Source organism: Delphinus delphis, chromosome 10 (genome assembly GCF_949987515.2).
Source record: "Delphinus delphis chromosome 10, mDelDel1.2, whole genome shotgun sequence".
Lineage (NCBI taxonomy): Eukaryota > Metazoa > Chordata > Mammalia > Artiodactyla > Delphinidae > Delphinus > Delphinus delphis.
Window position 1 is genome coordinate 52351808 of NC_082692.2, and position 232373 is coordinate 52584180.

The following is a 232373-nucleotide window of genomic DNA, read 5'->3' on the forward strand; positions in this document are numbered from 1 at the left end:
TTTAGGGGTCCAAGGACAACACTCCAAGAACCACTGTATTGCCATAATAGATCCTTTGATGGAAGAATTATTTGAAATGCACTTTAAATTTCTACCAGTATCACTTATATATTGAGGAATCTTTGATCTAATTAAATATTAATTTGGGGGGGGTTGGGGAGAAGGAAGGATTCTCCTTGCAGCAAGTAAGGAGAATACTGGGGATCTTTTCCCAAAGAGGTGTCTCCCCGAACTGCAAAACTGGGGAAGTTTTAAACTAAGGGTACATGCATATTCAGGAGGGGGCTTGAGCTGAGGAGAATTCAGCATAGAATTGGGGCAAAGGTCGACAGAGTCCAAGCTTTAGTTTGTTGAAGTCAGGAGGGTCAACATCATCATTCCATCCTCCACCTGAGTGGGGGTCTTATTAGTTCCTGCACAACTGGTGTCAGGACTTACTGAAGCTCAGGTTCTTTATGCCTTGTCACAGAAAGAATCCACTGAGAGACAAAGTGATCGGTAAGAAGTGGCTTTATTTAGAGAGGTACACATTCCATAGACAGAATGCGGTCCATCTCAAAAAGTGAGAGCGGCCCTGGGAAAAACACACTCCACGGACAGAGTGTGGGCCATCTCAGAAAGCAAGAGTCTAAATATTAATATTTAATTTAGTTTTTGTATGTGACTGTAAGTATATTTTAAATTAGTACATTATTTCTGTTCTTAACTTTTTTTTTCTAAATTCTGTGATGAAAAGGCTGCACATGCATATAATCAGATTGTGGCCCTTAACATAACTGCCAAAATGAAGCACTGAATCCTAGTTTGGGTGCAAGAACAATAGTCAAGATCTGTCATATGACATAACAGCTGGGGTAATATCTTTATCATTAAACTAATTATGTGAATTTTTCTAGGTTTTAGCCTACAGTAATATTTCTCCCCAACTATTCCAAGCTCTGTAATAAACTATGACTGCTAAACCATAAGGTGGGTGGGAATGATATTGTTGATGATCGTCTTGAGCACATTCATAGGTAAGAGTTCTGAAACTTAACTCTCAATTTCTTGAGAAGGGATATTTTTTCACATGTAAATTTTCCACATGTTTAAGAATGATAATATTCTTTGGATCCTCCAAATTAATTCTGAGCTGAATTTAAATGTTAGCTGTAAAATTAGATTGAATTGAAAAGCTGGTTACATTACTTCATAGCACATGACCCATGAGAGGCCCTAGTATGCAGATGAGGATGTGACAGTGAATTTGGAGTGGCATTCAGCTCTGGAGGTAATAGAAGCATCAAGCAGAAACTCTTAGAGAAGCTGAAAGAAGCTAAAGCATTTAAAAACATACTAAATGGGTGAGTTTAAATACTATAGTTATTCCCTTAGCTGCAAAACTTAGTTGATTAGAAGATTTTGCTCATGAATAAATGATGTAAGTTACACTCAACATGGAAAATGCATTTCTTTGTTTCACTCTCATAATTCTAAAATCAGTTTTGTATGTTAAAATATGTTTAATGTAGCTTGGCTGACACTTTTGACCAAGTCAGTCCCACTTCTCAATTATATGCAAGAATGATCCTTTTCCAGCTCTCAGTTATTGATCACAACATCTCTTCCTTTTTTCCTTAAATAAGCCAAGACATTCAAATAAATATATCTTGGAACTGCTAACAATGTGTGCCTGTCCCATAAAGTAAAATGAGCCCCGTTTCAAAAAAAGTATGAGGGAGGAGGGCTTTTGTAATGCAGATATACCATTGTACCGTGGATACATTTTAGTACATGAGCTTTTTATTACATCATGTCATTGTGTAGGTGTGAGTACTGCTTATATAATATTTGCACCCAAAAGTGTATGTATACAGGGACACACACACACAAGCTTACACACACACACATTCTTGTTTGATAACATATTCACAGTATCATTTTGTGTTTTATTATATAAACTTTAAATATTTTCAGAAAAGAGCAAAAGTTAATTTTCTCTACATGACATTTTTAAGTACCATAGATCATATATAAAAAATGTTTTCTGATTAAAAATACATTTTATTTTATATTAAGTATCACTTCTTATCTTGGAATGTTCTCAAATATCATAGCATGAGAGAATCACAATGGCTATGTGGATATAAGGTAAATATTCAGTCTTTCCTACTTCATCTCCCTCTCCACATTGACTTCTGGCACTTAGGAAGGCTTGGTATATCCCAGCTCTTTAACCCTTGGTGCTAATGTTTAAGCAGCTTCTGGGACTAAGTGTTGACGTGGGAGTGTCAGGGAAATGGCAGGGCCGGAGGAGGCCAGAGGAAAGAGAAGAGGGAGGATAGGGATATCTATTCCTAAGAGATGGGAGAGACAGTGTCTGACACCTGGGAACACTGAGGAGGGAGTAACCCCTAAGGGAATATGGCCCAGGGTTTCTCCCAACTGCTTCTAAGCAGTTTTGTTTTTCTTTGTTGAAAGCCCTGGGTTTTGCAGTTCATGGCTTCATTATTTAGCACATCATGGAGCCATTATTTTCCGAGAGATTTTTCTCCTCTTTTTACCCTAGACCAAAAAAAGATGGCAGCAACAGACCATGGTGTACCTCTGCAGTCTGTTTTCCAGTCTCCACAGCCACCTTCTGCCTCCACAGGTCCCACCCAAGGATTCTCAGAGCTGCAGGAATGAGATTTTTTTCCAACTTCTTTCCTCATAGTGACTCCTCATGTACCCTCTTGAGGGCTGTGGTAAACTGTTTCTCTGTAGTAAAAATGCCTGTGATACTCTTCTCTACTGCCTCTCTCACATATAAGATGGCAGTATTAAAATTCCTCATATTGAATGTACTGTCATATTTCCAAAATTATTTACATGGTAAAATAAAAATATATTCTTTGAATATGCAGAGCTGTATTTTATATTTTGTGTCTTCAACTGTGTTTAACAAGGAAGGAATAGAACCTTGGGTTAAGATGGGAGGAAGAACCTCACAGGGCTGATTTACAGGTAGAAAGTCAGGATTGGAGGCAGTTGGTTATTCCAGAGACAGGATCTGGTGGATTGTAGGTGTGTTGGGTGGTAGTTGCTCTGGAGGAGGAAAGGTGGTTGTTGCTCTGTGTGGAGTATATGTCCTGAAGAACTGATGGAACATGTTGGTATCTAGCAGTGTGGAAGGGACCTCTCTAGGGTCTAGGCGCTGTTCCCTGGAGACTCTGCTGCCCATCAACAGTCTCCGATTGTTTTTTTCATACTATTTCTCAGGGTCAAACAACTGCAATTTCACCAGTGGGCTATAGTTGCCGGGGGGGTGGGGGGGTGGTAGACAATATTCGGGGGGCTTCCTAATAATGTAAAAAGTCTATCTCTGGAAGAAAGTCATTGAAATTGGCCTCCATAACTGAGGAATGATTCAGCAAATAAACTCATAAATCATATGGTTATGTATATGTTTCTTTTGATTAGGTACAGCAAAGATGAAAAGGCAGGAGTGTTGCCCCAGCCTGCCAGTGTTTGGCATTCTTTATTGTGTGAATTTGAGGAAAGAGATGAGCAAGGTTTTTAGATCAACCATACAGCTTCTTGCAGCCTCTCCCAAGCAGAAGCAAAGGGAATGGGTTGAGGAGCTGTGCTGCCGAAGCGGCTGCTGGGAGTGGCAGTAGGTGTTTGGTGTCTCCTGCTGGTCAGTGTTGAGCAGTTAGGGGGCAGGTAGCCATGACCAACTCCTCTGAAGCCATGCCCCCATGCCGCTCCCTTGGCTGGTAGGCTGTGAGGCACTACCCCTCCTTGTGCCCTACAGACAAGACCCTTGTGAGCCTGAGCCAGACTGGAGCGAAGCCTTTCAGGCTTTATCCTCTGCCTACCATATTTCTCTCACTTTCTCCTCTCTGGGCCACTGGTGGGTTTTGTATAGGGGTAGGGGTGTCGGAAGTTAGGGTTCAGAAGCTCAGAGGTTGGTGGGAGGGCTGGGCCCCACTCTCCTCAGAGCACGAGGGCCCGCACTGGGGGGCAGGCTCTGAGGTGTCCGAGCCTCACCCAGAAAAAAATCCACCTCAGGGGATCGAAATACCCTCTGGCCAATGACCCTGAGCAGTTTTTTCCCCTCAGTGAGTAACTGTAACATGGGGACCGGCTGGGTGGGAATGAGGTCGTTGGACTCTGGGCTCCAGCTCCCTTCTGGCGTCAAGCATGACCCCTGGGAGGAGTAAGGTGTGTAATCAACCATCGATCTGTTTGAGATGATTGGATTTGTTCCTTCATGAACGCTGGCCTCCACTTGACTTCACACTAATACATTTGTTCATAAAAGGAGAATAATGCATATTTTATTATTCAGAATTTGGCAGTACTTGTGTGTTATATTTAGTTCCTTGGATGCAAAGAGGAAATTAGCTGTTGTCTCCTATCCTCACCTAACGGGAAGGAAAATTGTCAGGGTTAAATCCAAAGAAGGGGTGCCGCACACTGGATAAGCTGGCCCTGGTGTGCTTTGGGGCAGAAGAAAACGATCAGGAGCTCAAAAGAAAGCAAGGAAGTGGAAGGTGACTATCCCATGGGGTGTTCCCAAGAGCTACCTACTGGATGGAGCCTACGACACATCCGCATCACTGTGCTCAGAGGTAGAGCTAACGTTCGATTACAAAGAAGAGCATTGATGAGATTATGGTTTCTCTTATTTCAGAGAATGCTGATGCCAGTGATGACGTCAGCCTGTGTCTGATCTCAGTTACCATTAGTGTCCCTCCCTGCCTACTACACTGAGCATCACCATCCCAAACAGGTTTCCTGCCCTTTCTCTATTCCTTGCCTCTGACCCCACTGTTTCCTTAGCCTTGCCAGTCAGTCCTTAAATCATGCCTTCATTTGGCAAATATGGTTGGCAAGTATCAACTCTTCTTAGGAGCCTTCCTTCATTCTAACAAGCAGAGCCAGGTATGATTTCTGTTCTGTTATAGAATTGTGCTCATATCTCACTTACTCAGTATTATACTTTATAAAATTATCTCTTTATTTTATTATACAGTTCTGTTCAATCTTATTTTACATAATATTCTATCATAACTATCTTCTTATATTGTCATCTCCTCCACTTGATTGTGAACTGGTGCCCTGAAACATGGACACTTCCTCTTGAAATCACCATTGTCCAGTATGTAGGAGATGTTCAGGAAATCTTGTTGAATCATTGAATTAATTTTCACCTAGGAGAATTGGTCACAACTTAAATTCTTAGGAAAAAGTCTCTTGCTTTTGTTGTTGTTTGCTAGGAAGATTGCACATTATTCCATTATCATTTATTACTAATTGTATTTTCTATTTGGTGAATTGTTACTTTTATACTTTTTGCCCATTACTGAAGTCTTAAGTTTCTTGGTTATGTCATATAAAGTAATTTGTATAAGATATTCATTCAGTGAATAATTTTGAGCATATCCCATGTGTGACATTGTTTCAGGTGCTAGAGATATGTAGTTAGCAAAGAAACAAAAATCCTTGCATGGCAACCTAAATGTCCATCAACAGGGGAATAGATAAAGAAGATGTGGTACATATATACAATGGAATATTGCACAGCCATAAAAAAGAATGAAAGAATGCTATTTTCAGCAACATGGATGGACCTAGAGGTTACCATACTAACTGAAGTAAGTCAGAGAAAAACAGATGTTATATATTAATGCATATATGTGAAATTTAGAAAAATGGTACAGATAGATCTACTTGCAAAGCAGAAATAAGAGACACGTAGAGAACAAACGTATGGATACTAAGGGGGGAAAGGGGTGGGAGTGGGATGAATTGGGAGATTGGGGTTGACATGTATACACTACTATGTATAAAATAGATAACTAATGAGAACCTAAAATAGATAACTAATGAGAACCTACTGTATAGCACAGGGAACTCTACTCAGTGCTCTGTGGTGACCTAAATGTAAAGGAAATCCAAAAAGGAGGGGATATATGTATGTGTGTAACTGATTCACCTTGCTGTATAGCAGAAACTAACACAACATTGTAAAGCAGCTATATGCCAATAAAAAAAAAAAATCCTTGCATGTTTGGTAGAATTTTCCTATAAAACCATCCTGAGGGTTTTTTTTTTTTTAACTTTGTTTTTGTGCAAAGCATTTAAACTACTGATTCAAATTTTGAAAGATTATGTCAATTTTTATTTAATTTTTGACTGATTTATACTTCTTTTTGAGACAATTTTGGTAGGTAGATTTTTCTAGGAATTTATCCATTTCATTTAAGTTTTCAAATTCATTGTAATAAAATCATTCATAATATTTATTATCTTTTAAGTCTCTGCTCTGTATTTATTTCTCCCTTTACATTCCCAAGATTCTTTCCTATTTTTTCTTTACTTATCTTCCTAGAGGTTTGTGAATTTTGTTATTGTTTTCAAATACTTTTATGGGTCTATTTTACTTTCAATTTCTTTTTTTTTTATACATTTATTTATTAATTTATTTATTTATGTTTGGCTGCATTGGGTCTTCGTCGCTGCGCTCGGGCTTTCTCTAGTTGCAACAAGTGGGGGCTACTCTTTTTTTTTTTTCCGGTACGCAGGCCTCTCACTGTTGTGGCCTCTCCCCTTGTGGAGCACAGGCTCTGGACGCACAGGCTCAGCAGCCATGGCTCACGGTCCTAGCCGCTCCGCGGCATGTGGGATCTTCCCGGACCGGGCACGAACCCGTGTCCCCTGCATCGGCAGGCGGACTCTCAACCACTGCGCCACCAGGGAATCCCTGGGGGCTACTCTTCATTGCGGTGCACAGCCTTCTCATTGCGGTGGCTTCTCTTGTTGCGGAGCATGGGCTCTAGGCACGCAGGCTTCAGTAGTTGTGGCATGTGGGCTCAGTAGTTGTGGCTCACGGGCTCTAGAGCGCAGGCTCAGTAGTTGTGGCACACGGGCTTAGTTGCTCCACGGCGTGTGGGATCTTCCCGGACCAGGCATCGAACCTGTGTCCCCTGCATTGGCAGGCGGATTCTTAACCACTGCGCCACCATGGAAGCCCCACTTTCAATTTCTGTTTAACTAATTTCTCTCTTATGTTTATTATTTTTTCCTTAAACTCTTTTTTTTCTTCTTCTTCTTTTTTTTTTTTTTTGCCACACTGCACAGCTTGCGGGATCTTCCCCGACCAGGGATTGAATCTGGGCCACCTCAGGGAAAGCCTGGAATCCTAACCACTAGGCCACCAGAAAAGTCCTTCCTTATACCCTTTTTGAGTTTCTTCTACTCTTCCTTTTTCTGCAGTTTCTTTTTCAAGTTAAACACTTCTTACCAATTTGTAGCCTTTCTTCTTTTCTGGTATAAACATTTAAGGTCTAAATTATCCTCTAAGAGCCTCTTTAGCTGCCGACCACAATTTTTGTTGTTGTTGTTGTTGTTTGTTTTTTTCGGCCGCACTGCACAGCATGTTAGGATCTTAGTTCCCCCACCCACACCCCCTGTAGTGTAAGCTTGGAGTCTTAATCACTGGACTGCCAGAGAAGTCCCAGAGCACAATATTGGATAAATGATATTTTATTATCATTCAGTTATAAGTGTTTTCTATTTTCTATAGTATTTTCTTTGACATCCAGGTTACATGAAAATGTGTTTTCTAGTTTTCAAATGTGCAGTAATTTTTAGTTATTGTCAAAAAACAAAACGAAACAGCCCATTTGTAATTTAACTGTTTGCAATCTTTTATTTCCTTTCCAAAGTTTTTTCTGTTTCTTCAGACCTCCCCTGTAATATAGTTTGTTCAAATGCTTTCTTGACCCAGTTTTGAGGACCGGTCAGTTCCCCTTTTTGAGGAGTTAGGTCCATACCCCAGTCACTTCCCCCATTAGCCTCTTGTGTGTACTCTGGGATCACTAGGAACCAGCCCTAATTGTCCTGGGGACTGGGAATAGATGACTAGGGACAGCTCCTCTGCTCCAAGCCTACAAAGTTTTTCAACTTAGCCAATCAACAGAGAACTCTTGAAAACTAATTAACCCCACCCTGCTTGCCATACATAAGTTGCCCCCTACAGCTCTCGCTTGCTGTTACTGTCCTTGGGTGCAACCCCTGTGTGGCCTGCCTCATAGCCTTCTCTCATTTTAAGCTGTAAGTAACAGGTCTGACACCAAATTCTGGATGCTTTATCACCTCTGCTCTGCAGCAGAGGTCCATGGAGCTCCTCCTGTAGGCCTTGGGAGTTTTTGCCTTCCAGTGTCAGACACGCTGGGTGGCTACGGTACCTGTGGCCTGGGGATTGTATTTTGATGTCTTTGGTCGTGAAATAAGGTTTGGTCCACTAGGAGGCGCTGTAGGCTCACGCTATCGCTTTGTTTCTTGCTGAAGGTCTGTGCTGTGCAGCATATGACATACCACCTTGCTTTGGGGGTGAGTTTGCTCTGGGTATTTTTTTGTTGGTCACCTTCTCTCTGGTCAGGTTTCAGAAACTTAGCTCAATAAAAGATATTGTCCATGAAAATGTCAGGAGGGTAGGCGTTAGCCCTGACTGTGTCTCTGGCTGTGTTGCCTTGAGTGCACCACCTCCCTTCTCTGGATTCTTTTTTTTTTTTTTTTAAACCACTGTTAATCTTTTAGTAGACACAGCTTTCCGAGTTTTTTCTGTACATGGATCACTAGGTAAGTATCTTTGTAGTTTTACAAAAATGGACTGATGCCGTATATATGGTTCTGAAAACTGGTTTTTAAAACATTTTACAATGCACCATAAACATTTTTCCATGCAATGGATGAAAATCTGCTACTGAAACACACAGGGCTGCAGTTGGATAAAGAGAGTGACACCTAAAGCATAGTATTAGCATAAGGTTAAATAAAGCATAGGGCCTTGCAAATGCCTGCCAGGGGCACTACACAAAAGGAATGTCTTCAAAGCCCCTTTGTGGGGCCCTGCAGCCACCCCTGAGTTCCCTTGGGCCCCTCGGGTGGAAGGGGTCCTGTAAACTTTTTTGCATCCAATTTCTGTCTGGTTTTCTACACCTCATCCTCCACCCTGGCCATCTCATCAAATTCTCTTATCATCGCTTCATTGCTCAAATGCATATCGTGTATGGCCTCCTTGTATTCCTTGAGACACTGAGCCAGCCCCTTGTTGGTTTTTCTTTTGGCCTTCCTGGGTACATCATCCCCAGCTGGGCACTTTCCTGCAGCCCTTGGTTTGCTGGCTGGCTTTTCTTCTTTTGGCTTTCCCTCGCTCACTGGCTTTCCCTCACTTACGGCCTTTCCCTCGCTCACTGGCTTTCCCTCACTCTCTGGATTTCCTTCTTTTGGCTTTGCCTCACTCTCTGGCTTTTCCTTATCCTTTAGTACTTCCTCATCTTCTGTCTTTCCCCTGAGATCTGTCCTTCCCTTGTTTTCTAACTTTTCCTTGTCTTCCACAGTACAAGCTACTCCCAGCTTTCCCGCAACCAGTGGCTGTTCTTTGTTTTCCATCTTGCCTTGGTCCTCAGGCTTTCCTTCATTTTCACTGCGAGGATTCAGGACAGGTTCCTCCTCTTTCTCTAGCCCAGTAGAGCACTGGGAACAACAGACACGTACACCTGAAAGAACCTGGAGCAACAATTAGGGGCTCCCAGACGGCGCTGGGTCCGACAGCAGGCTTCTCTGGATTCTTAAAATTTCATCCTTTATTCTTTTTTTTTTTTTTTTTTGGTGGGTGGGGATATTGTTTAGTTTTGAATCCCTTACTGGAGGGAAAACCTATTTAGTGTTTCTCCAGGACACTATCATTATTACTTTGCAAACCTGAAGACTGACTTTCTCCAGGGCAGTAACCTTTGCAACTTGGAAATCTGAAACCTGCTTTTTTTAAAAAAAATTAATTAATTAATTTTTGGCTGTGTTGGGTCTTCGTTGCTGTGCACGAGCTTTCTTTAGTTGCAGTGAGCAGAGGTTACTCTTCGTTGCGGTGCGCCGGCTTCTCATTGTTGTGGCTTCTCTTGTTGCAGAGCACAGGCTCTAGGTGTGCGGGCTTCAGTAGTTGTGGCACGTGGGCTCAGTAGTTGTGGCTTGCGGGCTCTAGAGCTCAGGCTCAGTAGTTGTGGCTCACAGGCTTAGTTGCTCCACGGCATGTGTGATCTTCCTGGACCAGGGCTCGAACCCGTGTCCCCTGCATTGGCAGGCGGATTCTTAACCACTGCACCATCAGGGAAGCCCTGAAACCTGCTTTTAACCTGAACAGCAACTCAGAAATTGATTGTGGCCCGCTGCATCTAAATCAAAATATTTCCTGGATTCCTAGTTATGGCTAAGGGCAACATACCAGGCTCACCCATTTCAAGAGAGAAAGCTATTCCTGTGTGTTTTATTTATCCTACTAATTTTCACAGCTGGTGCCATTTTGAGCACATATCTGTACCAGGCACCATGCTAAGTGTTTTACAAACATTAGGTCATTAATCCTCCCACAATCCTCAGGCTTTATCACCCTTTTTTACAGATGAGAAAATTGAGGTTCGTATAGCTGGTACATGGTGGCCCTGAGATCCAAACCCAGACTGAGCAGGTCTCAAAAAGCAAGTGCCCTTAGCTAACATGGACCCTGGAGCTTGGGCTTATCCCCACTCATGGGGCCAGGTGTCTGTCACATGGCCAGTCAGTCAAGGGAGCACCAACTAGCTTTAAGGGACCATCTCCAGACCCACAATGACCAACTACCACTGATGACAATTTGGACATCCAGATATCATCTGTTCTAGACCTTACCACTTCTCCCCCCTCCATGGAGGGTCCATGGAGACTTACACAACATGCTCAGATGGCCTTGCCCAGGGTAACTGGTCCCTCAAGGCTTCTAATTCCATGGTGGAACCTTCCTCAGGCTCTGCATTTCTAAAAATAAGTTACTCTGTATAATGGGCATGGATTTACTGGTCAAATTGTTACCGAATCAGGTCGTATGGACCCCTGCTTGGGCCCTAGCCCAGCCGAGGCCCCCTGCCTCAGCAGGGAAGTTTCAGGTTCGTGCAGCCAGAAACAAAAACGAAGCTGAGATTGATGCAGTGCAAGCTTTATTAAATGGCCTGAGAATGGAGAAGCGGGAACTTTGTTTACGGATGAGCTTCTCGGAACTTTGTTTACGGATGAGCTTCTCGCACACGTGGATCAACTTTGGGTCATAGCCTAGAGCAGGGGTGTCATTTAGTAGCTGAAGTAGTGAAATCAGCATAGAATGAGGCTCAGGGGTTGCTGGAGGTCAGATTCATCTTGGTTCCAGCTGGTTCTATCTGGGCTTTTGTTTTTCTCTTCCTATAACTCCGCTTTTTTGTCTCCAGACCCTGTGACTTAAAGATACATGTTCCTGTCCAAGGGAGGGGTTGGCGGGTTTTGAGCAAGGATATGGTGTCAGCTCTGGCAACAAAATATATCTGGGACATTTTTACTCTACATCTGCTTCCAGAGTTCATGATACTATTAGCACTGGAAAGCACTGCCGTAAGGAACTGTATTTAACCTGAATCCAAGCCCAGCATTCCCTAAGGTTATTTGTCTATTTCCTTTTCACTGGATTTCTATGAATCTGGTTCCACAGTTCACAGGTGGGAATATTACTCTAGCTGAGGAGTCCTCAGCCTCAGCACTGCTGGCCTTCTGGGCTGGATGACTGTATTGTGGAGGGCTGGCCTGTGTGCGGTAGGATTTTAAGCAGCATTTCTGGTCTTTTCCCATTAGAAGCCAGAAGCAACTCCCCCCACCCTAAACAAACCTTACTCTTTTATATATATATAAAGCATATATATTTGCATATATATATGAAACATAAGCAGATTTGCTATTTATCTGTGGTATTATTATTATTATTAATTTGGCTGCACCGAGCAGCTTGTGGGATCTCAGTACCCAGACGAGAGATCGAACCCGGACCACTGAATCATAACCACTAGACCACCAGGGAACTTCCCTATTTATCTGTGGTATTAAAATATATCATGGGGAGGTGACTAGGAAAAAAAAATCCAAAAAGACTCCTTGGGAGGGGTGATAATGGGAAAAAAAAGGTTGATAAACACCACACTAGCTCAATTTTTCAGTTCTTATTTATGCAAATTCCTCAGGAAAAATGACATTTGTGGCTCTTGTAAGCTGAACTAAAGAGCCAAGCAACTGTGGACACGTAGAAGGAAATGGCTGGGAGCTGGCAGAAGCTGGCAGGATACCATATAGAAAAGACTCAGGACTGATGTCAGCTCCTTGGCTACGATGGGTATGTGAACCTGAAGAAGCTCTCAGCCAGGAGCACTGTCAGGGGAAGCTCTGCTGTTTCTCAGTGGAAGGGGCTTGGGGGAGGGCTCTTCCTGTTGGGAAAAGGGCTTAGAGCTTTGTTGTCATGTCACTTTACACCAGGCTGAGGATGTTTATTGAATGTGGTTGACTAGGGCCTCCACGTCACTGCCAGACATTTGGATACACTTTTCTCTCCTCCTGACTATCCTTATTCTTAAATAAATCTGGCCTCTCACTCCGACCTCCTCAGATCCCACTGTTTAGAGAACACTGAATATCTTGATTGCTGGCCACTGTACATCCATGATGGGGAAATAACAAACAGCCCACTGATCCAGAGTATAAAGATCACTTCTACAGCACATAGCCAGCTAAAGTGAAAAAATTTAAATTAAAAATCCAACAAATAAATTTTAAAACATTTAAAAGTTTCTCTCTTGAAAAACTTAACTTCCCTCATCTTGCAGAGAGCAAACCTTCCCAGCTTTCAGTTTGGGGAAATGAGTGACTAAGAGTTTAACCTGAACCCAAGCTAAGAGTCACTCATTTTCTGCTTCTTACTTCTATCAAAAAACCCCACTTGAACTCAGCATAGATGGATGAGGAACAGAGCTGGTGCTCACAGGAAGCCACGAGCCCTTCAAAGGCTCCTGTCGTTCTTAGCGCCGTGCTTCTTGAGCAAACCAGGCACTGCCTCGCAGACCTGCCTTGGAGCTACTTTGAGAAACACAAGGTAAGGGGCCGGCGTGGCCGGGGTTGGGGGGGTGGGTAGGGGGGTGCGGGTGAGGGGACACGTTCCCAGGGCCTGAGGCCCTGCATTGCTTTGTCTACAAGTGTGTGGACTTTGGAAGCGCTGAAAGCTGCCCAGCCACACAGCTAACCCTATCACTCAGGCATCCTGGTCATCCTGCTGGTCGTTCTGTTGGCACCTGTCCTGCAGCTCACACACAACCCACCCTCCCAGCCCTCATCTGACTGGCTCTCACATACATACAGGGCTCTCCTCCTGCACACATGTGGCCTAAGCCACAGGCTCAGAACACACAGCTAATTTTCATTCAGCATATACACTTTTCCGCTTCTGGCTTCTATCAAGACTCCCAGGTCACGAAACACCTGCCAAATAAGGCCTGCAGAATAATTCCAGACATTTACCAGCTGTGTTGACTTTCGTTTCTTCTCCTGATAATTTCCTAACACCTCAGTCTCTCTTATTCCTTTCATTTTCACTGGTAAAATTATGGAGGAAGGCTAGAATTGTTATTCATTTAACTAGACTTGATAATCATTTAACACAGTTTTTTTTTTTTTTTGAGACCCTGAGATGCCCCAGGTCTTCAGCATCTGTTTGCAGGAATAAACCAAAACCTCTCTCTTGAGAAACACGTAGCTTGGGTGTTTGGGTGTGTGGAGGTCAGGGTGGGAGATGGGGAATAGATGTGAATTATCGAACAATGTGAAAGGGTTTTGATAAGGAATATCAGGGTGCCACTAAGAAGGATGCAAGAGGAGGTGGCCTTGAGTTGGAAAGCCTCCTGCATTGCTCCAATTCACATGTGGACGTGTGAATAACTTTAAGAAGGTAACCTCTTCATCTGCCAATTTAGATAAGAAATGAGGGTGGTTGGCGAGGTAGAGATTTTATTTCTGGCTATGATGTGCCTTTTCTAGATCTGTCCTGCTAATTCCCACTCTGATAGGATTCAGTGTGTAAGATTGATTTTTTTTTTTTTTTTTTTTTTTTTTTTTTGCGGTACGCGGGCCTCTCACTGCTGTGGCCTCTCCCGTTGGGGAGCACAGGCTCCGGACGCGCAGGCTCAGCGGCCATGGTGCACGGGCCCAGCCGCTCCGCGGCACGTGGGATCTTCCCGGACTGGGGAACGAACCTGTGTCCCCTGCATCGGCAGGCGGACTCTCAACCACTGCGCCACCAGGGAAGTCCCTAGAATTTTTAAAAAGAAATATTTTCTTGGTCCTTGCCCCCTTTTCTTTTATTCTTTTTTAAAAAAATATTTATTTATTTGGCTGCATTGGGTCTTAGTTGTAGCATGCAGGAGCTTCATTGTGGCATGTGGGCAATCTAGTTGTGGCGCACAGGCTCAGTTGCCCAGCGGCATATGGGATCTCAGTTCCCTGACCAGGGATCGAACCCACATCCCCTGCATCGGAAGGTGGATTCTTAACCACTGGACCACCAGGGAAGTCCCAGATTTTTTTTTTTTAAATAGATTTATTTATTAATTTATTTATTTTTGGCTGCGTTGGGTCTTCGTTGCTGCCCGCGGGCTTCCTCTAGTTGCAGCCAGCGGGGGCTGCTCTTCATTGCGGTGCGTGGGCTTCTCATTGCGGTGGCCTCTCGTTGCGGAGCACGGGCTGTAGGCGCGTGGGCTTCAGTAGCGGTGGCGCGTGGGCTCAGTAGTTGTGGCTCTTGGGCTCTAGAGCGCAGGCTCAGTAGTTGTGGCACACGGGCTTAGTTGCTCCGCGGCATGTGGGATCTTCCTGGACCAGGGCTCGTACCCGTGCCCCCTTTATTGGCAGGCGGATTCTTAACCACTGTGCCACCAGGGAAGCCCCCAGAATTTTTATATAAAGGCAAGAGGCCAACCTGGTTCCCTTCTAGCCTGATGATTTACCTAAGTCATCACTGAATTTTTGGTGTTACAGTCTGAAGGGGAAACATGCATAGATTTTTAAATCTTTTTTTAATTTTTTGTTTTTGGCTTTCATGTTAGAAAGGCCCTGGATAAAGTTCTGTTGGGCACGTCAGCTAGTCTTGTCATTCTTGCGAGTGATTTCAGTAATGCCAGACTAACTTTCAGAAATATATTTTTGAAAAACACCTCATCATTGGGACTTCCCTGGCAGTCCAGTGGTTAAGACTTCGCCTTCTGGTGCAGGGGATGCGGGTTCAATCTCTGGTCGGGGAGCTAATATCCCACATGCCTCACGGCCAAAAAACATAAAACAGAAGCAATATTGTAACAAAATTCAATAAAGACTTTAAAAATGGTCCCTGTATTGAAAAAAAAATCTTCAAAAAAGAAAAACCTCTTGTTGATAAAGAGGTTTTACTACCCCCGCTTACAAACAGGAGAACCAGAGCTCCCAGCAGAGGGGTAGAAAAAGTGGCAGAGCTGTAATTTGGAATCTGCCTCCAAAGGGCAGGATTATTTCACTTCGGCTGCACTGCCCTTCAGTTCAAGGACCTGAGCCCTTCAATGTGGGAAGATTGGGAAGAGTGTATGGTGATCTGGGCAAAATACGAAGCAGTTGTGCTCTGTACGCAGCACCGTTCTGATTTGCTTTTGTTCTGATAGAAATCTTGTTGGCTTTTCCACTCATTAGGTTCTTCTGGTTGGGCTCAGACCTGCCGTGAGAAGCCTGTAAATCTGAAAATGAACCCCACGGGTACAGCAGACACCACCCTGGATGAAAGCATCTATAACAATTATTATCTTGATGAAAGCATCCCCAAACCTTGCACCAAGGAAGGTATCAAGGCATTTGGGGAGCTCTTCCTGCCCCCCCTCTACTCCTTGGTCTTTCTGTTTGGTCTGCTTGGAAATTCTGTGGTGGTTCTGGTCCTGTTCAAGTACAAGCGGCTCAAGTCCATGACCGACGTGTACCTGCTCAACCTTGCCATCTCGGACCTGCTCTTTGTGCTCTCGCTCCCTTTCTGGGGCTACTATGCCGTAGACCAGTGGGTGTTCGGGCTCGGCCTCTGCAAGCTAGTTTCCTGGATGTACCTGGTGGGCTTCTACAGTGGCATATTCTTCATCACACTCATGAGCATCGACAGGTACCTGGCCATTGTGCACGCGGTCTTCTCCCTGAGAGCGAGGACCTTGACTTACGGGGTCATCACCAGCGTGGCCACGTGGGCAGTGGCTGTGCTCGCCTCCCTCCCAGGCCTTGTGTTCAGCACGTGTTACACTGAGCACAACCACACCTACTGCAAAACCAAGTATTCTTTCAACTCCACGAGGTGGAAGGTTCTGAGCTCCCTGGAGATCAACGTTCTAGGGCTGGTGATCCCCTTGGGGATCATGCTGTTCTGCTACTCCATGATCATTAGGACCTTGCAGCATTGCAAAAATGAGAAGAAGAACAAGGCAGTGAAGATGATCTTTGCCGTGGTGGTCCTCTTCCTGGGGTTCTGGACCCCTTACAACGTGGTGCTCTTCCTGGACACCCTGGTGAAGCTGGAGGTCCTTCAAGACTGCACCTTTGAGAGGCACCTGGACTATGCCATTCAGGCCACAGAGACCTTGGCTTTTGTTCACTGCTGCCTTAATCCGGTCATCTACTTTTTCCTGGGGCAGAAATTTCGCAAGTACATCGTACAGCTCTTCAAAACTTGCCGGGGCACTTTGGTGCTCTGCCAGTACTGTAGGTTCCTCCCGATTTACCCCGACACCCCCAGCTCATCTTACACACAGTCCACGGTGGACCACGATCTCCACGATGCTCTGTAAAAGATGAAAATGCGAAAAGCAGAGTTAATAAGCTTCTCAAATTAAGAGCTTATTTAAAATTGTATTGTAGTAAGAGTTTCCTGAACAAGTACAGGGAAGAATTATATCCACTGCAAAAAGTAGGGCTTCTCACCCTGCAGTCAGCTTTTCTTCCTGCCAAGTACAAGTTCAGTGTGACCAGAGTTCACCCGGACCAAGGTGTCCTTCCTCGCACCAGGCTTTCCTGCAGGGATGAGTAAACCCGAGGAGGATTCTGAGCAGTGTTTCAATGAGGAATTGGATGATTTTGGAAAGGGAAGACCAGTTCCTTCTAACCTGAACTCATGGGATTCTCTAGAGGGGACTGTAGAGAATTGACTGGGGGAGTAAATCTCTACTTCTTGTTGTGAAAATGAGCCCTTTCATTAACTTCTAGCTTTTTGTGAAACAATATAGAAAACTTCGGCATGCTGTCCCAGTGTTTTCCTAAGAATATATCTGAAGCATGGTGTACTCCACGTAGCCAGGTGTCTGCAGAAACGAATAGTGAAGTAATGAACTTAGATCTTGATTCTTTTATTGTAAAGGCTTATCTGTTAATGGAAGCCAAGCTTTCAATGCTGATTACAATCATAAGGAGAAAAAGGCATTAGCATGGTCTGATTTCCAAACATGAAATACAAGGCATTAACAAATCTAAACATACTTGTGGAAATCCAAACGCAGCTTCATATGCTTGTGGACATGTTTTGTTTTAATTATAACAGATGAATATTCAAATTAAAAAAATAATACATAGGCCCAGACACATTTATTTGGGGTCTTTTACTCATTTACAAACATTTCCTTCAAAACCAAAAATGATGAGGACTAATCAAGTATGACAATTTTTCCTTAGTCATTTTGAAGTGCCTGCCGTCAAGTGAGGCAAGAATAATCCACTAAAAGTTATCGCTGATGTGGCATAAAAATGACTTTCCAAGGTGTCATCCTCTCTTTTAAAATACTGGCCCTGCTTTTTAACTTTTGGATGACTCAAAAGTTCTTACAGGTCATTTTAATTATGTAATTAATCATTTTACACCATTAAGATAAATCTCTGTTCGTACAGCCTTAATCAGAATTAAGTAAAGACTTTAAGAAAGTCTAGGGATACCTGTACTATCTCCAGAAACAAAACCTATTTTACAGACTATCACCTGAGCTAACCAGTTTAAAATGTTTCTGTAAATTTACACATTATTGCACGCTTTACATTTATAAAGAATGCATTTCCAGAGAATTTATTTTCAGAAGTGATTTTAACAGGGTAAGTTGATGTTGCCTTTGTAGAAATACAATAAAATACAATAAAATAAACCTGTGTATGGTTTCTCCTTGGTATGTGTGTGTTTGGTCTCCCGATGGGGATGAGAATCTGAGCCACTAATATTCCAATTGTCTCGATTATCATCTTTGCTACATGTCATAGATGAGATGGATGTCCCCGAGAGGAAGAATTAAAGGGTTCACTGTTAAGATCACCACTTGGGATGGGGAAAGGAGTCGCTACGTGTTGTCACAACAACGCTTGGAGGTTAGAATGGATAAGGAGTGGGGGTGGGCCGGGTTCCTAGGCAGTGTTTCCTTAGAAAACCTCCGCACCATATGGCAGGGTCTGCAAATCCTACCTCTGTGTTTCCTTGTGAGTCTGACCACATTACTTTCCTCTCTTAGCCTCAGTTTCCTCGCATCTGTAAAGCAGAATATAGTTCAGAGTGATTGAAAAAAAGAAATAAGATGATTACTGAAAGCATCTATGTTCCTTAGTCATAGATAAAGTGTGGTTTTGAACTTCCCAGCCAGTGACTGCCTCCCCTTTCCTGAGGGAGCTTGTAATTTCATTCATTTAATCACAAGGAGACAGAAATTTAAGGACACCGAGGGAGTTCCCTGGCAGTCCAGTGGTTAAGACTCCGAGCTTTCACTGCAGGGGGCACGGGTTCGATCCCTGGTTGGGGAACTAAGATCCCACATGGCACACAGCATGGCCAAAACAAAAAAAAAACCCAAAACCCCAGTAAGGACACCAAAAGACAAAGACTGGCCAAAGGGGTTTTATTGTCCCTTCCTTGTCCATCGCATACAATGCTAAGCAAGGCTGCGGTGCAGACCACACAGCTACCACCCCTCCACCCCAGTCACTCAGGGCCTCCCTTGTTCCAAAGTTGGGGGGTGTCCCCTCAGGATGGGAATTTAAAACCTCTGGTGATACCCAAACATAATCCTCTCAGAACACTGAAAAGAAAGTTCCTTCTTCCCCTTCAGTAACAGAAACATAGAAAGCAAGCCAGCTTGATTTCTACACAAAGGTTTTTTTTTGAGGGCATCGGGACCAATGATCACCAGCTGCCCAAGTACCAAAAAATTATGTTTCCAAAGTCTCTTGATGTCGATTCCGCACAAAGAACAAGCAAGCTGCCCTATGTGTGCCACTCACAACAGAAGCCCTTTTAAAGGTGGGTTTAACAATAAGTTTTCAGACATTAGACCCATCCTTTTCTTGTTGCAATATGCCTCGCTTCTGGGGAACACAGGCTAGGTGTAATTTCTTTAAGAACAAAAGAAGCAGGTTTGCTTTGGAGGTGATGTAAATGTTTTGGAACTAGATAGAGGTGATGGCTGCACAGCATTGTGAATGTACTGAATGCTACTGAATTGCACATTTTTAAATGATTAGTTTTATAGTATGTGAATTTTACCTCAACAACAACAACAAGAAGAATAATTAGAAATAGCCCTGTCAGGATCTGTCCCGTAGTTGGTACTCAAATTCTATTAAATAGATGTGTTACCTGCTTCCCATGAGAAGGAAGAATACAGGGTGATGGCAAAAGGTCTTCAGATCTTTAGGTAGGTTATTCCTAAGAAATTCTCATAACACTTTGGGACATTTGATGCAATTAATTCCTATTTGTTGAGAGTCTGTTTTGTGCCAAACCGGATGCTAGGTAATGGATAGAATATAGGATAAAGGAGTGAGCTCTGTATGTATGGAATTTATAATCTGAGAAGGGAAAACACAAGCACAAGATCGACTATAGTGCAAGCAGGACGGATAGGATAACAAAGTCACAAACAAAATGCTTCAGGACCCCAAATGAAGGAGAAATCGATTCAATGTCAAATTTTATAATACAAGTAGCTTTTGAAGTCGGCTTTATAAGAAGAGCATGATTTGGATGAATGGAAGGGAGGAAGGACATTCTATGCTGATGAAATCACACATGAAAAGGCAGGTGTGGTGTCAAGAGCACACTGTATGGTCAGGTAGTGGTGAGGAGGTTTTCGTAGTTAAAGTGAACGTTGCAGGTAGGGGAGAGGAGCAAAGTAGGAAAAGATGAGACAAAAGAAAAATTATAGACCTAAGAGGCAGCAGTTTGGAGCTCCTGAGCCAGTGGCCATCCTGCATTGGGCTGGAGGAGACTGTTAATGGGTGCTGTGAGATGCCGTCCACACACCCCATGCAGGACGGAGGGCCACTCACTGCACCATCTACCAGGAGGCCGGACATCTGGGGCTCTCAGCTGGTCTCCTTTCAGGACTGTCCTTCCTGGGCCAGCTCATATCCAGCGCCTGGATACTGAGGAGAAAGAAACACTTGCCCCCTTGCTTTAATTTGGGACAACGCTGATAGGCCATTACAACTGCAGAGCTCCCCATAAGATTAGCTGGGGCCTCTGCTGCAGCTACATTGTGGACCAACTTTTCCTACTGCCCACTCCTGCTTCCTTCATGCCCTTACAGGTGTTGTTCCCAAGAGGACTCCCCATTAAATCTCCTGTATGCTAATCTCAGGGTTTCAGAGTCTGTTTCCAGGAACTCAGGTCTAAAATGGGGACTTCTGGATCAGCACCTAATATAAATGGAAATTGACCCCATTTCCACTGTGGGAAAATGAGGAAGCACTGAGTTTGCATCAGGGCTGTCCATTCATTGCCTTCTGGCCCTCATTTGACTCTTGGTTCATGCAATTCCATTAGTCAACCTCACCTTTGCTGCCATAATTTGCCTGCCTTAAGCCCTGAGGCATTGTCCCTACACTCTGTTTCTATTATAGTCATAGGCCAACTCTACCCTTGGCCGTGTTGCGGCCACCTGACGTCCTGTGTTCTGTACCGGTCAGTGGCTTCCTGCGCTCAAAGGAACCAGACACAAGCTCCACCCATTTCTGTGATCACAATACATTACTCCTGAATGGCCATCATCAAAAAGTCTACAAATAATAAATGCTGAAGGGAATTCCCTGGAGGTCCAGTGGTTAGGACTCCATGCTTTCACTGCCAAGGGCCTGGGTTCAATCCCTGGTCAAGATCCCACAAGCCATGTGGCCCAGCCAACAGCAACAACAACAACAAATCAAAAACAAAAAAAAAAATGCTAGGGAGGTCGTGGAGAAAAGGGAACCCTCCTACACTGTTGGTGGGAATGTAAATTGGTGCAGCCACTATGGAAAATAGTATGGAGGTTCTTTGAAAAACTAAAAATAGAGCTACCATATGATCCAGCAATCCCACTCGTGAGCATATATCTGGAGAAAACTCTAACTCAAAAAGACACATGCAGCCCAATGTTCACAGCAGCACTATTTACAATAGCCAAGACATGGAAGCAACCTAAGTGTCCATCAACAGATGAATGGATAAAGAAGGTGTGGTACATAAGTACAATGGAATATTAATCAGCCACCAAAAAAAAAAAAAAAAAGAAAGAATGCCATCGGCAGCAACATGGGTGGACCTAGAGATTATCTTATTAAGTGAAGTAGATCAGACAGAGAAAGACAAATATCATATGATATCACTTACACGTGGAATCTAAAAAAAATGATACAAATGAACTTATTTATAAAACAGAAATAGACTCACAGACATAGAAGACAAACTTACGTTTACCAAAGAGGAAGGGTGGAAGGGATAAATTAGGAGCTTGGGATCAAAATATACACACTACTATATATAAAATAGATAACCAACAAGGACCTACTCTGTAGCACAGGGAACTATGTTCAGTACCTTGTAATAACCTATAATGGAAAAGAATCAGAACAAGTATAGATACATATATGTATAACTGAATCACTTTGCTGTACACCAGAAACCAGGACAACATTGTAAACCAACTAATTTCAATAAAAATAAAATACTTCACTCCTTAAAAGCTTATAATGGCTCCAAATTCCCCTTTCAGTATACCAGAACTCCACCAACTGTTTTCACATATTGAAACTCATTTCAGCCTCTTCTTAAAGTAGATAAGGTTGGTTTTATTATCCCCAAGCAACTGAGTTCAGGGGAAACAATATTCTAATAATGAATTAGACAAACCCTACCAACAATAATCATCACCTCACTGCTTAGTAAAATGCCTAGCGCAGAGCAGTTGTTCAATTATTTTTTCGTGAATGAGTGAGTTTCCTTATCTCTTAATTAAGTACTCTATGCTGGCAATTCAAGTTTCTATTTCACTACACAAAGGTCACCAGTCCTCTCTCCAAAATCCCCATTATGTTTCTAATAAAACTTTGTGTGACAGAGCTCAAAGGTTGATTGAATTGCCTCCTAGTTCCAGAAATTGTGGTCCTTGGGTCAAAAATGACTTCATTAAGACTTCTGGTATGAACAGAGTTGCAGAAGTCTGCATTTTCATCTTCTCTGGGAAACTGTAAAATAACAGCAAGAAGAAAGAATGAAAAAACCCACGAACTCCATTTTCAATCAAACTTGGAGAGAGAGATACTTTTCAGACTCCAAAATATATGAAAGGTCTGCTAAAAGCAGCCGACGTCAGGCGCAAATTGTGGGGAAAGGTGAAGAGAAGGGTGGGGAGAGGGTGCAGCAGTGACGGACCTCACAAAACACTGAAAGAATCCACTTCCCAAAGGGAGGGGCACACCTCCAGGAGAAAGGCTTCAGTCAGAAGCCCTCTGAGTCCCAGTTCGGTTCAGAAGAGCAGACGAGGCAGATTTGTTAAATTTCAGATTTGCAGGAGGCAATCTCTCTCTGAGGCAGTAGAAGAGAGTCATTGAGTTGTGAAAACAGCTTGCCTCCTGGAAAATTACCGACACCCTGCCCCAAACACACACACAGACACACACAAATACAAATATAATCATATTTAACAATTCAAAGATAGAGCTTTCCTGGTGGCGCAGTGGTTAAGAATCCGCCGGCCAATGAAGGGGACACAGGTTCAAGCCCTGGTCCGGGAAGATCCCACATGCCGCGGAGTAACTCAGCCCGTGCGCCACAACTACTGAGCCTGTACTCAAGAGCCCGCAAGCCACAAATACTGAGCCCACGTGCTACAACTACTGAAGCCTGCGCTCCGCGACAAGAGAAGCCACAACGATGAGAAGCTCAACCCAAAACAGCTCAAAATAAAAACAAACAATAAACTAATCAATTGAAAAAAAAACAATTCAAAGATAGACACTAAGAAAAATAATATTGACTATAACCAGGATAGGAATATGACAGAAGTATAAGAATATAATATTTTATTATCATGATCAAATATATTTATCTCAGTTCAAAATGCTTAACAGGGCACTCCTGAGGTATTTTGGCTAAAAGCAAAAGATGACAAGAATGCCTGCTATCATCACTGCTACACGCCATCGTGCTGGAGATACTAGCTCCTTGCTATAAGCGGAATAAACTAGAGCTATAAAAACTGGAAAAGAGGGACATTCTACAAAGTATCTGACCAGTACCTCTCAAAACTGTGAACATCAGCAAAAACAAGGAAAGTCTGAGAAACTGTCCCAGGAGGAGCCTGAGGAGACATGACAATTAAATGTAGTTAGTTGTGGAACAGAAAAGGACATTAGCTAAAAACTAAGGTCATCTGAATAAAATGTGGACATTAGTTGATAATAATGCATCAATATTGGTTCATCAAGTATAACAAATGCATCATGCTAAGGTAAGATATTAGTAATAGGGGAAATGGAATATATAGGAACTCTCTGTACTTTCTTCATAATTTTATTTTTTTTCCTCTTCCAGTTTTATTGATGTGTAATTGGCATATAGCACTGTATAAGTTTAAGGTGTACAGCATAATGATTTGACTTACATACATCATGAAATGATCATCACGTAAGTTTAGTGAACATCCATCATCTCATATAGATATGAAATAAAAGAAAAAGAAAAAATGTCACCAAAGATATTACATAATTATTGGATATATTTCCCACCCTGTACATTTCATACCTGTTACTCATTTATTTTGTAACTAGAAAGATGTACCTCTTAAACTCCCTCACCTATGTTACTCATCCACCACCCCCTCCCTTCTGATACCCACCTGTTTGCTCTCTGTATCTATGACTGTTTCTGTTTTTTTTTACGTTTGTTCGTTTATTTTGTTTTTTAGATTCCACATATAAGTGATAACATACAGTATTTGTCCTTCTATGTCTGACTTATTTCACTTAGCATAATGCCTTCTAGCTTCATCCATGTTGTCACAAATGACAAGATTTCATTCTTTTTTGTGGCTGAGTAATATCACATTATATATATATAATACATATATACCACGTCTTCTAAAAAAGAATGCTTATATATATATAACTGAATCACTTTGCTGTACACCTGAAACTAACAATATCAACTATACTTCAATTAAAAAAATAAAGATGGCATCTTAAATCAAAGGAGGGACACAATGAATTGTTTATTTAAGGAGTAGACCAAAATGGACCATCATCTGGGGAAAAAATGAAGTTTGATTCATACCTCACACCATACATGGTTAAATTACAAATAGATAAAATATTAAACGTAAAAGTTGGAGCAATCAAAGTTCTAAATGGAAACATGGGAGAATTTCTTCAGAATTTTGGCACAGGCAAGAACATTCTCAAAATTCAGAAGCCATAAAAGAAATGAGTAATAAATTCATCTATGTGAATACAAAAATATGCATGACGAAACATCGCCAAAAGAAAAATCAGAAGACAAATGACAAACTGGAGAAAATATGTATACATGACTGAACTTTTCTTCTGATGATTAAATGGCAAATGGATGTTTATTACATTATTCTTAGTACTCTTCTGTATGGTTAAAACATTTAATAATAAAAATTAATTAATGTATATCCATATTATGGAATATGCCATTAAAAAGAATCATGTCCAGCTATAAACTTACTACCATGCAGAAATGTTCATGATGTATATTAAGTGCTTCTATTTCTTTGTTGTTGTTTTTGGCTGCATGGCTTGCGGGATGGAACCTGGGCCCCGGCAGGGATAGCTTTGAGTCCTAACCACTAACTACTGGACCACCAGGGAATTCCCTTAAGTGCATTTTAAAAACCTGGAAAGATAAACCTCAAACTTCAACCCCAAACTATTAGTCATTTAAAATGTTTCCAGATTTATTGAGATATTATTGATGTTAGCCATTTTTATAGAGGGAAGAATTATGCTTTATAATTTCAGGGCTTCTTTATTTCTTTAAACAAACATGCATTATTTTCATATTCTGCCAAAACAATAAATATCCTCCATTTTAGAAAAATAAAAAGAGGAAGACCTTGTGATTAAGGAAAACTGACTAATGAACCGCAGAGAGAGAGAATCTAAAAAGCAGGGCTCACAAGTGAGGTGAGCAGGTGATTGCTCATCCTGATATACCTGCCTATGGAGATGCGTGGTGCTTTGAAGAAGATGCTGTCAGTCCTGGGATGGGAAGCAGAGTTTGCGGTATGAGATGGTTAGAAGATAGCATGTGGGAGCCTGCAGAATGTTTGCATTCTTTTGATCACACAGGAGATAAGCCAAGCCTATAACTGGAGCCCTGCCAGGCAGGAAAAAGATCTGCACCAAGACTGGACTGTACAACCACCTCTCCATGGTTGCCTTGGTTAGAGGGATTCCTCCTAATTGTAATGACATTGCCACAAAAACATCACATGCAAATAAAGTGAATGGTGGTTCAAGCGGCAGGTTTTGTGGTCTAGCTGGGCTTCTCTTGGGGGAATGACTAAGGAGGAGTTTGAGAGGGTTTGTACAGTCGACAAAGAGTGAGCTTATGAGGGAATGGATTTAAGTTGAAAATAAAAGAACTGTTCTTTGGAAACTTCTCTCTTTTTTTTTTAAGTTTATTTATTTATTTGTTCTTGGCTGCGTTGGGTCTTCGTTGTTGCGTGCAGCCTTCTTCTAGTTGAGGCGAGCAGGGGCTACTCTTTGCTGCGGTACGTGGGCTTCTCATTGCAGTGGCTTCTCTTGTTGTGGAGCACGGGCTCTAGGCGCGTGGGCTTCAGTAGTTGTGGCTCATGGGCTCTAGAGCTCAGGCTCAATAGTTGTGGCACATGGGCTTAGTTGCTCCGTGGCATGTTGGATCTTCCCGGACCAGGGCTCGAACACGTGTCCCCTGCATTGGCAGGTGGATTCTTAACCACTGCGCCACCAGGGAAGTCCCCCCTTGGAAACTTCTTGAGGGTTGCAGATGTGTTGAGTCTATCACTGAGAAGACTTCCAATTAAGGTGCAACAAGAAGCCCACAGTTTGGGGGCCTTCCTGTTTTCCAAAACTCACTGAGATGATACATAACATGTAACAAGAAAAATTTAAAAGATGGTTGGATACAGGGCTTCCCTGGTGGTGCAGTGGTTGACAGTCCACCTGCCAATGCAGGGGACACGGGTTCATGCCGCGGAGCGGCTGGGCCTGTGAGCCATGGCCGATGAGCCTGCGCGACTGGAGCCTGTGCTCCGCAACGGGAGAGGCCACAACAGTGAGAGGCCTGCGTACCGCCAAAAAAGCAAACAAAAAACCCCAAACCTATTCTTTGTAAAAAAAAAAAAAAAGATGGTTGGATACAAAAGCCACTTTGGAAAATAGCTTGACAATTCTTTGTAAAGTTGAATGTATACGTACCCTGTGATCCAGGAATTCTAGTCCGAGGTATTTACTCAATACAAATGAAGACCTCAGTCCTTAAAAGACTCGTTCAAGAATGTTCACCACATCATACTTGATGGTGAAAGACTGAATGCTTTCCCCTTAAGATCAGGAACAAGACAAGGATGTCTGCTCTCGCCATTTCTATCATAGTGGAGGTTCTGGTCAGGAAAAAATAAAAAAGGCAAGAAAAAGAAATAAAATGCATCCAGATTCAGATTGGAAAGGAACAAGTAAAACTACATCTCTCTGCAGACAATATGATCTTTTATGTGGAAAATTCTAAGGAATCCATAAGGAACACTCTTAGAGCTAATAAATGAGTTCAGCAGATTACAGGATACAAGATCAATATAAAGAAATCAGTTATATTTCTATTCAAATTTAATCTCATCCAGAAACCCTCAGGGACACACCCAGAATAATGTTTAACCAAATGTCTGTGGCTTAGCCAAGTTGACACATAAAATTAACCATTACAAGTTGGCTGCATTGGCTTGATTTCACAGGGGCTCTGGGGCATGAATTGTTTCACAGAATTAAGCCCATTCTGAGGCAAAGAGTATGGCCTTTTGTATTCTCATGTTAGTGAGGCATCTTCCTAATTAAGCCAGGAGTAGTTCTCTGGGGTAAAGAACTACCAGGGCTTCCCTGGTGGCGCAGTGGTTGAGGGTCCACCTGCCGATGCAGGGGACGCGGGTTCGTGCCCTGGTCCGGGAGGATCCCACGTGCCGCGGAGCGGCTGGGCCCGTGGGCCATGGCCGCTGAGCCTGCGCGTCCAGAGCCTGTGCTCCGCAACGGGAGAGGCCACAACAGTGAGAGGCCTGCATACTGCAAACAAACAAACAAAAAAAACAAAAAAAACCAACAACCAACGCTCACAGCAGGTAAAGGAGGGGTGCAGCAGTGGGCAAAGGCTTCTGGGTAGGGTACCAACAGCCTCCAATACAGAGGCAACCTCAAAATTCCTATATAGGGATGGAGGAGCAGAGAGAGAGAGAGAAACAAATCTTTATAAACAAATAGGAAATCTCCCATTCAAAATGAGCCTGCAATCCAACACTCCTTAGTCCAAGGAAGAAATATAATTCTACAACAATGAACAAGATCAACAATCCAAACGAGCTCACTTGAGATGAACTCAATATAATAAAGTAGAGGGGGAAATACTTCTAAATAAATATGCTGATCCATTCTGAGGAAGTAATAACACCTACTAACAAAGAACAAACGATTCTAAAACATTTACCGGCACCAGATAGGGCTGATCCTACCCAAAGGTGTTAGGAGAGATGTATGTGGGTGTCAACACTAAACTTCCATCTAGAACTGAACTTAACTTCTGTTTTGAGACCCCAGTTCCTCCAAAAGGCGGAGACTTAATCTTAGTCAATTCAGCATTTAACCCACCCCCCTTCCTTCAGTGGCATTCAGTGTCAACAATTTTGGGAAAGGGACTCTCGCCTTTGTCATCTGTCGCTGTCAGCACCTGCTGAAATGCACCTCATCCTGTCTGGGCCTCAACCATCAACCCATGAACTGACCTCCTGAGTTGATCCACTGATCCTTTGGCATTCCTCTTGCAACACTGGAAATGCTCCATTTTCTCCTTTATTCCTCTGTGGCCTCAGAAGACTTAGCAGGGATTTCTGGAGGCTTTGCTACTTCATGCTGCTCTGGCTGGCATGAGACCATCCTTCTGCTCTCCACTCCATGTCTTGCTCATAGGAACCCTTGAAGGGGCCTCGGTCCACGTGCAGACACCCATGCCATGCTGCCTCCACACTTGAGCCATGATGGGGAGCTCAGGGATCTTGCTTCCTCCCCGCAAAGCCCCATTTGCTCAGATCTCAAAACTTTGGTGGGGCTTCTCTTGTGGTTTCCAACTCCAAGGGCTTGGCCATGGGAGGTGGCCATGCCAGAACCCTTCCCAGGGATGCTCCCTGGCATCTGACTTGGCTTTCCTTTTGACTCCTCCCTCTTAGTGCATGGAAGCCTTCTCAGGGGCCCTACCTAAGAAACTGGACCTGAAGGAGAAAGGTGAGAATGTGTCATTTCAGGAATACAGATGGGACATGTGTAATTTTTAAGTTATTAGAAACTCAGAGGTGGGAGTGGACAGAGAAGAGAAGCGAAGATAAACAAGGATGGCCAAGGAATATGGAGCATGGTAGAATGTCTTGTAAAAACTGGAGTGTCTGATATTCAGTACTATCAAGCTTATGCTGTTGCTCTGTGGACTGTCCCTCACCCACATCTCTTAAAACTTCTGTAAAGTTCTAAAGATGAAAGGCCCAATGTGGGTGAGGTTTTGGTGAAACTCAAGGGACTCAGTTCCACATTTGAGTCAAGATACTGCAAAAGACTGTGTGGGATGATGAGCTCGTTCATGAATTGAACTAATTCAGTGGAAGCACAATGTGTAGCCAGAGGAAACCATGAGAAAGGAAGCTCTCCTGGGGTTCACAGAAATCTTGGGAAGGTTTTAAAGACAAATCTCATCTAAATTTTTTAAAGAGAAGGACACCTCAGCTAGCATCTGTGTTACACACGGCTAAAGGAACACTGAAAACACATGGACCCGCTCCCAGTCTGTGAATGTAGACACAGAAGTATTTTTTCATCCAGGAAGCATTGATTGAGGGCTAGATGTGCTGTACTGGGTACCAAGGATACAAGAATGAAAGTCACATGGTACTTGTCATGAAGGCTCTCGGGTCAGCAGTAAACAAATAACAATATTATGAGCTAAGTCCCACAGAAGGAGATGTAACCTGAGCAAGGATTAACAGTCCCTCCACTAATAATTATCAGGGCAACCTAGCTCTTCCATTTCCTCGTCTGCCCCCAAGGCTCACAGAATGTTTGCCAGCCTGGTCCTAATCCGCAAGTCTGAATTTCTGACACAGTGCCCAGGATATTTACTTATGTGTCCTTTGCCTAATTAAATGATGGAAATTCCTCTTCTTCTGTGATTGTTATTATCATTGGCTATTGCTTCATGAGCATAAGACTACTCTGCAGAAGCTCCATGATAACCACATATTGCAGTTAAGGTGATGGGAGAGTACAGTATTAACAGCAAGTGTCAACAAAACAGGAAATCGCCCATTATCACAAAAACCTTTGGGTGAGATAATTGCCTTAATGTCCATAGTTAGCATGAAAAACAAAAGGCTCTTTTTGGAGGTGGGCATTTGTCCCAAAGAGACAGATGAGATTCTTAGCACATTTAGTGTGAAGATAGATTTTATGAGACATGATGGAGATGGAGGGATTGTGTGGGACATGTTTTCTTCAAGTGTGAGTCGAAAAGAAAAATTCTCCCCTACCATTTTCCATAATAACAGCAATCAAGAAAAGAAAGAAGAAAGAAAGAAAACAAATTATCTAAGTTTCAAGAGTTGAGGAGGAAAATAAGTTCTTGTATTGCAGACTCCTGCAACAGAAGAATTCACCGGACTATGAAACAAGAGCTTTAACCAAAATTTTTAGAAACTGAGACCCGACTGAAATAAAAAGGTGTTTATTTGGGGGTTGTTAGGACTGTAGCCTGGGAGACACAGACTCAAGAAGCACCTGAATTTGTTCCGCCGGACTACAAAATGGGGGAGGCTGATAAAGGCAAAACCCACAAGGTTACCGTCAGTTACTAGAGTTGTTTATCGAGAATTAGAATTGGAGCTAGTGAGAAGTAAGGGTGCTTGTTAAGATTGGTTGGGGTCTGAATATTTCTGGAATTCTCTATTGTCTGTCTAGACGTTGGATCTTTGTAGTTGCTGCTTCCCCCCTGAAGTACCTTCTGTTCTCTTCATTTCTATTCCTTTCTCCTTCTCTTATTCTCCACATGGCTCCACTCCAGGAGGCTTACCCTGACCAATCCCAGCTCCGCAACAGGTCCAGGACTAGATCCAGAATGTTCACAGCACGCTTGTCTTGTCCTTCGAATTGTCTTCCCCACAAACACTGCATCGTCCATTCACACATCTGTGTGCTCCTTGAGGGGCAAGAAATACGTCCTACTCAGTAGCATGGGGTTCAGAGTAAGTACTGAATGAACATTTATTGTATAAATGAAAACACTCCACTCATAGTTAAAGGTGAAGAGCACACCCACCCTAAAAGGGACACGACCTGAACCCCCGGGGAGTCCTCACTGACACTTCTTGGGACACTTCATGACTTCAAAGGCCATGGAAAAGAGGACAGATGATCCAGAACGGCCCAATTACCTAGATAAAAATCCCATTGCTTAGTAAAAATTAAAGCCAAAGTGAAGTAAATTGGACAGAGTGCACGTCTTGCTCAGGAATCTAAATCCAAAGATAACAAAGAAGGAAACCAGACTTTAAGTGCAGTATACACTCCCATCACCTCACCCTGCCATATACTCTTGCCGGTGGAGGGTCACACAGTGGATTTCTAGTCTATGTTCAGAGTCACAATTCCCCTTTCGGTAATACCTGGTGGGACCCCTAAAGGCCAGTAATCTGCAAAAGAGACAAAAGAATCCAACTCATGAACACAGGCTAAACATACCCACTCTGGAGCAAGCACAGTGCTTTGCCAACGGGACCTCGGACCAAGGGTGAAGGGATTCAACTCATGCTCACCGGCTTCTCAGACTTTAGTGGGATGGACGTAAATCCACAAAAAGGACGCTCTAGAATTCCTTCCTGGAACACGCCCTCTCGGAACCTGGCTACTGAAGGCATAGAGAAGGCCATGGATGGAAGCTTTGGTTGACAATCCTAGCTGAGCTCAGCCTTCAGACATCCCAGCCCAAATGCCGTCTGGAGTGAAGGAACCTCCAGACGATTCCAGGACCCAGCAGAGGTCGCAGATGTCATGGAAGAGACAAGCCATCCTGCTGTGCCTGTCCCAATTCCTGATCCATGGAATCATGTACATCACAAAATAGTTTTTTATGCCATTTATGCAAATGTATTGAAGCAGTTTGATGTGTAGCAACAGACCACGACCAGTGTGGCATGCAGTGATGGGAAATGCCCTTTGGATTAGGAATTCAAGGTGTTGGCACCAGAAAGTTGCTTAAGTTTTGGGAACAGGTGAACAGAGGCCTTAAGGAAGTGGAGGACCCTGAGGTCTACACTGAGGTTTCTGAAGTCCATGCTGGATTTCAAGTGTTTTCTGTAGGCACAGGCTGCTCCCAGCAAGGCCAGGCTAGTGCTGGAGGGTCCTGATGGATGAAGCGCCTTCACCCTTTCTGTGGAGCCTCCCCCCTCTTTTCTGGTCTGGGTCCATGTTTGATACTAGACTGTCTCCTTGGCTTTGCGTCCTTCAGCCAAGCACGGCGCCCGGTCAGAAGAGCCAAGCTGTTGAACTGAACACAAGGAGCTCCAGGGAAAGGATGGTGTCTCCTGGTGGCTTTTCTTCCCTGCCCATCCCTCAGGTTTCCAGATGATCGGTTACCTGCTTCTGTGGAGGAATGTGGTGGGAAAGAATGCAATTAGCCTTCAGGAAGCCCCTGCTCCATGGCAAGTGCCCTATGAGGCGCTTTTATGATTATTGCCTTTGATGTAAAAACTCCACAAGTGGGGACCCCACATAGGAGGTGAGGAAATGGGGGCTTAATAAGCGAATCACTTCCTTGAGACCACGTCGATGGTGAGTGATGGCGCGGGCGCACGCACCTGCGTTTCTGCCCCCAGCCTGTCCTGTTTCACTGGGGCGGGGGTGGGGTGGGACAGTGCTGCCGGCCTGAGGGCTCAGAGGCCTGGGCTTCTGGGCGGTTCCTCACATGTGGAAAACCCCTGGGGGTACAGAGCAGCTGTCTGCTGAGGAATCAGTTGAGAATCTTCCCTGGGCTTTTATAGACAACAGAGGGCTGCAGGGTGTCTAGTTAGCAAAACTCAGGACCCGAAGGCTGAAGAGCAGGGGACAACCTGGGAGGTTCCCTCCTGGGAGCGTGCTCAGTCAGACCAAGAGCAGAGGCTGGGCTTAACCCAGAACTGCCTCAGCCTGTATCTGGACACCGACTGGACTTTCCTCACAGCCCACGAGCTACTAGGCCACCCGAGCCGTCTCTTCTGCCACAGACCAGACAGACTCCCTCAGAGCATTGACTGAAAAAGTGATTTCAGGAAATGACTTTTATGCTCATAAGGCAAGAAACAAAGACCACACAAGATCATTTCCTATGTGTGTCATCTGACAGAAGACCTATCGCTTGTTGGGGAAACAATGAAAAAAACCCAAACCCGGATGAACACGAAACAATTTCATTCTGAATAAACTGGATTTGCTGAGAAATAACAATGGACTGACTGAAAGACAAAAAGAGAGAGACACTGAGTAGCCTGACACAGAGCAGGATAAAGAGACAGAGGGCACAAACTCCAGTGCCACAGCGCTCCACCCAGGGGGACTCTGTCCCTTCTTCATCCCTTCCTTGCCTCAGACGAGATCTTCTGAAATTGTTTAGCAGTTTCTTAAAAAGTTGGACATACATTTATCATGTGACTAAACAATTCTACCCCTAGGTGCCTACCCAAGGGAAAGGAAAACAGTTGACCACACGAAGAGCTGTGCATGGAAGCTCAGGTCAGCATTATTCATGAGAGCCCCGAACTGGAAACAATCCAAATGCCCATAACCGACAAATGGATGTCCATACGTGGAATGCTCCTCAGCAGAAAAAAGGAAGAAATTTCTGATCACGCTACAACATGGGCAAACCTCAAACACATTATGCTGAGGGAAAGGAGTCAGACGCGGAAGACTTCATATTGTGATCCCAGTTCCATGAAATCCTGACAAACGGCAAAATGACAGTGATGGAAAACAGATGCGCGGTTCCCTGAAGTAGGGTGGAAATGAAGATCTTCTGCACTAGAGAACCTTCTGGGGTGAAAGAAGTGTTCTAAAACTGGATTGTGATGGTGGTTTACACCTGTATAAGTTTAGTAAAACTCATCAAACTGAGTGAATTTTACGGTATGTAAATCACACTTCAATAACTCTGTTCAAAACAAGAGGTTCTGCAGGTTGTGCAGATCGGGGGAACATCTAAGCCAGGGGTACCAAGGAAAAGGCCACGATGTTCGCAAGGATGGCTGAAAATATGGTAACGTTCCAGGAACATCAGTGTTATGGTTGGGTTAGCTCAGGCCTGCTCAGAAAGCTTTGACATATTAAAACCAGCTTAAGATACATTTAATATAAAAGGTTTACATAGCAGGCAATAAAGGTGCTGCCCTTATTATTTTCAGAGGTAGCACCCTTCCACAGAGTTAAGAAATCAGGAATGATGGAAGGGGCATTGTATTTTAAGAACAACATTATAGAAGATGAAATGTATGCCCCTGAGAGGCAGTACGGAGAGCTGGATAGGTTTGGGTAGAGTCCAGGGTGGTACCATTTGTGTGTATCAAGATTCTGTTTTCCAGAACATAACATCCTGGACAAGGGTGAGAACCCTAAAAGATTCCCTCACATGAACCAGACAAAACACTCTGGCTTTGGACAGAGATAGACCAGATTGGAATCCAACTCCAGCTCTTGCTGACGTTTAAATGTTTTCATCTGTGAAGCGGGTTTACCGCTGCCTATCATAGGGTGCAGTTCTGAATATCGGATGAGAGAATGGAAGGGAAATGTACGCTCTGACGTGGTGGTTTCACTCCACTGCCTGAGCCTCTGGAGACTCCACGACAGGGAATCTCTGGGAAGGGGACGTGAAATGTACCAATGTACGTAAGGCTTTAAAAGGAATGGTCTCACATCTTCCCAAAACGTGTCGCTAGGCACAGTTCTTGAGTATCGTTTTCTAAGTTTTCAGTAACTTAGTAGTGGAAAAAAGAGTGATGCAGTGAGGCTGCGTGTGCAGGTAGCAACCCCTTCACCCTGTGGTCTGCCCAGTATCCAAAGGATGCAGGACATCCAGCAGAAGATGCTATGGAAGACAGTCCTGAGTTAAGTTCTGGTCTGTCTCCACTCATACTTGCCTCCGGCAGTGGCTCAACCAGAGTTTCCAAACTCCCTGTTGAATCCCAGACAGTCATCACTGATGTCTAGGAGACAGAGAAAAACACACTCCCGTAAAAGGTGTTGTAGATGAGCATCAGAAATTTTTCCTTTCTTCCTCCCTTCAAAAAATGTACATCTTCTCTGTACAGGATTTAAAATACAGGTAAGCAAAAAAGAAAAGGTAAACAATCTCTCAAACACCCACCACCCAGATACGCTCATACTGACAATTCTGTTTATGTTGCCGTGGTCCTCTCCTGTGGGAACATGAGCATGTGTCGATATATGACGAATGCAATGTGTGTCTAGACACCAGAGCCAGACAACCAGGGTTCAAACCGTATCTCTACCACTTGTAGACGTGTGACCTGGTAAATCGGGGAAGAGGACAATACGTTCCTCTGAGTCCTTGTGGGGGAGGAGTGGATTAGATATACAGTATGCTCAGAACTGGGCGTAGTGGAGGACAGTGCCCAAGGTCTGAGAGCAGGATGCCCCGGGCAGGACATGCATCTCACACAACGCCTGGTCTCTGCATGTCCACGTGTGTTCACGTGTCTACTGACGTTGAACAGGCCTGGGCTGAATGTGTGCATACATGCAGCTCTTATGTCTAAACACACAAAATGGGATCCAACTGAAGGCAACCTGCTTTTTTAACACCACTTACCATGATCTGCATCACCACTTTAGTGGCTCTGGGGTCTCCTACTGTACAGATGCACCATCCTATCTACGCTCTCCAACTGTCAATCCTTTGCATAATTATTTGGAGTTGTGTTTAAAGGCTCACCTAGTAGATATCACAGAGATTTAAAAGGAAGTCAAATAAAGATCAGAAAAGCAACAGTCCACTAGATCAAAACAAGACTATTTTCTACTCCTTTGAACCAACCTCAAGTTAGTGAAGTGGCTTATTCAGCCCACTCAAGTCTAGTTATGATTTAAATCAGAACCTATAATTTAATACCCGCTCAACATTAAAAACAGTAAGATCATTTGAATACAAATTTTATTTAATAAAAAGACTACATGATTTGTACAAAATAAAAATCGGGAACACCTTGAACGCTTCCATGCCAACTCTGCAAATGCCTCTGTGTGTTGCTGGGCTACCACCCTCACCCTACGTCCACGCAGCCAGACGGGGGTGCGTCAGGCACCGCCAGGCTGTAGGGAAACCTCAGGTGAGAACACACCTAACCTATTTTCCAGTCAAACTCTCCAGTGAATGCTGACCTTCCAAGGGGCATGTGAGGTATGAGCAAGGCTAGAATTCCAAAGGGTCACAGTCCTTGTCATCACACATGGTCCAGCCACGAGTCTTAGTGTTGGTCTGCAGGGACACGGCTGTGGGTCTTGGCTGCCCCGAGCACCGGCCTGTCCACGAACTCCACAGTGCACAGTTCTGGGCCACCGTCCCCACAGGGCGCACGCTCTAGCTCCAGCATGATGATGGTGTTTGGGGCCGAGGTCACCAGGATGTGCTGCGGCACGAACAAGGTCATCTGGGGGCCCCGTGCTGGCCAGTAGCGGCCAAGGTTAAAGCCATTAATCCACACCTGACCCTGGAGAGAGAGAAAACCATCAACCCAGCTGCACTGACCACCCTGGGGAGTGCGAGAGCCTCGGTGCAAGGGGGCCAGGGCGGGGAGGCGGGCAGTGTCCCCAGAAAGGAATTCTCCTGCCACAGGTCAGGCCCAGAGCCAGGCCAGGCCAGCGTGGGGTCCAGCATCCTGCTGAGATGTCCAGCCAAGTTGGACAGGGGCTGGGTGGGAGAAGCCACAAAAGCTGCCCCTGGTACCCACCCTGCTTCAGGAAGAGATGTGTCTGGTCTCTTTGGCTTCAGCACCACACATGTCAGCACTGGATGACACTGTGGCAGATGCACCCAGTTACTGGATTTCGTCCTGGGTCCAGGGCGGGGCAGGGGTCAGGTGCCTGTCGGCACACACCAGCCTCTGCCTGGCGCCTCTGTAGGCAGCTGCCTCCCTGCCTCCTCAAGGAGAGGAGCTTTCTCTCTTTATTCTCCCCTCCTCCAGGCAGGTGGTGACCTCGCTGCCTCTGTGCACGAGATAAGCACGGGGCCTGCAGCCTGGGACACACAGGTCCTCTAGAAGGATGTGAAGGTCGCGGAGGGAGAGATGGGGGCCGCCCAGGCGGGTGTCTGTGTTCCTGCTGTGTTTTGGCAGTTTTCACACCAGCATCAGAGTGAGAGTGGGGACTTGCTTCAAGGAGCAGAGGGAATCCTACATGCTGCAAAGACGACTTCCGTGAGTAGGAGAAGCTGCTTCCACCACAAAACTGAGAGGGAGGAGAAAGTCCTCAGGAATAGGGACCAGGCGCAGGTGTGTCTGCACAGCCTCTAGGCAGGAGCTAGGATTTGCTCACAGGTGGGACTTAGCAGTTGGATGAATAGATGGCCCCTTCTGTTACACAGAAAGAGAGCAAAGGAGGGGAGATCTCACACACACGACAGAGCAAGTGGGGAGAGAGAGAATACGTGGGAGAGGATGGGGGAAGGAAGGAAGAGGAAGGGAGGGAGGGAGAAGTATAAAAATCGCTCCCACGGTGGCCCACATGTATTGGGGGACACCCTGGAGGAGGCCCAGTCCTGGCTGCCACCTGCAGCCCTGACCCAGCTGCAGAGCTACTCAGTTCTCACCTGGTTAACCCCAGGTGTCCCCTCAATGTCAGCTTCCTACCTGGGTTCAAACCTTACTCCTGCCACTTACTGGCTGTGTGACATTGGGCGGGTCCCCACTCTGGTACTCGGGGACCGTGAGGGTGGGAGGAGGCAGTGCCTGGCCCGTGGTCAGCGTGGCATGGCAGCACCCCTCACACCAGCACAGTGAAAAGACCTTGGCCTCCACAGGTCCACGAAAGGAGGCCAGTGATGGAAAGCCACCTGTCTGTTGGGATAAGTCATTTAGAAAAAGGGTGACAGATTCACAATTCTCAGAATTATTTTACTCTTGTTTTTACCACGGGATATGCTATCTCGATCCATCCTGAAGGTACACGCAACGACAGCCTCACCAGGTTTTATCAGTTGAAGATCTGGCAGCGCCCTGTTTCCGCAGTATTAGAGAACAGCAGAACTTGACTTTTGCGGTCGAGGGGGAACGATGGGCTCCAAGGGGGAGTGCGAGAGGGCTCGGTGAGTAGCACACAAGGGCTGGCCTGGACGACAGGGGCTCCACACTGCATCCCAGCCACGGCCATGCTGAGGGTCAGTCCCTTCTAAGATGCTACCCCCTCACATCCCTCGTGCTGCACCGGGCATGTCCACCTGGAAGCTGGGGACCGGGTCCCGCGTCCCCTGTGTCGGTTATTGGGACCTGGGAGCGCAGGGTGGAAATAGGCTCCCCTGGCTCCCTCCAGGGTTAGGGGATGCAACTCACCCGGGCAAGGAGACAGGGTGCAGCGAGCAGGGGCCCTGGGAGCAGAACGCTCCCCGAGCAAGGAGTAACTTGCTTGACACTGGAAGGTGGAAGGGAGCCGGGACACTGCTGGGGATTTTCACAGTTAAACGAGGAACTGACAGAACCAGGCACCTGTGGGCTCAGCTCACCCTTGGTCCAGGTCCAGCTCATCCTCCTAAACGCTGCCCTGCCAACCAACAGTGCAGTAACTGCACAGACTACAGCCCCAAAGGCCTCCCGTGAGCTTCCCAGGGTACCAATTGCTTCTGGGAGTCCCCAGAGAAGCCGACTGGACCAAATCGGGAGGGTGATGAGCGTTTCTGCCTTTGATTGTCTGGTCCTTCTTCCAACTTTCACTTCTCTAGCTACCCCCATGTTTCTGGAAGGTTCAACTCCCACTAGCGAACACTCGTGGTGGCCCCACTTCCCAGACTACTCTGTGACCGAGGGATGTAACCCGCAATTGTCACTCCTAGCTGCACATCAAAGGTGATACAATTTTTCTCCTGATTCTCCTTCATTTGCGCGATCTGTTCTAGTTATTCTTTTTTTTTTTTTTTTTGCGGTATACGGTCCTCTCACTGTTGTGGCCTCTCCCGTTGCGGAGCGGGCGCGCAGGCTCAGCGGCCATGGCTCACGGGCCCAGCCGCTCTGTGGCATGTGGGATCCCCCCGGACCGGGGCACGAACCCGCGTCCCCTGCATCGGCAGGCGGACTCTCAACCACGGCGCCACCAGGGAAGCCCTGTTCTAGTTATTCTTTTCTCCAGCAAATTATCACCTGTGGCCTATTTTAAGCCTTCAGCTCCCAGGTGGACTCTTTTATTGGCTGCGTGCCACACCGTGTGGGATCTTAGTTCCCTGACCAGGGATCAATTTCGTGCCCTCTGCAGTGAAAGCGTGGAGTCTTAATCACTGGACTGCCAGGGAAGTCCCTGGACTCTGTCTTTTAACTTGCCCAAGTGACTCCAACACGTAGGCATCCTGCCTGGCACCTTCCCCCCAACTTTCCTAAAACCCAGGGTTACACTGTCTTTGGTTTTGGTTAATTCTCCAAAGCTATGAAAGTCTTCAGGACAAACTTCCCCTCTACTCTCAGTCCTTAACAGAATGGACATTCGATGAAGCCTGTGATGGCTTGGTTGCCCTTCCAAGAGAGAGGAATGAAGGATTGGGAAAGCACAGGTCGTGGTACACAGCTCCGAGGCATCGCTGGTCAACGGAACTGTCTGCAGAGATGGAGAGCTCGGCGACGCCGTGTGCCCTGACAGCGGCTCCTGAGCACCTGCGGTGTGGCTGGTGTAAGGAACTGAACCTTCACTTTGCATTAATTCAAATGTAAGCGTAAAAGAGCCACACGTGGTCAGTGGCTGCCGTGCTGGGCAGCACAGCTGAGCTGAGCGAACGGCCGTCACTCCATCATCAGTCCGGTGTCCCCGCTCCTCTCCACCCTCATGGCCAGTCCTCCAGAGCACGTCCCAGGCAGCGCTGACCCAGCCTCCTGCAGCTGCCCCCCCAGGTTGGCCCCCGGACTTCCTCTAACTCTAGATACCAGGCTGCACACAGCAGCCACATAAAAATAAGACAATTTTCACACGTTTCTGCTTCTAATCTCCTGAGTGGCCAACAGGCACATCCTCTCACCCTTGCTCCCAGCTCCCCACTTCCCCACTCCGCACGCCAAGCTTGCTCACCTGTGCACCAAGCATCCCCTGCGCCTGCAAGAGTGTCCCTCACACCTGAAGCCTTCAGATCCCTCAAGTCTCCACCCCATCATCACCTCCTCGGAGAGAAGGAGCATGTCATCCCCTCCTCGATTCTGGGCCTTCCATTCCATCACTCACTCTCCCTTTAATTTCTTTCTTCTAGTTACTGTCAGTGTTTGAAATTTTGGTCATTTGTCTCATTACTGGTTTATCAGCTATTTCCAGCAGAGACTCTATGAAGGAAAAGTTTGAGTCTGTCTTGTTCAGAGAGAGCTTCTCAGCACCTAGCAGAGAGACATTCAATATACACCAGTGTTGACTCAGTAAATAACACTGGAAGATAATTCTGCCTGGGGAGAGACTCAGCCCTACTCAAAGATACTTCATGCCCCTCCACGCTCAGCTTAAGAATTTTAGAGAATACTGCTTACTGGAAGAACAATGCAATATTTGCTTTCCCCTTGATTAACACTTTAAAAGAGTCAAACTTAAAAAAAATCGATTTTAAAAAACATATACACTCTGGGACTTCCCTGGTGGCACAGTGGTTAAGAATCCACCTACCAATGTAGAGGACACGGGTTTGAGCCCTGGTCCAGGAAGATCCCACATGCCCCGGAACAACTAAGTCCGTGTGCCACAACTCCTGAGCCTGCGCTCTACAGCCCACAAGCCACAACTACTGAGCCCACATGCCTAGAGCCCATGCTCCGCAACAAGAGAAGCCACTGCAATGAGAAGCCAGTGCGCCGCAATGAAGTGTACCCCTGCTCGCATAACTAGAGAAAGCCGTGCACAGCAACGAGGACCCAACGCAGCCAAAAACAAATAAATGAAATAAATAAACTTATAAAACAAACAAACAAACATATACACTCTGATATTTATTTATTTATTTTTTGCAGTATGCGGGCCTCTCACTGTTGTGGCCTCTCCCATTGTGGAGCACAGGCTCCGGACACGCAGGCTCAGCGACCACGGTTCACGGGCCCAGCCACTCCGCGGCATGTGGGATCTTCCCGGACTGGGGCACGAACTCATGTCCCCTGCATTGGTAGGTGGACTCTCAACCACTGAGCCACCAGAGAAGCCCTACACTCTGATTTTTGTTTCTCTTTTAAAAGTAATGCTGAAATTATTGGTGGAGGGGAGAGTAGGCACATGTGATCTAGAAGTAGACACACTCTTTTTTTTTTTTTCTTTTGGCCGCTCCGTGCAGCTTGTACGATCCTAGTTCCCCGACCAGGGATCAAATCCATGCCCCCTGCAGTGGACGCACGGAGTCCTAACCACTGGACTGCCAGGGGAGTCCCTAAAAGTAGACATACTCTTAATTAATACAGGGAGCCTCACTGAGGTGGAGCATCTGTAGAGTGAACCCAGTGGCTTCTGGGGCTTCCTGTGGTTGTCCCAGCCGAAATATCTCCATGACAAAGGCTGACTTTCTCTGACCACGGCTTGACCCCTGGCTGACTCCAGCTCTCTGCTATTATCACCAAGGTGGTAATAGTTCCAATGACGGATAGGAAGTGCCTGACCTACTCTGTGTTGTCAGACAGACATGTGTCTGCTTGTCTGTTTTAAATTCTCTAGATTAATAGAACCCTCTGATAAGAACGCAAAGCAAAAGAGTCAATCCTGGGGCTTCCCTGGTGGCGCAGTGGTTGAGAATCTGCCTGCCAATGCAGGGGACACGGGTGTGAGCCCTGGTCTGGGAGGATCCCACATGCCGCGGACCAACCAGGCCCGTGCGCCACAGCTGCTGAGCCTGCGTGTCTGGAGCCTGGGCTCCGCAACAGGGGGCCGCGACAGTGAGAGGCCCGTGCACTGCGATGAAGAATGGCCCCCGCTCACCGCAACTAGAGAAAGCCCTCGCACAGAAACGAAGACCCAACACAGCCAAAAATAAATAAATAAATAAAAGAGTCAATCCTGGTTTAAGTAATAGCTTTAAAGTTTTCAGATGTGGTCAGGAGTTCCTTTAGCAACACCAAACTTGGGTTGAATGTCGACTCTGTCCTACTCTGGAAAAAGATATTTAGACACTTGGAGGACTTAACATGGAAAAGACAAAGTTTCATTTCTCAAGGTTAGAAGGCTCTCACCACACACAATTCATGAGTATTTATGGTGCCAACTTGGGAGGGAAAAAAAACGGAAAAAAAAGGGAAAAATAGTGAGAGATAAGACATTAAATAAACCTCCATGAAGTACACAGGGGAAAAACAAAATCTCCCCTTCCTTCAGACCCCAAGGGGGTCTGTAGTTGATGCAAATCCTTTGCTTCCTCCTTGGTCTTAAGAGTAAAAATGTTAAAGAACTTTATGGTTTCTCTGTATTTTGGGACGGACCCAGATAGAATCGAAGCCATGAAAACACAGAATATTAGCCTAAAAGATGAGTCACTTCCTCCTCTCAGCAAACCCCAGAGATAAATTCCTTCCTTCTCAACTCCCCCAGAGTGCCACCATTGCTTGATCTTTTTACGGAGCATCTCACCTAATGACAGTCATCACGCGTTCTCACGCGCCTGGAATGAGGCTAGGAACTGGGGAGTGAAAACCACCTCCAGGCAGCCGTATACTATTTGTCACAAAGTCCATGCACTAAAATTTGTAGGAGACCCTCCTTCACTCAGAGCCTATTTACTCCTGTTTACACACAATTCTTACAAGTTTTGTTACTAAATTAATATATATTTGTGCAAAGGAGTCTGATTATGTAGTTTCCAAGTTCACAGGACTTGTGACTAGAAACAACGAATGAGGTGGAAATAGTAGATTTTGTCGGGGGTAAGAATAACTGTAAATCAGGCCAAAAAAAGTTGAAAAAAATCATCAAATTCAGAATGAAAGTAGGGTCAAACCTTGCTAAGACTTTACGGCAGACTGCAGAAATAGCCACAATTCTGTGCAGCTTCTCCTATCAGGAGGTAGAGTCTGTTTCTCCATCCCTTGGATGGGGCTGGCCTAGTGACTTGTTTTGGGCAAAGAACATGGAAGAAGTGACATGTGAATTCTGACTTGGGTCTTAAGAAACGCTGCACATCTGCCTTCTTTCTTTGAACCCTGCCAGTCACCATATGAACAAGCCAGGGCTGGCTTGGTGGGTGATGAGAGAGATGTGGACCAATCTCTGTGGCCTCAGCAGACGGCCAGCCAGCCCCCAGGAGGAGGGCCTCCTCCCTGACTAGAAGGCCCTGCCCATCTGAGACCAGCAGAAGAACCACCACCCAGTCTACCAACACTCCAAATCAGGACCTAAATAAATGGTTTTGGTTTGAAACCACTAAGTTTGGGGTGGTTTGTTAAGCAGCAAAAGCTAACTGATACACAGCTCCACGGCCTCAAGGTACAGTAGCATGCTGCTTTTTAGTAAAGTAAATGATGTCACTGAACCCGATTTAGCAAGAGTAGGATCATCCTCTACTAGTCAGTTCCTCTTTCACTAATCAGTCACCAAATCCCGTTAGGGCTACCTCTGTCGTGTCCGTGCCTCTCTCAGGGTTGTTGTTAAGTCATAGTGAGAGGACACAGGTGAGCACTCAGCACAGTGGCTGGTGTGCAGGGAGTGCTCCATGATGAGTCGGCTGGTATTATTTCCCACAGCTGGGCCCCCTCTCCATCCCCCCCGCCACCCACCACTGCTGCACTAAAGTCCAGCTTCCTTCCTTGTCCTTGGACCACTTCTCCTGCAGAAGAGTAGGTTTCAGGGGAATGAGGAGGAAGGGTCTGTCTTATATGTATTGGGTGGGAGGTGCCTCTGAGGCCTCCGGTAGCTGGTCCACCCTGGTGCTTGGATGTGGTGTTCCCGGTCCTCAAAAGTGGTGAGTTGGAGCTGAAAATTTGGGTGTTACCAGCACATCTGAGGATGACCTCCCACGAAAATGTAAGAAGAGGGCCCAGGATCAAGTCCTGAGAACTGAAACACAGACACAGAAAGAGAAGCCTGAGGAGGAATGAAGATGGGGAGGGAAACCAGAAGTTTGGTCACAGATGTCAGGATAGCTTCAAGGGAGGGAGTGGTTACCTATGTCAGATGTTACTTGCCAAGATGTTAAGTGAGAAATGTCTGGGGTGTCACTATGTGCGTGTTGGTGGCCTCGGCGGGGACAGTTTCCGAGGAGTGTGGGAGCAGAGTTCCTCCCCATCGTCCTCCACTCAGAGTCAGTTCTACAGGTTGGGTCCTTTCCTAACAGCCCCAAGCCTGGGACAGGCACCAAAAGCACACCTTTAACTTACATTGTACCCCACCTCCCCATCTGTACAGAATTATCCGTATAGACTCAAGACTGACAGGTCTTCTAGAGTATGGCCATCGGGTCTGGAAACAGAGATGACAATATTGCATTGTACTGAGTGAAGCTTTCCTTTTTGCTGTGTTGCGGGCTTTGGTGGCCAAGAGCAGACAGCTCCTCTTGGATGAACAGGAAGTACTTGAGACTGAACATGCTCAACATAGGGCCTCCGGTCCCCACCTGTGCTGCTCAGTCACCCCTCTCAGGGGCCGACAGCTCCATCCCTCCAGTTGTGTAGGCTCCAAACTCTGGAATCCTGCTTCTGAACAACCAGCTGTAAGCTGGGGGTTCCCACGCACCCCTCCTCAGGTTCAATAGTTTGCTAAAATGGCTCACAGAACACAGAAAAACATTTTACAGATATTTATGGGCTTATTATAAAGGCTACAACTCAGGAATGGCCAGATGGAAAAGATTCATAGGGCAAGGTAGGAGGGTGGCTGAGCTCCCAGCCCTCTCCAGGTGCACCTCCTGTCCAGGTGTACCTCCCACCCAGGTGTACCACCCAGCACTTGAATGTTTTCACCAACCCAGAAGCTCCCCGAATCTTGTTGTTCTAGAGTTTTTATAGAATTCCATCTCCAGTCCCCCATGTTGGCTTTAGAGATTGGGGGTGGGGCTGAAAGTTCCAACCCTCTAATCACATCATCTTTCTGGTGACCAGGCCTCCGGATAGGCCTGGTCACCAGAAAGACCAATTGATTAGAGAGTTGGAAATTTCAAAGGCAAGATGCAAAAAAAGAGTCTCAAAATAGAAGGGATTTCTGTCAGCTCTTTGTTATAAATTCTTTTATTTCGTGATTTTTTTTTACATCTTCAAAGAGGGAATGTTTGCCTTTAAAGAATAAAATTGCTTTTTGTCCGTATTCTATGTTGATTCTTAACATTCAAAGCTTAATTCTGGTAGAGGAAAAGCGGGAAGTTATCCCACCCCTCTCATTGCCAGGCTTTGCTAGGCACCCAGATGTACTGCGAGTGGTAAAAAAATGCAGGAAGGCTACACAGGATATTCATGTGAGATTATCCACACGCATCTGAAGGAGAGATAAACAGCACACACGTCACTGCAGCGGCAGAGCACGACATCTTAGGTCTGGCACATCTGACCCAGCTGGAGCACTGAAGAACAGTGCCTACTGCGGGGAGTTTGCATCAGACGAGAGCTCTGTGCGGACAAAGCGCTGGCCTGTGTCTCTGGGATGGAGCAAAACATGCCTGACCGCTTCCCACTGAAATCCCGGTTGACATTGGGGCATTTAACGAGAAAGCCACATCTGACTTAAGAAAGGCTGAGTAATCAGAAGTGAGTTTTTTAATCTCCTGAATCACCCTTATCAGTGACTTCATTCACTCCATCAAGGTAGTTTCTCTACAGCAAGTGAATAGCATAAGTCAAGAGGCTGGGACAGGGGCCTGACAGGGACTCCCTGCTGGAGATGGATGGAGCGGGGTTAGCGCCTGGAGGCACTTGGAAAGGCCTGGAGCCTTGGAAACGGCCCAGGCTTCAGGCAGTCCATCCCCAACGCACCCCAGAGCTGGCCCAGGACTGTCCTTGGCAACAGGGACCACTGCTCGCTGGAAAATAACAGAAAACACACATGCTCTGTCCTATGTATGATACACGTATGTCCTCTGACCTTCAGACCCGTGCAACCCAGGTCCACAAAGCCTGTGGATGGGCCTTTTTGCAGGTGTGTGTGTAAAGCTTTATTGAGTTATAATTCACATATCATACAATTCCCTCATTTCAAGTGTACAATTCAGTGGTTATTAGTTTACTACAGAGCTACTATCACTCCGAAGAGAAACGCTGCACTCTTTAGTATTTACTCCCCATCTCCCCCCAATACCCCCTTCTCCCTGCTCTAGGCAACCACTGATCTTCCCATATCTAGAGATCTGCCTGTTCTGGACATTTCTTTTTTCTTTTCTTTTTTTTTTTGGCTGTGTTGTGCGGCATGCAGGATCTTAGTTCTGCGACCAGGGATGGAACCTGTGCCCCCTGCAGTGGAAGTGTGGAGTCCTAACCACTGAACCTCCAGGAAAGTCCCTGTTCTGGACATTTCATATACATGCAATTATACTGTATGTATGGTTTGTGACTAGCTTTTTTCACTGCACATGTTTTCAAGGCTCATCCATGTTGTAACATCGATAAGTATTTTATTTATTTATTTATTTATTTATTTTCATTGTCAAATAATTTTCCATTATGTGAGTAGACCAGATTTTGTTTATGCATTCATTAGCTGATGGGCATTTGGGTTTTTCGAACTTTTGGTTGATTTTGGATAATTTTGGATACTACTGCTGTGAACATTTGTGTACTCATTTTTTTTTTTTTTTGCGGTACGCGGACCTCTCACTGCTGTGGCCTCTCCCGCTGCAGGGCGCAGGCTCCGGACACGCAGGCTCAGCGGCCATGACTCACGGGCCCAGCCGCTCCGCGGCACGTGGGATCTTCCCGGACCGGGGCACGAACCCGCGTCCCCTGCATCGGCAGGCGGACCCTCAACCACTGTGCCACCAGGGAAGCCCTGTGTACTCATTTTTGATCGGACATATAAATTAGATGGGCTTCTGGGGTTCCAAACCCCTTGACACATTCATAAATATTGTGTGTACACGTACTTTTCAAGCATGACGGTGCAGAAAATCCATCAGACTGACTAAGTAAGTAAAGAGCTTCTGCCTGGATAATTAGCACAATCTCCCAGCTGGCCCTCGAGGCCCCATACATGCTGCCTGCCTTTTCGTGTGGGCCTTCAAGTCAGACAGACCTGGGGCTGGGGAGCCTTTCCACCACCATGTCTGTACCTCACACACGATACTGAGGTCTCTGAGGCTCTACCTGCTCATCTGCAAACTGGAGACACTATCAGGACATCCTACCACAGGGGCCTCCTTTGATGATTAGGAAGATAGTGTCTCTTAAGTGCCGAGCAAAACTCCTGGGTCAGTAACTCCTGGGTGTGACACTTCTATGACCTGGCCAAGGCAAAACCCCTTGACCTCAAAAACATCCTATGCTTCTCCATTTCCTTATTTTAAAATTTTTTTAATTAAAATTTTTTTTTTTTTTTTGGTGGTATGTGGGCCTCTCACCGCTGTGGCCTCTCCTGCTGCGGAGCACAGGCTCCGGACGCGCAGGCCCAGCGGCCATGGCTCACGGGCCCAGCCGCTCCGCAGCACGTGGGATCCTCCCGGACCGGGGCACGAACCCGTGTCCCCTGCATCGGCAGGTGGACTCTCAACCATTGCGCCACCAGGGAGGCCCCATTTCTTCATTTTTCCATCTACTGTTCTTTCACCTGAAATTCCCTCCTTGACAAAGCCTCCAATTCCGATGAAGGACCATCCATCCTTCAGGTGTGTTTCAAGCTCCATCTGAGCCCCCTAGCCCTTTTCATAACCCCTGTGACAGATAATGTTCTCTTTCTACTTTGCATCTCCTGAAGGTTGTTTCTCTTAAGGCACTAAACTGACACCACCTGGTGAGCAATGGTTTGTGCTGGGTCTTCTCATTGGCCTTGGCCCTGTACCCAGAGCGCCAGCCAAGCCCCTCTTCACCAACAGGACCACCCAAGGGCCTACACTCCTCTCACGTGCTTTCTTTCAAGGGACCCAGCAACACAGGCAGTTCCCCCTTTCCACCTGAAAGCAGTTACAGAGCAGCCGGGCCCAGGGAGGACACAGAATAAACTGGGCACTTAAAGAAATGCCCCTCGTGAAACTTATGACTCAGTGGGTGAAACCAGGGTGCCAGCCTGAGTGATGAAACGTCACAGAGCTGAGTCCAGGCGGGGCACGAGGTGGATCAAGGGAGACTAAGGGTCTAGGAAGGTTTCAGAGAGGAGTTAATGCCAGTCCTGACGTCGTGAAGACCCGGTGGGCAGAGGGAGGGAATGAAAAAGCGTGAACAGAGGACACCAAGAGGAAAAGGGGGGAAGGACCGGGGGTGGGCAGGGAGCACGAGAACAAGAACGAGCCTGCTTGTGCTCCAGTGGGAAGATCCGGGGAGGGCTTTGTTTTGTTTCTGGGTCGCAGAGGCCCTGGATATCGCTTCTGGGCTGGAACAGGAGAGTTGGCAGAGAAGACAGAAAGGCTGACAAAATGCAGCAGGAGAAAGAGAACGGGACCTCGGCTTGGAGGAAAGAGGTGGGAGGGGGATTTGGAGCTTAGACTTCCTCCTAGAGGCCGCTGGGCAGGAAGCGAGGGTGGAGGCGGAGAGGTAAGTCTGACAGGAAGCTGAGGAACAAAGGAGCCCCACCTGATAGTGTCAAGGAGGGTGAGTCCTCAGCGGAGGGGGTGGGGAAGAGGAAGGTGGTTTAAGGGGGATGATGAGGGTCATAAAGGCCAGCTGGGGACAGGGAAGAGAGAGGCCCAGGACTGCTGGGCAACTTGGGACCTCCAGAGTTTGGAGAGAGTGAGGGGAACGTGGCCCTGACAAATGTGCCAGAGTGGCTCCCCCAGGGCTGCTCAGTTACTGGTGAACCAGCGGAGGCCAATGGTGGACCCACTCCCAGTGGAGGATGATCAAGGAGACAGAGTGGAAGGGCAAGGGGGTCAGTGCATTGATGGCCCTTAAAAAAATGGTGGTTGGGCTTCCCTGGTGGCGCAGTGGTTGAGAGTCTGCCTGCCGATGCAGGGGACACGGGTTCGTGCCCCGGTCCGGGAAGATCCCACGTGCCGCGGAGCAGTTGGGCCCGTGAGCCATGGCCGCTGAGCCTGCGCGTCCGGAGCCTGTGCTCCGCAACGGGAGAGGCCACAGCAGTGAGAGGCCCGCGTACCGGAAAAAAAAAAAAAAAATGGTGGTGATGTCTACGCAGGATAGGGAAGAACTGCGGCCTTAATGGTGGAGCTTCAGGTCATCCATAAGATCCAAGAGTAGGCTTGGGAGGCATGAGAGTTTGAGGGATAGAAATATGTGGCCAGAGAGAGGATGGTAGAGCTTAAAATTCCGGAGTTATATTCATCAAGAAATACAATATGGGGGCTTCCCTGGTGGCGCAGTGGTTAAGAATCCGCCTGCCAATGCGGGGGACGCGGGTTCGAGCCCTGGTCCGGGAAGATCCCACATGCCACGGAGCAACTAAGCCCGTGCGCCACAACTACTGAGCCGGCGCTCTAGAGCTCGTGAGCCACAACTACTGAGCCTGTGTGCCACAGCTACTGAAGCCCACACTCCTAGAGCCTGTGCTCCTCAACAAGAGAAGCCACCGCAGTGAGAAGCCGGCACACTGCAATGAAGAGTAGCGCCCGCTCACCGCAACTAGAGAAAGCCCGTGCACAGCAACAAAGACCCAACACAGCCATAAATAAATAAATTAATTAAAAAAAAAAAAAAGAAATACAATATGCTTCAGCCATAAACCAAGTCTCAATAAACTTAAGAAGATTTTGCAACCATCACCACAATTTAATTTTGGGACATTTCCGTCACCCCAAAAAGAAATCCCATACCCATCTGCAGTCCTTCTCTATTCCCACCCTCAGTCGTAGGTGACCATTCACTTACTTTCTGTCTCTACAGATTTGCCTTTTCTGAACCGATTCATGCAAATGGGATCATATGATATGTGGCCTTCTATGATGGCTTCTTTTACTTAGCATAATGCTTTTCAGATTCATCCATGTTGTAGCCTGTATCAGTAGTCTGCTCCTTGTTACTGTGGAATACCATTCCATTGTATGAATATTGCACAGTTTATTTATCCATTCATCGGTTGATGGACATTTTGAATTATTTCCAATTCTTGGTTATTTTGATAATGCTACTATGAATATTTGCATGTAAGTCTTTGTGTGCACATATGTTTTATGTCTCTACCTAGGAGCAGAATTGATGAATCCTACGGTAGTTTTATATTTAACCCTTGAAGAAGCTGTCACACTGTGTTCCAAAGTGTTTGTACCATTTTACATTTCCACTAGCAATGTAGGAGGTTTCCCATTTCTCTACATCCTTGTCAACATTTGTTCTTGTCCATCTTTCATTATTATAGCAATTCTAGTGGGTATAAAGTGGTATTTCATTGTGGTTGATTTGTACTTCCTTAATGATGTTGAATATTAAGCATCTTTTCATGTACTTATCAGCCATTTGTATATCTTCTTTGTTGAACTATCCATGTAAGTCCTTTGCCCATTTTTTGATTGGGTTGGTTGTCTTCCTATTATTGAGTTATACGAATTTTTATATATTCTAAAATCAAGTCCTTTGTCAGATATATGATTTGAAAACATTTTCTGCCAGTCTGTGGCTTGGATTTTCATTTTCTTAATAATGTTTTTTGAAGGGAAAACATTTTCAATTTTTTTTTTTTTTTTTTTTTGCGGTACGCGGGCCTCTCACTGTTGTGGCCTCTCCCGTTGCGGAGCACAGGCTCCGGACGCGCAGGCTCAGCGGCCATGGCTCAGGAGCCCAGCCGCTCCGCGGCATGTGGGATCTTCCCGGACCAGGGCACGAACCCGCGTCCTCTGCATCGGCAGGCGGACTCTCAACCACTGCGCCACCAGGGAAGCCCAACATTTTCAATTTTGATGAAGTCCAATTTATCCATTTTTTCCTTTAAGGATCATGTATTAGGTGTCAAATATAAGACATCTTTGCCTCACCCAAGATCATGAAGATTTTCCTCCTTCTTCCAGAAGTTTTATAGAGGAATTAAATTAGAAATCAAAAATAAGATATGCTTTAAAAAACGCACAAATATATGAAAATTAAACAACACACTTCTAAATAATCCATGGTTCAAAGAGATAATAAGGGAAATTAGAAAATATTTCAAACATAATGAAAATATATGTCCATAAACATGTAAAAAGCAAACATTATAAAAGGGCATTTATTAAACACATGCCATGTGCCTCGTCTCTTCCAGCTTTTTTTCCAGTATTTTTTTCTTCTTCTCCTTCAGAGTTAAACTTCTCAAGAAGAATGTTTATCTTCAAGTGTCCGTATTTATTCATGTGTTCATGTCCTCCCCCTACACTCCTCAGTAGAAGGCCATCTGGCTTGCAATGCTTCACTCTGCTGGCTTAGCCCTTACTGAGGGTCCCCATGACCCCCTGGTGCTAAATCCAGCAGAGATGCTTCTGTCTTCATCTCACTTGTCCTCTTGGCAGCATCAATGTTGTTCTCCTCTCATTTTTTGGTCTCTCCTCCTCACTTTCTGTCATGCTTGTGTCTCTCAAAGATCAGTCTGAGGTCTTGCTTTCTTCCTTCTTCATCCTCTCTCCTTATTCCATGTCTTCAACAACCATCCATACACAAATGATCTCATATGTATGTTCCCAGCCCAGATCCCTCCTCTGAATCCCCACCCATAAATCCAACAGCCTCCTTCTCTCCACTGTTCTCCAAGGCATCTCTAACTCAGCTGTCCACATCCAGACTCATGATTTTGCTCTTCCAGCCCAAGTCCTCTTCTGAAATTTCTTCTTTCAGTAAATGGTACCATCTGCCCAGCTGCAAGCCTAGAACCTCAGAGTCATCTGATACATCCTTCTTTTTAAATCCCTATATCCGATCTGTCATTACATCTTATTGATTTAACTTTAGTCTCTCAATGAAACTATGGTCCAGCCTCCTAGACAGTTTCCCTGAATCCACATGCACCCTCAACCAACCTATCCTGGGGTCACAGAGGCTCATCACATCACAATCATGCCATGTCTCTCTGCTGCTTCAGTGATTCTCAACAGAAAGACCAAACCTTAATATGGTTTAATTGGCCTGTCCTGATCTGGTCTCTACCCACTTTCTAGCCTCTTCTCTGAACCACACTCCCTTTTCTCTGTGTTCCATACATTTCAGTCTTTATCAGTTCCTCACACTGGCCACTTTCCCCTCTAACCACATGGCCTTTGCACATGCTGTCTCCTCTGCCTGGAGCATGTTTCCCTCCCCTTTCTGCCACGTTAATTCCTATTCAACACTCCTACCTCTGTCAAGCATCATGATCCCAGGTAAGGCTTCCCTGACCTCCTTGACAAGGTCAAATGCCCAATTATTATCAACCTCCATATTTCTTCTTAGCACCCATTGCAGCTGCAGTTCTATCATTTAATTTGGGTGATTATATGATTTGGGTTGGCTGCCCCAACAAGACTTTAAGTTCCATGAGGGCAAGAACCATATCTGGTTCTATTCATTATTGTATAATTAGCACCTGGCACAAAGTTTGGGCACACAGTAGTGAAATGGAGCAAGACCCTATGGTCCTTCCCCACCATGTCCTCAGCCTGCCTTTCGTCTCTAGAAAAATTTTAGCCAAAGAATAAGGTTAATCAGAGAAGTGAGAAAAATACAGAAGCAAAGGAAAACAATCAAATAGGACAAAACAATAATAGTTTAGTCATTAAGCAAAATCAAGGACCTTTAGTTTGGGACTTCCCTGGTGGTCTAACGGTAAAGAATCCGCCTTACAATGCAGGGGAAGCGGGTTCGATATCTGTCAGGGAACTAAAATCCCACATGCCACAGGGCAAATAAGCCCACGCGCCACAACTACTGAGCTCACTTGCCTCAACTAGAGAGCCTGTGTGCCACAAACTACAGAGCCCACATGCCTTGGAGCCTGCGCGCCACAACTAGACAGAAGCCCATGTGCAGCAAGGAAGAGCCTGTGCACTGCAACTAAGACCCAACACAAGCCAAAAATAAATTAAAAAATAATAAATAAATCTTAAAAAAATGTTAAAAAAAGGACCTTTAGTTCCTCCTCAAGGGTTATAGATAATATTCTAAGCCATGTCCTGTGAGCTGTCTTATAGATACTGAAATCTCCACCAGGTGGAAGAGGTTAACTACACGAGGACCAGACTGTAGCCATCACATAAGCTGCCACAATTCAGAGAATTGGCCTCAAGGAAATGGTTACAAAGCGACCCTGGAGCTGAAGATTGACTGTACTTAAAACAATCAAGATGATGGTGGTCAGACCACCACAGGACCAATTTCAAGACAACTGTCAGAGCTGACTGTGCTGTTTCTATATGTAGCCCCCTCCGTCCACCTATAAAAGCTCTTGCCCCCTGATTGTCAGTTGGAGTGTGGGGGAAGTCGGCTTTGGACAGGAGTCTGCCCTCCCCACCACTTGCCAGCCTTGGAAATAAAGTAAACTTTCCTTTCCACCAACCTTGCCTCTTTATTGGCTTTTGAGCAGTGAGGAGCTGGGCCCACCTTTGCTAACAGATTTTGGCTCCCAATGTGAAGCTGCACTCTCACAATATCTGGCTCCTTGGAGTTTTCTCCAGCACAGCTGCCACCATGACGATGCACTGGGATGGCTGCAAGGAGCCCACTGCTCATGGTTCGCTGGCCCTGAGAGGGGGATTTCGGGGTGTTCCTAGCAGCTGCCCAAACCATTTGTTTCGGGGCTCCTCCCTGTTTCTCCCCTGCTCGCCGCTGGCTGCCAACGTACGCTTTTCCTTGGTGGAACAGAAAGATGCCTCTGGACGAGCTGACGAGCTCCAAGACCAAGGTAAGTTCACTGGTGTGCACCTGGGCAAACTTCTCTTTTGAGCATGAGGTGCTATTTGGGCATTTTGCCAATTGGTTCTGATGTGTGTCTGATGTTGAGAACCATATGTGAGCACTGAGTGTCATTTGGGCATTTTGTCAATTGGTTCTGATGTGTGTCTACCATTGAAGACCGTTTGTGTTGGAAAGTGTTTGTTTGGGACTCCGTATTGGGCATTCTCTCAGAGGATCTGTGACAGTTCTGTCTTCTGGTGTGTGAGTGTGTATTCCATTTGTGTCTTTGGTATTCTTGTTGCCTTTTGTAAAATGAGAAATTCAGGTTCAGTTCATTAGAAAGATTTTAGCTATGACACTGTGACTAAATAAAAAGAAAGATGATTTCTTAAAACACCGTGTGGCCACCAACAGTATTCTTCAAACTCCGAAAAAAATTGGTTAAGATGAAATTCTTTTGAAATTCCAAAACTGGTTATTTTTGTATATGTAGTTAGAGGAAGCTAGCTTGATAAATACTTTTTTTTTTTCTCAGAATTCTGACCCTGAGAGAACAAAAATATGCTTAGGAGAAAGTTTGAAGTTAACTCTTAACACATCCTTGAAATACAAACACAGCTCACTTTGCCTGAGACTTCAGCCTTGGGTTAATTAATAGAACTTCAAGCCAAAAAAAAAAAAAAAAAAGAAAAAAAAAGGAGAGGAAAGAGGACTTAGGTGTATTAAACATACATCTGGTACCACATTAAAGAGAAATTGTGCATGAAAAAAATGTATGTTTTTAGAGGTTATGGAATACGTTCTTAAGTTTGCCAATCAGAAAATGCTGGTATAACAGTTCAATTACTTGTTTCTTAGTTTTATTAAGGTTTTAAAGGGTTAAAAATTGTAATATGTAAAAATGATAAGGGAAACATTTCAGTATGTAAAGCAAGTAGGATGTGTGTTGTTGGCAAGAGAAAATATAAAAAATGGAGATATTTTTGTTTTCTGTTTTTTTTTTTCCTTTGGCCATGCCATGTGGCACGCAGGATCTTAGTTCTCCAACCAGGGATCGAACCTATGCCCCCCGCAGTGGAAGTGTGGAGTCCTAATCACTGGACTGCCAGGGAATTCCCTGGAGATATCTTTGTTGAGGGATAAGAGGAGAATAATTTTGTCCTAAAGCTGGTTGCTTCTGGATGCGAAAAAAATAAGGGACAAATTAATATGGATACAGAAAGTATCCTGTTTTTGTAAAAGAAGGTATTTTGAGAAAAGAATTTTGTACGTTGTTAAGATCGATTAAGATTAGATTGAATTTAATTATGTAAATGAATTTTGTTATTAACAGTAAGCTGGTACAAGGTGGGAATCTGGTTTTCTCTCTGTTAAGAGAACAAAGTTTTCCTGGAATATTGAGCTGCTTTTGAAAACAGATTGTAAGTTTCTTTATCTATCTAATTTTGAGTTTTCCAGAGGGCCCCTGAGGAAACTCAGAGAGAAATATTGATAAGGAATTTGAAGAATTCTAATGGAAAGCTACTGTTTTTCTTCTAACTATACATCTGACCCCAATGTTCAGGATGGAAAAAAAAGTTTAATGAAGTTGTCACAGAGTATAACTACTAATGATGTGTATCACTGCTGGCTTTAAGTTTACTGCTTAAAGCACGTGTACAATGTTTGTGTGACGACTGGGTATAACTGACAAAATGTATAGCCTATAAACTGTTTCCCCATCAACAGACTTTTCTGTACTTGTTTGTTATGTCTGATTAGTTTTCCCCCAATGTAGATGACTAGACAAATATATAAACAAAAAGTGGGTCTAGCACTGAGGGACATGAATGGACCCAGAGTAGGCAACTGAGCCACTATGGCAACTGAGCCACTATGGCAACTTGGAAAAATACATTGATTATCAATGTTTTCTATTTACAATTGAAAGGGGAAAATGATAGAAGAAATTTCACATATTGAGGTATGGGGAAGTCATTCTGTCTTATACCTGATTTAATTTGAACTTCAGGCTAACCAAACAGCCTGTTTATGGCCTATTAAACATACACTGTACATCCACTTTAACCATTAAGGAAAAAAATACATTCAGAGAATAGTACAAAAATACGTTTTGGGGCTTCCCTGGTGGTGCAGTGGTTAAGAATCTGCCTGCCAATGCAGGGGACACAGGTTCGAGCCCTGGTCTGGGAAGATCCCACATGCCGCGGAGCAACTAAGCCCGTGGGTCACAACTACTGAGCCTGTGCTCTGGAGCCTGCGAGCCACAACTACTGAGCCCGCATGCCACAACTACTGAAGCCTGCACGCTTAGAGCCTGTGCTCTGTCACAAGAGAAGCCACCGCAATAAGAAACCTGCGCACCGCAACGAAGAGCAGCCCCCACTTGCTGCAACTAGAGAAAGCCGTGCACAGCAACAAAGAACCAAAGCAGCCAAAAGTAAATAAATAAAATGAATACATTTATTTAAAAAGCTGATCTTTAAAAAAAAAACATTTTGATTATTATCCTCATTGCAATATGTCTACTAATTTTCAAATGTTTGTCCAGGTACTATGACAAGGCAATCAAAGACAGAGGCAATGTTTTCATAATACAAAATATTGATGCTAAGCTTGGAACACGAAATTATTTCCAACTCTGTGTCCACTCCCCAAATTAGGCAGGGCTAGGCCCCATTTCAGCAGGAAGTAGCCAGAACAGTTGTCACCCCATTCCCTCAAAGATTTGGGGGAAATTGGAACAGAAATGGAACTAAAACCAAGTTCCTCTGCCAAGTTTATGATTAATCTCTCTATCCAAAACTTTATTCCCTTTCTTGTTCTATACCTGTCCCTCATCAAGATTGGGGAGTATCAAAGGAAAGGGAGGATTGAAATGGAGCAGGACCCTATTGTCCTTTCCCACCCCCCCCCCATGTCCTCCACCTGCCTTTTGTCTTGTAGAAAAACTTTAGCCAAAGGATAGGTTTAATGAGAGAAGTGGGAAAATACAGAAGCAAAGGAAAACAATCAAATAGAACAAAACATTAATAGTTTAGTCATTAAGCAAAGTCAAGGACTTTAATTCCTCCTCAAGGGCTATAGATAATATTCTGAGCCATGTTCTGTGAGCTGTCTTATAGATACTGAAACCCCCACCAGGTGGAAGAAGTTAACTACACGAGGACCAGACTGTAGCCATCACATAAGCTGCCACAATTCAGAGAATTGGCCTCAAGGAAATGGTAACAAACTGACCCTGGAGCTGAAGATTAACTGTACTTAAAACAATCAAGATGAAGGTGGTCAGACCACCGCAGGACCAATTTCAATATGACTGTCAGGCTGACTGTGCTGTTTCTATATGTAGCCCCCTCCGTCCACCTATAAAAGCTCTTGCCTGCCGATTGGGGGCAGGGGGGAGTCAGCCTTTGGGCAGGAGTCTGTCCTCCCCACCCCCAATTGCTGGCAACCAAAATAAAGCAAACTGTCCTTTCCACCAACCTTGCCTCTTTATTTGGCTTTAGAGCAGCAAGCAACTGGACCCACTCTTGGTAACAGTGGCCACTAGATATTTGTTGAACGAATAACTGAGTCATGATAAGGGCATCTAGGATGAAAACAGGACTTGGAAGTGGAGAAGACAATGGTGAAAGAAGACATGCTGATGTCTTCAAAGAATAAAGGAGAGTGAGCAGGCAGTAAAGTGGCCAAGGGAGAGCTGAGGATCGTACAGACAGTGGTGGATGCCCCCAGGGCACAGGGGCACTTTCACACGGAGGTGGGGGTGTTCTGAGAGTATAGAGTTAGGCATGAACAAGAGAAAGCAGGTGCCCCAGATATTCACCCCTTTGCCTGGGCCAGATTTTCTTCAGGATAAAGAAGAAGGGCTCCTCCTAGGCACTTTCCAAGGGGACTATGATTTTTCTTAGAGGAAGGAGGAAGTTTCTAAAGGAAGTTGTCAGTCAATGAAAATGGGGTAGATGGTGTACCTTCATGCTGACCATTGCATCTTCAAAGATCTGCCATGGTCCTGCTCCTGAGAAATGGGTAAACTTCCAAAGAAAACCCTCCACTCTCAGACTCACACAGCATCCCATTAGCAGCTCTTTTTGATTCTCAATCAGAGACTGAAAACCAGATGTCTGAGGCCTGAATTCAAACACTTCCCATGAAGACACATACCTTGGTCCATCCGGAAAACTGGATAAAGGTGTCCTGGGGCAAGTCTGGGATCCCACTGGGAATAGAGAAATTAGCCACATAAAAGGCCGGGAGTGTGTAGTCAGATGGGCTGTGGGCACAGCCGCTGTCATGGCCATCCCAGGTCCCCAGATGGCTGCGTCCTGCACCCTCCATGTCCAGTGGGAAGATCTCCCAGTTGGTGAGGATATTGGAATCAAGAGTCAGGTTAGAAATAAGACCCTGTAAAGGAGAAACAGAGCAATGAGCTGGGGGTGGGGGTGGAGGTTGGCTTGAAGTGACTCTGTGTTCCAGCCCTGAATTCCTGGGAAAAGCAAACTGGGATATGAAACACAAACAGTATATGCAGACTCAAACGGTGTGTACATCAAAGGGACAGATCTGGCTTGAGGCCAGAGCTTTTGATCCCAAATCCCCAATCTTCAGTGTTTGGTTCAGAGACACTGCTAGAATGGAGGAAATGATGGAATTTGAGGATGAGAGAGTGAGTGGAGGGGGGGATGCAAAAGAACATCCAGCCCACTGTAAAAGGATAGAAAGGGCCGTGATGATGATAGGGAGCCTCAGACTCACATTCTGAAGTTGCTCTATTTGTCCAGCAGGGGCAGGGGCCTGGGGTGTCCAAGACACCAGCCACTGCATCGAAGCCTTTGCTCATGGTTTATCTGGCTTTCTCTTCCTAGCCTTTTAAAAAATTAATTAATTATTGGCTGTGTTGGGTCTTCATTGCTGTGCACAGGCTCTCTCTAGTTGCAGGGAGCGGGGGCTACTTTTCATTGTGGTGTGCAGGCTTCTCACTGTGGTGGCTTCTCTTATTGCGAAGCACGGGCTCTAGGTGCATGGGCTTCAGTAGTTGTGGCACGTGGGCTCAGTAGTTGTGGCACGTGGGCTCAGTAGTTGTGGCTCGCGGGCTCTAGAGCGCAGGCTCAGCAGTTGTGGTGCACGGGTAAGTTGGTCCACAGCATGTGGGATCTTCCCGGATCAGGGCTCGAACCTGTGTCCTCTGCATCGGCAGGCAGGTTCTTAACCACTGTGCCACCAGGGAAGTCCCTCTTCCCAGCCTTTTATGAGGGGAACTTCTCCAACCCAGTGGGATCCCAAATTAGTCCCAGGACACTTCTCAATATCAAGCCTCAATTGTCCAATTAGTAATTCAATAGGCATTAACAAGGCAGCTGGGTGCCAGGTCCTGGGGACTTAGACACCTCATAAGAGTCCCCATCACTCTATAGGTCAGCATGGCCTGTGACAGCCAAGCAGGAAGGCCACTAATTACAGCCTGAGCACAAGGACTGTAACAGGGACATTTCTACTGGAGACAAAAGTGGCCCCTGTATAGCTATTCCCTAAGAGTGTCACTGCCTTGCCTCCGAGGTGTCACCAGGAGGGTCAGGAAATAGCTCCAGACACCTGTCCTCTCCTAGAGTGGGTGGTACCATCATTCCCTCAGTGAAGACTTCCCTCCTCTAGCAGATGGTGAGCTACCCACGGGGTCGTCCATATCTCAACATCCTTGCATCCCCCAAAGCGCCTCACGGAGCATGTGCACAGACTATGAACTGCACAAATGTTTGCTGAATAATGCTCTCAAAATGTACATTAGAAAAATGTATTTGCACTAGACACCTAGGCACAGACTAACCAACAGAAGTGAGAGGCAGTGCACCAAGGGGAAGGTTCTCTGCAATTCAAGAGTTTGTCCTGGTTCATCCACATCCATAAAACAGAGCAGACCGAATGCTAAGCTGGCTTTGTTGGCAAGGGAGTGCCTTTTGCGACCTCAGTGGGTTTTTTAAGCAAAGGAAAAGCATGGTGCAGTGGCTTTCTCCTCCTGTTTCTTACTAAAGGATGACTGAATTCAAACGCAAAGGAAGGCTTCTGTTTGCAAAGCTCAACTTTCTCATCACCTGCAGAGGAAAACAGTTCTTCAAAATAACCCAACTTCTAGGTTGCAAAACAAATCAGGGTAGGTTCACTCATCAAATACGGAAAGGTGGGTGTGCTTTTAAAAATTACTTCTATGTGAACAGGGCTGGAGGTAAAGAGTGTATGTGGGAGAGTTTTTAAATGCATTTACAGAAACTTCCCTAGTGGCTTAGGCACAGGTCAACCTTTGAACCTCACTCCTACAGGGAAGCTACGCCTACCTTAAAATCGTTGATAGAATTGCCGTAGTTCACACGCCCCATGTTCTCCACCAGGAGGTCCAGGGTGGCTCCAGCTTTCCCTGTTATGTTCAGGGTGATCACAATATTTCGCTCAAGGACTCCGTGGGGGACCTGTCAGTTCAATGCCAAATGAGAGTTAACTAGGGTGGGAGGGTCAGCAGAGAGGCAGCCCGCTCAGTTAGTTCAGCACTCGTTTTCCTGCCTGGAAGTGTCACCAGACTTGGGAGGAAATGCTCTGATGGCTCCTTTGCCCAAGTTACTGGCCAGATGCCCACGTTCCAGAAATCACTGCTTTCTACACAAGAAGGTCAGCAGACTCAGCTCCCAGCAAGGAAGGGGCAAGGCTGGTTTCCTTAGCTCTGGGATGTTTTGTTGTGCATCTATTTCTATTTTTAAATTTTGTATTTATTATTATTTTTTATTTTTATCTTATTATTATTTTTTTAATATTTTGGCCCCACTGCACGGCATGTGGGATCTTGGTTCCCTGACCAGGGATCGAACCTGCGCCTGCTGCAGTGGAAGCTCGGAGTCCTAACCACTGGACCACCAGGAAAGTCCTTTATTTTTTATTTTTTAAATTAAATTTTTATTTTGTATTGGGGTGTAGTTGATTTACAACATTGTGTTCGTTTTAGGTGTACAGCAAAGTGGTTCAGTTATACATACAAACGTATGTATTCTTTTTCATATTCTTTTCCCATATAGGTTATAACAGAGTGTTGAGTAGCCCGTGTATGTATTTTTAACAGAAAGGGGATAGAGGCAAAAATTCCAGGGGAAGATTCCTAGTACAGGAACCTCTTCACGTTCTCACAGCAAAAAGGCAGTCACAAAAAGTAGCTTCTAAACAACATGGAGAGAGGAGACAAAATCAGACAAACGAGATAAAATCAGTGAGTTAGGTGGAATAGTCTCACTTCAAGATACCTGACATGATGCATTAACCACAAAGATGAAATAATAAAATGAGGGGAAACAACAGGTATTTTAGCAGCAACATATTCCTAGTTTTGTTAAATGCAAGATTAAAAAAAAAAATGACCGTAATTCACTAAGACAACCCCCAGATTGAAATTTTAGGAACTGCTGCCAGTATACACATAATGTCTTAGACACTTGCTGCCGCTGAAATTAAAGCCGTGAATGACAACAGAATGGAAATACTTTCATTTAAAATTTTCTGAACAAGTTTTCTTGGTTAGGAAAAATCTCTTCGTGTGTTTTTTTTCACATGATTGTTTCAGTGAGAGGAAGGGAAATCCTAAAATGTTATCTTTACTTTGCTACAAAACCAAAGCCTTTGTGTCTTTTTGCTCTAATTATCAGGAACAAGCCGACAGAATATAATTTCTCATGTAATGAAGACCCACAGTTACATGAGTCATCCGGGGTGTACAAACGGACCCTGCCCTCCAGGAGCAAAGAAGACATGGGTGACACACATGGTCAATCAGAGGGGATGGCCCTGGATGTGGGGCAACCAGGAAGCTTTCCGAGGAGGTGGGGCCTTAAGCACAGTCCTGCGGTTCGGATGGGTGAGGGGGTGTATCTCAGGTAGACAGAGCACAGGTGAGGCTACCTCAGCAAGCAAGGGGCGGAGCTAAGGGGCATCACGAGGAGGGGTAGAGCCTGAGGATGGAAAGGCAGCAACGGCCTTGACTGTCATGTTACCAAGTGCAACCCACAAACCCCCTCTCCCGTGGGGGCAGACCCACAAGTACAGAGAGAATTCTTACCCCATCCACAGAGACGTAGGCCCGATCATGGACGCCATTGAAGGGCGAAGAGAGGGGTGTTGGGTCGCTGCAGTCTTGAGGAAGTGTTGTTCGGTACAGCACAAACCCAAAGTACTGGTTAGAGAAGGATGCAAGAAAAAGACATCACTCTTGCCATTCACGTTAGGAGAACTTGGTCACCCTCGATCTGTGTGAAAGTGACATTTCTAAAACCAGAGGAATGAAATGCTTCCCCAGCCTCGGCAAAAATTCCATCTGAGAGAAGGGAACCGGCTTCATCTTCGGGTCATAGAATAAAACTATCACAGCAGCGAACTGCAAGGAAGCCTGAAGAGTGTTTTGTCAAACGTCACCTCCCCTCCCACAAGAGGGAACTGGGCCCTGGAATGTGTTAAGTGATTTGCCCAGAATCACTCAGGGGGATCCCATCCTATATATCCCAAAGTTATTTCTGTTACCTCAAAAACCAGAACCGCGGGCTTCCCTGGTGGCGCAGTGGTTGAGAGTCCGCCTGCCGATGCAGGGGACACGGGTTCGCGCCCCGGTCTGGGCCGCGGAGTGGCTGGGCCCGTGAGCCATGGCTGCTGAGCCTGCGCGTCCGGAGCCTGTGCTCCGCAACGGGAGAGGCCACAACAGTGAGAGGCCCGCGTACCGCAAAAAAAAAAAACAAAAAAACCAGAACCAAAGACAACAACAACAAAAGGCAAATGGCAACAGAATGCTCGGTAAAACATTCTCCAGATCCTTGGGCCAAATCCGCTCTAACATACAAAACAGGAGTCAATCAGAAACTGTTTAAAGTGGAGGCACGAGGGAAACCGACAGGGATGGGGGTGTAACCTGTCGCTAAGTCAGTAAGTACTTTGAGAGCTGGGATCCCTGGTCCGAAAGGAAGGCCCCAACCGTCAGCCTCGGTTTGTGGCTTCCTGCTGTGGCCATTAGCTGGGGGAGGTGGATAAATCCTGAGTCATACAAGAGAGCCCAAATGGAAATCCAGCAGGGAACAGAGACAAAGTTCCCTACTCCTCGGGCCCCAGAAGAAAGTGCACCCCAGGTAAGTGGAGAGATGCCTTGCAGGAGTGGAAGGAAAACGCTAACACACGTTCCTGTGTTGCAGGAAAGTGCTGAACTCAAGAAATGCTATTGCTGTCGCCAGCCAAACCTTCAAGTGCAAGGATGCCTCCCTCCCAGACTCCAAATCTCCATCTCTCTCTTGTTTTTATCTTTTGAAAGTACCAAAGTGGTGAGTCCTAACTCAGAGGCCGAGGAAGACTTAGCCAGGGGTTTCCAGGAGGGGAGCAGAAGCTGAGATGCTCCCTGCAAAGGCAAAGCTGAGGCCTCTGGGGATGGGGTGGGGGGCAGCTGCAGGGGTACCAGGGCTGCACCCCAATCCCTGCAGCTGTGCCCGCCAAAGGGTTTGCTGGAAATAAATCTTCTATGGGCTTGTCTCAGATCTGAAACAGCCAGGGCCCAGGAGCCCCACCCGATCTGAGAGCACTGCCTTGGCCAAAGATGAGAGAGCAGAAGGGGTCTGAGGAAGAACAAGGGCTGCCGGTGTCTACACGTGAACCTGGGATTCACTTCCCAGGTTCCTACTGCTCTGTGTCGTGTCTTGTCTGATGTGCTCAGACCCTACTAGGTGGAGAAGACAGGTAGATGAAGACGTGGACGTACAGTCAGTGTGTGTTAGAACCAGAGAAAGAACCTACCCAACCCTAATGAAAAAGTGTGGGGTGGGGAGCTTAATTATTCATTTTTATTTATCACAAAGCAGTGCAGTTGGAGTGAAATCACAAGTATAACAATAGTAACTGGAGGCAAAATACGTTAAAGTGAGATCAGATGTGCTATTATTCCCTCGAGAAGGTGATCTCTCCGGGAAGTCAGAAAGGAGGGCCGAGATAACTTTCCATTTCAAAAAACAGGGCTGAGATCCTAAGTGATCAAACTGAACATTGAACCAAAGGCAAATGGGCATGGGCATCCTGAAATGGTGCCCTGAGAAGAACGCATCACCGCTGTCACATTTGCGCCAAAAATGTTTCACTGAATCTAACCAGTGAGGGGCCGTATACAAAACTGGGCTGACCTCTTCAGACATGTCCATGTCATGAGAGAAAGAAAAAAAGACTCAGGAACCGTTTCAGATGAAAGAAGACAATGTGTGATCATGAACTGGAAACTGGACTGAAAGAAGACAATGTGTGATCATGAACTGGAAACTGGACTGAAAAAAAGTTAAGCTATGAAGGACACCATTGTAATAACCAGGGCTACCTGACTTTGGAATGTGTATTAGATAATAAGATTGTATCAATGCTCAATTTCTTTCTTTTTTTAAAAATAAATTTATTTATTTATTTATTTAAAAATTTTGGCTGCGTTGGGTCTTCGTTGCTGCACGGGTTTTCTCTAGTTGTGGTGAGCTGGGGCTACTCTCTGTTGCAGTGCGCGGACTTCTCGTTGCGGTGGCTTCTCGTTGCGGAGCACAGGCTCTAGACACACGGGCTCAGTAGTTGTGGCTCACGGGCTTAGTTGCTCCGTGGCACGTGGGATCTTCCCGGACCAGGGCTAGAACCCGTGTCCCCTGCATTGGCAGGCGGATTCTTAACCGCTGTGCCACCAGGGAAGTCCCAATGCTAAATTTCTTAAGGGTGATCATTATTTATGGTCGTGTAGGATAATGTCCTTTTTAAAAATATATGCTGTAATATTTAAAGGTGAAGTGTCATGATGTTGACAACTACCTCAAACTGCTGAAAAAAAAAGCAGTTGACTGCGTATACACACAGAGAAAGATAAAGCAAGTGAAGTAACTGTTAACACTTGGTGAATCCAGGTGAAAGCTCTACGGGTGTTGTACTATTCTGGCAAGTTTTCCAAAATAAAAAGTTGGGGAAAACTTTTACAATAAAGATGGGGCTGTGGCCTGGAGATTAAACACACACACAGACACACACACACACACACGATGTACTGTTCTTGTTCTCTTCAAAAGCAGGAAAAAGAATCTCTAATAACCTAATCTATTAAGAACACAGTCCTTCTACCTTTGAGCTAAGGACAAATAATTGTCTTTTTTGAGTAATAAAATAGTGGTTTTCCTCTGATACCTTATACGAAAGATTAATTATGTCCTAAGTATACTCAATTTATAGCTTGTACAGAATTATGCTGAAGCAGGTTGAGCTACGACCTATCTGATAATAAGAAATGGGGGGAAAACACAGGAAAGATCAGCTCACCATGTAGTACTTAGAACTAAAGAGAGCGTGGAGATCCATGGTTAATTTATGTGGGGTCTGATTTATCTACTTACCGTTTTGGTTTCTGTGTTCAGAACAGGCAGTGCAGAAAGCACATTTTTGCAAGTAGAAAAAAGGTGAAGCATTACCTTTGAAGGCCTACCTGTTTCACCTGGATAAATGTCAAGGGATAAACGCTTTTTACGGGTCCAGAGGGACACAGAATGTCGAGAGCTTCCTCCACTGTCTTTAACTGAAAAGAAACAAAAGCGGCATTCACTCACTGTCACCCCTCCCTGGTAATCACAGTTGAGAATAACGTCATTGACCAACCCCTAAATAAATTGAAATGGTTCAAATTCTACTTAGTGCTGTCCCCCAGTCACCTTCAATCAATTCCATCTATTCCTTAACTCTGGATGAAAATTAACAGATGATAAACTTAAAAATAGTTTCAAACATACCTATCTGCAAACACAACCTCCTGTATATGAAAGGCCCTTAAAATGCATGAAAACCAAAGCTCCGTAAAGCCTTCCCACCACTCCCAATGAAGTAGCTCCGACTGTGCCCTCCTCTGAATTGGTCTGCAGCATGTTTCCCACGCCTGTATCACTTTCCAGTTGTTTATACCACTGCTGTCCTTGCTGACCGTCAGCTTCTTAAGGGCAGGGTCTGTACTGAGCTTACCTCCAATGCCAGCACAAGGAAGACACTCAATTCATACTTACGATTGTGTATTCTTGCAGCTCATGGTGTTTATTCTGATGCAATAACAACAATGATAATGGCTATGAGCTCTGGCTGCCTCACCAAACTCCAGGGGAGACATCACTTTACCCGCATACCTCACTGAATCCTCACAACACCGGGAAAAGCAGGCATTATGGTCCCTTTTTAGTAAAGAAGAAATGGGGCTCAGAGCAGCTCACTTGAATCAAGGCGCAGACAGGATTTGCAGTTAGGTTTGGCTCCAAACCCAGGGCTTTCCCTAATACGATACTGGTCAGGAATTTTTTTTTTTTTTTTGGTATGCAGGCCTCTCACTGCTGTGGCCTCTCCCGTTGCGGAGCACAGGCTCTGGATGTGCAGGCTCAGTGGCCGTGGCTCAAGGGCCCAGCCGCTCCTCAGCATGTGGGATCTTCCCAGACCGGTGCACGAACCCACGTCCCCTGCATCGACAGGCGGACTCTCAACCACTGCGCCACCAGGGAAGCCCCGGTCAGGAATCCATCAATTCAGCTGAGTGGGTGCTCTCCCACTTGGACAACTAAAGGAACTCAACTCATGGTGAAAGCTTTTATCCTATATAACTATGTTCTACTTAAACTTCATTTAGTTATTCGCTATCTTCAATTGTATATATTTAGTTTCTGGTCTCACAATTTTCCTTCCTGGTAAACAAAATGTGCTCTGGTACTAAGGTAGCTATGTTTTAGCAATGTTGTTGTTTGAAACATTTGCAGTTATTTTCTGTTGCATAAAAATAAAATTTTCACAGCTCTGTAAAGACATAAACCGGGACTCTCCTGGTGGCACAGTGGTTAAGAATCACCTGCCAAGGGCTTCCCTGGTGGCGCAGTGGTTGAGAGTCCGCCTGCCGATGCAGGGGACACGGGTTCGTGCCCCAGTCTGGGAAGATCCCACGTGCCGCAGAGCGGTTAGGCCCGTGAGCCGTGGCCGCTGAGCCTGCATGTCCAGAGCCTGTGCTCTGCAACGGGAGAGGCCACAACAGTGAGAGGCCTGTGTACCTCAAAAAAAAAAAAAAAAAAAGAATCGCCTGCTAATGCAGGGGACACAGGTCTGATCCCTGGTCCGGGAAGATCCCACATGCCGCAGAGCAACTAAGCCCATGCGCCACAACTACTGAAGCCCATGCACCCTAGAGCCCGTGCTCCGCAACAAGAGAAGCCACCACAATGAGAAGGTCATGCTCCGCAACGAAGAGTAGCCCCTGCTAGCCACAACTAGAGAAAGCCCACACGCATCAATGAAGACCCAGCACAGCCAAAAATTAAAAAAATTTTCAAAAAGACTCAAACCAACCCTTTCCTTAAGTAGTAGTAGCAATGAAGAAGTAGAAGATACTCCCTTTACAAGTGTGATTAAAGTTTGGTTAATCTAAAGCAAGATTCCTATCAGGCAGAGAGACCACATTCTTTGTAGATCATAACACACCTATCCGACACTAGGTGGAAAATGTTACAAGAGCTCAACCAACCAATGATACATCAAAGGGCTTCATGAATGGAAAAATTATACAATCATGTTTGGTATTTTGCTTAAAGATAAAAACTTATGATGCTATTTTAGAATTATCAAGATTCTTAAGAAATATGTAACTTTTTTTTCCTTGTGAGTTAACCCATGTAGGAGTTAGGGATTATCAGAGGGGAAAACCTGAAGACACAGATGGTCAAAACAAATTGATTTGGGCTACGTCACTCCTATCAAATGAAACCTCGCTTCTTTGTCTCTTTCCCTAGAATAAAATGGTCTTCACTCATATTTATGATTCATTTCTAGCTTTCCCCCCTGATTTCCCAATTACCATATAAGCCACGAGGACATAATTTTGAGATGGAGGGGAGTGTATAATTGAGGGTTAATGCCTGTGCCTTTTGAGAACCCCCTCTGAGAAAGGTGAATTATAGAAAAGAACATCACCAGCCATAACAATAAGGTACACGTTATTCCCACAAGGGCTCCTAGTACTGCTTTTGACATGGATAATGGAACCAAAATGATCTAAGAATGCCCGCTCGTGCCCCATGTGCTCACCCTGTCAACATGCACACAGAGTCTCTCACCTCCCGTGTCCCTGTTTTCCCAGAAACATCATCCACCCCATCAGTCTCACAGAAAACAAGTTCACAGAAAAATAACGAACCGATTCCCCAGCATAACACTTTCACTCACGATTGCTGAATTCCACTTCCTCACTCTCAATGTTTCTGTCATTTTGTTTTTTCTTACCTTTTTCAGACCAACTTTTCCATATGCAAACTTCGGTGTGGATGGAGGGATAGGGCCTTCCGGTACTTTTTCAAACTATAAACCAGAGTGGAAAAAGACAGAAAAGAAAAACAGCTGTTAAACTCTCAGAAACATATCTATACAATTCATGTTTCAAAAGGAGGGTCAAAGAGTCAACAACAGTGCCAGTGATTTTTGGAAAGGCAAAGGAACCAAAAACTCTCCCCAAAACAGAATCTAAGTGTATAACTTTGTCTGTTCTTTAAGCTCCAGGAATCATTCAAATAATTATAGAACAAAAGACTTCAAACCGAAAGCAAAGACAAGTAGAGAGAATAAAGGTGACAGCAGAAGATTGAAGTGGAGGAGAAAAGGAAGAAGGTACATGGTAAAACGGACTCTGAAGGGAGAGAGTTTACAGTAGGAAAAGATGGTATTTGCAGATTAAATCTCATTGGTAGATTAAAGTTTTGTGTCAATGTTAAATTTGCTGTGGTTATATAAGAGCATATTCCTGCCTATTCTTACAAAATACACACTCAAGTATTTAGGGGTAAAGGGTCCTGATGTCTGCAACGCTCCAGAGGTTTAGGGAACACACGGGCTTGGCGAGGGGCAAATGATGACGCAAATAGAGTGGAATGTTGACAGGGGTGAATCTGGATGTGGAATATACAAGTGTTCTTTGTAATATTCCTAGTCTTGAAACTTTTCTGTAAGCTTGAAATTATTTTTCAATAAAAAAATTTAGAAAATAAAAATATTTTATTTTCTAAATAAAATATTAAATATGTACATACACAGAGTCACACACACAATTTATATTAACATCAGAAGGTATGGGTGTAATTCCCAGGTCTTAAAAACATCTATGTCCATCTGGAATCTCCAAATAGGTTGTATTATGATCTGTCAGGATCCTTACAGTTCTTTCTTTCCTCCTTTCTCCCTTCCTTCCTTCCTTCCTTCCTTCCTTCCTCTCTCTTGCTCTCTCTGCTTCCCTTTTTAAAAGTAATAAAAAAGAAGAGGATAAAACACTGCTATAGTAAAAAGCGATAGTCTCCTGACTCACTATTCTCTTAGTTCTGTTCTTCAGAGGAAACCATTTTAAAATCATTTAATTCTTCCAATTTTTTGCTTCTTTTAGTCTCTAAATAATATACTCATCTGCTATTTCTTGTTCAATCAATTTAAAGCATGATTATTGATTTCTTTAATACATGGGATTTAGCTCAGCTGTACTCTTCTGGGTATCTCCCTTTCTTACCAATGTGGTTATGTCATTTTCACTTTCTCTACTGGTTAAATTTGTAGCTTTAAATAATATCATATACTTATATCTCAGTTCTAACCAACTAAGACATCCCTTGTGTCCACACATTTAAAGATAAGGCCATTTGCACGCTTTGCTGAGCTCTCCTCTCCACTCCCACCTCCAAACCATCAACTTTACTTTTTACATTGTCAAGGTTAAAGGTCTAGTCTATAGCCATAAGTCCTCCCTTCAAGTGTACATTGACTCTAAATTAAAAATCAGGGCTTCCCTGGCGGTACAGTGTTAAGAATCCGCCTGCCAATGCAGGGGACACGGGTTCAAGCCCTGGTCCAGGAAGATCCCACATGCCGTGGAGCAACTAAGCCCATGTGCCACAACTACTGAGCCTGTGCTCTAGAGCCCGCGAGCCACAACTACTGAGCCCATGGGCCACAACTACTGAAGCCCTCGCACCTAGAGCCTGTGCTCTGAAACAAGAGAAGCCACCTTAATGAGAGGCCTGTGCACCACAACAAAGAGTAGCCCCCACTCGCTGCAACTAAAAAGAAAGCCTGCATGCAGCAACGAAGACCCAACACAGCCAAAAAAAAAAAAAAATCACCAATGCTCACATTATTATAATTATATAAATATTGCTCTCTGCACAGCTAAGTGGCGGATATGTACTGGGATGGCATGTTCTCTCTCCTTGTAGATGATTTTTTTCTCTTCTTTTCCCTGGGGTTTCTAATTGCTTTCTTTTTTCTTGTCTGCCGTTAGGTTAACACCTGTTTAGGTTGTTCCAAATTTCCAGAGATGGTATCAAGTTTCTCCCACCACTCTTTTCCCCCCCTTGAAAACTTCCTACTGGAACCCTCAGTCTTCTTGCTCCAAGGCTTGACAGTCAAGGATTTTTTTTAAACTTTTATATTTTATTTATTTATTTATTGTCCCGCCGCATGGCTTGTGGTATCTTGATTCCCTGACCAGGGATTGAACCTGGGCCCACAGCAGTGAAAGCGCCGAGTCCTAACCACTGGACCACCAGCAAATTCCCTGACAGTCCAGGATTCACCTTCATTATTCTTCTGGCTTTTCCCTCCTGTTTCTAGACTCTCATGACTTCCTCATTTCACTAGAGAAATCTCAAGTAACTTCCTAAGGGCTGGTACATGGGAGGTAAACTTCCTGAATCTTTGCAATGTCTGAATATGTCACATTTAATTAATAATTTGGATGAGTATAGAATTCTATATTGAAAATCATTTTCCCTTAGAATGACAAGGGTACTGTTCTGTGTCCTCTATCACCTGCTGTGGCTCGTGCCAGGCGCATTCCTGAAAAAGGTGACCAGCTTTTTCTCTCTAGAAGCTTGTAGGCTGTTTATCCTCGATGTCCTAAATTTTTATAAGGATGTGTCTGGATACATATATTTTTTACATTCATTATGCTAGGCAACTCAGATATCCTTTTCTGTTTTGGAAAAAAATTCTGTACTGTTTCTTTGATGTTTTCTTTTTCTCCATTTTTCCCCCCCTTCCTTGTAAGTAACCTGCACATCCTAGATTCTTCCTCTGTACGTCTCATATATTCTCTCTTGTTTCCATCTCTGTCTTCTGGTTCTAATTTCTAGGATATTATTTTTAATTCCCAATAACTTTTTCTTGGTCTCCTTTATCCAAGTATCCTGTTCTTATTTTATGGATGCAATATCTTCTCAAATCTCTCTAAAGGATATAAATTTGAGAAAGTTTGCTTTGTTTTGTTTAAGATCTCTCCTGTCTCCTGAATTCTCTGTTGCCTTTAGGGTTATTTTTCTGTTTATTTCATCTTGGTCTTTCTCTTTCCCTTTGCAGGTTTTACGGATGTGCTCAAACGTCTGGCCGTCATCCTTAGTTGTGTATTCATATTTAACGGTAATGCAGATGAATGCGCTAGCATTTGCACACTCAGCTTCTCTCTGCCAGTCTTGCTCTGGGTACAGGAGCCAGGCTTGTGCCGTTGGGAGCTTTGTTTTAGGGTGACTTGGCAGGGAGTCAGACATAATATATGGGGTCTTTGCTCTGGGGCTGTTCTTTTTTTTTTTTTTTTTCCAAAAAAAAAATCCTCTGATTTTCTAACTGATAGAAAGATGCTTCCCTGATGGATAGTCTATTTCAAAGTGGGGTGAAGAAATGAAGGACATGACAGGAACTATGTAGAGTTTCATCAGCCTTCCCATTTTCAGCTTTCATTTTCATCCTTTTCATTTCCACCCTTTCATTTCCATGCCTGCATTTCCAGGGCCCTGGCTCTCCAGGGTTCTTTAGGGCCGATCTCTCCCTGTTCCCTGTTCCTATAACCAACTCCCTTTCCATCATCACTGGGAACCTAGATTTTCTCATCCTACTTCTTCAGTCACCATTGCTCCACCTATTTTTGTTTCCCAGAAATCCGCTGAAATCTCTCATGCATGGACAGCTCCCCTCTTGTTGGCTTCATCAGAAAAAAAAAAAAATCCTTTTTTATCATTTAGTAACATTTTGGAAGGGGGAAGAGACAAATATGTAGACAGACAGCCATCTTGAACTGGGAACCCTTTGTAGTTCTAATATTCTATGAGTCTATATTTCTGTGAAAAATTTTTTGAAAGATCATATTAAAAATGATCTTCATGACTCATAGTAACATGAATGTGAGGCCAGAGTTATTGCTAATCTTAGAGGAAGATGTAAGATCTCTCTTCCCAGCTTTCCCTGAAGTCTAGACCATATTCTTTCTTCTTTGTAAGCTGACCCACTCCATTCCCCCCCACCCCCATTCTGGTCAATAAAATAAGTAAACACAAATCCACAGAGGAGACCTGACAGCTGTACAATTCGTTTTCTGAGGTCCCCTATTCACTGCACATGGGAGTGACCATGGTACATCTAACTCCTGAGCCAGGACTGCAATCCCTCTACCACATTGGAAGAAAGAGTCACTGCACAGACACCTTTATTCAACCTACATTCAGCCAGTTCTCTCATCTTATTTACTACTCACAAAGACCTTCATAGCTAGTTATTATATTTCCTTTTTAGAGCTGAGACTGAGGAACTTGCTCAAGATTTTAAAGAGGGCAAGGGAGGGAGCTGGGACTTTGACTCCAAGTCTAGTGTTGTTTCTACAGCTCCATCTTGACTCCTTTTTTGCTGAACAATAATAGAGTAGAAAGTGTCTTACCCCATAATTCCAAAACCAAAAAATCTCACAAAACCTTCTCTCTTCTAGTTTTCCTCCTACACTCCCTCCCCGCTTAAGCACACATAAAGATAGGAGGTAATTTTGTAATTTGCTACTGCCACTTACCAAAAGCACTTTTTTTTTTTTTTTTTGCGGTACGCGGGCCTCTCGCTGTTGTGGCCTCTCCCGTTGCGGAGCACAGGCTCCGGACGCGCAGGCTCAGCGGCCATGGCTCACGGGCCCAGCCGCCCCGCGGCACGTGGGATCTTCCCGGACCGGGACATGAACCCGTGTCCCCTGCATCGGCAGGAGGACTCTCAACCACAGCGCCACCAGGGAAGCCCCAAAAGCACTTTTGACATGACAAAATAGTAACAATAATTTTATTTACTTGCATATTACAGTCAAACGAATATGACAGAATTTACCTATGGTTATGTATGGTTTACATAACCATAACCTTTCAATATTAGGAGTTGAATTATTTCCAACTTTTGATATTATAAATAATATTGCAATGAACAACTTCATGTCTATAGCATTTTCCATGTTCAGAATGTTTTTTAATAAAGTTCCAAGTGAGGGGTCATTAGGTCAAATGATATAAGCATTTTATATGATTCTTTTTTTTTTTTTTTTTGCGGTACGCGGGCCTCTCATTGTTGTGGCCTCTCCCGTTGCGGAGCACAGGCTCCGGACACGCAGGCTCAGAGGCCATGGCTCACGGGCCCAGCCGCTCCGCGGCATGTGGGATCCTCCTAGACCGGGGCACGAACCCGTGTCCCTTGCATCGGCAGGCGGACCCCCAACCACTGTGCCACCAGGGAAAGCCCTATATGATTCTTAATATAGTGTATGCCAAAGCTTTCACCAAATGTCTATACTTGTTTATGTCTTTTGCCCAATTATCTAATTGGATCTTGAATTTTTAATCAGTGGTATGAGCTCATTATATTCTCATTATTAAGCCTCCATGTGACTATTCCACTTGCCAAAATCTTCTGTCTTTAAAAAAAAAATTATAGTGAATTTTCATTGACTATCATACAGCAAAATTCTAATCTTCTGTCCAACTAATTAATATGTCAGAATAGAAATAGACAAATATGCCAAAATATTATACTTCTGAACCTTTATTTCTCCATAGTAATTTGTACTTTAATCATAGTTTTAAGAGCAGTCATAAATACTGCTTCTTATCCTACCTGTTTAGATGGACCAATTCAACATGGGAAGCAGCTCTTTTCCCAGTGTAATACAATAGATTCAATGGTGACCAACTTTTCTTTTCCCAAGATCTCTAATGTTTTCATTCATTCATCTAACAAGCTCTTAGGAAGTACTTTGGGAAATTCCCTGGCCAGAGTTTAGGACTCCATGCTTTTACTGCCAGGGCCCGGGTTCAGTCCCTGGTCAGGGAACTAAGATCCCACAAGCCGTGGCAAAAAAAAGGAAAGTACTTTGTGTCAGGTCTTACGCTTGGTACTAAGGATAATAACAGCCCCTAGTCCAGAGTGAGAATGTATAAACAAGTTATATTAGCAAACTAGGAGAAGTCGTGTCTTCAAGATTTCCACAGTATAATGTGGTGACAGAAAACAAAGTGTAACTAAATCTTTAGAGAGACGAATCAAAGACAAACCCCAGAGAAGGTAAAGAGATGTGTCCTCATTTTCCAGATGGATAAGGGCAGAGGGACCAGTTTGTGCAGATGCCAGGAGCTGTAAACTGCACCTCCTGTAAAATTCTAGAATTTTATGTACCTTCATTTTAAGGCTAGAGACTCACATATAAGAAAGTGAGAACTGAATAGCACAGGGAACTATATTCAATATCTTGTAATAACCTATAATGGAAAAGAATCTGAAAAAGAATGAAAAAGTACTGAATCACTTTGCTGTACACCCCGAACCTGACACAACATTGTAAATTAACCACACTTCAATATTTTTAAAGTGGTACCAAAAAAAAGGGGGAGAATTGAAAGATGAGGCTTGACGAAAACAGGGGCAGAGTCATGGAAGGCATCCTGACCAGATCAGCATTTCAGAGAAACCACTCTGGAAGACAGACTAGAAAAACCAGGTCTGTAGGAAATGAATAGACTAATGCCACAAGAGTACAGGTGACGCTTTAAAAGACTATCTATTTGGATTAGCAGATGCAAACTATTATATATAGGAAGGATAAACAACAAGGTCCTACTGTATAGCATAGGGAACTATATTCAATATCTTGTGATAAACCATAATGGAAAAGAATATGAAAAAGAATATATATATATATGTATAACCGAGTCACTTCTGCTGTAGCAGAAATTAACACAACGTTGTAAATCAACTATACTTCAATAAATTTTTTTAAAAAAGACTAACATTCATTAAGTAATATTCACATCGAAATCCTTAATTATCAGACGTAAACACTGTGTCCACCAGCAACATGGATCATCAAGAGACAGCTGTGTCTACCCATTGAGCTAATGTCATTCCAGCCATAAACCAAGAAGGACTATCAATCAGCCAGTGTAGACTGGTCCTGGGTCAAGTTTCAAACTTCATTAAGCTTCTGAGGTACTGAAAATCACGATGGCCATTCTCTCATGTCCAGTCCCCGCCCAGCTTCACTACCACCCTCATGGAATTCCGAGATCCCCTCCAGTCATCAAGGTCCTCAACTACAACTTAATTTCTGCAGAATGACCCATCTTCAGAACGTCAGCTGGACTCATCTTTGATGGAATCCCTATAAAGAATTGGAACAAAACTCTTTAAAAAATCGGTCTGAAATTCATTCAAAAGCATACAAAAATAAACTCACCACTGCCCCTCTCAGGAATTGCTACCAAGGAGGAGGTCGCTACCCTATGGTATTACGCTTCATCCTCGAGGTCAAGGTGTTAACCACGTCTGGTTGAGTTTTACCCACACCAAAGAGAATACATTTAAAAATGCAAATGTCACGAACTTTGTCACGCCTTGAAGAGTCCTGTGTAAGGGCTGCCTGGAGTCTTCACCGCTGAGCACAAGCTTATGCAGTCTGCTGGGAAATTCCCATCTCTGGGAGTCCATGTCAGTGAAAGAGACTGTCCATTTCCACCCAGCTTACTCTTGAGATGAACTAAAGAAGAGACCCATTCGACTTTTTAAGTCTTTGGTGAAGGAAAGAGGCAGAAAGAGCTATATATGGGAGTATTTATGATCCCATTTCTTTTCCTCGATGCAGACAAATACTTTGAATACCATCTAACAAACCATCGAAGTGAACATCTACAAAGGCTCATAAGAAAGAGCTCACTTTTAAAGTCGTTCATTTCTCTCTTCCAAACCTGAAATATCAAAAAAGAGAAGTGGGGAAAGATGACCACATCTTAAGCTGCAATGTATCATAAGCTACTGAATTACATTAATTTCTGAAGACTCTGTCTCCTTCATGGGTTCATTTTACTGTGGCCACTGGTTAAATGCTTGGGATCCTCTGGGTTTGTCTTTTGCTTGGCCCGCTGCCCTTCTCACTCAGCTTCTGCGTGCAATCTCAACCTCTCCTGGACTTCAGCCTCCACCTCCACAATGAGTGCAGAATCCGTGCCAAACGGATTCTTCCTGGAGCTTCTCATTCTTAAGTGAGGTGCTTGCCAGACAGACACCTCCACCTGGATGTCCTCAGAGGCATCCTGAGCTCAACTTGCTTCTCCCTCCCCCTTCCCACCTGTGCCTTCTCTGCAACCCTCAATGTTAGCTGCTGACCCCAATACCAATCTAGTTATCCAACCAAGGTTGTAACCTGGACAAATCAATGACTCCTCATTCTTCCTCACACCGGCATTCAGCCAGTTGCCAAATTCCACCAGTTTTACCTCCTGAATATTTTTCAAATCAACTGCTTCCTCTCCACTCCCCGTTGGCCCTGCCATCATCTAACTCCTAGGTTACTGCAGCAGCTGCTGAACTCATCTTCTGCATCCAGAAGTGCCCCAAGGGAGGGTCCTAGCAGTGCGTTCTCATGGTCATAGGTTTTTGTAAAATTTGCAGAAGTAATGCAATTTAACCACAAAAGGCTAAGACCCTCGCCTCTTTCTGCTCCAGCTTTCCTGTGTTAAACATCCTCTTGGGTCAGGAGGCTTTAGAGTGGCTACAGGCATCTTTGAGATTCAACCAAAGGAGAGCTGAGGTGGGGATTTATTTAATTTGGGCACAGAATATATTTACAAGGTTCACTGTCACTCCTATGAGGAGGTAAATTATTGCTAACAGATTATGCTGACTCGCAATATGATTGTGCTCTAAGGCATCCAGCTCCAGAAATATGTGGGTTGTGGAGGGGAAACAGGGTTTAAAATGTTATGGGGCCAGATCATCAAAAAATCTACAAACAATAAATGCTGGAAAGAGTGTGGAGAAAAGGGAACCCTCTTGCACTGTTGGTGGGAATGTAAATTGATACAGCCACTATGGAGAACAGTATGGAGGTTCCTTCAAAAACTAAAAATAGGACTACCATACGACCCAGCAATGCCACTACTGGGCATATACCCTGAGAAAACCATAATTCAAAAAGAGTCATGTACCACAATGTTCACTGCAGCTCTATTTACCATAGCCAGGTCATGGAAGCAACCTAAGTGTCCATCGACAGATGAATGGATAAAGAAGATGTGGCACATATATACAATGGAATATTACTCAGCCATAAAAAGAAATGAAATTGAGTTATTTGTAGTGAGGTGGATGGACCTAGAGTCTGTCATACAGAGTGAAGTAAGTTAGAAAGAGAAAAACAAATACCGTATGCTAACACATATATATGGAATCTAAAAAACAAACAAACAAAAATGGTCATGAAGAACCTAGGGGCAAGACGGGAATAAAGACGCAGACCTACTAGAGAATGGACTTGAGGACATGGGGAGGGGGAAGGGTAAGATGGTACAAAGTGAGAGAGTGGCATGGACATATATACACTACCAAATGTAAAATAGATAGCTAGTGGGAAGCAGCCGCATAGCACAGGGTGATCAGCTCGGTGCTTTGTGACCACCTAGAGGGGTGGGATAGGGAGGGTGGGAGGGAGGGAGATGCAAGAGGGAAGAGATATGGGGATATATGTATATGTATAACTGATTCACTTTGTTATAAAGCAGAAACTAACACACCATTGTAAAGCAGTTATACTCCAATAAAGATGTTAAAAAAAAAATGTTATGGGGCCAGGACCTGTCTACAGAAATTTCTTCCAAATATTACAGCTCACGCATGAAAGAATTGAGAGAGATCTCCCCAGTTTAGATAACAATCCTAAATATTCATATAACGCTATCAGTAACAAAATGTGAAGCTTTCCTGTTTTTCTAAACTATCAATACTAAAAAACAAATTTCAATCAGTCACACTTGAGAGAGATTGCCAGTCTCTCTAGAGAAGAAGATTACAAACATTGTTATCATCCGAAGAGACAATAAAACAGCATGCAGCCAAAAGAATATAAGGGAAGAAGGATGGCAGAGGTGTTTCAGTTAATAAAGCCAAAATATGTTCTTAAGTTTTGTGATGTTTGCAATTATTTTAATTTAAAAAATTTAAAACTTGTAATGATTTTTAAACAATTTTTGTTGGGGTATAGTTGATTAATATTGTGTTAATTTCAGGTGTACAGCAAAGTGAATCAGTTATACATATACATATATCCACTCTTTTTTCTTTTTAGATTCTTTTCCCATATAGGCCATTACAGAGTATTGAGTAGAGCTCCCTGTGCCATACAGCAGGTTCTTATTAGTTATCTATTTTATATACAGTAGTGTGTATATGTCAATCCCAATCTCCCAATTTATCCCTCCCCTCACTTATCCCCTGGTAACGGTAAGTTTGTAATGATTTTTTTTTTTTACTCATTTAAATATACATTCGCTTTTGGTGCCTCACTCAGTACCCTTTCTGAAATGTATATCTGACTATGTCACATGGTGTATTCAGCAGCATTAATGTTCTTGGTGAAGGAGGAGATAGCATCACCTATACCTTAAGGAGAAAGCATGGCAGTGCTGGTTCCCACTAGATGGGGAGAAGAGACCAGGATGTAAATAGAGAAGTGCAGATAATTAAAGGTCCACTTGAGGTTGGAAGTACAAAGCCCTGTTCCAGCCAGTCCACACTGAAGTTCACAGTCCTCCTGCCTGGTTTCAGGGCCAGAGTGTGACAGCAGAATGGTCCAGGCCGGTGGATTGTGGAGCAGGCGCCCTTCAACAGCAGCAGAGAGGGCTATGGAGGGTGATGGTGAAAGACTCTAACAGCCATCAATCCTAAGAGCCAGGGAAGATCAAGAAGATGTGAGGGGTTGCAGGGGTTGGGGGAGGGGGCAGAAAGAAGTAGCTAAATATATGGGAGAATAAAAACGTGAGGTTATGATGAGGCCAAAGATTAGATGATGTTTTGTGCAAGAAAAGCACATGTAAATATCTGCTTTTAAATTTGACTTGGATTGTTTTTCTATGTTAAGCATAGAAAAGCTCATTATTTCAGAAGGCAAATGATTCTAAAAATAAACCTGCCACGGGCTTCCTTGGTGGCGCAGTGGTTGAGAGTCCGCCTGCCAATGCAGGGGACACGGGTTCGTGCCCCGGTCCGGGAAGATCCCACATGCCGCGGAGCGGCTGGGCCCGTGAGCCATGGCCACTGAGCCTGCGCGTCCGGAGCCTGTGCTCCGCAACGGGAGAGGCCACAACAGTGAGAGGCCGGCGTATCGCAAAAAATTAAAAAAATTAAAAAAATAAACCTGCCAGCGACACCACTGAGAGGTATATACCCAAAGGAATCGAAAGCAGGGACTTGAACAGATACTTGTGCCCCAATGTTCAATGTAGTATCATTCAAAATAGCCAAAAGACGGAAACAACCCAAGTGTTCATCAAGAGATGAATGAGGTGGATAAACAAACTGTGGTATACAAGTCGTCCCTCTGTATCTGCAGAGTATTGATTTCAGAACCCCCACAGATACCAACATTCCAGGAAGCTCAAGGGACTTGAGTACATCTGCATATGTTCCGTGCACATTCTCTCATATATTTCACATCAGCTCTGCATTACTTATAATACCTAATACAGTGTAAATGCTATGTAAATAGTCGTAAATACAATGTAAATGTTATGTGAAAAATTGCCCGCGTGCAACAGACTCAAGTTTTGCTTTTTGGAACTTCCTGTAATTTTTTTTTTTTTTTAAATATTTTCAATCTGTAGTGGGTTGAGTCTGCGGATGTGGGACCCACAGATATGGAGGGCTGTCTGTATGTATACAATGAAGTATTATTCACCCATGAAAAGAAATGAACTTCTGATACATGCTATAACATGAACCTTGAAAACATTATGCTAAGTGAAATAAGTCAGACACAAAAGGAAAATATTGTATGGTTCCACTTTTGTGAAACATCTACAATATGCAAATTCACAGAGGCAGAAAGTAGACTAGCGCTTTCCGGTGGCTGAAAGGAGGGGGAAATGGGGAGTTATTGCATAATAGTTAGCGTTTCTGTCTGGGTGGATGAAAAGATTTTGTAAATAGATAATGGCGATGGTTACACAACATTATGAATGTAATTAATGCCACTGAATTGTACACTTAAAAATGGTTAAAATGACAAATTTTGTTATATATGTTTTATCACAATTTAAAAAAATTAACATACAAAACCCACTGAATTGTGTACTTTAAATGGATGAAGTCTATGGTATGTGATTTATATCTAAATAAATCTGTTTAAAAATAAACAAACCTGAAGTGGTTTGTGAGATGAGGCAACAGACTGTAAAAGAAATAAGTCCACAGGCACTACAATAAAATCAAAGAAATCAGTAACTTAAAAAGGGAAGTACAATGGAATATTCATGTACAATTTAAAGAGACAAAAAAATTAAATATAGTGTATGTGGATGCATGCATTTGTGGTAAAAAATCCCAAAAATGTGTGTGAAAGATAAATACTATTCCTCCTCCTCCCTCTGAGGAGGGAGGAGAAGAAACAGGAAATAAACCCAGCTTTATCTGTGATGTATTATTTTCTTAAAAAATCAGAAGCAAAGAACATAAGTCTGTTCTCTACGTCCGTTGAGTCTGTTTCGGGACACGTGTTTTTCTAAAAAGGATATAAAAAGGTTGAAATTAAAGCATTGTGAAAGGTATACGAGATAAATACTAACCAAAAGAATGCAGGTAGTATTAGTATCAGACAAAACAGACTTTAAGGCAAAAAGCATTATCAGAGATAGATGACTTCCATATAATGATACTAAAAGACCTAATTCTCAATCTACATACTAATAACATGGCCTCAAAAACTGACAGAACTACAAGAAGAAATACAGAAACACAACTCTCTCAATAACTAATACAATAAACTGACCAAAAAATTTAGGAAGGATATCAAAGATATCAGCAGAACCATTAATAAGCTTAATCTAATGAACACATATACAGATTATAGCCAACAATTATAAAACATGAAGTCTTTTCGAGAATACACAGTATATTTGTTCATATTGGTATAGGCCAGGCTCTACCGAGAGGTTCAAGAAACTTCAAGGGATTGGTATCATGCACACTACATTCTCCAACCACAATGCAAATATGTGAGAAACCAACAGACTAGAAAAATATTTATGTTTCATAATTTAAAAACTCACTTCTGAACGTCTGAAGGGTCAAAGAGAAATCAAAATAGGCATGTTTAAAAGCAAACAATAATAAATATATTACATATCAAAACTTATGATATGGTACCATAGCAGTACTTGAAGGAAATGTATAGACTTGTGTATTTATATTAGAAAAGAAAAGAAGAAAGCCCAGTTTAAAAAGCTAAGCTTCAAATAAAGGAAGGAAATAATAAAGATAGGAATAGAGAGCTCTGAAACAGAGAACAAACATACAAGACAGAACTTGGGAGTCATCGCTCTAAATTCTACAGAGATTAAACCCACAATAAAAATCACACACGCAACATTTTAACCACACATCTGGAAACGTAGATCAAATGGACAAACTCTAAGAGTAGTTAAGTATAGATCATATTTTTCAATATGTTTAAAATTTTTCATAATATAACTAACACTTAGGCTTAAACGGAGACTACAGCATACTTAAAACTAACAGAAAAAAAAAAGTCCATACCATTTATAGGCAGAAAATCTTTGTTTTTTAACTTCAAAACTCAGGTGACTGAGCAGAAAAACTGTGGGTTTTTTTTTAAAGCCACACAGAGACAGGAAACCCCACCTGGGTGCGTTAGATGCCTCAAAGGTCACAACGTTAGCAAGGACTAAGCATTCAGGTGTCAGGCCCGGAGGAAACAGCAAATCACTTGCCCCAAATAGAAAAATGAAGCATTGCTGACAGCTCACATTTGTACCGTGTTCAGAATGCCCACGGATTTTCTTTCCTGCGTACTTCAGCTACTTATGTGGACACACATCTTCTTCTGTTTAGTATGAATAATAGTATAAATGGCCACCGCTTACTGGACAACAGATGTGTCAGGGCTGTACCGGAGGCCTTACCTGTGTTCTTTTTAATCCTTACAACGTACTGTGGAGCACCTTGCTGACAGGCTCACTTTTTTTTTTTTGCGGTACGCGGGCCTCCCACTGTTGTGGCCTCTCCCGTTGCGGAGCACAGGCTCCAGAAGTGCAGGCTCAGGGCCATGGCTCACGGGCCCAGCCGCTCCGCGGCATGTGGGATCCTCCCGGACCAGGGCACGAACCCGTGTCCCCTGCACCGGCAGGCGGGCTCTCAACCACTGCGCCACCAGGGAAGCCCTCAGGCTCACTCTTAATCGGGTGGGACAAAGACTCAAGGCCAAGTCTTGCTCATGCTTCCCTTCATCCGTCCTTTTAAACACAAAGGCTCCAGGAAGTTGTCTACAGCGCATTGTGAGTCCCGGGCAGGCTCTGGCCCAGACCAGCCCCTGCAGCCCGTACAAAGCACTCACCTGCTGAATAACATCCCGCACAGCAAAATACTTCTCACTGAGGTCCCCGGCCTCGCTCAGGGGGGCATCGTAGTCGTAGCTGGTGGGCTGTGCTTGGTAGGGCATGTTGGCCCCTGCAAGACAAAACCGTGCCACTAACTACTACGGAAGGCCTTCCCCTGGGAAAAGTTCTTTGGGATTCATGGCTTGGCATTGTGGAGGGAGAAAATAAGGAACACATTAGAGTCAACTGTTAAGTGACACAGAGGTGGCCCTCAGGAGGCAAGGTTTAGAGAAACGAGTTTCTTCCTGCAAGTGGCCCTCGCCAAGCTCTTAGAGCGTACAGAGCACCCTCCCCATCCACTCTCTCAGCGACCCCAGCAGACAGCCCTGTCACTGGACAAGCAGGGCCTCTGAAGCTCCCCACAACCCCCCTGGATATCTCACAACCAGCAACAGCAAGACTTATGGCATGACTCACACGTCTGACTGTTAACCCTGCAGCCGTGATCTTGTTCATCACCTCATGTGTGGCTGAGAAAAGGTCCATGGTGGACACACCAGTTTTCTGGGCCCAGGATCAGCAGCAAACAACTAAGGGGCTATCAGACCAAACAAACTGGGAGATGACTGCAGACACACATCAGCCCACTGAAAGTCAAGTGTAACCTTGGGCGTTTGTAATGTCTGCAAAGAGTTGGGGGGGTGCTGTGGTGTGCCTCTCACATTGACTCACTCATTCCCCCAGTTACCAGGAGTGCTTGCTGAAGACGGCTCTCAGATGTGCCCCTCTCTGGTCCTTGACATCTGCTGGGCCGCCTTGCCCAAGATTACACCCCTTCCGGGATTGCCCACATCCAAAGATTGACCAGTGCAGGGATATAAAAGCCCAGTCCCCTTGCCTCAAAGGGCCATCGCAGCTCCAGAGCTCCCTCTAGAATCAGCTGAGCCACTTTTGAGACTGCATCACTGCCCAGCTTCTCCTTCTGCCCAATCCTGACTCTGATGTTGCCGCTGGGAGCACACCCCAATAAACTTGTGCCAGGCAGTCTCAGAGTACGTTTCCCAGGGAATGTGACCCGCCACAGAGACTAATAAATAATGGCAATACTGTGGATGCAAAAAGCAAACAGCGTTGCAATTATTGTCCAAGGGGCACAGTCTAGACCAGTGGGCCCCAGCCTTGTCACAGGTGATATTCACAGATAGGAGACTCTGCAAATTTGGGCAGTGACCCTGTGTCAGTACAACTTGCCCTGGCCTGAGAGTCACGTGGAGAGCTCGTTAAAACACACTCCTTAGCCCAACCTGGGATTCTGACTCAGCAGGGATAGGGTCAGACCTGAGACTCTGCATTTCTAAGCAAGCCTCCCAGGTGAAACTGACGCTGCCTTTTGCAGACCAGCAAGGCTCCATGCCACCCCTTTCTCTTCTACTCCAGAGAGCGTTTTGCAGTGCAAGTGTGTGAAAGAATAAAGTTATTTTAGGATAATCTTACATCCAATCTAATTTTTAAGTAAATGAGGCACAAAATCTGACAGTTCACTATGATTTAGTAACAAATTCCTTGGAGTGATCCCACAGCTCACGAATGATGGAGCCGCCCTGGGTGATCCTACTGGTGGCGGGGTTGACAGATGAGGGAGGCCAAGGATCAGGTCATCCCCCAAAGACTGTCTAATCTGTTCAATGCACAGAATCTACATTTTGAAAGACCTGGGCCACTCCACCAATTGAATTGATCCAGTCATATTACTTTTACTCTCCTGCCTCTGGGAACACCTATGTTAAAACACATCCTTTGCTGTGAGATGCAAAGAAAAGAAAAACCACATCCCTTGCTGCAAGGAGCTCACCTTCTCCTTTATGGTCCCTCCTCTCGCTCAGTGTGGCAGCGACCTCGCTCGACTAGACCAAGGGCATCCTAGTGGTAGGCATGGCCTTGTTTACCCAAGGCCCCTGCAGAGCCATGCATGAGAAGGAGCTCTGTGAAGGAGTGTCAACAAGCGTGAACACCCAGAAACATACTTTACGGGCCAAGGGAACCCAGGCTGGGAAGTTGGCCAACGGGTTACAGGACAGACTGGAAAACTAAGTGTGTGCAGTTCTACCAGCAGAATCTTCCTCTGGATGTTTCAGATCCCCACAGGGCAGTGTCCTAGGGAAACAGTGCTGACTTCAGCCTCCTCTGGCCACGCTGGGGAGTGTGAGGTAGGAAGACAAGAGAACTGGCAGGATGTACCACTCCTCAGCTTTGCAGGGTGTGTGAGGAGGAGAGGACAGCCTGGCTCCCGTGCGGATACATGAGCACAGAGTGGGCGCCTATCTGCACAGCATGGGCAGCTATTGTGGGCAGGAACGCAGTGAGCACCTGAGCCAGAAAACTTGAGGTTTTCTCCCATGCTGTCCTCTGGGAAGCTGGCCCGAAGAACTGCAGCCAAAAGCACAGACTGCTCACCCCCTCGCCCAACTCCTGCAAAGAGACCGGGCAACAGGGCAGGAGAGAGAGGCCGGCAAACACAGAGGGACTGGTTTGGGGGTTGGAAACACAGGCTTCAGGCTGCAAGGAGTTATCCAAAGAGCAGTGACCAGCTTTCCAAGGCCTGAGTTTGAGCCTAGGCTCTACTCTCTGCCAACTGAATGGGAATCTTGTGGACTTTTTTGGTACCCTGCTTTTCTTATCTGTAAAGTGGGTCCATAATCCCCAGCCCAGATGAGACTGCTATGAGGACTAAATGGGAAAACAGAGGCAGAAAAGAGCCTTGTATTGTTTATGGCAGGGTCAGGGGCAAGGGACAGGATTAAGGACAACTTCTCAGTGGTAGTTTTATACATGTAAATTTTATTTATTTATTTTAAAAATTTTTATTGGAGTATAGTTGATTTACAATGTTGTATTAGCTTCAGGTGTACAGCAAAGTGAATCAGTTATTATACGTAAATTTTAAAAAAGAATGTATTGGGACTTCCCTGGTGGCGCAGTGGTTGAGAATCTGCCTGCCAATGCAGGGGACACCGGTTTGATCCCTGGTCTGGGAAGATCCCATATGCCGTGGAGCAACTAAGCTAGTGTGCCACAACTACTGGACCTGCGCCCTACAGCCCACGAGCCACAACTACTGAGTCTGCATGCCACAACTACTGAAGCCCACACGCCTAGAGCTCAAGGTCTGCAGCGGGAGAGGCCACCACAATGAGAAGCCCGTGCACCGCAACAAAGAGTAGGCCCCGCTTGCCGCAACTGGGGAAAGCCCGTGCGCAGCAACTAAGACCCAACGACGAAGACCCAATGCAGCCAAAAATAAATAAATAAATAAATAAATATAAAAAAAAAGAATGTATTGTTTTCAATAAAATAATAGGATATAGAAAATTGTTTCATGAACTGTAAAGTTCAAACAATATCAGCCTTTATTCCTGGATTGGTGACTGGTCTTGGTTCCATGGATGGAAGCTAGGAGGAATCCCTACTTTCTGAATGCAAAAGGCATCACAAAATCTGAAGTGTTTCTAAGGGGAAGACAGACACAGGGCTGATCTAACTTCAATTACCAACCTTGGCACTCTACTATCTTTTAAGAAATGACATTTGAACTTTGCATTATCTCCATTTTTTGGCTCTAAAAATAATATTAATAATACTTTAACCAAAGTCTTCTCCTTGACCATCCTGCCCTGCACAAAAGATAGCAGTTTGAAGAAGAAACTTCATTAAGAGTTGATAGTGTCCAATTACTAACACCAGGAGACTGAGGTCCAATTAGGCTTCCAAAACTCAACTGTAAAGCATCCTCAATGACTCCTAGAGGAAAATGCAGATGTGGAGAGATGTGGGGAATGAGGTTTAGAGAAAAGCAATATAGGATGGTTTGTCTTTGCAAAAGTCAATGGCAATGAAGAGAATTTTACCATAATTTTTCCTACTAAAAAAAAAATGACCATATAGGCCATATAGGAATGTAAAATGGTGCAGCTGCTTTAGAAAACACTGTGGCAGTTCCTCTAACTCTAAGTATAGAGTTAGTTACCATATGAACCAGCAATCCCACTCCTAGGTGTACAGCCAAAAGAACTGAAACAGGGGTTCAAACAAATACTTACACATAGGTAATATTACACATAGGTAATAACGTTCACAGGAACATTATGCATAATGGCCCAAAAGAGGGAACATCCCAAATGTCCATCAGTTGATGAATGGATAAACAAAATGTGGTATATCCACACAATAGAATATTATTCAGCAATAAAAAGGAACGAAGTCCTGATACACAGTACAATATAGATGAACCTTGAGAAGATTATGCTGAATGAAAGAAGCCAAACACAAAAGACCACAAACTGTATGGCTCCCTTCGTATGAAATGTCCAGAATAGGCAAATCCATAAAGACAGAGAGTAGACTAGTGGTTGCCAGGGGCTGGGAGGAGGGAGAGTGGGGCATTTCTTGGGTACAAGGTTTCTTTTCGGGGTAATGAAAATGTTCTGGAATTAGATGGTGATAATGGCTGCACAAGTTTGTGATAAACTAAACACCACTGAATCGTGTACTTTAAAATCATGAATTTATTTATTTTTTGGGGGGGCCACACCATGTGGCTTGTGGGGTCTTAGTTTCCCGACCAAGGATCAAACCCAGGCCTTCGGCAGTGAGAGCGCAGAGTCCTAACCACTGGACAGCCAGGAAATTCCCCAAATCATGAATCTTATGGTATGTGAATTATATCTCAACAAAACAAAGTGTTTTTTTAAAAAAAAAAAGAGAAGAAAAAGACCAGAATATACGAACAAGTAAGTTATAGCCAGAGACTATGATCTGCCTGACTAGCTTGATTTAAAACAATAGCTTCTAAATGTACAAGTTATGTCTCTTAAATTTTTTTTTAAGGAAGAATGATTTTTTGACCTACTGTATAGCCAGAGAACTATACTCAATATTTTACAATAACCTGTTAGGGAAAAGAATCTGAAAAACAATACATATCTATATATTTATATCTATCTATATCTGAATCACTTTGCTGTACATCTGAAACTACCACAACACTGTAAATCAACTATACTTCAATAAAATAAAAAAAGAAAAGAAAACTTTGAAAGATTCGTATTTACATAAGAAAAATATTCCATTTCTATGATTCTATAACACTTTTGTAAATTAAATGAAAATTCTGAATTAAATTTTAAAAGAACAAGTAATTTGTGAGCATCTCAAACAAGTATAGAAGGGTAATTTATAATCATCAAATGCAGTTCCTCATTTATATAACATTGATTATTTCATAACACCTGGATACTCAATTTTTTTAAATTAGTTCTCAATAGAAAAGTAAATTCAACATTTCTCTCCTCTTCTTAATAAACAAAAGAAAAATTATTTTTAAAATTATATATGCAATTTTATATATTAGAAAATTTGGGAGAAAGCAAGCAAAAATAGAAAATAACAATTGTCCATAGGCACACCCCTCCAAAAATCAAGCACCAAAAACATTTTAGGATTAGATTCTACAAACAGATGTTAAATTGCTCTTACCATTCCAATAGGCAAAATTCGTGCCACCTATAAACATGTACCTACAAGGAAACAAGAGAACAGACAGTACTTCACCATGAGCCCACAGCTACGGAGAACAGCCTCCCCTCTGAAAAATAACACTCACATGTTCACACTGGCCCCTCGGGAGAGAATATCGTGAAGGGAGGAAGCCACCGTTTTAGTCTTGACTGTTGAGTGAGGTTGGCCCCAATGGTCTAACCAGCCAGTGTAGAATTCAGAATTGACCTGAAAAGAGAAAGGAATATGGAGCTTAGGATAGACTTAAGACCTTTACATGCTGGGCTTCTCAGTAACTACTGCCCTAGGTTCTCTACCGAGGAACAGGTGGGGAGAGGAGCTGACATTCACTACTTTACCTGGAGCTGGGGGACCAATGAGGACATCCCATATAGCATTGCCTAAACTCAGGTCTCAGGTGTGGACAATACAGGTGTCCCTGAAAAGTTGTACCTGCCTCAAAATCTTGTTAACCAATCCTCAGTTTGAATATGGTAGGAAAGTTTGCTGGGCAAAAGAATCAGATGACAAAATGTTTATAAAATAACTAGCTCCAAATTCACCCTTTGTGTGAATCTAGATTTTCAGATCTCAGGTTGACTTAAAGTGAGGTAGACTTGTCCAAATATTCTGCCAGGCAGGCCCCAAGCGCTTCATGTTTCTGTTGGGCATGACCCTGCCAAGCCCTTGATCTTAGAAGGAAAGAGAAATCTGGACGTGTTCTGGGGACTTCTTGTCTCAGACTCCAGGAAATAGCTCCACCCGGAGTCTGGGAACTCGGGTTCTGCATGGCTCACGAAGCAGAGACCAGGTTCAGAAAAGGCTGCTTTGTACAAAGGTGGGTACACAGGCGGGGCAGCCTGACTTGCTGCACGGAAGGCACAGGATATTCCCCCTTACACGGGGCCAAGTGACAAGGACAACTGCCACAACTGCAAGGAGAAGGGAAGCACAGAGAGGGCTGCATCATTGATGGGCTGAGCACACCTGCCAGGACCTGGCCTCCGTCTCCACCTCCCAGGTGCCTACACGGCATGTCACAGAGCCCCGCGGCTCCCAGAGTGGTCAGCAACGCTACCTCCCCATGTCACCTGGTTGCTTGTCAGAAATGCAGAATCTCAATCCCCTCCCAGACCCAACAGATCAACGTTTGCGTTTTAGCAAGAGTCCCACGTGATTTGTAAGCACACTAAAGGTGGAGAAGCTCTGTCACAAAGAGCTTTCAAGAAACACAGACCTGAACACAGATCCTGGCCCTGCCACTCACCAGCTGTACGACCCTGGGCAAGTGACATGGCCTCTGAGTTTCACTGAAAATGGAGACAATGATACTACCTATGAGAGCTGGCACGATGACCAAATACGATGAGGTATGCAAAAGCGCAGAGCCTGACGGAGGCGGGATGTTCACTTCGGTCCCCATTCTGCCCCCCTCCAGTGCAGGGCCTCAGTGTCAAGTAGCAGCACTGCTTCTGCTGTTTCCCATGTGTCCAGAAGGGGGTCTCTACACTCCCATCAGCTGCTGACCTCAGACTCAGAGAAACCAAGGATCCATTCCCACCCTCCGCAGCAGTTAATCGCTCTCTCCCAGCAGCGGTAATGAAGTTAGTACAAGCAAACAGTCTCCCCAGGCCTCACGCCTGATTCTTACCAAGGGTCCTTTGGGTTCACTCTTCCTCTGGATTAGGAAAGCAGCTGTGACGTTGACACCTGAAAAATGAGAGGGAGAAGAACGGTCAGCCATGGGAATGACAAGAAGTTAAATAAAAAGATTCCTTCGTAGGACTTGCGCCTGAAGCCCCCACCCTTCCCCACACCCCCAGGGGCTTGCACACCTCCAAGCTAGCTTTAGGTGAGGACTCAGGCCATCCATTTGACGGACCGTGGGGACCACAGAATGATGCTTCCTCTGTGAACAGTGCTCGGGCCTCTCCTGACTGCTTTCCTTTGGGAGATCACGGCACAGGCTTTGTGCTTCCTGTGTCCCCGGCACCTGGACACACGGCTGGTCTCTCTCTCTCTCTCTCTCTCTCTGTCATTCCAGACCACTCGTGAACTCAATTTTTTCTTCTGAAATATTCCATTAGGATGCCTGTATCTCATCTTGCTTCCCATGACTCTGTTCTCCCCTCCACCTCTAAAGAGAGAAGGGGTTTCTCCCCAGAGAGGTAATGGGCTGCTTTACATCAGTGAACACGCACAGTGCTTCCCAGCCAGAGCAGAGGACACCCTGACCCCACATTGCACAGTCCAGTTCCCGCAGTGGGTGTCCCAGCGTGAAAGGGACACCAGCCAAGTCTCCAAAACCCCCCTGCTCTTGGACAAGCCTTGGGCTTCTCTGTAAGGCCAGCTTTCAGGAGGGAATGTGCTGATCAAGAAAGAATGGAATCTCATTTATTTTATGGCTGTAAATTTCTCACTATTAAGCATTCAGTAGCTTCCAGATCTTTAAATGCTGCTCTCAGGCGCCTCTCCTGGGATCTGACCCCAGGCACTGCCCCTCTTGCACACAAATGAATAAAGCTACCACAGCCCCACCTGCCTCAGGCACACTGGTCTTGAGTGTCTGTCCTTGAACCCACAGAAGAAACATTATTTGTATGTGCTGTCACCCTACATACAAATAATGCTTACAACTAACTCATAATAATCTTCAATTTGTTCCTCCCAACAGAAAAATACTGTGCTTTTTCATCACTGTGTTGGGAAGTGTGCCAAAGCAGGACGAAACCAGCATGCCACTTCCTGTGCAGCTCTTTGTAGATGAGTTATTTCATCGCCAAATGCTCTGAGCAACGTACCATGTTTCTAGAAACACTCAATTCACTCAGAGCCAGTTACTTCCTTGTTGGTAGGGTAGAAGAATCTTTTTAAAAATGCAACTTCAGTTTTCTGTACATCCTTCTCAAAAGAAGGCAACGCTGGGTATGTGTCTCATCCCTCAGATGGGAGAACAGCGGGATCCTTATGCTACTTGAAGAGCTGGTCTTTTTGGGCGGGGCAGTAACTTTTCATTTTGAAATAATTTCAAATTTACAGAAAAGCTGTGAGAATAGTACAAAGAACTCATCTTCCCTTCACCCAGGTTCCCCAATTGTTAACATTTTACCACATTCATCAGGTTTTCCCTCTCTATATGAATATACATATTTTTTTCTGAGTCATTTGAGAATAATTTGCAGACAGAATGGCCCCTTACCCCTAGATACTTCAGTGTGTATCCCCTAAGGGCAAGGGCATTCTTTAAATAAACAGAACTCAATGATAAAAAACAGGAAATTAACATGGATAGAATACTATTATCTAATCTAAAGGCTTTAGTCAAAGACTTCAATTGTCTCAATAATGTCCTTCATAACAACAACAAAGGAAAAAAAAAAAACACGGAAAAAAAAAGTCCAGGATCACACACTGCATTTAGCTGCCATGCCCTTTATGAAAGCTGCTCTCAACCTACATGAAGATTTCTTAATGTCATACAGCCCGAAGCATCCCAGCCCTCCTTTCATGTGTGGAACCTCAGCAGCTTACACAGCACTAATGCATCAGGAAGACAATTTTTCGTAGCATCCGCCAAACCACCTCCGGCCCATCACAGTTCCCAGCCTTATGAGTTTATGTAGAAAGAAAACGGAAGTACCAGGTAAGTTCCCCGAAACCCAGGACCGGCCTCAGAGTTCACGATGGCCACGACCCAGCCCGAGCATCCAGCCACGACTCGGGGGACAGGGGGAGCAGGGAAGAGCAGCACATCCCAGACAGAGCCTGAAAGGTGGAGCTCCTCAACCTGGAACTGCTCCTGGCAGGCAGCCCCTAAGAGAACAGGACTCCAGGCTGCAGCCAGCTCCGCCAGGGCTGGAAATGGAGCTCCTGACCTAAGGGCCAGCTCAGCTGACATAAAATGATCTCTGCAATGGAGGGGTGCAATATCAGGTGTTCTATTTTACCCGTTACCAGATACAGGAAAATCTGGGAAATCTCACTCGATATGTCCTTGCCACTTGAACAACAGATGCCTAGAATGACCGATGGAGTAAAAAGCCCAAACCTGCCTGCTCAGCTGGGTTTCTGTGACTGTAGACACCAACCTGCTCCGAAGTCCACGGTGGCATAGAGCCCCTGCAGTGCCCCGCACTGCAGGAAGCTCTCATGCGCCCCGTCCGTGGTGAACAGAAGCACGTCCTCGCCCAGGTGGTAGTGGAAACGCTTCTGCAGGAAACGCAGGTAGTTGTAATCACAGGTATAGTAGCTGCCATATTCATTTTCAACCTGCAAATTTAAAAAGAGGAGGGGAAAGAAATCAGGAGACTCCAACGTCCGAAGGCAAGCTTTTGTTTAGAGAAACTACCTGCACATCTCTGAGATGACAAGGCTTAGTAATATCCCCAAATATCTCCTACACTCAGTCCTCAAAACTCATCTTCCAAAAAGCAACTCAGCATAAAAACCTACCTTCTAATACCTCCCAGAAATAAGGAAAACAACCAATGTGTTAGTTTTCAGATTGTAGTGATATTGTCCCCTATAATACGTAACCGATACTTTACACATTACATAAATAATAATTTTCCATGGCAGAAATATTAAAAAATGAAGAAAAATCATCTGTTAATTCAGTGGGTAGAGGCCAAAGGATGTTGCTAGAGATCCTGCATTGTCAGCCTCCACAACAAAGAATTACTGGGTACAATGACAATAGTGCTGAAGTGTCCATTCTCAATGAGGTGGAGAGCATCCCCAAGGAGGTGGGAGCTGATTTTTATAGAATTAAAAAAAAAAAAACCGTATTTTTCATATAAAGTATAGATATATGTACAATTATACAGTATATCTCAGGTATTAAAATTTCATGGGGGGCAATTAGAAAAATATGTCTAGAGAGGATCTTTAATGGGCAACAATGAAAAAAAGGTTAAGCAACATTGCTCTAAAGCAATAAAATGAATGACCTTCATTTATTTCCAATACACCAGATATGCCAGAAAATCCAATACACCAAAGAATCTTAGAGGTATAGAGGTTGGTGAAAGAAGCATGACACTGAAAAATACACACGATACAATTTCCCGAATAGAAAATCGAAATCAGTCAAAACCAAACTATCAAGTCTTGGTGTGCACATAATCGGTAAAAGTGTAAAGAAAAGCAAGAAGCTGATGGCTACGAAAGTCAGAACAGTGAGAAGAAGTGGGGTGTGATGAAGAAGGACACCTGGGAAGCTTCCAGGGTCCTGGCCACGTACCATTTTCCATCTTGGGTGGTCATTCTGTAGCTGTTTTCATTATAATGCTTCATTATTGCACATTAATGTGTGTGTGGTATACGTCACAATTTTACAAAAATTTAAAAATTTCCCACACATAACAATTTCTACCTGCACACAACGCAAAACAAATTTTTGTGATCCTAGGGATACGTGGCCTTTGAACATGAGCATAAGAAACTGTGAGCCTCCAGAAAAGAGGTGCCCAGTCTGAGAGTGGTTGGAAGAGATGGTTAAGGAAGCTTCCCCGCAGGGATTGCCCGAGGCAGCTCTAGAAAGAAAGGCACTCGCTGGTCAGGGAAGCGGGAGAGGTAGAGAGTATTCCTGCAAGGAGTATGCTGTTGGCAAAATTGCTAGTAGCTCCATGAAGCCTATGGACAGAGTCGGGGAGTGGGAAGGGAGTAGGGAGTGATGTAGAAGAACTAGACACCACCATCATCATCTGCAAAGCACCTCCTCCCAAATGGTTTAACGCACAATGGTTTTCTCAGCGAGAATCCCTCTGACTATACTTTCATGTTATGGGTTCAAGAAGCAAAACAGGGCTTCCCTGGTGGCGCGGTGGTTGAGAATCTGCCTGCCAATGCAGGGGACACGGGTTCAAGCCCTGGTCCGGGAAGATCCCACATGTCGCGGAGCAACTAAGCCCATGTGCCACAACTACTGAGCCTGTGCTCTAGAACCCGCAAGCCACAACTACTGAAGCCTGTGCACCTAGAGCCTATGCTCTGCAACGAAGGGTAGCCCCTGCTCGCCGCAACTAGACAAAGCCTATGTGCAGCAACAAAGACCCAATGCAGCCAAAAATAAATAAATAATTTTAAAAAGAAGCAAAACAAGGACTTCCCTGGAGGTGCAGGGATTAAGACTGCGCTTCCAGTGCAGGGGACGCGGGTTCCATCCCTGGTCGGGGAACTAGGATCCCATATGCCGCGAGGTGCAGCCAAAAAAATACTAATAATAAATTAAATTTTAAAAAAAAAGAAGCAGCAAAACAGGTAGTGGTAGGCCAGTATCAAGGGCTTCACAGGTCATGAAGCCATCCTGCAATAGAAGGTGTTTGCCACTCACACAGAGCAGGAAACTCCCCTTGGATGACTGATCCTGATACTCTGATTAGTGCCTCAGAAGTCCCTTTGGAAATAATTGAAATAAATTTTAAGAAAAGCTTTGCAAATACTGGCAAGGTACTGTCCCCCTCGTTTTCTTTTTTCTCCTCTTTAATTAAGAGCTACTTAAATGGCTGTGTCTTCCTTCATCATCTGGCTGCCAAGAAGTTCAAAGCTAAATTTAAGGGTCGGCTTTAGCAACTAAGAGGGCCCAGAGCCTCTGCACCTCTCGTTCTTTTCTGGCCACGCCCCAAGCCAATGTCATTGATTTTCACTTACTCTTTCAAATCTTATTTATCCATTATCATCATTGTATTAAGATAAAATACAGGACTGTAGTTTAAACAGGATTGTAATAAATGCATATACCTAATTTGGTTAGGTTTTTAGAGAAAGAGAAAAGCTCAACATTCGCAAGACAGCTTCGTGCTGCGGTCACAGGCATCAGAGGCCCAAGAGTCCCTGTGCAAACCTCAGCTCTGCCTCTTCTTATCCAGGTGGCTCCACCCGTCAAATGTCTCTTTGCCTGTAAGAGGTGAGTGTACCTACCTCACTGGGTTGTATGAGGATTCACTGAGCCAATACATGAATAGGGCTTTTGCACAATACCTGGCACCTGGTAAGTGCTCAGAAAGCTGGCAATAAAGCATACAGTCAAGTTCTCTATCATTGCCAACGAGAGGAAAGCAGAGGTGTGTGTGGAGGCGGGGGAGGTAAGAGGAGAAACACACAGAAAAGGGCTTGAGACTCATAGACGAAGTTGCAGTTAGCCTCAGAGGAAAGCTGATTTTTCTAGAGTAGGAGTTTGCCAACTTTTTCTATAAAGGGCCAGAGAGTAAATATTTGGAGCTTTTTGGCCATATGTCTCTGTCTCAACTACTGAACCATGCTATTGTGGTTCACAAGCAGCCCCAGACAATATATAAATGGTCGGGCATGGTCATGTGCCAGTGGCCTTTATTTACAAAAACAGGCAGAGGGCCAGGTTTGCAGGTTGCAGGTCTTTGTTCTAGAATAATTATCTCACCCTGTAAGCTCCTTGATAAAGCAACAAAACACTGCAGACGTTTTCAGTTGTTCCTCTTCCAAAACAGCAGGTATAAACAGGGCTAATCCCTCATGATGAGTACCTCACAAATTGGATGAAGCAAATTTGTGGGTGGAAGGCCCCCACTCCTAATTATCAAGGGGCAAAAGGATTAGGTGGGATTTTAGCAGGTGGAGATGTGACGGGGGGAAGGGAGAGGAAGGAAGCTGAGTCCTCCGGCAGGATCCACGGTCAAGTTCAAGTCATCTGAGGTTGCCAGGGATGGACACAGGAGGAAATTCCCCCCAAGACAGTCAACTTTGCTCTCCCTTGCACAGTTCATATTTGTTGACATTGTGGTGCATTTCAATAACCAAAAGGTACAGGAAAGTCCTCAGCAAAAATTGAAAGTGATTTCGGCAGAAGCAGAGACTAAAAAGCAAGGGAAATTGAGGAAAACCTGAGATCAAGAGAAAGGAAGAAGACCCAGCTATGCAGATACACCCAGTTTCAGCCTTGAAATCTTCATACAGGAAAATGGGCTCCTGTAAGCTTAACTGGTACAGACTCAGGACAGGTGAGGGGCAGTGAGTGCTATCAGTACACCCCTCTGGGAGTAGCAGCCTGGCCTCTCTCCACCACGCAGGGCACCCTGGCCAGCCCAGCCCTCTCATATCTGAAGGGCATGGAAATGGCCAGGCTCCCTCCCCACAATGACCGTCCCTGCAAACACTCCACAGTGCTGTTCACAAGAAGGAAATCTGGCCCACGCTCCCCTAGGGAGCACCGCACGCACCCCCTTGCTGGTCCGGGATGCAGCCAGTTTTACATAACGTATTCTTTGCAATCAGAGCATCCTTGGTAAATGACCAACAGACATGGTTTTGTTTTACCTAAGTATTTTTACAAACATCAAAAATCATCGCAGGTCAAGTGTACCTATTTTTCACTTGAAAAGTTCTTGCCACGTGATATACCTCACAATCTACCAGTCACTGCAAAGTGAAAAACACATGGAAGAAGGAAAGTGAGGGCAGGAAGTGGGAGAGAAAACACAGTGGCCCCAATTCACTGCATCCTCTTTCCACACCCATGGAAACTGACGGCCTAGGCAGTGCAGACGCCAAAGTGGGTCAGTCCATGCTGCATCCCTGTGGCCAGAAGGCAACGTGGCACCGGAGAGGAGCCAGGCTGCAACACCTGCCAGCTGCGTGACCTTGGCCAAGTCACTTAACCTCTTTGAAGATGGTGGTTGGAATAACTGAATAGCATTTGTAGGGTATCCAGCAGAGAGTCTCACACAGCAAGCATTCAAAAATGGTAATGCCTCCCCAGAATGCAATTTAAATCAAAGCACCATCTGTGGCATTGCCTCTTAAAGAAATAGACATATGAAGATAAACAGCAAGGACCTACTGTATAGCACAGGGAACTATATTCAATATCTTGTAATAACTTAGAGTGGAAAAGAAGCTGGAAGAGAATATATATATTCGTATATATGTATATGACTGAATCACTTTGCTGTACACCTGAAACTAACACAACATAGCAAATCAACTATACTTCAATTTTAAAAGTTAAAAAGAAAAACAAAAAGAAAGAAATAGACATATGAGGTTCATGTCTGCTTCGTTCCCATATATAATGTGGATGGATGGAAACCTCCCCTGACCCGGCCAGGCTCCTCTCTGCAGTTACCTGCATTGTTATAATCGGCCCTCCATTCTGATAGAGGAGGGGCCTCATCTTGGGCAGAAGGATTCCCAACCACTTGTCCACAGCTGCAAGGTAATCTGGAAGACAACCAGGTTTAACACCATCACACGCCTTTTTCTACAAAGAGACACAACACAGCCTATTACCCTGGGGCTGGCAGCAGAGATTGAACAGACTGGATTCAACAACCACTTCCTGAAATGGGGGGGCACTACATGCACTAAAAGTCTGCTAAAAGTTGTCCTGCTGGGCTTCCCTGGTGGCGCAGTGGTTGAGAGTCCACCTGCCGATGCAGGGGACACGGGTTCGTGCCCCGGTCCGGGAAGATCCCACATGCCGCGGAGCGGCTGGGCCCGTGAGCCATGGCCGCTGAGCCTGCGCGTCCCGAGCCTGTGCTCCGCAACGGGAGAGGCCACAACAGTGAGAGGCCCGCATACCGCAAAAAAAAAAAAAAAAAAAATGTTGTCCTGCCGAGAGTTGTCTCCTCAGTGGAGCTCTGAAAGGACAAGGACCAGTATGCCTGGTATCTGCCCCTGCCATTAGGACAAAAAGCCTGCAGCACAGGAGGCATCCACCAATGTTTGTTGAATGACTGAGCGATGTGTCCTCTCTGTCACAGTTGAGTTTTTTTAAAATTAAGTTCTAATCAATTATACATTTACATTGTCAAACGGGGATAAGAGAGTACATAGGTCATAAAGTTGCTGTAAGGATTAACTGAGATAAAATGTGGAAAAACACTAATATACTAAGAGCGTAAAATGTGAGGGTAGTACACTAAGAAGGAAATGCATATAGAACATAATATACTAGCCTTTTACACAGCAAATTTAATCAGTGTTAGCTGCTCTTATGACCAGCTTCATCACCAAGAGAAACTGAAGCCTTCAGAAGACAGAAATGCAGCTAAGAACTCTAGTCAATTCTCTGTAATGACCTATATGGGAAATGAATCTAAAAAAGAGTTGAGATATGTATATGTATAGCTGATTCACTTTGCTGTACAGCAGAAAGTAACACAACATTGTAAATCAACTATACTCCAATAAAAATTAAAAAAAAAAAAAAGAACAGCAGCTAAATGGGACCTGCAGATCGATCAGGGTTTACAGCTAGACAAGAAAAAAACCTATCATTTTATCTATCATTTAGTTATCTAACTCTGTAAAAGTAGACAAAGGAACTGAAGACACCGCAGCTACTGAGAAATCCAGTGACACCACCGCAGAAACTACACCTGCCATTCTGATTAGCTGGGAGTCGGCACCAGCCATGTCGTATTCTAAGAACAGAGGCAGAGAAAGCATTAAAATCAGCCAGTGAACCGCAAACAGGGCCCAGTGCCAACTCAAAGAGTTCCCAGGGTATCAGCGAGATCTGGTCAAGCTGTTCGAATAATCCTTCTTTCCTAAAACATTCAGTACCTGGAAGAGCATGATGAACGCTCACACTTTTGCTAAACTTTCACAAGCATTCGCCCAGGAGTACCCCAGCCTTCGAAATACCTGACTCTTTTGATATAAATTATCTAAGCTTTCTTAAATTCTCTTACGACATCTGTAACAACTTACCTGGATCACTAGAACGGAGAACAATAGATTCGTTCTCTAGTAGCCAAGCAGGTAATCCTCCCTAGGAGAGGGGAAAAAAAAAAAAAAAAAAAAGGAAGAAGAGGCCATGATAAGGTCTTAGGGGAGACAGAAATTACTACTATTAGCAGTGAGGGGAAAGAAGAAAAATGTCATGGAGAAGGGGTATTTGAGCTGGGCTTTCTGGGTTGTAACTTTCAGGGCAATTAGAAATTGTAAACATAATAAAAATAAGATCACTGGGCTTGAATGCAATGTTTTGAGAATCAAAGCCTTTTCTACAGATTCCTCCACTTAACCTCACAACTACCCTGTGAGGCAGACAGAGGCCACACCATGAACTTCTTTTTACAGATGAGGAAACTGACTTCTGTACGTGACCACCAAGAGGAGGACCCATGCCTTGTGACCCCTCCCTGCTCCTCTCTGCCTGGGCACTGCTCAAGGTAAAAGACAACTGGGTTTGCTCAGTCACAGGCCCGTGTTACCTGGAATTAGAGACTTACCAACGCTGCTTTAGTTCACTTGCCTCCAGATCCCTGCCTGACCGCACACCAGGCAGGCAGGGCAGGTCAAGCCGCACTCACCATGTCCCACTCTGCACAGATGTAAGGTCCAGGCCTCAGGATGACCAGCAGTCCCAGCTCATGTGCCAGCTGAATGAAATGCTCCACGTCGTGGTCCCCAGTGAACTCGTACTGTCCTGGCTGGGGCTCGTGGAAGTTCCAGGCCACGTACCTGCCAAGACACACACAGCCCCTTCCTGGAAATATCTCAAAAATCCAGGTGTCCTACATGAATTTCTGAACAGTCTGCAGAACTATAAACCCGCAGGACACACAGACATCTTCCTAAGGCAGACGCGCAGAAAAGAAGCCTTCTTTTGAGCTTTCACAGCAGCTACCAAGAGAATCAAACTTGTGGGGAACACTTTTAAGTGTATGACCCTCAAAGAACGCCCATTCCTATTTAATGCTTGACTTAAAAAAAAAGACAGAGTTCATGGACACAAATTACTGCTATGGAAAAATTACTTATGCCTATGTAAGGGCTTAGGAAAAATGAAAATATCTGTGCTACAGTAATAAGAGGCATACTTATTTATTTATTTATTTATTGCGGTACGCGGGCCTCTCACTGCCGTGGCCTCTCCCATCGCGGAGCACAGGCTCCGGACGCGCAGGCTCAGCGGCCACGGGCCACGGGCCCAGCCACCCCGCGGCACGCGGGATCCTCCCAGACCGGGGCACGAACCTGCGTCCCCCGCATCGGCAGGCGGACTCCCAACCACTGCGCCACCAGGGAAGCCCCATACTTATTTTTTGAAAAATATTTTTCAATAAAAATGGGAAAACCTCCAAGCCCTGCGTCCTCCTAACAAAAGATTTTGTCAGGAATAGTCCGAAGGAGGTAAAATAACAAAAATTCTGGGACTTCCCTGGTGGCGCCACAACTACTGAGCCTGCGCTCTAGAGCTTGCGTGCCACAATTACTGAGCCCGCATGCCACAACTACTGAAGCCCGGGTGCCTAAAGCCCATGCTCCACAACAAGAGAAGCCACCGCAATGAGAAGGAGCCCGCACACCACAATGAAGAGTAGCCCCCGCTCGCCACAACTAGAGAAAGCCTGTGTGCACCAATGAAGACCCAATGCAGCCAAAAATGAATAAATAAATTTATAAAAAATAAAATTCCGACCAGCTCCTTGGGCTGCCTGCAGCATGGGACACAAACTTATTTATTTATTTATTTTTAAAAGTTTATTTTTTTGAATTAAATTTTTGGCTGCGTTGGGTCTTCATTGCTGCGTGCGGGCTTTCTCTAGTTGCAGCGAGTGGGGCCTACTCTTCGTTGTGGTGCACGGGCTTCTGCTTGCGGCGGCTTCTCTTGTTGCGGAGCACGGGCTCTAGGCGCGCAGGCTTCACTAGTTGTGGTTCGTGGGCTCTGGAGCGCAGGCTCAGTAGTTGTGGCACATGGGCTTAGTTGCTCCGCGGCATGTGGGATCTTCCCGGACCAGGGCTCGAACCTATATCCCCTGCATTGGCAGGTGGATTCTTAACCACTGTGCCACCAGGGAAGCCCTGGGACACAACTTTAAATATGAAGCCACCCACTGCCATCACAAAGGTGTCTTTGATGACCCCTGGCTTGTGTTTTTTTCCCACAATCCCATGGTTTCAGGGTTCCCTGGAACAGTCTTGGTCCCCCAGAACTTAGTGTTGAAACTACAGACATGTCCCAGTGGCCCTAGAACCAGAATAACAAGTGGGATTCTTCCTAACTATCTGTCCCAGGAATCTGCCGCTGGGTTTTCTCACCCTTTATCTTTGAAGAGTTATCAGCAATCCACATCACCAGTGCAGAAACCAAAGTGGCCAGCCACCCCAACTTCCTTCTCAATTAGTCACTTTACAACAGCAGAAGAGATAAGGAGAGATAGTTTTGGGGTAAAATTCTGTAACCTTGGGCCATGGAATCACCCCAGCAGAACCACAAAGACAAACTAGGTTTCAGGAATCTACCCAACAAGGCATATCCCTCTAGGAGCTGAGAGGAGCTATGGTTGCCTACCAACACCCTTATCTTCAAATCTCAGCGGAACCTCTGTCCAAACACATGTGCCTGGGCAAATTTCAGTTTCGCCAGCTGCAAACAAGAAGGGTGACCTTGGAGAAATGGCATCATCCATGTAACGTGCCCTGCACACAGTAAACACTCAACCATTGTTACTTCCCTTTGCCCTTTCAAGATGATATCCATTGTATGATTTCTGGTGACAAAGTTCAAGGTTGGAAGAAGTAGTTAATTGTCTAAAGAAGGGACACTCAAGCCCATGACTAGCCTCTCCCGGGACCCCAGACCAGGCTATTCCCCGTTCTGAGCAATGAAACAGCTGCACCGAGAGATGCAGCTGGACCCTCCCTCCAGGGGTGGGTGTCCAGGCCCAGGTGAGAGCCCAGTGCCCTCCTACTTACGTCTGGATGGCATTCAGTCCAGCCATCTTCATCTTCAGCAGCCGATCCTTCCAGTAGAAACGGGGCACGCGGAAATAGTGAATGCTTCCCGAGATGTAGCGGAAGGGCTGGCCATCTTTGAGGAAGCAGTTGTGGCCGTAATCGATCTCGAAAGTCCTCTGGGAGGCGTTCTACAGAGCAAGGACGGAACCACATGAGAACTTCCACCCTCCGCATCTCAGAAGCAGACGCTTCAACAGTGGCAACTGACTCCCTACCCTCTTAGTTTGTGTACGTTCTTGATTCTGGGCTATAAAGCAACCCACTGCTAAGTCAGGGCGTGGAGGAGCCACGTGCAGGATTCCAGAGGCCGGCACCAATGTGACAATCAGTGGGTGAGCTGCAGAATTTACATGCCCAAAGAGAAAACCCTGCTGCAGGGGACTCTTCACAAGGTGTGGCGAAGCTCAGTGTGCTGGGGCTGGAACACACACACACATATCCTGGACTCCATGGCTGTGACCTGCCAGAGCTCTGAGTGTCCCTCAACAGGAATGTCGTTGTGCTGAAAGCAACAGATCAGAAGTCCGAAGCCCGGAAGCCTTATCCTAGGTGCTGCGCTGAGTCCCACAATGACTGAGCATCCCTCTCTAACCCTGCATCTCTTCATCCATAAGTATGCAGGATGCCAGACTAAATGAACTCTAAGGCAATATGTGCGACCCAATTTGTAGGTTGTGAACTCAATTTGGTGATGATTGGCACTTTTTTTAATGGAAGAGAATAGAAATATCAGTGTATTGCACATAGTAAAGACAAGTGTTTTTTTAAAAATTTATTTTATTGAAGTACAGTCGATTTACAATGTTGTCTTAATTTCTGCTGTACAGAAAAGTGATTGTTATACACATATATACATTCTTTTTCATATTCTTTTCCACTATGGTTTACACAGGATATTGAATATAGTTCCCTGTGTTACACAGTAGGACCTTGTTGTTTATCCATTCTATATATAATAGTTTGCATCTGCTAATCCCAAACTCCCACTCCATCCCTCTCCCAACCCCCTCCCCCTTGGCAACCACAGGTCTGTTCTCTATGAAAACAAGTGTCATTTTATGAAATTTTGTTATATATACATATATAGAGTTGCATATGGTTGTACGTCTCTGTGGGGTTGAGATGTAAGATGTATTTCTATTAGCAACTAATCAAGATGCTTTTTTTTTTTTTTTTTTTTTTTTTTTTGCGGTACGCGGGCCTCTCACTGTTGTGGCCTCTCCCGTTGCGGAGCACAGGCTCCGGACGCGCAGGCTCAGCGGCCATGGCTCACGGGCCCAGCCGCTCTGCGGCATGTGGGATCTTCCCGGACCGCGGCATGAACCCGTGTCCCCTGCATCGGCAGGTGGACTCTCAACCACTGCGCCACCAGGGACGCCCAAGATTTGATTTGATTCTAGAAGTCAAATCAAAGTTTGAGAAACACAGTTTGGGGATCACTTCAGGAGCTGAAATGCTAGGATTTGAAAGGGAAGATCTCTGGGACTTCCCTGGCGGTCCAGTGGTTAAGACTCTGTACTTCCAGTGCAGGGGCTTGGGTTGGATCCCTGGTCAGGGAACTAAAATCCCACATGCCATGCAGCGTGGCCAAAAAAAATTTTTTAATTGAAAAAAAAAAAGAAAAAGAAAAGAAAGGGGAGACCTCAAAGGGGAGGCGGACTGTGAGGTAGAATAGAACACTGCCCTCTGGTGGATATAAAAAGGCAGCAATAGACCTCAGGTTCCAACAGGACAAGGACTAGAAGAGACCATTTAATTAGTGTCCTCCATTGTTGGTAAGATTCCTTGTGCATCTTTAGGCTTTTTTTTTTTTAATCTCTTTTTCATAGCAGCATCACAGTCCATGAGAGCTTTGGGGGTTGCCCTTGAAGCCATACCTGGAAACATCAATGAGAGCAAGGGTCCTAGATCACACTTGGCCTGAAATCCAAATATAAAGTATTGTGACTGTGGGAATCCCCTGGCGGTCCAGTGGTTAGGACTCCAAGCTTCCACTGCAGGCGGCCCGGGTTCAGTCCCTGGTCGGGGAACTAAAGATCTTGCATGCCGCCAGGAGACTGCTTAGGGGCAACTGGAAAGCTTTACTGTATGTGAGTTACTAAAGCTAACCAAAAATAAACAAATAATTTAAGAATCATTTTTTAGAAGGTCAGAGTGTCAATTTAGTATCTCCAAACAACGCTTTAATTGCTACTCAAAAGCAAGAAACTCACATGATTTCTTATACTAGGTGCCCCAATGGATGACTTTGAAAACATCTCACAGCATGTATATGATTAAATGTCAAATAAGGGTTTCCCACAAGTTCTTTGAGTTCAAAGGTGGCCCATATGTTGGGGAAATTGTTTGTACAGGTAGAAAGGGAGTGAGCAACTTCGGGCAGAACTGGGAAAAGGAAAGGGCTGTTTGGAGTTCGCTTGTCTAAGGGAAGGGATTTGGAGAAGCAGATGAGGTTGGAGAGAAACGATCTGGGCAGATGGTGGAATATGGCCTTTGTCCCACAGAGCAGAGCACCCCTGCATTCAAACAACCTCAAAATCCAGCCCAAACATCAACCTAACAAGCACTTGCAAATATTACAAACACCTACTATGTGCTGGGTAATAACAGAGGGGAACCAATAGATGCAGCCACAGACCACATGAAGCTTCTGTCTAGCAAGGAAGAAACCCAAGATTCGACATAGTGAGGCCTACAGAGTAAAATGAGGATAAAACCACCAGGTTGGGGCTTCCCTGGTGGCGCAGTGGTTGGGAGTCCGCCTACAGATGCAGGGGACACGGGTTCTTGCCCCGGTCCGGGAAGATTCCACATGCCGCGGAGCAGCTGGGCCCATGAGCCATGGCTGCTAAGCCTGTGCGTCCGGAGCCTGTGCTCTGCAACAAGAGAGGCCGCGATAGTGAGAGGCCTGTGCACCGCGATGAAGAGTGGCCCCCGCTTGCCACAACTAGAGAAAGCCCTCGCACAGAAACGAAGACCCAACACAGCAAAAATAAATTAATTAATTAAAAACTCCTACCCCCGACATCTAAAAAAAAAAAAAAAAAGAAGAAGAATGGGTCTAAGCTGAGCCCCAGGATGAGGAAGAGTTAGCCAAGGGGATGGGCGACACAGGCAGAGGAAACTGTAAGCCCTGGTGGAGGGGGCTCCACCCTCCTGAATTTTTTCCTAGTAAAATGTTGACACAAATTAAAAAGTCAGGGGCAGGGAGAATTGGAGAAAGGTGGTCAAAAGGCACAAACTTCCAGGGACTTCCCTGACAGTCTAGTGGTTAAGACTCTGCGCTCCCACTGCAGGGGGTGCAGGTTCAATCCCTGGTGGGGGCACTATGATCCCACATGCTGCGTGGCACAGCCAAAAAAATAAAGAGGTACAAACTTCCGGTTATCATAAATAAATACCAGGGATGTAAGGTACAACATGATGACTATAGCTAACACTGCTGTAGGATATACAGGAAAGCTGTTAAGAGAGTAGATCCTAAGAGTTCTCATCATAAGGAGAAGAAAATTTTTTCCTTTCTTCTTTCTTTCTTTCCTTTTTATTTTATCTGTATGAGAAGATGGGTGTTAGCTGAACCTATTGTGGTAATCATTTCACAACATGTAAATAAATCACGCTGTTCGCCTTAAACTTATCCAGTGATGTATGCCAATTATTTCTCAATAAAACTGGAAAAAGGTTAAACTTAAAAAGTGGATGGAGGGCTTCCCTGGTGGCGCTGTGGTTGAGAGTCCGCCTGCCGATGCAGGGGACACGGGTTCGTGCCCCGGTCCGGGAAGATCCCACATGCCGCAGAGCGGCTGGGCCCGTGAGCCATGGCCGCTGAGGCTGCGCGTCCGGAGCCTGTGCTCCGCAACGGGAGAGGCCACAACAGTGAGAGGCCCGCGTACCGCAAAAAAAAAAAAAAAAAAAAAAAAAAAACTGGATGGAATAAATTACGGTTTCTGTGGTACGTGTATTGCATATGAATGTACATACACACACATGATGAAATATTATATACATTCTGAGAGTACTGACTTATTCTTGCCACCGTGGTAAGATCTCTGAGACAGAATAAAGAGAAGGTCAAGAGGTGTTTTTTAAAACACACCTGGGGACTTCCTGGCGGTCCAATGGTTAAGACTCCGCACTTCCACTGCAGTGGGGGCGGGTTCCATCCCTGGTCGGGGAACTAAGATCCCGCATGCCCCAAGGTGCGGCCAAAAAATTAAAAAAACAAAAAAACGAAACTTCAAAAAAACACACCTATGTCAGGGCTGTGGATAGTCCCGCGCGAGTTCAGTGTACAGTGTGCTGACAGTGTCTCATCTCAAGCTCACCAGTCAAGTCTTTGTGTCTTCCCACCCACACGCCACGGGCACCTGCTCACCCAGAAGCCCGGGTGTCGGGGGGAGTCCACGCACCTCGGAGCAGCCCTCAACCACTGGGAGTGGATAACTGCACCCTCCTCTTTTTTTTTTTTTTTTTTTTTTTTTGCGGTACGCGGGCCTCTCACTGCTGTGGCCTCTCCCGTTGCGGAGCACAGGCTCCGGACGCGCAGGCTCAGCGGCCATGGCTCACGGATCCAGCCGCTCCGCGGCATGTGGGATCTTCCCGGACCGGGGCACGAACCCGTGTCCCCTGCATCGGCAGGCGGACTCTCAACCACTGCGCCACCAGGGAAGCCCCACCCTCCTCTTTTAGGCAGGCAATTCGGGAGACGTTCCGTCTGCTCTCCAGGAGGCCTTGGCAGAATCACGGTCCTGTTGCCCAGAGTGAGAATCTGTCCCTCTTGGGCCGCTTCCCAGATCACCTGCACTCCAGCCCTGGTTTCATGTTTTACTTCTAGAGGAACCCAAATTAAGACACTTGGTACCAGAACTGTCCTAAACAGCAGATCCTCAGGATGTGAGTGAATACCTGGATTTCTCATTTCCTGTGCGTCAAACAGCAGGAAGAACCCTACAGCTGGTGCTAAGTGGGTGGCGACGGCCCATGGTATGCAAACACACACGATAAGGCCCTCACCTGTGCAGGACTGGGAGGGGGCACGGGCAGAGGGGGGGAGTGGGCATCTGCATTAGCTCTACCCGTGGAATGGGGCTGAGGGGTGGGTGCTGGTAATTATAAGGATTGTGAGGTTGGCTGGTTTTTACTAACAGATTGGAAGCTTTGAAGAAAGAGACCGGTTGACAGGCTCAAATCAGCCATCCACTCAGGGCATTCTGTGAATGCCAGAGGCTTCCATGGCAATGTTTAAAGAGACCTACATCTCCTGCCAGAAAGATAAGGCCAGGACTTAATTGCGGAGGGGGAGGGGGGACACTGGGAGGGGATCTTGAGGGGGCAGAACACAAGGCAGATAGAGGGGAGTGTATGGACATGGTGCGTTCTCCCATGTGTGAGCTGTCATCTTGGTAAAGGTGCCCAACCCAGTCCCTGTGCTGTTGGAACCCAGTTCCTTGGAACTTGGACATGATATTGACTCACAGGAAATAAGGTGGAGGTGCCTGGACTGCCATGGAATCCTGAGGAAGGTATGAGATGGTTCCAAGAAGTGAGAAAGTAAAAACGGTGACCAGACACCCCAACATCTGACTATACTCCCCAGAACTGGCCAGAGAACACACCCTTCAGTAAGGAACACAGCAGTGAGGAGGGTCCTGGTGTCCTCCGGAAGTCCCCTGAGGGCTGTGCTCTGTGAGCAGGGGGTGACAGAAGATGCTCCCTCGTGTCTTCGAGGGTGATGAGATCCTGGCATAACCAAAGAGGTACCCCTTAACCGCCAGATGCAGATGGACATAATCACCACCACAAACAGCTAGGCCAGAGTGGCAGCTGGGGCGTGTTGACAGAGGTGACTTCAGGCAAGAGGGCGAGATGGTTGGCCAACCAGTGAGGGCGCTGCTTGATGTATCTCGCAAGAAAAAAATCAATCACTTGTGAGCAAAAGGCTGAGGTCAGCCCCTGCAGTGGAAAATCATGACTCCTTCATCTGGTTCCCAGCTCTGAGGTGGTTCTACAACAAACAGCTGATGGAAGGAAGGATTGGATGGATCCCCTTGAGGAAGGGCCCTGTGACGCCACCCTAAGTACACACAATAAATATTCCTTCCCCAGCGGGACTTAGGACACCTGTGTCCTAAGGAAAGTGCACCCCCAGACCTCATGAGGACTGTTGGATGCAGTCTGGGCTGGTATGTATATACCAGGGCTCCTGAATGCCACCACCCCCACCTTGTTGCCACGGGAAAGGGCCCACGTCCTTCTCACTAGTCAGAGGACCTACCCTATGGCGATGTCCCTGGTTCTGAGTGCAAACTGGGATGGTTCTACTTAACAGCCCCCAGAAGCCTCCCCATGAGTAACAGCCGCTGTGGAGGGAAGGGCCAAACAGATGTCCTGGAACTGCCCACTGCCCACCTCCACCCAAGGTAATTCTGAACAAGCCCACAGTTCTCCTGGAATTGCAGACACTGATGCCTCTACCACAAAGACTCAGTGGACATCCTCATCACATCCCCATTCAGATCACCGGGGAGCCCCTGCCAAAAACAGATCGTGCTGGATGGTGGTGGACCACTTGTTTAACCAAGTGGTAGCCCCAGTGGCAGCTGTGGGACAGTCAACACAGCCTCTGGCATTTGGTCTGTGGCTAATCTTTTCAAAACTATCAATAAAAAGGGTCAAAAGCAGTTGGTTTTTAAGTGGGCAGGACAGCAGGACACATTCTTTGTCTTGCTCCAGGGACCTGGTAACTGCCCCGCTCTCTCCCATGAGACACCTCGACTGTCAGGACACTCCCTGAGCTGTCACACTGGTCTGATATACAAACAACAGCATGTTATTTGGACCTGGGGAGCAGTGACAAGTCTCTGAAACGGAAGCTTAGAAAAGCAGCAGAGGGGATGATACAGACAGATGCAGAAGCAGCATCACCTAAGAGACAGCCTCTAACTGGTGACTGTCAGGGCCAAGGTAAACAGGGAAAATCCACTTCATGGCTCCAAAGTGACCCCTTTCAATGTTGAAGGACCTGAGAGGACCCAGCCTAAAAGAGTCAGCTTCCTTAATCTCTGAGCTGTGGCACCACTGATGGAAGTAGGGCCATCGAGAAATGTGGGGGGAGGAGAAAAGAGGGAAAGCTGCCTTCAGAGTTTATTCCCCCCAAATACATATAATGGAAAATTTTCCCTGTGTGCAAATTCCACCCCCTTTTTTTTTGGCTGCGCTGGGTCTTCGCTGCTGCACGCGGGCTTTCTCCAGTTGCGGCGAGTGGGGGCTACTCTCCATTGCAGTGTGTGGGCTTCTCATTGCGGTGGCTTCTCTTGTTGCGCAGTGCAGGCTCTAGGCACACGGGTTTCAGTATTTGTGGCACACGGGCTCAGTAACTGTGGCTCGCAGGCTCAGTAGTTGTGGCTCGCGGGCTCTAGAGCACAGTCTCAGTAATTGTGGTGCACGGGCTTAGTTGCTCCATGGCATGTGGGATCTTCCCCAACCAGGGATGGAACCCGTGTCCTCTGCATTGGCAGGCGGATTCTTAACTAGTGGACACCTACTTCCCCAGCCCCTTTTTAATTAATTCGCATTGGAACCAAATACTGAAGAGCCACAGTTTTATTTCACATGTGCTCGGGTGTGGTAGCATCAATATTTACAGTGCATGAGGTCACAGAACTTACAGAATAAAAAGCAATTCCAAGCAAGTCAAAGCCCACACCTTTCCAAGCTGTGCCCCCACCCCCAACCAATGTATTATACATAATGCATATAAACTGGAGAAAAAAGACCACAGTACAAATGAAATAACCCCAGACCAAATACATATCAGGTAACTAATACTGTCCGATACAACATGTTTAAAGTTAATGATGCTGTTGAGATTATTTCAGTGGTGAATAAGCCTTTCTTTAAAAAAAATTCAATGTAACATTGGTATTTACATCACCAGGTAATGTGAACATGCCTCAAGTTGCCTAATCCTCAGAACTAAAATTAATTATATTTGCATTATTTGTGCACATTCCTCAACCTGAATAAAGAAATAAAAGGAGCTCAGTGCTATCCCAGGTTATGTGTCATGCCGATTACGTGAAGATGCTAATGTCTTCAAGTCTCTCATAATAACTCAGGTAAGCACCTAGTCCATGGATCTCCAACCCCAGCACCCTACATACCTTCTCAACTCACCCCAGAGGCCCAAGAGCCTGGAGAATTCCTGACATGAGCTGCTCAGCTCCAGGGTGACAGAAACCCAACCATCCCAGGCTGCTAGCACCCTAGTGTTAAGGGAAAAGGGATTAAGAGAAGGGGAGAAGACAGGGGTGGAGGGGTGTTTACACACATGGGCGTCCCAGATCCCTCAGTTCACAGAGCAAAGAGAAAGGGAAGGAATATTGCAGACGACTATAAAACACACATTGATAATGCCAGAGCTAGAGACTTTCAAACATCAAATGTCATGGAAGCACTATTACATCAGACAGGCTGTAGAAGAAAAACCACCCCACGGAATGAATGGTGATAATCAATATGGATCTGGAGGAATTTGTGAATGATCTGCCATGGCTTATAGATTTATTAAGTTTATTTACTTATTCCTGTCTTGTTCCAAGAAGATTTTTGTTCAGCATTCCAAAAGACTGTGGATAAAGAGTGCAAATTTCAATGGAAGAGGAAGGGGAAATGGCAGAATGGAGGAGAAATGAGTTGAGGATCAGTTCCCTATCCTCCAGGACTCACAGACATTTACAGATTTAATTCTGCTCCGTCATCTCAGAGAAAAGTTAAGTACACAGTTTTAAAAAAATAAATTTAAAAATATAAAATAATTCTTAAAAGTGAAAAACAGACCTAACTGTCCACAGAGGAAGGAATCATTTCAAGTGAATTTGAAATAGTATTTTGACTATATTTAGACTAAGGATAAAAATACATCTTGAACTGCATTAAAACAAATAAACCTGCATCCGGTAGATTTCATCCTATTAATAATATTTCATTACTATTCTGAATCTATAAAATACATAATAGGATAAATAAGCAATTACATCGGGTTGTCAGGAACCAAACATTTCAGTATAAAATAGAAACAAACATAAAATCAAAGAAAGTTAAGTAAAAGTCCTGCAATCAGGAAATCTCTGTACTGTCCACTCAATTTTGCTATGAACCTAAAACTGCTCTAAAAACTAATGTAACTTAAAATTTTTTCTCTTTCTAAAAAAATATTTATTTCCCAGCAATAGCCACAGAAACAGCTAAGAAATGACACTAGCCAGTAGCACTTAGCTCCTCTAGCACTTAAATTATGGTCTCTAAATATTTCCCACAAAAAGGAACCAGGGCTCCTTAAGAAATCACTTAATCCAAGTCTGGGGCAGAATATATACAAAATAAGCCTAAAACAATCAACAACTATTAGGGTCACACAAAATGACACAGAAGCCAATTTGAAGGAGCTCCAACTGGCTGAAAATGGGATATTTTGAGCATTAAAAGATTTATCATTTCGTTAGATTGAAACACGTCAGATATGCAAAAATAGCCAAATTCATAATACTCCCTCCCACCTAAAAGAAAAGCTTATTGGTCATCCCTGAAGTCTGCTGGGCTATCAACTAATTATTCTGAAAACTAATGAATAAAGAGGAAGAATCCAGCATCCGTCTTGCCTTTGGTACAGACTTTTTCAGAATAACCAAACAATTGATGAAGAGAATTCTTTGTAGAAGAACCACAGCTAGTAAATGCAGAAGAAATGAGATTAAAAATCATCGTTTTGGGGGCTGAAGGCAGAATTACACTTCTTTTTCTTTTTTTTTTTTTGGCCGCACCATGCGGCTTGTGGGATCTTAGCTCCTTGACCAGGGATTGAACCCAGGCCCTCGGCAGCAAGAGTGCAGCGTCCTAACCACTAGACCACCAGTGAATTCCCAGGATTATACTTCTAAGCTCCACAAAAACTCCTTCAAAATTCAGAACTGAGGTAAAAGAAGTTTCCATTGTCTCTTGAATAGATAAAAGCCAACTAAATACTCCCAGAAAGTCTATTTAGTACTCTGGCCTGCTAAATTCTGTATTAAATGTATCAAACTTAAAAAAAAAATCACCATTTTACAATCCCTACTGGACTAATGACTTTAGGCAACAATCATCAATGACTGCTGAAACATTAGATGAAAAGATGATGTGGAACCTTCTAGTGGAGGAGCCAAGCTGACAACACCTGGTCAATCTCAGCATCACTGAAAGCAATGAAGTCTTCCTACCAAAAAAGGAGAAAAGTTGAACGTGAATCTGTCTAGCTTCTAGCTCTAACTTTAATAGATGTCCACCTCTACCAGTTTACAGAAAATATGAAGGATAGTACATGTCAAACACCACCACAAATCCAAAATGTAGGAAATACCAAGATATAATATCCAGATAACTTTAACAAATAAATGGCACAAAATAAGAAGAGAGGGTATCTTATAGACTTAGAGAGACTTAAGAAATATATCACATACAATATATGGACCTTGTTTTTAGATCCTGATTCAAACAAAAGAACTGTAAAGTGACACAATTCCTCAAGAAATCAAAGAAAAAAACTAAAGCTAGCAGAAGGGAGGAAATAATGAAAATTAGAGCAGGGATTAAGTGAAATAGAGAATAGAAAAAAAAAATCAATGAAAGTAGGAGTTCTTTTTTTTTTTTTTTTTTTTTTTGCAGTAATGCGGGCCTCTCACTGTTGTGGCCTCTCCCTTTGCGGACGGAGCACAGGCTCCGGACGCGCAGGCTCAGTGGTCATGGCTCACGGGCCCAGCCGCTCCGCGGCATGTGGGATCTTCCTGGACCGGGGCATGAACCCGTGTCCCCTGCATCGGCAGGCGGACTCTCAACCACTGCGCCACCATGGAATCCCAAGAGTTCATTTTTTGAAAAGATCAACAAAACTGATAAATCTTTAGCTAGATTAACTAAGAAAAAAAGAAAGAAGCCTCAAAATCAGAAATGAAAGAGAAGATACTACAACTGATGGCACACACACACACAAAAAGGATTATGAGACTACTATGAACAATTGTATACCTATAAGTTGCGAAACCTAAAGAAAGATAAATGTCTAGAAACATACAACCTACCAAGACCGAATCATGAAAAAATAGAAAATTGCACAAACCAATAACTAGTAAGATAGAATCAGTCATTGAAAATCTCAAAGAAAAACAAAGGATCAGATGGCTTCAGCTAGAGAATTCTACCAAACATTTAAAGAAGAATTAACACCAATCCTCCTGAAACTCTTCCAAAAAATTAAAAAGGAGGGAACACTTGTAAGCTCATCCTATGAGAACAACATAACCCTAACACCAACACTAGACAGGACATAACAAAAAAAGAAAACTGCAAGCCAATATCAATATTCCTGATTAATATTGATGCAGAAATCCTCAACAAATATCAGCAAACTAAATTCAACAACTTTTTTTTTTTTTTTTTTGGCCACGCTACATGGCTTGTGGGATCTTAGTTCCCTGACAAGGGATGGAACCCGCGCCCTTGGCAGTAAAAGCACCGAGTCCTAACCACTAGAGCACCAGGGAATTCCCTCAAGAGCTCTTTAAGAGGATTATACATCATGACCAAGTGAGATTCAGAATGCAAGAATGATTCAACATATGAAAATCAATCAATGGAACGCACATTAACAGAATGAAGGACAAAACCATGATCATTTCAATTGAGGCAGAAATTTATTTGGTAAGATTCCACAACTTTTTACGATAAAACACTTAACAAACTATGAATTGAAGAAAATTACCTCAACACAATGAAGGCCGTATACGAAAACCAATAGTTAACATCATACTCGATGTGAAAGATTGCAAGCTTTTCTTCCATGATCTGGAACAAGGCATGGATGCTCGCTCTCACCACTTCTATTCAACATACTGTTGGGAGTCCTAGCCAGAGCAACAAGCAAGAAAAAGAAACAAAAGACATTCAATTTGAAAGGAAGAAGTAAAATTACCTCTATTCACAGACATGATCTTATATGTAGAACACCCTAAAGATTTCACACATACACACACACGCAAAATTGTTAGAACTAATAAATGAATTCAACAAAGTTGCAGGATACAAAATCAACATACAAAAATCAGTTGCATTTCTATACACTGACAATGAACAATCCAAAAAGGGAATTAAGCAATTCCAATTATAATAGCATCAAAGAGAATAAAATACTTGGGAATAAACCTAACCGAGGAGGTGAAACACTCATACACTGAAAACTACAAAACACTGCTGAGATTTTAAAAGACACAGATAAATGGAAAGACATCCCATGTTAATGGATCGAAATACTTAGTATTGTTAAGATGTCCATATTACCCAATGTGATCTATAGAGTCAATGTAATCTCTATCAGAAACCCAACAGCATTCTTTGCAGAAATAGAAAAATTCATCCTAAAATTCATACAGAATTTCAAGGAACCCCCAATAGCTAAAACAATTTTGGAAAAGAAGAACAAAGTTGGGAGACTCACACTTCCTGATTTCAAAACTACTGTAATAAAAAACAATGAGTTCCTGATATAAAGACAGACAAATACACCAATAGAATAGAATAGAGGGGCCTGAAAATAAACTGTCACACAAATGTTCACATGGTCATCAGTGAGGGTGCCAAGACCACTCAATGGGGAAAGGACAGTCTCTTAAACAAAAAGTGTTGGGAAAACTGGATATCCACATGCAGAAGAATGAAGTTGGATCCTTAATTTACACCATATACAAAAATAACTCAAAATGGATCAAAGACCGAAACATAAAACCCCAAATTTAAAACTCCTCGAAGAAAACATAGGGGGAAAGCTTTATGATATTGGGCTTGGTTGGCAGTGACTGCTTGGTTATGACACCAAAAGCACTGGCAACAAAAGCAAAAATAGACAAATGGAACATCAAACTTAACTTTTTCGCATCAAGGGATACAATCAATACAGTGAAAAGTCAATCTATGGAATGGGAGATAATAATTGCAAATCATATATCTGATAAGCGGTTAATATCCAGAATAATAAAGACCTACAACTCAACAACAAAAAAATCAAATATGATTTTAAAATGGGCAAAAGACCTGAATAGACATTCTTCCAAAGATGGTATACAAATAGCCAACAAGCCTATGAAAAGATGCTCAACATTACCAATCATCAGAGAAATGCAAATCAACACCACAATAAGTTATCATCTCACACCACTATCAAAAACAAACAAACAGGGACTTCCCTGGTGGCGCAGTGGTTAAGAATCTGCCTGCCAACGCAGGGGACATGGGTTCAAGCCCCAGTCTGGGAAGATCCCACATGCCGCAGAGCAACTAAGCCCATGTGCCACAACTACTGAGCCTGTGCTATAGAGCCTGGGAACCACAACTACTGAGCCCGCGTGCCACAACTACTGAAGCCTGAGCGCCTAGAGCCCATGCTCCGCAACAAGAGAAGCCCCACTCGCCGCAACTAGAGAAAGCCCGTGCACAGCAACAAAGACCCAATGCAGCCAAAAATAAATTTAAAAAAAAGAAAAAGAATCTGCCTGTCAATACAGGGGACACGGGTTTGATCCCCAGTCCAGGAAGATCCCACATGCCACGGAGCAACTAAGCCTGTGCACCAGAACTACTGAGCCTGTGCTCTACAGCCCGCGAGCCACAACTACTGAGCTGCGTGCCTAGAGCCCATGCTCGCAACAAGAGAAGCCACTGCAATGAGAAGCCCGTGCACCGCAACGAAGAGTAGCCACCGCTCGCCACAACAAGAGAAAGCCCACGCAGAGCAGCGACCCAGTGTAGCCATAAATAAATAAATAAATAAATAAATAAATAAATTTATTAAAACAAACAAAAAAATGGAAGATAAGATTTGGTGAGGATATAGAGAAACTGGAACACTTGTGTACTGCTGATGGGATTATAAAGTGGTCCAACTGCTATGGAAAACAGTATAGAGTTTCCTCAAAAAATGAAAAATAGAACTACTATATGATCCAGCAATCCCACTTCTGGGTATATATCCAAAAGAATAGAAAGCAGGGTCTCAAAGAGATATTTGCACACCCATGTTCACAGCAGCACTATTCACAACAGGCAAGAGGTGAAAGCAACCCAAATGTCCACTGATGAATGAACAAACTGTGGTATATACATGCAATGGAATATCATTCATCCTTAAAAAGGAAGTCTTGTCACATGCTACAGTGGGGATGAACACTGAGGACATTATGCTAAGTGAAATAATCCAGCCACAAGAGACAAATAATATATAATTCCACTTATATGAAGTACCCAGAGTAGTCAGATTCATAGAAACAGAATGTAAAGTAGTGGTTACCAGAGGCTGGGGGTGGGTAGGGGAGTTGTTGTTTAATGGGTATAGAGTTTTACATTTGCAAGATGAAAAAGCTCTGGAGATCTGTTGTACATCAATGTGAATACACTTAACGCCATTGAACTGTACACTTAAAAATCACTAAGATGATAAATTCCACACTATGTGTTTTTCTATCACACACACACAAGACAATTGAGATAATCGGAAAAACTGAAAACTAACTCTTTACACAGTTAACTGCATTTGAATCCTAAAGTTACTTGTAATAGATACAGCCACCTAATCCTCAGACAGTGGAAAAAATACTTTTATTAAGAGGTAGAAAACCTAACTTCTAGCCCCAAGTCTCCTAACTAGGTATAAGATGATATTAAAGAATTACTGTGAATTTCATCAGCTATAACAGCATTATGGATATGCTTTTTAAAAAAGGATTCATACTGAAGCATTTGGGGGTGAAATTATATTTTCTAAGATTCGCCTTAATATACTCCTGACAAAAAAGAAAGAGTGAAGGGCTGGGGTAGATGAGAAGGAACAGTAGAATAGTCACAAATGTTGAAGCTGGGTGATGGGGATTCTGTTGCTGCTCTCCCTAGTTTGTGAATACTTCCAAGTTTTCACAATAAAAAGCTTTTAAAAAGAACAAACAAGGGGAAAAAAGGATGGTCGGATGGATGGATGTTTGGAATGAATGGCAGTAGGATTAATGTATTGAGGTTTTACAACAATAGTATCCCAGGGCTTCCCTGGTGGTGCAGTGGTTGAGAATCTGCCTGCCAATGCAGGGGACACGGGTTTGAGCCCTGGTCTGGGAAGATCCCACATGCCGCGGAGCAACTAGGCCCGTGAGCCACAACTACTGAGCCTGCGCTCCGCAACAAGAGAGGCCGCGATAGTGAGAGGCCTGTGCACCGCGATGAAGAGTGGCCCCCGCTTGCCGCAGCTAGAGAAAGCCCTCACACAGAAACGAAGACCCAACACAGCCAAAATAAATACATAAAAATTAAAAAAAAAATGTATATATAGTATCCCAGTACACAGGCTATAGTTAATTTTTTTTTTTTTTTTTTTGTGCTACGCGGGCCTCTCACTGTTGTGGCCTCTCCCATTGCGGAGCACAGGCTCCAGACGCGCAGGCTCAGCGGCCGTGGCTCACGGCCCCAGCCGCTCCGCGGCATGTGGGATCTTCCTGAACCGGGGCACGAACCCGTGTCCCCCACATCGGCAGGCGGACTCTCAACCACTGCGCCACCAGGGAAGCCCTATAGTTAATTTTTAGAAAGCTTTATGTTTCATTTTAACTTGCATTTAACAGATTTTTAAAAAGAAACTAGAATGAAATTGAAAGCATTTTCAAGCTTCAAGTAAATGTTTCTCACCACCTCCCCCAGCAATAAATAAACAAATCAAAGAAGGTAAATGAGTGAAGAACAGGGAACAGAGGTACCAAGGGGGCCGTGGAGAGCAGCCCACCAGGACCATATCTGGACACAATTGGAGAAATTTGTGCTGGGAAAACTTCCACCACGTCATGGGACACAAACCAAGTGTGAGAAGGTGCTGCTGACTATTCCTTGGGCACAGAAGATGGACCTGTCTTGTTTCTGTTAAGAGAGGAATCAGTCAAGCAAGGACTTCAGAGCAGGGATGACAGACAGGTACTCAAGACTGAAAAATGCTGAAAGACTGAAAAATGCTCGGGGAAAGAGAAGAGACAAGAAGGTGCAAGATGAAAAGCAGGACTGATGGAAGTGAATTCCATCCAGCTCAGGGCACTGATGAGAAAGATCCCAAATCAAGAAACCAGTGAAATAATACTTGGTAGAGCAGGAGACACACAAGGTGGAAGACAAATGGCAGAACTAGTGTAGACTGGGGGTGATCCCAACCGGGGTCAGGGCACGAGAATGTGAGAGGGTCTGGAAGAGTGACCTTCCTGAGGTGGCAAGGTTGAGTGATGCCACCAAGAATGCAGTCAGGAAACTTGAGCTGAGCTGGGCGCTGCCCTTGGCAAAGCACTTCCCCCTCCTATAACCCCAGCACCCGCAAAATGTGTTAAAAGAAAGCCTCTCCAGGGTCCTTTCCTTGGTTCTGGATAAGTTTTTCTCCAAACTTAGTCCTGGCTGTAAGGATGATTAAACACGAGGGGGTAAATAATAAGGAAACCACTGAAATCTCAACTCAAAGATACATTTTAAACTCGACTGGAAGACCCGCTGTCAATACTTTGGTTGCCTGGAAACAAGAAAGGTGGTCTCCAGGAGCCCCCAGGGTTCCGCTAACCAAGAGGACAAGGGGGAAAATGGAGAGACTTGCCCTGGCCAGGCTGAGTGCGCACAGGGAGACAATAACACAGGCAAGAGACAGAGGAAAGCAACCCCAGCAGTTGCTGCTGTGACAAATCACTGGGCCCCAGCGGCAGGCGGCATGGGACCCACTCCTGTTTCCCAGGACTGGCTGCTCCATAAATTCTCCGTGCACCTGTGACCAACACAGCCCCTTTGCAGGCCCCATGGGATGTTTAAAAATTAGCAACATCAACTGCTTCCTTGTGACTGAGCTACAAGCAACTTCTGCGCCATGTCTTAATACCCTCCCTGCAAAACAATCTTGAGGTAGATACGATAATTATCCCCATTTCAGGGTGAGGGAAACCGAGGCTCAGTGAGGTCATTTGCCCGATGCTGCCTGACAAGAAAGCAGGAGGGTGAGCCCCTCCAGTCAGAGTTCCCTGTCGCAGAAAGATTCTCAGTGAGGCCTTGTCTATCAGGCCTTATTGCTACCCCAGGGTCAAAGGGTATCCTACCTCTGGCACAGAGGCCGGCCAGCGAGGCTGGGGCTGCTCCAGACACGGTAACCCCTGCCTCTTTTTCTGAGGGTCCAGCTTAGGGATGGCCGTCTGGTTCTGTGGCCAGAGCGCTAGGACAGCGCTGATGGGGTCAGGCTGGTGGGGGGGAAGGGGGCAGTGAGCCACCAGCAGGAAGGACAGCCCAGCATCCCAGAGCCAGGGGTCCCACGAAGGGAAGGCCTTGGGGCCCGCAGGAGCTCAGTGCCCTGCCACTCCCCATGCAAGCCTCAACCTCCCTACCGGTAGAGAGCGAACCTCCGTTTCTGACCCAAACCTGGGGTGGGGGGTGTGCACTCCAGTTTCCTGACTGTCCCTCCAGTGTAACAGCCACCCTACACTGAAACTGGCCGACCCCCTTCCGGGTCCTGCTCACGTAGTTACCATGAACTGAAATCGGCCTCAAGCAGACCACTTCAAAAGGGCATCAGGTTATAGGCCCTTGCTTGTTCTCGTTACAATGTTACTTGTGTTTGAACCCTATCCTCACCTGTAAGGGTACAGCTACTTACCATCAGGCAGTGGGAAGAACACTGGTCTTGGGAGGCAGAAAACCTGGCTTCCAGCCAGAATCTCCCATAACCCTTGTGCTGCCGCCAGTGCTCTACCTCCCTTTGCCTCGGTTCCCTCATCTCTCAGTTGGGGAAAGTCGCCTGTCCCTAATCACCTCATCCAGGTGTTGTATAAAAGGAGCCAAGTTTGGCAAACACCCTCTGAATTCCTAGGCAGCGGCACTCTGACCTTCATTCACGGACCAGTGTTCCCATCCTTCTGCCCCACCCCCAACCCCAAAGGCCCAGGAGCACAGCCAATTAGACAGCATCACTCAAGGCCCGGAACAGGATGAGCCTATATTCCAGCCGACTTGGCTGATGCTCTCAGTAAAGGGGACTCTGATAGAACCAAAGGGGAAAAGAAAAGCTTCTTCTCCAGCAGCCAGAGGGGCCTCCATCTCGCCAGTTCTCCCAGATTACCTAGCCACACTGCCCCTTCCCCAGAAAGCTCTGGATCAATGATTTTGAAAACTGCTTAAGTCCTAAACAGGCTTTTAAAATACCAAGAGCCCCCTCCCTACTCCACTTTCCACAGGCATCCCCTTCAAGCAACCCCCTGGTTCAGTTCATCCCCATGAGTTCTGCAGAGGAGGAGGGCTTACTCCACATCATCTGGAAAATAGATGCCTGTTCCTACACATGTGACTTTAGTGGCCTCACAAATGCACAGAAAGAAGCAGATGGCCACCTACAGAGTTAACAGGCAGCCCCACCACTGATCACGGTGCAAGCCGGTCTTGTGACAAGCGTGTGCTGGCAGGAGAGACTGGAGGGGATAAAGCAGGCAGCCTGGTCTGCAGAGGATCGGGGATGGAGGGCAAGGGCAATGAGGAGGCGCACGGGGCAGGGGTGGGTTCAGGGAACCCGCTGCAGGACGAGCTCTGTAATCTCCGCCCTGCTGCCCAGTCGCATGGGTATCCCATAGTAGGCCGTGCCTGGGCTCACATAAACAAATGTAGTCTGGGCCACTTGGTACAGACCAGCAAAGAAGGGGTTCAGGAGATAGGCTGCCACATTCAAGGGAAAGATCTGCCCAGCGTGAGTGTGCCCAGAAAGGATCAAGTTGATATCTGGCCGAGCCTGGAGAGCTCTCTTGGCAGCCAGGGGCTGATGAGCTAGCAAGATGGTGGTGTGGTCCGGGCTGCAGCCCCCCAGAGCCTTCTTGAGATCCATGCCGTGGCCAGAGTAGTGCAGGATGTCTGCTTCGATGTCGTCCACCCCGGCCAAGCAGATCCAGTCATCATCCTCACCCCCGCCAGGCTGGGCCCGGGTGGCAGAAATCTTCACGTTCTGATTGTGAAGGGGCGTGACGTTCAGGGATTCCAGCAGCGCAAACCAGTTGCTGACATCTGATGTGTAGTACTCGTGATTCCCCGTGACGAAGTAGGTGCCGAGGCGTGAGCGAAGCTGGCCCAGAGGAGCAACGGCTGTCCGGAGGACAGAGGCTTCGGCATCACACAGGTCACCCACAATCACTGTGACATCCGGTTCCAGCGTGTTCACCATCTTCACGAACATCTCCATCTTGGTCCTGCCCACCGTGGGGCCCAAGTGGATGTCGGAGAGCAGCGCGATCTTGAGGTTGTCCATGGAGGCGGGCAGCCAATGGATGGGCACCTCCACAGTTTTCACAGCCGGGGGCTGGGCAGCGTTCAGCAGCCCTACCACACTGAGCACGGCGGACACCAGCACCGCCAGCGCTGGCCTGAGTGCCAGCTTCCTTGTCTTGTCAAGGCTGCCCACCACCCTGCCGGCACGCAAGGCCAGGAGCTGGTAGGCCTGCTCCATGCCACTGAGGGTACAGAGGAAGCAGACCATGATGATGTATGCCCCAAGGCAGGAGTAGGCCGTCAGGGAAAAGAGATAGGGCTCCTCGGCCACTAGAAAGATCATGGTGAAGAAACTGGAATGGGCCAGGGCCAGGAAGGCCACAACGGCCAACTTCCAAAGCTGGAAACAGGCCGACTCTGCAGCAGGGGAGTGGCTGAGGTTGCTGACGGTGCTTCGCCAGATGTAGAGGGAACCGAGGAGCATGAGCGAGTTGGCAAACAGGGCGAGCTGCAGGCGGAACAGCCACCGCCAGGCCCTGAGCTCGAGGCTCTCCGCCAGGTAGGAGCGGGAGATGACCATGGACACGAAGACAGTGCCGGCTGCCAGGGCGGCCTTTGCGCCCAGGGACAGCTGCCTGAAGATCGCCATCACCTCTGCTCCTAAGAGGGTCCCCTGCCAGTTCTGTGCAGGCGGGCTCTGGAAGGTGAGCTCCTTAGATAGGACAGTGGCCAAGGACAGGTTTCCAGGTCAGCTCCGCCTGCAACCAGGAACCGGCGTCAGCTTTGTGGGATATGAGAGCTTCCTTGTCCCCAGTCAAAACCTGAAGGCCACTTACACCTGCCCAACCCATCCTGAATCCAAGCCACTCAAATACCAGTCAGTTGCTACATTTTATTATTGAAATACAAACACGCTGGATTATAACAGGATGGGCAGTTTCATTTTCTTACCGTTTTCTGTATGTTTCAGGTATTTCCATAATGCGTGTGAACTTTTATAATAACAAAAACATTATTCTAAACCAGCGGTTCTCAAAGTGTGGTCCAGGGAGACCCTTTCGGGGGGTCCATTAAGTCAAAACTATTTTCAAAAACAGTACTAAGGGGCTTCCCTGGTGGCGCAGTGGTTGGGAGTCTGCCTGCCGATGCAGGGGACGCGGGTTCGAGCCCCGGTCTGGGAGGATCCCACATGCCGCGGAGCGGCTGGGCCCGTGAGCCATGGCCGCTGAGCCTGAGCGTCCGGAGCCTGTGCTCCGCAGCGGGAGAGGCCACGGCAGTGAGAGGCCCAGGTACCGCAAAAAAAACCAAAACAAAACAGGACTAAGCCATAACCATTCTCTCATGAGTGTACAGTGAAGTTTTCCAGAGGCTACATGACATGTGATATAGCGAGAATGAATGCAGAAGTAGCTATGAGAATCCAACTATCATCTATTAAGACAGACATGAAAGAGATTTGCAAAAATGTACAATGTCACTCTTCGCCCTACAATTTGGGAAGAAATTATTATTTTTCAAGAAATATATAAAGTTTATTAACATATAACGATTTTACGATTTCTTAAGTAAGTTAATAAATACTTTTAAATGTTCGGTTTTAACTTCTAGGACAGTTAATGTTTGAGAACCGCTGTTGTAAATAAATGTAAGAAGGAAATCATGGAAAGCTAGTTGGCTGGTATCTTTTCCAGCTCTAGGCCCAGGAGGGACACCTAGACACCTAACATAAGGATTCCTGGGGTGAAGACGAACTCCTGGCAGTCACAGGGCAGCCCCTGTGAATGATGCTGCACAAGGATAATGAGCGACCACGACATGGCAGGCTGCCCTGTCCCCCAGCTCCTCCTCCATAAATCCTTATCCCTCCCATCTCACAACCCTCCTAGACATCGGTTAAGATCTGCCATCTCCCCATCTTTCTCTGCCACTGAATCCTTGAACTGTTCTCTTGTGGCTCTCATGGCTGGCTAGTTCCCACTCCAGGGCTCCCAGACAAAAAACTGGGGCAGGGGAAGCACAGACCCAGGTAGACAAAGGTTAGCAAATAGTCATTTGAGGTGACCTTTTCCCAAGAAGAATCCAAAATGAAAATATTTTCAGCAGTTGTTTTCCAAATAAGATTCTCAACCTCGGTTTAAGACAGATAAATTAAAATTAAAAAAAAATATATATATATATTTTTTTCCCCTGCCCTACGTACTTTACTGAAAGCCTTTTATCAAAGGTGTAATTTGCAAGTCAAAGTTCACCATTTTCCACTTATAAAACAAGTCCCAGACTCAGCCCACCCGAACTCTGGAGAAACCAAAGTTGGTTCCCTGAACGTGCAGAGAGACAGGCGCCCGTTTAAATCCCCCGGTCCCTCTCCCCTCAGATCCACCCCACCTTTCCAAGGCCGTGATGCTGACCTTCCCAGGAGCGATTCGGAGTTCCCTCGGCCCCTGCCTTAGCTCTGCCGGGTGGACTGAGGCTGTAGTTCTCCCGCAATCGTGCACGCCCCGCACCGCCCAGCACCTCGTCCCGCCAGACCTCCCTCCAGCAACGCTGGTGGCTACCTGCAGCCTGCCTCTTGCCCACCGCCAAACCCTAAAGGTTTGGAAAATCCAAGCCTTAAAAAGTAGGCGGCGGGAAGGGCCGAGAAGGGCACGAGATGTCCGAAAAGAGACCACCTCGAAGGTAATTAATCCAATGTTCCCATTGCGGGGGCCTCTCTTGACCCCATTTTTCTCCTTCCGGAGCGCTCCGCAGAGCGCTGGCAAGGAAGGGCGCGCCAAGCAAACAGAGCCCAAGGCGCCCTCCAAGAACGCGCGCTACTTGGAATCCCCCTGCCGGAAACCCGCAAAGCTGGAAAGCACCTCATCTCAGCCCCTCATTGCACCAATAAGGAAGTAGGTCCCAGCGAAAAGAGGCGGCAGGGGCGGAACACACGAGCGACAGAGCTACCGGTAAGGAAGCTCGCCCCGCCCGGCCGGCCCTCTGCCGGCTCAGCCCACTGCCTGAGCTCCCCCCGTTGCCTTGCTGGCCCGGGCGCGCCTTGGGGTCCCAGGACCTCCGTCCTTTGGGACCCCAGGTGGCCGCAGCACCAGCCCGGTCCCCCGCCAGCCTGTCCCCTATCCATCATTCCTGCGCGGGGGTCCTGTGAACTTACGTGCAAGCCACGCGCAGAGCCCAGCAGCAGCGGCACCAGCAGCAGGGAGAGGATGCGAACGACCCCCGGCATATCCACCCTCCGGCCTCCTGGCTCCACTGTCAGCGCCCGGGCAGCCGCCGGGTGTCACTTGACTGAGGACCCGCGGCCTGGCACCGCCCCGCGCCGGCTCCGCCCCGCGCCCCGCCCAGCGGCCGCCGAGCCAGGAACCCAGGGAGGCGGGAGCCTGGGGCCAAGCGCTGCCGCGTGACAGCAGGATGGTGTTATTTGGCACTGACTGGCAGGGCTCCGCCGGAGGGAGGGGCCTTTTGCAAAGGCCCTCAGGAGGCCTGGCTGTCAACAGCTTGATAACGCGCCTCGGGGTTGGACTTTAACAGGGGTCTCCTTGCTCCCTGGCTCCCTTGACAGGACAGAAGAGGGAAGTTGAGGCCAGATAAACCTAAGTGGACTAGATGGACTCTCAGCCCTGCCCACGGGGCTGTCCGGAAGACTAAACCAGGGGCCTGCAAAGTGTGGTTCCCTAGACCAATCCTGTATCTGGTACGTGTTAGAAATGGAAATAGCAGGTCCTGGCCCAAGAAATTCTAGGGGTGGGATCCAGAAACCTGTATTTTTACAAACCCTCCAGGTAGTTCCGATGCACGCTAAAGTTTGAGAACCACTGTTCCAGGTTATTGATACATTTAGAAGTGTGTTTCAACTGTGGCGAAATCTTTCCGAATGCCATCCCTCAAAGCACCAGGGGCTGCGGAATTTTTATTTCATCGTTGGGTTTTGAGAGACAAGAGTAGCAACACCTCCCATCTTTCAGTTTTGCCCTTGAGCCCCTCAACATCCCTGCGATACCGCAGATCTATCAACTGGGCATAAAATACAAGTTTTATCCAAGTTTTCCACTCGTGAAAACGAAGTCTCTACTGTTTGAGTTAACGTGTCCAGGACCGCTGGTTAACCACTAGATATGAGTCTGAAGTTGTCTTTCCTACCTAGTTCCCCGAACTCTCTGAAAATCCCCCCTTTCTCAGAGGAAGGAGCCTTTAGGGAAATCGATTTCAAATATATGTATTTTTCCAGCTTTATTGAGTTATAATTAACATTCCACAAAATTCACTCATTTTAAATATTTTTGACTTTTATATTGTTAACTTAGTTTTGAAAAATAAAAATGTAGGGTTAGGGGGTTCCCTGGTGGTCCAGTGGTTAGGACTCGGCGCTTTCACTGCGGTGGCCTGGGTTTGATCCCTGGTGGGGGAACTAAGGTCCCACAAGTCTCAGGGCGCAGCCAAAAACAAAACAAAAAAACAAATTACGGTTAAATTATGCGGTCTATTGACAGACTCCTAGACTAAACTTTAATTAGGCTCCTCTGACTAGAGACTCTTTTAAGCTCTTCTAGACCTGGACCTCGGCCTTCTGTGCCTGTCCTGTCCTTGCCTGCCCTGCATTGTGCAGTCTTAGCAAAGAATCCTGCTAAGTCAGTTTAGAAACAATCCCCCAATTCTTGTTATCTGATCAAGGTCCTCATCCCCACCCCACCTCCCTTTGACATCTAAGTCCTTGACCTCCCCTTAGCAAGAATCCCTTGAGATCTCCTCTTACAATTTTTCACCAACAAGCCCTTCTCTCTGCTGGCTGTAAATCCCCAGCTATCTTTGCTGTACTTAGAATTGAGACCCATCCCTCCCCACCTATGGCAGTAGAGTTGACCCTTATTACAAAAAAGTCTTGAAGGAAATCTTCCTTACCATTTTATCAAGTGTCAGAATAATTCTTTTCTTTAACACTATTTTTTACAACTTGTGCATCTTTTTAAAACTTAGTCTGGTTTTTAACACTGTGAGCGATGATTATAAAAGTCAAGAATAGTGGTTACTTGTGGGGGTGAGGGCTTGAGATTGGGAGGGGCCCCATGGAAGGGCAACAAAGTTTTGTTTCTTGAACTAGAGGGTGGTTACAAGGGTATTCGCCATTTAGTCCTTTTTTTGTTTTGTGTTGCTTTCTGGGTTTTTTTTGGCCTTGCCGTGCAGCCTGCGGGATCTTAGTTCCCCGACCAGGGATCAAACCGGAGGCCCCTGCACTGGTAGCACGGAGTCTTAACCACTGGACAGCCAGGGAAGTCCCTCATTGCCTGACTTTAGAGCCCGAATTATTTTTTATTTTTATTTTTTAATTGAACTATAGTTGATTTATAATGTTGTGTTAGTTTCCGGTGTACAGCAAAATATATTCTTTTTCATACTCTTTTCCACTATAGTTTATTAGAGCCTGAGTTACTTTTGCAAGGCCATGCTTCTGTGCCTACTTTACTTATAGTTCCTGTCCAAGTGTGCATATAGAGTGTGTGCTGGTGTGTAAACCTCCTGCTCCAGGTTGTGGGGAATATGAAGTGATCTTGAGAAGGCTATCACCCCATAGGGAATCATTTTCAGTAGAAAGATGTCCACATACACAACTATATATGGGGCATGCTCTGATATAGACCAGTGCTACTCTAAGTGTGGTCCGAGGACCAGTGACATAAGGTAAGTACAGAAATTCAGAGTAGGTATTTGGAAACTTACAGCAATTTGAGAAAGCTTGTCTGTTGCATCTAATAATAAAAAAATTAGATGTGAATTTTATGTCTATTTTTATTTCTTTTTTCTAGTAATTTATTGTTATAGATTTGTACAACCAGATCAGTCCTTGAAGGATGGGAAAGAGCACTGATAATCACAGAAGCAAAAGTGATCCTTCACCAAAGGTAGCTTGAGAAGCACAGAGGCCTCATCAGTAGCCTAAGAACAATGAAGGGAAGAGACATATGCGACCCAATAACAGGTAAAAACTTTGTTTTTCTATCCTAACAGGGCTTTGCACAAGTTAGGATAAATTGGGAGATTGGGATTGACATATGCACACTACTATATATAAAATAGATAACTAATAAGGACCTACTGTATAGCACAGGGAGCTCTACTCAATACTGTTATTACCTATATGGGAATAGAATCTAAAAAAAGAGTGGATATATGTGTATGTATAACTGATTCACTTTGCTGTACAGCAGAAACTAACAGAACATTGTACATCAACTATACTCGAACAAAAATTAAAAATAAATAAATAAAGTTTTAGAACAAGAATCAATCTCCCTTTGAATGACCTGTTTTCCATTGTGGTCCTACAGAGCTTTCCTCAGGTTCCAGTGTCAGTTCTTTTCTTTTCTTTCTTTTTTTTATTTTTCTGGCCTGCACCACTTGGCATGTGGGATCTTAGTTCCCTGACCACGGAACGAACCTGAGCCTTCTGCCCTGGAAGCTCAGAGTCTTAACCACTGGACCGCCAGGTAAGTCCCCCAGTGTCAGTTATGATCTGTATTTCAGTGTAAAAATTTAGCTAACTTTACATTTCTAATATTTTTAAAGTTCTATTAAAATGATTGTAATTTGCAATAGGTTTTAGGAATACTAAATGATAGATGTTAAAAGCAAGGAAAAAACAAGGCCTCCACTAAAAAGAAATGACAAGTAAATGCAGTGCATGATCCCAGATTGGATCGTGAACCAGGAAAAAAAGTTGCTACAAGAGACATTATTGGGACAATTAACAAAAGTTGAATATAGACTATGGATTAGAAAATAATATTGTATCAAGATTAAATTTTCTAATTTTGATAACAATACAGTGGTTATGTTCTTAGGAAATACACTCTGGGACTTCCCTGGTGGTGCAATGGTTAAGAATCTGCCTGCCAATGCAGGGGACACGAGTTCGATCCCTGGTCCAGGAAGATCCCACATGTCGCGGAGCAACTAAGCCCGTGCACCACAACTACTGAAGCCTGCGTGCCTAGAACCTGTGCTCCGCAACAAGAGAAGCCACTGCAATGAGAAGCCTGTGCACCACAACGAAGAGTAGCCCCTGCTCACTGCAACTGGAGAAAGACCACATGCAGCAACTAAGACCCAACACAGCCAAAAATATAAATAAATAAATAAATAAAATTGTTAAAAAAAATCACACACACACAAAAAGGTAATACACTCTGAAACATTTAGGGGTAAAGGGGTATAATGTCTGCAACTTCCTCCCCAATGATCATATGTATATGTTTATATATATAATTATACATTATACATAATATACATATTATTACATGTACGTGATTATGGAGCAAATAAGGGCAAATAAGGCAAAATGTTAACAATTGATGAATTAGGTAAAGGACATATAGCAATTCTTATATGAAAATAAAAAGTTATTTAAAAATAAATAATAAAGCCTACTGCCAACAGATGTGGACAATTCTGATGTGCAGCAATTCCTCATGCTTCTCACGAGTCTTTGAGTTTTCTGTTACAATAAGTCCCAAGACCTGTATCCTGGGGTTAAATTGTGCAACCAACTGATGGATATGGTTATGAAACAATAAAAATATAAAATTGTGAAATCATTGGCAACAGTTTCCCCACAATCCCAATAAAAGTTAGCAGCTGTGTCCCAGGACTGGCCCATCGCTCTTGATAGTCATGAGCACTAGGATGCCCTTGTCACCATGTCCTCGAACTCCCTTTCAGGAGTCTGAGATCTAAAAACAAATGCCCCAAGTGAGGCCGGCCTTAGTGGGGGGGAAAAATGACTTTGTTTTAAACACTCTCTCTCCTATCTTCTTTTGCCTTCACTATCTGGCAAAAGCATCTGCTTCCCTAGGGTCTCCCAGCTGCTTCTTTGCAGTGTTGTTTTTTTCCCCTTCGTGTTTGATCTAGGCCTGTTGTTTCTTCTTTGTCTGAGCCCCCGGATTTAGCCCTCTCTGTCTTTATATCCACATCTGCAGCCGTGGTTCATGTCTCTGAACGATCACAGTAGTTTTCTGGCTCAATCGAAGGTTACAACTAGATATGGCCAAAGGGCTATTTGTTTTGACAGTTACCATGTTGGCCCATTGGTGTCTTAAATTTTATATAATCAATGGAATTGTCAATATTTAATCAGGGGAATTTACATAATCTGGATTTCCAGTTTCTCTTCAAAGATCAGAAGGTCTGGCCATACCAGGGTAACAGTAGATCAGAGATATGCACTGGGACATTCTTTAGGCAGGTAGGTTCTTCCAGTTGGCAACAATCTCCATCTGGTCCACTGCTCTTTTGACATGGCCTGCAAGCCCCATGAGAGATTTAAGTTTGCAGCTTCTGGGTCAGAGAGTTTCTGTGGTAATTTGATCACAACCTCTCTGACTGCTCTATCAAACATTATTTGTGTGATGCCTCAGATTCCCTAGTCACCTGTCTCCAGAGCTCTAGTCTTCCTGTTTCACCCAGCTGCCCTGGCAGCACATCTGCTGCCCCAAACCAACTATCTGGAGTTTCTGGCTCCTCTACACGCCTCTGCACTCACTGGAACAAAGCACCATGCTTCCTACGTGGCTGCCAGAGGCTGGGTGGTGCAACCCAGAGGGGCAGGAAAGTTCACTCCCCCGTAGAGAACCATAGTGCAACAGAGATCAGAGGAGGAAAAGAGCCAGTGAATAAATGGCCTCTCCTTCTTCCCTTGGATCAACTATTTCAAGGAGTGGTTTCTCTGTATATAGCCTGTTCAGAGACATTCCACGTAGTCTAGCGGGTCCACCTGCCAAGGCGGCTCTGAAGCCGTAGCCAGTGTGGTAACACATTACTTTGTGTTGCATCTCATCCTTCCTTTCCCTCTTTGCCTCTCCTGTCTCTCCCACTGTCATGGGTTTACCTCCCAAATAAAGAATGAGCACTTAGTCCTTGCCTCAGCCTCTATTTTCTAGCCCAGGATAAGATAATTATTTGTTGAACATGAAGAAATTACTCTGCAGCCTACCGTTGCCTGTACGTATTTCTTGAACTTTCTCTAACCGTGGGTTTTGGGGAGGTCCTCTTAGATTTTGCTTTTAGGACCATAGGTCACAACTCATTCCCAATTCAAGTCCCAGATTTAATACCTCTTTTGTAATGAAGTAATCAGTGCTTGCACTAGCTGAAGGAGTTTTTTCCTTCTAACAGTTTCCACACCGCTCTACCTACATCTAACTTATGACATTTATCTTTCTCTGTGTTATGACCCTTTATGGTCTGTGCCTTAACTCAGGCCCTCATATTTCTTTATTTTATTTAATTAACTAATTAATTTTATTTTTTTGTAGGGGGCATGCCATACAGCTTGTGGGATCTTAGTTCCCTGACCAGGGATTGAACCCAGGCCCCCAGCAGTGGCAGCATGGAGTCATAACCACTGGACTGCCAGGGAATTCCCAGGCTCTCATTTTTCTTGTGGAGATCACACTGAGGGGTCTCCTATGCTGTTATTTGGCCTCCAGTCCCATCACTTGTCTTCTCCTTTGTAGTGTTTTCTTCGCCCAGAATCTTCTTCCTTTGTTCATTTTTGCCCCCAGCAAACTTCTATTCCATTTTTTCAGGCCCTTTAAAGGAGTTCAACAATGGCCTCTTGGGGCTTCCGTGGTGGCGCAGTGGTTGAGAATCCACCCGCCAATGCAGGGGACACGGGTTCGAGCCCTGGTCCGGGAAGATCCCACATGCCGCAGAGCAAATAAGCCCGTGCACTACAACTACTGAGCCTGTGCTGTAGAGCCTGCGAGCCACAACTATTGAGTCTGTGTGCTGCAACTACTGAAGCCTGCGTGCCTAGAGCCCCTGCTCCACAACAAGAGAAGCCACCGCAAGGAAGAGTAGCCCCTGCTCTCCTCAACTAGAGAAAGCCTGCGCGCAGCAGTGAAGACCCAACACAGCCAAAAATAAATAAATTTAATAAATTTAAAAAAAAGAAAAAAAGAGTGGCCTCTTGCAAGAAACTTTCCCAGACTCAGACTAGATTAGTGCTATAGACTGAATGCTTATGTCCCACCCCCAGCCCCCACCAAATTCATATGTTGAAACTTAATCCCCAAAGTGATGGTGTTTGGAGGTGAGGTCTTTGAGGTCTTTGGGGTGATTAGTTCATTAGGACGGGGCCTTCATGAATGGGATTAGTGCCTTTAAAAAAGAGACCCCTGGGACTTCCCTGGCGGTCCAGTGGTTAGGACTCTGCTCTACAACTGCAGGGGCCCAGGTATGATTCCTGGTTGGGGAACTAAGATCCCTCATGATGCGTGGCCAAAAAAAGACTTCAGGGAATTCCCTGGTGGTCCAGTGGTTAGGACTTGGTGTTTTCACTGCCGTGGCCTGGGTTCAATCCCTGGTCAGGAAACTAAGATCTCGCAAGCTACCCAGCCAAAGAAAAAAGGAAGAGAGAGACTCCAGAAAACTTCCTTGCCCCTTCTATCCTGTGAGGACCCAGTGAGAAGACGGCCATCCATGAACCAGAGAGCAGGTTCTCACCAGACACAAATCTGCCAGCACCTTGATCTTGGGCTTCTCAGCCTCCAGAACTGTGACAGATAAATTTCTGTTTATAAGTTATCCAGTCTATGGTAATTTTGTTATAGCAGCCTGAACCCACTAAGACAGTTACCCAGCTCTCTTTGGGGCCCACACAGCACTCTTTCCAGCTCTGGTGGTGGGTTATTGAAAGTTTACTTATGTCTTCTCCAGACTTTGAGTTCCCTTAGGAAAGAGGTGATATTTATTTAAAACAGTGCCTATAGGTTCACTATAGGTTAATGGAACAAATGAAAAAACTACAGATGTCTTATCTCTACTTGACTGGAAGTTCCTTTCAGTCGAGGATATATGTCTGATTCATGTTTGCATTCCAGTGCCAAGGGCAGGACCTGGTATAAGGTAGATGCTGAACAGTGTATTGAAAGAATGAATAAATTCATGAAAGAGAATTTGTCATTAAAGTCACCTGGGGGACGCTGGCTCCTTTAGGGAGGAGACACTCTTGGACACAGCTCTAGTGAAGCAGAACAGACCCCCGCAGCAAGGGTCAGCCACCGTAGACATTGTCTGGTTTCACTTCCATTTATAAATTGTGTTGAATTATCACAGGAAGCAACTGTTCCCTCCACCTCCACCTGCCCACCCACGACCGTCTCCTCAAAGGCAATTCCAGTTAACCTTTGCTGCCCCACACTCTCTCCCCAATTCTTTTTTTTTTTTTTTGGTACGCGGGCCTCTCACTGTTGTGGCCTCTCCCGTTGCGAACACAGGCTCCAGACGCGCAGGCTCAGCGGCCATGGCTCATGGGCCCAGCCGCTCTGTGGCATGTGGGATCTTCCCAGACCATGAACCCGTGTCCCCTGCATCGGCAGGCGGACTCTCAACCACTGCACCACCAGGGAAGCCCTAAAATAATATCTTTAAAATATATGTATGGCATAAAAAAAATGATGCAGTGAATGTTCCCATATTCACTTGCATCCCCTCTCCCTCCTGCGACCCTCTTCCAATTCCATGTCCTTCTTTCCGCCTTACAGGAAACCACTCTCCAAAGATTTTGTTTATGGCTCGTTTTTCATTACAGTTTTACCCTGCGTGTTTGTATGAAATAAGACTGTATTACTTGCATTCCTAAATAATATTTTGTGTACTTTAGCATATTTTTAAACTTTTAGACAAGTGGAATCATTCTTTTTTTCTTTTTAAGGTTGAACTGTGTTGTTATGTGTAGCTGTAATTCTTTCATTATCCTCCGCTGTAAAATATTTTCCTCTGCACACATCCTCTCTCTCTAAAAAAAAAAAATCCACTCTTCTGTTTTTAGACAGGTTATTTCTGCTTTCTGCTATTAGGAACTGTGCTGCTGTGTCATAGCCAAAACACTTATTAATTACGAAAGAAAAAAAATGAAGTGGAGAAAATGGATACGACCTTAACAAGGTAAACAAAATTAATGTCACTGATAAGGTGATAAGGTAAGACAGTGTGTTCCTCCTGTGACAGCCGAGAAGGATGGTATTCTAGTCCAAAGAGCTTAATCTGAATCTAATCATGAGGAAACATCAGAGAAGCCCAAGTGAAGGGCTTTTTATAAAATAACTGGACTGTGTTATTTTTTAAAATAGCCTTTAATTTTTAAAGCAGTTTTAGGTTTGCAGCAAGACTGAGTGAAAGGTACAGAGATTTTCCACATATCTCCCATCACTACATACACACAGCCTCCCCGCTATCAGAATCCCATACCAGAGTGGTATATTGAGTACAACAAATGAGGCTACTTTGACACATCATAATCACCCAAAATCCATGGCTTACATTAGGGTTCACTCTTGGCATTTCACATTCTGTGGGTTTTGACAAATGTATAATGACATCTATCCACCATTATAGTATCACACGGAATAGTCTCACTGCCCTAAAAATCCTCTGTGCTGTGCCTGTTTATTCCTCTCTCCCCCCAACACCTGGCAGCCACTGATCCTTTTACTGTCTTCAAAATTTTGCCTTTTCCAGAATGCCATATAGTTGGAATCATACAGTAAGTATATAGCCTTTTTATATTGGCTTCTTTTAGTTAGTAAAATGCGTTTGTTTCCTCTATGTCTTTTTTGCGGCTTGATAGCTCATTTATTTTTAGTGCTGAGTAATATTCCATTGTCTGGATGTACCACCGTTTATTTATTCATTCGCCTATTGAAGGACATCTTGTTTCCTTCCAAGTTTTGGCAATTATGTAAAAAGCTGCTATCAATATTTGTGTGCAGGTTTCTGTGTGGACATAAGTTTTCAATTTATTTCAGTAAATATCAATGAATGTAACTGCTGGATGGTATGGCAGAGTGTGCTTAGTTTGGTAAGAAACTGCCACACTGTCTTCCAAAGTGGCTGCACCATTTTGTATTCCCACCAGCAACGAATGAAGAGTTCCTGTTGTTCTACATCCTTGTCAGCATCTGGTGTTGTCAGTATTTTGAATTTTGGCCATTCTAATAGGTGTGTAGTGGATCTCATTGTTGTTTTGGCCTGTATTCTTATACAGTGTCAATAGTATGACAAGAAAAGCTGAAGTTTCAGATTCCAGAACACTAAGTAGAAGAGACAGCTAGATTCAACACAGGATATTGGATCGCATCCTGCCCAGGGGAATAAAGTGCTGTAAAAGACATTATTATGGGGCTTCCCTGGTGGCGCAGTGGTTGAGAGTCCGCCTGCCGATGCAGGGGACACGGGTTCGTGCCCCGGTCCGGGAAGATCCCAAATGCCGTGGAGTGGCTAGGTCCGTGAGCCATGGCCACTGAGCCTGCGCGTCCGGAGCCTGTGCTCCGCAACAGGAGAGGCCACACCAGTGAGAAGCCCGCGTACCGCAAAAAAAAAAAAAAAAAAAAAAAGACATTATTAGGACAGTTGACAAAACAGGAATAGGGAATATAGATTAGTCCTCCATCAATGCTAAGTTTCCTGAATTTGATCATTGTCTGTAGTTTAGTTCTTAGGACATACATATCAATACTAAAAGATTAAGGGGGAAGTGACCTCATGTATGCAATGTACTCTCAAATGATTCAGAAAAAAGCATAGAGATAAATATAGAGAAAGTAAATGTGGCATAACTTAGCAATTTGTGAATGTGGATGAGGGCTATATAGGAATTGTTTCTACTATCCTTTTAATTTTTCTGTAAATTATTTATTTGTTTTAAAAATATTAATTTATTTATTTATTTGGCTGCACCGGGTCTTAGTTGCGGCCCACAGGATCTTCGTTGCAGCATGCAGGATCTTAAGTTGCAGCATGCGAACTCTCAGTCGCAGCATATGGGATCTAGCTCCTTGACCAGGGATGGAACCCAGGCTCCCTGCATTGGGCGCACGGAGTCTTAGCCACTGGACCACCAGGGAGGCCCCTCTATCCGCATCTTTTTTTTTTTTGCGGTACGCGGGCCTCTCACTGCTGTGGCCTCTCCCGTGGCGGAGCACAGGCTCTGGACGCGCAGGCTCAGCGGCCATGGCTCATGGGCCTAGCCGCTCCGCGGCACGTGGGATCTTCCCGGACCGGGGCACGAACCTGTGTCCCCTGCATCGGCAGGCGGACTCTCAACCACCGCGCCACCAGGGAAGCCCTTTCCGCATCTTTTGATGCACACATATAAGTTTCTCGAGCGTATTCTTTTATTTATTTAAAAAAAATTTTGGCCGCACCGCACTGCTCCCGGGATCTTAGTTCCCCCACCAGGGATTGAACCCACGCCCTCAGTAGTGAAAGCGCCGAGTCCTAACCACCGGACCGCCATGGAATTCCCTCTCCAGCGTATTCTGAGGAGTGGAATGGCAGTCATAAGGTGTGTGCATCTTCAACTTGATTAGCTTAACAGTTTACAAAGCGCCACTGACATCCTTATTAATTTTGTTTATGCATTGTCTTTCTCATTGAAATGAGGTCGTCGCAGTGCCATCAAAGTGTAGGCCGTGGACCCGCAGGATCAGTCTCATCAGGGTGCTGGTTAGAATCGCAGATCCTCAGACCCCCATCCCAACCAGACTTGCTGAATGAGAAACTCTGGGGTCACGGTCCAGGAATCTGCGTTTTCACAAGTCCTCTAAGAGATTCTAAAGTGTAAGCAGCGCTGATCTATGATCCATTAGGGCCGCGCCTGGCTTGCAGACCGCCCTCTTTATAAAGGAGCTAACCGTGGAGCCCAGGATCACGGGTTAGATCGTGCAGGAACTAGAGGGCAGCGCCCCTCCCCAGGACACCCACTCCGCGCGGGCAGCTTCGCCCGGACCCCCGGATTGGGTGGGGAGGGGCAGCCGGACGGGGCGGGCCGGAGGCTGGCGTCCCCGCCTCCCCAGCATTCGGCTCGCCGCGTCGCTCAGTCCTCCCGCTTCCTTTCCTTCTCGCACCCCTCCTTCCTTCCTTCCTTCCTTCCTTCCGTCGGGAGCGATGGAGCCGGGGCGCCGGGCGGCTGCGGCGCTGCTGGCGCTGCTGTGCGCTGGCTGCGCGCTGCGCTCCGGGCGCGCCCAGTACGAGCGCTACAGCTTCCGCAGCTTCCCTCGGGACGAGCTGATGCCGCTCGAGTCGGCCTACCGGCACGCGCTGGACCAATACAGCGGCGAGCACTGGGCGGAGAGCGTGGTTTATCTGGAGATCAGCCTGCGGCTGCACCGCCTGCTACGCGACAGCGAGGCCTTCTGCCACCGCAACTGCAGCGCGACGCCGCAGCCCGAGCCCGCCGCCGGCCTCGCGCGTCACCCAGAGCTGCGCCTCTTCGGGGGCCTGCTGCGCCGCGCGCACTGCCTCAAGCGCTGCAAGCAGGGCCTGCCGGCCTTCCGCCAGTCGCAGCCCAGCCGCGAAGTGCTGGCCGACTTCCAGCGCCGAGAGCCCTACAAGTTCCTGCAGTTCGCCTACTTCAAGGCAAGTCCGCCTCGCCTCGCCCCGCCCCCCAAGCCTAGGCCCCGCCCCTTAGGCCTAGGCTCTGTCCCTCGGTACTGGGCCGCGTCCCAACGCTCTTTCTTGACTTAGTTCTTTCCCACCCCGCGCTGCGGAAGGACGCCTTCAAATCCTGTTCCCCCTATTCTTCATCTTCAATAGAGATGAAAATACTTTTCTTGAAGGGTTGTTCTGAGGCGGAGAACATACATAGAACGCCTAGCACAGTGTTATTTGAAGACAGACTCCTTTTTTGGTATATACGATTAAAATCCCATTTCTCAAGTGAGTGGTGCCTTTCAGTAATAGGGCGGAAGAGGACCTGCGGAGCCGGCCGGTCCCTTTTAAAGAGGAAATTAAGGCCAGGAAAGGGCAGGGCTCCTTGGAAGGACACTTCCCTGCCTGGAGGAGAAGCAGCTGAGCGCTGTGATTCATCAGGGCTGGCGCTCTGGGCTGGCTGTCTTTCATCTAGAATGTAACACAGTTGTCTTCCTCCTTTTTGTGGCTGCTTACATTCTGCCTGTGATTGCTGGCTAAAAAGAGCCACAAATTGCAGTCTCTGTCCTTTAAGTCCTTACTCTGGGGACCCACAAGTTTTAAGAGGGGCCGAATTCCCTGTTACTGGATAAACAGGTTTTAGCTTGGTGGGTCTTCACCGGGTGTTGCCAATAGAGCCCTCTCAAAGTCCAGTTTCTATTTTCTCTAACCGAAAACGAGTTTTTAAACTTTGCTTTCAGTCTTTGGGCTGCAAGATCTGTTTTTCATATTTCCCTGAAACGGAGCTGCGTGTCTGTTGCATTCATATGAGCCATAAAACAGCAGAAACCCTAAATAGGAGAAAAGCTGGGTTATTTTTATGCCTAATTACAGTTTTATATAAGTATCAGATTTGTGAATGTTTGTCCTGGCAATAAAAAGACAATTTTAAAATAGAACGGGGATAAGATTAATACATTTCCAGAATGTATGAAATGCAGAAATAATGGCTGACTCATACAAGCAGTGTTTTTTACGCTAAAAAGGACTCGTTTTAATCCTCTCTCTTTTTTGTAGAACTTTTGGCAAATACAGTCTGAGCCAAATTTGAGTCACATAATCGAGGGGAAAACGTTTTATTTTTAAACCTGGAGAATAGTGGAAGCTCTGATTTCTCTAATATACAGATGACTTTGAAACAAGTGCTGCAGGGAGGAGGGGACTGCAGTGCTACAATATGACCGGAAGGCAGGGGTTTCCTCCATCCTGACATCCTCAAAGGTTAGGAAGTTCATAGCTTCTCTCAAAACCCTTTGTAGGTCTTGTAACAATCACTTACTTATAAGTCAGTATAGGGAATTCCCTGGCGGTCCAGTGGTTAAGGCTCCGCACTTCCATGGCAGGGGGCATGGGTTCGATCCCAGGTCAGGGAACTAGGATCCTGCAAGCTGTGGGGTGCAGCCAAAAAACAAAAGTCAGTATAATACCATCTGTCTTAGTATTTTGAGATCACTTACAGGGCAGGGAGAAGTTTAGAATTTTATAAATAAACCAGAACCTTCACTTAATTGCTTCAACTGAAAATCACTGAAAAAGTGATTTGGGGTGATGATATTGTGTGGCTGATTTTTTTTTTTTCCTTAATGGAGTTTGTATTTTCAAACTATGTTTCTGGGTAGAGAGGAAATAATTGGTGACAGGCACATTCATTCGGCTGGCGACAGGTACTGGAGATGGATGGTGCTTCCTGCCCTAGCAGGATCTGAAACCACGGTAGGTTTCATGCCCCCAGCCTGACTTAGGTTCATGTCATGAGCTGTGGGTTCTCTCTGTGGCCGCCATCTCCATGAAATGCTCATCTTCCCCACAGGCCGAGGAACAGGTGGGCCCCAGCGCTTTATCAAATCCTTGGTGACTGTTGAACTCTGAGCTGACAGAGCTGGCTGCCTCACAGGCATGCTTACCCCCTCTTTGCCTGGACCTGGACTCTGTCCTCCCCTGGTTGAGGGGTGGCTGGTTTGGCAGGTGACTGGGAGCCTCTCATGCAGGTGGCTGTCTCTCAGGAACCCATGGCAGGGTAGGTTCCCCCACCCCCTCCTTCTCTAAAACCTGCCTGGGGGCTGTCAGAGGTTTAACTGTCAAGGTGTGGCTCCATGCTCCAGCTGACAGAGCTGGAGTTAAAAGTGAATAAAATCATCCTTCAGGAAGGGATTCCATTTTGTAAAACTCAGGTCCTGAGTGAGAGGCCTTAAAAATCCCACCCTGTGCCACTCTTTCTAAGTGCTCTTCTGAGAATCAGAGAATCTAATTTCATTGGCACATGCTTTAAAAAGGGCTGCATTCATACTCTTCCCTTCCTTCTGGCTGCCAGACTGGCCTTTTTCCAGCCAGGAGTATAAAGCTGTCTGTAGACCTCTTTCAAAGGCAGTTCTGGGAATTCCCTGGTGGTCCAGTGGTTAGGACTCTGTGCTTCCCCATCCCCCTTCCGCCCCCCCCCCCACCCCAGCCCAGAGTTCCATCCGTGGTCCATGAGCTAAGATCCCACAAGCAGCCGGCAGCAGAGCCAAAAAAAAAAAAAAAGGCAGTCGCACTCCAGGTCACTAGCTGGCATTCTCCAATATCAGCACTGGCTTCTGGGAGTCTGTCGTTATCACCACCCATCACTCCTCCAGGGCAGCCACTGCCATTGTCTCCAAATGACTGGGCTCCCATGCTGGGGCAATTTTGCACAGGTATGTGCTATCCTTTGATTCTCGGAAATCCAGAGTGTGCCAAGTATCCCTTTATTTTTCTCTCTCCAAACTGAATTCCCTAATTCTTGCCCCCGAGTGTCCCTCTGGATTGGCTGAAGGAGTCTCTGTGCACGAGATCCAGGGGCCTCCCCTCCCCCCCACCAGGTTGTGCTGTGATTCCAGGGCACCGAGGAGCCAGGGCATCGCAGGGGATCCTCTGTTTGCTGCTTGCGTGTCCACACAGGGAGGTGTCCCTATCCTCGGCTGCCCACCTCTTGAGCCTCCCGCCCCCAGAGCATCCCATTCCTCTCTAAGGACTTCTGCTCTCCTGGGCTCCGCCTGCAGGTGCCAAACCTGAAGGTCAAGGGCCACAGACCTTGCTGCCCCTGCAGACCCCAAGGGGGACTTTCTTCTGGCCTAGAGGGTTCCCCTTCCTCCCTCTTCTTCTTCCAGGCCAGTCAGCTTCTTCCTGCAGCTCCCTCTCCCGATTTCCTCCTCTTCCCATACTTGCCAAGTTCTCTCAAGAGTACAGGGGCTTTTGTCATGTTTCTGTGTCCTGACCAGACAGCTACCTCCCATGAGGCAGTGAAACTCAGAATCAGCTGACCACCACCTAATGAGGAGAAGAGAGAGAGGGAAATAGAGGGAAACATGAATTAATTTCATGAAAATATTATGCAGTGGTGATGTTACATCCAAATCACTGGTACTTACCAAGTCCTGCTTTGTTGCAGGAACTGTGCCAGGTACCAGGAGTGCAGACATGAATGACACTGCTGGGTCCTTCAAGGCTCAGAGGCTGGAGGGGGAGACAGACACATTAGCTGAGACCACAAAGAGGTGTGAAAAGCAGGGAGACAGAACACAGGATGACACAAAAGATGCTATCATCAAAAAATTCACAAACAATAAATGCTGGAGAGGGTGTGGAGAGAAGGGAGCCCTCCTATACTGTTAGTGGGAGTGTAAATTGGTATAGCCACTGTGGGGAACAGTATGGAGGTTCCTTAAAAAAACAAATATAGAGCTACCATATGACCCAACAAACCCACTCCTGGGCATATATCTGGAGAAAAACACGGTCTGAAAGGATGCATGCACCTCAGTGTTCATTGCAGCATTGTTTACAATAGCTGTGACATGGAAGCAACCTAAATGTCCATCGACAGATGAATGGATAAAGAAGATGTGGAACATATATACAATGGAATATTACTCAGCCATAAAAAAGAATGAAATAATGCCATTTGCAGCAACATGGAGTTGCTAGAGACTGTCATACTGAGTGAAGTAAGTCAGACAGAGAAATATCATATGATATCACTTATATGCAGAATCTAAGAAAAAAGATACAAATGAACTTATTTACAAAAATAATTATATACATTTTAATTATAATGTATTACATATATTACATTATATAGCGTATAAAATATATTAGTACACATATATCCATGAAATAGTAAAGTTACATGTCAACATGTCTATCTGCAAGTATTCACCTGTAGACCCATGTATATGATGTGTGTGTGTGTGTGTGTGTGTATCTATATATATAGATAGAGGAGAGAGAGAGGAAATGAATCCATTTGGTACAGGTTGGGTCAGTTACTTGAAATAAACAGGTCATAAGGAGGCATGTCCCCCACCAAAAAAAAAAGACTCTTGATCAAGGTTACGGGAATAGGGAGGGCTCACCTGCATGTCCAGTACGTAAAGGCAGGGATTCTTTCCCTGTTTTGCTCATTGTTACAAACCCATTTCCTAGAACAGTGCCTGGCATGTAGGAAGCTTGAAACAAATATTTGCTGAGTGAATGGATGAGTAAGTGAGGAGGTGGTGGGAATCACTGAGAACAGTGAAGTGGAGATTCTGTGAGAGACTCTGGAAAGTATTGATACATCTGTCAAGGTTCTGGCAGAAAAGATGTGATATAGTCATACTGGGTAGTTGGAGGAACTTTTAATAAAGCAGGTATTTACAAGGGCTAGTGATAGTGAGGTGTGACACTCCCCCACCCAGGCCAGAAGGGGCAAGGGAGAGACCAATTGCTGGAAGCCAGAAGGAGAGATACCAGAAGGAGAGGCCCCCTTTGAGAGGGGCTGTGACCTTCAGTCAAGGGAGCGACCTTGCAGGGAGGGAGCCAGGACACTAACAGCCCAGCCTTACTCTCTTCCCTTCCTTCAGTCTCCTGTTGGGTTCCTGTTGGAGCTCCTCATTGATGAACCCACTGGAAGCTATGGGGACAAGGGAGTCCGCTGTGACAGCCTGTACACCAGCCTCCTGGGCAGGGCAGGGTAGGGTGGAGACTGCAGGGTGTAGATCGGGACAGGCACACAAAGGCCATCTACTCACCTGCAGCGAATGAACACTCTTCCAGAGTGGCTGGACCAGGTCTTGCTGGGTCTTGGAAATCACTGAACCCTTCGCTTCCAACATTGTGTAGAAACACAAAGTTGCCGAAGGACTGAACAGACGTTCACGCTCATCACCCATTGAGTAGCTTTTCTCTTTCTTCTTTGTATTTTAGGCAAATAATCTTCCAAAAGCCATTGCAGCTGCTCACACCTATCTACTGAAGCATCCTGATGATGAAATGATGAAGAGAAACATGGCTTATTATAAGAGCCTGCCCGATGCCGAGGACTACATTAAAGACTTGGAAACCAAGTTGTATGAGGTATATTTGCATTTTTACACAGTGGTTATTTGCAATGCGAGCTGTCAAAGAAGCGTATCTCAGTGAACATCTATTGACATCAAGGGACTGCTAGTGATTTTTGATGACATTTAGTGAATATTATGACAATAGAAATGATTGCCTTTTAAACACCTAGCTGATCCATTTAAGAATGCAATTTTACTTTCCATGATGATTTTAAAGCCACTTTTTTCTAAATGCTACATTTTAGAAATATGGTCATGTGATGGTAGAATAAGATGGTAGAATAAAGACGTGTCTTGGAAATCATCTGAAAATGACCAAGAATAGGAGAAACAGAAATATAATTCTCCATTTCTGATGAAGCTAGGAAACATATATATTAATACACACACACAACTTTATATCTTAAGTTGGAAAGGAAATAGAGGCGCTAGGAGGACTGACTTGACAGATTGGAGGCTACTTAAGTCTCTGCATCTGCAGCGCGGAATTCTGATGAGAATGAATGAGGATAATAAGAAGAGGAAGAATCTGAGCCCTTTGAGCACTTACTGTTGTCTGGCCCTGTCCAGCTCGGGCTCTGGGGGTGTGGGTACCAGTGGAGGGTTGAAAACAGAGGGATGTGTTGAAAGTACCCATGGGAGCCGTTAGATCCTAAGGTCTGACTCCAGGGTTTCCTATCGTGGGACCAGATCTCAAGCTCACTTTTTCACTGGTGGTGACCCTCAAACATAGTGGGCGAAGTCTCTTTCCTGGAGCCCTTCAGTTTTCCAGGGAAGGATTCTCCAGCCTCCTGCAGGGCTGGTGGGGTGTCCGTGCTTCTCTACTGGTGTCTGAGAGCCAGTCTCGGGAGAGGGATGGGGGTCTCACAGCTGAGTCTGAGACCTTACCTGATTCCTGGTTTTTCAGCCCATGCCTGGACTGATAGCAGGCTCTGCTATGCCTGCTCCCTGGCCCCTCAGCCTTTATGGGTAGAGTCTCTAGAAGAGACCACCAGTCTCTGGCAAGGAGCGGCTTTGGGAGGTGTGGTCCCTTAGGTGAGCAGGTGGGCGCTGGTGGGGGAACCCAGGGTTCCAACAGCTCTGTTCAGACTTTCAGCCCTGCTTTCTTTCCCATGCCTTGTGCCAGCCTCTGTGGTCCCTGGTGCCTGCAGGTGCCTACGAGTGTGTAGCTCGCCTGCTCTGAGGTCCCTCCTCTCTGATAATTTGTTTTTTTGTCTTTCCAAAAGTTGTTGAAATCTCTTGTCTGCTGCTTGCTCCTTTCCAGTTCTCCCATGAAAGGACTGAAGTCTTTTTACTTTCTTCCCTGTCATTTTTGGGGTAGGGTTTGGGGAGCAGAATGCACTGTGCTTCACTGCAAGCAGCTGCACCCTTCTTGCCCTCTTTGGAGTCCTGCTGGGTGTGGCGGGCTGCCCCCTCCCCACCATCTCCACCGTGCCCAGGGGCTTCCTCTCTCTGCAGGGCTTTCCTGCTGCTGCCATGCTGCCATTTCTGCAGAGCCAGCGGCCTGGTGTTGCTGCTCTCGTACCCAATCTCCAGACAAAGCCCCTTCAGCTCTCTGCCTGTCTTGTTTCCAGGAAATGCTGCCTGCCCAGGAGGTATAAGGAGACCCACCTTCTTAACCTGAGGCCTTTAGTTGGGTGAAAATTTCAGGTCCCAGGGGTGACCCTCAAATACCCCATTCCAGAGCAACTGAAAACAAAACTACAAATGGAGAGCCCCATGCATATTTCAAGGCCTGTCTTGGCCCCTCCAATTTGTCAGGTTTCCGCATGCATCCAAGATCTCCACTTATTTCTTGTGAAACCAGGCTGCTTCCTCAGCCCTAATTATTTCTTTTACCTGCTCCAGGCAACAGTTAGCAGAAATTCCTTGACGTTTCCACTATCTGGCACGCGGCTGCCCTCCCCAGGAACTTGTACTGATGTGTGGCACTCCTAGTTCATACTTCACTGTTAGGGGGAGGGGTATCTGACACTTGCTTAAGCTTTATCTTTTCCTTGAATCGATTTAAAACTTATTTACTAATTTTAAGTGTGTAATTCGATGAGTTTTATCAAAGGTACCACCACAATCATGATGTAGAATATTTTCTTCTCCCCTAAAAAGTTCCCTCATACCCCTGTGCAGTCCAGGCTTTGCCCTACCCCCTGACTCCTGGCAGCCACTGCTCTGGTTTCTGTCACTAGAGTTTTCTTTTTTTCCTTTATTCAAACTTGATTTTATTATCAAGTGCCTGTTACTTTTTTTTTAAATTAAGATAAGACACACAATACTAAACAGTGATTTGAAGATAATCTGAACGAAAGAGAGAACATGGTATATCTCTCCATCAGTTTGTGTCATCTTTGCTTTCTTTCATCAGTGTCTTATAGTTTTCTGAGTACAGGTGTTTTACCTCTTTAGGTAGGTTTATTCCTAGGTATTTTATTCTTTTTGTTGCAGTGGTGAATGGGATTGTTTCCTTAGTTTCTCTTTCTGATTTTTCATCATTCGTGTATAGGTATGCAAGAGACTTCTGTGCATTAATTTTGTATCCTGCAACTTTACCAGATTCATTGATTAGCTCTAGTAGTTTTCTGGTGGCATCTTTAGGATTCTCTATGTATAGTATCATGTCATCTGCAAAGAGTGACAGTTTTACTTCTTCTTTTCCACTTTGTATTCCTTTTATTTCTTTTTCTTCTCTGATTGCCATGGCTAGGACTTCCAAAACTATGTTGAATAATAGTGGCGAGAGTGGACATCTTGTCTTGTTCCTAATCTTAGAGGAAATGCTTTCAGTTTTTCACCATTGAAAATGTTCGCTGTGGGTTTGTTGTATATGGCCTTTATTATGTTGAGGTAGGTTCCCTCTATGCCTACTTTCTGGAGAGTTTTTATCATAAATTGGTGTTGAATTTTGTCAAAAGCTTTTTCTGCATCTATTGAGATGATCATATGGTTTTTATTCTTCAGTTTGTTAATATGGTGTATCACATTGATTGATTTCCGTATATTGAAGAATCCTTGCATCCCTGGGATAAATCCCACTTGATCATGGTAAATCCTTTTTTTTTTTTTTTTTTTTGTTGTGGTACGCGGGCCTCTCACTGTTGTGGCCTCTCCCGTTGCGGAGCACAGGCTCCGGACACGCAGGCTCAGTGGCCATGGCTCACGAGCCCAGCCGCTCCGCGGCATGTGGGATCTTCCCGGACCAGGGCACGAACCCGTGTCCCCTGCATTGGCAGGCGGACTCTCAACCACTGCACCACCAGGGAAGCCTGGTATGATCCTTTTAATGTGTTGTTGGATTCTGTCTGCTAGTGTTTTGTTGGGGATTTTTGCATCTGTATTCATCAGTGATATTGGTCTGTAATTTTCTTTTTTTGTAGTATCTTTGTCTGGTTTTCGTATCAGGGTGATGGTGGCCTCGTGGAATGAGTTTGGGAGTGTTCCTTCCTCTGCAATATTTTGGAAGAGTTTGAGAAGGATGGGGTATTAGCTCTTCTCTAAATGTTTGATAGAATTCACCTGTGAAGCCACCTGGTCCTGGACTTTTGTTTGTTTCAAGGGTTTTAATCACAATTTCAATTTCATTCCTTTTGATTGGTCTGTTCATATTTTCTATTTCTTCCTGGTTCAGTCTTGGAAGGTTATATCTTTTTAAGAATTTGTCCATTTTTTCCAGCTTGTCTATTTTATTGGCATATAGTTGCTTGTAGTAGTCTCTTATGATGCTTTGTATTTCTGCGGTGTCCATTGTAACTTCTCCTGTTTCATTTCTAATTTTATTGATTTGAGTCCTCTCCCTCTTTTTCTTGATGAGTCTGGCTAAAGGTTTATCAATCTCACTTATCATCTCAAAGAATCACCTTTTAGTTTTATTGATCTTTGCTATTGTTTTCTTTGTTTCTATTTCATTTATTTCTGCTCTGATCTTTATGATTTCCTTCCTTCAGCTAACTTTGCGTTTTGTTTGTTCTTCTTTCTCTAGTTCCTTTAGGTATAAGGTTAGATTGTTTATTTGAGATTTTTCATGTTTCTTAAGGTAGGATTGTATTGCTAGAGACATTCCATAGGTTTTAGATCGTGTTTTCGTTGTCATTTGTCTCTAGGTATTTTTTGATTTCCTCTTTGATTTCTTCAGTGATCTCTTGGTTATTTAGTAACATACTGTTTAGCCTCCATGTGTTTGTGGTTTTTACATTTTTTCCCCTGTAAATTTTTCTAATCTCATAGCATTGTGGTTGGAAAAGATCCTTGATATGATTTCAATTTTCTTAAATTTACTGAGGCTTGATGTGTGACCCAAGATGTGATCTATCCTGGAGAATGTCCCATGTGCACTTGAGAAGAAAGTGTAATCTGCTGTTTTTGGATGGAATGTCCTATAAGTATCAATTAAATCTATCTAGTCTATTGTGTCATTTAAAGCTTGTGTTTCCTTATTAATTTTCTCTCTGGATGATCTGTCCACTGGTGTAAGTGAGGTGTTAAAGTCCCCAACAATTATTGTGTTACTGTTGATTTCCTCTTTTATAGCTGTTAGCATTTGCCTTATGTATTGAGGTGCTCCTATGTTGGGTGCATATATATTTATAATTGTTATATCTTCTTCTTGGATTGATCCCTTGATCATTATGTAGTGTTCTTCCTTGTCTCTTGTAACATTCTTTATTTTAAAGTCTATTTTATCTGATATGAGTATTACTACTCCAGCTTTCTTTTGACTTCCAGTTGCATGGAATATCTTTTTCCATCCCCTCACTTTCAGTCTGTATGTGTCCTTAGGTCTGAAGTGGGTCTCTTATAGACAGCATATATATGGGTCTTGTTTTTGTATCCATTCAGCGAGCCTGTGTCTTTTGGTTGGAGCATTTAATCCAGTCACATTTAAGGTAATTATCAATATGTATGTTCCTATTACCATTTTCTTAATTGTTTTGGGTTTGTTTTCATAGGGCCTTTTCTTCTCTTGTGTTTCCCACTTAGAGAAGTTCCTTTAGCATTTGTTGTAGAGCTGGTTTGGTGGTGCTGAATTCTCTTAGCTTTCGCTTGTCTGTAAAACTTCTGATTTCTCCATCGAATCTGAATGAGATCCTTGCTAGGTAGAGTAATCTTGGTTGTAGGTTCTTCCCTTTCATCACTTTAAATATATCATGTCACTCCCTTCTGGCTTGTAGAGTTTCTGCTGAGAAATCAGCTGTTAACCTTATGGGAGTTTCCTTGAATGTTATTTGTCATTTTCACTTGCTACCTTTAATAATTTTTCTTTGTCAGTTTTGTTGCTATGTGTCTTGGTGTGTTTCTCCCTGGGTTTATCCTGCCTGGGACTCTCTGCGCTTCCTGGACTTGGGTGGCTATTTCCTTTCCCATGTTAGGGAAGTTTTCGACTATAATCTCTTCAAACATTTTCTCAGGTCCTTTCTCTCTCTCTTCTCCTTCTGGGATCCCTATAACGTGAATGTTGGTGCGTTTAATGTTGTCCCAGAGGTCTCTTAGGCTGTCTTCATTTTTTTTCATTCTTTTTTCTTTATTCTGTTCCGCAGCAGTGAATTCCACCATTCTGTCTTCCAGGTCACTTATCCGTTCTGCCTCAGTTATTCTGCTATTGATTCCTTCTGGTGTATTTTTCATTTCAGTTATTGTATTGTTCATCTCTGTTTGTTTGTTCTTTAATTCTTCTAGGTTTTTGTTAAACATTTATGACATCTTGATCTTTGTCTCCATTCTTTTTTCTGAGGTCCTGGGTCATCTTCACTATTATTATTCTGAATTCTTTTTCTGGGATGTTGCCTATCTCCACTTCATTTAATTGTTTTTCTGAGGTTTTATCTTGTTCCTTCATCTGGTACATAGCCCTCTGCCTTTTCATTTTGTCTATCTTTCTGTGAATGTGGTTTTCGCTCTGCAGGTTGCAGGATTGTAGTTCTTGCTTCTGCTGTCTGCCCTCTGGTGGATTGCACCTGCTAGTTTTTGAATTAAATAAAATAAGTGTACCACTGTGAACAGGGTAGAAAAGTCTAGATATAGGTAAGTTACTGATTGGTTTCCTATTTATAATTAAGAGTGAGCATGGTTTCTCCAGAGCTAATGAGAGTAGAGCTTGATGATGGTCTGATTCCTTTCAGGAGGACAGATCTCTCTCCCTTCACGTCTGGACCTTCCTTGGCTTCTCTCTGCTTTCCAGAGCCTGCTTTTGGTTTGTTTGTTTGTTTTTGTTTTTTTTTAATTGAAGTATAGTGGATTTACAGTGTTTCAGGTGTATAGCAGAGTGATTCAGTTACGCATAGAATATATATATATATGTATTATTTTTCAGATTCTTTTCTATTATAGTTATTACAAGCTATTGAATATAGTTCCCTGGGCTATGCAGTAGGTCCTTGTTGTTTACCTATTTTATATATAGTAGTGTGTATCTGTTAATCCCAAATTCCCAGTTTATCCCTCCCCTACCCCTTTCCCCTTTGATAACCATAAGTTTGTTTTCCTACTTTGTGAGCCTATTTCTGTTTTGTATACAAGTTCATTTGCATCATTTTTTAGATTCCACATATAAGTGATATCATATGGTATTTGTCTTTCTCTGTCTGGCTTACTTCACTTAGTATGATAACCTCTAGGTCCATTTATGTTGCTCCAAATGGCATTATTTCACTCTTTTTATGGCTGAGTAATATTCCATCTTCTTTATCCATGCAACCTGTTGATGGACACTTAGGTTGCTTCCATGTCTTGGCTATTGTAAATAGTGCTGCTATGAACATAGGGATGCATGTATCTTTTTGAATTTAGAGTTTTCTCTGGATATATGCCCAGGAGTGGAGTTGCTGGGTCATATGGTAGCTCTAGTTGTAGTTTTTTGAGGAACGTCATTACGGTTCTCCATAGTGGCTGTACAAATTTACATTCCCACCGACAGTGTAGGAGGATTCCCTTTTCTCCACATCCTCTCCATCATTTATTATTTGTAGACTTTCTGATGATTCCAGAGCCTGTTCATCCGAGCCGTGCGGGGGTACAACGGTGAGAACTGGAGGACGTGCATCACGGACATGGAGCTGGCCCTTCCTGACTTCTTCAAGGCCTTTTATGAGTGTCTTGCTGCCTGCGAGGGCTCCCGGGAGATCAAGGACTTCAAGGATTTCTATCTTTCCATAGCAGGTTAGTGGTGGGTTGTGTCCTCGACATAAATGGCATAGCTGCCCCTGTGGGTTCTACATGCCTTCTGGGTACTTGAGTGGCCTCTGAGGAACTTTTGAGCTTACATAAGAAAGGGTAACCGGGGTGGCTGACACATGTATGGATCAGCCTCTGATTTGGCGGGAGCTTCTGGAGAAACAGTGAGTATGGTGTCTAGATACAGGCCAGCAGAGAAGGTCTGCCTAATCAGCCCTACTTGATTACAGATTCCCATAGGCTTTTGGAAAAATAAAACTGGGCCCCAAAGCAACTCATGCCCCACCTTAGGGAGATAACTTTGATTATGGCAGTTTTTCAGCACACATCAAGGTAAAATGAAGAGTATAATGAACCTCTAATGAGTCATCACTAAGATAACTTTTGGGAAAAAAATTTTCTGACTATAAAATAATTCATGCTTATTATAGGAAGTCTAGAAAACACAGGAAAGAATGAAGAAAATTGAGGACTTCCCTGGCAGTCCAGTGGTTAAGACTCTGTGCTTCCACTGCAGGGGTCGTGGGTTCGATCCCTGGTCGGGGAACTAAGATTCCCACATGCTTCACGGTGCAGCCAAAAAAAAAGAAAGAAAGAGAAACAATTGAAAACACATAAATAGCCCTAGGGTTTCTCCTTAACCAGTAGTGGGCAGCAATGCTCCAGAGAATGGGAAATGGCCAAGAGATGTCCCTAAGTGGTTTGGGAACACGGATGCTCAAACTGCACCTTGCAGGAAGGGGACCCAGGTCAGATAGGTCTGAGATTGGCCTGAGCACCGTCTGCCTCTTGGAGTCTCTGTGCCCTGTGATGGTTAATGGCTCTCAGAAACCCTGGGGTAGGCAGCTCTTTTACAGTTATTGAATCCAGGATGGTTTTTGTTTTTGTTTTTTACTTATTAATTTATTTTTGGCTGTGTTGGGTCTTCGTTTCTGTGCGAGGGCTTTCTCCAGTTGCGGCGAGCGGGGGCCGCTCTTCATCGTGGTGTGCGGGCCTCTCACTATCGCGGCCTCTCTTGTTGTGGAGCACAGGCTCCAGACGCGCAGGCTCAGTAGTTGTGGCTCACGGGCCTAGTGGCTCTGCAGCATGTGGGATCTTCCCAGACCAGGGCTCCAACCCGTGTCCCCTGCATTGCAGGCAGATTCTCAACCACTGCGCCACCAGGGAAGCCCTGTTTTTGTTTTTGAATCACTGTTTTGCTCATGGACCTCTTTTTCCACAGAGTCCCTTTATTTTTCTTAACAAAACCTTTTTATTGTGGAAAATTTCAAACATATACAAAGAATAGAAGAGTGTAAAGAAACCCCATGTCACCATGATGCAGCTTCAGTATGGTCAACTCAGGGTCAACTGGGTGTCATCTAATTCCCACCCACTTACCTCTTATATTATTATTTTAAAAATATATTTATTTATTTATTTGGCTGTGCCAGGTCTTAGTTGTGGCATGTGGGATCTTCTCTGCAGCATGCGGGATTTAGTTCCCTGACCAGGGATCGAATCCGGGGCACCTGCATCAGGAGCTCGGAGTCTTAACCACTGGACCACCAGGGAAATCCCTCATGTTATTTTGAAGCAAATCCCAGATGTTGTTATCACTTCATTTGTAATGTTTCAGTAGGTACCTCTAAAAGATAAGAACTCGTTTTTTTCAACCACTGAACCATCACGCCTAAAAGAATTTTAACAACAGTTCCTTGATCTCATCATCAAATATCCAGTGTCCCAGTCATCTCAGAAATGTCATAAATGTGTGTTCCTTAAATTTACAATTTGTTGGATTTTTGTGTGTTTTCTTTCTTTTTTTTTTTTCTTTTTGGCCCCACTGTGCGACTTGTGGGATCTTAGTTACCCGACCAGGGATTGAACCCGGGTCCCCAGCAGTGAAAGTATGGAGTCCTAACCACTGCCAGGGAATTCCCAATTTATTGGTTTGAATCATGTTCAAAATAAGTTCCACACATTGCATTTGGTTATCTTCTTAAGTTTTTATTTTGAACAAAACTTTACTATTTTAACCATGTGTAAGTGTACAGTTCGTTGGCAGTAAGTATATTCACATTGTTGTGCAGCCCTCACCACCATCCATCTCCAGAACTTTTTCATCTTCCCAAACTGAAACTCTGTACCCATTAAACACTAACTCTCCATCTTCCTCCTTCCCAGTCCCTAGCAACCACCATTCTTCTTCTGTGTCTATGAATTTGATTACTCTGGGTACCTCATATAAGCAGAATCATACAGTATTAGTCCTCTTATGACTGGCCTATTTCACTTAGCGTAATGTCCTCAAGGTTCATCCATATTCTAGCAAATTGGTTATCTTTTATTTTTTTAATTTTTAAAAAATTATCTATTTATTTATTTTTGGCTGTGTTGGGTCTTCGTTGCTTCGTGTGGGCTTTCTCTAGTTGCAGCGAGTAGGGGCTACTCTTCGTTGTGGCACGCGGGCTTCTCTCTAGTTGTGGCGTGAGGGTTTTCCCTCGCTAGTTGTGGCACCTGGGCTCTAGAGCACCTAGTTGCAGCACACGGGCTCTCTTGTTGAGGTGCACGAGCTCAGTAGCTGTGGCTCACGGGCTTAGTTGCCCCGCGGCACGCGGGATCTTACTTCCCCGACCAGGGATCAAACCCACGTCCCCTGCATTGGAAGGCGGATTTTTTACCATTGGACCACCAGGGAAGTGGTGACACTAAGTTTTAAACATTTGGTTGAGGTGCTTTCCAGTTTCTCCACAATATAATTACTGTTTTTCCTTTTTAAATTAATAATTTGTGGATAGGTGCTTCGAGACTAGGACAACTTGCTGTCCATCAAACCCTCCCCAACCTACCCCCACTGATTTGGCACACTGTTGAGAATTCTTGCCTGAAGCATCTTTTTCTATAAAGGTTGTGTGAATATAAAACTACTTTCCCTAGGGATTTCCCTGGTGGTCCAGTGGTTAAGACTTCGCACTTCCACTGCACTGGGCAGGGGTTTGATCCCTCATTGGGGAACTAAGATCCCACATGCTGTGCAATGCAGGCAAAAAAAAAAAGAAAAGAAAAAAAAACTACTTTCCCTTTATTTATTTATTTATTTTGCGGTACACGGGCCTCTCACTGTTGGGGCCTCTCCCGTTGCGGAGCATAGGCTCCGGACGCGCAGGCTCAGCGGCCATGGCTTACGGGCCCAGCCGCTCCGCGGCATGTGGGATCTTCCCGGACCAGGACCGTGTTCCCTGTATCGACAGGCGGACTCTTAACCACTGCGCCACCAGGGAAGCCCAACTTTCCCTTTATTTTTGTGTCTGCTTCTTTCATACAGAATAGGTACCATACGTTAAACACTATTCTATGTTATGCTTTTTCCACTTAACAATATATCCTAACTAGTGTGTAGAGATTGTGTCATTCTTTTTATTACTGCCAAGTGCTCCACTGAGGGTTGGGGGAGTGATGTACCCCAGTTTATTCAACTATCTGATAGATATTTGGGCTGTTCCAATCTTTTGCTATTACATCTAATACTGCGGTGGGGAATTTTAGTGGGCTGTTGTTGTTTGCTAAGTATGGAAGTGTGTTTGCAAAGTCAACATCAGTGGGATTGATAGTTCAGAGTAAAGGTTTACATAAATTATTTGGTATTTTAAGGTACCATTTTGCATTCCTACCAGTAACGTAGGAGAGTGCCTGTTCCTACAGTCTTGCTGGCAAAATGTGTATCATCATGCTGGAGTCTTTCGCTTCTGGCTGAATGAAAGGAGAAAAGGGAGGGGCCAAGGGGCACCTGGAAGGTTGTTAGGGACCAGCCCCAGAAGTAGTATTCATCAGTTGTTACTGTCCACATTTCATGGCTCACTTAGTCACATGGCCCCAACCTAACTGCAAAGGAGGCTGGGAAATGTAGTCTTTGACATCTTTCTATGTGACTATATTTAGGTATTTTTAAAATTTTATTTTATTTTATTTATTTATTTGGCTGCACCAGGTCTTAGTTGCGGCACTTGGGATCTTTAGTTGTGGCATGAGAACTCTTAGTTGCGGCATGCATATGGGATCTAGTTCCCTGACAAGGGATCGAACCTGTGTCCCCTGCAGTGGAAGCGCAGAGTCCTAACCACTGGACTGCCAGGGAATCACCGAGAATATGTGTATTTTAACCTTTGATAAATTTTACCAAATTGTACTCCAAAACATTTGTTCCTATTTTGCTCCTACCAACAGAACATGAGAGCATGAGTCTCACTATTCTCTTCCTATCACTGGACATCATCAAATTTTAAACATTTTGCCAATGTAATAGCTTACATTATTTTAGGTAGAATTGTATTTCTTAATTTCAAATGTGGTTTAGATCTTTTCACAGTGTTTATTAGCCCTTTTTATAATTTCTATTAACATCCTTTTGGCTATTTTTATAGTGGACATTCGTCTTTTTCTTATTGATTTAGGAAACTTTGTGCGTGAAAGATTTTAGCCCTTTATCATAAGTGTTGTGAATATTTTACTTTTATCATTTTATCATTTATCATTTTTACCTTGATCTTTTGGGGCAGTGGGGCAGAAGCGGCATTAAGAAAATAATGGATACGACACAGACCTCCTAGAGAACGGACTTGAGGTTATGGGGAGGGGGAAGGGTGAGCTGTGACAGGGCGAGAGAGAGTCATGGACATATACACACTAACAAACGTAGTAAGGTAGATAGCTAGTGGGAAGCAGCCGCATGGCACAGGGATATTGGCTCGGTGCTTTGTGACAGCCTGGAGGGGTGGGATAGGGAGGGTGGGAGGGAGGGAGATGCAAGAGGGAAGACATATGGGAACATATGTTTATGTATGACTGATTCACTTTGTTATAAAGCAGAAACTAACACACCATTGTAAAGCAATTATACCCCAATAAAGATGTTAAAAAAAAAAAAAGAAGATAATGGATACACTGCCTGAAAATTTGTGTGTTCTTTCAGATCATTATGTGGAAGTTCTGGAATGCAAAATACAGTGTGAAGAGAACCTCACCCCAGTCATAGGAGGATATCCAGTCGAGAAATTTGTGGCTACCATGTATCATTATTTGCAGTTTGCTTATTATAAATGTAAGTAATCATCTTCTAGGAGATCTGAGCAAGGTACGAAGACTTAGCTTCCACATCTGCAGAGAGTACTAATCTCCTAAGATCCTTGTGAGGATTAAATGAGTTGATAGACGTGGAATGCTTAGGAAATTCACGCACTGGCACATGGCAAACTCTATATAACCGTTTTTTTGGTGGTTGTTGTTGTTGTTTTGGCCGCTCTGCGTGGCATGCGTGATCTTAGTTCCCCGACCAGGGATCAAACCCATGCCCCCTTGCAGTGGAGGCGCAGAGTACTAACCAATGGACCGCCAGGCAAGTCCCTTTTTTCTTTTCTTTTTTTAAAAAATATCATTATTTCCCTTCTTCCACATCATTGGCTTTACTTTTCAGACTCTTAGAAGGTCATTGCAGTTGGTCCTGCCTTGGCCTGAAATTGGAGCTTATCAATCAGAACCTTCCAAGTGGACAAAGGGGACACATGGGAGAAAGAAAGGAACTTGGAGTTCAGACTTCAGAGCCTGAATTTCCTGGCTTTCCCCCCTCTCTCTGTAGCCAAGATTGCTGGGTGCCACTCGCGTGAGCAGCGTGTACCTTGGCAGTTCGGTGACAAGCACGGGAAGTCACTAGGGTCATTTGCAGCAGCGACAACTCTACCCTCCTGATGAAATGTCTGGGTCTGCTGGCAGGTGTCTGGCTAGCTTCCCCAAGGCTGCCCTTCAAACTCAGGGGCGGCTGGTCTTGGGGACTCAGGGATGTCCTGGAGGAGTGCCAGGTGACCTTGTCTTCCACAGCCCCCCTTCCCCGCTGTGTCCATCCTGTTCTTCGTTGGGTTCCCTCTGCCTCAGCAGCCACCTAACCTGCCTACCTTTTAATCCCATCTCATCTCTTCTCCAGGACACACTGAAAGCCTTGCCTGCTGAAGGTTAAAAAAGGGAAAAAAAGAAAAGAAAAATATTTTCCTTCTCTCCCTCTCTCTCTCTTTTTAGTTTTTAAATTAAAAATATTTAAACTTTTGCCGTTAATCAAGATGGCTTCTTTGTTCCTGGAAAGTCTCGGATACTGACATTTATACCATGTTTTTCTGAGGAAGGTGACTGGCCTCTCTCAGCAGTGAACCTGATCTTAGAGCGGCCTGAACCTCATCTAAGGATGCAATGAAATGTACTGAAATGTCCCTTGGTTGGGACATTTCTGAGATCCAGAGGAGGTTGAGGTGTGTTTTTAACAGGTGTCCTTCCCAGAAGTCCCCTTTCATGGAGGGAAGGATGAGATTTTATTTGCTACTGTCACCCCAGCGTGAGCTGTCTGGTAAAGGATTATTTAGCATAGAGGACAAGAGTCTAGTTTTATATAATGTGTGAACATGCTTTCCTATGAGGCAGCACTGAGCTCACAGCATGATGCCAGCAAATATTTATGGACCACATTCTGGTGTGGAGGGGACAGTTTTCCACTAGGCAGTGTCTTTGCTTATGAAGAGCCCTCTTTTCTAATATAAATAGCTGATTTAATGTAAGTGCTTTTTTTCAAAAAGGCTTATAAGAGAAGCTTATTGCAGTGAACCAAACATCGCAGAGATGTACAGAGAAACATCAAAAGCAAACAACCCGGGCTTCCCTGGTGGCGCAGTGGTTGGGAGTCCGCCTGCTGATGCAGGGGACGCGGGTACGTGCCCCGGTCCGGGAGGATCCCTCGTGCCGCGGAGTGGCTGGGCCCGTGGGCCGTGGCCGCTGGGCCTGCGCGTCCGGAGCCTGTGCTCCGCAGCGGGAGAGGCCGCTGCGGTGAGAGGCCCGCGTACCGCAAAAAAAAAGCCAACAGCCCATCTCCATCCCCCTCCCTGCTCTCCCCCAACCCCAGTGTTAACTGTTGGCTTATATTCAGCCACACTTGGAAGGACCCTTTTTTAATGAGAATTATGAAAAAATTATGTACATGTTTTATTTAACTTCTGGAAATTTCAAAACATATATTGGGGGCTTCCCTGGTGGCGTCGTGGTTAAGAATCTGCCTGCCAATGCAGGGGACATGGGTTCAAGCCCTGGTCTGGGAAGATCCCTGGAGCAGCTAAGCCTGGGCACCACAACTACTGAGCCTGCGCTCTAGAGCCCACGAGCCACGACTACAGAACCCGCGTGCCACAACTACTGAAGCCCACGTGCCTAGAGCCCGTGCTCTGCAACAAGAGAAGCCACTGCAATGATGAGCCTGCGCACCTCAACGAAAAGTAGCCCCCGGTTGACCACAAGTAGAAAAAAGCGTGTGTGCAGCAGCGAAGATCCAACACAGCCAAAAAAAAAAAAAAGAAAAAAGAAAAACCAAGGTAATTAATAAAAACAACAACATATGTTGGAGAGGTTGGTATAATGATCTCTAGGGTGCCCATCACCCAGTTTCAACTTTTATCAACACATTGCTGATCTTGGATTCAGTTTACAGATGTTCTGTTGGAAGAAAATATAGCCCGTGTTTTTCTTTCATTTTCATGAGAAGCTGTGCTGACACTTCACTAAACTACCCCGTGAATGGACATTGAAACATGGATCTTCCAGCCACTAAGTAGGCTTGGTTCAGTGGGAACACGCGAGGACACTGGAGTTTAGAGGTGTTCCGGACACTTCCAGGCCCTGGAAGCTCACTGGTCAATCCTCTGAAATCCTGACTAACTCTAAAAACCAACCAGAATATCAGAAAATGTGGCAAAGACATAATGGATAAAACACCAAAATTTTCAGCTTTTCTTGCTGCTCCCTAAGAAATCTTTGCTTTCTGGATTACAGGTAAATAGTGTGAGTAAAATTTACATCTTGAAATTGGCCTCTTGAATCCTCTTGGCCCTGTTTTGAATTCTTTTTCAATCACCTACCCCAGGACGTTTCTTGAGGACAGGTGTCATTTCCAACCCCACAGGCCTTGTGACTAGGAAGTGCCCATCAGCAGTGGTTTTAAAGTTGTTGTTATGGGAAACGGCCACAAGGCGGCAGCATTTCTTCATGCCTAACTTGGATACTTGGGTAACCGGAACCTTAGGAAAATCATGTTCCTGGGTTGTCAAGGAGGATGTAATGTGCCAGAAGAAAGGCCCAAGGGCTTGTGTCTCATTCCTTCTTCCCCCTTACCCTTCACCCCACAGAGAAATCGCAGCCCCAGCAACACCGCTGCACTGAGGGCGCTGTCGTCCCTGGGTGGGGCGATTCTAAGGAAGGAGGATGGAGGTGGGAACCCCACCACCAGGAGACGTGGAGACCAGGTGACTTTTCAGAGCTTCTCCAGACCAGAGGTCCACCCTTTCTTGGGTGCACTAGGCTTGGCTTAGCTTTGGAAGGGCTCACCTGGATCTGGAGATGGCAGTCTCATCCAGAGGGGACCCGGCACTACAGGTCCAAGGGGGGCTCGTTTGATGGCATATCCTCCCCAGCTCCCTCAGCCCCACGAGAGTGCAGCCTTGGGACCCAAGCCTCCTTAGGCTTCAGGGATGTGACCCCAGCCCCAGTTACCAAGCCCTGAGGGAAATACGGCAGGTACTACTTTTTTTTAATTGAATTTTTCTTTTATATGGACTATAGTTGATTTACAATGTTGTGTTTGTTTTAGGTGTACAGCAGCTTGATTCAGTTATACAAACATATAGAGCTGTTCTTTTTTGGATCTTTTTCCCATATAGGTTATTACAGAGTGTTAAGTAGAGTTCCCCGTGCTACACAGTAGGTCCTTCTTGATTATCTATTTTATATATATGAGGGTGTATCTGTTCATCACAACTTTCTAATTCATCTCTACCCCCCCTAATTTCCCCTTTGGGAATCATAAGTTTGTTTTCTAAGTCTGTGAGTGTCTTTCTGTTTTATAAATTAGTTCATTTGTATCAATTTTTAGATTCCAACTGTAAGTGATATCATATGATATTTGTCTTTTTCAGTCTGACTCACTTCACTTGGTATGATCATCTCTAGGTCCATCCATGTTGCTGCCAATGGCATCATTTCATTCTTTTTTATGGCTGAGTAATATTCCATTGTATAAACGCACCACATCTTCCTTTTCCGTTTGTCTGTTGATGGACATTGTGGTGGCTTCCATGTCTTGGCTGTTGTAAATAGTGGTGCAGTGAACGTTGGGGTTCCTGGGTCTTTTCGAATTCTGGTTTTCTCCAGATATACACCCAGGAGTGGGATGGCCGGATCATATGCTAGCTCTGTTTTTAGTTTTTTAAGGAACCTCCACACCGTTCACTGTAGTGGCTGTTCCCAATTTATAATCCCACCAACAGCATAGGAGGGTTCCCTTTTCTCCACGCCGTCTCCACATTTATTGTTTGTAGATGTTTCGATGATAGCCATTCTGAATGGTGCGAGGTGATACCTCGTTGTAGTTCTGATTTGCATTTCTCTAATAATAATGATGTGGAGCATCTTTTTAAAAAATATTTATTTTATTTTTGGCTGTGTTGGATCTTAGTTGCAGCATGCGGGCTCTTTGTTGCGGTGTGTGGGCTTCTCCCTAGTTGTGGCAGTGTGGGCTCCAGAGTGTGTGGGCTCTGTAGTTGTGGCTCAGGGGCTTAGTTGCCCCGCGGCATGTGGGATCTTAGTTCTCCGACCGGGGATTGAACCTGCGTCCCCTTAATTGGAAGGCAGATTCTTTTTTTAAAAATAAATTTATTTATTTATTTTAAATTTTTGTCTGCGTTGGGTCTTCGTTGCTGCGCATGGGCTTTCTCTACTTGTGGCGAGCGGGGGCTACTCTTCGTTGTGGTGTGCGGGCTTCTCATTGCAGTGGCTTCTCTTGTTGCAGAGCACGGGCTCTAGGCACGCGGGCTTCAGCAGTTGTGGCTCGGGGGCTGTAGAGTGCAGGCTCGGTAGTTGTGGCACATGGGCTTAGTTGCTCTGCAGCATGTGAGATCTTCCCAGACCAGGGCTCGAACCCGTGTCCCCTGCATTGGCAGGCAGATTCTTAACCACTGCACCACCAGGGAAGTCCTGGAAGGTGGATTCTTAACCACTGGACCAACAGGGAAGTCCCAGCGATGTGGAGCATCTTTTCCAGTGCTTCTTTTTTATTTTTAAAAACAGTGTGAGTGAAATTTATCTCTTGACATTGGTTTCTTGAAAGTCGGCCTTGTTTTGAAATTTTTTTCAATCACCCCAGGACATTTCTTGAGGACGGGTGTCATTTCCAACCCCACAGGCCTTGTGACTCGGAAGTGCCCATACACAGCGGTTTTAAAGTTGTTGTTATGGGAAACTGCCACAAGGCGGCAGCATTTCTTCATGCCCAACTTGGATACTCGGGCAGTCAGAGCCTTAGGAAAGTTGTGTTCCCGGGTTGTCAAGGAGAGCGGAGTGTGCCAGAAGAAAGGCCCAAGAGCTTGTGTCTCGTTCCTTCTTCCCCCTTACCCTTCACCCCACGGAGGAATCGTAGCCCCAGCAAAACCGCTGCACTGAGGGCGCTGTCATCCCTGGGTGGGGCGATTCTAAGGAAGGAGGATGGAGGTGGGAACCTCCCCTCCCCACCAGGAGACGTGGAGACCAGGTGACTTTTCAAAACTCTTCCAGCCCAGAGGGTGGACCCTTTTTTGGGTGAACTAGGCTTGGTTTAGCATTTGAAGGGCCCGCCTGGATCTGGAGATTATGGGTCCCATCCAGAGGGGACCAGGCACTGCAGGTCCAAGGAGGGCTCACTTGCTGGTATATTCTCCCCAGCTCCCTCAGCTTCAGGACAGTCCAGCCTTGGGACCCAAGCCTGCTTAGGTTCCAGGGCTGTGACACCAGCCCAGGCCTCCAAGGCCTGAGGGGAATATAGTAGGCATTTCTGCATAGGTCTCTGCCTAAAGAGGAACTTCTTCTGTTTTCCAAACTGGCCTCCACGTTCCCATGGATACCCTATCTGTGACCTTTTCACCCGGGGAAGATTTCTTTTGTCTTTGCAGGTATTCCGAAGGAGGGTCTGTGGAGAAGGGGCTTGTTGGTGATCTTTCTCTTTTTGAAGGTGTTATTCAATAGAGGGTGGGTCGGGAGAGGTTGGCTGATTTCCTGTTTTTGTTTCCTTTGCCTTCAGTGAACGACTTGAAGAACGCAGCCCCCTGTGCAGTCAGCTACCTGCTCTTTGACCAGGACGATAAGGTCATGCAGCAGAACCTGGTGTATTATCAGTACCACAGGGACAAGTGGGGGCTCTTGGAGGAGCATTTCCAGCCCAGACCAGTACGTGCCAGTGCACCAGGCATCACGTTTCCTGTTCTCTTCTTTATCCCACTTTCAGGAAGCAGCTTTGCATCTTAAGAGACGGGTTATTTCAGAAATGAAGGGAAACTCAGTTTTTTTTGTAGCTTTTTTATCTTTTAACATTTTACATCTTTGTTCTCATTTCTAAATCAGTAAGCACTCTACAAATTTTAAACATTACAGAAATGATTCACTTAGGAATTGAGACTGCTTCTTTTTTTTTTTTTTTTGCGGTACGCGTGCCTCTCTCTGCTGCGCCCTCTCCGCTGCGGAGCACAGGCTCCGGACGCGCAGGCTCAGCGGCCACGGCTCACGGGCCCAGCCGCTCCGCGGCATGTGGGATCTTCCTGGACCGGGGCACGAACCCATGTCCCCTGCATCGGCAGGCGGACTCTCAACCACTGCGCCACCAGGGAAGCCCGAGACTGCTTCTTAATCCCATATTTTCTCTTTCTCATCCTGCCCTATAGCTATGCATTTACTGTATACGCAGCATGTAACTATTAAGTTTTACAAAAATGGGATCTTACCTACTGTTTTGCAACTTGCTTTGTCTTTCTAACAATTTCATCATGAACACTTCCCATGTCGCACCCATACCACCTACTTTTTTTTTTTTTTTTAACAGCTCCGTGGCAGGCTTGTTTATGGATGAATCATCATTTAATTCCCTTGATGGGTGCGCTCAGCTTTGCATGTGTTCAGGGAAACCTATGGATTATATGTCACTTTCAGAAGATCTTTTCTAATTTGCCCTTAACTTGTATTTTCATTGAGATTTGTGCATGCTGTCCTGGTTTGCCATACATACATCTTCCTTCAACTTCACTGTCCAGCCAACACACACACACCACACACACACACACACACACACACACACACACACACACTTTCTCTTTCATTCACTCAGGATTGGCCACTCTTTTTTTCAAATTGAGATATAATTCATATACTGTCAAATTCATGCTTTGCAAGTGCACAATTCAGTGGTCTTATTATAGTCACAGAGCTGTGCGACCGTTACCACTATTTACTTTTAAACATTTTCATCACCCCCCAAAGAAAGCTCATACCCTTCCCCCGCCTGCCACCAGCCCAGTTCTCCCCTTAAAAGGTTGGTCATATAAACTGTTCTCTGTTTGTGTCTGAACAGGAAGCCGTTCAGTTCTTCAACGTGACGACACTCCAGAAAGAGCTGCATGACTTTGCTAAGGAAAACATAATGGATGATGATGAGGTAAGTTTTCCTGTTTAGCACACGTCTGGCTAAGAGAAAATATTACTCACAGCTTTGTTAAAAATCATTGGAAGGCCGAGTCGCCCCCGAAATGAGAAACAGAAGGGGCCTTGGGAAACAGAGTTTCTGTGGGCGTTTTTATGTGTCAGAGCACTGGCCTGGGCAAGAAGGGTTTTCTAGGAAACCCAGGCTGAAGCACCACGTTTCCTGACAGAGTACAGAGCCATCCTCCAGGAACCCATCACAGGAGCCGTCCGAGCGTCTTTTTTTTTTCTCTTTTCCTGCACCGTGTGGCATCAAGCATCATTTTTTAACATTATAAAAACACACTGAATTTTAGCACTCTGAAGACACTGGGAAGCCCACATCCCAATTTTTCTGTCCGTTTGTTTGTTTTGTTTTCTGTAAATTAGGCATTTTATCCTTCTCTGGGGTTGCTTGAAATTCCTGATTAAGTCTTACTTAGCTGACTTCTTTATTGATGGCGGAGACTGCCGGTTATGTAGCCGTCATTCTGTGGTGGGGCAGCCTAGTCACAGAAAAGCCATCATTAGGGGTAGCGTTTAGAGAGATGCGTTTGGAACAAACCACCAAACTCTTTCTAAGACAGCTGTGGACTTGCCAGCCATCGGAGCTGGGAGAGAGCTGTGGGTTTGTTCTCGTCTGACCCCTCACTTTACAGCTGAAGAGCTTGGACAGGAAGGTTCCGGGAGCTGCTAGGCCAGACCCGGGAGCCCTGAGCCTCCATGTCTGCTCTTTCCACTGCCCCAGTTTTCAGTGAAGCACCTGTAAATAAGACATCATTGTGGAATCTGTTTTCTGTGCATGAATTTGCATGAGATGGATCGACCACTAGCATGCATTTAGCTCCCCTGAGCCTCAGTACTTCGTCTGTAAAATGGAGCTAATAACATTGACCTCACAGGGTTGGAAGAATGAAATACCACTTTGCACATCGAAGTGCTTTACAGACTAGGAAGTGACCCATGTGCCATATGTCTTGGCTTGGGTTCTCTTGAAGCAGAGCCTGTGATATGACTACAAGAATGCTGACCAGGAAGGAATGCTGACCAGACACAAACAAGGTTGACCGCTATGGTTTGTAAAGTGGAGAAAAATATATTTATTTACTTATTTATTGGCTGCACAGCACGGCATGCGGGATCTTAGTTCCCTGACCAGGGATCGAACCCACGTCCCAGGCAGTGGAAGCATGGAGTCTTAACCACTGGACCGCCAGGGAATTCCTGAGAAAAAAGTATTTAGGAAAAATGGGACAGTAGAGTTCCTGATTATCTAGAGGCAAGCTACTATTGATATTTTGGTATTTATGTCTCCAGTTTTTTCTATATATTTCCAATACATATTCACTATAAACTTGACTGTAATTATATATCATGGCTTTTCCATTGTAACACTGTAGTTTGAGCAATTTCCCTGGTTATGTTTTTCTAGAACAGTTTGATTGAGATATTATTCACATATTGTACAATTCTCCTTTCTAAAGTATACAATTCAGTGGGATTTTTTAGTATATTCATAAAGTTATGCATTCAAATTTGAGAACATTTTCATCACCCAAATGAAAGCCCAGGGACTTCCCCGGCAGTCTGGTGGTTAGAACTCCGCGCTCTCACTGCCGAGGGCCGGGGTTCCGTCCCTGGTCGGGGAACTAAGATCCCGCGAGCTGCACAGTGCAGCCAAAAAAAAAAAAACAAAACCAAACGAAAGCCCAAACCTATTAGTAGTCACTTTCCATTCCTTCCCCTCTGCCCACCCCGACCCTTTCCCCCAGCCCCTGGCAACCACTGACCTACTTTCTGTCTCTGGATTTACCTGTTCTGGATGTTTCATGTGAAAGGAATCATGGTTTTTGGTCTTTGTGACTAGTTTCTTTCACTGAGCGTAATGTTTTCCAGGTTTAGCCATGTTGTAACGTGCATCACGTTACATTTAAAAAGTCCTTCTCATTGCTGAATAATATTCTACTGTATGGATATACCACCTGTTGTTTATTCCTTGGTTGATGGACATTTGGGTTGTTTCCACTTTTTGGCTACTTTGAATAATGATACTATGGACGTTTGGGTACAAATTTTTGTTTGGGCAAAAATTTTCAATTCTCTTATACCTAGGAGTATATATTTAGGAGTAGAATTTCTGAGTCCTATTACTCTATATTTAACTTGTTAAAGAGCTGCCAGACTGTTTTCCAAACTGGCTGAATCATTTTACAGTCCCACCAGCAATGTATGAGAGTTCTAATCTGTTACATCTTCCTCAACACTTATAGTGTCTGTCTTTCTTTGGGTGTGTGTGTGTGTCTGTCTTTTTTATTATAGCCATCCTAGTGGGTGTGAAGTGGTACCTAATTATGGTTTTGACTTGCATTTCCCTATTGACTAATGGTGTTGAGCATCTTTTCACATGGCTATTAGCCATTTGTATATCTTCTTTGGAGAAATGTTGATTCTATTCAAGTCCTTTGCCCATTTTTAAATTGGGTTGCTTGTCTTTTCATTGTGGAGTTGTAAGAGTTCTTTATATGTTATGGTTATAAGTCCCCTGTCAGATATATGAATTCTAAAAATTTTTCCCCCAATCTGTGCATTATCTTTTCACTTTGTTAACGGTGTCTTGAAGCTCAAAACTTTTAAAATTTGATGAAATCCAACTTATCTATTTTTTCTTTTGTTGCTTGTGTTTTTGCTGTCATATCAAAGAAAATATTGTCTAATCCAAGATCACTAAAATTTACTGTTTTTTCTAAGGTTTTTATAGTGTTATACACTTACATTTAGGTCTACAATCTTTTTTTTTGTTAATTTAACATATGATGTAAGGTAGTGGTCCAATTTCATTCTTTTGTGTGTGGAAATACTGTTGTCCAGCATCATTCGTTGAAAAGACTTTCTTTCCCTATTCAGTTGTCTGGGTACCCTTATAAGAAATCAGTTGACCTTAAATGTGAAGGTTTATCTCTGGACTCTCAATTCTATTCCATTGATCTAGATTTCTATCCTTATGCCAGTACTGCATTGTCTTGAATACTGTAGCTTTGTACTACATTTTGAGATTGGGAAGTGTGAGTCTTCCAACTTCTTTCTTCTTCTTCTAGATTGTTTTGGCTATTCTGGGCCCCTTGCCTTTCCATATGAAATATGGGATCAACTTGCCAAATTCTGCAAAAGGCAGCTGGGATTTTTATAGGAATTGTGCTGAATCTGAAGATTGACTGACATCTCAACAATATTAAATATTCCAATCCATGAATATGGGATACCTTTCTACTTATTTAGGTCTTCTTTAATTTCCTTCAATAATATTTTCCCAAGTTTTGTTATTCTTGGTGCTATTGGAAATGGAATTGTTTTTCTTATTTTGATTTTCTAGTTGTGCGTTGCTGGTGTGTAGAAATACAGCTGATTTTTGTATGTTGATACTGTAATCTCGCAAACTTATTGAACTTGTTTATCAGTTCTAAACTTTTTTTTGATGTGTATGGATTCCTAAGGAGTCTCTGTATACAAGTTCATGTTATCTGTGAATAGACATGGTTTTATTTCTTTTCCAGTCTGGATGTCTTTTGTTTATTTTTCTGGCTAAAACCTCTAGTACAATGTTGAATAGAAATGGAGAGAGTGGAAATCCTTGTCTTGTTCCTAATCTTAGAAGGAAAGCCTTCTGTTTCAGCATTAAGTACATTCTTAGCTGTGGTAGGGCCCTTTATCAGGTTGAGGAAGTTCCTCTTCTATTCCTAGTTAGTTGAATGTTTTTTATCGTTTGACAAACGAGGAATGTTTTCAAATGTTTTGGTGTTGAATTTTGCCAAATGTTTTTTCTGAACCTGTTGAGATGATTTTGTGGTTTTTGTTAATCTTGTTAGTTAATGTTCATTATAAAGACAATTTTTTTTTTTTGCGGTACACGGGCCTCTCACTGCCGTGGCCTCTCCCGTTGCGGAGCACAGGCTCCGGACACGTAGGCTCAGTGGCCATGGCTCACGGGCCCAGCCGCTCCGCGGCATGTGGGATCTTCCCGGACCGAGGCACGAACCCGTGTCCCCTGCATCGGCAGGCAGACTCTCAACCACTGTGCCACCAGGGAAACCCTAAAGACAATTTTTTAATGACTAATATTCCATGGTGTGGATTTTTTAAGTAAAGCTCTTTTTATACGCGTTTCGGTTGCTTCCCACTTTTTGCTTTTATCAATAACACAGCAGTTACTAAATCTTTTACCTCTTCTCTGATCATTTCCTTAGGATAAATTCCCAGAGGTGGAATTCCTGGCTATGAACCCTTTGAAGACTTTTAACATACAAGAACAATGCATTTAGAAAAAAAAATCATAAATATTAGAACAAGAAGAGACCCTTTATGAGATTCAGTAAAGCTGTCTCATGTCACAGATGAGGAAACAAACTCAAGAAAGGTAGAGTGACTTACCCAAAGTCACACAGCTGCTTAGTAATCATCTAGTGAATAGACCAGGCTTATTCCAGGCTTTAAAATTCCTAGGATTCTTAGACTTGGACCTGTCAAGATAACAGGACTCCATTGAAGTTCCCAGAGTAGTTAGGTTATTAATCAAAGCTTTAGAATTATAAAAGAATTTCTAAAGAATGAGCTATTTTTAAAATTATATATCAAATTATGGCAAGTAATAATTTGAAATAAACTGTAACCAACACAATAAAGTTCTTAGTTAATCCTTAAAAATTTCCAAAGGACAAAATGCTACTTCGAAACAAAGTGTCAATATAGTCTCCTGATATTTGTGGTATTCTTCTTTATATCTTTCTGGGCTTGAAATATGTGTAAGAACTCCTGAGAGTTTGCACACTGGTTAAAAATTTTGCAGAGGCCCTGTTACAGTTTCAGAACGTTTATAAAGCAAGCTGAAATAGATGCTCTTGGGTAGGAAAGGAGGTGAGGGGCAGGGGAAGGAGCTACGCACGCATGTGGTCTCACCTGCAGTCAGGTTATCCTGATCCTGCGGGGAGCTCCAGGGCATGCATTGTATCACAGAGCTCCTTCTGCCTTTTGTCATCCCCTTTCTCAGTCCCTCACTAGTTGTTGGCAGCCCGGAGGGGGTGGTGTATAAGCTCCCTGGCAGGGCTGCTCATTTTGGCCAAGATCAGTCATGCAGAGAAGGGATAGGTATAAGCCATTAGCAACGACACTCCCAGCAGCTGGCGGATGGGTGCCTGGAAAATATCGATAGATCTGAGCGCGACACCAGTGACCTTATAGGAGGATGTGTTTCTTTCATCTCTATTGCCGGGGTCACTTAGTAGTGAGCTAAAAGCAAACAATACTATCATCCCCACCTCACAGTAGCCCCACAGCAGGAAACAGTAACCCTGGGAACAGATGTCATGGCCACATATATATAATCCTCTGCAATACCCTGTTTTCCTTTCGGGGTCCAGAAAGCAACTGAAGAATGTTGTTTATTCAAGCAGCGGTCTTCCACTCCCATCACTTGAGTTCCTAATTGCAGGCATGATGTGTAGAAGCATTTGTTAAAAATAATAAGATCCCTTTTGTGTCTCATGTACTTGATAGATTTTCTAACTATTCTCAAATGCTGAGAGATCTTATGACTCTGTCTGTGTTAAAATATCAAAAGGAGCGAATTGGCTCTTGGCCTGGGAGGGAGGCCTCCGTGAGGGGGGCCAGGCTTTAGCAGGGGGTGGTCACCATCGGTGGGGCTGCCTGTACTGACCTCAGGGGAAGGGGCTTGGCCTTCTTGGTGATTCACTCATTCTCTGCAGTAAAGGGAATGGGTGTCATCAGCTGGTGGGTCAGGTGTGTCATGGGAGTGGAATCAACGCAGAGAAGGAAATCAGAAAGTATGCTGGGCTGTTTCAGGTAGAGGCTTAAGGCTCATTGCAAAAGGAGGGAGCAGGTGGGCTCCTGTACTACCCAAGCATCTCTTGTTTGAGTGGCCTGATTGCTTCAGTTGCACCAGCAGTAACACGCCTACACGCAGTCAGCCATCCCCTAGCAGGTTTACTGAGACCTGTGTGTGCCAGTTTCTGCAGAAGAAGGTCCTGGTCCTTGAAAAGCTCGTGGTCTGGTATCAAGGCAGAAAGGGAACAGACAGAAAGTCTTCCTGTGGGGTAACTGCTAATGGGAGGGGAGTAGGGCTGGGGGAGGGATGCACAGAAGAAGGGCACTAAACAGGGTCTTTCAGAAGGGGCTGGACTGCTCAGTTCACACAGGCTATCTGGGGGTCTTGGAGCACTTGACTCCAAGTTCACATGGTGTGGAAGCCAGGTCCCTCCCAGGGAGAAGTCAGATCCTTTGGGCTCGAGGGAAGAAAGGCTGCTCCAGCCTAGGGGTGGCTGGCAATTGCCTCTTGGAAACAGTCTCTGCTCACCAGCACTTTGAAGGTCAGGTACCTGCTTAACAGGGTGTCTTATTGTCTCTTACAGGGAGAGGTTGTGGAGTATGTGGATGACCTCTTGGAGCTGGAGGAGACCAGATAGCCCCCAGCAGCCAGAGAGACCTCCTCTTGATGTTCAGGAAACACAGATTCTTTGTCTTCCTTTTCCCAATAGTACAAGTTGTTGATACCTCAGAGCCTTCTCTTTACTCTGTGAAGTGAAAGGGAAGCCCCCATCTCTCACTACAGCTAACCAGGGCTGAGCCTGGTTTCCACGTGTCCACACCTGCCCCCCCTTCACACCTGCCCCTGCTCTTCACACCTGCCCCCCATCTTCACACCTGCCCCCTTCACACCTGCCTCCCCATCTTCACATCTGCCCCTTCACACCTGCCTCCCCAGCTTCACACCTGCCCCCCCACACTTGCCCCCATCTTCACACCTGCCCCCCTTCACACCTGCCTCCACATCTTCACAGCTGCCCCCATCTTCACACCTGCCCCCTTCACACCTGCCTCCCCAGCTTCACACCTGCCCCCCCCACTTGCCCCCATCTTCACACCTGCCTCCCCTTCACACCTGCCTCCCCAGCTTCACACCTACCCCCCCACACTTGCCCCCCATCTTCACACCTGCCCCCTTCACACCTGCTTCCCATCTTCACACCTGCCCCCCTTCACACCTGCTTCCCAACTTCACACCTGCCCCCCTTCACACCTGTCTCCCCCTCTTCACATCTGTCTCCCCCTCTTCACACCTGTCTCCCCATCTTCACACCTGCCCCCCCTCTTCACACCTGCTTCCCATCTTCACACCTGCCCCCTTCACACCTGTCTCCCCCTCTTCACACCTGTCTCCCCATCTTCACACCTGCCCCCCATCCTCACACCTGCCTTCTCCATTTTTATACCTGCCTTCTCACCATTTTGGTTAGAAGGACACTTTTCCATGGATAGTTTTTTTCTTTTCCCAGAAAATCAGTATTATTTTTTAAATAAGAAAAATACTCCTAAAAGGTGGTAATTATAAAAACCTACTCTAGCCTTTCTGCTTTTCCACATTTTGGTTTTGTTTCTCCCCATCCCCTGATCCAGCAAAGATGGTGAGGACAAAGGCTAAACTTCTCATGATGGTCTGTACACGGTCTGACCAGCATTTTTTCTGGCGCCCATTGAAAAAGAAGTTGGGTAGACAGGGTCGAGTACAGAAATGTGGCTTTTGCCCAACACTTTCACATGTCCAAAGTCTTACAGTGGTTGGTAGATCCCATCTGAGGACAGTGCTCAGCCATTAGTCTCAGAGTTGGGAATGGAAGGAAGCAGAGGGAAGCTAGTTTCATTCACTGTTTCAACAAATATTTACTGAGCACCTACTACGTGCTAGGCTTTGACCTGGGCACTGGAGATACTGCACAGAAAAACAGAAAAAAAAAAAAGTCCCTGCCCTCATGGAGCCTACATTCCTCAGGGAAAGACAGACAACAGATAAACAAAAATAAATATGTACAAGGCATCAGAGGGTGATCATTGCTATGGAGAAAAATTAAGCAGGGAAGGCGGTAAGGAGGCCTGGAGATGCTTCAGTTTTTGTTTTGTTTTTTGAATTTTTTGGCGCATGTGGGATCATAGTTTCCAGACCAGGGATCAAACCCGGGCCCCCTGCAGTGGAAGCATGGAGTCTTAACCACTGGACCACCAGGGAAGTTCCAAGGCTGCAGTTTTAAATAGCGTGGTCAGGGAAAGCCTCAGCAAGGTGACAGCAGAGCAGAGACCTAGGGAAGTGGGTCTCAGGGCAGAGCATTCCATGCCAGAGCGGGCAGCGTGTGCAGTGCCCGACAGTGGGGATGCGCTTGTGTGGTCCGGGGACAGTAAGGAGGCCCAGGGGAGGCGTGGGCCAGGGGCAGAATGGAAGGAGGTGAGGATAAGTGTGTGGGTGGGAGGGTGGATGGCTCAGCCTTGCCGGCCAGTGTAAGGCCACTGGCTTCTGCCCTGAGTGGGGTGGGAGCTGTGGAGCAGAGCGGAGCCTGGGCTGACTTGCGTTTTACAGGGAGCACGCCAGCTGCCATCCTGTGAGAAACCTGGAAGCGAGCAAGGGTAGAAGCAGGAATACCAATTAGGGGATGGCTGCAAAAATCCAGGCAAGGGGGATGCGGGCTTGTCCCCGGGCGGTAGCAGGAGAGACACGGTGAGGAGTGGTCAGATTGTGGATTTTTTTGAAAGTGGGGCCAATAGGATTTGCTAACAGATTGGCCGTAGAGCGTAAGAGGAAAAAAGAGAGAGGCTCGAGGTGACCTCGAGGTTTTGGGCCGGAAGCACGGAAAGGATGGAGTTGCCATTTCCTGAGATGGGGAAGATGGCTGGGTGGGTAAGTAAGGCATTCGGTGCCAAGCAGCTGTCTGAGGCTGGGATGCCAGGTTCAGGCTGCAAATAGAATTGGAGCGTTTTCTCAGGTGAGGTCATTAGCAGAGCCTAAGTCAGGGATCCAGTGGGGAGTGGGTCCCAGGGCGGGACTGCAAGGCAGGCGGGGCCCGTGCGTGGGTGCCCTGCCCCAGGACCCCATCAGTGGAGGCTCTGGACCCGCACACACCTGAGCCTCCTTGAAGCTCCAGGCTGCGGCTCTTCCCGGCTGTACGAGGACATGCAAGGAGGCCTGACCCTGTCCACCTCTCTGTGCCCACAGAGCTTCCCTCTGGTCCTCCTCCTTGGAGCCCAGGAGAGCTTTCTGTGGGTGAGGATGTTCCCCACGGGGTTGCCTGGTGGTGGGCAGAGGTTCTCCTTCACTGCCTGAGGTTGGCCTCTTTTCACTGGGGACTGAGAGCGCCTCCACCCCCATCCTAGCAGTGTCCCCTGGGAAATAAACCCTGGGGACAGTAGGATCAACACTGTCAGCACTTTGCTTTGCTTGAAGGCTGTGGAACCAAATTACTAAGTTTTTACTTCGAAAGAAGCCAAACCAATTAAATGAAAAAAAAAAAAAAGTGGGGCGATTCTTCCAAACCCACCATGAAAAATCCCCAGCTCGCAGGCTGCATTCAGCAACCTCAGCCCAGTACCTCCCTGAGCGGGTTTTCTTGGAAGAACCTAGAAGAATCCTGGATTGAGACGTCGTGGGTTTTTGAAAAACAAAACAAAACACATTTGTAAGCTTTGTGGGAGCTTCCAGACCGAGACTAGGATGCCTTGCTTGTCCTCTGACCCACCTGCACGCAGCCCCACGGGTACTGTTAGGTTTCCACCCAGGGAGGCTGCCCACCATGGGGCAGGGGGTTCTCTCCAGCCCCAGTGCCTCTCGGGCAGCCCAGGCAGGGGCCTACACTGGGGAGGGTCTAAAGGCACCCCCTGTGCCTCTGTTAATGTTCACACTTTACCTTAGCAGGGAAGGGCTGGGGGCAGGTTTGTGTGTACATAAAGGATTAAAAGCCACTAATGGACCGAAATGTTGCACATACCACGCTATTCAATGTACTAATATTTTTCTGAGTTTGAGGCTTTCTAATTACTGCCACTAACCTGTTGTACTCACCTCTGGGATCCAGAACCACCGTGTCCGTTGCCCACAAATGCCGCCTTCGGAAACGTTGCTTTTAGGAGTTCTTACTAAGGGAATGTTAAGAGCACAAAAATTTTATTGAACCAAACTCAGTGGCAAACAGAAAGATTTGTTAGATTGTCAGTGGGCAAGAGTTTATTATGACTGCTGGTGGAATCAACAGTGGCCCGTTTCTGCCAACATTGATGGAAATAACGTTTTTAAGTTTTAAATGTGAGATGTAAACCTCAACTACTTCAGTTTTTTTTAAAAAAATTCAATACTTAAACTGTGGGGAGAAGGTGGATCGGAGCCAGAGAAAACATTCTCATTTAATAGTGTTTGCACATGGAACGGCAGCACAGTTTGTAGCGAGGCTCTGAGAAAAACCCACAACTAATCCTTCATCGCAGCTGTCCGAACTCTTGACCATCTGCCATCTCCCAAACAGCGACTTCTTTTTTCTGGTGACTCCAGGCTTGAATGACCTAGTGTGGAGAGTTTAAACTATATACAAGGAGCGGGGTGGGAAGGGAAGGGACCTTAAGTCAGCCTCAACCAAAGGTTTTGTGCATAGGACTTCCTGTGCCTGCAGCCCGTCCCCGGGGCATCTCCCTGAGAGGGAATTCACCGGGATGGCCCAGCCTCGCCTTCACTGACCCACTCCTACCCCAGAAACAAGTCAGGAGCAGCCGTGGAATGTGCCGTAGCAGAATGTTCTCTCTCGGAGGTGGGCACAGTGAGCATACCCTAGGCCTAAACTGCGCCCCACCTCAAATCTGGCCTTGGTGGCTTGTTGAATGAGTGAGTCGACTGGCCATCCTCTTGGAGCTGATAGCGTAAGATTAATGGTGCCTCCTTTTGCAAGAAAAAGAGTGGGAAGAAATGAAGCAATTTCTTAACTGTACCCACAGAAACAAGATGGGCCCACTTTAGGGTCGTGGTCAGCAGGCCACACTACAAAGGTTGTTGCCGATATCTTTTCCACCTCCTCTCCTTGGGTCAGGGCAGTGGGTACAATTTCACTCTGTGGGAAATTAGAATCACATTAAATGTTTTACTTTGCTGCTGCTTTTTTTTTTTTTTGACCGCACAGCATGCGGGATCTTAGTTCCCTGACCAGGGATCCAACCCGTGCCCCCTGCAGTGGAAGCGTGGGGTCTTAACCACTGGACCAGCAGGGAAGTCCCTTACTTTGCTTGTTCTTTTTTTTTTGCGGTACGTGGGCTTCTCACTGTTGTGGCCTCTCCTGTGCTCCGGACTCACAGGCTTAGCAGACATGGCTCACGGGCCCAGCCGCTCCGCGGCATGTGGGACTTCCTGGATCGGGGCATGAACCCGTGTTCCCTGCATCGGCAGGCGGACTCTCAACAACTGCGCCACCAGGGAAGCCCCTTTGCTTGTTCTTTACTGCTTTCTTTCTCAGTCTGGTGGTGGGGCTGTCTTAACCGGACCCAGACATTCTAGGACGCGTGTTGTAATGAGCTGTTTTCTCAGGTCTGTGAGGTTTCTGATGCGCATCTAGTGAAGCAGAGCCCTCACCCCAAGGACTGTTGGCTGTCACGCAGAGGGGGAGTCCTTGCCAGCCATGGGTGGGCCCAGAGCCTTCAGGAGATGCAGGCTCATTCCTCTCCCCAGGAAGACTCTCTTTCAGAGAACTGGGATCTCACTAGGAAAACACTGGGAATCCAGGGCTTGCTTTGGATCTGATGAGCTGGTCCCTGGCTGCCAAGGTCTGAGAAGTGATAAAGTATTTACTGTTTAATGAGGACCAAAAGCCTCCAGGCATGACAGCCAATAGCTACTGTGCTCCAGGCCTATCACCCAAGGACCAGGAAGGAGAAAGAAAAGTGTAGAAGGAGGCAGGTGGAAAGAGTGAGGAACCAGCCAGGGCAAAACTAGACCTATGGGCCAGAGAGTTCACACACATCGGCTATTGGAAGAGGTGGTGGAGGACACGGATTCTGTTGATGTCAGCCCGGGAATTCTGGAGGATACAGTGGAAAAGTTTGGACGGAGCAGGAGTGGCGGTGTAGGCAGTAAGAGTTTACCCATCAATGGACGTCTTAAGTCCTGATCCCTTGAAGTAAAGCCTTGTGCGAGTGATGGGGTGCTCTCAGGAGAAGGGAAGCAGGAAGGAGCTGGAAAGGGTGTGGTCTCGGAGACCAGCCTCAGCATGATCCCATGGGAGCTCTCCCACCTTGAGGCGAGGAGGCCGGCCTTCTGTGTGCTTGTGTCCATAACTCACTGGCTGTGTGCAGGCTGCCGCATGGGTGGAGGGGTGTGAGGGGCTAATTCCTGGGTGAGGGAACTCCCATTAGGCTGAGGACAGTTCTCTGGGTGAGGAGGGTACGCGTATGCATTTATGAGCATTTTAGCAGCCAACAGGGCAGGAGGAGGAGGGTTCACCTGCCCAGTGAAGGGGATCTGGGTGGGCACCAACAGTGTCCACAACGTTGGGTGGCTTGGGAGGGGTCATACCCGGTGTTCGCAGAGGTGAAGAGGGACGTGAGGCAGATGGGAGTGGTGCTGATGGTCTCTGAGTTGGGTTACTCCACTCACACCTCCAGATCTGTTGCCCACTTGCCCTGTGCCCCTGGGTAGACATTGCCTGGGCTCCCTCACCCTCGACTGACGCTGACCGCAGCTGGGACTTGGCAAGGGACTGCAGGCTGAGAGAAGAGGTCCAGGTCTTTAAAAAGCCTGCCTCTCCGGGCCACGGCTGGACAGGGGCTGTATTCTTCTTGAGGCCAGAGCCCTTGTCCCTCGGGGGCTTTTCTGTTGCTGAAGCTCTCATCTGGGCCTCTAACAGCCCTCCACCACACCTTGATGGTTCTCTTAACCCTCCCCAGGCTTTCCTGACCACCTACCCCTAACTCTCTCTATTGATTCCTTTGACTGTCCCATCAGTTAGGAGAAGGGAGGCCATTGATTCTGGTCTCTTAGGCCAGTGCTTCTCAAACTTGACCGCGCACACCCATCACCTGAGCATCTTGTTAAACACAGAGTCTGAGTCAGCAGGTCTGGGGAGGGGCTTGAGATGCTGCATTTCTAACAAGCTCCTAAGTGGTGTCTGTGCTGCTGGCCTGGGAACCACACTTTGAGTAGCAAGGCCCTGGGCTTTTTGTTGTAGTGAGAGGCATGGTCTCTGGTTGGGGTGAGGAAGATGGAAGGAGGAGGGAGGGGGCAGGAGCTCTGCAGACTCCCCAGAATCCTGCTGTGGGAGGTCACATGGCTGAGAGTTAGGCTTAGAAAGGGTGATCTTAGATCCAACAAGTATTAAGACATTACTTTCAAGACTACTAGAGAATCCTTTTTAAAAAAACCACTGTGATGTAACGCAGATATAAAATACACTAAGTAACTGTTTGGGGAAATAATTATTTATTTAAAAAATGTCAGAAGCTTTGTGTTAATGGATCCCCACCCCCAAATTTTTGTGAGCAGTAAACATTTACCAGTCTCAAAACACACATGATGACATACAATTTAGGTTTACAGTGTTTTTTATTTTTGTTTTTTTGTGTGTGTGTTTTTTGCGGTACACGGGCCTCTCACTGTTGTGGCCTCTCCCGTTGCGGAGCACAGGCTCCGGACGCGCAGGCTCAGCGGCCATGGCTTACGGGCCCAGCCGCTCCGCAGCATGTGGGATCTTCCTGGACCGGGGCACGAACCCGCGTCCCCTGCATCGGCAGGCGGACTCTCAACCACTGCACCACCAGGGAAGCCCGGTTTACAGTGTTTTTAAGCATTCCGTTTCTACGTGCATTATTAGATCCTATAACATTAATTTAGATGACACCAAATCAATAAAAACTTAAAAACTGATGTGTTGGGTTTATTTTGCAGTTCTATCAAATAATACATTTGCATGTATTATTTATTTGTGATAAATTTATTAATACATTTGTATTAATATTACCTATTTTTGAGTTGGAAGTGACGTTTCGGCAGCCTCAAATGCTATCCAGGGGCACAGCGATGCCTGACCTCCGTGCAAGACAGACCTTAGGTGTTCCTCATCGGTGCCTCCAGAGCCTCAGCTGGCCTCAAAGCTCAAAATTTATGTGCTTGTAAGCCTGTGGTTCAGTCTTGAGCGTGCATCAGAATCACCTGGAGGGCTGGTTAAAGCACAGATAGCTGGGCCCCACCCCCAGCGTCTCCACTTCATCTGGGGTGGAACCAGAGAATTTGCACCTCTAGCAAGTTCCCAGGTGATGTCGATGCCACTGGTCTGAGGCGCATGCTCTGTCATCATAAGCGAGATGTGCTGAGTCACCATAAGATGATCGAGATGCCGTGAACTGGGTGCACAGCAGCCATGCGGAGTCCATCCTGCACTCAGGCTGTTTCTAGAGGGCTCAAAATCGCCACAACAGGGTAAGGTACAGATTGTCACAGGTCATTTCATATTCCTTTTCAATTCCTCTGCTTCTCTATCAGGTAGGTACCCATGCTTGATATCCTAGCCCTTGGCCCTCTTGAAACATTTTTTTCCTCCTAGCTCATTCTCTCTTCCTGGAGTTCAGAGGAATGGTTAATCCTGAGAAAGGAAACCGAGGACTGAGTTTTGTTAGTCCTGGCAAAAACTCTAAGACATTCCTAGGCACAGACTGGTCAAGGGCAACCAGGCCACTGCTTCTGAGAGGAAACGGTGCTTACCGGTACAAAACAAATCTTGTTTTTTAAAAAAACGATGGGCTGTCCCACAGGATGGAGGGAACAGGGTGGATGTGTGTCCCACCACTCCTCCCCTCCCCACCCAACCAAACATCTGTCATAAATTCTTTCCAATTTCAACAAACAATTTTTTAAAAAATCTCAACGCTTCTAGACTATGTCCTGGTTCTTGGCTCATATGCCCTCAGCAACGTCACAGCATTAAAAGGAAATAACCCATTATTCTTCCATATCCCACTCCCAGCAATTAAATATCTATATCCGAAATAACACCGCTCTCAAATGCTTTGTACATCACATCTATTTCGAAAATTTCATGTTGCAATCTCAGTCATTTTCTTTCTTAAAAAAAAAAGAAAAGACAACTGTATGATGAAGAGGTGAGTTTTGACCTCTCACTGGAATTAGGAAGCACAGGTCTGGGATTAGTGCAACAGGTTCCAGGGCAGATGGTCAAGGGGATGCTGAGGTGTGTGAAGATGCCACCAAAGCCTCCCTGCCCTGCCAGGTGCCTCCAGAGATGCTTCTCAGCCTAGAAAACAAAGACCTGAGAAAAAGAAGACGAGCCCTACTCCACTTGTTTCGTGCGCTAGTGAATTGTCAGGGTTTCTCAATGTGATATGTCAGTTTATCTTCCTCCCAAGGGGCTTCGGGCGAGCCCCCCAAGGTGGCTAGACCTTCTCCATCTCAATCTGCTGGTGGTAGTGACCAACCTGCCGCTGGCCAACATTCAGCTTGTACACGGAGCTCTTGTGCCGGCACCTGCGGTAACCCCACACGGCCCCCATGCCTGCCAGGAACAGCAGCAGGCACAGGACCGTGACAATGGTGGCAATGATGGGGCCTCTGCTGAGGCTGCGACACTTATCCCCTACGCAGGACTCCAAGGTTGGAAGAAGCTCCTCGCTTGCACCTGGGCCGGGGACTTCCTGTCCCAGGAAGTCCTCAGACAGCAGGTATGGAAAGGTATCCTGGACCTCAGGGGCAGTGATTTCCACTGGAGTCCGGGTGGCCGCCGTGACAGTTGAGGGAATGAGGTTCGACGTCTTGTGGATGGCGGTTGTCACCGTCTCCAGGATAGAGCTGGTGAGCTCATAGGGTAGGGTGGACATGGGAGGCTTCTCTGTGGCATATCTCCAAGGAACAGTTGACTGGTCCCTGGTCAAGTCACCATCCCCCTTGCTGGGACTCTCAGTTTCAGACACACTCATGGGTCTGAGAGCCAAAGCTTCTACATCTAGAGTTTGAGTTGGAAGAACTGAACGGTTGGTTGTGTCCTCATTGAGTGTGAGGGTGGTACTCCTGGGCTTCTTAACTTCCACAAGAGCAGGCTGATTGGGTGTAACTAGGACGGTTTCTTCCAGCCCTACTGATCGATTGCCCTCGTCCTTCTCTTCCTCCTCTTCTGCCTCTGTCTTCCTCCAAGCCCCATCGGTCACAGGGTAGCCATCTAACCAGGACTCATCGCTGCTGCTCACCATTGGGTCACCTGCCTTGCTGTCATTCCTGCCCACAAATGGCCCCAAGGGACCATCAGTGCTGTTGTAGATGACCCTAGTTTCTGGCTCACCTGGGGCCGATGTGGTGCCACTGTGGTTGTCTCCAGCAGGAAACTGCTTTTTGGTGTCCTCGTCCATCTCCTTTTCCAACTCAGGCTTGTGGAAGGTCTCATCAGGAAACCAGAACATGTACTTCTGGTTTTGTCGGGATCCTGGCAGGTCTGTGGGGACACCGCTCCCAGTGCTGGGCAAACCTGTGGTTGGCGCAAAAGCTGTATCCTGGGCTGTGTCTTCTTTCCCCACAGAAATAGAGACCAGATGGTCCTGCTCTGGAGCCTCCTCAGAGGCTTCTCCCTGACCCCTGTCCTCTTCTGCCTCTGTCCGGGAATCCTCCATGAGCTCTCTGAATGACACAGACCTGTCATCAGGAAAATTATCTTCATAGTCAATATGTACCTCACCCTCATCTGGAAGGAAAGAGGGAAAAGCCTCATTAAGTCCGAGGTCACAGAGCCAGCGTGGAACACAGAAAGGGAAACCAAAAGCATGAGGACTAGAACAAATGAAATAAAACTGTTATTCTCAGATGCTATGACTGTATCACAGATAAACCCAAAGAACCTATATACAAAGTGTTAAACAAATTAACAGGCAAGTTTATCAAGGAAACTGGGTCTACAGTCAACATAAAACATCAACTTTATCTCTATATACCAGCAATAAACAGAAAACAAAAAATTTAAAAGATACCATTTGCCATAGCATAAAAAAACCCCAGACTCCTAGGAATAAATCTAAGAAAAGATGGGTAAGATTTCTACATAGAATGGTACAAAGTATTTCTGAGCAAAATTAAAGAAGACTTAAGTAGTGAAGGCTATCCTATGTTAGTACAATGGAAGTGTAATTGTTAAGCTGTCAATACTGCCCAAATTGATCTATGTAGATTTAATACAATCCTAATAAATATCTCAGACATTGACAAGCTGATGCTAAAATTTATGGAAATGCAGAGGGCCAAGAATAGACAAGGAAAAAGAAAAGCTGGAGCATGCAAACTACAAGATTTCAAGATTAACTATAAAACTGGAGTACTTTTTAAGACTGTGTGTGGTATTGGCGCAAAGACAGACAATGGAATTACATTAACTTTAAGAACTTCTGTTCATCAAAAGCCACCATGAAGAGAGTTAAAATGCAAGCCACAGAGTTGAAGATAATTGCAACACATATAGCCTTCAAAGGGTTCCAGAATTTATAAAGAACTGACTCCTACAAATCAATAATAAATAGGCAGGGACTTCCCTGGTGGCATAGTGGTTAAGAATCTACTTGCCAATTCAGGGGACACGGGTTCGATCCCTGGTCTGGAAAGATCCCACATGCCGTGGAGCAACTAAACCCATGAGCCACAAATACTGAGTCCGCATGCCACAACTACTGAAGTCTGTGTACCTAGAGACCATGCTCCACACAAGAGAAGCCACCTCAAGGAGAAGCCACCTCAATGAGAAGACCGCGCACTGCAACGAGGAGTAGCCCCTGCTCTCCACAACTAGAGAAAGCCCGCGCGCAGCAACGGAGACCCAACGCAGCCAAAAATAAATCAATAAGTTTAAAATAAATAAATAAATAAATAAATAGGCAGACAAACCATAGAAAAGTTGGCAAGATACTTGAATCAGAACATCACAAAAAGGATATCTAAATAGTCATTTAACACATGTAAAGAGGCTCAACCTCATTAGTAACAGAGAAATGCTAATTACAGCCATAATGAAATGCCATTTACATAGCACCAGAATGGCTAAAATTAAACAGACCGAAAATTCCTAGTGTAAACAAGGATGCAAAGCACAGCAATTCCACTCCTAAGTATGTACCCAACAGTAACGTGTGGACACGGTCACCAAAAGACATGCACGAGCATGTTTATAATAACCAGAAACTAGATACACTTCAAATGGCCATTAATTGCAGAAATGACACATACACTGTTGTACATTCATACAATGAAAATCTGGACATCAATAAAAATGAACCAACCCCTGCTTCCCACGACATGGAATCTCACAGCCATAAAATTGTGCAAAAGAAGCCGAGCACAAAAGAGCACATTCTTTTGGGGGTACTGGCAGCATTCTACTTCTTGACCTGCGTGGTGGCCAAATTTCTTTATTTTTTGATAATTTATTAATCTGTTCCCTTATGATTTATATGTATGTTTTTTCAAACTTTCTAAAAATTGAATGAAAGATCTTTAAATTCTATAGTGGTTTACAATTTTCAACAGTTTCACACACGATTCCATATAATCTCATAATAACCCTTTTATTTTTATCTCCTACCCCTATGTTGCCCCTCCCCCTTCCCTCTCCCCACTGGTAACCACTAGTTTATTCTTGATATCTGTGAGTCGGCTTCTTTTTTGTTTTATTCACTAGTTTGTTTTATTTTTTAGATTCCACATATAAGTGATATCATTGAATGTATGTTTTAATTAAATAAAAAAGTATCTTTTGAAACTCTGATTTGCTCTTTGTAAGACTTCTGAGTTGTGAGATGTGCTGTGAAGTATCCTGAATCCAGCTGAGTGAGAAGGAAGACGGGCCCCACAGGCAGGAGCCCCGAATGTAAGGACAGCTTGGTGAGGTAGGAACCATGCTGGTTAGGAAGGTCTCAAGTAGCTGTGTCCTCAGAAGAGAGCAGCCCGCTGAGCTTGCCCCTCTCAATGGTCTTTGAAAGTTACATCCTACTACAAGACACAATTATTTTATTTTAAATTTATTTTTAATTTTTTTGGCTACAATGGGTCTTCGTTGCTGCGCGTGGGCTTTCTCAAGTTGCGGTGAGCAGGGGCTACTCTTCGTTGCGGTGTGTGAGCTTCTCATTGCGGTGGCTTCTCGTTGCAGAGCACGGGCTCTAGAGCGCACGGGCTTCAGTAGTTGCGGCAAAGCTCAGGCTCAGTAGTTGTGGCGCACAGGCTTTGTTGCTCTGCGGCATTTGGGATCTTCCCGGACCAGGTCTCAAACCTGTGTCCCCTGCATTGGCAGGCAGATTCTTAACCACTGCGCCACCAGGGAAGTCCAAGACACAATTTTTTTTTTTTTTTTTTTTTTTTGTGGTACGCGGGCCTCTCACTGTTGTGGCCTCTCCCGTTGTGGAGCACAGGCTCCGGACGCGCAGGCTCAGCGGCCATGGCTCACGGGCCCAGCCGCTCCGCGGCATGTGGGATCTTCCCGGACCGGGGCACGAACCCGTGTCCCCTGCATCGGCAGGCGGACTCTCAACCACTGCGCCACCAGGGAAGCCCCAAGACACAATTATTAAATAGAAAGGTTTCTTAGGCTCTTGTGATATAATAACATACATATTTGGGCTTTGGTTCCTGGCACAGAGCTCCTAAAACCCTTGGAATTTCCTGCGTGATGGGGGTGACAGGAATATTTTTTGTTATGCATAACAAGTTTCTTTGACCATACCTGAGTTATGTTAATGAGGTGACTCTGTGGGCCCCTAGAGAGCTTCAGGTTGGGGGCTGGTTGTCAGAGGAACCAACCACGTGATTAGAGGGTTGGACCTTTCAGCCCCACCCCCGCCTAGGGAGAGGGGCTGGAGATTGAGCTGATCGCCAAGGCCAATGACGTAACCAACCATACCTACATAATGAAACCTCTATAAAAACCCTTAAACTACAGGGCTTCAAGAACTTCCAGGTTGGTGAATGTGTCCAACGTGCTGGGGAGGAATACACCCCAGGTTCAAGGGACAGAAGCTCCCGTCCTCGGAATCTTTCCAGACCTTGTCCTATGTACCTCTTCATCTGGTTATTCAACCTGTATCCTTGTAATATCCTTTATAATAAACTGGTAACTATAAGTAAAGTCCTTTCCTGAGTTCTGTGAGCTGTTCTAGTAAATTGTCAAACCTGAGGAGGGGGTCGTAAAAACCCCCAATTTATAGCCAGTTGGTCACAAGTCCCGGTGATCTGGATTTGTGATTGGCATGTAAAGCAGAGGCAGTCTTGTGGGACTGAGCCCGTAATCCATGGGTTCTGCACTAACTCCAGGTAGGTAATGTTAGAATGGAATTGAACTGTAGGACGCCCAGCTGGTGTCCAGAGATTTGCAAAATTGGTTGTTGGTGTGAGGGATCCCCCTCCACTGCCCCCCACCTCACCACATTTGGAGTCAGACATATTCTGCAGGTGGAAACAAAGCTCAGGAGTTTCCCCCTACTTCACTCTGCACCTTAAAAAGGGCAAAATGCAAAGATCTCCAGCACCAAGGTCTGGATGGAATGCTGAGGTGTGGTGTGTTCCTGGGCTCTGAAACTGGATTAGTGGGCATTTGGTTTATTTCTAATAAGTCTCCTTATCTTGCTTATTTAATGACTTGCAGAGTTATAAACACATTTAAAAATCCTTTCTGATCTGCTCCTAAAAGTTAAGCCCATTCATTTTACTTTTCATTATTATATTTGTGATCTTTGATGTTACTACTATGACTCGATGAAGGCTACTTTGTAGATACTAAAACCCCCAGCAGGTGGAAGAAGTTAACTATATGGTGACCAGGCTGTAGCCATGACATAAGCTGCCACAATTCTGAGAACTGGCCACAAAGAAATGGGAACAAACCGACCCTGGAACTGAAGATTAACTGAACCTAAAACAATCAAGATGATGGTGATCAGACCACCGCCTGACCAATTTCAAGATGACGGTCAGAGCTGACTGTGCTGTTCCTGCATGTAGTCCCCACCCTCTGCCTATAAAAGCTCTTGCCCACTGATTGTCAGTGGGGGGAGTCGGTCTTTGGACAGGAGACTGGCCTCCCCTCTCGGTTGCTGGCCTTTGAAATAAAGCAAACTTTCCTTTCCGTCAACCTTGCCTCTTTATTGGCTTTTGAGCGGCGAGCAGCTGGACCCACTTTAGGTTAAGTATTTGGCGCCCAACCTGAGGCTGGGCTCTCGCGATATCTGGCTCCCGGGGTTTTCCCGACCAGAGCCGCCGCCATGAAGACTCGCCGGGATGGCTGCGAGGAGCTAGTTGCTCGTGACTCGCTGGCCCTGAGAGGGGGTTTGGGGGGACGTTCATAGCAGCTGTCGAAACTATTTGTTTCGGGGATTCTCCCTGTGTCTTCCCAGCTTGGCACTGGCTGCCAGCGTACGCTTTCCCTTGGTGGAATGGAAAGATGCCTCTGGAAGAGCTGACGAGCTCCGAGACCGAGGTAAGTTCACTGGTGTGCACCCGGCAAGCTTCTCTTTTGAGCACCAAGTGCTATTTGGGCATTTTGCCAATTGGTTCTGACGTGTGTCTGAGGTTGAGGACCGTCTGTGTTGGGAAGTGTTTGTTTGGGACTCCATATTGGTCATCCTCTCAGGGTATTTGTGATAGTTCTGTCTTCTGGTGTGTGGACAAGTCCTCTCTGCCTTTGTGTCCCCAGCACTCAGCGTGGTGCTTGGCACATAGTAGACACTCTGGAAATATTTGTTGAATGAATAACCGCGTGAATGAAGAGGTAAACATGTGAGTGATGGAAGCCCGTTTTGATCAAGCTTGTTTCAGTCTGGAAGTCCGTCAGCCAGGGCATTATTTGGTGCATGACAGTAGCAAAGAATGGTAAACAACCTCTTAGTCCTAGTACTGAGCATAATCAATGTGGGCTAAATTCCTTCTCCCATGTAACCCAGCCCATGAGCTTCAGAAGTCAAAAGGCACCTGGAATATGGGCAGGACGTGAGCCATTTTCTCCTCCCCCATACCTTCTTGTGCAGGAGATACTGGCCTAGCGTTTAATGTTAGAGCTGGGGATTTGGGATAGGTCAGCCCACTCTTGCCTGGTGGGCCTGCCTTGACCAGGACCCTTATGGCCAGTCTGAGCTGTGTGTGTGTGTGTGTGTGTGTGTGTGTGTGTGTCTGCCTGTCCGTCTGGAGGTTCTGCCTTCAGAGCTCCCTGAGCCTAGAGCATCCCTGGATGGCAGCCCAGGGCCCAGAGCCAAGCTCTTCCTGTCTGCCCAGGTTCTCAGGTCAAGGTCTGGCTCAGAAACAGGCTCTCACTGTGTCACAGTTTCGCCAAAACCTCAAATGAAGACACAGACACCAACTGTTTACAAAGAGTCTACTCATGACAAAATATCCCAATCCTGTTTTTCCCTTCTTGAGTAACAGTAAAGTTTGTTGCTCTCTGAATGTCAACCCCAAATTACACTCTGCCTCAAGGTGAGGAACATCAGCCCTTTGCCTGCTGAGGTGTAATTTCTCTCCCCTCCCTCTGCTCCCCTGAGTCTGCGCTCTCCTTAACCAACCCTCCAGCCCTCCCCTCCCCCACGCTCTCCTGAAAGCTGGGCTGGCACAACACTGGGCCTCCTGATTTAGACCAACGGATCCAGGAAATGTAAACTCCATGGGCTCTCTTGGCAAAAACCAAGTCATTCCCTGTGTGTTTAGATTTAATTGTTACTTTGGGAAAACCAAAGACTACACATCAATAGAAATCAGGAGTAAAAAGAAAAGAGTCGCCCAGGTCGTGCCTTTATCAGGGGCAGAAGTATACAGGCCGGGGCCCAGAACCCTGGGCTCTCCCAGGGCTGCCATTTTTCATGTTGTTGCATCTATGGAAGCCCACGCATGCCTTCTTTTTCCCTCTGGTCTTGGCTAACACAGCCTTTAAAAATAGTAATTTTGAAAAAGACAACCAGACAAGCCAGAAATAACCACTGGTTCAATGAACCTCTGAACAAATATGGCAATATTGACAAAGAGATTCTAAATTCAGTCCAGTCTCTGGCTTTTACTCTATGAAGGAAGTCTAGAAGATGGAGAAAAACAGAAATGGAAGTTAATTTAAGAAAACAAAAGATGGGCTTTAGAAATGAGGGAAAATAGCAAAGGAACTTAGTGAGGGAACAGCTAGTTTACAAAGCAAGCCCTGATGCTTTTTAGAGGCCCCTGGAGAAGCACACAGCCATCATAAAGATGTTGGAATGAGACGTGCCTGGTTTTAATCTTGGCTCTGCTTTTTTTTTTTTTTTTAATAATTCTTTTTTTATTTTTGGCTGCCTTGAGTCTTTGTTGCTGTGCGCGGGCTTTCTCTAGTTGAAGTGAGCGGGGGCTACTCTTTGCTGTGGTGCGCAGGCTTCTCATTGCGGTGGCTTCCCTTGTTGTGGAGCACAGGCTCTAGGTGCGCGGGCTTTAGTAGATGTGGCATGCGGGCTCAGTAGTTGTGGCTCGCAGGCTCTAGAGCGCAGGCTCAGTAGTTGTGGCGCACAGGCTTAGTTGCTCTGCGGCGTGTGGGATCTTCCTGGACCAGGGCTCGAACCCGTGTCCCCTGCATTGGCAGGCAGATTCTTAACCGCTGCGCCACCAGGGAAGTCCCTTGGCTCTGCTTCTTTCTGGCTGCCTGACGCAGGAAGTTACTGAACCTCTCTGTCCCTCAGTTTTCCCATCTATCAATTGGAGCTGGCCATTTCTACTTTCAGACTTGTGAAGATGAAATGAAATAAAGTGTATAAAACTCCTCTTACAGAAAGGAACATGAGGAGACTTGGGGAAGATGAAAATGTTCTGTAGTTTGGTTCTGGTGGTGGTTTTATGGGTGTACAGATCTGTGACAACTCAGAGACTTTTATATTTTAAATGGTTACTGTTTATTGTATGCAAATTAAACCTCAGGAAAGTTGTTTAAAAAAACAAAACAAGAACAAAAAACAACTCCCAAAACAGAGATGACATGGAACAGGTTTGGCATGGTTTACGACAGCTCTTTTCTCAGTGCCCAAATGGGGAATGGGTCTTGTTTCCATAGCTGCAACAGACCAGGGAAGGGAAAAGGAGTAGCTGTCCATGTGTTGTTGGACTCAGAGGTGGCAGGGCTGGTAGAGTGAGTTCAAGCTTGGTGTCACTCACTTTCCTGATACTACAGACCAGAAAGCACAAACAGAACCATGGAGCTTGGAGTGGAAAATCTTAAAGGCTTTTCAGAGCCTGTCTTAGCAGATACCCTTTGTCAGGGCAAGTTGTCTTTTTTTTGGCCACGCCATGTGGCATGTTAGTTCCCTGACCAGGGATTGAACCTGTGCCCCCTGCAGTCAAAGCTCAGAATCTTAACCACTGGACTGCCAGGGAAGTCCCCAGGGCAAGTTTTAAAGGAGGATCAAGGGGCAAATCAGAGAGCAAGGGTCTATGAGTCTCTCCCTTCCTGGGGTAATTGCAGACCAGGGTAGAGGCCATAGGACCACTGGGTGCTGAGTCAGGAGAGGGCAGAGCTGTTGAAGGCAGTGAGCACCCAGGACAGCAAGTAGGGGAATTGTCAGTGTGCCCAGGGAAGCACGTGTGGCACCATGGTCACGTGGCCAGGGGTGGCCACTCGGAGTGCTGGGAGGTCAGAGACTATCTAGGGTACAAGTGGCCAGAGATGGATATGGCCTTGAAGATATGGGACTTGGTATAATAAGAAGCCCAAAGAAAACCAAATATAGCATGGAAATCTGTGCACGTGCGTAAGGAGCAAAGCATCAGGACTTTTCTATAATTAGGGCAACAACCAACCATAGTTGGATACCAAGAACATTAGAGAGGTATGACAAACATTTCGTGCTACCCAACTGGGAATGGAAACCAACTGTGGATTCAGGTAGGAGAATGGAAAATAAAATGGCCAGACCCAGACCTGGACTCTAGGAACCAAAGCTAGAGAAATACCAACACGCAGAGGGGAGAAAATGGCAGTTTAAGAAGTCCCCACCCATTCAGGTTGATGGTCAAGGCTAAAGTCCCTGTGCTAAGTGAGAGGTTTCACCAGCACCACTTGAGGCTGGACCATAATGTCAAGGTGAACATACAACCTGGGTGGGCAGTGTGTGCCTGAGGCACCCTCCTGCACTGGCCACTCACTGACCACCCAGGTGGGCGTGCCCCTGTACATTCATGCCCGCTCACCATTCAGAGTTTAAATTTCATCATGCTCATTCAGGCAGTCCCCACTTTACTAATTTTTCTTTAAACCACTGCTCTCCTGAACTGATGCTTTAATAAGCAACTAAGTTCTCCACTGTAGTGGATGCTGTCGGTGCTCATGTCCCCTTTCCCAGACCAGTGCACCCATCCCCCAGCTGCTGTGAGCGACGGCAGCTGAGGGGCAGCTGAGGGTTCACAGCTGCCACTCCTCTGGAGGACCACCCTTGGAGGAATGGGAGCCTCAGTTAGGGCGGTTGCAACCCGCCTTGCCCTCCGTGCACAGCAGCCTGCAGCCAATGACAGACTAATATGGAGGAACTCAGGCCGGTCCCCTTGCTTCCAAGTGGGACCAACCCTGTGGTGCAATTCATGCTCCCCAGCTGAGATCAGGGAAAGCAAGGGATCAGGCAAAGCAAGGATCCAGCTGAGGCCACATCCTTAACTCCTCCCTCTCACCTTCCCTGCCTCCCTTATTCCCTTTCTCCCCCAACAAGCCATGGACATCTGAACAGGCTCCGCTTTTAGAGAATCTAACCCAAGTCATCTAGCCAGTCTTCAAGATGCCCAAACAGTGACAAATTTGAGTGAAACAGTCTTCCTAGTAGCCCTGAGCTCCATTCCTGTGCTCACTGCAGTTCCGCCCGGGTGCATCCCACTCCCCAGCTACACACTGAAAACATGAGGCTACCAGAACCTTCATAGGCCGTGAAACCAGTGCACACTTTTTAGCTTCCATTGACTGGACCTGTGCAGCCTTTGAGCACTTTTCCCACCTGGGAACACACGCTTCCTTTAAAATTTCACCTGGGACACCTCGTTTTCCAGCTTTCCCTTTTACCTCATCATCTACTGCTTCTCTGTCTCTCCTAAGGTATTCAGTTTACTAGTTTCCTTTAGGGTTGGGACAGTTTTGCTCAACGTTGATTACACAGTACCTGGGACCCTGCCAGATGAAGGGAGGGAGACAGAGTGAATGAATGAATGGCCAGTAGGCCGTAGAAGGAATGTTGTTGTCCAAACCAAGATGGGTCCAACTCCAAAACCCTTGTTTGGCCCACCCTCTCAAGATGACTTTTCTCCAACTGAAGCAGTTCCTTAATCAAAACAAGTTGGTGTTCACTGGAAAAATACATGTAAGGTGGAGTCAAACACCTGGTGACAATATTCTTGTAACACACACACACACACACACACACACACACACACTTATAATAACACAGATACTTTAAACGTTAAATCTATAGAGTAATGAAAACTATAACGGTCTGTATATTCAGCTAAGTGTAGAAACCAGAATTCCTGCCCAGCAGCTGAAAGCTCCAATGACTCTGCTTTGCGGTGAGAAAGTAAACACCATTTCAGACACACAAAACCTTCATTTAGTTCTCATTCTACTGGGGCCAGTAAACAACCCCTTTGAGTGGTGGACGTGCCTCGTGGGATGGCGCAGCCTCAGTGCCTCGCCAGAAACACAGCCAGCCCACTGACACCTCAGGGTGAGCCTGGGTCTGCTTTGAGGCGACACATGCCACAAGCAGCAAGTCAGGTCTTATGCCTCTTTTCTCAGACAGGTGAATCCATCGGAACTGGCAGGAGCTCCTGCCTGCCACAAAGCGGCAGCAACAGAGGAAAGTTCTAGAAAATGGCTCAAATTGTGTTTCAGGGACTTGTCCCACTCTGTAACTTTGTTATTAGTATGTGACAAGCAAGTAGGAAGTTTTTAGAAGCTTTTGTAACAATTTGGCAGGGGAATTTTATGTCTATTTAAGGAAAATTTTTATTTATATCTAAAATATCTTTCCTTTAGTTTTATGCTAACTCATTTTTATTGCATTTTTACTAACGTTTCAGTCTATCAATAACAAGAAAACAAATTTTTAATTGTGCACAGAGAGTTTGAGACAACAAAATCTCACTATTCATCAAAAAACACTCCAAGAGGAAAAAATAAGCCACAGAATGAGAGAGAAAATTTCAACACATTAAGAAAGTTTTCGTAAAAAAGAAATCCAACATTAACATAAATAAATCAATTAGAGAAATGGGCAAAAATCTTGGACAGACACTTACTGAGTAAATGCTAATAGTATCTGATTAGATAAGTGCTTGGGTAGAGACGTGGGTTTTACAGGTCACCATGGAGTAGTCACCAGATTGGTGAAAAGATAAAAAGTCTCACAGTCCTGAAGGTTGGTGAGGATGCTGGAACAGAGCTCTTATACACAGCTGGTGGGAGAGTAAACTGGTCAAAACACTTTAGAAAACTCTCCACGTAAGCTGGACACACACCTACCCCATGGGCAGCAACTCCACTGCCAGGAACCAAAAGAAATGTGTTCACATGTGAAACGAATGATGTGGAGGAGAACGATCACCGCAGCGTAAATTTTCAACAGTCACAACACAAGAAGAAGCCAAATGACCACCAGCAGAAATAATGGGTGGTGTATTCACACTATAGATAGTAAACTGCAATGAACCCCAAAAACCACAGCTCAGGCAACAACATGGATGAAGCTCACAGACAAGACAGCACCCTAGTCTCATCATGGTTCTCCCATAGGATCTGCCGGACATTCTGGGGACCAACCGTCCTATAAATTCAGTAACATTGTGGTGCTGGAGTCATCCCCCTCTATAGCGGCAACCTCCACTTGGGACCCAGAGGTCATGGGGGATCAGGAAGGTGGGCTCTGAAGGAGTCTTGTGGAGAAAGGAACCCTGTGAGGTCAGGGAACAATTCAGGGTCTGGCATGAGGTCCATGGTGTAGGAGTCATAGGAGAGAGTGATTTCTGCCATTGGGAGAATTCCCAAGGGGGCTGGGCAAGGGTGGGATGCAGAAGCCTCGCCCCCAGGCATACGATGATGATGGAATGGGGACATCTGGGGGAATCAGATCAAGTTTCGGGAGCTAAATGCCCAACAGGAGTCTTTTTAACCTCAGCTATAATTTTATTCAGACTAACGGGGCAGCCCAAGGAGTAGAGCAAGACAGCAGGGCAGCAGCAGAAAATTCCCATCAGGAGGAGCGGTCCATACAGCTGTCCTGGAGTTATTTTCCTGCTTACCTTTCCCGCAGGCCTGGACCAGGCCATACCACTCCCCGCAGCTGTTGCACAGCAAGGTGAAGGCTGTTTCGCGCCGGCCTGTCACGTGGCCGGGGGCGCAAAGGTACAGCAGCTCATCCCCCATCTCCAAGCCCGTGTGGCCCTGCAGGATGGTGTGTGGGAAGGAAGGTGGGTCTCCACACGGCTTCTCTGAGGACAAGGAATCACAATAAGTTTTCCCAAACTCTGCAGAACTTTTTCAGCCTGGGAGGAAAAAACAAACTTAAAAAACAACCCCTTGAGACTTCCCTGGTGGTCCAGTGGTTAAGAATACGCCTTCCAATGCAGGGGACGTGGGTTCGATCCCTGGTCGGGGAACTAACATCACACATGTTTTGGGGCAACTAAGCCCATGCGCTCTAGAGCCCATGCACTGCAAATATCCTGCATGCTGCAACTAAGACCGGCTGTAGCCAAGTAAATAAATACTGAAAAAAAAGAAGCCAGTAGAGGAAGTAAAATGGAATAATATAAAATATTGGGTTAATCCAAAAGGAACGGAACAATAGAAGAGGAAAAACAAAAAGCAACCCCCTCTCCCCCATGGGTGTTGCCTGCACCTTAAACTGAGATCTCCTTCACCCTGGCATCCCCAGGACCTGGCAGAATGCCTGGCGCAGATGAAGCACTCAAAAAATACTTGTTGAATGAATAAAAGTGCTACAACTTTGTGTTTTCATTTATTTTTTTAAAAAAGATTTATTTAGCTGCATTGGTCTTTGTTGCAGCGCTCGGGTTTCTCTCTAGTTGTGGCATGTGGGCTCCAGAGCGTGTGGGCTCAGTAGTTGTGGCACACAGGCTCTCTAGCTGTGGCCCACAGGCTTAGTTGCCCTGCGGCATGTGGGATCTTAGTTCCCCGACCAGGGATCGAACCCACGTCCCCTGCATTGGAAGATGGATTCTTAACCACTGGACCACCAGGGAAGTCCCACAATTTTGTATTTTTAAATGGCCAGGCAATATTATCCTCTAATGTCTCCCTGAAAGGCGGACCCAGAGACACTGCCCAGCAGCAAGTGGTACTCTTTGTGAAATGCTGAAAAATTACAGACTGTAGAGTAGAGGATGCCTCTCCCCTCCCCCAACCTCGACCCTGATGGTAACACTGTTACCGGTTTGGTATTTACAAATAAATACTGATGGAGATGCACATAGGTATACTACATATGTAGCTCTGTGTGTGTGTGTGTGTGTGTGTGTGTGTGTGATTTTTTATTGGAGTAGAGTTGCTTTACAATGATGTGTTAGTTTCTTGCTGTACAGAAAGGTGAATCGGTCATACATATACATATATCCACTCTTTTTTAGATTTCTTTCCCATTTAGGTCACCACAGAGCATTCAGTAGAGTTCCCTGTGCTTACAGGAGGTTCTCATTAGTTACCTATTTTATACATAGTAGTGTATATATGTCAATCCCAATCTCCCAATTTATCCCACCCTCTTCTTCCCCCCTTGGTAACCGTAAGTTTGTTCTCTACATCTGTGACTCTGTTTTTGCTTTGCAAATAAGTTCATCTCTACCATTTCTCTAGATTCCACATATAAGCGATAATATATGATATTGTGTGTGTGTGTTAACGTAAAGAGGATTATATCATATTTATTACCGAGTGCCTGCTTTTTAAAAAACTCATAAACTAAGTTTTGGAGCAGGTTTAGGTTCACAGAAGAATTGAGTGGAAGGTACAGAGATTTCCCATGTTCCCGTCTCTACCCAGGCACAGCCTTCTCACTATCCTGTACCACAGTGGTACATTTGTTACAATCCATGAGCCTACATTGACATGTCATTATCTCTCAAAGGCCACAGTTTACATTTGGGTTCACTCTTCATGTTCTACAGTCTATGGGTTTTGATTGTATAAACCCAATCTATGGGTTTTGAATATATAATTACATACATCCGCCATTGTAGTATCATACAAAATAGTTTCACTGCCCTAAAAATCCTTTGTGCTACACTTATTCATTCCTCCTAACTCCTGGCAACCATTAATCCTTTTACTGTCCCATAGTTTTGCTTTTTATAGAATGTCATATAGTTGGAATCACACAGTACATAGCCTTCTCAGACTGGCTTCTTTCACTTAGTAATAAGCATTTGTTTCCTCCATGTGTTTTCAAGGCTTGATAGCTTATTTCTTTTTAGCACTGAATAATATTCTATTGTCTGGAAGTGCTACAGTTTATTTATCCATTCACCTACTGAAAGACATCATGGTTGCTTCCAAGTTTTGGCAATTAGGAAAATAAGCTACTAATAAACATTCATGTACAGGTTTTTGTGTGAACTTAAGTTTTCAGCTAATTTGGGTAAATATCAAGAACTGTGACTGCTGGATTGCATGGTAAAAGTATGTTTAGTTTGGTAAGAAACTGCCAGACTGTGTTCCAAAGTGGCTGTACCATTTTGCACTCCCACCAGCAATGAATGAGAGTTCCTGCTGTTCCACATCCTTGTCAGCATTTGGTGTCATCAGTGTTCTGGATTTTGGCCATTCTACTAGAAGTGTAGTGGTAAATCATTGTTTTTTGTTTTTTTGTTTTAAATTAATTAATTAATTTGGCTGTGCTGTGTCTTCGTTGCTGCACGTGGGTTTTCTCTAGTTGCGGCGAGCAGAAGTTACTCTTCGTTGTGGTGCATGGGCTTTTCACGGTGGTTTCTCTTGTTGTGGAGCACGGGCTCTAGGTGTGCGGGCTTCAGTAATTGCGGCTTGCAGGCTCTAGAGCATAGGATCAGTAGCTGTGGCGCACGGGCTTAGTTGTTCTGCAGCATGTGGGATCTTCCTGGACCAGGGCTCGAACCTGTGTCCCTGGCATTGGCAGGCAGATTCTTAACCACTGCACCACCAGGGAAGTCCCTCATTGTTGTTTTAATTTGCATTTCCCTGACGACATATGATGTGGAGCATTTTTTCGTATGCTTACTTGCCATCTGTGTATCTTCTTTGGTGAGGTGTCTGTTCAGGTCTTTTGCCTATTTTTAAATTGAGCTGTTCATTTTCTTAATGTTGAATTTCAAGAGTTCTTTGTATATTTTGAATAATAGTCCTTTAGTAGATATGTCTTTTGCAGATATTTTCGCCAGTCCGGGGCTTGCCTTTTCATTCTCTTGACACTGTCTTTTGCAGAGCAGAAGTTTTCAATCTTAAGTAAGTCCAGCTTAACAATTACTTCTTTCATGTATTGTGCCTTTGGTGTTGTATCAAGAAAGTCGTCACCATAAACAAGGTCATCTAGGTTTTCACCTCTATTATCTTCTAGGATTTTTGTAGTTTTGCATTTTACATTTAGGTCTGTGATCCGTTTTGAGTTAAATTTTGTGAGGGGGTGTAAGGGCTGTGTCTAGATTCTTTTCTTTTGCATGTGGATGTTCAGTTATCCCAGCACCTATATTAAAAAGACTATTTTTGCTCCATTGTATTGCTTTTGCTCCCTTGTCAAAGATCAGTTAACTATATTTATGTGGGTCTATTTCTGGGCTCTCTACTCGATTCCATTGATATTTGTCTGTTCTTTCACCAATACCACACTGTATTGATTTCTGCATCTTTATGTCTTTTAAAATTTAATTTTAAAAAGATTTTATTTTATATTGGAGCATAGTTGATTAACAATGTTGTGTTAGTTTCAGGTGTACAGCAAAGTGACTCAGTTATACATGTACCTGTATCTATTCCTTTTCAGATTTTTTTCCCATTTAGGTTATTACAGATTATTGAGCAGAGTTCCTCCCTGTGCTACACAGTAGGTCCTTGTTGGTTATCTAATTTAAATATGTGTATGTGTCGATCCCAAACTCCCAATCTATCCCTCCCTCTAGGTAAGTCTTAAAGTTGAGTCATGTCAGTCCTCCAACTTTGTTCTTCTTGAATTATGAATTAGCTATTCTGGGTCTTTGTCTCTCCATATAAACTATAGAATTAGTTCATATCCACAAAATCACTTGCTGGAATTATGACTGAGATTGCATTGAATCTATAGATCAAGTTGGGAATAACTGCAGTGGGATTATCTGGGCTGCCCAGCAGCCACTGGAGCCCCCAGGGATGTTCCAAACCCAACTCATTCTCTGAAGCACTAGGGCAAGGGCTCACCCAGAGCTAGTCTCCCCAGAACCACTGGTATCTCAGATTTGTAGCCCGTGCTCCAGCTGTTTTCTCTGCAGTGTCCTCTTCTCCTTTCCCTAACCATTATCCCCACAGAACAAAATCCTTCAAATTCCACCTCAGCTGCCACTGCCTCAGGAAGTCTCCCTAATTACCTTCCTCCTCTGTGCCATGGAAACGCACTCATCTCTTACTTGTCCTTATATACCGTCAACTCTTTGAGGGTGGAGAGGAGTCGTCTCTCTCTCTCTCTCTCTCTCTCTGAAGCACCCACAAGTCTGAGCCCTGCTTTGCTTTACCCTGGACAAATAAATGAAAAATTGGCCAGTGCCAGGTCAATGGTAATGAGTGCAGACTCTTCCACACTCCCTCGGGAGACCCTGAACTGGATAAGTTCTATCAGCTGCTCAAAGCATTGCAGTTCATTGGTTCCAGTCTCCCATCGTTGCTGGAATTTCCCCAAAGCTGATCTTGAGGCACAGCGCCTCCTCAAGCAGATCTGGGAGGTGGCTACTCTCAAAAATTCCTGCTCACCTGAGAGGTGAGCATTCAGTTCTCTTTTAATTTTTGGCCACACTGCAGCTTGGGGGATCTTAGTTCCCTGACCAGGGATCGAACCTGTGCCCCCTGCAGTGGAAGTGTGTAGTCTTAACCACTGGACCACCAGGGAAGACCCTCAGCTCTCTTCTTGAAGACATAAAGGAAGGGAATCATTCCATTTCTATTTTTAAGGGAGATACAGGTAGGAGTAACGTATGCAGGGGAGGTGAAATACAGTGCTAAGAAGGTGAGGTGGGCTGGCGGGGAGAGCAGCCAGGCCAGCCCTGGCTTAGAGGGGGGGAAACAGAAGCACACCCTTAGTGAGCCTTGGGTGCTACAGGGAGAAGGTGAGAGGAGACCTGAAGCCTCCAGACCCCACGCTGTTGACTCCACAGACAAGATGCCAAGAGAAGCAGAGCCAGAGAACCCAAGTGGAGGCAGCTCATTTCATCAGCATCCAGTTGGTTAAAAAGAATTTCACTTATTAAAGTGAGGTCACCACAGGGCTGGAAATTCACTGTCAGTGAAACAAAAATACTGAAAGGAAACAGAGAAACGTCTACATTCATGATGAACTTTATTTCAAAAGAGAAACACAGGAGGCAGCTTCCTGAACATTCCACAGACTGTTTTCCTTCTGGGCTCTTTATGAGGCACATGTCTGCCATTTTTGGAGTTAGCACCCTTCATGCTTCCTGTCTTGCCAAAGAGAAGCAGCAGCCCAGGGCTAGGTGCAATGAAGCATCATCAGGAAAAAGGCAACCTTTAGAGGTGATACTGCACCTGGGTGTCTGCTGAACCAGACCTCACGTGCACTCCCCAGGAGCCTCTTCTTGGCTTCTTAACCTTCCTTTGGCACACAGATTTCCCTTGGTGAAGTATAGTTGCTTTACAGTGTTATGTTAGTTTCTGGTGTACAGCAAAGTGATTCATGTATATATATACACACACACACACACACACACACACACATACAGTAGGACCTTGTTGTTTATCTACTTTATATGTAGTAGGTTTTTAAAAAATATTTATTTATTTGTCTGTGTTGAGCCTTAGTTGCGGCATGCAGGATCTTTCATTGTGGCGCGTAGGCTTCTCTCTAGTCGTGGCGTGCGGGCTCCAGAGCATGCGGGCTCAGTAGGTGCAGCGTGCGGGCTTAGTTGCCCCACGGCATGTGGGGGTCTTAGTTCCCCGACCAGGGATCGAACCCAAGTCCCCTGTATTGGAAGGCGGATTCTTAACCATTGGACCACCAGGGAAATCCCTATATGTAGTAGTTTTTATCTGCTATTATATATATGGTAGTTTGTATATGCTAATAATCTCTAATTTATTCCTCGCCCACCCCCCTTCCCGTTTGGTAACCATAAGTTTGTTTCCTAAGTCTGTGAGTCTGTTTTTATTTTTGTAAATTAGTTCATTTATATCATATCTTAGATTCCACATATAAGTGATATATGGTATTTGTCTTTCTCTGTCTGACTTACTTCACTTACTGTGATAATCCCTTGTTGACTGTCTACAAGGCTCCCCTGAGGAAAACTGAAGAGCCATTTGGGAGCCATTTACATGCTTTTTCTAAAGAAGGAAAGGCAGAGGAACAGGGACAGGGCTCGCTCTCTGAGGAATCATGGGGAATCCATCCTGCTTTTCTGGAAAGTCCGAGAGAGAGCAGCCCTCTGACCCTAATCCCACCTCAGCATGCATTCCTGAGCCCCTTCATCACCCATCTGAAGCCTCCTCACAAGTCAGGCCCTGTTGGACCAAGACTCCAGTTTTCCCCACGCAAGCCTCTCCGTGTTGACCTGGAGGGGAGGGGAGGGGGGCAAGCTAGGCTCAGGCAAATTACCCTGGATGCGGGGCTCTTGAGCGCTTTGACTCAAAGACACCCACACAGGGCTCACTTGCTAAAATGGCATCAGTCCTTACATAAGCTGATAGGCATGACGGATTTGCTTCATGTTTTTGTTTTTGCTTTGTTTTGTTTTGTGCTTTCCTGTTGTTGTTATTGTTGTTTTGGGAGGAGTATGTAGATCATTTGGGGGGAAATTTTCATTTTCATATAATTTCAAAGTTACAGAAAAAGTTAAAAAACAAGGAACTGCCATAAACCCTTTATCCAGATTTACTAATGTGTTTTCATTTTGCCCCATTTGCTTTATCATTTTCTCTCTCTAGATAGATATAGATATGTATATATATATAGAGAGAGAGAGAGAGAGAAAATATGTATCATACATAAACACATACATGTATATGTATACATATACGAATATGTACATATGTGTATCTATATCTGTAATTCTTTTTTTTTTTTTAATTTTGTCTGCTCTGGGTCTTTGCTTCATTGCAACACACAGGCTCTTCATTGCGGCACACGGGCTTCTCTAGCTGCGGCGTGTGGGCTTAGTTGTCCCACGGCATGTGGGATCTTAGTTCCCCAACCAGGGATCAAACCCATGTCCCCTGCATTAGAAGGTGGATTCTTAACCACTGGACCACCAGGGAAGTCCCTGTAATTCCTTTCTGAACCAGTTGAGAATGAGTTGTAGATATGATGTCACTTTGTCCCTAAGAACCTTGGTATATATTTCCAAGAACAAGGATATTGTCTTACATAACTGCAGTAGTTACCAAAATCAGGGAATTTAAGCATTGATACAATACTATTATCTAATTTAAATCCATATTCAGATTTCATCAATTATAGCTGTTTTCTCCTGGTCCAAAATACAATCTAGGATCACAAATTACATTTAGTTGTCAAGTCTTTTTAGTCTAGTTTAATCCAAAACAGTTGCCTTGCCTTTCTTTGTCTTTTTTTTTTTTTTTTTTTTTTTGCTGCACCACGAGACTTACAGGATCTTAGTTCCCCAACCAGGGATCGAACCTGCGCCCCCTGCAGTGGAATTGCGGAGTCCTAACCATTGGACAGCCAGGGAATTCCCTCTTTCTCTTTCTTATCCTTGACATTTTTCTTTTCTTTTTTTAATTTAATTTATTTTTGACTGCATTGGGTCTTCGTTGCTGCATGCAGGCTTTCTCTAGTTGCGGTGAGTGGGGGCTCTTCTTCCTTATGGTATGCAGGCTTCTCATTGTAGTGGCTTCTCTTGTTGCGGAGCATGGACTCTAGGCGCACAGGCTTCAGTAGTTGTGGCTCGCGGGCTCTAGAGTGCAGGCTCAGTAGTTGTGGCGTGTGGGCTTAGTTGCTCCACGGCATGTGGGATCTTCCCGGACCAGGACTCAAACCTTTGTCCCCTGCACTGGCAAGTGGATTCTTAACCACTGCACCACCAGGGAAGCCCCCCTCCTTGACATTTTTAAGAGTATAGGCCAGTCATTTTGTACGATGTTTCTCAACTTGAGTTTGGCTAAAGCTTCCTCATGATTAGATTCAGGTTGCACATCTTTGGCAGGAATACTACTGAACTGAAGTTGTGCTCCTCTGAGTGCAGTATATCAGGAGGCACCTCTTATTGGTTTGGCAATAACTCAGTTTTGGAGTCACTGTCATGGTTTTAAACTTGGTGCCCTATAGGATGTGAACAGATGTTTCCAACCTCTGGCTTCATGCACTACAGTTGTGGGCAAAGGGGCACACACTTGCATACACAACAACCTGTTTGAAGCCTGTGAGGTGGAAAGCCCAGGCTCTCCTGTTGTATGATGAGGAACACATGGCTCAGTGCCTGCCCCCCACCCATCACCCCAGTCAACATCCAGCCAACGCCCAGAAGCAAGGCCCCTACCCAGCAGCTGACTGCGGACTCGTGAATGAGCCCAGCTGAGGCCAGAAGAATAACACAAATTTTTGCCCTCCCCCCAAAATAGTGAACTAAACAAACAGTTGTTTTAAGCCACTACATTTGGGGGTGGTATGTTACACAGCAAAAGCTAGCTGCTACCTCTTGTTCATGAGAGGAAAGAGATCAGACTCAGAAGCTCCACGTATCCATTTGAGATCACTAAAGAAAGGTCATGCTGGTTTTCCTCTGGCTCTGTCCTGTCTCCCTCAGGGATCTGAACCTTTGCCTATGTTTGAGATTCAAAGGACCATTTTCATTTACTTATGTGGTTTTTTTTAAAAAACAAACCATGGATGTTGTTCTCCCCCGGGGCTTTCCATGGCCACATCTTTCAGTTGCTTGACTGCAATCAGCAAATGTACAACCCTTCCTGGAGGGAGATGCCATGGCAGCAGAGAAGCCTACCGCCAATAAACATCTAACAAGCACCATCCAGGGCTGTGGGGTTCACTGTGGCTCTTTGATTTGCCAACTCCTCTGACCCCTTCCCTGGAGATTGGGATTTGGTGCCTCTGGGATGTAGCCTGAGGGTTTGCATTTCTAATAAGTTCATCTGGTATTTCTTATCATCAGAGAGCTTTGGGAAACTCTGCATTAGGGAACTAATTCTCAAACTGGGCTACATGTTATAGTCACTGAGCAGCTTTTAAAAAGCCCAATGTCCAGAACATTTATATCCAGATCTCTAGGGCTGGCACCCAGGTATCAGTAGTTCTTAAAACTTCCCAGATGAGACCAGTGTGCAGCCTGGCAGTACCTGTGCTGATTTCTATGACTGATGAGTAAGCAGCTCGCTTTCTCCCCATTTTCACAGACATTCCCTTTCAGCAGCATATATTTCTGATAATGAAGGTGTACTTTTTCCAGTGCACATGAAACGCTGCCCTGGAGACTCCTTTATGGTTTTCTCCTCACTATTCAGCTGATTTCCCAGAAGGAAGTTGTATTTTTCTTTCTAGGAGCAGTTTCCTAAATCCTATAAATTTCCTTTCGGGAAAAAAGGATTTTTCTTTCTCTTTAGAAAAATTTCCACCATGAAGACAGACCAAAGGGTAAGTGGTATCAGCAGCTGCAGCACATGCTATCAGGGGTCTGTCCATATTTCCTAGATCCCTTTACCATTCCCATGCACAGGGGCTCTGGGTGAGCATCTGTGCATCTTTGTTGGAGGGTGACTCAGCTATCATAACTCTTTGTCTGAGCACACTGAAAACCAGAAGAGTCTGGGAATTTATATCTCCCTGAAGCAAGCCCTTAAATAATGACTGACAAGTTCAGTGGTATCAATACCCCTGTTCTCTCACCCCTGATCAGGAAACCGTGGTGACCTGTGGTCACTGTCTCCAGAGGTTCCCTGCAGGATTGAGCCAAAGTTACCCCCCCACCTCACAGCCACTGTGGACTTTGCTTAGTGCTGCACCATTGCCTTCTCCCTTCCTTTCCCTGTCCACTTCCCCACTGCCATGTTGGCTTTTCTTTGGAAGTCTTCCTGATTCATGATGTTCAGTGAATCCTCATCTTAAGGTCAGTTTCTAGAGAACACTACCTAAGAGGTCAACCCCCACGAGCACACCCTCTGAAACCTTTACAAAGGCTCTGGCACTGACCTTCATCCTTAATACACAGGGCATTGTATGTGCCACCAGGAACTGGGTTGCTTTCAATTTGCACATCGACAGCTCTCATGATTTGCTGTTCACCACTCCCCTTGCTACACATGGTTGTCCTAAAACAGACAAAGAAGACACTGGGTTAGGAGAACTAACCAAAACTGGGAAAGAATTCTTTTCTGCTGTCAGCTCTGAATCAGCAGAGATTTTCCTGATTCAGTTTTGGCTGAAAGTATCAATATGATGAAGTATCAATACTCTCCCCAGAAGTCTAAAAGCAGGAAGTTATAGGTGGTACTTGAGTTGAGGTCACATATATCAATTCAAGATTCAGGGGCAATACATTGTTGATCTCTTTTAGTATACACTTGGTTTTTATTTCATAAAATTCTCTTTATTAGTTCTCTTCTTTTGAGGGGGTTTGTTTTGCTGTTATTTTCGGATTTCTTAAGATGGATCATTGGTTCATGAACCTTCAGCCTCTTTGCTTTTCTAACACAAGCATTTAATGCTTTACATTTTCCTCCAGGTATAGCACTAGTGGCATCCCATGAGTTTGAGTATGTTATATTTTAATATCATTCATTTCTACATGTATGTAAATTTCCGTTATAATTTATTTTTGCCCCATGATTTATTTAAGGATATCTTTTGTAAACAACAAATAGTAGAACTTTAAAAAATCCACCTGGTGGTCCTTGTTTTCTAATTAGAGCATCACATCTGCGTAATTTAATAACAGACCTCTTTGAATTTAAATCTGCCATATTTCTATTAGTTCTGCCCATTCTTCTTCCTTTCTTCCTCTCTTTTCTTTCCCGTATTTTGATTGTTTGAATTCCTTTTTGGCAATCTCTTTTTCTTCTGTATTGGTTTGGAAGTTATATGTTCTTTTACTATTCTTTTAGTGGTTACCACAGAGGTTATAACACTCTTCCTTGACTTATTAAAATTTAATGTTACTGTTTTTTTTTTTGCGGTACATGGGCCTCTCACTGTTGTGGCCTCTCCTGTTGCGGAGCACAGGCTCCGGACGCGCAGGCTCAGCGGCCATGGCTTACGGGCCCAGCTGCTCCGCGGGATGTGGGATCTTCCTGGACCGGGGCACGAACCCGTGTCCCCTGAATCGTCAGGCGGACTCTCAACCACTGCGCCACCAGGGAAGCCCTAATGTTACTTTTACTCTCTTTCCCAGCAACACAATTTAAAATACTATGTATTAACATACTTAAAACACTTCCTGACTGATATACCATTTTTTAGTGTTTAGTATTACTGTTACTGCTTTGTATAATTATAGATCTTCCTCGACTTACAGCGGGGTTATATCTCCCAAAGCTCATTGTAAGTTGAAAATATGGTAAGGCAAAAATGCATATAATACACAAAACCTACTGAACATCAGAGCTTAGCCTAGCCTACCTTAAATGTGCTCAAAACACTTACTTTAGCCTACAGCTGGGTAAAATCATCTAACACAAAGTCTATTTTACAATAAAGCATTGAATATCTCATGTAATTTATTGAATGCTATACTGAAAGTGAAAAAGCAGAATGGTTGTCTTGGTACAGAATGGTTATAAGTGTATCGGTTGTTTACTCTCGTGATCACATGGCTGACTGGGGGCTGCAGCTTACTTCACTGCCCAGCATCATGAGAGAGTATCAGACAGTATATCACTAGCCTGGGAAGAGATCAAAATTCACAATTTGAAGAACAGTTTCTGTTGAATGCATAATGTTTTTGCACCATCATAAAGTTAAAAAAAAATGTAAGTTGAACCACCATAAGTCAGGGACCATCTGTACATTCACCCCCCCCCCCCATTTACTTTTTCCACTCATCCCTTTTGGCATCTCCAGCCATCCACCTGCAATTATTTTCCTCCTGCCTGAAGAACACCCTTCAGTGTTGGGTTTTTTTTAGTGCAGATCGTGTATGATGAATTCTCTCACCTTTTGTCTGTCTGAAAATTCTTTATTTTACCTTTATTCTTGGAAGATATTTTCGCTGGGTATAGAATTCTAGGTTGGCAATAATTACCTTTCAGCACTTTGAGGGCCTCATTCAGTCGTCTTGGGGCTTTCATTGTCAGTTTATTGTTGCTCCTTTGAAGGTACTCTTTCTTATTATTACTTTTAATAGTTTTTCTTCATATTTGATTTTTACCAGTTTTACCATGTCGTTCCAAGTCGTGAAATTATTTTATGTATCCTACTCGGGCTTTGTAGGGCTTCTTGAATCTGTGCGTGGATGTTTTTCCACAGTTGTAGCTAAGTCTCATATTGCTTTTGCTTCGTCTTCTTTCTCTTTTCCTTTTGGAATTCCAGTTACATGCATCTTCTTTGCCTTGTACTCTTTCTTCTATATTTTCATCCTTTTTTCTTCTGTTCTTTATTCTGGACATCTTCCTCTGAAATACCTTCCAGTTCATTAATTTTGTCTTTGACTCTTAAAATCAGCTGTTAGATCCATCCATTAAGTTCTTAATTTCAGCTACTGTATTTTTCATTTCTAGAGTTTTCATTTGGTTATTTTTATACTTTTCAGTCTTCTTCCAAAATTCTCCTTTTTGTCTTCTGTATCTTTGAACATTTTAAAGCATTCTTTTAAAGTTTGCATCTACCAGTGTTAACATCTAGAGTTTCTATTGGCTATTTTTATCTTGTTGCCTTGTCTCCTCACGTGACTGTTTATTTTGTTTCGCTTGACAAATCCTATATTTGCTAAAATAGTTTGTGGAAATAAATTGTCTAGGATAATATTATTTTCCTCCAGAGAAGATTTTTAAAATCAGTTCTGCTACCTATCTGGAACACTGGAACTCTAGTATCATCTCAATCCAAACTCATGGCTTCAGAGGATTCGACGCTATGCTGCAGCTCCTTTGAGGGCCTGTGTACTTGTTCCAGTTTACTATGACTCCTAGGGTACAGCCCTTCAATGTTCCAACCCTAAGCAAAAGGATTCCCTTGGTACCCACATACATAAAACCTGAATTCAAATCTCTGTTCTCCTAGTCCTATGAGGCTATATAAGTCGCTTCTCAGCTTTTCAGACACGCTTTATGAAATCTGTAAAAGCTCCCAGAAGACAAATAGCCCCAAATTCTAGATTCACCATTCTAGATCTCCATCTTCTAGATATATGTATAGACTGAATATAAATTCATGGAGATACAGATCAGATCTATGTAGCTACTATGCCATCAATTGCAAGATGCGCCATGCATTTAATAATTAGTTTTTGGTGGGGAGGGGAGATGGCTGTGCAGGAAAGATGCACAGTGAAATGTCCACACTAATGGTCAGATACTTCTTGGTTCCAGAAACGTTAACATGGAAAACTATTTTAATATGTCATGTAGTAAATACATCAAGTAAGTGTGTTTACTTTAAAGAAATAGCATCTAAGGGAATTAGAGACTCCACGCTCTTACTACTGAGGGCTGGGGTTCCACCCCTGGTCAGGGAACTGAGATCCCATAAGCTGTGCGGCGTGGCCAACAACAACAACAAAAATAGCATCTAAGCAAGTTAGAGATCCACTAACATGTCTTAACACCTTACAGGAAACCCAGAGAGGACAAACCTTTCCAATGACTCAGTTTCAATTTGTAATGCCTGGGAGACCTAAGCCTGGCTCCAAGCTGGCTCTTTAGAATCTTTAGAATACCCTGGTTATCTGATACAATGGTAGTGACAGAGTTATGAAAAATATCCACACTTGACTACGTTATGGAAACATGCATACGTGGGACATACTTTGTCTATTTAGGAACTTGGATGTGAAATATAAAGCAGAGAGGCTACAATTCCAGATTCACTGAAAAGCTTTGGAAGTAACCTCATTTGTTCTCTTTATTCAATTGCTGCTTTACATGTGGCACCTTTGGAGATGTGAATCAGCATGGTTGCATGTGTTTTCTATGGCCATCTCCCAGCCAGACACCTTCAGGGTCATTATCAAGCAAAGTAGTTTTCGGAGCCCATTTGTTCTTTCACATTCCTGTGGCATGAAGGAAAACGTGGAATGGCTCCTGCCTTGTCTGTTTATGACTGATGGAGTAGTTAACAGCACTAATGGGATGTTTTCTCCTAGCTGGCCACAGAATTACTTCTCCACAAGGATTCCATGGGTCAGGAATTCAGATAGGGCACAACGGGAAAGGCTTGTCTCTGCTCTGTAATGTCTAAGGCTGAGCTGGAAAGACTCACAGGCTGCCTAAGTCAATAGCTGGGGGCTAGAATCACCTGGAGGCATCTGTACTCACATTTCTGGTAGTTAATGCTGGCTATTGGCTGGGACATCAGTTGGGGCTATTGGTGAGAGTACATACATAAGGCATTTCCATGTGGCCTGGGCTTCCTAGGACTTCACAGATAGCATCTCAAAAGTAAGTGTCCCGGGAAATCTGACCATGGGTTTTTCCGACCTACCCTCAGAAGTCACACAGTATCACTCCTGCTGTATTCTACTGGTCGAGGCAGGACTATGCTGTCCCTGATTCACAGGGAGAGGACATAAACCCCACTTCTCAATGGGAGCAATGTGAAAGAATTTGTGGCCATATTTTATTTTATTTTTTAAAATTTATTTAAATTTATCATTTTTTAAAATTGATATGATGACTCTCAACTTTTATTTATTTGGCTGCGCCACAGGGCATGTAGGATCTTAGTTTCCTGAGCAGGGATCGAACCCGTGCCCCCTGCAGTGGAAGCACGGAGTCTTAACCACTGGACCGCCAGGGAAGTCCCTCATGGTTATATTTTAAAACCTCAATACCGTCTTCCTCTTCCTATGGATGCAGATGAATATCCACAGAGAAAAAGAGATAAAGAATATATATCAAATAGTTAAGAGTCATTACCTCTGAGGTGGGGAAGAAGAGAGAAACTCACTTTGCACTTTATATATATCTGTATTATTTGAAATTTTTACAAGCATTTTTTTCTTTTGTAACTTAAAAGGAAATTCAGAATAACAAAGAGGAAAAAACTGTGACAGAACCCCAGAAAAATGTTTTTATTAACATTTTTGTTTTTATATTTTGTTTAACATTTTGTTTTTATATTTAACTCAAAACAAGAATATACTGGAAGCCACAGCCCATTGCACTCTGTCTATCCTGGCACCTCTATTGAGCCCCGTATCAGCCCTGATGGCAAGGTGGGGTGAGTTGGCAGGAGAGCCCCCAGCTGGCCTGACTTACCCCAGGCTGCCGTCCGCCAGCCAGCCCGTGGTGCACACGGAGAAGGCACAGTCCCGCACCACCTTCCGCAGCTCGTCCGCAGACACCAGGTGAGCGCCTCTGCTCTTGCAGGAAAGCCGAGCGGCCTCTAGTTCCAGGCCCTGAGAGCCATTCTGAGACTCCAGCACAAAGAGCTTCCCTGTGTGAGGACAAGCATGGACACAGGCTGACTCTAGGATCCACGGGAATTCAGTCTCAGCAAACTCACCGTCTGGCAGATGCCCATCAGAACTGTAGTTTCCCACTTGCCTAAAGATCCAAGTGCAGCAACTACCTCACTGCATTCGTCCCCGGACTGTGATGACAGTTACACTGGTGTTTGAATCTATTTTTACCTGTTAACTTAAAAAAAAATTTAACTGCCTGTTCTGGCATGTTTATCTGGATAAGCCCTTCAAATCTTCCTTTTAAAAAGATGTTTAGCAGCATTATTTACAATTGCCAAGACATGGAAACATCCTCAGTGTCCATCAACAGATGAATGGATAAAGAAGATATGGTATACCTATATAGTCTCAAGATAAGAGTGAACAAGGATAAAAAATATCCCCTTCCCTCATTCTCAAGAACTGTTGGATGAGCTGTCTTGGTGTTAGGAGGCCAAGTGCTAATCCTGATTTGGAATTGTAGTTCTAACAAAAATTTATGTCTAAGACACTTCAAGCCATGGATTTAGCTTAAAGTGGCCTGAGACTGACATTTATCCAGACACCTGATAAGAAAAATTGTAACTAACTCCTCTCTGGATAAAAAAAACCCCTCCATTTTATGCTTCAGGAAATCCCATACAAATACTTATTCAAAGGCTATGACCACCGAAGTAAAAAACAGTGAAGTGTACAAGGAAACAAGGCACCATGAGTGAGAAGCAACAGGTACCACATGTAGCAGAAACTGACCTAAAAATAAGTCCAATACTGGTATTAACAGGCACAGATTATAGAACAGTCATGATTACTATATTTAAAGAAATAAAAGACAAGTTTGAAAATATCTGCGAAGAATAGGAAATGATAAAAAGTGCTTAGCTGATCTGAAAAAGCACAAAATAGGACTTCTAGAAATTAAAAATACAATGATAAATTTAAAATGCAATAAATGTTTTTGGCTGAATATCAGACACATTTAAACAAAGAACTTAACCTTGAAAAAGAAAGCAGAAGGGGACTTCCCTGGTGGTACAGTGGTTAAGGCTCCATGCTCTCTATGCAGGGGGCCCAGGTTCGATCACTGGTCAGGGAACTAGATCCCACATGCATATGCCGCAGCTAAGAGTTCACATGCCACAACTAAGGAGCCCGCGTGCTGCAACTAAGGAGCTGGCAAGCCGCAACTTGTGAGCTGCAACTAAGGAGCCCACCTGCTGCAACTAAGGAGCCCACTTGCCTCAACTAAGACCCAGCGCAACCAAATAAGTAAATATTAAAAAAAAAAAGAAATCAGAAAACATCATCCAAAATGTAGTAAAGAAACAAGAAAAGATGGAAAATATTAAGATAATAAAGAGACATGAAGGAAAGAATAAGGATTTTTTAAAAGTTAATTAATTTTTGGCCACGTTGGGTCTTTGTTGCTGCGTGTGGGCTTTCTCTAGTTGTGGCGAGCAGGGGCTACTCTTTGTTGCAGTGCATGGACTTCTCATTGCAGTAGCTTCTTGTGTTGTGGAGACGGGCTCTAGGCGCACGGGTTTCAGTAGTTGTGGCACGTGGGCTCAGCAGTTGAGGCTTGTGGGCTGTAGAGCACAGGCTCAGTAGTGTGACACATGGGCTTAGTTGCTCTGCAGCATGTGGGATCTTCCCAGACCAGGGCTCAAACCCATGTCCCCTGCATTGGCAGGTGGATTCTTAACCACTGCACCACCAGGGAGTCCCAAGAATAAGGATTAACATATATTTTAATCAGAATTCCCAAAGAGGAGAGAAAAAAATGAGGTGGAAGTGATATCTGAAGACAAAATGCCTGTGAATTTTATAGAACTGATAAATATTCCAATACATAGATTGAATAAGTTCAACAACAAATCCCAATATGAAAAATATCTATAAATACATATATACCAGTGATGCTGCAAAATGGAAAAGACAAAGAAAATATTGTCAAAGCAGATAGAGAGAAGGGAGAGAATACTTTCAAAGTAGCAGCAGTTTGACTGCTGTCTTCTAAAACAATAGCAATGGAAGCAAGAATACAATTACTAGCAAAAAATAGCTGCAAATTTAGAATTCTATACTCGCTGAAAATATATTTCAAAGAACAAAGATGAAACAAATGTATTTTTTCAGATAAGCCAAAATCAAGGTGGTTTGCCACCACCAGATCCTCCTTGTAGGAAATAGTAAAAGAAGTATTTCAGGCAGAAAGAAAATTATTTGAGAGGCAAGATGGAATGGAAAGGGGGAAAAAAATCAATACACAGTTAAATAACAGTGAACATTGATTGTATAAAATGGCACCCAACAGCAGCAGAATACACATTCTTCTCAAGTGCGCGTGGAACACTCTTCAGGGTAGACCATATGCTAGGCAATAAAATAAGCCATAATAAATTTAAAAGGATTATAATTGTACAAAGTATTTTCTCTAATTACTATGGGGTAGAATTAGAAATTAATAACAAATAAATTGGGAAATTCATAAATAAATAGAAATGAAACCAAGCACTTCTAAATAACTGATGAGACAAGGAGAAATCACAAAATTAGAAAATATTTTGAGATGAATGAAGGCAAAACATACTAAACCTTATGGGATGCAGTTAATACACTGCATAGAGGGGAATTTATAACTATAAATGCCCACATTAAAATAAGAAAAATTATCTCAAATAAAAATCCTATCACACCAGTCAGAATGGCCATCATCAAAAAATCTACAAACAATAAATGCTGGAGAGGGTGTGGAGAAAAGGGAACCCTCATACACTGTTGGTGGGAATGTAAATTGATACAGCCACTGTGGAGAACAGTATGGAGGTTCCTTAAAAACTACAAATAGAACTACCATATGACCCAGCAATCCCACTACTGGGCATATACCCTGAGAAAACCATAATTCAAAAAGAGTCATGTACCAAAATATCCATTGCAGCTCTATTTACAATAGCCAGGACATGGAAGCAACCTAAGTGTCTATCAACAATGAATCGATAAAGAAGATGTGGCACATATATACAATGGAATATTACTCAGCCATAAAAAGAAATGAAATTGAGTTATTTGTAGTGAGGTGGGTGGACCTAGAGTCTGTCATACAGAGTGAAGTAAGTCAGAAAGAGAAAAACAAATACCGTATGCTAACACATATATATGGAATCTAAAAAAAAAAAAAAGGTCATGAAGAACCTAGGGGTAAGACGGGAATAAAGATGCAGACCTACTAGAGAATGGACTTGAGAACACGGGGAGGGGGAAGGGTAAGCTGGGACAAAGTGAGAGAGTGGTAGTGTATATATGGACATATATACGCTACCAAATGTAAAATAGATAGCTAGTGGGAAGCAGTCGCATAGCACAGGGAGATCAGCTCGGTGCTTTGTGACCAGCTAGAAGGGTGGGATAGGGAGGTTGGGAAGGAGGGAGATGCAAGAGGGAAGAGATATGGGGATATACGTATATGTATAACTGATTCACTTTGTTATAAAGCAGAAACTAACACACCATTGTAAAGCAATTATACTCCAATAAAAATGTAAAAAAAAAAATCCTAACCTGTTGGAAAACACGGAAAAGAAGAGCAAACTAAACCCAAAGCAAGCAGAAGAAGGAAATAATAAGAATTAAAGCAAAAATTAATGAAATAGAGAAGGAAAAACAATAAAGAAAATCAGTAAAACCAAAAGTTGGTTTTTGGGAAGGTCAACAGAATTGACAAACGTTTAGCTAAAATGACCAAGAAAAAAAAGAAGACTTGAATTACTAAAACAGGAATATGAGGGCAGTTATTACTCCAACCTTATGGAAATACAAAGATTATAAAGGACTACTATAAGCAACTGTATGCCAGACTTCCCTGGCAGTCCAGTGGTTGGGACTCCGTGCTTCCGGTGCAGGGGACGCAGGTTCCATCCCTGGTTGGGGAACTAGGATCCCACATGCTGCATGGCATGGCCAAAAATCCTCCCCAAAACCCCCAAATAACTGTATGCCAAAAATTAGGTAACTCGTATGAAATGGAAAAATTCCTAAAAAGACACAAACTACTGAAATTGACTCAAGAAGAAATAGAAAATCTGAATAGACCTTTAACAAGTAAAGAGATTGAATTAGTAACTTAAAATTACCCACAAAGAAACGCACATGTTCAGATGGCTTCACTGATGAATTCTACCAAATAGCTAAAAAGAACTTGATAACAATTCTCTATAAACTCATCTAAAAAATAGAACAGGAGGGAACAACACCTCCCAGCTTTTTCTATGAGGCCACCATTGCCCTAATGCCAAAACCAGACAAAAGACACCACAAGAAAAGAAAACTACAGGCCATTATCTCTTATAAATATAGACACAAAAGCCCTCAACAAAATACTAGCAAACTAAATCCAGCAGCATAAAAAAAAAAATTATATACCATGACCAAGTGGGATCTATCCCAGGAATACAAGGTTGGTTTATATCCCAAAATCAATTAATATAATACAACTTATCAATAGAATAAAGGACAAAAACTACATGATCATCTCAATAGATGCAGAAAGGCACTTGACAAAATTCAGTACCCTTTCATGATAAAAAAAACATTCAACAAACTAAGAAGGGAGGGGAATATCTTCAACCTGATAAAGAGCATCTACAAAAATCCCACAGCTAACATCACACTTGGTGGTGAAAGACTGAATACCTTCCCCTAAGATCAAGGATGTCTGCTCTTGCCACTTCTGTTCAACATTGTACTGGCAATTCTCTCCAAGGCAAGTAGGCAAGAAGATGAAATAAAAGCCATCCAGATTGGAAAGAAGTAAAACTATATTTGCAAATGATGTGATCTTGCATATAGAAAATCCTAAGAAATCCACTAGAAAAACTACTAGAACAGTTCAGCAAGGTTGCAGTAAAACATTTTAACTTAAGTGACAAAAATCTGTACAGAAATTAAGTAGGTCATCTCTTCTCATTGTAAAACTTTTCCCTAGGATTCCATTTACACACATGGTTTCAAAGGCCATCTTGACATGGATGACTCACATTTTTCTCTTCAGTCCAGACCCTTTCCATTCACCCCATCCTCCTCTCCACCCCCACCCTCTCTCACCTGCACAAGTGAAATAGCACCCTACGTGATCTCTCCATATCCAATCTTGCCCTGGTGCCATCCATTCTTCCTACTCTCAGCGTGAGCTTCTCAAAATGCAAACCTGATCAGTCTCTCTTTTTTTGATTAAAACAAAACTTGGCCCCATATCAGTTTCCCCAGCATCATCTCAAACTACTTCTACCTTGGACTCTGGGCTCCAGTCACTCTGTTTCTTAACACATGTCCCACTTTCTCTGCCACTCATAGTTTCTCTGTACATGTTATTCTCTATCCAGATCCTCTGTCTTCCCCCCTTTGCCTAGTTTATTCTTATCTTTCAGATCCTCCTATGCCAAGTCAAAAATCTCCTAATGTATGCCCTCATAATACCTCCATCCTTTAATCTTATCACTTATCAAAATCGCAAGTTCACATTTTCATTCATATAATTATTTGCTTAATGACTCTCTCCCCCATTGGATTTTAAGCTCCCTGATAGCAAGGACCTGTTTCTCCTCACCGCTCTATCCTCAACAGCAAGGACAGTACCTAGTATATGGTAGACACTCAAATTATCTGTTGAATTAATGAATCTTTTCCTGCAGTCTTTACTCAAACAGTTAATTTGCATTCAGTTAATGTGAAGATTTTTCTGTTTCAAAAGCGTTTTAAAATTACAATAGCAGGTCTCTTTTATGTATAAGATACACATCTGATTAGTCCAATGTAAAACTAAATGTTTTTCATTTGAGTTTGACTTATTTTTGAATAAGTCTATGGAATTTTTAATAACTCCAAATTCTCTCTCTTCAAATGTCTTAACACATTAGTTTAGCTGCACATTTCTTCTTCCTCCTTCCATCACTGTAGCACATAAATACGTAAATGTGAAAAGTGGTAGTTAAGCATATATTTAGTAAAGAAAAGAATCCTTTCATAAATAGGTTCTAATTTTTCAATGGCTCTATTATAAAAGTTGGAGCTCAGCAAATGGAGTTTCTTGAAAGCAAATTTACCTATAGTTCTCCATTGCAGAAGAAGGGAGAAGGAAAGGAGAAGGGAGAAACGGAGGCACTTCTGGCAAGTGTTAACAAGAAAATATGCCTGGTGCTGTCGTTCCTTTCTCCTTATCCAATGATATTTCTGTCTTAAATTTTCTATGACCCACATCAAGCCAGATAGGCACAAAATATTGATCCATACCCATCTGACATTCCACTTCAGCCTCATGGGTTGCAGAGATATTTCTTTAAAAGGAATTAAAATTGGTACAATAGTATACATTGTTCAAAGGTTAATACTAGCTCCAATTTATTCTACTTGCATTCTTTAAAATCAGCTTAATTTTCATGACTCAATGTCAGGCCAAAAAGTACTACAGTAAAGAATTAACAGGGACTTCCCTGGTGGTGCAGTGGTTAAGAATCTGCCTGCCAATGTAGGGGACACGGGTTCGAGCCCTGGTCCGGGAAGATCCCGCATGCTGCGGAGCAGCTAAGCCCGTGAGCCACAACTACTGAGCCCGCGCTCTAGAGCCTGCGAGCCACAACTACTGAGCCTGAGTGCCACTACTACTGAAGCCCGTGCGCCTAGAACCCAGTGCTCCGCGACAAAGAGAAGCCACCGCAATGAGAAGCCTGTGCACCTCAACGACGAAGGAGCCCCCGCTAGCCTCAACTGGAGGAAGCCCTCGCACATCAACGAAGACCCAGTGCAGCCAAAAAATAAATAAATAAGTGAATTAAAACAAAAAGAATTAACAGTGCATTGGCTGCTACTAGGTATGGGATTTCTTTTTGGGTGATGAAAATTTTCAGAAATGAGAGAGTGGTGATGGTTGATGACTGTACTAAAAACACTTGGATCGTGCATTTTAAAATGGTAAATTTTACATGAATTTTATCTCAATTAAAAATTAACAGTGATCACTAGGAGCCTTTAAAGTTAACAGTGTTTTCCCCTCTAACACTCTCTCTGAGCATATGGAGAAATAAGACAGTCATCCTTAATTAGGAGCAAAGAGTTCTACAAGCTGGCACTTAGAACAAAGAGAACCCAAAATTCTAAGCTACTATCTGGAGGTTTTTCCCTTGCTTTCTCCTTTCCCTAACCATCATGGTTCTTTTTGTCAAATCTTCTCTCTGCACCCAATATTGTTTGCTAAATAGCGATGACATTTTAAAATATACAAAGCATCCTAAATCAGCTGAGGGTTTTTCTCCTTCATCAATCTAATTTGTCCCAAGCTTGGATTTACTAGTAACCCCTCATGGATGTGAGAACATGCTAGCTTCTTTTCTTTTACATCCTTCTGCACCAAGTCAACGGGGTTTTGTTCCAAAATCAAAACACAGCTGAATTAGCTTTTTGAAACTGAACTGATCTAAGGCTGTGATCCTGCTAAGTTTAGGGAAGTATTGAAAGCTGAATTCAGGTTGAAAAAACAAACGAAAGATGGGTCAGTTCTCAGAACCCACAAAAATCTGGTCCTTACCTATTTCCTCTAGCTTTTTAAAAATGTTTTTTATTTTTATCATATTTTAAATGTATTTATTTCATTTATTTATATTTGGCTGTGTTGGGTCTTCGTTGCTGTGCGTGGGCTTTCTCTGGTTGCTGCGAGTGGGGGCTACTGGGCTACTCTTCGTTGTGGTGCGCGGGCTTCTCATTGCGGTGGATTCTCTTTGTCACAGAGCACTGGGCTCTAGGCATGTGGGCTTCAGTAGTTGTGGCACGTGGGCTCAGTAGTTGTGGCCTGCGGGCTCTAAAACGCAGGCTCAGTAGCTGTGGCACACAGGCTTTGTTGCTCCACAACATGTGGGATCTCCCTAGACCGGGGCTTGAACCCCTGTCCCCTGCATTGGCAGGCGGATTCTTAACCACTGCGCCACCAGAGAAGCCCTGTCTAGCTTCTTGTCAGAGAGCCTCACCTTGAACTTTCCGCTCCAGCCACTCTGTCATTTATCCCATTTCCCCTGTGACTCACAGGACCTTTGCACGTGCTATTTCCTCTCCCCAAGACCCTCTCCTCCCTCTTTTGCCTAGCTGATTTCCACTCATCTTTCAGATCTTCCCGGACCAAGCCAAAACGCCAAGGGAATCTTGTAATCACTGGCCTTGCCATTCGGAGCACATTTAATAGACGTGGGAAATTATGTCTCGGCAGAGGAGGTTCCAGGGCACCCTAGACGTGATTTCATTTTAAAGACCTTTCAAGGAGATCTTGGAAAGCTAGAGGTGGGCCTGCAGGACCAAAGCACAGGCTTTCTCTTGTGCATTAAGGAGTGGTTCAGGGGCCCTGTGGGGGCGTTTGGGCGCGCGGGGACTCGGTGAGCTGCAAGAGGGAGGCGGGATCGCAGGACAGCTGCGCTCCTTGTTTCGTCCAAGGCTGGTAGTGTTCCGGGCTCGTCCGAGGGGGCAGCCCCGGCGAGCTTCACTTTCCCCACGCGCCACCCCGGGCCCGCCGCCTCGCGGGCACTCCCCAGACACTCACCCTCCGCCCGCAGGGAGAGCCCTGGCAGGCCGAGCAGGAGCAGCGCCGCCGCCCAGAGCCGGGTGCAGGAGCCGGGTCCCTTGGCAGACATGGTCCGGACGTCCATGGGCCGCTGGCTGGAGCGCGGGCTCTGGCTGTGCCGCAATCGGGGGTGCCCGCGCCACTGCGCCGCGCACGCCACTCAGCTCCGCGTGCTGTGCTCTGTTCGCGCGTCGCAGGCTTCGCGCCCGGAGCGCAGACAGGGAGGAGCGCGGGGAGCCAGGGAGGCTGGGGATGCCAGATCCGCAACGCTGGGGCCCCGAGCTCCCAGGGGGTCCAGTACTCGGCGCCGGGGAGGCGGCTGTAGCCGGGCTCCGCCTTCGTGCTGGGCACCTGGGGGCCTCGGTGCCAAAAGAGGCTGAGCCGAACGAACGGCGAGCTCCCTGGGTGCCTCCGGGGCAGAGCGGAAGGGCGCGTGGAGGCGGGGAGAGCGGAGAGCCCGCTGCAGGGAACCTCCGCCTGCCTGGGGACCCTCTGCGAAAGGGTGACGCAGTCTGAGAGGCCAACCCACCCCACACCCTCTCGCCCCGGGAGGACCGTGAAAAACTGATGCCTAACTCTGTACTCTGCCTCTTGACTTTGCAGCTGGCGTCCTCTTGTAGAGGAAGAACATTTTTACGAAAAAGAAAGCTCTAACTTGCCAGCCTCACTCTGAGGAGTGAAACGCACGGAATAGCGAGACTCCCCTTCCCTAAAAGGCCTGACAATCATTCACATGTGAGTGTAAATTAATTTACTTAACTATTCATCTTGCAACAGCTAGCTGGTAACCTGAGGAGTGAGAATTCACATGTCTGGGCTGGAGGGGACCTTTGAAAGCCTGGTTATTGCTGAGAATGGAGGGGAGGGGGCAGAAGGCACCTGCAGGAACTGTGCATTGATTCCTTCAGGAGCTGTGCCTACTATCGCTTTCAGAATAGTCAATTGGATATTACTACCGAATTCTAATGAAATTTTAAAGTTTGTCTTTATTCAGACCCGTCCTGCCCTGTCCTGATTTGGGGAGATGGCACGCTCTAAAGGTTTATTTGGTACAATTGCTTTAGAGAACTGTTTGTCTGTTTCATATAAAGTTAAAATACACCTCCTTGAAGACACAGAATTCCGCTCCTGGGTGTATATCCAAAACAAATGAAAACATATGTGCACAAAAAGATTTATACCCAAATTTCATAGCAGCTTTATTCACAATAATTAAAAACTGGAAGCAACCCAAATGTCATCAACCAACGAACAGAAAAACAAACGCTGTCATGTTTATGCAATAGAATACTCTTCATCAATAAGAGGAAGGAAATAATGATGCACTCAATAACGTGGATGAATCTCAAAAATATGATGAGTGAAAGAAGCTTTAGTAAAAGAGTTCATACTGTATGATTTCCTTTCTCTCTCTCTCTCTCTCTCTTTTTTTTTTTTGCCACACCTCGTGGCATGCAGAACTTCCCTGACCAGGGATGGAACCCGCTCCCCCTGCAGTGGAAGTGCCAGGGAAGTCCCTGTATGATTCCATTTTTATATGAAGTTCACAAAGGGGCAGAACTAATCTGTGGTGGAAACAATACCGTGGTTGCCTTTGAGGAGGTGGGAACACACTTCTGATATAATGAGAACATTCTGTATCTTGATGAGGATGGCCATCACCCGAGTGTATACACTTCTCAGACCTCACTAAACTGTACACTTAAAATCTGTGCATTTTGTTGAATGCTATTTATACCTTAATAACAAATATTTCAAGAGTAATGAGTTCAGTTCTTGCCCTGAAGAGTAAATAAGTTTAACAGAAAAGAGTTTAATGAAAGGACCACAGACAGAAACACGGGCAGGGTTGAGAGAACCAATAAGGGATGGTAAAGCCCTTGGGACTGTCAACAGCAGGAAGGGTTACCACTGTGAGGCCTGAAGGTATGAGGGGAGTTGGAGGTGTTATCAAAATCCAGCCGGAGCATGGTCATGAAAGGGGCTGCCTGAAAGGAGAGGTTAACCACAGGTAGAGGAACACAGTTGCTGCCAGTGGTATGGTAGGGAGGGAGTGAGGAAGAAATACCCCAGTCTCTCTCTCCTTCTGCCCTTTAGATTCCTCCTGATGCCTCCTGGTGGCTGAACCATTTGACAGCTGGACGGCAAAGGAGCACAGGTGCCACAGTCCTCAGAGGTCATTCTCCCAGGGCGCAGAGTCAGGCAGGGGAGGGTAGAGAGTGGATCTGGAGAGGCAGTTGGAAAACAACCAGCACAGTCCATTTATTCTCTTCTTTCATTTGGATGAACATAATGTGGAACAAAACAGGGGAAGCACAAAGTTCTGTCAGTTTCTGTATGATCTGGGAATATGTCAATTCAAAGTCTCACTTGGAGCTAAAACAGTAATATTAACCACTATCACTGGTTATTTTCACTTAAGTGCTGTTTCACATAAAGAGAAACGGCGAAAAGTAAACCCTTATCATAAAATATAGAAACCACAATCCTTGCTCCCGTAACTGGCCAAGAGGTATTTTTTGATAATCATTGCAATATTTCCCTTCCACCCTCAGAGCACCTTGGCCGACATGACTTTTTTTAACGGGTGCAAGGGATCCAAACGTTCATTCCTTCTGAGGACCTATCTTTATTAGTTTGCCATGGTTTCTCATTGACTGTTGCTATTGGACAGATTCCTGGGATCTAGACATAGTCATCCATACGTGCATTTTGTAGAAGCAACCCACTTTCCCCTTGGTAATCAGGATCAGTCACCAGCCAGTAGAGTGACCTTCTCTTCTGTTGGAGAGCAATATTAGCTTCCAATTTACTGGCAGATGCCTGTGTGTTTACTGGTGGAAGTGTGTCTCCCTTGCCCACCCAAACCTTCCAATTCACCAATCTAAAGGTTGTAGGGATGGCATGCAAAACTTTGGTAGGTGGGTTATTATATGTAATAGAAGGAAGGTCATTCCCACTTCCACTCGTTGGTTCTTAGACGGTGTATTCTGTCTATAAGAGAAATGACACCATATATTGGCTGCTGGCTTAAGGCATATACTGTATCCTGGACGAGTGCCCTAACCTCTCAGGGTATTGGCTCAGCTAGTACCCTGTGACCTCACCTTTCTATCAAGCCATCTGCTTCTGGGTGATGGGGCATAGAGTAAAACTCATGGGCATGATGCCATTGCCATACTGTCTTTGCTGCAAAATCAGTTTCTTGGTTATAGATGATGTAATGTGCGATTCCATGGCAATAGATGAGGCATTCTATGAGTCCATGATATCATGCTGGTAGAAGCAAGGCAGGCAAAGAAGGCAAAATCATATCTAAAGTAAGGATCTATTCCAATGAGGACAAATAATTGTGACCCCTGTGAAAAAAAAGGGATCCCATATAAACAACTTCCCCCCACATAACAGGAAGGGCCAGCTAGGGAATGATGTCTTGTGGGGACTCATGGTGGCCTCTGCTGTTGGCACATTGGATGCTCAGCAGTGGTGGTAACCAGATCAACTCTGAGGAAGAAGAGAAGTTTGTGTTATTGCATTCCTGCATGGCCTCCATCTCTGCCACCATGACCCCTACGTACATGGTTCCATTACACAAGTGCAGATGTGGCTGGAGACAGAGGTACCTGACAGCCAGAGAATGGGTCCAGTCCTCCAAGGTGCCACCTGATTATTAGGGGTAACTTCTTCATTGAATTCCTCTTGTGGGGGGGTGGCGTAGGCTACATACACATTGCCAGGCTGCTCATTCCAAGATGTCCAGACTGACTTTTTTTTTGGCTGCGGGGTGGCATGTGGGATCTTAGTTCCCCGACCAGGGATTGAACCTGCGCCCCCTGCAGTGGAAGCGTGGAGTCTTAACCACTGGACCTCCAGGGAAGTCCCCCCATACTGACATCTTAGTCTCAGTTTTTCAGTGTTGAAATAGCTGTCTCTGACCAGCTATTTTAGGCATTATCCATAAATTAGTACAGATCCATGAATAAGGCCATCTCTCCTTTCATGTAAACCAAAGTTCCACACATTGGGAAGATTTTCTTTTGCTCCTGGTTTTTTCATTGTGGTAAAATATACATAACATAAAACTTACCACTTTAACCATGTGTAAGTGTATGGTTCTGTGGCATTAAGTACATTCACATTGTTGTGCAACCTTCACTCCTGTCCGTCTCCAGAACTTTTTCATCATCCCCAACGGAAACTTTGCCCCCATTAAACACTAACTCCCATTCCTCCGTTCCCTCCCTCCAGCTCCTGGTAACTTCTGTTCAACCTTCTGTCTCTATGAATTTGACTATTCTAGGTACCTCATATAAGTGGAATCATACAGTGTTCCTCCTTTTATGTCACGACAGTTTTTTAGTTCTATACCAGAGTGGAGATGGCTAGTGCCACGCCATGGACACTCAAGTACAGAGCAGGCCCAAGTTTTTCCCTCCTGTGTTAAGTAAAACTCCCCATGAGTCCATAGATGTGGGTTGAGGTACAGGTAGCAAAGCAGTAGAAGCAAGTGCCTTGGAATCTGAGCCACCTGCTCATGTAATTTACTTGTTCCTTTCAGGCCTGCTCTTGTATACTCCATTTCCATTTGACAGTGGAATTCCGCTCTGTAGTTCAAAATGCCCCATTCAGGTAAGGTCTCATACTCACATGGTCAAGCAGTCAGTCTCTGCCAGGGCCCAACTGCGAGGTAGGAACTGCTTATCAAATGGAGAATAGATGATTATACTCTAAAACTCTAGGGGTCTATGTCACCATTCTACTATGTGGTTTGCCCATGCTTCATAAGGCATCCCTACCTACATTTAAAGTATTGTGTCTTTTATGGCATGAGGCCAAAGTGGCAACACAGTTTGCTCTGCAGCCTGGTTACTGCAGAGTTCCCTATTGCTATGGACTGCTTTCAAAACTGTAAGCCTTATGAGTTTCCACATAGTAAATGGTCCCTAAACCATTGTATCTTCTTTTTGCAAAATTTATTTTACTGAAGTATAGTTGATTTACAATGTTGTGTTAGTTTCTGGTGTATAGCAAAGGGATTCAGTTATACGTATATATATATATATTCTTTTTAATATTCTTTTCCATTATGGTTTATCACAGGATATTGAATATAGTTCCTGGTGCTATGCAGTAGGACCTTGTTGTTTATCCATTCTATATATAATAGTTTCCATCAGCTAATCCCAGCCTCCCACTCCATCCCTCCCCCAACCCCCCACCCCAGCAGCCACAAGTCTTTTCTCTATGTCTGTGAGTCTGTTTCATAGATAAGTTCGTTAGTGTCATATTTTAGATTTCACCTGTAAGTGATATCATATGATATTTGTCTTTCTCTTTCTGACTTATTCACTTAGTATGATAATCTCTAGGCCATCCATGTTGCTGCAAATGGCATTATTTCATTCTTTTTTATGGCTGAGTAGTATTCCATTGTGTATATATACCACATGTTCCTTTTTTTTTTGGGCCACGCTGCACAGCATGTGAAACTTTCCCCATCAGGGGTCAAGCTCTTGCCCCCTGTAGTGAAAGCACAGAGTCTTAACCACTGGGCCACCAGGGAAGTCCGTACCATATCTTCTTTATCCATTCATCTGTCGATGGACATTTAGGTTGTTTCCATGTCTTAACTATTGTGTATAGTGCTGCTATGAACATAGGGATGCATGTATCTTTTTTGAATTATAGTTTTCTCTGAGTGTATGCCCAGGAGTGGGATTGCTGGATCATATGGCAACTCTATTTTTAGTTTTATGTGGAACCTCCATACTGTTCTCCATAGTGGCTGTACCAACTTACGTTCCCACCAACAGTGTAGGAGGGTTCCTTTTTCTCCACACCCTCTCTAGCATTTGTCATTTGTAGACTTTTTTAATGATGGCCATTCTGACTGATGCGAGGTGGTACCTCATTTCTCTAATGATTAGTGATGTTGAGCATCTTTTCATATGCCTGTTGGCCATCTGTATATCTTCTTTGGAGAAATATCTATTTAAATCTTCTGCCCATTTTTCAATTGGGTTTTTTGTTGATGAGCTGTTTGTTTATTTTGGAAATTAAGTCCTTGTTGCATCATTTGCAAATATTTTCTCCCAGGTGGTAGGTTGTCTTTTTGTTTTGTTTATGGTTTCCTTTGCTGTACAACTGTTGTATCTTCTTATCCATGGTGGTAGTACGTGGCTATCAGTTTCTCTCTAGATAAAGTCCTGACATAAAACAGTGAAAATGTGCTACTATTCTTGCTGGCTGAAGGAATTAAAAATGATCCATTTACTGGGTTAATAACATAACAGGTGCCAAAGCCTGTATTTATGTATTCTAGTAATGACAATATACCTGGAAGAGCAGTTGCAACTGGCATCACCACCTGATTAATTTGAAGATAAGCTACTAATATTTTCCAATAATTCCATAATATTTTCCAGCTTTTGCTCTGGTAAACAGGAAAGAAACATTGAATGACCAAAAATCCTGTTTTATACTTCCTGTTTACACCTGTTGTCCCAGGGTCCCATCCATTTTCATACCTGACCCAGATTTTTCATTTTCTAAAGAAGTGTTTTTAACACTAGAATTAACATCAGCCAGAATGGTGGTCCTCAATTTTGCACTCCTAGCTTCTGCATGTTTTCATTTAGTAGTGGGTGAGATGCATGTGCAATTCTCGCTTGAAAACATGATTAAACATGAACGATAAGCAGTGACCCATCTCATTTTCCCTGATCGTTTTCTGATGCCACGTAACCAGCTTCTCCCTTTGAAGGACAGTATGCAGAATGATCAGTGACATAAATCAAGTGTGCTCAGACACAAGGAGCTAGGGACAGCTCACTCCTTATGGTCTCTGGTCTTGGTGGGAAAAGTATTCAAAGCCTTGCCAACCACTCAATTTACTAGGCAGTTTTTCAGTGGCCTGTAAGATCCATGAGGCCAACAGTCAGCAGGTCAGGGAGAAAAGTGAGCACTTAGTAGGTAGTTTGAGTGCTTTTGCTACATTATATGTCTGGGTATGAGAAAGAAACTATAAGTAACCTCTCGAACACCTTGTGACTATACAGTGTAGGTCACTGTGTTGTGATTATATTTATGGGTTCTTTCCTTTTCCTGGAGAATAAGTTTCCAGAGGGCAGGGGCAGTGTCTCACCATCTCTTTATCCCAGCGTCTACCACAGCCCCTATCCCAGTGCCTGGCACATAATAAGTCCTCAATGAATGTCTGATAAATGAATGAGTGCATACTTTCCATGGTATTGTGGGCACTCTGTTTCCCTCAGCCCACGTACTTGAATGCTTACTCATCTTTCTTGACTCAATACTAGCATCATCTCCCTCTGAGAAGTCTTTTTTGTGACTAGTCCAGTCTCTCCACTGACGATTCTCTCCTTTGTGCTCCCCATGTACCCTGAAGAGTTGCCTCAGTAATCATGGCTCTTTAATGGAACAGTTGTTCTACAGATCTGTCTCTCCCACTTGTCTGAATGTCCTTGAGGACAAAGACCTTGTATTTTCTGTGTTTTTATCTCTGGTGCCTTGAGAAGTGCCTGGTTCATGGTAGGTTCCCAACCTCTGTTTGATGAGTTCAGCATACACCAGACCTGTGGGGTTAGCTCATCCAAGGACCCCAAGTAGAGAGCATGTCAAGGGCCATGGAGATGGTCTCAGTAAAATAAGGAACTTGCCAAGGGATTGCATGGTTCTCTTCTTAACATCTTTTCAGGGCAACCATGTCCATTTATGTTCTATCTTTGGTAGCTGGTACAGTGCCTAGCATATAGGGGGCATTTAATTAAGCTTCGATGAGCAGAAGGATGAATAAGTGAGCCTCAAAAGCAATATATGCCAGCCAGTGTAGGTTTAACACTGATGGATCCAAAGCAGTCTCACAAATCATCTGCCTCCAGTCCGAAGCCACATAACTGAAAAATCACTGCATAGTGTAGCATTTACACGCAGGCTGCCTTCAGGGCTACGGAGGTTGTGGGCTGGGTCCTGAGTAAACACAGCCTACACTGAAAAGCCACTGTGGGCTCTGGGAGTTCTTTCAAGTTCCTCTGGGTTCTGAACTTGATTTGCAGCTGGAGCCAAGTCTCTACCAAGTACCCCCCTCTTTTCGGCAATTGAATTATTAACTAAAAGAAAACCATCCAGTGTGGCAGTTAGCAGTGGGCTGCCAGTGGTAGAGAAATTTTATTTTGTTTACTCAGAGTGTTTGCACCTAATCTATTGAAGAGTAGGAATGAGCCCTCAGAAAGCAATTCAGAAGACCTGGTTCTGAAGGAAGACAGGCTTTGGACTTGGTTGGGAGGCAGTTCAGGGCAGCCAAGGAGTGGCGCTGCAGTGCTACCCCTCAGGACAAGACTGATTTCCAGGTGGGTGTTATCCACAGCTTCCTTCTGTGCTGGCTTTTCAGGGACCCTGGGAGGGCCCCAGGGCTCCAGTCTCTCAGATATCTCCTGCAATCCCTGATTTGAATTCTGCATCATTCACTGAAGTCTTTGGTCCTTGTTGAGATGCAAATGCACAGAGAGGGACAACTCTGGAAAGGAGTCTGAGTTTAAGTCTGACTTTTGCAACTAATAACCCTATGAATACATCACTTTACATCTCTGGGCCTCGGTTTCTTTACCTATAAAATACAGATGAAAGTGCTACCTAACATACCGGGTTTTTGAGATTGGAATTACTTTGTTTTCTTTTTGTTTTTGTTTTTTTTTTGGCCACACCTTGCAGCTTTTGGGATAAGTGTACTGCCGTCTTCTATCATGTCTAACCTTAAGATCCTCACTTCTTTAAACCTCACAGAGTAACCACTGAACTCTGTCCTTTGCTTTGGGAAAGCAGGGCAAACTGACCATCTCTGCTGAATTCCCTGTGGAACTCTCAGCCCTTAAACATGATGACTGCTATTCCAGGGACTGTTCATCCTAGATCTTGCTCAGGTAGCCCATGTATTAATAGTAGGCAGTCCTGTTGTGCCCATTGGTATACTTGCACTTGTCAGGCAATGTACCCAAAACTTCATTTCCAGAAGAATGGTCATCATGTACATGAGACATGGTGAGAAGGCACAAAAACCCAACGCAATGATGTGACATGTTAAATATCCCTCATCTTAGCCCGTATGTTGATTTTGCTTTTTACTGAAGTATAACAAAGACACAGACGTTTAAAAATTTACTTTGAGGAGTAGTGTGATAGAAGGGCCCGAGATGCTTGGCTTCTTCTCTTAGTCTGTCATCAGCCTATTGGACTAATCATTCCTTTGCCCTCCATTTCTCATTCAGTAAAGCCCAGCAATGAAGAGATGGCTTCTAAGGAGACTTCCATTATTCTCTTTGGCTCCAGTGGCCCCTTTCCTCATGCATGGCTGTTTTCTGTGTTTAGAATGCCTTCTGTTGACCAAGCTGGAGTCTCTACCTCACACTCCAGATTTGCCAGAGCATGGGACCAAATGTGGGCCCTGCTGGAAAGAGGGTTGGATGTGGTTGTCTTGGTCCTGCCACACGAGGCTCTCTGGAAAGGGCAAGAGACACCAGCAGGAAGAGGAAAGAGGTTTATGTAAGTTGCCCAAGGGCTGTGAAAAGAGCTATATAGGGTCCCCAAATAGAAATGCATCCACAAGGGACACGGGAGCTCAAACAGGTGGAGGGGAGAAGACTTAATGCCAAGCAAATTTGTGCATTTTGATTGCTAAGTGTCTAGTGCCAATTTCTGAAACAAAACTGTGTTTGCAAATTTAAGTGGTAGTGGGACCATTACCTTGAAGTGGGAAGAAAATCCATGGACCCACTAGGAGTTTGGGGAAAGGGATGATTATCCCCATGAAATAATGTTCAAAGGAACAGTGGAAGGTAAAAACAAACTCGTGCTTTGATCGCAATCCATGTATCACCTTTGTTCAACATGCCGACTCATATGCTTTAAATATATTTTTTTTATTCATCTGGAGCCTCAGTTTACTGTCTGAAGATATATATCAAGCTGTGTGCAAATATTTTCCCTTTTTAATATTATGTACTGGAAGCTAAAACCACTCACTGCAGAGTCAGCAAATCAACAGCAATTAGGTTAAGTCATCTACAAATAACAGTAGGAATGTACACAGGACAACTTTCCAGGCACTTAACTAGAATTGACTTGGACCCAGATAGGTAGTGGGGAAAAGGGGAGAGTTATATTTAGTCTTTCTCCTCCATTCCCTACAGTGGGTATCCGGGTGGTGAACAGAAAAACAAGTGGGTTCTGCCACTTGGTAGTACTGTGAACGTGGGCAAATTGCTTAGCTCTCATTCATTCAACAGACAAGTGATGGGGAAACAAGAAGTTGAGAAGCAGTCTCAAGGAAAATTCAAGTTGGAGGAGGTTGACAGCTGAAATCTAGGGATGATGCTGGGTTGTGATCAAGAGAGGGCAGCCAGAGCACATGGGAGATACTATATAGCCATATAGCCACTAAGGGACCCACCAGACATTGAATTAATGCCAGAAGGGCATCCCTGCTCTGGGAAGACTTGCAGTATCTGCATCTTGTGTTGCTAGGCATGCCATCTGCTGTCTTAGTGCCTGTTTACTTTTTATGTCATCCATAAAAAAGGTGGTCAAGCTTGCTTTAATTTATTTTTAAAAAGTAGGAATAGCCTTGGGAGAATAATTAGAATCCCACTGTTTTTTGTCAGCATATTTTCCTGTCTACTGACTTTTAAGAGGGCCCTGCCAAATAGTCTGTGTAAGAGTAAATGAACAAATAAAAGGATTGCTCTGTAGCTATTTGGACTTGGTTTTTAAGGAACTTTATCTTCCTTCAGATGAAAAAATAAATTCTTAACTTCAGCTTCTCCAGATTCAACAAAAATGCACAATGTGTGCCTGCAGAAGCAAAAAGGGGAAAAAGATGGAAAGAATGACTCAGTATTCAGGGGAAAAGGTTCTGTTATGTGAATAGAGGGCATTGTATGGATTGATTAGGTGGTGATATTGACCAAATTATTAGGGAAAAAAATGGAGTAGTAGTAGGATCTTTTGAAATACTGCAGAGGAAAAGCTACGTATCAACACAGTATGTTAAAACTAATCCCTAAATGCCAAAGAAGTTGTCTAGCAAAATGATACGCGCTTATCCAGAGGTCTTCTGTTCTTACTCCAAAATGTCCTTTTCATCAGTATAACTCTGATAATTCTTGAAATTTAAGATTACACGAGTCAAAACAAGTTCATTCACTTATGAAAAATCAAAACATTATATAAAAGCCAAAGTATCCTTTGACTGCCAACTCTGTGAAAGACAAACCCTCACCCTAACCAGAGATATCCACTGTTATGAGTTCAGTGGATACTATTCAGAAAAGAATGAGGCAGATCTATATGTTCTATTAATATAGAAGTCTCAACGTACTGTTGAGAAAACAAAGTTACTGAGTATACATTATACTGTTCTTGTAAAAAATAAAATACACTCGAGACAATACTATATTGTATCTATATATCTACAACATATCTATGTAGTTCTCTCTATTTATGTCTATACTATCTATATCTATATCTATATCTAAATCTAAATCTCTACATCTAGTGAGTAGAAAAGGTTTAAAGGAATTTTCTCTTCTAGTCATGGTGAAATAGATTAGTTTCTTCTTGAGGATAAGGGACATTTAAAAACCTGTGCAAAATTTGATAACATGTACTTAAAGGCATTAAGCACCCAATAAGTTAGTGAATAATTGTTAGACTCTGATCTGTGGAAGGGCAGGTGCTCAGAGATATCATAGAGATTAAGACCTTTTATCCCCTGGGGAATTATTTACTCATTTTAGAGGGGGCTGCTGAGAGGATGAGAAACTGAATTGTTGTTTTCATAGCCTTGTCAGGCTAAGGAAACTGGAAAATGACACACTGCAACCATGAAGGGGTGTTTCTTTGCTTTGTGTTGGGACCTCAATGCTTCACATTAGTGATAAGGTTATACAAAAAAAAAGGCTGGTTCTTGCAGAAATTGCAACTCAGCTTTGAATAATCTCAGTCATGAATTTGGTTTAAAGTGAACTCATGTTACTTGGGCATGCATGTGCCTACCAGAAATAAATATATGTTCTCTGGAGGAAGAATACTTCATTCTGGGGAACAAATTAGTCTACAAACAATTTTGCAAGTAGATATCTGATCTACAATTAAAACAGGCACATGAGAGACAAAAAGGAAAAAAAAACAAAACCAGCAGAAACAACAGATGATGAGAAGAGACCCCCAGAGAAACCAGATATTGGAGCTATCAGATTCAGACTTTAAAAAACCTATTCATTGTATTCAGGGAGATAAAAGACAAGTCTGAGAAATATGGCAGAGTACTAGAAACTATAAAAATGTAAAGTCTCCAACTAAAAATTATAATTGAAAAAAAAATAATGAATATTTTCAACAGAAGAGTAAACATTGCTGAACAAAGATTTAGTGAACTGGAAGATATGTTGGAAGAAAATATCTAGAATGAAGCATAAAGAGACAAAAGGAAGAAAATATAAGATAAAAAAGAAAATAATAGATACAGAGAATTCTGTGTGAAGATCAATCATATGATACCTTAAGTGAGAGAAGGAAAAGAGAGGAAGAATGGGGCAGAAAAATATTTTAAGAGATTATGGGGAACTTGCCTGGTGATGCAGTGGTTAAGACTCCGAGCTCCCAATACAGGGGGCCCAGGTTCGATCCCTGGCCAGGGAACTAGATCCCACATGCATGCCACAACTAAGAGTGTGCATGCCACAACTAAGGAGCACTCATGCTGCAACTAAGAAGCCTGTGAGCTGCAACTAAGGAGCTTGCCTGCTGCAACTAAGACCCGGCACAACCAAATAAAAAAAAAAAAGAGAGATTATGGCTGAGAGTTTTTCTCAGTTGATAAGATATCAAGGGGAGTTCCCTGGCAGTCCAGTGGTTAAGACTCTGCACTTCCACTGCAGAGGACATGGGTTCAAACCCTGGTCAGGGAACTAAGGTCCCACATGCTGTGTGGCATGGCCAAGAAATAAAAAAAAAAAAAGATATCAAGCCACAGATCCTAGAGGACAAACAAAGCCATGCAGGATAAACACAAAGAAAGCTATAACCTAACCCTAACTCCTAATGTGATGGTGTTAGTGGGATTAGTGCCCTTATAAAAGGGACCTCAGAGAGCTTTCTCACCCTCTACCCACCATGTGAGGATACAGTGAGAAGACAGAAGTCTGCAGCCTGGAAGACAGCCCTCACTAGAACATGACTGTGCTGGCACCCTGATCTCAGATTTCTAGCCTCCACAACTAGAATAAGTAGAAATAAATTGTGAGAAATAAATTTTTGTTGTTTATAAGCCAGTCAGTCTATAGTACTTTGTTGTAGTGCACCCAAACTGATGAAGAAGACAGAGGGGAGGAGGAACTATCAGCTAAAATTAGACTTTGAGGACTACTTTCTTTTCTGTCTTCTTCTTCTTATTATTTTGCCTGCACTGAGTGTTGCCAGGGAAGTCCAAAGACTTTGAGGACTTCTGATGCTGACCAAGATGGAGTATGCCTCCTACAGTCTACCTGTGTTTTATTGCAGTAAAATACTGTGGACAGGGACTTCCCCAGTGGTCCAGTGGTAAAGAATCTGGCTTCCAATGCAGGGGATGCGGGTTCGATCCCTGGTCAGGGAACCCACATGTTGCGGGGCAACTAAGCCCATGCGCCTCAACACCAGAGCCCGGGTGTGGCAAAAACTACAGAGCCCATGTGCTCTGGAACCCACACGCCGCAACTACAGAGCCCACGCGCTCTGGAGCCCATGCGCCACAACGAGAGAGAGAAAACCCCCATGCCATAGCTAGAGAGAAGCCCTCGCACTGTAGCAAAGATCCTGTGTGCTGCAACTAAGACCCAACGCAGCCAAATAAATAAATAAATAAGAACTAAAAAAAAATACTGTGGACAGAATAGAAAAAGCAAGTATCAGAGAACTCTGGGAAAGCACTGGACAAAATTCAATACACATTTAGTAAAACAAGACAAAACAAAAACCCCCAAAACCTCCCAGCAAATTAGGAATAGAAGGAAAGTTCATTAACTAAATAAAGCTATAAAATCTCTACAGCTAACATCATGCTTAATGATGAGATATTGAATACTTTTCCCTATAACTCAGAAATCCCAGTCCTGATTATCTGTCCAAGTGAGTTGAAAACTAATGTTCACACAAAAATCTGTATGTGAATGCTTTTAGCAGCTTTATTCGGAATTGTCAAAGACTGGAAACAACCCAGATGTCCTCCAACAGGTGAATGGATAAACAAAACTGGGGTATGTCCACACAATGGAATACTACTCAGCAGTAAAAGGAATGGATTATTGATTCACATAATGACATGGATGAATCTTAAATGCACTCTGCTAAGTGAAAAATCCAAAAGGCTATATACTGTATGATTCCATTTATATGACATTCTTAAAACGGCAAGACTATAGGGATGGAAAATAGATCAGTAGTTGCTAGGGGGTGGATGTAGGAGAAGAGGTTGACTATAAAGGGGTATAACGAGGGAATTTGGGGGATGATGGAACTGTTTTATATGGTTCTGTGGTAGATATACAATTTTATGTATTTGCCAAAAGCCATAGAACTAGAAATCAGAGAGGAGAAAATTTTACTGTGGGCAATTATTTTAAGTCAACCACCAACATGGAATTCAGAGTATGACAAATGAATCTAATTCTGTATAACATAATTATTATATTCAACATAACCACACTGAATTGGGTGGGTAAAAAAAGTTGCTTACCTGCGTAACTTTGGAAAACAGTGTTTTGAATGAATACTGAAATACTCAAAGACAAAAAGAACTGTAGGAAAAACTATACTCTAGTTGGTAAATTTGTTTCTTACAGGGATGTGTATTCATAATCCTGAAACTATTTTACATGTATACTAGAGTTAAAAAAATAAGTACCTGTCTTGTAGATAATGATAACCAAGTTTCTCACTGCTGGAGAAAGTATTTACTGTATGCCAAGGAAGAATGTCTGTGGTGCTAGACTGAAATCCAAAGCATCAGTATAAACTCACGGTTTCTTTTTATACATATACAGAGAGGTAACACAGAGTACATGGGTTAGCACACACACAGACATACCTCATTTTCACTTCGCTTTATTGTGAAGGTGTTCACAAATACTGCATTTTTTACCAATTGAAGTTTTGTGGCAACCCTGCATTGAGCTAGTTGCTCACTTCATGTTTCTGTGTTACATTTTGGTAATTCTCGAAATATCTCAAACCCTCCAACAAAAAGATTATGACTTACTGAAGGCTCAACTTATGGTTAGCATTTGTTAATGACAAAGTACTTTTAAACTAAGGCATGTACATTGTTTCTTTAGACATACTGCTATTGCACACTTAGACTACAGTATAGCATAAAAATAACTTTTATATGCATTGGGAAACCAAAAAATTCATGTGACTCTATTTCAATATTCACTTCATTTGTTACACTTGATTAACCAATGTATTATTATTAACTAAAGTCCATAGCTTACATTAGGGTTCACTCTTTGTGTTGTATAGTTCTATGGGTTTGACAAATGTATGTCATGTATCCACCATTACAGTATCATACAGAATAGTTACTGTTTTAATAATTCCCTGTGCTCCCCCCTCTCTCTCCCTTCACCTCTTGAGTCCCTGGCAACCACTGATCTTTTTACTGTCTCTACCTTTTGCAAAATGTTGTATACCTGGAGTAATATAGCATGTAACTTTTTCAGATTGGCTTCTTTTACTTAGAATAGACATTTAAGGCTTCTCCATGTCTTTTCATGATTTTTAACTCATTTATTTTTATGCTAACAATATTCCATTGAATGGATGTACCACAGCTTATCTGTTGACCTACTGAAGTACATCTTGTTTGCTTCCAAATTTTGGCAATTATGAATAAAGCTGCTATAAACTTTGTATGCAGGTTTTTCTGTGGACATAAGTTCTTGACTCATTTGAGTAAATACCAAGGAGCACAAAATGCTGGGTCATATGGTAAGAGTGGGTTTAGTTTTATAAAAAACTACTAACCTGTCTTCCAAAGTGGCTTTACTATTTTGCATTCCCACCAGCAAAAAAATAACAGTTCCTCTTGCTTTACAAATTCACCAGTGTTTGGTACTGTCAGTGTTTCGGATTTTAGCCATTCTAATAGGTATGTAATGTTATTTCATTGTTATTTTTAAAAATTAATTAATTAATTATATTTATTTTTGGCTGTGTTAGGTCTTCATTGCTGCATATGGGCTTTCTCTAGTTGTGACAAGTGGGGGCTGCTCTTCCTTGCGATGCACGGGCTTCTCATTGCGATGGCTTCTCTTGTTGCAGAGCTCTAGGCGCGCAGGCTTCAGTGGTTGCGGCACACGGGCTCAGTATTTGTGGCTCGTGGGCTCTAGAGTGCAGGCTCAGTAGTTGTGGCACACGGGCTTAGCTGCTCCGTGGCATGTGGGATCTTCCCAGACCAGGGATCAAAGCCGTGTCCCCTGCATTGGCAGGTGGACTCTTCACCACTGTGCCACCAGGGAAGTCCCTATTTCATTGTTATTTTAATTTGCAATTCCTGTATGATATATGATGTTGAGCAGCTCTTCTTTCTTTTTTTAAAAAATAACTTGAGCATTTTATTATCTAATTCCGGAGATGTTTGCCATACTTTAACTTGGTCTATAGAAGCAAATGAGGCACAGAAAACTTGAGTAGCTTATTTTTAAAATTTCATCATGATAGAAGGGTAGTAGCCCCTATATCCAAGTATGTATTCATAATTCCATTTCTAGATTTCTGAAATACCAAAAGCTCTGAAAACCAAATGTTGTTTTTCTTTACTTTTGTTTTTTAAATGTTTAGCATGAAAACTAAGTTGGCAGCAAAACTTGACCCAAACAGACAGGGTAATTTTACTCCTCATTTATCACACTTACTGTGACCATTCATATATTTCACTGCAGAAATATTAATTTGTTTAATTACAGGGGGCTGCCGCAGACCCCACTCAGAATGTATATATACATACAGTATACTTTCAACAAACAAAAAAATAAACATAGACACACTTTCTGAATTCCAAAAAGTATTAGTTTAGTTATAGTTAACAAACTTCACATATGAAAATTCATATCTAAAAAAATATAAATTAAGAGGTGATTTAAGGAACCTCCATACAGTTCTCCATAGTGTCTGTACCAGTTTACATTCCCACCAAAAGTGTAGGGGGGTGTCCTTTTCTCCACACCCTCTCAAGCATTTATTGTTTGTATGTAGATTTTTTGATGATGGCCATTCTGACCAGTGTGAGGTGATACCTCATCGTAGTTTTGATTTGCATTTCTCTAATAGTTAGTGATGTTGAGCTTCTTTTCATGGGCTTTTTAACCATCTGTATGTCTTTGGAGAAATGTGTATTTAGATTCTCACCCATTTTTTGATTGGGTTGTTTGTTTTGATATTGAGCTGAATGAGTTGATGTATATTTTGGAGATTAATCCCTTGTCGGTTGCTCTGTTTGCAAATATTTTCTCCCATTCTAAGAGTTATCTTTTCGTTTTGTTTATGGTCTCCTTTGCTATGCAAAAGCTTTTAAGTTTAATTAGGTCCCATTTGTTTATTTTTGTTTTAATTTTCATTACTCTAGGAAGTGGATCAAAAAAGATCTTGCTGAGATTTACATCAGAGAGTGTTCAGCCTATGTTTTCCTCTAAGAGTTTTATAGTATCTGGCCTTACATTTAGGTCTTTAATCCATTTTGAGTTTATTTTTATGTATGGTATTAGGGAGCATTCTAATTTCATTCTTTTACATGTAGCTGTCCAGTTTTCCCAGAACCACTTATTGAAGAGACTGTCTTTTCTCCATTGTATATTCTTGCCTCCTTTGTCATAGATTAGGTGACCATAGGTGCGTGGGTTTATCTCTGGGCTTTCTATCTTGTTCCATTCATCTATATTTCTGTTTTTGTGCCAATACCATACTGTCTTGATTACTGTAGCTTTGTAGTATAGTCTTAAGTCCAGGAGCCTGATTTCTCCAGCTCCGTTTTTCTTTCTCAAGATTGCTTTGGCTATTCAGGGTCTTTTGTGTTTCCATACAAATTGTGAAGTTTTTTGTTCTAATTCTGTGAAAAATGCCATTGGTAATTTGATAGGGATTGCATTGAATCTGTATATTGCTTTGGGTAGTATAGTCATTTTCACAATATTGATTCTTCCAATCTAAGAACATCTTATATCTCTCTATCTGTTTGTGTTATCTTTTATTTCTTTCATCGGAATCTTATAGTTTTCTGAGTACAGGTCTTTTGCCTCCTTAGGTAGGTATATTCCTAGGTATTTTATTCTTTTTGATGAGATGGTAAATGGGATTGTTTCCTTGATTTCTCTTTCTGATTTTTCATTGTTAGTGTATAGGAATGCAAGAGATTTCTGTGTATTAATTTTGTATCTTGCAACTTTACCAAATTCATTGATGAGCTCTAGTAGTCGTCTTGTAGGGTTAGCATATGATCCAGCAATCCCACTCCTGGGCATATATCTAGAGAAAGCCATAATTCGAAAAGATATAATTATTTTATATAATACAAAAAGGCATATACACACCCCAATGTTCATTGCAGCACTGTTTACAATAGCCAGGACGTGGAAGCAACCTAAATGTCCATCAACAGAGGAATGGATAAAGGAGATGTGGTACAGATATACAAGGGACTATTACTCAGCTATAGAAAAGAATGAAATAATGCCATTTGCAGCAACCTGGATG

General features: G+C 44.7%; 6 protein-coding genes, 1 long non-coding RNA gene and 1 other non-coding gene across 9 annotated transcripts; 3 read left to right on the top strand and 5 right to left on the bottom strand.

The window, feature by feature from the left end:
• Positions 1 to 8964: 8964 nt before the first annotated feature.
• On the bottom strand, positions 8965 to 9423 carry LOC132431616 (transcription elongation factor A protein-like 4). Its single transcript, XM_060021374.1, has one exon. It carries the CDS (start codon positions 9421 to 9423, stop codon positions 8965 to 8967), a length of 459 nt encoding a protein of 152 aa, XP_059877357.1.
• Positions 9424 to 15608: 6185 nt separating this feature from the next.
• Positions 15609 to 16688, top strand: CCR4 (C-C motif chemokine receptor 4). The gene has a single exon (XM_060021375.1). The coding sequence runs from the start codon at positions 15609 to 15611 to the stop codon at positions 16686 to 16688; it is 1080 nt and encodes a 359-aa protein (XP_059877358.1).
• Positions 16689 to 19028: 2340 nt separating this feature from the next.
• LOC132433006 (U11 spliceosomal RNA) lies at positions 19029 to 19162 on the bottom strand. Its single transcript, XR_009521055.1, has one exon. It is a non-coding gene; the product is annotated as a U11 spliceosomal RNA (small nuclear RNA).
• Positions 19163 to 35621: 16459 nt separating this feature from the next.
• On the bottom strand, positions 35622 to 124153 carry GLB1 (galactosidase beta 1). Of its 2 annotated transcripts, XM_060022103.1 has the most exons (17): positions 124014 to 124145; positions 113337 to 113478; positions 101501 to 101670; positions 99112 to 99262; positions 98507 to 98567; positions 96918 to 97012; positions 91906 to 92086; positions 89469 to 89527; positions 87924 to 88045; positions 87797 to 87837; positions 82282 to 82394; positions 67839 to 67913; positions 65026 to 65115; positions 61618 to 61731; positions 59858 to 59989; positions 57693 to 57932; positions 35622 to 36185 (listed from the first exon to the last, which is right to left on the bottom strand). In XM_060022103.1, the coding sequence occupies exons 3-17, from the start codon at positions 101530 to 101532 to the stop codon at positions 35943 to 35945; spliced, it is 1749 nt and encodes a 582-aa protein (XP_059878086.1). In that variant the 5' UTR covers positions 101533 to 101670; positions 113337 to 113478; positions 124014 to 124145; the 3' UTR covers positions 35622 to 35942. The 2 variants fall into 2 exon arrangements, with proteins under 2 accessions (XP_059878086.1, XP_059878085.1); XM_060022102.1 differs by lacking the exon at positions 113337 to 113478 and having other exon boundaries at positions 124014 to 124153.
• On the bottom strand, positions 120006 to 121514 carry TMPPE (transmembrane protein with metallophosphoesterase domain). The gene has a single exon (XM_060021377.1). It carries the CDS (start codon positions 121512 to 121514, stop codon positions 120171 to 120173), a length of 1344 nt encoding a protein of 447 aa, XP_059877360.1. The 3' UTR covers positions 120006 to 120170.
• Positions 123640 to 127888, top strand: LOC132432136 (uncharacterized). Its single transcript, XR_009520847.1, has 4 exons — positions 123640 to 123810; positions 126661 to 126833; positions 127272 to 127341; positions 127696 to 127888. It is a non-coding gene; the product is annotated as an uncharacterized lncRNA (long non-coding RNA).
• A 7714-nt stretch (positions 127889 to 135602) lies between these two features.
• Positions 135603 to 169256, top strand: CRTAP (cartilage associated protein). Its single transcript, XM_060021378.1, has 7 exons — positions 135603 to 136270; positions 141524 to 141673; positions 148635 to 148806; positions 153773 to 153901; positions 159935 to 160080; positions 161255 to 161338; positions 167781 to 169256. The coding sequence occupies exons 1-7, from the start codon at positions 135800 to 135802 to the stop codon at positions 167832 to 167834; spliced, it is 1206 nt and encodes a 401-aa protein (XP_059877361.1). The 5' UTR covers positions 135603 to 135799; the 3' UTR covers positions 167835 to 169256.
• Positions 169257 to 176610: 7354 nt separating this feature from the next.
• SUSD5 (sushi domain containing 5) lies at positions 176611 to 213657 on the bottom strand. The gene is made up of 5 exons (XM_060021379.1): positions 213552 to 213657; positions 204789 to 204966; positions 199570 to 199688; positions 189467 to 189655; positions 176611 to 177905 (listed from the first exon to the last, which is right to left on the bottom strand). The coding sequence occupies exons 1-5, from the start codon at positions 213655 to 213657 to the stop codon at positions 176611 to 176613; spliced, it is 1887 nt and encodes a 628-aa protein (XP_059877362.1).
• Between the last annotated feature and the right edge of the window lie 18716 nt (positions 213658 to 232373).

Coding starts and splice junctions, on each gene's coding strand:
- SUSD5 (XM_060021379.1), bottom strand. CDS start 213,657: ATGGACGTCCGGACCATGTCTGCCAAGGGACCCGGCTCCTGCACCCGG. Junction 199,689..204,788: donor CTGGCGGACGGCAGCCTGGG/GTAAGTCAGGCC, acceptor TGTCTGTTTTAG/GACAACCATGTGTAGCAAGG. Junction 177,906..189,466: donor GGTCCAGGCCTGCGGGAAAG/GTAAGCAGGAAA, acceptor CTTTCCTTCCAG/ATGAGGGTGAGGTACATATT.
- CRTAP (XM_060021378.1), top strand. CDS start 135,800: ATGGAGCCGGGGCGCCGGGCGGCTGCGGCGCTGCTGGCGCTGCTGTGC. Junction 148,807..153,772: donor TTTCTATCTTTCCATAGCAG/GTTAGTGGTGGG, acceptor GTGTTCTTTCAG/ATCATTATGTGGAAGTTCTG. Junction 160,081..161,254: donor AGCATTTCCAGCCCAGACCA/GTACGTGCCAGT, acceptor GTGTCTGAACAG/GAAGCCGTTCAGTTCTTCAA.
- CCR4 (XM_060021375.1), top strand. CDS start 15,609: ATGAACCCCACGGGTACAGCAGACACCACCCTGGATGAAAGCATCTAT.
- TMPPE (XM_060021377.1), bottom strand. CDS start 121,514: ATGGCGATCTTCAGGCAGCTGTCCCTGGGCGCAAAGGCCGCCCTGGCA.
- LOC132431616 (XM_060021374.1), bottom strand. CDS start 9,423: ATGGAAAACAAAGAACAGCCACTGGTTGCGGGAAAGCTGGGAGTAGCT.
- GLB1 (XM_060022102.1), bottom strand. CDS start 124,085: ATGCCGGGGGTCGTTCGCATCCTCTCCCTGCTGCTGGTGCCGCTGCTG. Junction 67,914..82,281: donor TGCGGGATGTTATTCAGCAG/GTGAGTGCTTTG, acceptor TCTGGTTTATAG/TTTGAAAAAGTACCGGAAGG. Junction 59,990..61,617: donor CCTACGTCTCTGTGGATGGG/GTAAGAATTCTC, acceptor TTGAACTGACAG/GTCCCCCACGGAGTCCTTGA.